The sequence below is a fragment of the Rattus norvegicus genome, chromosome 3 (assembly GCF_021556685.1).
Source record: "Rattus norvegicus strain SHRSP/BbbUtx chromosome 3, alternate assembly SHRSP_T2T, whole genome shotgun sequence".
Lineage (NCBI taxonomy): Eukaryota > Metazoa > Chordata > Mammalia > Rodentia > Muridae > Rattus > Rattus norvegicus.
This window is the reverse complement of record NC_141536.1, coordinates 97052336-97340693: the sequence shown is the minus strand read 5'-3', so window position 1 is coordinate 97340693 and position 288358 is coordinate 97052336. Positions and strand designations below refer to the sequence as shown.

Sequence of the window (288358 nt, the reverse complement as noted above, 5' to 3'; positions counted from 1 at the left end):
GTAAATTGCTATTTTAAAACCCTTTCAACCATGAAGATTCTTCTAAGTGCCTTTTCCTCAAATGTTTCCTTTCCTCTTGTGACTCTTTATATTCCATGGACCATGTTATTTGTTTATATGGGTAGTCAGACTTTACTTTGGCTTTTGCTCAATCTTTAATTTCAAGCTCAGATGTCAATTCTTGACTCAGCAAAAGTTAGATTACTTGGTTTTACAGAGGACGCTGTCTAACTCTAATATTTAGAATACTACACTGGCCATTTACTTGCTAGCCCATATTCATGAATGGAAGACCACCAACAATTGATAGTTTCTAGGAACTCACATTCAGTAGAGAATTGCGGGTTTTGATGATAGAATTCTTCATGTCCATGTATCAGTTACTGTCACATAATTAAAGTAGAAAAACTTAACTTGTAGTTCTGTAAGTGACACAGATTTGCGATTATGACCTAACCTTTAATTGATGGTTAGCTTATTTTAATGTAGTTATCATCAAATCTGCTTGATCGCATTTCTAGTATTTCTAATGTACATAGAAAAATCTCTAGGGGACAACTTGGGCATGGCAAGATAGAAATATGAGTTTTCAAAATATAGAACTACTTTGAATACCTTTTCTTACACTTGAAATGATTATAAATTATAACATCTATATAATCCCTGTTAAGGCAAAGCCAGAAGAAATTACCGATATGTCACTTTCCAAGGATGACTCTGAAACTTCTCTGAATAATTTATTCACATTCATATTTAAAGTCTGCCTTCTTTTGAAAGAATATGACCCAAAACTGGAGACACTAGTGCTAAATACAGAAAACACATTGTGATGATTCATTTATTCGCCCAAACAAATTTGGAGCTCATTTCTGAACATGAAAGGCTGACATTATGTATTTTGTTGCATTCAAATTATTATCAAATTAAAATAGAAAACACATTTATTTATCCATAGTGCCTTTTCTTTTAAGTATGAGTACATACTTTCTCATGGGAATAAAATCAATGCATTAATAGCTTGTTGGAATGCATATAAGTTGTGAGGTAGTTGATATGTGAATTGGCAAGGTTAAGTAGCATGTTCCTTAGTGGAACCTTCAAATATATAGCTGGATGTCCATTTTTAGAACTTCCACACAAAATGTCATTATCAAAATCTGCTACAATTAGCTCTTTTGCATAATCTTTGAATTGATATTCTTATATCTTTGTTTCTTAATGTATAAATGACAGGATTCAGGGCAGGTGTGATAGCAAAGTCAGCAATAAACAGGTATTTGTCAATCGATGATGTGGGGAAAGGCCACACGTAGAGAAACATGCATGGAGTAAAAAACAGAACAACCACAGTGATGTGAGCTGACAGAGTGACAAGAGCCTTTGACAAGTCCCCTGAAGACCTTTGCCAGACTGTGACCAAAATGAAGACATAGGAGAGGAGAAGCAAGAAGAAGGTCCCCATGCTCATGAAGCCACTGTTGGCAGCAACAACAAACTCAAACTTGTCTCCATCTGTGCAGGCGAGTTGTATGATTCGAGGGAAATCACAGTAAAAGCTGTCCACTTTGTTAGGACCACAAAAAGGCAGGTTTACAACAAAAGAGAACTGTGACAGGGCATGAATCACTCCAGTGACCCAGCCAGCAATTACAAATGAAATGCATATTCTAGGGCTCATGATGCTCAAATAGCGCAGAGGCTTACAGATGGCTATGTACCTGTCAAATGCCATGGCTATGAGCAGCACCATCTCCACTCCTCCCATAATGTGGATAAAGCAGATCTGAGACATGCAATTGTGGAAAGAAATGACTTTGTGCTCCTTCAGAAGATCTGAGATCATCTTGGGAACTGTGGTGGAGGAGACCCACACATCATTCAAAGACAGGTTGGCCAACAGGAAGTACATGGGTGAATGTAAGTGAGAGTCAGCAATTACTAAAATGACAATAAAGAGATTTCCCAAAATGATTCCGATGTAGAGCATTGAGAATGTTACCATGAGAAAAACTTTCATTTCCCAAGAACTAGAGAGTCCTAGAAGAACAAACTCAGAAACTCTGGAGGCATTTAGTTGATCCATTGGCATGAGTAGTTTCAATTCATTTGATGTGAGGAAATGATGAAAAATTGTAGCCAAAGGTATTAAAGGACATTTTACAACTTGGAACTCCTTTGTTCTCTCAATTTCAAAATCAAGAGAAAAAAGCCATTGAGTTGTCTAGCAAAAGAAAAATAATTAAAAATATTAATGTTATAAGTATTATAAATCTAAAGAAACACAAACATAAATTTGGTAGAGAAAGGCAAATGGGCTTCTGTGTTTTATTCTATGAGTAGACATTTTGTTGTTGTAGATTTGCATTTCATTATTTCTCAATACTTCCTCTGAACTCTTTCCTAGATGTTTTCAATGTCTTATTAGTTCAGGAGACAAAGTATTCATACAGTATGCTTTTGGACTACTTTGCAAATGATTCTTTCATGAATGTATTATTCATGAGTTTATTTCACCAGAGAACTGAATGTTTATGCTCAACATTATTTTTTAAACACAGTTCATCAGTAAGTACTTCTTTAGTAAAATTTTATTAAAAGTATTCAAATATTTTGGTGGACATGCATTAGTTGTACTCGTTCCTGGGTACACTATGGTCTTTGAATACATGCAGGTGGTGTGCAAAGATCTAATGAAGGCTTTTTTTCCCTTTTTTATTGTATATTTTCTTTATCTACATTTCAAATGTTATCCACTTTCCAGGTTTTCCGTCTCGAAACTCCCTATCTCATCTCCCTCCCCCTGCTTCTATGAGGGTGCTACCTATCCATCCATTACCTCTGTCCAACCTCTCAGCACTGACATTCCGCTACACTGAGCATTGAGCCTTCACAGGACCAAGGACCTCTCCTCCCATGATATCAACAAGGCCAGTCTCTGCTAAATATGTAGCTGGAGCCATATGTAACATGTGCACTCTTTGGTTGGTGGCTTAGTCCCTGGGAAGTTTGGGTTGTCTGATTGGTTGATATTGTTGGTCTTCCTGTTCCAAACCCCTTCAGCTCCTTCTGTCCTTTCTCTAACTACTCTGTTGGTGGCCCCATTCTCAGTCCAATGTTTGGCTGCAAGCATCCACCACTGTATTTGTCATGCTCTGGCACAGCCTCTTAAGAGGCAGCTATATCAGGCAACTATATCAGAAGTCAGCATGCACTTCTTGGCATCCACAATAGTGTCTGGGTTTGGTGTCTGTTATGGGGTATGCATCCACGCGTGTGGCAGTCTCTGGATGATCTTTCCTTCAGTCTTTGCTCAACACTTTGTCCTTGTATTTCCTCCTATAAGTATTTTTTCCCCTTCTAAGAAAGATTGAAGGATACACACTTTGGTCTTTCTTCTTCTTACGTTTCATGTGGTCTTGTATTTGGATATTCTAAGCTTTTGGTCTAATATCCATTTATTAATGAGGACGTATCATGTGTGTTCTTTTGTGATTGTGTTACCTCACTCAGGATGATATTTCCTAGTTCCATCCATTTGCCTATGAATTTCATGAAGCCATTGTTTTTAATCACAGAGTAGTACTCCATTATGTAAATGTACCATCTTTTCTGTATCCATTCCTCTGTGCTATTTCCAGCTTCCGGCTGTTATAAATAAGGCTGTTATGAACATAGTAGAGCATGTGTCCTTTTTATATGTTGGAACATCATTTGGGTATATGCCCAGGAGCAGTACAGCTGGGTCCCTAGGTCATACTATGCCCAATTTTCTGAGGAACCTCCAGACTGATTTCCAGAATGGTTGTACCAGCTTGCAATCCTACCAACCATGGAGGAGTGTTCTTCTTTCTCCACCTCCTTACTAGCATGTGTTGTCAACTGAGTTTTTTGGATTGTTTGCTTGTTTGTTTGTTTTTAGCCATTCTGAATGGTGTGAGGTGGAATCTCAGAGTTGTTTTGATATGCATTTCCCTGATGATTAAGGATGTTTAACATTTCTTTAGGTACTTCTCGGCCATTCGATATTCTTCAATTGAGAATTCTTTGTTTAGCTTTGTATTCCATTTTAAAAATAGGGTTATTTGATTCTCTGGAGTCTAACTTCTTGAGTTCTTTGTGTATATTGGATATAAGCCTTCTCTCAGATGTAGGATTGGTAAAGATCTTTTCTCAATCTGTCGGTTGCTGTTTTGTCCTGCTGACAGTGTATTTTGCATTACAGAATCTTTGCAATTTTATGAGAACACCCAGAGCAGACCTGGGGTGCTGGCTCTGCACCCACACCTATAACACTCAGAGGGATCTCAACTGCCAGGTGCTCTGAAACACCCGGCATCACAGGATCACAAAGAAGCTCTATTCCAAGGAGATTGGACACAACCAGGAGCACTGGAGCTGATACACTCAAGGTCACAGTTGAAGGCACAACATCTTTCCTAAGACCCAGCATAACTGGGACCCCTACAGCAACCAGGGAAACACAAACCCTGACCAGCCAGAGGAAAGGGCTCCTTCCAGTTTGCACCAGTGTCCTGACCAAATCCAGGACTTTGGCTCCTCGTCTACTACTGTAACACCCTGAGAAATCTCTCAGGGACTTGGTCAGACCAGGACTTCAGTATCTTAGAGGTAACTTGACTCCCAGGAGTTTTGACACTCCTAGGATTTCAGGATTACAGGACTCCAGAAACACAGGATTACAGAGTCAGCTGAAATCTGAGGAGTTCCAACACAACCAGTATCACAGGAGGGTCAGGCTCCAGTCAGAGACAACAAGGGCAGGTAGCACTGAAGCTATCAAGATGGAGAGAGGCAAGCCCAAGAAAATAAGCAACAGAATCCAAGGCCACTTGGCATCATCAGAACCCAGTTCTTCTAGTACAGCAAGTCCTGGATACCACATCACACCAGAAAAGCAAGATTTGGATTTAAAATTACAACTTATGACGATGATAGAGGACATAAATAACTCCCTTAAAGAAATACAGGAGAACACAGGGAAACAAGCAGAAGCCCTTAAAGAGGAAAACACAAAGATCCTTTAAAGAATTAAAGGAAAACACAACCAAACAGGTGAAGAAATTGAACAAAACAATAAAGGATATAAAAATGGAAATAGAAACAATAAAGAAATCACAAAGGGAGACAATGTTGGAGATAGAAAACCTAGGAAAGAGATCAGGAGTCATAGACACAAGCACCACCAACAGAAAACAAGAGATAGAAGAGAGACTCTCAGGGGCAGAAGATACCGTAGAAAACATTGATACCACCATCAAAGATAGTGTAAAATGCAAAAAGTTCCTAATATACAGGAGATGAAGGACACAGTGAGAAGAAGAAACCTAAGGATAATAGGTAAAGGAAAATGAAGATTCCCAACTTAAAAGGCCAGTAAATATCCTCAAAAAATTATAGAAAAAAACCTTCCCTAACCTAAAGAAAGACATGCCCATAAACATACAAAAGCCTACAGAACTCCAGATAGATAGGACCAGAAAAGAAATTCCTCCCATCACATAATAGTCAAAACACCAAATGCATAAAACGAAGAAAGAATATTAAAAGCAGTAAGGTAACTAGGTCAAGTAACATATAAAGGCAGACCTATCAGAATTAGACCAGACTTCTCACCAGAGACTATAGAGAAGATCCTGGGCAGATGTCATACAGAGACTAAGAGAACACAAATGCCAGCCCAGGCTACTATATCCAGCAAAACTCTCAATTAACATAGATGGAGAAACCAAGATATTCCATGACAAAACCAAAATTACACATTATCTTTCTACAAATCCAGCTCTACAAAGGATAATAGATGGAAAACTCAAACACAGGGAGGGAAGCTAAACCTTAGAAAAAGCAAGAAAGTCAACTTCTTGTGAAATACCACATGATCATCTAATTAGAGACTGAGAAAGCATTTGGCAAAATTCAACAACCATTCATGTTAAAAGTCTTGGAAAGATCAGGAATTCAAGGCCTATAACTAAACATAATAAAAGCAATATATAGTAGGCCAGTAGCTAACATCAATCTAAATTGACAGAAACTTGAAGCAATTCCACTAAAATCAGGGACTAGACAAGGCTGCCTACTCTCTCTCTACTTATTCAATATAGTTCTCAAAGTCCTAGCCAGAGAAATCAGACAACAAAAGGAGGTCAAATGGATACAACGTGGAAAGCAGTCAAAATATCACTATTTGCTGGCAATATGATGGTATACTTAAGTTACCCCTAAAATTCTACCAGAGAACTCCTAAAAGTGATAAACAACTTCTGCAAAGTGGCTGAATAAAAAAATTAGCTCAAACAAATTTGTAGCCTTCCTCTACTCAAAGGATAAATAGGCTGAGAATGAGATTAGGGAAATGACACCCTGTACAATAGTCAAAGATGGTATAAAATACCTCAGTATGACTCTAACCAAGTGAGTGAAATATCTGTATGACACAAACTTTGAGTCTCTGAAGAAAGAAATTGAAGAAGATCTCAGAAGATGGAAAGATCTCCCATGCTCCTGGATTGGCAGGATTAATATTGTAAAAATGGCCATCTTGCCAAAAGCAATCTACAGATTCAATGCAATTCCCATCAAATTTCCAACTCAATTCTTCATGGAGTTTGAAAGAGAAATTTGCAAATTCATTTGGAATAACTAAAAAACCAGGATTGCAAAAACTATTCTCAACAATAAAATAACTTCTGGGGGAAATCACCATTCATGACCGCAAGCTCTATTACAGAGCAATCGTGATAAAAACTGTATGGTATTGGTACAGAGACAAGCAGATAGATTAATGGAATAGAATTGAAGACTCAGAAATGAACACACAAACCTATGGTCAATTGATCTTTGACAAAGGAGCTAAAACCATCCAGTGGAGAAAAGATAGCATTTCAACAAATGGTGGTGGTTCAGCTGGTGGCCAACATGTAGAAGAATGCAAATTGATCCATTTTTATTGCCCTGTAGAAAGCACAAGTCCAAGGGGATCAAGGACCTCCACATCAAACCAGATACACTCAAACTAATAGAAGAAAAAGTGGGGAAGAGCCTTGAACACATGGGTACTGGGAAATTTTTTTCAACAGAACACCAATGACTTATGTTCTAAGATCAAGAATTCATAAATGGGATTTCATAAAATTGCAAAACTTCTGTAATGAAAACCACTGTCATTAGGAGAAAACAGCAATCAACTTATTCAGATAAGATCTTTAGCAATCCTACATCTGATAGAGAGATAATATCCAACATATACAAAGAAACAAAGAAGTTAGACTCCACAGAATGAAATAACTCTATTAAAAATGCTGAACAGAGATAAACAAAGAATTCTCAGGTGAGGAATATTGAATGGCTGAGAAGTTCCTAAAGAAATGTCCAGCATCCTTAGTCATCAGGGAAATGCAAATTGAAACACCTCTGCAATTCCTCCTCACACCAATCAGAATGGCTAAAATCAAAATGTCAGTGACAACAGTTGCTGGAAAGGATGTGGAGAAAGAGGAACATTCCTCCATTTATGGTTGGACTGCAAGCTGGTACAACCTCTCTGGAAATCAGTCTGAACGTTCCTCAGTAAATTTGGCATAGTATGACCTGAGGACCCAGCTACACCACTCCTGGATATATACCCAAAAGATGCTCCAATGTATAACAAGGACACATACTTCAATGTGTTCATAGCAGCCTTATTTATAATGGCCAGAAGCTGGAAGACCCTAGATGTCCTTCAACAGAGGAATGGATACAGAAAATTGGTACATTCACATAATGGAGTACTACCCAGCTATTGAAAACAATGACTTCCTCAATTTCATAGGCAAATGGATGGAACCAGAAAATATCATCCTGAGTGAGGTAGCCCAATAACAGAAAAAGCACACATGATATGTACTCACTGATAAGTAGATATTAGGCCAGAAGCTTGGATTACCCAAGGTATAGTCCACAGACCACATTATGCTCAAGAAGAAGGATGAGGAAAGTGTGGATTCTTCAGGACTTCTTAGATGGAGGAACAAAAATATTCATAGGAGGAGATATGGAGGCAAAGTTTGGAGCAGAGATTGAAGGAATGACCATTCAGAACTTGCCCCACTTGGGGATCCAGCATATATATCTCTATATCTCTATATCTCTATCTCTCTATCTCTCTATCTCTATATCTCCATATCTCTATATCTCTATCTCTATCTCTCTATCTCTCTATCTATATCTATCTATCCATCCATCTATCTATCTGTCTATCTATCTATCTATCTATCTATCTATCTATCTATCTATCTATCTATCTGCATATCTCCACCAAACCTAGATAATAATAACCCAAGAAGTGCAGGCTGCTGACTGGAGCCTGATATAGCTGTCTCCATAGAGGCTGTGCCAGAGTCTGACAAATACAGAGGTGGATGCTCACAGCCAACTTTTGCATTGAGAAAAAGATCCCCATTGGAGGAGTTAAAGGACTAAAGGAGCTGAAGGGTTTGCCATCCCATATCAACAGCAATGCCAACCAACCAGAGCTCCCAGGGACTAAACCACCATCCAAACGGTACACATGGATGGACCCATTGCTCCAGCTACATATTTAACAGAGGATGACATTGTTTTGTACCAATGGGACGAGAAGCCCTGAGTCTTGCCAAGGCTAGATGCCCCAGTGTAGAGGAATATCAAGGTAGAGATGAGGGAAGGTGTGGGTGGGTAGTTAGGGGAACATCCCCATAGAATATGGAAGAGGAAGGATGGGATAGGCATAGACAAGAAACCAGGAAAGGGGTTTGAAATGTAAATTAGTAAACTCCAATAAAAATTAAATTAAAAAATAATGATATTAAAACAAGGAAAAAGGGCTAGAGAGATGGCTCAGCTGTTAAAGGCTAGGCTCACAACCAATAATATAAAACAAGGAAAAAACAACAAAAAACATGTGCCAGTGCCACTGCCACCTAGAAATTATTTCTTAACCTTTAGCTCATGAAACTTTTTATCATAGTCCTGTTTAGATATCAACATTCAATGGATGTAAAAGTAAACATGTTATTAATATTAAATTATATATCAATATATGACATTTATTATATATTTCTTTTGTGCAGAGATTTTTACTAAGCCCATTAACTTACTTATACTGATGCAATATTCTGTCTGTATTCCATGTTCTTGATCTAGTTTTATACATAATAATATATCTCCAAAATTACAGATTAATAAAGTGTCAAGTTCAAGAGTTATGTTTAAAAATTCAGGACATATGCTCAATTTCCTTTTACACACAGTGGTATTCTATTCTGATCGGCACTTTGAAATACACTCCAAGTTACTCAAACACACAAAACCCCTCCTACTTTATGTACAATACATGTTAAAACTCTTAAGATAAGGTCTGTGAATTGATGTTCCCTGCAATTACTCTTCTCTCTCTCATTCCTAATCGATCCTGCTGTTTATTCAGTAAGTCCTATCAACCCAATTCCATAGGCAGCTTGCTTTTTGAGGAAAACTGCTTTCTGGATGTTTTCTATATTAATTGGTTTTCACTTATTGCTTTACTGAATTTTTCTACAGGATTAAACATGGTTTTTTTTTAATTTGTTTTGGTGTATTTCTCAGCCTTTGAATCCTTGGCTTATAAGCTCTTACAAGCCCTTTTTATTCAATCAGACTTCATCTTTATCTCAGATTAGAAACGTTAGGTCTTTTTTTTTTTTTGATATGTGTACTAATATTTATATTTTTTCATCAAAAATTGGACATGTGATGCCGAGTTAGTGTCTTTTCTAAAATTCATTTACTATCAATAGAAAAACAACCTCCATGTGGTCAAAGTGTTACGTTGATCCTAGTTTCATTTGCATAATTGATGCTACCCCTAAGAGAGCAACACCTATGTTTTCCTAAAGCCCATGTTCTACATGTAGAACAGTGGAACCGTCAACACGTCAGTGTATGTGCTGACCAATTTCGTCAAAGCCAGCAGTATTTTTTTTCCAGATTTCTTAGAGTGATGTGACAAAAGTAAACTCTGCTTTTTTGGATTCGTTACAAACTTGGTTTTCTGTTGATTGCAGTTAAATGTATTCTGGCCTTTTCTTAGCCAGTTTTCTCCGAAATTGTCTGCAACATTTCTTCACATTTTTTATTTTTATATAGTGATGGTTTCTTATACGCTAACCCTTAATATTTGGCACAATTTACTTGCATTAGACCTCTCTTGTTTATTTTTCTTAGCATCATGATTCTAAGTTAAAATAGGATCAACCTACTAAATTACTTGCATGTTGCTTTATTTTTGATTCCCAAGTAAAATGTCCAAAGCTTAATATGATATACTCATGAATAAATCTTGAGTTTCAAGTTCATCTGTAAAAATCTAAATTCACAATCACATAGTTTAACCAAGCTCGTTTATATATATCTTAATCATTCTCAGGGACACACAAAAAGGACATACCACAGATTTTGGCTCTTGACATCCACTTTCAGATTCACAGGTTTTACTTTCAAGCAATTTCAATTGTTTACTTTTTGTACCTGCTGTTGCTGCTTTTGGTTTCCTTTCTTCACAGTTTTCCATATCAAATACAAAAAGTGATTACACTGTTTCCTCCATGTGCTGGTTAATTGTAATGTGTTTCCAATGAACATCAAATAGCACTGCTGAAAGTGCTTGATGAATCAAGTCCCAGAACATATCACATAAGACACTGAAAAGACATTAGCACAACAGGATTTCAGATATTATTTATAATTTATTATAAATTTTGCTAAGTATTAAATCAACAATAAATATAAGAAGTTTTTGCCGACTTCAAACTGAGCCAATGCCTCCTACAAGTTCGGCAATGGTTTCACAATGGCTACACCCTGCCCAGCCATGAACTCACTATTGAGGTAATATGCCAAGCAGTTGCTACCATAAAAATCCAGATATTATTTATGAGGTATTATAACAGTATTATTGATTATTAATGAAATTCAATAATTGAGGATTTTACACAAAATAATAAATAATAAAAGGAAGACACTGTGAGCACTATGGTCTAATAATGCTTGATAAGTAAAGATAATTTAGTTCAGAAATAATTGGAAGAAACAAAGAAAGAATCATTTGAAGGTCAGAGAGTGATTTGCCTCAAGAAATTAAAGTCAAGTAAAGGAAAATATTCAAACTATTGTTTTCACTTAAAAACACATAACATGGGGCTGGGGATTTAGCTCAGTGGTAGAGCACTTACCTAGGAAGCGCAAGGCCCTGGGTTCGGTCCCCAGCTCCGAAAAAAAGAACCAAAAAAAAAAAAAACACATAACATAATTGAAATATAATAAAAAGATAACATTTATTAAAGATAAATGACAGTTTATGTATTCCCTTGAAAAATTTGATCTTATGAGTCGCATTTTAAAAACTAAGTAAAATATGAGGTCTAACTCTGCTAATGGGTAAAATGAATGGAAGTTATGAAATAAGAATTACCTCAGAAGTAATCTATGGGACCACTTACAGTGGTAAGTATGTACGCTATGCTTGGGGGCCTCTTGTGATCTTACCAGAAGACTCAGTTTCCACTTGAGACATAAAGATCTTGAAATTATATTAATTAAACTGTGATACATTAAACTAAAATTAAAATGAAAAGTGTAATAAGCACATTAAGAGTTAGATAGCTATGAGATTATTTAAATATGTTTTGATTTATTACAGATATTTTGGAATATGAATGAATAATAAAAATCATAGCTCTCACTGGTTGTTATTGAATGCAGGTCAATTATGAGACCAAGGACTTCTGAAGATCCTATCAGATATAACAAAAATATCTCTGGATGATTAAAAGTATCTAGATTATAATATTTTTCAGAATAGGCATATTAATATTAAGAATTATATGTGTGTGTGTGTCTGCATTTGTTTGTTGTGTGTGGGTAGGCTACATGGATCCAGAAATACATAGAAGCCAGAAGGATCCTCTTCAAGAGCAGTATTATTCCTAATGGCTGAATCATTTCTTCAGCCTCAGAAATTAGTTTTAAATTTTAGGTTAAGATTTTTTTAAGTCATAAGTTTTAGAAACCAGTTCCAGCTTGTTTGAAGATACTTCCTCAGAGTATGATAACCCCATGGCTGCTGTGAGGTTGAAATACTTCTCAGCCTCCGTGATGGGAATGCGAGTCCTGGTGAGTCCACAAGGCAAAGGTAGTCACTGTGAAACAAACTTTTGAAACTCTGACCCTGTCATTTTATTTTGTGTATCTATATTTAAAGGAAAGGGGATTGTAAGTGTAAGAACAGATGTTTTTACTTTATTTTATATTACTATGTATTTTTGAAAATATAAACTAAACAGAAATACACTATTCAAGAATATGAGAAGATCAAATAGATATTTATTATGGAAATATTTTTTATACAATGTGTAATCCATCATAATTAGAAAAAAATGTTTCATGTAGAGTTAGGGAGGAGACCTTATATTTTATTTTGGGAGGTAACTGTATTGTGCTCAAATACATATTTAGGATTTAACTAAAATTTGTACAAATTCATGAAATATAATTAACTCTAACTAATTGTATCTTATTTCTTTATCACAAAATTGATTTTGTATACTAAGAATAGTTATTGCTTATAACTTAAAACAAACTATATGAAAATTAGCACTGGAAAAATTTCATATGAGGAATTTCCATCACAGGCCAGTCTACATCGTGCATCTTCACTTACTTGCTGTGTCTGTAGTTGGTTATTGACATTCATTTCCTCATCAGCACAGACAGTTATTAAGAGTTACTACTTCATACTTACTTTGAGAACAAAGTAAGTTGAAACACAATCATTAGATGTTCTACACTCCACTAAGAATAAAGAAGTGCTGTCCAGAATGTGACTTTAGTACTAATTAGGAAGGAGACCTAGAATGTGTACAATTGCAGCCACTAAAGTCTAGAAATGGAAAAAGCAGCACGTTTTACAATGTTTGAGTAGGATGTCATAACAAGACACACTAGGTCTTTCTTAATTATCTTAATTTCCAGAGACTAAAGATTTCAACCACTTCAAGTAACATTTTAACAAAGAGAATAATGTTGGATGTCCAGAATGTAAAAGAATTAACATTAAAGATATTTGGCAGAATGAAAGTATTCATGAACTAAAATGAATAAACAGAAAGAGTATTGGAGAATAAACAGTAAAGAAACAAAGAAAGAATCATTTGAATAGAAGCCCTTGGTCCTGCCAAGACTGAAACCCCTCAGTGTAGGGGAATGTCAGGGTGGCGAGGGGGATATAATACGGGGTATGGATCAGAAACCAGGAAAGGAAATGTAAATTAAAAAGTATTCAATAAAAATGTAAATGTAAATTAAAAATGTAAATCAAAATGTAATTAATTAGTATTCAATAAAATTGAAATGTAAATTAAAAAGTATTCAATAAAAATTACTTGAATATCACAGAATGATTTGCCTCGAGAAATTAAAGTCAAGTAAAGGAAAATATTCAACCAATCACTTTCACTTAAAAATCATACATAATTAAAAGAAAATGAAAAGATAACAGTTTATGTATTTACTTAAAAAACTTGAACTAAGTCAGAAGGATGAGAGAAAACTGTTCATCCTGAAGGTGCACACACACACAAACACAGAAACACACGATCAACATAGTTCACACTATAATTTGAAGATTTTCTTTCTTTGTCATCATAGTGCAGTTTATGATACACTGTTGGTGTCAACAAGTGAACATATCTGAATTTACTACTTAAGTGCATAAAGAGGAAATATTTAAAATTACTTATATAATAATAATAATATCAAATTGTATATTGTACAATTCATGACTGTATAACTCACATGTTTCTCTCTCTCTCTCTGTGTGTGTGTGTGTGTGTGTGTGTGTGCGCATGTGTGTGTGTGTTTGTGTGTGTGCAAAACTGTAACAGATAAAAAATTACTGGGGAAGAAAATGTATATTTTTGTAAGTACTAATATGATTTGCACATGTAGAACTCTAAGATCCATATTTAAAAGTAAAAAATTCCCCAGGGGAAAATTCTGAAATTAGCTGATTAGACAGAAATTGGTATTCCTAAATCAAAAACTTTGTCAAACACTTACCTATACAAACTGTCTTTGAAACCAGTTATTTTTCGAGCTAATGAAAGTTGTTTTAACTTGTACGTTTCCCCTACGATGACAGTGAACTCATTTTCTACCCTGACTAACTTCAATGAGAATTTGTTCTCAGTGTAAAATTCAGTACAGCAATGACTCCTTGCAGATAATTTTTGTACTTCTGTGTTTTAAATAGAACTCCAACTTGGAAAGGCATGCTTTAGTGTTTTCCTGGGGGAATCTCATAGCTACCTACTTTCTCTGAATTTATCCCTCTAGTGATTCTGAAACTTCATCAAAGTTAGATTTTGGTTAGGTTAGTAAAATGCAGAGAAATAGCAATAAATAGTACATGCTACTGGCACAAAAACAGACAAGATGCTGAATTGAATTGAATAACAAAACCCATAAGTAAATATACCTATGGGTACTTGATTTTTGATAAGTTAAATCCATATAATCTTCAAAAATACTAACTGGATGTCAGCATGTAGAAAAAAATCAAATAGATCCGTATTTATCACTCTGCACAAACCTCCAACAAACAAAAGTCCAAATAAATTAAAGACCTCAACATAAAATCAGATACACTAAATCTGATATGAGAAGCTAGGGAGTAGCTTTGAATGCATTGGCATGGGAGATAACTTCCTGAACAAAATATCAACAGTTCAGGCACTAATATCAACAATTAATAAATGTAACCTCAGGAAGTTGGAAAGTTTCTTTAAACAAAGGACCGATTCAAAGACAGAAAGTAGCAGCCTACAGAATGGGGAAAATTTTCACCAACTCCACATCTGACAGAATATTGAAACCCAAAATATATACGAACTTAATAAATTAGACATGAACAAACCAAATAACCCAATCAAAAAATGGGCTACAGATCTGGAAAGAGATTTCTCAACAGAGGAATCTGTAAATGCTGAGAAGTAATTAATGAAATATTCAGCATCCTTACTCATCAGGGAAAGGCAAATCAAAAAGACCCTGAGGTTCTATCTTTTTCTTGTCATTCATCATTTTTATGTATTTATTTATATATTTATTTATTTATTTATTAATCATTTTATTCCTTTACATTTTAAATGATATCTCCCTTCCTGGCCTCCCCTCTACAATGCTTGCAAACCACCCCTTTCCCCCCTCCATTTTGCTTTTATGAAGGTGCTAGTCAACCAACTCACCCACTCCCACCTCACTGCTCTAGCATCCCCCTACTGGGACACCAAGCCTGCACAGGGACAATCTCCTTCCATTCATGCCAGATAAGGCCATACTCTGCTACATGTATATCTGGAGTCACGGAGCCCTCCATGAATACTCTGGTTGGTAGTTTAGTATCTGGGAGCTCTGGGTTGTCTGGTGAGTTAGTATTGTTCTTCCTATAGGGAAGCAATCCCTCCCAGCTCCTTCAATTCTTTCTCTACCTCTTGCATTGGGCTTCCCAGGTTCAGTTCGATGGTTGGCTGTGTCTGCATCTGTATTGGTCAGGTGCTGGTAGAAGCCTCTCAGAGGACAGCCATACCAGGCTCCTGTCAGCAAACCCTTCTTGGTATTATCTATAGTGTCAGGGTTTGGTGTCTGCCGATGGGATGGATCACTAGGGGAGGAGGTCTCTGGATGACCTTTCCTTTAGTCTCTGTTCCATTTTTGCTCCTGTCTTTCCTTTGGACAGGAACAATTCTGGATTAAAATTTTTGAGATCACTTCTAATTTATACCTGTCATAATGGCTAAGATAAAAATCTCAAGAGATAGCTCATGCTGGTAAAGATGTGGAGCAAGGGGAACACTCCTCCATTGCTGGTGGTAGTGCAAGCTTGCAAAAGAAAAACACTTGGGACATAATTTGGCCATTTATCATGAAAATAGGAATCTATTTACCTCAAACCCAGATACATGTACCACTATCAGGCTTATACCCAAAAGATGTTCCACTCTGCCACCAGGACACTTCTTCAACTATATTCTTAGCAGTGTAATTCATAACAGCCAGAAACTGGGAACAACAAAATGTCCTTCAAAGAAAGAATGGATGAAGAAAATGTGGTTTATTCACACAATGGAATATTACTCAGCTATCAAAAATAGACGTAATGAAATCTGCAGGCAAATGGATGGGACCAGAAAATATTATCAGTGAAATAACTCAGAAAGAAATACAAACATGGTCTATACTCACTTGTAAGAGGATATTACTCATAAGGTACAGGATAATTATTCTCCAAATGATAGACCTACAGAAGTTAAATAACTAGGAGGACCCAAGTGGAGACACTTTAATGTCATGGAGAAGGGAAATAGATTAGACTTAGGGGATAGGAAAGGAGTTGAGGATAGGAACATGAGGGATAAGGTACAGGAGGATTAAGAGAGAGAGTACTTGGAGAGACAACCTGTTTTTTGGGGTGGGGGGCATTCCCTGGGACAAGCTAGAAACCTTGGAAAATGAAAACTCCTAGGAATTTATGTAGCTGACCCTAGATAAGACTCCTAGCAATGGAGACTATGAAGCCTAAACTGTTTATCTCCTGTATTCAGACAACACTTCTGATACAGGGATTTGAACAACAATCCAGCCATAAAACTTTAGACCCATAATTTGTTCTGCCTGTTAGATGTTCATGGGAAAAAAAATGGAAAAAAATAAGATTTGATGAAAGGGCCAACTAATGACTGGCCCAGTTTGAAACTCATGCAATATAAGTGAGTCACCACTGATTAATGATACTTTGTTGTATTTCCAGAGAGAAGCCTAGTAAAACTGTTATCAGAGAGGTTTCACCCAGCAACTGATCCAAGTAGATGTAGAGGCCCACAGTTGAACATTAAGCAGATTATTGGGAATCCTGTGGAAGACAGGGAAGAAGAATGGAAGGACCCAGTGGGGTCAAGAATATAACAAGAAAACCTACGTAATCATTGGGCCCATAGTGGCTCATAAAGACTGAACTTCCAACCAGAGAACATGAATGGGAGAGACTTAGGAACTCTACCCTTATATAATACTTTTGTAGCAGGGTCTTCATGTGAGACTCATAATGTAGGAGTAGTCTCTGTCTCTCTCTCTGATCACATTGTCTACCTTTGTATGCCCTATTCTTGAGTGGGATGCCTTGTGTAGCCTCAATTGAAGAAGACATACCTAGACTTAGTACAACATGATATGCAAAGGCTGATTGATTTGTATGGTAGGTCTTTCCGTTTGAGGAGAAGGGGAGGAGCTGATGAGGAGCAGATGGCATGAGATGGAGGGGCTGGGAAGAAATGAGGGAAGGGAAGCTATGGTAAGGTTGTAAAGTAAATAAACAATATAATTAATAAAACTAAAAATATTCAGAATACAAAGTACCTGTATTTATTGTGTAGTGAGATTATACTATTTTCTCTGTGTATAGTGGTATAAATCGAACTATCAGGTGGATTTCATTCCTAGGTGATGATCATCAGTCAAAATTGATGGTCCGTGATATCTAATCTGTGTCTATTTTTAGGGCCTATTATCACTGTGGACATGACTTAAGTACCTCTTTGAACTTCTCTTCTTTTTGATTCAGGTAAACAAGTGGGTTTCATTGTTCTCAGAATTTAATTGATTAATTGTGAATTGATTGAGAATCAATTATAAAGGGCATTCTATATATTGTTAGGTGATAAAAAGATAACAGAATTTATCATTTATATTAAGGACTATATATATATGTAGCAAAATTTAAATAAAATAAAGACAATTTACTAGATGTATTTTAGCAATTGCTGCAGATGTCCACTTATTGTGTCCATCCTTTTCCATTATAATTGATTGTAAAGGCAATATTACACAACTGGTTATGTCTTCCCAGCATAATGATCCTATGCAGGCATGAACATAGAATGGCCAACACAGTGTTATAGAGAACACAACCTGAGAGATAACATTACCAGAGTTTAAACTTTAGAATATTCTTATTCCCATGAAATGGTCCTCAAATCTAGTCAAAATGTGGTTTATTTTCCCATACCAAACATGCCACTATTGCACTAGTGGACACATCTTGCTTGTCAATTAAAAAAACATATTCATTTATGTGTAGGTGATCATGTATTTGTGCATAAGCATGTGAGACTTCACTGAGGCCAAAGAAGCAATAGAATACCATGAGCAAGAATAACAGGCAGTTATGGGCCATTTGATTCCAGAAATTGAATCCCAGCATTCTCTAAAAGCAGTAAGTGCTCTTTATAACTAAAGCAGGTCTCTAACCCCCAAATAGCCAATTTTAGATGAAATAAAACTAGCCAACATTAAAGTAAGTTTAAATATTTGAAAATACTTATGAATTTTAAAAATCTGTAGGCACACACAATATAAGATTAATGTGCCTTCACCAGAGAAGCTTCTTATTGTAGTTTGTGGTAAAACTGAAGGTTGGGGAATGTTCACACAGAATACCATAACTGGGTATTAGTGATAGGAGAGTGCTCAGCCCTATATGTAGCACTCTTCTATCCCTCTTCAATACTCAGGGATTATTGCAAAAGTGGGTGGCCCAGAGAATTGGATTAGAGGATTGGGAGATGTGCAACAAACAGACATCTTATGAACATGACACAGCTGTTGCACTCATGAGCTTACTGCAACAGTGGTTATTTGCACAAGAACAACACAGAACTGAGGATACCAACATCAAGAATAGGGGAAGCGGCCATACAGGGGGACTATGGTAGATTAGCAGTTTCTGGAGAAGGAGATGTAGTCTTTTTCAGTGTGTGGATTATAAAACATTAGTGATTAAATCTGAGCTTCCAATAGTTTATCTATATTGTATAAGGGAAAGAAATAAAAGTCCTTCCTATTGGAGTCATTTAGCCAACAGGGAGTCCAGACTCCAATCCTCTACTTCATGTTTCTTGGGTCTTCTGTCCTTTATTTGTTGTGAGTCTGAATCTGTGCCTGTCTAATGGCATTTTTGTAGCTTGTTTGTGCCTGTTTGTCTACCCCTATGTCTGTCTTATAAGCTGTGTGTGTGTGAGTGATCTGATTGTCATTTCCAACAAAGAACTTCACCATGCATTTATGCGATGGCATAGAAACCATCACATGGGGAGAGAATGGGATACTTTACAAAATTTTAAAAAGGAGTTTTATGGGAACTTATGTCATTGTCTCAAACTGATCCCATCTTACACAGAAAAAAAATCATCATTTAATTTCAACAAATAATGATAAACGGCTGCTTTCAGCCTTTATGGTTGATTATAGGAAGTTACTTCCACCTCTGGATCTGCTGCTTCTAGTGAGATATGCAAACATCTGGGACAGAGGAATGGAAGAACATACAGTTTGAGATTGCAGCTTAGGTTGTTAGTGCTGTTCACATGCAAAGTTCACATGGCAACCTTACCAAGATTGATTGTTACAATGCTCTCTTCAAGGCATGTTAAGCAGTTTGAGTTTATAGTAGACCAGAGACTTTAAGTGACTTCAAGTTGTATTATTAGCTTTGACTGTGAGGGCCAGGAAAAGCTCCAATTCTTAGAATGTAAGATATTTTTAGGATTTATTTCGTTCATTTTCTCTGTATGATGTAAGAAAAACATTCAAATTATCCTGAATCAGCATAGAAAATGAATATGCTTTACTTACCAAAATAATACTGTGATGAGATAAATATTTCTTTTTATTTTTAAGAAAGAAAGCCATCAACATATAAAATCAGTTTTGCAAACATATACTGTAGATGGAAATGATTATTTTCTTTTTACCTTTTCTGTGGATAATAAAAGTGTAGTTAACACATACGCATAATAACCTCTACTTAAACATGCTATTATTGCTGATTTACTTGAAATAAACTGATCGATATCTATAAGATGCTGGGTATAGGATAATAAACTGTCTCAGCATAATAGTCTTCAGCTATGATTATAGGAGAGCAATCAGAGGATATATTTTGTGTTTCCATAGATTAGGATGATGTCCTCAGATTGAATAGCTGAGTAATCAGTCTTCTCATTGCCACCTTCATGTCTTTGTTCCTCAGTGTGTAAATGGCAGGGTTCAGGATGGGTGTAATCATGAAGTCCAGAATGGCAAGGAACTTATCCACTGGCACAGTGGGGAATGGCCACATATACACAAAGATACATGGTCCAAAGAATAAAACTACCACGGTGATGTGAGCAGAAAGTGTCGAGAGGGCCTTGGACAAATCTCCTGATGAATGTTTCCTCACAGTGAGCAGGATAACAATGTAGGAGATTATCAATAAGAAGAAGGTGCCCGTAGAAATAAACCCACTGTTGGCAGTAACCATGAACTGCATTTTTTCTGGATCTATGCAGGCCAGTTTGATAAACTGAGGAAGATCACAATAAAAGCTATCTATCTCATTAGGACCACAAAAACTCAATTTGACAATAAAAGTTAATTGGACCACTGAATGTAAAAAGCCAATAACCCAAGCACCAGATAGAAGCATAACACACATTTGTGGGGTCATGACTGTCAGATAGTGGAGGGGCTTGCATATGGCCACATATCTGTCCCAGGCCATGGCTACCAACAATACCATCTCAGATGCCCCGAGGACATGAAGGACAAATATCTGGAAGACACAACCGTGGAATGAGATGGTATTGTGCCCAGAGGACAGGTCAGAAATCATCTTGGGTACAGTTAAAGTGGAAAGAAATAAGTCAATAAATGAGAGGTTTCCTAAAAGAAAGTACATAGGGGAATGTAAATGTGGGTCAAAGGCTAGTGTAAACACAACAAGAGTATTGCCCAGAATGATGGCGCCGTAAAATACCATAGAGAAGGCAAGGAAGAAATGCTGTATTTCTTTAGATGTTGAAAGTCCCAGAAACACAAATTCAGACACCTCAGTATAATTGTTTTGAAACATTTACTTTTTCTTCTGTTACCTAAGTGGATGAACACAAAAGAATTACAAATTTTTTTTACCATAGTTTAAAAATTAATTCAGAATATTTTTATTGAATTAAGATAAAGTTTTATTATTGCTAGAAAACATTGAATATTCTTTAACTCATTTATCTGTCCAACTAATAGTCTGCAGTTATCTACCATAAACCTGGAACTGGTTCAGGTTTTTAGGTGAAAAATGGATTGTTCATCAGGAACTAAATAAAATGCAACATCTGCTTTTATAATGCATTTAAACAAAAGCAAAATGTAGTATCTCAGCTACAGGATTCACTACAGTGGCATTCATTCTTTGAATAGCTTTGCTATTACTAAAGAGAATGAGAAGGATTTCAATCTCTGCTCTTGGTCCACCCTAAGAATTCCAGAAAATTAGACCAATAGGGTAAGAGTAAGAGTGATGGAGATCAGACAGGAGGACAAGCTGAACTTCAAATCTTTGATACACCATTAGAAGTTTATTTTTTTACTTAAACCAATAATAAACTTTTGCAATATAATAAGCAGTTTGATCATAATTACTACTTTCCAATGGTCAAATTAAAAGAAAAATAGAATGGAAGGATTTCAAGTAACCATTTGTAGCACAGAGAACTACATGGTGTTACTAGAGCTAATGAATTATTTTTCTGTGTTATAACAAGTAACAGTTGCAAATTATGTTTGCTTCTCATCATAAGTTTATTTGACTTCATACGATCATTTAATTCTTATAAAATAGAACTAGTGATGCACAGATGATTCATTGATCAAGGATCTTAGTGTGCATGGAAGAGTACATTGGTTCAGATTCCCCATCTCCTGCTTAAAAGCCAAGTGTAGTATAAAATGTTCATATCAGTGCAGGATGTATGGAGACAAGCAAATCTTGGAGGTGCCAGCCTCCAGTTTAGCTGGAAAGATTAATTCAAGTTTCAGTAAATGAGAATGTCTTAAAGTAATAGGTGGAGCATCATAGAGTAAGACACACAATGCTGGACATTGTATGTGATTGTCCTATATAAGAAATACCCATTTTACAGTCTCTGACAAGGTCTGCTCCAGCCTTGGTATCACTGGCATTTCTTTCCTCATCTATTTCATGCCTAGACACCTGTATGAAGGACTTGAGGCAGTCGGGCTGAGCACAATCTTGGATTTCTAGTAAGTTCCCTAACTAAAGGCAAACACCGCAAAGGTGATGTGAGATTATATTGTACATAACAAATGAAATAGATCAAGACTGAATGGGGACACTGGGACAATCACTGAGGTGAATGGCAAGAGATGTCTTTTGTAAAGGTCCTATAATCAAAACTCTAAAGGAATGAAATGCTATCTACAAATTTAACATATTTAAATTCTAGATCCAAAGAATATGCATATTTAGTATGGTTTTAACTGTGTGAATGAATGAAATATTCTATTAAACCACAATGACTTCAATCTTTAAGAAAAGCAGCATTAACAGAGTTCTCCAAGTCAAATTAAAAATAGTGAATTACTTATCTGCCTTGATTTTACTTTCTAAGTACTTAGAATTTCTTACTGATAACATTGTTTTTATGGGAAGAAAATAATAATAATTCAATATTAATAAGGTCAAAATTTTAACACAGAGTCTGCTTGAAACAATAGCACAGTTTGTATGGAGAACTTACAACAGGATGAACATAGACAGTTAACCAGTCAAATAGCTCTTATGTCCATCCTCCTTAGTCTTTCTTTTCCCATTTTCCCAATTGAGATGGGAAGAAAAGGAGGGATTTGGAAAGGCAGAAAAAATAAATTAGCAAATGATCTCCGCTATTTTTTAAGGTCTCAAGGTAAAGCTTCATTTTGTACATTGTATAAGCACTACAAGTCAAGAAATTCTAAAACATATTATTAAATATGTGACACACACATATATGCAATAGTAAATGTATTAATATCTGTACATATAAACAAGGAAATAATATGAATCTTATAACCTCACCTGAATAGTTCTACATATACAATTCTAGAGAATTCTACTTAATTGAAAAATAAGACAAAGTATAAAAATAGTTATATGTTTATTTGTGGACATGCTTGAATTTAATCATTGCTTAGGAAAATAAAAAAAGCAAGCCACACCAGCATTGGTGAGGCCTCAAAGGTAGGATTTCATGTGGTTTTCACTTTTTAAATTCTGTATTCCAGCATTGTTTAAATGGTTTAAAGGATTGTTGTACTAATATTAATTAAAAATGGGTTTGTAAATACAAAATATTATGTTCAAGAAGAACAGATTTATAAATTCAAAGGAGGATGTCTGATTTACCTAAACTTTCATTTGACATTATAATAAAAGTTTAAAATTTGGGAACTATTATTTTCTTCTAAATGTATGTCACTCTATAAAGAATGTTTCAATAACAAATTACCTACTCACTTTATGAATCCCCGAGCAGCCACCACATTCAGAATATCTCTGCATAGCAGGCAATCCCTAGACTCTGACTACTGGTCTTTTTTCTTCATTCATCTGCCAATTCCTTTATAAGATCATCTCGTTGCCAACATCTTCATTAGCTTCTAAAATGTTATCACCGAACCACAAAACTGTTTTGCAAATCAAGATGAAATCTAGGGCTCTATAGAGAAACATAACTTTTAAATTTGCTTTGGGAATCCCAGTATGAATAAGTGCTCATTAGGTGTGTATGAACAAAAACAGCAAAGAAGACAGGGAACTTTGAAGGTAAGAGTGATACTGTGCATTGGCTATGCAAGAAAATAACTGCTAACTTTAGTATACTATTAATGTCCACACTTACCTAGCATCTTTAAACACCAGAAAGTAATATTTCCAATATTATTGTATGTTTGAGAAATTGTCTTCCTCTTGGATGCTGTGTATTTAGTGCTTCTTACCAATCCTCTAACTAGCAAAAACCTGATAACAGCATTTAGTGACCACCTGATGGCTGGTGATCTAAGTCTCCAGACCATTGACCTTGGGAATTGTGTTTCTGAATCCCATGGCAGTAAAGAGGAAAATTCTAATAATTGTTGTAATCATCTGATGAAAAAGCAAAGGAAACAAAATACTTTGAAATAAATTCAACATTTGGTATTTTATTAAATAATATTAATTATATAGAATTTTGAGCAATATCATTGAAAATCATGTAGCTATAATTAGTATTCATTATCATTTTCTTCTTTTGTTAACATATTAATTGGGTGAAACAATGAAATAAATTATGACATTCTCCTACTTACATGTACCTTGTAATATTAACTCCTATTAACATTTCTCACCCATCTACCCCTACCATTTTTAGCTTCTGTGTCCATAACCATCTCCCATTTTATTTTCATGTTATTATATCTAACCTCAAATTTCACATATGTATTTGTACTTGTATTTGTGAGTTTGGTTTATGTCTCCTGCCACGATGATATTTTGTTCCACTGGAAAGAAAAGCAGGCAATCTTCTAAGAAGCATTGATGCTAATTTTTAGTTTAAAACTTATGCAGTTAGAGTTTCTATTTTAGAGTCATCAATATTATTAATTAATGCATATCTTTCATAGAAAACTTTACATTATATATAGACAAAGATTACAAAAGTAATAGTATATAATAGTTAAACCAAGTTGTTTCATGTCTATTTCATGATGGATAGTGTGTGTGAAAGGACAGAACACACTATCTCCTCTTTCTATAATTTTTATAACACACAAGTGAAAATTCATACCTATTATGATTTTAATTTTTCTCAGCACTTATAGATCTATTTTATTTCTATAAAACAATTGTGAGTTAAATATGTAATATTTTTCTTTAGCATGAGAATAAATAATACTGTAATCCATCTTTTAATATTTGGGCTAGAGGCCTTGTTTCTAGTGAAGAATTCATTCACTCCAGTTGGGTTTTTCTTTGCTTAGTTCTAGGTTTATACAATGTCTGGAATTCTGCTCAGAAAAAAAGTACACATGCAAGCAGACCAAATACCACATGTTTAGTCACAATTATTAAGCAATATATTACAGACAATTAATGTTCATCACTCTCATTTTACTACTTTGTAGACAGAATAATACCTAACCTGGAGGGTTTTAAATTAGTACCAAGTTTAATAATTTTATTATTTTTTTGAGTCAAAGTATAATTTTACTTAGAATAAAGTGATGAAAAATGAAATGATGGACACATCTAAAGAATACAAGAATTCTTAGCCAAAAAGACAAGAGTCAATAATCAAGAAATCATTTTGAAAAATACTTTTAAAATCTAAAATGAATGACTATTATGTCACAATGTAACCAATATTTTCCCATTTATCTTTTAGTACTAAAACCTGAACTCAAGGCTTCATGCAGACTATATGTTTAGTTATTTAATTTTTAGTTTTAATACATATTATTTATGTGTATGTGAGTATGCCTGCATGAGTTAATGTTCATGATACATGATTCATGATACATGATACATGATACATGATACATAAAAGCCAGAAGAAAGTGACAGATCCTCTAAAACTAGAGTTAAAGATGGTTGTGAGCCACCACATGGGACTGGAACAAAAACCTGGGTTATCTGAAGGATCAGTACTCATTCTGTACTGTTGAATCACCTCTCCCAGCTTACCTGGTTGTTGGTTTGAAATCTAAATCTCTTTTTGTTGTTAAGAAAATAACATAATGGGAGCTGACCCTGTGCCACAGCTTTCTGAACCCAGATCCTGTCAGAGGAAAGCTGGCCTCCAGTAGTGCTGACACACCTGAGAGCACAGGTAAGGCCACAGCTTCTGCTCAGAGGGACCCACCTGGAGCCCTCAGGTCTGGGACAGGAACTTTCTGGTTTCTATCTGGGCCTGGAGCTGACACTGTGTCACAGCTCTCTTTACCCAAATCACTCATGGAGAAACTCATGTTTTCCCAGGAGTGTTGATACACAGGCTTACAGGAGGGTCAAGCCACTGTCAGAGACAGCAAGAACTGCTGATACCAAAGATAACCAGATAGCAAGAGGCAAGTACAAGAGCCTAAGTAACAGAAACCAAGGCCACATAGCACCATCAGAACCCAGTTCTCCCACCAGAGCAAGTACTGGTTATACCAACACACCAGAAAAGCAAGATGCTGATTTTAAAACACATTGCATGATGATAACAGAGAACTTTGAGCAGGACATAAATAACTCCCTTAAAGAAATACAGGACAACACAGGTTGATACATTTAAAGAGGAAACACAAAATTCCCTTAAGGAGTTACCTAAAAACACAACTAAAAAGGTGAAGGAATTGGACTAAACCATCCAGGACCTAAAAGTAAAAGTAGAAACAATAAAGAAATCACTAAGGAAAGAAAATCACTAGAGAAAGAAAACCTAGGAAAGAGATCAGGAATCATAGATTCAAGCATCACCAACAGAATATAAGAGAAAGAAGAGAGAATCTCAGGTACAGAAGATACAATAGAAAGCATTGACACAACCATCAAAGAAAATGCAAAATGCGAAAAGGTCCTAACCCTAAACACCCAGGAAATACAAGACACAGTGAGGAGATCAAACCTAAGGATTATAGGCATAGAAGACAAAAAAGATTCCCAAATTAAAAGGCCAGTAAATATATTCAAAAAATTGTAGAAGAAAATTTCCCTAACCTGAAGAAAGAGATGCCCATGAACATACAAGAATCCTACAGAACTCCAAATAGATTGAACCAGAAAAGGAATTCCTCTCATCACATGGTAATACAAACACCAAATACACAAAACACAGAAAGAATATTAAAATCAGTTTGGGGAAAAGGTCAAGTAACATATAAAGGAAGACATGTCAGAATTACACCAGGCTTCTCAACAGAGACTATGAAAGCTAGAAGATCCTGGGCAGATGTCTATGACCATAAGAAAACACAAAAGCCAGCCCAGGCTACTAAATCCAACAAAACTCTCAATTACCATAAAAGGAGAAACCAAGATATTCCATGACAAAACCATATTTACATAATATCTTTTTATAAATCCAGCTCTAAGAATGAGAATAGATGGAAAACTCTAACACAGAGGAAAACTCTACCCTAGAAAAAGCAAGAAAGTAGTCTTCTTTCAACTAACCCAAAAGAAGATACCTATACAAATGTAATTCCGCCTCTAACAACAAAAATAACAGGAAAAACAATCATTAGTTCCTAATATTTTTCAACATCAATGGATCAATTTCCCAATAAAAAGACATAGAGTAGCAGAGTGAATATGTAAAGAAGACCAGCATTTTCCTGCATACAGCAAGCACACCTCAGTGACAAAGAAAAACACTACCTTAGAGTGAAAGGCTGGAAAACAATTTTCCAAGCATATGGTGCCAAGAAACAAGCTGGAGCAGCTATTCGAATATCGAATAAAATCAATGTTCAATTAAAAGTTATCAGAAAAGGTAAGGAAGGATATTTCATACTCATCAAATGAAAAATCCATCAAGGTGAAATCTCAGTTCTGAATATCTATGCTCCAAATGCTAGGGCACCTACATTTATAAAAGAGACATTACTAAAGCTCAATGCACACATTGCACCTCATACAATAATTGTGGGAGACTTCTTCATCCTACTCTCACCAGTGGACAGATCATGGAAACAAAAACTAAATAGAAACACAATGAAACTAACAGAAGTTATGAACCAAATGGATTTAACAGATATCTATAGAACATTTCATCCTAAAACAAAAGAATATACCTTTTTCTCAGCACATCGTGGTACCTTCTCAAAAAATGACTATATAATTGGTCATTAAACAGGTCCCAACACATACAAGAAGATAGAAATAATCCCATGCATCCTTTCAGATCACTAAGACTGATCTTCAATAACAACTAAAAATGCAGAAAGTCCAAATACACATGGAAGCTGAACAAAGCTCTATGCAATGATAAAGAATGAAATTGAAGACATTTTAGAATTTAATGAATTTGAAGGCGCAACATGCCCAACCGCAAGGGATTCAACAAAAGCAATGCTAAGAGGAAAACTCATATCTCTTAGCGCCTCCAAAAAGAAACTGAAGAGATTACACACTACCAGCTTGACAGCACAACTGAAAGCTCTAGAACAAAAAGAAACAAATACACCCAAGAAGAGTAGATGGCAAGAAATAATTAAATTCAGGGCTGAAATCAACTAAGTAGAAACAAAAAGATCTATACAAAAATCAACAAAACCAGGTGTTAGTTCTTGAGAAAATCAACAATATAGACAAACTCTTAGCCAGACTAAACAGAGGGCACAGAGACAGTATCCAAATTAACAAAATAGAAAGTGGAAAGGGAGACATGGCAACAAAAACAGAAAATTCAAAAAATCATCAGATCCTACTACAAAAGCCTATACTCAAGAAAACCTGAAAATCTGGGTGAAATGGAAAATTTTCTAGCTAGATACCAGGTACCAAAGTTAAATCAGGATCAGAAAAACCATCTAAACAATCCCATAACCCCTGAAGAAATAGAAGCTGTCATAAAAAGTCTCCCAGCCAACCAAAGTCCAGGACCAGATGTGTTTAGCGGAAAATTCTATCAGACCGCCATAGAAGACATAATTCCAATACTGTCCAAACCTTTCCAGAAAATAAAAACAGAAGGAAAACTAGCCAATTTTCTCTATGAAGCCACAATTATGCTTATACCTAAACCATGCAAAGACCCAACACAGAAAGAGAGTTTCAGGTCAATTTCCCTTATGGATACTGATGCAAAATACTCAATAAAATTCTTGCAAACTGAATCCAAGAATACATCAAAATAATCGTTCAACATGATCAAGTAGGCTTCATCCTAGGGATGCAGGGATAATTCAATATATGGAAATCCATCAATTTCACTATATAAACAAACTCAAAGGGGAAGAAACCCCACATGATCATCTCATTAGATGCTGAGAAAGCATGTGATATCACATCAATATCACTTCATTGTGAAAGTCTTAGAAAAATCAGGAATTCAAGGTCCATACATAAATATAGTAAAAGCAATATACAGCAAACCAGTAGCCAACATCAAACCACATGGGAAGAACCTTGAATCAATCCCATTAAGATTAGGAACTAAACAAGGGTAACTACTATCTCCCTACCCATTCAATAGAGTACTTGAAGTCCTAGCCTGGAGCAATTAGACATCAAAAGGAGTTCAAAGGAATACACATTGGAAAGGAAGAAGTCAAAATCTCACTATTGGCAGATGATGTGATAGTATAATTACTTGACCCCAAAATTCCAACAGAGAACTCTTAAATCTGATAAACAACTTCAGCAAGGTGGTTGGATATAAAGTTAACTCAAATAAATCATTAGGGAAATGACTCCATTCCCAACAGTCATGAATTATATAAAATGCTTTGATGTGACTCTAACTATGCAAGTTAAAGATCTGCATGACAAGATCTTCAAGTCTCTGAAGAAAGAAATCAAAGATCTCAGAAGATGGAAAGATCTTTCATGTTCATGGATTGGCAGGACTAATATAGTAAAAATGCCCACCTTGCAGAAAGAAATCTACAGATTCAATGCAGTCGCCATCAAAATTCCAACTTAATTCTTTCCAGAGTTAGAAAGAGCAATTTGCAAATTTATTTGGAATAACAAAAATCCATGATAGTGAAAATTATTCTCAATAATAAAAGAACTTCTAAAGGAATCACTATCCCTTACCTTCAGGTGTATTATAGAGCAATAGTGATAAAAATGTATGGTACTAGAACAGAGATAGGCAGGTAGATCAATGGAATAAATTGAAGACCCAGAAATGAACCCACACACCTTTGGTCACTTGATCATTGACAAAAATGCTAAGACCGTCCAATGGAAAAAAGAAAATGTTTTCAATAAATGGTGCTGGTTCAACTGGAGGTCAGCATGTGGAAGAATTCATATTAATCCATTCTTATAGCCTTATACAAAGCTCTAATTCATGTTGATCAAGGACCTTCACATAAAACCAGAGACACTGAAACTAATAGAAATGAAAGTAGGGAAGAAACTCAAACACAGGAGCACAGGGGAAATTTTCCTGAAAAGAACACCAATGGCTTATGCTCTAAAATCAAGAATCAGTAAATGGGACCTCATAAATCTCAAAGCTTCTGTAAGGCAAAGAACACTGTCACTAGGATAAAATGGCAACAGAGATTGGGAAAATATCTTTACCAAGTCTACATCCGATAGAATGGTAATATCCAGCATATACAAAGAACTCAGAAGTTAGACTCCAGAGCATCAAATAGCCCTATTAAAAATGTGTGGTTGGGTGGGACAAAGGGATTACATTTGAAATGTAAATAAAAATACAATAAAAATGATACAATAAAGAAAAAATGAGGTGTAGAGCTAAACAAAGAATTCTCAGCTGAACAATATTTAGTGGCCACAAGCACTTAAAGATATGTTCAACATTCTTAGTCATCAGAGAAATTCTACCTCACACCAGTCAGAATGGCTAAGATCAAAACTTCAGGTGACAATAGATTCTGGCAAGTTGGCCCAACCACTCTGGAAATCAGTCTGGAAGTTCCTCAGAAAATTTGACATTGCACTCCATAAGGACCCAACTATACCACTCCTGGACATATACCCAAATGATGCTCCAACATACAACAAAGACACATGCTCCAGTATGTTCATAGAAACCTTATTTATAATAGCTAGAAGCTGGAAAGAACCCAGATGTCCCTCAATAGAGCAATGGATACAGAAAATGTGGTACATTTATGGTATCGAGTCAGCTATTAAAAACAATGACTTCATGAAATTTACAGGCAAATGGATGGAACTAGAAAATATAATCCTGAGTAAGGTAACCTAGTCACAAAAGGATATACATGCTATGTACTCAGTTATAAGTAAATCTTAGAGAAAAAGCTAGGAATATCCAAGGTACAATTCACAGACCACATGAAGCTCAAGAAGAAAGACCAAAGTGTGGATGCTTCACTCCTTCTTAAAAGGGGAACTAAGAAACTCAGAGGAAAAGATATAGAGTAGAGACTGAAGGAAAGACCATGCAGAGACTGCACCACCTGGGGATCCATCCCATATACAGCCACCAAGCACAGACAATATTGTGGATGCCAAGAAGTGCATGCTGACAGGACCTAGATATAGCTGTCTTCTGAGAGGCTCTGCTAGAGCCTCATAAATATAGAGAAGGCTACTTGTAACCAACCATTGAATTGAGAATGGGGTCTCCAGTGGAGCAGTTAAAGAAAGTACTGACAGAGCTGAAGGAATTTGCTAGCCCATAAGAACAACAACAATATTAACCAACCAGACTCCCCAGAGCTCCCAGGAACCACCATCGCATGTACACAGGGAAGGACTTATGATGAGTACAGTGGTCCATGCCAGTAGTGTTAGCATGTAGTGGGTAGAGGCAGCAAGTAAAAGTGTGAAGTGAGTCTAGTGCTATAATGTATTGAAGCCACCCTGTCTTTAGGCCAAGTCCCAGTCTCTTAAACCAAAACCAACCAACCAACACAACAAACAAACAAACAAATAAAAACATAGGTTTTGAATATTTATTTTCAAAAGTTTTGGTTAATATATAGGATTGAAATGAATGGATCTTAATGGAAAATTATGTTAGACCCACTATTATTTCTTTTACAGGGGAATGACTTATATAGTCTGGTGGGTATAAGTACAATGGGGTACAAAGCCAGGCAAAAGAAGGAATTGGGCAAGTGCATGTAAGAGTAGTGGTTTGTTTGCTTGATTGTGTTTATAGAGACAGAATTAATTTTGTGCTTATTTACCCAGCCTAACCTTTAGTTCCTGGTTCATCTTCAACTTTAAGTGCTGAGATAAAAGTTGTTCCAGCCTATGACTGTGAAGGATGCAGTTCCAATGGATTGAGTATTGACTTTGAGGTACTGAGGATGAAATAAAGCTCTTTCCATATGTTAGCGAAACTAAGTTACCATGCCAGCACTAATAACATTTTAACATTTAGTATTTGAAATGTATTTATTTATTTTAAAACAGATTATTTGACAATTTCATACATATATACAATGTATTTTTATTACATTCACTTCCTGTTAGCCTATCTTACTATATATACTCTTGCTCATACCGTATTCATGTTAGTTCCTAACTTTTCTGGTTTCATGCTATTTTTATAATTCTCTGTATTTAATAAGGGTTGCTAATGTTTAGAGTCTTGGTTGCCTCATTTATGATGATATTTTCTATTTATATCCATTTGCCTGAAAAGTTCACAATGTCCCTATATTTAATAGCTGAGTAGTATTTCTGTGTGAAAACCACATTTTGTTTATCCATTCTTTAGCTCAGGAATATTTAGGTTGTTTCCACTTTCTGCCTATTATGAATAAAACGGGTATGAACATAGTTGAGCAAATGTTCTTGTAGGATGGTAGGACATCTTTTGGGTATATGACCAAGAGTGGTGTAGTCGGCTTTTGAGGTAAGACTATTCCTAATTTTCTGAGAAGCTACCAAATTGATTCGCAGAGTGTTTATACAAGTGTGCACTCCTACCAGCAGTGTTAGAGTGTTCCTCTTGCTCAACATTCTTGCCAGAATGTGTGGTCCCTTGAATTTTTTTATCATTGCTATTACGGTGTGTGTAAGGTGGAAACACAGTGTTTTTTATTTGCATTTCCCTGATAACTAAGGACATTGAACATTTCTTTACGTGTTTCTTAGCCATTAAGATTTGTTTGTTGAATACTGTTTAGCTCTGTATCTCTATTTTTTAAAAATTGGCTATTTAGGTTGTCTAATTTCTTGAGTTATTTATATATTTTGGATATTAGCCCTCTATCAGATGTAGGGTTGATGAGGATCTTTCTGTAACCTGTAGTCTGTCATTTTGTCCTATTGATGGTATCCTTTGACTCCCAGAACCTTTTCAGGAAAACATATAATGGCATGTACTCACCTATATGTGGATATTTGCTATAAAGTACAGGGTAAACATGCTACAATACATAGACCCAAAGAAGCCAAATAACTAGAAGGGTCTAAGGGAGGATGGATGAATTATTTTCAGAAAATAAAATAGAACAGATATAGATGAAGGGAACTGGGTGTGAGAAGGGAGGAGGAAGGAGTGAGGTGGGAAGATCAGATGTAGAGAGAATAGGGGAGAGAATGGAAATCACTGAGTGTCTGTTTTTGGGGACTCTAGGACATGCCAGAGACCCGGGACAGGGTAAGTGGGAGTCTCCAGGGTATTGATACTGGCCACTCAGGTTGAGGCTCCTATCAGTTTGGGATATTGAACCTGAAGTGGCAAGACTTTCAAAGGAGAGCTAATGCTATTACTCCTTTTCCCAACTATTCCACAAAGTAGAGACACAAGGAACATTGCTAAACTCATTCTATGAGGCCACCACTACCCTAATACCTAGACCATACAAAGTGTCAACAAAGAAAGAAATTTCAGACTAAATTCCCTTATAAACATTGATGCAAAAATACTCAACAACGTGGAAGAAAAAAATGTGACTTTGTGTATACTTTCTGTTATAGAATAAAATTAATATAAACTAAAAAGTACTCAATATAATATTCACAAAATGAATCCAAGAACACATTAAAGACATCATCCATCCCTGTAATCAAGTAGGCTTCATCCCAAGGATGTAGGGATGGTTCAATATAAAAAAATCAATCAATATAATCTACCATATAAACAAATGGAAAGAAAAAAATCACATGATCATCTCACTAGTCGCCAAAACAGCATTTGACAAAATCCAACATCCCTCAGTGATAAAAGTCTTAGAGAGAGCAGGAATACCAAGTGTATATCCAAACACAATAAATGCTATATACAGCAAGCCAATAGCCAACGTCAAACTAAATGGAGAGAAACTTAAATCATTTCCTTTATAACTGAGGACAAGACAAGGCTATCCACTCTCTCTATCCCTTAAATACATAGTTGAAGATTGAACTAGAGCCATAAGTCAATTGAAGGAGATCAAGAGGATACAAACTGGAAAGGAGAAAGTCAAAATATAGCTATTTATAGATGATATGGTAGTTACATAAGTGACCCCAATAATTCTACAAGAGAAATCCTACAGCTGACAAATACCTTGAGGAAATGCTGAGTTGTGCATAGCTTAAAATAGACAGTTTAGCATGGTTACCTACCCCTGTAGTAGAAGGAGCAAGATGTGGACCTCCAAAAGTACTGACTGTTGCTGTGAATGTAGGGTTTGTTTGTATAGTAACATACATAATCTAATTTATGTTCCTCCTTTGAGAAATGTTCTCCTTGTGAAAGTTAATGATTCCATGATACCTAGAAATAGCTCAAGTCCAGGGCAAAAGAAGTATCTACTGCCCTCAATAGAAATGGTTAATGCTTTGACCTTTAGGACAGACCTTAAGTCTGTAGGAAAGAACTCTGAAAACAAGAATTCAAAAATAAATAATTTATCATCTATGTAAAATATAAGGATGTAGTATAAATTATACGTGGACTTACACAGGCCTAAAAGAATAGAGGCAGCTACACTATGGATTGGCTTTGCAGAAAAGTATTAAGGAAAAAGATAAGGAAATTTGGGGAGTGGTAATCTCAAGGCAAAATCCCACCCGGCAAAATTTATTGTTTGTGCTTACAAATGAACACAAATTCCTGAGTTCAAGGTCACCCTGGGACAGAGCCAGTTAAGGCACAGATGTGGCAGAATGGTAATCTCCAAGCCAGATCCCTCCCAACTAACTTATTGTCTGTGCTTGCAATGGCAGCCAGACCATTGAAACAATTGCTATGTTAAAAAATGTATTTGTTGTCTTTTCTAAGAATCAAAAGGCTAAGTTCATAAACTGATTCATGGGACAACCAAAAGTGAACCTGGATGAAGAATTGAATTAATGTAAATAAAAGACTAAGTTTTCAATCAAAGGACCTGAACTATCTACATAGTATCCTGGAAAGATAGCTCAAGCAGAAGACAGCAGAAGACTTGTACCTACAATTTATTTCAAATCATTCTTTCACTGCTCCTAAACATCCTTTTGTAAGGACCCCTCTGCAAGGTTGGTTCTTGGCAAGCAAAGTGGCTAGATACAAAATTAACTCAAAGACTCAGTAGCCTTTCTCTGCACAAATGATAAACAGACAAAGAAAAAGTTGGGGTTAAGCATATCCTCCCCCACTGAGGCCAGATAAGGCAGTCTTCTTGATGGCTCAGAGAAGGGGGACACTGGCAGGGATGAAGTAGAGGTGGGTTGCTGGGTGGGGAAAACCCTCTCAGAAGCAAATGGTTGAAGAAGTCAGGGAGGAGACACCAGGATAGAGGGCAATATTTGGAATATTAAAAAACAAAATAATTTACTAAAAAACAAAAAATAAAATAAATAAAACAAATAGGTAGCAATGAATATCCTAGTAAGAGCACCAGTGGAAGGGGAAGCCCTGGGTCCTGCTAAGACTGAACCCCCAGTGAACTAGACTATGGGGGGAGGGTGGCAATGGGGGGAGGTTTGGGAGGGGAACACCCACAAGGAAGGGGAGGGGGGAGGGTGATGTCTGTCCGGAAACCAGGAAAGGGAATAACACTTGAAATGTATATAAGAAATACTCAAGATAATAAAAAAAATAAAAAAAAATAAAAAAATAAATAAAAAAATAAATAAAACAAATATGACCAAAGGAAAGATCTACTATTTTATGTAATTATTCCTACTTGTCCATATTCACAAAGTGCTGTTTAGAGTATAATAAAATTTAATTTGATATGAAATTAATTAATATGTATTATTATTAATATGCATAATAAAATTCCCAAGGTTTGAATAAACATTCTGGATTTCAAACATAACAAAAGAAGTCAGGGAAATAGTACCCTTCATAATAGCCATAAATAATCCAAAATATTTTGGTGTAACTCTAATCATTCAAGGGAATGACCTATATGAAAAGAACTTCAAGTGACTGAAGAAATAAATTGAGGAAGATATCAGAAGGTGGAAAGATCTCTTACTCATGAATAAGTGGGATTTATATACAGCCATCTTTCCAAAAGCAACTCTGCAGACTAAGTGCATTACCCATCAGAATTCCAACACAATTCTTTACAGATCTTGAAAGAACAATTCTTAACTTCATACAAAAAACAAACCAAAAAAAAAAAAACAAGATAATGAAAACAATCCTTAAAAATAAAAGAACTTCTGAAGATATCATTATCTCTGACCTTAAGCTGTACTACAGAGCAATTAATAATAAAAACTGCATGGAATTATTATAGAAACAGATAGGTAGATCAATGGAACTGAATCCAAGGCCCCAAAATAAACCTGTATAACTACAGATACTTGACTTTGACAAAAGCATACAAAGGAAGGAGGAAATCATCTACAACAAATGATGCTGGTCTACCTGGAGGTCTTCATGTAGATCAATGCAAATAGATCCATATTTATCATTCTATACAAAACTCAATTAGGAACAGATCAAAGACCTCAAAGAAAAACCAGATACCTTAGATCTAATAGAACAGAAAGTATAAAATAGCCTTGAACTCACTGGTATAAGAGACACTTACCTGAATGGAAAATGAATGGTTTAGACACTAAGGTCAAGAATTAATAAATGGGGGGTTGGGGATTTACCTCAGTGGTAGAGCGCTTGCCTAGGAAGCGCAAGGCCCTTGGTTCGGTCCCCAGCTCCGAAAAAAAAAAAGAATTAATAAATGGTATTTTCCAGTTCCATCCATTTGCATATGAATTTCATAAGTCATTGTTTTTGATAGCTGAGTAATATTTCATTATGTAGATGTACCACATTTTCTGTATCCATTCCTCTGTTGAAGGGCATCTGGGTTCTTTCCAGCTTCTGGCTATTATAAATAAGGCTGCTATGAACATAGTGGAGCATGTGTCTTTGTTATATGTTGGGGCATCTTTTGGGTATATGCCCAAGAGAGGTATAGCTGGGTCCTCAGGTAGTTCAATGTCCAATTTTCTGAGGAACCTCCAGACTGATTTCCAGAATGGTTTTACCAGTCTGCAATCCCACCAACAATGGAGGAGTGTTCCTCTTTCTCCACAACCTCGCCAGCATTTGCTGTCACCTGAGTTTTTGATCTTAGCCATTGTCACTGGTGTGAGGTGAAATCTCAGGGTTGTTTTGATTTGCATTTCCCTTATGACTAAAGATGTTGAACATTTCTTTAGGAGTTTCTCAGCTGTGAATTCTTTTTTTTTTTTAGCGTTTTTTTTTTTTTTATTAACTTGAGTATTTCTTATATACATTTCGAGTGTTATTCCCTTTCCTGGTTTCCAGGCAAACATCCCCCTCCCCCCTCCCCTTCCTTATGGGTGTTCCCCTCCCAACCCTCCCCCCATTGGCGCCCTCCCCCCATAGACTAGTTCACTGAGGGTTCAGTCTTAGCAGGACCCAGGGCTTCCCCTTCCACTGGTGCTCTTACTAGGATATTCATTGCTACCTATGGGGTCAGAGTCCAGGGTCAGTCCATGTATAGTCTTTAGGTAGTGGCTTAGTCCCTGGAAGCTCTGGTTGCTTGACATTGTTGTACTTTTGGGGTCTCGAGCCCCTTCAAGCTCTTCCAGTTCTTTCTCTGATTCCTTCAACAGGGGACCTATTCTCAGTTCAGTGGTTTGCTGCTGGCATTCGCCTCTGTATTTGCTGTATTCTGGCTGTGTCTCTCAGGAGCGATCTACATCCGGCTCCTGTCGGTCTGCACTTCTTTGCTTCATCCATCTTGTCTAATTGGGTGGCTGTATATGTATGGGCCACATGTGGGGCAGGCTCCGAATGGGTGTTCCTTCAGTCTCTGTTTTAATCTTTGCCTCTCCCTTCCCTGCCAAGGGTATTCTTTTTCCTCATTTAAAGAAGGAGTGAAGCATTCACATTTTGATCATCCGTCTTGAGTTTCGTTTGTTCTAGGGATCTAGGGTAATTCAAGCATTTGGGCTAATAGCCACATATCAATGAGTGCATACCATGTATGTCTTTCTGTGATTGGGTTAGCTCACTCACGATGATATTTTCCAGTTCCAACCATTTGCCTACGAATTTCATAAACTCGTTTTTTTGATAGCTGAGTAATATTCCATTGTGTAGATGTACCACATTTTCTGTATCCATTCCTCTGTTGAAGGGCATCTGGGTTCTTTCCAGCTTCTGGCTATTATAAATAAGGCTGCGATGAACATAGTGGAGCACGTGTCTCTTTTATATGTTGAGGCATCTTTTGGGTATATGCCCAAGAGAGGTATAGCTGGATCCTCAGGCAGTTCAATGTCCAATTTTCTGAGGAACCTCCAGACTGATTTCCAGAATGGTTGTACCAGTCTGCTATCCCACCAACAATGGAGGACTGTTCCTCTTTCTCCACATCCTCGCCAGCATCTGCTGTCACCTGAGTTTTTGATCTTAGCCATTGTCACTGGTGTGAGGTGAAATCTCAGGGTTGTTTTGATTTGCATTTCCCTTATGACTAAAGATGTTGAACATTTCTTTAGGTGTTTCTCAGCCATTCGGCATTCCTCAGCTGTGAATTCTTTGTTTAGCTCTGAACCCCATTTTTTAATAGGGTTATTTGTTTCCCTGCGGTCTAACTTCTTGAGTTCTTTGTATATTTTGGATATAAGGTCTCTATCTGTTGTAGGATTGGTAAAGATCTTTTCCCAATCTGTTGGTTGCCGTTTTGTCCTAACCACAGTGTCCTTTGCCTTACAGAAGCTTTGCAGTTTTATGAGATCCCATTTGTCGATTCTTGATCTTAGAGCATAAGCCATTGGTGTTTTGTTCAGGAAATTTTTTCCAGTGCCTATGTGTTCCAGATTCAGCTGTGAATTCTTTGCTTAGCTCTGAACCCCATTTTTTAATAGGGTTATTTATCTCCCTGCGGTCTAACTTTTTGAGTTCCTTGTATATTTTGGATATAAGCCCTCTATTAGTTGTAGGATTGGTAAAGATCTTTTCCCAATCTGTTGTTTGCCATTTTGTCCTAACAACAGTGTCCTTTGCCTTACAGAAGTTTTGCAGTTTTATGAGATGCCATTTGTTGATTCTTGATCTTAGAGCATAAGCCATTGGTGTTTTGTTCAGGAACTTTTCTACAGTGCCCATGTGTTTAAGATGCTTCCCCACTTTTTCTTCTATTAGTTTGAGTGTATCAAGCTTGATGTAGAGGTCCTTGATCCACTTGGACTTAAGCTTTGTACAGGGTGATAAGCATGGATCAATCTGCATTCTTCTACATGCTGACCTCCAGTTGAACCAGCAGCATTTGCTGAAAAGGCTATCTTTTTTCCATTGGATGGTTTTGACTCCTTTGTCAAAAATCAAGTGACCATAGGTGTGTGATGGAACTGGAAAATATCATCCTGAGTGAGGTAACCCAATCACAGAAAAACACACATGGTATGCACTCATTGATAAGTGGCTTTAGCCCAAATGCTCGAATTACCCTAGATGCACAGAACACATGAAACTCAAGAAGGATGACCAGAATGCAAATACTTTACTCCTTCTTTAAAAGCAAATACATAGGTGAATACCATCATTAAACCACTGAACTGAGAATGGGACCCCTGTTGAAGGAATCTTAGAAAGAACTGAAAGAGCTTGAAGGGGCTTGAGACCCCATATGAACAACAATGCCAAGCAACCAGAGCTTCCAGGGACTAAGCCACTACCCAAAGACTATACATGGACTGACCCTGGGCTCCAACCTCATAGGTACCAATGAATAGCCTAGGAAGAGCACCAGTGGAAGGGGAAGCCCTTGGTCCTGCCAAGGCTGAATCCCCAGTGAACGTGATTGTTGGGGGGAGGGTGGTAATGGGGGGAGGATGGGGAGGGGAACACCCATGTAGAAGGGAAGGTGGGGGGGATGTTGGCCAGGAAACCGGGAAAGGGAATAACTATCGAAGTGTAAATAAGAAATACCCAATTTAATAAAGATTAAAAAAGAATTAATAAATGGAATCTCATGAAATTGAAAAGCTTCTATACGTCAAAGAACAATGACATTAGCACAAAATGACAGTCTATACTTTGGAAAAAAAATCCTAATTAACCCTATATCTGACAAAGTGCTCATATCCAAAATATATAAAGAATTCAGGAAGGAAGATAACAACAATCCAAATAGCCCAATTTAGAAATAGGATATAGAGTTAAACAAAGTTCTCAGCAGAGGAGTAGGTAATGAAAAGTTCAGTGCCCCTAGTCATCATCTAAATGCATATCAAAACAACTCTGGGAATCTACCTTATACTCAAAAGAGTGTCTAAGATCAAAAACTCAAAGAACAGCACATGCTGGTAAGTCTGTGGAGCAGAGGGAATGCACTGCTGCCACTACAGTGAGTGTAAACTTGTACAAAAACTCTGGAAATCAATTGTGTGATATCTCAGAAGATTAGGAATAATTCTACCTCAAGAGCAGCTTGGCATACAGCCAAAATATGCACCATCCTCTCCCAAAATCACTTGCACAACTATGTTCCTAGCTGTTTTATTTGTGAAGGACAAACCTGGAAACAGTCTATGTTGGGCAACTGAAGAATTAGATAAAGAAAATGTGGTTTATTTACATAATGGAATACTACTCACCCATTAAAAACAAAGACATCATGGATTTCCTAGGGAACTAGAAAATATTATCCTGAGCAAGGTGACCTAGAGCCAAAAGATATGAATGGCATGTTCTCAATTATAAGTAGATAGCCGGAAAGTACCTAATGACCATGCTATAGTTAACAAACCACCGAAAAAGCCAAATGTCAAGGGATGCCCAAGGGAGGATGGTTGCATCATTTTTGGAAGTTAAAAAAATAGATATAGGAGTTCAATGTAAGGTGAGAACTGGGTAGAAGAGGGAATGGGGAAAAGACCCAGATGGGCGTGGGAGATCATATGTAAGGGGAGAAGAGGAGAGAGAAGAGAGGTTGGTGATTGTGCGTCATTCTGTAAGAAGTGACAGAGACCTGGGATTGGGGGAGGCCCTAGATGATCTATGTGGGTGACTCTAGCTAAGATTCCTAGCTGTGCAGGATTTGAATCCTGAAGTGGCCACTTCCTGTAGCCAGGCAGGACTCCCAATGAAGGAATAATAATACCAACCCACCCACAAAACCTTTGACCCAAATGTATCTTACCTACAAGATATGCAGGAACAAAAATAGAGCAGAGAATGGGGGAATCAATAGAGTAGAGAGTGAATAACTAATGACTGCCCCAAATAGAAACTCATCCTACAGACAAGAACCAATCCCTGATAATATTAATGATACTCTTTTATGCTTGCATACAGGAATCTAGACTTATTGTCTTGTGAGAATCTGCACCAAAAAGCCAATGGGAAGAGATCCAGAGATTCACACTGAAACATTCAATAGAGCTTGTAGAATCTTACAGAAGAGTTGGGAGAAAGATTGAAGGATCCAGAGAGGACAAGGACTCCACAGAAAGACCAATCAAGTAAACTAGGGGTTTCTTTCTAGAAACAGAATTACCAACCAAATGTAGAGCACAGGCTGATCCTAGGCCCCTTGTACATATGTAGCAAACGAACAGCTTGGTCTTCATGCAGGTCCCACAACAATTGGAGCAGGGCCTTCACTGAACCTGTTGCCTGCCTACAAATCCTGTGCCCCTAAGTGGACAGTCTTGTATGGTCTCAGTAAGAAAGAATGTTCTTTGTTTATCAGAAATGTAATATGCAGTTGTGTGTGTGTGTGTGTGTGTGTGTGTGTGTGTGTTAGTGGGGAGTTAATACCCAGTTGGGGGCATTCCCTTCTCTTTTGGGAATTGGAGGACTAGTCTGAGGGCATACTGAGAAGAGAAGTGTTGATACTGGGTTGCAAAGTAAATGAACATTTTTTAAATGTAATTGACATAGATAAAATGATATTATTTTAATTTTCTTAGTTACATTTTTTTGAGAATTTCATATATAGATATTGTATGTACATTATTTTCCTCTAACCCTTCTTGGTTTCTCCTACTATCTCACAAATTTATGATGTTTTTCATTATTCTTGTTACACATACACACACACACACACACACACACACACACACGCGCGCGCGCGCGCACACACACATGCACACACACAGACACACACACATAAATATCTGCCAAGTCCACTTAGTACTTCTCATATGTATTCTGTTTAGGAATGGCACATTATGCCTGTATAACCTATTCTACAGCCCGTTAGGGCTGATGGTATTGACTCTTCTTCCTTCAGCAGCCATTATTGCCTCCATCTATTCACTAAGGGTGGAGATTGTAGGATCTCCCCAATCCACAGTGTTATGGCAACTGGTGTTATTTTGCATATCTTCTTTGGATGACCATATTATGGAGATTTTTGGTTGCCAATTCCTTGTTATATGCAAGCAATATTCACAGAAGGAGTCATAGTATTCTGGCTCTTAAAACCTTTCTGCCCAATATCCTTGCTATTGCCTGAGCCTTTGGTGTAGGAATTGTGTTGGGCACCTCATAGTGTGTGGTTCTCTGTATTTCAAGCAGTTTTTAATTTCTGTGATACTTTGTATCTTATCTGTCACAAAAGAAGCTCATTTGATAAGGCATTAAAATTATATATATCTCTACACACAGGATGAGTAGCTAGAATACAGTCAGTTATTACACTGTACTGTGAAAGTACTAGTAGTAGGTTTTGCTCTAGGGTTCAGGACTTCATTGGCCACTGGTAGTTGACTAGGTTTACAGTACTAGTCATGAATTTCCTCCTATGTCCTTATTATTCCAGGTTATATAATCATCTCTGAAAACTCATCCTGGGTTCCAGAAATAAGAAAAAAATGTGTAATATTACTCAAACTCAGAAGAATAAATACTTAAAAAATCTTATAACTCAAGAGATGGCCCAATGATAAGAACACATATTGTTCTTGCATAACAGCCTTATTTTTTGATTGGGAATACTATTAACAATATAGTTCATTATTTATTAATTCATATATGAGAATGAAACTAAAATCAGTGATTATTGTTGGGCTAAATATCCAGCCCTGAAAGATTTTTTTCAAACAAGATAATTACAAACAGTTCATACATAGCACAGACACTTTTGTCCCCTTCTAGCTATTTTCATCTAATCATGAATGAAAATATTGGTGACCAATTAATTAGATGAACTTCCAAAGATTGTCACCCACTATTTTGAGAAAAGTAATGTAGGAGCCACAGACACGTTTCAGTTCAGTTCTTTAATATATTACCTATCTGAAAATGCTGAAAAAAGAAATGTTTTAAGCCATGCCTAACCCTTGTCACCTAAAGCTGACTCTTATATCACCACCTTATTCTCAACTTAATAACAGATGGATGCACTGCTGGCTGGTATTCTCAATTCTGAAACTGTGAGGTCTCAAAAGAACAAGATATAGAAGAACATTTCCTTCCCAAGAGGCTACTCTACACTAAATATATACCTTACACTTTTTCATGAACCCTAGGCACAGCAGAAAATAGATTGTTTTGCTTTGCTTTGATACTATCAAAGTGTTGTCATAATTATGTACAATGATTGATTCATGAAAAAAACCTTTGTTCAGGTACTATGTTTCTCTGATGAAATGTGAAATGTTATTTCTTCTTAATCCCCATCTCTAGGATATTTAAGAAAATTACACATTGTTTTAATACCATCTTACCACATATATCAACAGGTGGAATTTGAAACTCCCACATTGATTTCAGAAATATCAAGATTTTTGTCTGATCTTGAAAAGCATCAAGAAGAGTATTTTGCCATTGGCGACTTGTCTGAAAAGAATTACTTGGAATGATTCTGATTCTGAACCATGGGGATACATAGTGTTCATGAAATAAGGGATTTCTTACAAACACTGAGAGGTAACTATAATTACCAGAAATTTTCAGATAAGCTACAATTGATGATTATTTTAGAGACACATTCTATGCACACACAGACACATGTGTGTGTGTATGTGTGTGTGTGTGTATATATATATATATATATAGAGAGAGAGAGAGAGAGAGAGAGAGAGAGAGAGGAAGAGAGAGAGAGAGAGAGAGAGAGAGAGAGAGAGAGAGAGAGATTGTGATTTTGAAACTAAGAAACTGAAGGTGATTGAAGGTGATATCACAGAAGGTAAAGGTATAATGTTAGAGAATTCATGCTATGCATCTGGTACATTCCTGATGTTATGAAAGTTAGTCACACAGTATATTAAAAATAACTGTGTGTGGAAGTCAGAGAGGTTGACTGGGGCACAATTATATGATTTTGAAATAAGCAACTTTAAAATATGAAAATGGTCAGATTTTCATTTTATATTCTTAGCTTGAATTTTTTTCAAACTCTAATGTATCCTTTCATGTTTAGAAGTGTGCTTTTTCTTTTTGGAGTAGAGATTTAATCTTACCACATTGGCATGCTTGATAGTCAGTTATAATGTCATTATTAATATTGAGACCAATATGATTTAGTTTAGTATAAATTGGTGTTTGTTATAATTCTTTTAAACATTAAAAACTTTCAAAGAAAATAATATATGAGAAAATTAAGCAGGGGATTTTAGTTTTTGGTACAAAATAATACTTATAGCCTTAAAATTATAAAATAGACAATCCCTAGAAGATTTCATTACACTCACTAGCTATTAATTGATCTTTATTGATTTGATGATAGAAAAAAATTTCCTACATTTGACACTTTCTCATCAAGTTCTTGTTTCATCTTTGGATGACCATAAACTACATACTATAACACCACATTAACAATGTTTATGTACAACTGTGCAAGTATGGAGACTCCACAGGGAGGAGCCCTGGAATAATCAATGCCAAGAGTAGTGGCAATAGATTGGTACAGATATAGAATATGTTAATATAGTTACTTGTACATTTATAACCCTATGCTGTTATTTTCTCATAGAAAATATGTTTTAAGGAAGATTTTATAATTTTCTTCTTAGTTCATAGAATCTTCTCATGTAAGTTCAACTCTTCTGTAATCAATCTTCCCTTCTAGATTCTAGGTCTTAACTATGTTACTTTTATATTGTACCTGCTAATTTTTTTCAGTTATAAAAGAAAAATATTTTTTTTAGCCATGATTATGACATTTTCTAATTTTGATAGAGGATGATGAACTAACATGTTATAAAAAAACAGGATTTGACATTGTAGACATAGTTGATAAAGTATGGCAAAGCAATGGATTGGGATGGTTAAAAAGGAGGCAGAGAAAGTGAAGAGGATGGACTGAGAAGAAGCAAAGACAGGGAGAAAGAAAACTGAATGCAAGTGGAAGGTCAGAGAATCAGGAGGTTGTAAAGTACAGGGAAAATGTCTATATTCTGAATTGAATAGAATATGTAGAGAGGAATTCATTAAAAACAATTTGTTATGAGAATTCTCTAGTTTGATCATAGGAAACCTAATAAACTTTCTTATATTATTTACCCTGACCATCCTGTAACTTCTAAAAGTTATGGTTTTTCAGTCCATGGCAACTGAGTGTCAGCAGGAATATTACAGATGCTGGAGATGAAGGGCTCTGATTCTTAAAGCATAGAGCACCACAACCCCAGTCTCAGAGAATGAGATATTTCTAATATTGGACTAAATTGACAGTTGCCTAGTCCAAGTCTTCACCCAAGACTTATTTGTACTGTGCTCCATATTGATTTCGAGATGTCAGGTTTTTTTTTTTCAGACTATTTTGCTTTCTAATAGAAATTTAATGTTAATTAGTCTATCCTCTGATTAAGTCACATTTTAGCTAAACTATAGTTTTTTTTCCCTGATCAGTAGGCCTCTTGATTCACTGTAATTAGTATATTTTAGGTTCTAAGTAAATTTGTACAGGATTTATAGAGTTTGAATTTGTGAACAGAGAATATTTATTTCCAATACTCATGACTTTTTCTTGATGACTGAATGTTTACCCTATCACAGATGGCTAACATCTTACAATTCACTAGTTTTTCAGTTCGTATAAAATCAACTACTGTCATTTTGAAACAATCTTGACAATTTTATCAGAACTAGTATTACTATTTCTATTTTTATAAATAACATACATATTTATCCACTCATTAATCATATAATTATTGAGATTCATTAATGAACCAGTGTTCTAAGATTTTAGATTCATACAGAACTTTACAGATCACATTTGTATTAAAGCATCTATCATAACTATCTATTTAATGAGAAGATTATACTAATAGTATATGATGAAATGTAAGAATGAAAAAATTAAGACTATCTTAATGTGCTCATATTCCTACTTACCTTTGACCTGACCTGGCTTTGTTACTTTTCTCTTAAAATTTATCATTTCCATACAAAGTATATTTTCTATTGCTTTTCAGCTTGTAAAAACTATGTCAAAAATCCACTTTGAACTCTTCAATTACTATATTTTAAATTGTTCTACATTTCATATAGTTTTATTTGTATTTTGTTTATATATTTATTTACATTCATTTGTGTTTCTGAACCCAAATGTCATTGTTTGGTTAATGGTCATTAGCATTAGCATACATTTCTTCATATGCACTTATATAATAATTAATCTGTGTAAATAAATGAGAATAAAATTTCTAGGACACAGAATGTATGAATGCTACAAGGAATGTTATATCCAAAAGCCAAGGTCATTTCCGAAGTTAGTAGGTTAAATCAATTCTATCAGATGAATTTAAGAACTCCTCCTAATTAACATTCGCTGTTATTCCCAGAATCTCACATCGGATGTTTTACTTCAGAATAATTTGGAACTGGAGTAAATGGAGAAAACAAACCAGTCTGAAGGGTCTGAATTCATTATTCTTGGTCTTTGTGACTCTTGGGAGCTCCAAGCCTTTTTCTTAGTGATATTTTCTTCACTTTATTTAACCACCATTTTGGGTAACATTTTTATTGTACTCATAATCATCACAGACCTTCGTCTCCATTCTCCTATGTACTTTCTGTTGGCCAACCTCTCATTCATTGACTTCTGCCTTTCTTCAGTCACTACACCTAAGATGATTATAGATTTCCTCAAGGAAAAGAAGACGATCTCCTTTGGAGGGTGCATGTGTCAGATTTTCTTTGGTCACTTCTTCGGAGGGGGTGAGATGGTACTGCTTGTATCAATGGCTTATGACCGTTATGTAGCCATTTGTAAGCCACTCCATTACTCTAGCATCATGAACAGACATATGTGCATTGGATTAGTGGTGGCATCATGGATCATTGGCTTTGTGCATTCAATCAGCCAACTGGTTATAATTGTAAATCTTCCCTTCTGTGGATCCAGAGTTTTAGACAGTTTTTTCTGCGATATTCCATTGGTCATCAAGCTAGCCTGCTTGGACATCTATGTTCTAGAAATTTTGATAAATGCTGACAGCGGGGTGCTAGCAGCCGTATGCTTCATTCTGTTGCTGATGTCCTACTCCCATATTCTGACTACTGTCTGCCTTCATTCTAAGGATGGGGCATCCAAAGCTCTCTCTACTTGTACTGCCCACATCATAGTGGTAGTATTATTTTTTGGGCCCTGCATCTTCATCTATCTGTGGCCAGTCAGCATAACATGGGTGGACAAATTCCTTGCTGTGTTTTATGCAGTTATCACACCTCTCCTGAATCCAGCCATTTATACTTTAAGAAACAAAGAGATTAAAAATGCTATGAAGAGGTTACAGTGCTAGCAAATGAATTCCAGTGAATATTTTAGGATTTTTCACTATTAGAATATTAACTTTGGAGTTCCTAAAGTAATCAAACTTTTTCTTTTACAATAGACTACAAACATTCTTCAATTGATGGAACTTGTATGCAGTGCTACTTAAAAAGATCTGTGTCATTTAAATTTTGCAAATTTCATTGATCACTGTATAAAAATAGTTTTCTGTCTATATAATAATGCTAATCTTTAAATTCAGGATCTTGATTATCTCATGTGAAGATTCAGGTTAATGCAAATTACTTGTACCTATTACAGTTGGAGCTGCTACTTCAACTCTCATTATACCATCACAGAACCCATTATTAAAGCATGAGACAAATCTCTAAATTTCCCATTAATCCACCAGATTGAATCTCTGATACTTGTCTTAGAGTGTTTTGGGATTCTAGAGTTGGTCTGTCTCAAGTGGTTATGACTGGAACACATTCTTTGTCATTTTTGAAATAGTCTCTTTTCGTGCTGAAGTATTCTTGCAATTTTAAGTGTTAAAATTGTAGAATATGCACTAGGCTATTCTAACTGCTTGCTAATACAAACATATCCAGGAGACAATACTATGCTCAAGTTGCCAGGCCTAAGGGAAAGGCCTAGCAGAGACCCACTCTTGAACGTTCTAATTATATACCCAAAGCATTAAAAAGTTATTTACTATAAAGGCTTATGGGGAGGGTAACACTCATATTGTAGGGGAGGGGGAGAGGTTAGGGGGATGTTGGCCTGGAAACCAGGAAAGGGAATAACAATTGAAATGTAAATAAGAAATACCCAAGGTAATAAAGATGGAAAAAAGAAAAAAAAAAGAAAATAAAGGCGAGATATGGACAGAGGGGCAAAAAAAGGAGCTCAATACAAGAAAATGTCATTAGCATCTAAACATAATTATAACATTTAAAAAATGTCATTAGCATCTAAACATAATTATAATATTTAAGGATTTTTTTCCTCCATTTTTATTAGCTTGGCTATTTCTTATTTACATTTCATTTACACATGATGGTCAGGGGGTTTCCTGACCATCAGCCCCCTATCCCGTATCCCTCCCCATCTATATGGGTGTTCCCCTCCCCATCCATCCCTCATTAATGCCCCACCCATATTCTCCTGCACTGGGGGTCCAACCTTGGCAAGACCAAGGGCTTTCCCTTCCACTGGTGCCTCAACATATGCAGTTGGAGCCTTGGGTGAGTCCATGTATAGTTTTGCTGTAGTGGTTTAGTCCCTGGAAGCTCTGGTTGGTTGGCATTGTTGTTCTTATGGAGTCACAAAGTCCATCAGCTCTTTCAGTCCTTTCTCTAATTCCTCTAACAGGGGTCCTGTTCTCAGTTCAGTGGTTTGCTGCTGGCATTCGCCTCTGTATTTGACATGTTCTGGCTGTGTCTCTCAGGAGAAACCTATATCTGGTTCCTGTCAGCATATACTTCTTAACTCCATTCATTTTATCTAGTTTTGGTGGCTGTATAAATATATGAGCCATATGTGGGGCAATCTCTGAATGGCCATTCCTTCAGTCTCTGCTCTAAATTTTGCCTCCCTATCCCCTCCTATGGATATTTTTGTTCCACTTTTAAAGAAGGAGTGAAGCATCCACATTTTGTTCATTCTTCTTGAGTTTCATGTGGTCTGTGCATTGTTTATCAGGCTTAGTAGTTCTCTGGTGGAACTTTTGGGGTCACTGAATTATACTATCATATAATCTGCAAATAGTGATCTTTTGACTTCTTTCTTTCCAATTTGTATCCATTTGAGCTCCTTTTGTTGTCTGATTGCTCTGGCTAGGACTTTGAAATCTATATTGAATAAGTAGGGAGAGAGTGGGCAGCCTTATCTAGTCCCTGATTTTAGTGGGATTTCTTCAAGTTTCTCTCCATTTAGTTTAATGTTAGCTACTGGTTTGCTGTATATGGCTTTTACTATGCTTAGATATGGGCCTTAAATTCCTGTTCTTTCCAGGACTTTTATCATGAAGGGGTATTGAATTTTTTTCAAAGGCTTTCTCAGCATCTAAAATGGTCATGAAATGGTCATGTGGTTTTTGTCTTTGAGTTTGTTTATATAGTGTATTACATTGATGGTTTTCCTTATATTAAACCATCCCTGCATATCTGGGATGAAGCCTACTTGGTCATGATGGATGATTGTTTTGATGTATTCTTGGATTCAGTTTGTAAGAATTTTATTGAGTCAATATTTGCGTCGATATTGAAAAGTGAAATTGTTCTGAAGCTCTCTTTCTTTGTTGGGTTTTTGTGTGGTTTAGGTATGAGTAATTGTGGCTTCATAGAAGGAATCTGGTAGTGCTCCATCTATTTCTATTTTGTGGAATAGTTTGGACAGTATTGCTATGAGGTCTTTTATGAAGGTCTGATAGAATTCTGCACTAAACCGATCTGGTCCTGGGCTCTTTTTGGTTGGGAGACTTTTAATAACAGCTTCTATTTCTTTAGGAGTTACAAGGTTGTTTAAATGGTCTATCTGTTCCTGATTTAACTTTGGCAGCTGGTATTTGTCTAGAAAATTCTCCATTTCCTCCAAAATTTCAAGTTTGGTTTAATATAGGATTTTTAGTAGGATCTGATGATTTTTTGAATTTCCTCTGATTCTCTTATGTTTCCCTATTCATTGCTGATTTTGTTAATTTGTGGAGACTGATCAACAATTAAAGAGTACGATCCAAATCTAGTGCCCAGAACTGATCATCCTAATCACTTGTAACTCCAATGCTAGGAGATCTGACACCTCTGAACTTTTAAACACATCCACTCACATTTGGATGTGCATTTACACACACACACACACACACACACACACATACACACACACACACACAATCTCTCTCTCTCTCTCTCTCTCTCTCTCTCTCTCTCTCTCTCTCTCTCTCTCTCTCTCTCTCTCTTACACAAGGAAAGGAGGGTTAACAGTGTTGAGCTACTGCCCCCATGTTCCAAGGAGAGGTATACCTCCCAGATCAAGTCCAGTATTGTGCCTTCTGCAGGCCAGAGGGCTCTAGTTCTTGATAACATTGTATTGACCCAATGGCTTCTGGTTTCATCCATGGAGCTTGCTAAAGAGATATAATGTTTTTCTCCGTTCTAGATTGCTATGAAGGTAGTTCACTCTCCATCAGAATCCCTGAACTCCTCTCAAATCCTGAGTGGATCATGGAATGTTTCCTGCAGACAGGAATGTTGTAGCAAACTGCCAATACCAGAGGATCAATTGTATTCTCAAACAATTATACTCTTTTACCTAATTTTAAATCTCTAACAATTGTGCTTTTACCTAAGGTTAAATTTGCTTTTGACAGCAGGTTCAATTGCCATAGCCAGATTGCTGGTTTCAACCTACAAATACTTCTCACCGTTTTCTTTCTTGCTTTTGTAATTTGTGTGCTGTTTTAAGCTTTTAGTCACTTTTTAATAGTTTTTACCTTCTTCCTACATTATATCCTTTATCTTTCATTTATGTTTTCTTAATTGCAGATTTGAATTAATTCTGTTTTTTATTCTTTAAGTATTTTTAATTATATTTTAGACCATATTATAACTCTACATCATTTCACCCCTTCTATCAATTCCCTTCAATGTCTCAGATATACTCACCACTCCTTTTTCAAATTGATATCCTCTTTCTCTTAAATTATTGTTATAACATACATTCATACACACACACACACACACACACACACATACTTCTAAATATATAAATGAAATGTTGCCATTTCTTATAACACTACTTGTTACTACTTGAATCTTATATTTTCCAGGAGGACAATGTTATTGGCTAAACAGTTGATATGCTCTTTCATGGAGAAGTCTTTCCAATTCTAAGTACTCCTCAGTCATGTGTAATTCTTTGTCAGGAGTTGAGGCTTCAAGGACTTTCTCCCCTTTCATGTTAGCAGGTCTATTGCTACTGTTCTTGTTCATGTGTGTCAGTTCTCTGAAATTTCTAGGAGACACTTTCTTGAGGAAATCTTCTGTTCCTCTGCTCTTACAGTCTTTCTGTCCCCAGTTGTGCTATACTTGAGTGCTAGTTGCAGGGTTCTAGTGCTGATATATTAGTTGAGAATGGTTTCCGCAACACTGTATTCTGATCAATACTTTTCTGTCCTGGATTCCATCTGTTGCAAAGAGAAGTTCTCATAATGAAGGCTAAACACTAAATATTTAAAAATAATTAGAGATTATGCTGATTTAATAAAGTAGTGTTTTTATGTTCTTCCCCAAGATCTATAACTTGGCTAATCCAGCGCAGTTATGTAGGTTTCTAGTACAAGGCATGATTTCTCTTTTGTTGAGTATATTTTAGCTCCAATTAGAGAGTTGTTGGTTAATAGTGAGTTATGTGCACCACTACTGTGATAGGATTATTATGCAGTGCTTGTATTGTGGTTCATGTAGTAGTACTGTTGGTTATTGCCATTCTTTGGAAGCTTCATAATTTTTGGCCTTCTGGTACAATGAGAAATAGTCTTCAGGGAGATTTTCAGATCAGTTCCAGATTAGGTCCTCTTGGTTTCATGTCTGAATGCATGGTGACTTCAGCCATAAAATGAAGACCTTTATCCTTTGTGTGTGTGTGTGTGTGTGTGTGTGTGTGTGTGTGTGTGTGTGTGTGTGTCTGTGTGTGTCTGTGTGTGTATGCATGTGTTCTTCTCCAAGAATAACAAATGTGTGTCGTTGGTGGCTATGAGTTGATAGGTTGATATTAGAAGGCTTCTTTAATTGGTGTCCTTCTTATACACTGAGGGGGATATTTCACTTGAACCTTGAACCTCACCTATTGGGATAGTCTAGGTAACCACCATGTCCCAAGTATCTCATGTCTCTACCTCCTACATGAATGGATGATAGATTGGATCACTCGTCATGTATGTAAATCCTGGGGATAGAACTCAGGTCCTCACATTTATGAAGTTAGATGATTACCCAGTGATTCATCTCCTTACATTTGCCCTTAGATTTCAGAAAAACATAACAGTTTTCTTAGGATCCACTTATTCCTTTACAGATATTATTAAATATGTGACTATGCTCCTTTCTTTAGTTCTTAAAATAATGCTTGCCTTTTGTCTTTCTTCAGTTCTAATGTTCATTTACACACAGATCACTGTATTTCACATTGTTTTAATTAACTTTCCTAATGATCTATGTCTTTTATATCACTATAGCATAGCTTATATTTTTAAAGTTTGTTGTAAAATCTATTTATCCTTTTAATTTTTCCAGGTTTAAAAATTCATATTTTATGATTTTTCCAAATTTTATAACAATTTTTTCTAAATTGTTGGTTTAAATTCATCATGTTTTGAAATCAACTTTAAAGTTTTCTGTCTTTAAAATATGGATAAATTATTCTTTTGTTTTTAATTGTTGTTTGGTTTTGTTTTTATAGACATGATTTATCTCTATAGTTATCGTGGAGCCCACTATGTGGAACAGGCTGGGCTTAAACTCACAGAGTGCTGTGCCACTAGTAACTAAATGTAAATTTGGCCTTATGTTCTCATTATGCTAACTCTAACAACTGAGTTACCTGTTTACTAATATTTACTATTTTTTATTAATTGTATTGCATGTATCCCTGTTCATTCTCTTGTTTCATGATGATTTTATGATTCTAACACATTTTATGGGAGAATAATAGATATCTCATTTGTATTATGACTGAAAACTTTATAGTTCTGTCTGTTGTTTCATATAGAATGGATTAAACAGTCATAATGCTTATCTGATTAGTGTTGATCTAATTTCATTCTGGATTTTTATTGGATATTTTATTTTATTTACATTCTAAATGTTATCTCCTTTCCCGGTTTCCCTCCAGATCCCCCTCTTCCCCCTACCTTCCCCTGCTTCTATGAGGGTGTTCCCCATCCCACCTAGCCACTCCCATCTCACTGCCCTGGCATTCACTTACACTGGGAAAATCAAGACTTTACAGGACCAAGGGCTTCTCCTCCTATTAATGCCAGTCAATGCCATCCTCTTCTACATATGTGGTTGGAGCCAAGGGTCCCTCTATGTGCACTCTTTTGTTGGGGGTTTAGTTCCTGGGAGCTCTGGGGGGTCTGGTTGGTTGATATTTTTGTTCTTCCTATGGGGTTGCTCAGCTACCTCTGTTCTATCTCTAACTCCTCCATTGGGTTTCCAGTGCTCAGTCCAATGATTGGTTATGAGCCTCTGACTCTGTTTTCAGTCTAGATTTTAGTTTCTAAGTTACTCAGTATCACAACATACTTCTTTAGGGTTTCTGCTCATTATACACGCCCCACCTACTTTTTAATTATATGTAAAATTTTTCTTTCAATGTAGTCCACACTAGCTTCATACACATATTTACTCCAAGATCGATTGCTATAAATTCATATTCCTCTTATTTTTCTGAATTCTTCCAATTTTTGTCTTATTTTGTCTTTTTCTTTTCTTCATGAATGATTATATAGCTGTAAATCACTTTTTGAAGAAGAAAACTGAGCTGGCTGGGCATACATAAAAGAGTTTACTATATATAATCACAGGAAATGAACTGGTACCCACAATGAAACATCATCACACACTTGAAAAGGTAATTATTAGAACCTTAAGAGATTGAAAACAATTAGAAGGAAATCGATAGAAAAATGCCCACCCAACCCCCAATAAGACTAGACAAATTCAGTTTAGATTTCTTCCAAGTCTTTAAAGAAAAATAAATCTATATCATTTGAATCATTTAATGGCTCAGAAAAAGAAACAGTACTAATGAATTAATTATAAACCCAGGACCCCCGTTACTTCAATACTGATAAAAATACAACTATCATAACAAATCAAAATCACAGAAAATAACTTCATTGAGCACAAATGAAAAAATTATCATTAAATACTTACAATTCAAGAACATATAAAAGAGACTATTGACCATGATGAAGTTGAATTTCTTCAGAGATATAAGGATGGCTCACCATACAGAAGTCAATACCCATTATCTATCAATCACATAGACTCATAGACAAATTAAATACAGAAAATGCTTTTGAGAAAATATAACAACACTGTATGAAAAAGAAAAATAATTTTGATAATATTAGAAATAGAGGGAACATACCTTAATTTAATAAAGGCTACATATGTCAAACTTGTAGCCAACATTATAGTAAATAGTGGAAAAATTGAACATTAGGAAGAAGAGAAAGGTATCTACTCTCTCCACTACTGTTGAGAACTGTTCTTGAAGTCTTAGCTAGACCAATATAACAAGAGAACAAAATTGTGTGTGTGTTTGTATGTCTGTATGATAATAATGACATTTTTCACAGAAATAGAATATATATGTATATACATGCAATTATGAAAGAAATGGCATTATTTAAAGAAATAGAATATGTGTATGTATGGAATTAAATGTATATATAGATATATTATGAATTAAATGATATTATACACAGAAACAGAAAACTATTTGAAGATTTGTATAAAATCAAATAAGACTCTCAATGGAAAGTGAGAATAAACAATCCTGAAGGGTTTATTCACCATATTTCATATTACACAGTTATAGTAATAAGAAGGAGCATGGAAGTGGCAGAAAAATCAGACACATTTATATACGGGATGAAACAAAAGACATACATGTACACATAATTACATATGTGCAATACATAATGTACACATAATTATATAAATTTGCAAAAATGTACATATAACTACAACCACCCAGTGCTTGATAAAAATGCCACATCAAAAACTTGAGACTATGTAACATCTTTAAATAATGATTGTGGGATTTTACACATATTTTTCACCCTGCACAAAAATCAACACCAAATGGATTAAAGAAGTCAATGTGAGCATTTTTGGCTACCAAGAATTAAAACTGTTTTAAATTCTGTTTTACTACCTTTGGAATGGCTATCATAAGTAAAAAAATAGAGTAACAAATTCTGTGAAAGATGTAGAGAATGGTAATTTTTATTGTTGTTGAGGGTATAAACTAATATGTAAATCATAGAAAGCATTGTGGAGATTTCTCTAAAATATATTGAAATAGAACTTGCATGACTTTCTGATCATGTACCTAAGGATACTTTGGAGATCATTGTATAACCATGTTTACTTTTATTCCAATTTAAATAACCAAGAAATGGAGTCAGACTGGATGTGCATCTACTGTTGAATTAAAATGTAAAATTTGGCACATATGCAATATGAAAATTTACTATCATAATGGGTAAAGTTATGAAATTTATGAGAATACTAATGGAACTAGAAATACATTTAGTAGGAAACTCCATCATGAAAAGGAAATTATCACATTCCTTTTCACATGTATGTCATAGTTTCTAAGCTTTAGATTTAGGTGGGAAAGATCTTGCAAAGAGACTAGAAGACTAGCAATGGGGCTGTGAAAAGACTCTCTCAGAGTTGGGGGAACACAGCATGCATCTGATATGGAAGTGTAAAAGGGAACGCTGAGAAGAGAATGATTAAAGCAGGAGGAAGGGCAGGGCTTACAGGAAGAAGTGGGGATGGAGGGAGGGTCCCTGAACTAATGGTACTTCAAAAGGCTTATACTTTATGTTCTTCAAAAGTAAAGTGACATACTAAGACCTTGATAGATTGTAACCTCTGTGACTGTTTAAAGCTGTTTATAGATATTTACTGAAAATTCCAGTGTCAGGTATAGGCTATTTTTAATACATTATTGAAAAGGAAGTCTTCCTAAGCTCCCAAACCCTTACAGGCAGTTGCCATTATAGTTGGTTCACCACTATATATAGACAGCAAAAGTTGCTGAAGACACCACTTATCTCTAAGGAAATAAAGAAATTAATCTTGGGCTAGTTTGAAACTTCCTTCCTGATGGCCACTCCTTTATAATTCTAGAGTATCTTATGTAGTTTTTCAAGAGATAGTGATCATCACCAATTTTAGTCAACTTTCTACCATGTATAAAAGAATATCCTAGTCCAGAAATATACCTCACTATTACAATAGTGACAAGTCTCCCATGGCAAAGATCAGTCACTTTCTGATTGTTTCTATGTTTGATAAGTAAGATGGAGTTCATATTTGTTTCTTTAACCCTGATCAAATACTATGACTGGAGAAGGTATTAGGTCTTACCATTGAAGCAACTGCTCTTGTAAATGGTCATGATATGCCTTTCATATTGCCTTTTAAATAATTATGTTTTTGCTATGTAGAACAATGTATACTTTAAGCTTATGTCAGGAAAGATAACTTTTGTAATAAACAACAGTGGAACACAGATGCATAGCTGGTAAAATACTGACAAGAAATGAAATGTGATTGACCAGTGATAATTAGAAAGAAAGATCATATCACCTACTCCAGGACCCAGGGATATATAAGACAATGGGGTCAAGGAGAGAATGTATGCAATGATAAAGGGTAGATATATGTGTAATATTGACATCTGGTTATAAAAGGACTGAGACATTGAAAAACACAACAACTATAACTGTTTTCATAAGATATCCTCTAGGCTTGGCCTATTCGTACTCTGTCATGGAAGGAGTCTCTTCTTATCGTGGTCACTGCTTACTGACCTGAGGATTTATAGCATGACAAAAACTGATAAGGAGAGACATTTTCTTCAGTGGTATAGCCATTTTCAAAATGCTCATTCTCCTATAAATAACCTACTAAAACCCATTGGGTAATAAGAGAAATTATGAAAGCAGAAAAATGGCCTGAATTGGGAAAATGAATGAGATTAAGAGGTAAACTAGTTTGAAAAGAGACCATAGTAAGGACTGAATACAATTAAATAGCTTATGTACATCTGTTAAAATAAAAGCTCATTAATACATATATGTAATATATACAAGTATAAGATTAAGATAATGTAAGCAAGATGGTAAAACTGAATGGTTTTACAATATTAGCAGGAATGTTAATTAGGACAATTTTAATAGAAAACTTTATGGAGGTTTCTCAAAAAGTAATAAATTTAACTATCATATAATTTGGCAACCACATTTCTGGTTATATTTGGTATTTATATCTACAAAGTGATTTAGATTCCAATGCTTAAGGGGGTTTAATCACTGTATACATGACATGAAAACATTGTAAGTGCATATCGATTGGTCAATAAAGAAATTGTTCATTGGAGCTAGAGAGATAAATCAGTGATTAAGTGCATCTGTTTTTGTAGGAAACATAGTTTACATTTCTAGTACCTATTGTGGGGCTTCCATATATCCTATTTGAGGTTCACTAATAAAGACATGGAGACATCAATATAGTTTAAGGCTGTTGACCTTTTGTTGGAGCAGACTCTCAGCTACAGTCTAATTTAATCTCACTTCCCGGCTACTGCACGCCCCACTTATGTCTGTCTCTTTACGTCCCTGCTTCAATTACACCCATGCTTCTGTCTTCTCTTGCCTGGTTGATCTGGTCTCGTCCAAGCACAGCTGCCAGCTCCTTATTTTGTCAGAAGCCACATTTCAGTCTGAATCAAAAAGTAGCAGGACAAGGTTTGATACACTTCTTTGGGTCGCCCTTTGGCTTGGATGAGTCCTAATAACCTCCCCCATAGCAGTGAGCTTTTTATTTCAGAAAATTATATTTTTGGTAGGTGAGGAAAGACAAGCTTCACATTTAGAAAGCTGGTAATGGACTATTTAAAGAAAATACCAAGTACTCTTCTTGCATCAAGCTAAGGAGGAGGGCGACCCTGTAGGAGGACCAGTAGTCTCAAATAAGCTGGAACTCCAAAGACCACTCAGATACTGGGCCACACACCTGGCAGCATACAGCAACTGAAATAAGGACAACAACACATATACAGCAGAGGATTGCTGGATTTGTATTCAAAGAAGATGCACCTCAACCTTAAGAGAATGGAAACCCCAGGAACTGGGGAGGTCTGGTAAGGTGGAGAATGAGAGGGTGGGGATATCCTTTTGGAGATGGGGGAGGATGTATGAGATGTGGGTAGAGTGGTTGGGAGATAAAATCTGAGCAGTAAAAAGAGATGAAAGAAAAAAAGAAGAAGAAAAAGAAGAACGAAAATGCAGGGACACACCTTCACACAATGTGGGGAAGGCCATCTCTACAGGTAACAAATTGTGGCTTATAACCATCCATAACTCCAGTTCCAGAGGATCTGATACCCTCTCTGGCCTCCATTGTCACTGTATGCATGCAAAGAATAGGATAGACTCTGGCCAAACAGAGATACATAAAATAAAATAAGTTCATATTAAAGATAGTTGATTTCTATAAAATGGATTTTTTCACATATTTTACAGCATATAGATAAATATGAGGGGGCTATATTAATTTAAAACATCAGACACACAAAGATAAAAACAATTATATAAGGTTGTTTACTATTTGAGTGTATGGAACACTTGCTAGGTAGTACATTTTGAGGCTTATTCAGGACATTTTCCTAAAATGCAGGAGCTGAACACTTAGTTTCCTCATTGCCACCTTCATGTCTTTGTTCCTCAGTGTGTAAATGGCAGGGTTCAGGATGGGTGTAATCATGAAGTCCAGAATGGCAAGGAACTTATCCACTGGCACTGTAGGAAATGGCCACATGTATACAAAGATGCATGGTCCAAAGAACAAAACTACCACAGAGATGTGAGCAGAAAGTGTCGAGAGGGCCTTGGACAAATCTCCTGATGAATGTTTCCTCACAGTGAGCAGGATAACAATGTAGGAGATAATCAATAAGAAGAAGGTGCCAATAGAAATGATGCCACTGTTGGCAGCCACCATGAACTCCATTCTGTAGTTGTCCATGCAGGCCAGCTTGATGAATCTAGGAAGATCACAGTAAAAACTATCTATCTCATTCGGACCACAAAACCTCAAATGGACAACAAAACCAAGTTGGATCACTGAATGCAAAAATGCAATAATCCAAGCCCCAGATAGAAGCAAAATGCAAATCCGTGGGTTCATGATGGTTAAATAGTGGAGGGGTTTACATATGGCTACATATCTGTCCCAGGCCATGACTACCAGCAATACCATCTCAGAAGCCCCAAGGACATGAATGACAAATATCTGGAAGACACAACCATGGAATGAGATGGTATTGTGCCCAGACGACAAGTCAGAAATCATCTTGGGTACAGTTAAGGTGGAAAAACATAAATCAATAAATGAGAGGTTTCCTAAAAGAAAATACATAGGGGAATGTAAATGTGGGTCCAATGCTAGTGTAAACACAACAAGGGTATTGCCCAGTACGATGGCTACATATAATACCACAGAGAAGGCAAGGAAGAAATGTTGTATTTCTTTAGATTTTGAAAGTCCCAGAAACACAAATTCAGAAACCTTGGTGTAATTTATTTCATTCATTAACCTTGGTTATATTTCCTGTAATAAAAAGCAAAATTAAAAATTATAAAGTAACAAACGACAGGGTTAATAGGAAGGAGGTGCCTACAATAATAGAAAATCTTCATCCTAACTTAGGAAAGCCTTTGGCAAACACATGGATTTTCAATTAATTTAAAAGGTATTCAATAACTGGGCAGATAACATGGAGACTGTATGTACAAATTAATTTGGTCAGGTATAATGCGATATGCAATAAACACAGACTCTTCCTTCACTGTTCTGTCTGCATGTGATGTGAATATTAAACATCCTATTACACTATGTGCTTCATTTTATGTTAGTTGTGTAGATAGGGATCAGGTGCTGGGCGTTTCTTAAACTTACACCTTTGACACATACCACTTTGGGAGATGTTTACACTAAAATCTAAAGACTGAATACTCTTACACAAGAACTGTTTATAGGTAGAAAATTATACAGAAATACCCAGGACTATAAAGTAACTAAGACAGCAACAAATAGTTGGCCAGTAAGTTACTTCAGATGAAGTTTTATATATGCTAAGAATTAAGCCTATAATTAATGGTTAGGAATTACAGGAAATATTCATTCTTTAATAAATGAATGATTACTATAATATAAAGAAAACAGTGGAAGGGTGTAAGAGAAGAAAATAACAGAGATCATTTGTAAGTTTATCCTGGGGCTATGAAAAATGCATCTAAAATGTTTTCACTCATTTCTTCCTTAGTAAATATACTCCGTTCATCTGCCATGCAACTCTGTTGAGAACACTTCCCAACACCTGCATTACAAACACAACTCATTATGTGCTTCCCCTGGTTTTAATTCTCTATAAAGGAAGCAGATAGTAGAAACAGTAGTAGTGGGAACTGAGGATACTATTTGTAGCAATTAGCTTATACTATTTCTCATTTATTATACAAAGTAACTTGATTCCAGGTTTAAATTTTACAATGATTAACTATTGTTTCAAGTGTATGACTTTCTACTGGCATCTATGGTTGTCATCTTAGTGTGTGTTTCTCTTAAAATATTCTTATATTATTGAGTATTTCTAAACATGATTCACTTTTTCCAACAAAGATAAAGTAATTTTAAAACTGAATATAAATATATTACTATTCATTTTTTGGCATCAGCAACCATGCATTTTTCCTTAATGATATCAATTCAAAAATAATTGAAATGTTAATGAACATTTACATAAATTTTTGTCTTTGCTTAGTTCTTTGAATACTTGTATTAACTATTTATAATATCTTTCCAATAGAGACAGTAACTATAAATTGATGTTATTATTAAAGTGCCTCTTTTAAAAATTTCACCTTCTACCCCTACCAAATTTGTGAAGTGATTATGTAATATGTTCTTAGAGATTATTGTCAAAAATTCTACTCATATACTTTGAAGTATTTTGAAAAAGATTTTTTTCATGCTTTTTCATTAATAAAGCATGATTATATACACATATGCAATGGATAATTCATATCTTTAAAACTTTTACAACTATAAATAAAGTAGAAGAAATATAAGTATAAATGTCAAACTATCTCTTTGTAAATCTGTTCTATGTAAAAAAATACTTAATCAAATATGAGAGTTTTACATGATGCATTTGGTTTTATTCAAAATACCCCAATTTCCAACATGCTTTTGTGACTTACCAGAAAAACGTTTAATGCCATAAAAAATTAATCCTTCTGTCAAAAGTAGATATTTTATGACAATCTAGTATGTACTGGCCTATGAAGTTCAAATTACTTTTTCTCTGTAACTATGTGGGGAGGCTTTAACACATTGAAGTATACTAACACATCTAAATGTGTACCTCTGTAAGGAACATTTGTGTTCCAGAGGCATTCTTGCTAAAGTTATAAATATTGACATACATTCTGCCCTCCTACATATTTCCACTCAGCAAGTTTATGAGGAAAGTTTTCTAAAATGTAAAATTGGTTTATTATCTTGTTTTCTGAGACATACAAGACAAAGTCTCTAATAGGAACTGAAACACTCTGAAAATCTCTTGATTTATATGACAGACTAAACAGATTCTTCTGACCCAACAGTATGGTCAGTAAAAAAAAGAAAAACACCTTCTGTATTTAATACACTAATTAATATCATTAATACACAGTCCACAAATACTTAGTAATATATTCCCCTTTCTATGGGCCATAAAACAAAGTCCTTTAGTTTCCCCCTTTGAACATTTAGCATTTTAAAGATATTTGCTAAGTGATAGTGAATGGGCCAAGAGAGGAAATCCATACCATTTGACACTGTAGAAGTCCACTCCCTTCTCTTTTATCTTACTTACCTGAGCAAGAAAAGAATCAAAAAGGAAAAGTATGTTAGTAAACACTACTTTTGCTTTTTAAAATTTTTGTTGTTAGTTCCCATGAGTACTTTTGGAACACTGAAGTTAGAACACCACAGCCCAAATCCAGTTCTCACTGACCTCTAGATACAGGAGTCCTAATAGTTTTTAGTCCATTCATCATGGGAATTCTGCATTGGATTCCCATGGTAGGAAGAATGAGAAAACACTAAAAATGTCATTAAAGAAAAAATTAAAGGGCAAAGATCCATTCATGCATTAAATCAATACCAATATTTTTTTAAAAGGAGAATCACTATTCCTGGTTACCCGGGTAGTAGACTGTCTAACTATTTCTTTGGCTAATATGAATAAGCAGGTTGTAGCTATTAGAGCATCAGAGAGCGGGCTGTGACTGTACCTATTAGCATATCAAGTAGACAGTTTATGTCATTATTATGTAATACAAATAAAATTAAAATTAAAATCGATTTTATATTTCGTGTTCAGTACTGAATGTCTATCATGACATTTATGATGAAATTGCCAAGTTTTGACTATAGATTAGACTGTCTACAGCTTGATTTACTTAGATCTATAGCAGAACATTAGGCTTTGTCTGCCACTAGATCTGCTCTGCTTCCAGACATTCCAAGAGCCTGTAACCTTGGTAAGAAAATCAAACTTTAATTGATTATTTGGGAATTTCACAAGATGTACTCTGATCATACTTGCTTCCACACTGAACCTTCCAGGTCCACCTTCCCAACATTAAATCCTCTGCTAAATTTCATAAAAGAAAAAAATTTCAATGAAATTAGTGTTACTCATATATTCATTGGAACATGGTCAACTCTCAGTGATCATACCTTAATTTGTTTTCTTTTTTCCCTCCATCTTTATTAAATTGGGTATTTATTATATACATTTCAGTTGTTATTCCCTTTCCAGTTTCCAGGCCAACATACCCCGAACCCCTTCTCTCCCCTTCTCTGTGGGTGTTCCCTTCCCGATCCTCCCATTACCGCCCTACCCCCAAAAATCACATTCCCTGGGTGTTCAGTCTTGGCAGGACCAAGGGCTTCACCTTCCACTGGTGCTCTTACTAGGCTATTTATTCCTACCTATGCAGTTAGAGCCCAGGGTCAATCCATGTGATAGTTTTTGGAACTGGCTTACTCCCTGGAAGCTCTGGTTGCTTGGCATTGTTGTACATATGGGGTCTCAAGCCCGTTCAAGCTCTTTCAGTCCTTTCTCTGATTCCTTCAACGGGGGTCCCATTCTCAGTTCAATGGTTCGCTGCTGGCTATAGCCTATATATTTGCCAAATTCTGGCTGTGTCTCCCAGGACAGATCTACATCCAGTTCCTGTCGGCCTGCACTTCTTTGCTTCATCCGTCTTATCTAGTTTGGGGGCTGTATATCGATGGGCCACATTTGGGGCAGGCTCTGAAATGGTGTTTCGTCAGCCTCTGTTCTAATCTTTGCCTCCCAATTCCCTCTCAAGGGTATTCTTGTTCCCCTTTTAAAGAAGGAATGAAGCATTCGCATTTTGGTCATCCTTCTTGAGTTTCATGTGTTCTGTGCATTTAGGGTAATTAGAGCATTTGGGTTAATATCCACTTATCAATGAGTGCATACAATGTGAGTTTTTCTGTGATTGGGTTATCTCACAAAGGATGATATTTTCCAGTTCCATCCATTTACCAATGAATTTCATAAAGTCATTGTTTTTGATAGCTGAGTAATATTCCATTGTGTAGATGTACCACATTTTTTGTATTCATTCCTCTGTTGAAGGGCATGTGGGATCTTTCCAGCTTCTGACTATTATAAATAAGGCTGCTATGAACAAAGAAGATCATGTGTCTTTGTTATACATTGGAGCATCTTTTGGATATATGCCCAAGAGAGGTATAACTGGGTCCTCAGGTAGTTCAATGTCCAATTTTCTGAGGAACCTCCAGACTGATTTCCAGAATGGTTGTACCAGTCTGCAATCCCGCAAACAATGGAGGAGTGTTCCTCTGTCTCCACATCCTTGCCAGCATCTGCTGTCACTCGAGTTTTTGATCTTAGCTATTCTGACTGGTGTGAGTTGGAATCTCAGGATTGCTTTGATTTGCATTTCCCTTATGACTAAAGATGTTAAACACTTCTTTGGGTGCTTCTCGGCCATTCGGCATTACTTAGCTGTGAATTCTTTGTTTAACTTTGAACCCCATTTTTAATAGGGTTATTTGTCTCCCTGCAGTCTAACTTCGGGAGGTCTTTGTATATTTTGGATATAAGTCCTCTATCAGTTGTAGGATTGGTAAAGATCTTTTCCCAAACTGTTGGTTGCTGTTTTGTCCTAACAACAGAGTCCGTTCCCTTACCGAAGCTTTGTAGTTTTATGAGAACCCATTTGTTGATTCTTGATCTTAGAGCATAAGCCATTGATGTTTTGTTCAGGGAATTTTCTCCAGTGCCCATGTGTTTGAGATTTTTCCCCACTTTTTCTTGTATTAGTTTGAGTGTATCTAGTTTGATGTGGAGGTCCTTGATCCACTTGGATTTAAACTTAGTACAGGGTAATAAGAATGGATCAATCTGCATTCTTCCACATGCTGACCTCCAGGTGAACCAGCAGCATTTGCTGAAAAGGCTATCTTTTTTCCATTGGATGTTTTGGCTCCTTTGTCAAAAATCAAGTGACCGTAGGTGTGTGGGTTCATTTCTGTGTCTTCAATTATATTCCACTGAACTATCTGCCTCTCTCGGTACCAATACTATACATTTTTTAACACTATTGCTCTGTAATACTGCTTGAGTTCAGGGATAGTGATTCCCCCAGAAGTCCTTTGCTATTGAGGATAGTTTTAGCTATCCTGGGTTTTTTGTCATTCGAGATTTATTTGGAAATTGTTCTGTCTAACTTTCTGAGGAATTGGATTGGAATTTTGATGGGGATTGCATTGAATCTGTAATTTGCTTTTGGTTATATGGTCAATTTTACTATATTAATCCTGCCAATCCATGAGCATGGGAGATCTTTACATCTTCTGAGATCTTCTTCAATTCATTTCTTCAGAGGCTTGAAGTTCATATCATACAGATCGTTCACTTGTTTGGCGAAAGTCACACTGAGATATTTTATATTATTTGGGACTATTATAAAGGGTGCCATTTCCCTAATTTCTTTCTCGGCTTGTTTCTATTTTGTGGAGAGGAATGCTACTGATTTATTTGAGTTAATTTTATACCCAGCCACATTGCTGAAGGTGTTTGTCAGATTTATAGTTTTATGGTGGAACTTTTGGGATCACTTAAATAGACTATCACATAATCTGCAAATAATAATATTTTGACTTCATTGTTTCCAATCTGTATCCCTTTGATCTCCTTTTGTTGTCTGATTGCTCTGGGTAGGATTTCGAGTACTATATTGAATATGTAGGGAGAGAGTGGGCAGCCTCTTCTAGTCCCTGATTTTAGTGGAATATTTTCAAGTTTCTCTCCATCTAGTTTAATATTAGCTACTAGTTTGCTCTATAAAGCTTTTACTATGTTTAGGTATGGGCCTTGAATTCCTGTTCTTTCCAGGCCTATTATCATGAAGGGGTGTTGAATTTTGTCAAATGCTTTCTCAGCACCTAATGAAATGATCATGTAGTTTTTATCTTTCAGTTTGTTTATATAGAGGATTGTGTTGATGGTTTTGCATATATTAAACCATCCCTGCATACATGGGATGAAGCCTACTTGATCATGATGGATGATTGTTTTGATGTGCTCTTGGATTCAGTTTGCAAGAATTTTATTGAGTAGTTTTGTGTCGATATTCATAAGGGAAATTGGTCTGAAGTTCTATTTCTTTGTTGGGTCTTTGTGTGGTTTAGGTATAAGAGTAATTGTGACTTCATAGAAGGAATACAGTAACACTCCACCTGTTTCAATTTTGTGAAATGGTTTGGATAGTATTGGTATGAGGTCTTCTATGAAGATCTGGAAGCATTCTGTACTGAACTCATCTGGACCTGGTCTCTTTTTTGGTTGGGAGACTTTTAATGACTGCTTCTACTTCTTTAGGAGTTATGGGGCTGTTTAAATGGTCTATTTGTTCCTGATTGAACTTTAGTAACTTGTATCTTTCCAGGAAATTGTCCATTTCCTCCATATTTTCATGTTTTGTAGTAGGATGTGATGATTTTTTTGATTTCCTCTGACTCTGTTGCTATGTCTCCCTTTTCATTTCTGATTTTGTTAATTTGCACACACTCTCTGTGTCCTCTTGTTAGTCTGGCTAACGGTTTATCTATCTTGTTGATTTTCTCAAAGAACTAACTTTTGGTTTTGTTGATTCTGTGTAAATTCCTTTTTGTTTCTAATTGGTTGATTTTGGCTCTGAGTTTCATTATTTCTTGCCTTCTACTCCTCCTAGGTGTGTTTGCTTCTTTTTGTTCTAGAGCTTTTAGGTGTGCTGTCAAGCTACTGATATATGAACTCTCCTGTTTCTTTCTGCAGGCACTCAGAGCTATGAGTTTTCCTCTTAGCACAGCTTTCATTGTGTCCCATAAGTTTATGTATGTTGTACCTTCATTTTCATGAAATTCTAAGAATTCTTTAATTTCTTTCTTTATTTCTTCCTTAACCAGGTTATCATTGAGTACACACGTAATAGTCAAAACAACAAATGCACAAAATAAAGAAAGAATATTAAAAGCAGTAAGGGAAAAAGGTCAAGTAACATATAAAGGCAGACCTATAAGAATTACACCAGATTTCTCACCAGGGACTATGAAAACCAGAGGATCCTGGACAAATGTCCTACAGACACTAAGAGATCAGAAATACCAGCCCAGGTTACTGTATCCAGCAAAACTCTCAATTAACATAGATGGAGAAGCCAAGATATTCCACAACAAAATCAAATTTATACAGTATCTTTCCACAAATCCAGACCTACAAAGGATAATACATGGTAAAGCCCAACACAAGGAGGCAAGTTACACCCTAGCAAAAGCAAGAATCTAATCGTTTTGCAACAAAACAAAGATGACAAGCAGGCAAACATAATCTCATATCCAAACATGAATAAAACAGGAAGCAAAAATAACCATTCCTTAAGATCTCTCAACATCAATGGTCTCAATTCTCCATTAAAAAAACAAATATTAAGAAACTGGATATGAAATGAGGTCACAGCATTTTGCTGCCTATAGTAAACACACCCCAGAGACAAAGACAGACACTACCTCAGAGTAAAAGGCTAGGAAAAACGTTCCAAGCAAATGTCTGAAAAAGGAAGCTGTAGTAGCCATTCTAATATCAAATACTATCAATTTTCAAGCAAAATTCTTCAAAAAAAGATAAGGAAGGACACTTCATATTCATCAAAGGAAAAATCCACCAAGATGAACTCTCAATCCTAAATATCTATGCTGCAAAAACAAGGGCACCTACATACATAAAGAAACCTTAGTAAAGCTCAAACCACACATTGCCCCACACAAAAATAGGAGATTTCAGCACCCCACTGTCATCAATGGACAGCTCATGGAAACAGAAATTAAAAAGAGACATAGACAAAGACTAAGAGAAGTCATGAACCAAATTGATTTAACATATATTTATAGAACATTCTAACCTAAAACAAAAGGATATACCTTCTTCTCTCAACCTCATGGTACTTTCTCCAAAATTGACCATATAGTCAGTCATAGAACAGGCCTCAACAGATACAGAAAGAAAGAAATAATCCCATGCGTCCTATCAGGCCATCATGGGCTAAAGCTGTTCTTCAATAACAATAAGGAAAGAATGCCCACATATTCATGGAAGTTAAACAATGCTTTACTCAATGATAAACTCATCAAGGAAGAAATAAAGAAAGAAATTAAAGACTTCTTAGAATTTCATGAAAATGAAGGTACAACATACAAAAATTTTTGGGACACAAAGAAAGCTGTGCTAAGAGGAAAACTCATCGCTCTGAGTGCCTGCAGAAAGAAACAGGAGAGTGCATATATCAGCAGCTTGACACCACACCTAAAAGCTCTAGAACAAAAAGAAGCAAACACACCCAGGAAGAGTAGAAGGCAAGAAATAATAAAACTTAGAGCTGAAATCAACCAATTAGAAACAAAAAGGAGTATACAAAGAATCAACAAAACCAAAAGTTGGTTCTTTGAGAAAATCAACAAGATAGATAAACCGTTAGCCAGACTAACAAGAGGACACAGAGAGCGTGTGCAAATTAACAAAATCAGAAGTGAAAAGGGAGACATAACTACAGAATCAGAGGAAATCAAAAAAATCATCACATCCTACTACAAAAGCCTATATCCAACAAAACTTGAAAATCTGGAGGAAATGGACAATTTCCTAGACAGATACAAGTTACTAAAGTTAAATCAGGATCAGATAAGCCATTTAAACAACCCCCATAACTCCTAAAGAAGTAGAAGCAGTCATTAAAAGTCTCCCAACCAAAAAGAGACCAGGTCCAGATGGGTTCAGTGCAGAATGCTTCCAGACCTTCTTAGAAGACCTCATACCAACACTTTCAAAATGATTCCCCAAATTGAAACAGATGAAGCACTACTGAGTTCCTTCTATGAAGTCACAATTACTCTTATACCTAAACCACACAAAGACCCAACAAAAAAGAGAACTTCAGACCAATTTTCCTTATGAATATCGATGCAAAGGTACTCTAAAATTCTTGCAAACCGAATCCTAGAGCACATCAAAACAAACATCTATCATGATCAAGTAGGTTTCATCCCAGGTATGCAGGGATTGTTTAATATACGGAAAAGAATCAATGTAATCCTCTATATAAACAAACTGAAAGATAAAACCGAATGATCATTTCATGCTGAGAAAGCATTTGACAAAATTAAACACCCCTTCATGAAATATGTCCTGGAAACAACAGGAATTCGAGTCCCATATCTAAACAAAGTAAAGGTATATGAAGCAAACTAGTAGTTAACATTAAACTAAATGTAGAGAAACATGAAGCAATCCCACGAAAATCAGGGACAAGACAAGGCTGCCCACTCTTTCCCTATTTATTCAATATAGTACAAGAAATCCTATCCAGAGCAATCAGACAACAAAAGGAGATCAAATTGATACAGATTGGAAAGGACAAAATCAAAATACCACTATTTGCAGATGATATAATAGTATATTTAAGTGATCCCAAAAGTTCCACCAGAGAACTTCTAATCCTAATAAAGTCCTTCAGCAAAGTGGCAGAGTATAAAATTAACTCAAATAAATCAGTAACATTCCTCTCCACAAAACAGAAAGAAGCTGAGAAAGAAATTAGGGAAATGGCACCCTTTATAATAGTTCCAAATAATATAAAATATCTCAGTGTGACTTTAGCCAAACAAGTGAACGATCTGTATGATATGAATTTCAAGCCTCTGAAGAAAGAAATTGAAGATCTCAGAGGATGTAAAGATCTCCCATGCTCATGGATTGGCAGAATTAATATAGTAAAATTGGCCATTTTACCAAAAGCGATCTACAGATTCAATGCAATCCCCATCAAAATTCCAATCCAATTCTTCAGAGAGTTAGACAGAACAATTTTCCAAATTCATCTGGAATGATAACAAAAACCAGGATAGCTAAAACTATCCTCAACACTAAATGACTTTCGAGGGAATCACTATCCATGAACTCAAGCAGAATTACAGAGCAATAGTGACGAAAACTGCATGGTATTGGTACAGAGAGAGGCAGATAGTCCAGTGGAATATAATTGAAGACAGAGAAATGAACCCACACACCTACGGTCACTTAATTTTTGACAAAGGAGCCAAAACCGTCCAGTGGAAAAAAGATAGCCTTTTCAGCAAATGCTGCTGGTTCACCTGGAGGTCAGCATGTGGAAGAATGCAGATTGATCCATTTTTATTACCCTGTACTACGCTTAAATCCAAGTGGATCAAGGACCTCCACATCAAACCAGATACACTCAAACTAATACAAGAAAAAGTGGGGAAGAATCTCAAACACATGGGCACTGGGAAAAATTTCCTGAACAAAACACCAACGGCTTATGCTCTAAGATCAAGAATCAAGAAATGGGATCTCTTAAAACTACATAGCTTCGGTAAGGCAAAGGACACTCTTGTTAGGACAAAAAGGCACCTAACAGATTGGGAGAAGATCTTTACCAATCCTACAACTGATAGAGGGCTTATAGCCAAAATATACAAAAAGCTCACGATGTTAGACTGCAGGGAACAAATAACCCTATAAAAATGGGGTTCAGAGCTAAACAAAGAATTCAAAACTGAGGAATGCCAAATTACTGAGAAGCACCTAAAGAAATGCTCAACATCTTTAGTCATAAGGGAAATGCAAACCAAAAACAACCCTGAGATTCCACCTCGCACTAGTCACAATGGCTAAGAGCAAAAACTCCAGCCACAGTAGATGCTGGTGAGTATGTGGAGAAAGAGGAACACTCCTCCATTGTTTGTGGGATTGCAGACTGGTACAACCATTCTGGAAATCAGTCTGGAGGTTCCTCAGAAAACTGGACATTGAACTACTTGAGGGCACATACCTCATTATTGCAATAGTGATAAGTCTCACATGGGAGGAAACAGTCACTTTCTGATTGTTTCTATGCTTGATAAGTAAGACAGAGTTGATATTTGTTTCTTTATCCCTGATTAAATACTATGACTGGAGAAGCTATTAGGCCTTAATGTTGAAACAACTGCTCCTGTAAATGGTCTTGATATGCCTTTCATATTGTCTTTTAAATGATTATGTTTTTGTAATTTAGAACAATATATACTTTAAGCTTATATCAGGAAAGATACCTTTTGCAATAAACAATAGCAAAGCACAGATGCATAGCTGGTAAAATACTGACAGGAAACTTAATGTGATTGACCAATGATAATTGGAAATAAGAATATCACCTTCTCCAGGAGCCATGGACCATGTAAGACAATGGGGTCAGGGAGAGAATGTAAGAAATGTTAAAGGGTAGATATATGTGTAATGTAGACATCTGGGTATGAAAGGACTGATACATTGGAAATCACAACAACTATAAATATTTTCACTAGACTGGGCCTATCTATCTGTACTCTGTCATGGAAGGAGGCTCTTCTTAGAATGGTCACTGCTTCCTGACCTGAGGATTTATAGCATGACAAGAGCTGATAATGAAAGGAGAGACATTTTCTCTCCTTTTGCCATTCTCTCCTTTTGCCATTCTCTCATTTTGCCATTAGCAAAATGCTCATTCTCTTGTAAATAACCTACTAAAACTCATTGGGTAATAAGAGAATTCATGAAAGCAGAAATATGCCACAAATTAGGAAAATGAATGAGATTAGGAGGTAAGCTAGTTTGACAAGAGACCATGGTAGGGACTGATTACAACTAAATAGCTTATGCACATGTATTGACATAAAAACTCATTAATACATATATGAAATATATACAGTATAAGATTAAAATAATAAAAGCAAGATGGTAGAAGTGAATTATTCTATAATATTAGCAGGAATATTAATTAGTACAAATTTAATAGAAAGCATAATGGAGACTTCTCAGAAAAGTAATAAATAAATCTATCATATAGTTTGGCAATCACTTTTCTGAATATATTTGGTATTTATATCAATAATATCATTTAGATTCTCATGTTTATGGTAGTTTAATTACAGTATATATGATGTGAAAATATTGTAAGTGTATATTGATTGATGAATAAAGAAATTGTTCATTGAAGCTAGAGAGATAACTCAGTGTTTAGGAGCATTTATTCTTGTAGGAGACATAGGTAACACTACTAGTACCTATTGTGGGGCTTTAATATACCCTTCTTGAGGTTTACTAACAAAGACATGGAGACAATATAGTTTAAGGCTGTTGATGTTTGGTGGAGCAGACTCTCAGCTACAGTTTAATTTAACCTCATGTCCCTGCTACTGAGTGCTCCCTTTATGCCTGTATCTCTTTACCTCCCTACTTCATTCACTCCCATGCTTCTGTCTTCTCTTGCCTAGGTGATCTGGTCTTGCCCAGCACAGCTGCCAGCTCTTTATTTTCTCAGAAGCCACATTTCAGTCTGAATCAACAAGTATCAAGACAAGGTTTGATACACTTCTTTGGGTTGCCTTTGGCCTGAATGAGCACTAATAACCTCCCCCATAGCAGTGAGCTTTTTATGTCAAATAATTATGTTTTTGGTAGGTGAGAAAAGTCAAGATTTACATTCAGAAAGCTGGTAATGGGCTATTGAAAGAAAATACCAAATATTCTTCTTGCTTTAAGCTAAGGAGGAGGGCAACCCTATAGGAGGACCAGAAGTCTCAAATAACCTGGATCTCCAAAGACCTCTCAGATACTGTGCCACACACGACATAGCATACACCATCTGATATGAGGCCCCTGGTACCTATACAGCAGAGAACTGTTGGGTTTGGATTCAAAGAAGATGCACATAACCCTTAAGATAATCGAAATCCCAGGACTTAGTGATTTCTGATGGGCTGGGGAATGAGGATGTGGGGGTATCCTTGTGGCGATGGGGGTAGGGTGTATGAGATATGGAATCATCAGATGGTGAAATGGTTGGGAGATAAAATCTGAACTGGAAAAAAAGTGTAAGGTGAAAATGAAAGAGAGGAAAGGAAATGCACAGTCACACCTTCATACATGTGGAGGAAGGCCGTCCAAACAGTAACATATCCATAGCTTATAACCATCAATAACTATTTCCAGAGGATCTGATACCCTCTCTGGCATCCACAGTCACTGCATGCATACAATAAATAGAATAGACAAAACACTGGCAAAACAGAGATATATAAAATATAAAAAAATTGATCTTTGAAAATAGTTGATTTCCATAAAATGGGATTCTTTTCATCTACTATACAGCATCATAGATAAATCATCAGGGGATTATATTAACTTAAAAAATCAGATGTACAAAGATAAACACAGTTATATTAGGATGTTTACTATTTGAGTGTATGGAACACTTGCTAGGTAGTATATTTTGAGGCTTATTCAGGACATTTTCCTAAAATGCAGGAGCTGGACACAAAGTTTCCTCATTGCCACCTTCATGTCTTTGTTCCTCAGTGTGTAAATGGCAGGGTTCAGGATGGGTGTAATCATGAAGTCCAGAATGGCGAGGAACTTATCCACTGGCACTGTAGGAAATGGCCACATGTACACAAAGATGCATGGTCCAAAGAACAAAACTACCACAGAGATGTGAGCAGAAAGTGTTGAGAGGGCCTTGGACAAATCTCCTGATGAATGTTTCCTCACAGTGAGCAGGATAACAATGTAGGAGATAATCAATAAGAAGAAGGTGCCAATAGAAATGATGCCACTGTTGGCAGCCACCATGAACTCCATTCTGTAGTTGTCCATGCAGGCCAGCTTGATGAATCTAGGAAGATCACAGTAAAAACTATCTATCTCATTCGGACCACAAAACCTCAAATGGACAACAAAACCTAGTTGGGCCACTGAATGCAAAAATCCAATGATCCAAGCCCCAGATAGAAGCAAAAGGCACATCCGTGGGTTCATGATGGTTAAGTAGTGAAGGGGCTTGCATATGGCCACATATCTGTCCCAGGCCATGGCTACCAGCAATACCATCTCAGATGCCCCGAGGACATGAAGGACAAATATCTGGAAGACACAACTGTGGAATGAGATGGTATTGTGCCCAGAGGACAGGTCAGAAATCATCTTGGGTACAGTTAAGGTGGAAAGACATAAATCAATAAATGAAAGATTTCCCAAAAGAAAATACATAGGGGAATGTAAATGTTGGTCAAAGGCTAGTGTAAACACAACAAGGGTATTGCCCAGTACGATGGCTACATATAATACCATAGAGAAGGCAAGGAAGAAATGCCGTATTTGCTTAGATGTTGAAAGTCCCAGAAACACAAATTCAGATACCTTTGTATAATTTATTTCATTCATTAACCTTGAATATTTTTCCTGTAATAAACAGCAAAAATAAAATTATAAAGGAATATTCCACAGTATTCATAAGAAGTAGGTGCCCGCATTAATGTAAAATTTTCATCCTCCCTTAGCAAATCCCTTGGCAAACATACAAATTTTCCCATTAATTTAAAAAGTATTCAATAAGTGGTCAGATAACATGCAGAACTGTATGTATAAATTAATTTGTTCCACGTAAAATGCCATGTGCAATAATCACAGACTCTTCCTTCACTGTTCTGTGTAGATGTGATGTGAACATTAAATATCCTATTGCATTATGTGGTTCATTATGTTAGTTGTATGGATAGGAATCTTATATGTTAGTTGTGTGAATAGGAATCCTTTCTGGGTGATACATAAACTTATACCTATAGCACATAGCACTTTGGGAGATGTTTACACTAAAATGTGAAGAATGAATAATGTTAAGTAACAGCAGTTTATAGGGAGAAAACTATACAAAAATACCCAGGAGTATAAAGTAACTAAAGCAGCAACAAATAGTTGGTCAGTAAGTTTCTAAATCAGAGGAAATTTTATATAAGCTAAGAAATAAGTCTATAGTTATTGGTTAGGAATTAAAGGAAATATTCATGCTTTAATAAATGAGTGATAACTCTAATATAAGAAAACAGTGGAAGGGTGTAAGAGAAGAAGATAACACAGATCATTTGCAAGTTTATCCTGGGGCTATGCAAAATATATGAAAATATTCTCACTCATTTCTTCCTTAGAGAATATACTCTGTTCATTTGCCATGCAACTCTGTTGAAAAAACTTCCCAGGGCTGGGGATTTAGCTCAGTGGTAGAGCTCTTGCCTAGCAAGCGCAAGGCCCTGGGTTCAGTCCCCAGCTCCGAAAAAAAAAAAAAGAAAAAAAAAAACCTTCCCAACACCTGCATTACAAGCACAACTCATTTTGTGCTTCTCCTGGTTTTAATTCTCTTTAAACGAAGCAGAGAGTAGAAACAGTAGTAGTGGGAACTGTGGCTATTATTTGTAGCAATTAGCTTATACTATTTCCCATGTATTACACAAAGTAACTTGATTCCAGGTTTAAATTTTACTATGTTTAACTATTGTTTCAAGTGTATGACTTTCTACTGGCATCTATGGTTGTCATCTTAGTGTGTATTTCTCTTAAAATTTTCTTATACACACGATTCACTTTTTCCAACAAAGATAAAGTAGTTTTAAAACTGAATGTAAATACATTACTATTCAATTTTTGGCATCAGCAACCATGCATTTTTCCTTAATGATATCAATTCAAAAATAATTGAAATGTTAATGAACATTTAGAAATTTTTGTCTTTGCTTAGTTCTTTGAATACTTGCATTAACTATTTATGATATCTTTCCAATAGAGACAGTAACTATAAATTGATGTTATTATTAAAGTGCCCCTCTTAAAAATTTCACCTTCTACCCTGCCAAATTTGTCAAGTGATTAAGTAATGTGTTCTTAGAGATTATTGTCAAAAATTCTACTCATATGCTTTGAAGCATTTGGAAAAAGATATTCCTATATTTTCCCATTAATAAAACATGACTATGTACACATATGCAATGGATAATTCATACCTTTAAAACTTTTACAACTATAAAATAAAGTAGAAGAAAAATAAGTATAAATGTCAGCCTATCTCTTTATATATCTGTTCTAATTAAAACAATACTTAATCAAATATAAGAAATTTACATGATGTATTTGATTTTATTCAAAATACCACAATTTCCAACATGCTGTGTGACTTGCCAGAAAAACGTTTAATGCAATAAAAAATTAACCCTTCTGTCAAAAGTAGATATTTTCTAACAATCTAGTATTCACTGGTCTATGAAGTTCAAATTACTTTTTCTCTGTAACTATGTGGGGAGGCTTTAACACATTGAAGTATACTAACACATCTAAATGTCTACTTCTGTAAGGAACATTTGTGTTGGAGTCATTCTTGCTAAAGTTATAAATGGTGACATGCATTCTGCCCTCCTACATATTTCCATCCAGTAAGTATATGACTAAAGATTTTTAAAATGTAAAAGTGGGTTACTATCTTGTTTTGTGAGACATACAAGACAAAGTCTCAAATAGAAATTGAAACACTCTGAAAATTCTCGATTGATATGACAGAATCTACAGATCCTTCTGACCCAATATTATGGTTAGTAAAAGCAGGGAAAAACAACTTCTGTATTTAATACACTTATTAATATCCTTAACACATAGTCCACAAGTACTTAGTAATATATTTCCCTCTCTATGGGCCATAAAACAACATCTTTTAGTTTTCCCCTTTGAACCTTTAGCAATTAAAAGATATTTACTAAGTGACACTGAATGGGCCAAGAGAGAGATTTGATACTCTAAAATTCCACTTTCTTCTTTTTTTCTTACTTACCTGATCAGAAAACAAATGAATAAGGAAAAGTATGTTAGCAAACACTATTTTCACTTTTTAAAATTTTTTGATTAGTTCCTATGAGTACTTTTGGAACACTGAAGTTAGAACACCACAGCCCCAAATCCAGCTCTCAGGACCTCTTGATACTGGAGTCCTAATAGTCCTTAGTCCATTCATCATGGGAATTCTGCACTGGATTCCCATGGTAGGAAGAATGAGCACATACTAAAAATTTAATTAAAGAATAAAATTAAAGGGCAAAGATCCATTCATGTATTAAATCAAAACCAATAATTTTTTAAAAGGAGAGCCTTATTCCTGGGTAGTAGACTGTCTTTAACCATTTCTTTGGCTAGTACGAATGAGCACGTTGTAGCTATTAGAATGTCAGAGAACAGGCTGTGGCAGTAACTATTAGCATATCAAGTAGACAGTTTATGTCATTATTATATCATACAAATAAAATTATTAAAATAAATTGTATATTTCATAATCATTATTGAATATATATCATGACATTTATGATGAAATTGCCAAGTTTTGACTTAATAAATTAGAGTTTCTATAGCTTGATTTACTTAGATCTATAGCAGACCATTAGGCTTTGTCTGCCACTAGATCTGCTCTGCTTCCAGACATTCCAAGGGCCTGTAATCTTGGTGTGAAGATCAAACTTTAATTGATTATTTGAGAATTTCACAAAATGTACCCCGATCATACTTGCTTCCACACTGGGTCCTCCAGGTCTACACTCCCAACATTAAGTCCTCCCTTACATTCCATAAAACAAAAAATTTCAAGGCAATTAGTGTTGCTCATATACTCATTGGATCATGGTCCACTCTCCGTGATCATACCTTAAAGATAATTGAGTTCTTTCTCAGCTCCCTATGTTCATCACATGTTTTTGATCGGGGTTTAAGACAGCACATCACTGAGTAGTTCTTGCTTTGACTCACTCTGTAGGTCATCACTGTTCCTATCAATATTTTTAAGAATCTCTTCAATGGCTTCCTGAGTACATGTTATTGTCCTCTGGGGGTCATGTTGGGGTCCCTAGTTCAATTTGCCATAGGAAGTCTTGTTGATAGGACAAGCTTGTGCAGCTACTAGAACCCATGTTGATATCTATGATCAGGGCTGTCATTATTATCTGTGATCTATCCTGCCACTGGAAGCCATGATGATATCTCTGATCAGTGCTGTAGTTGGGGTCCTTGTTGATCTTTGAGGTTGATGCTGCTTCCAGAACCCATGATAAGGTTCTTCTGTGACCACAATGAGGTCCATCTTCCATGGTGTTGATAAAGACCATGTGGATGTCCACGTTTCAAGATGCTACTGGAGACCATGCTGATGTTCATGCTCTGAGATGTAGGCTTGTAGATGTTTGTGGTCAGTGCAAACATAGGAATCCTTGAGGAATTCCATGGTTTGGGGATTATGTTGGATGTTATAGGCAGAAAAACTTTAGAGTGCTCTTGATGGTCTAAGATGCAACGTTGAGAATGAGAGACATTAAATGATTCTACAATGCCACCCCCCCCAAAGAAATTACTTTTTTTGTAATTCAAAGTAAATATAATTGTTAGGTTTCTTTTTTCAAATTTAAAGTTGTTTCATCATTTTTAATTGTTTTTTAATTTATTTTTATTTTTTATTTTTAATTGGATATTTATTTATATCTCAAATGTTATTCCCTTTCCCAGTTTCCTGTACATAAGCTGCCTATCCCCTCTCCCTTCCCTTCTTCTATAAGAGTGCTCCCTTCCCCATCCTCTCACCAGTTACTGCCCTCCCCCCTGCCAAACCCCTACACTGGGGATACAACATTAACAGGACCAAGGGCTTCTCCTTCCATTGGTGCCCAGCAAGGCCATCCTCTGCTACATATGCAGTTGGAGCCATGGCTCAGACCATGTATAGTCTTTGGGTAGTGGTTTAGTCCCTGAAAGCTCTGATTGGTTGGTATACTTATGAGGTTGCAAGACCCTTTAGCTCTTTCAATCCTTTTTTTAATTCATCCAATGGAGGCCCCATTCTCAGTTCAGCAGTTTGCTGCTAGCATTCTCCTCTGTATTTGATATGTTCTGGCTGTGTCTCTCAGGAGAGATCTCTCTCCAGTTCTTGTCAGCATACACTTCTTAGCTTCATCAATCTTATCTGGTATTGGTGCTTATATATATGGGTGACACATGGGGCCGGTTCTGAGTGGCCAATCCTTCAGTCTAGGCTGTAAACTTTGCCTCCCTATCACCTCCTATGGATATTTTTTCTCCGTTTTAAGAAGGAGTGAAGCATCCACATTTTGGTCATACTTCTTCTTGAGCTTCATGTGGTCCATGTATTGCATCTTGGGAAATCTGAGCTTTTGGGCTAATATCTGCTTATCAGTAAGTACATACAATGTGTGTTTTTCTGTGATTGGGTAACCTTACTCAAGATGATATTTTCTAGTTCCATCCATTTCCCTATGAGTTTCACGAAATCATTGTTTTGATAGCTAAGTAGTACTCCATTGTGTAGATGTACCAGATTTTCTGTATTTATTCTCTTTTGAAGGACATCTGGCTTCTTTCCAGCTTTTGGCTATTATAAATAAGGCTGCTATGAACACAGTAGAGTATGTGTTTTTGTCGTATGTCCTAGCATATTTTGGGTGTATGGCCAGGAGAGGTATAGCTGGGTCTTGAAGCAGTAGAATGTCAACTTTTCTGTGGAACCTCTGACTGATTTCCAAAGACGTTGTACCTGTTTGCAATCTCACCAAAAATGGAAGTGTTCCCCTTTCTCCACATCCTTGGCAGCATCTGCTGTTGCCTGAATTTTTGATTGTAGCCATTCTTACTGGTATGAGGTGGAATTTCAGGGTTGTTTTGATTTGCATTTCCTTGATGACTAAGGATCTTGAACATTTCTTTAGGTACTTCTCAGTTATTTGATATCCCTCAACTGAGAATCTGTACCCCATTTTTAAATAGGGTTATTTGGCTCTCTGGAGTCTAACTTCTTAGGTTCTTTGTATATTTTGGATATTAGCCCTCTATCAGAAGGAGGATTGGTAAAGATCTTTTCCAAATCTGCTGGTTTCTGTTTTGTCCTAATGACAATGTCTTTTGCCTTATAGAACCATTGCAGATTTATGAGGTCCCATTTGTCAATTCTTGATCTTAGAGCATGAGCCTTTGATGTTCTACTCATGAAATTTTTCCAAGTGCCCACATGTTCGAGACTCTTCCCCACTTTTCTTCTATGAGTTTAAGTGAATCTTGTTTTACATGGAGGTTTTAAGTTCACTTGGACTTAAGCTGTGTACAGGGCAAAAAGAATGGATTGATTTACGTTCTTTAACATGCTGATCTCCAGTTGAATGAGCCCCATTTGTTAAAAATGCTTTCTTTTTTTTCCATTGGATGGTTTTGGCTTCTTTGTCAAAAAAATCAAGTGACCATAGGTGTGTGGGTTCTTTTCTGGATCTTCAATTCTATTCCACTGGTCTATCTGCCTGTCTCTGTACCAATACCATACAGTTTTTATCACTATTGTTCTGTAATACTGCTTATGGTCAGGGATGGTGATTCCCCTACAAATTTTTGTTATTGTTGAGTATAGTTTTCCCTATCCTGGGTTTTTTTGTTATTCCAAATAAATTTGAAAATTTCTTTTTCTAACTCTATGAAGAATTGAGTTGGACTTTTGATAGGGATTGCATCGAGTCTGTAAATTGCTTTTGACAAGATGGCCATTTTTACTATATTAATCCTGCAATTCCCTGATCATGGAAGGTCTTTCCATCTTCTGAGATCTTCAGTTTCTTTCTTCAGACACTTGAAGTTCTTGTCATACAGATCTTTCACATGCTTAGATAGAGTCATACCAAGGTATTTTAGGTTTTTGTGCAATTTTGAAGGGTGTCATATCCCTAATTTCTTTCTCATCCTGTTTATCCTTTGAGTAGAGGAAGGTTACAGAATTGTTTGAGTTAATTTTATACCCAGCCACTTTGCTGAAGTTGTTTAACAGGCTTAGTAGTTCTCAGATGGGTTTTTGGGGCCACTTAAGTATATTATCATATCATCTGCAAATAGTGATATTTTGACTTCTTCCTTTCCAATTTGTATCCCTTTGACCTCCTTAGTTAACTGATTTCTCTTGTTAGGACTTCGAGAACTATATTGAATAAGTGGTAGAGAGTGGGCAGCCTTATCTAGTCCTTGATTTTAGTGGGATCGCTTCAAGTTTTTCTCCATTTCTTTATATTAGCTACTGGTTTGCTGTATATTGCTTTTACTATGTTAAGGTATGGGTCTTTAATTCCTGATCTTTCTAGGACTTTTATCATGAAGAGGTGTTGAATTTGTAAAACGCTTTCTCAAAATCTAAGGAAAAGATCATGTGGTTTTTATCTTTGAGTTTGTTTATATAGTGGATTACATTGATGGACTTCCATGTATTTAACCATCCCTGCAACCCTGGGATGAAGCATACTTGATCATGATGGAGAATCATTTCAATGTGTTCTTGGATTCAGTTTGCAAGAATTTTATTGAGTATTTTTGATTCGATATTCATAAGGGAAACTGTCTGAAATTCTCTTTCTTTGTTGGGTCTTTGTGTGGTTTAGGTATAAGAGTAATTGTAGCTTCATAGAAGGAATTTGGTAGTGCTCTGTCTGTTTCTACTTTGTGGAATAGTTTGAACAGTATTGGTATGAAGTCTTCTAGGAAGATCTGATAGAATTCTGTACTAAACCCATCTAGTCCTGGGATCTTTTTGGTTTTGATACTTAATAACTGCTTCTATTTCTTTAGGAGTTATGAGGTTGTTTATATGGTTTATTTCTTCTTGATTGAACTTTGGTAACTGGTACTTGTCTAGAAAATTGTCCATTTCTTCCAGATTTTCCAGTTTTGTTGAATATAGGCTTTTGTAGTAGGAACCAATGATTTTCTTTTTAAGTTTGAGAAGATATTATAAATATTATACGCTTTATTTTTTGGATGTAGTAGTAGGCAAAATATGGGTCATTGTGATTGAAAGTATTTTTTTTTATTTACTTGAGTTTTTTTATTTACATTCGAGTGTTATTCCCTTTCCCGGTTTCCGGGCAAACATCACCGTAATCCCTCCCCCTCCCCTTCTTTCTGGGTGTTCCCCTCACCATCCTCCCCCGATTGCCGCCCTCCCCCCAACAATCACTCTCACTGGGGGTTCAGTCTTAGCAGGACCAAGGGCTTCCCCTTCCACTGGTGATCTTACTAGAATATTCATTGCTACCTATGAGGTCAGAGTCCAGGGTCAGTCCATGTATAGTCTTTAGGTAGTGGCTTAGTCCCTGGAAGCTCTGGTTGCTTGGCATTGTTGTACATATGGGGACTCGAGCCCCTTCAAGCTCTTCCAGTTCTTTCTCTGATTCCTTCAACGGGGGTCCTATTCTCAGTTCAGTGGTTTGCTGCTGGCATTCGCCTCTGTATTTGCTGTATTCTGGCTGTGTCTCTCAGGAGCGATCTACATCCGGCTCCTGTCGTCCTACACTTCTTTGCTTCATCCATCTTGTCTAATTGGATGGCTGTATATGTATGGGCCACATGTGGGGCAGGCTCTGAATGGTTGTTCCTTCTGTCTCTGTTTTAATCTTTGCCTCTCTATTCCCTGCCAAGGGTATTCTTGTTCCCCTTTTAATGTAGGAGTGAAGCATTCACATTTTGAACATCCGTCTTGACTTTCATTTGTTCTAGGCATGTAGGGTAATTCAAGCATTTGGGCTAATAGCCACTTATCAATGAGTGCATACCATGTGTGTTTTTCTGTGATTGGGTTACCTGACTCAGGATATTTTCCAGTTCCGACGTACATTTGCCTACGAATTTCATAAAGTCGTTTTTGATAGCTGAGTAATATTCCATTGTGTAGATATACCACATTTTCTGTATCCATTCCTCTGTTGAAGGGCATCTGGGTTCTTTCCAGCTTCTGGCTATTATAAATAAGGCTGCTATGAACATAGTGGAGCACGTGTCTTTGTTATTTCTTGGAGCATCTTTTGGGTATATGCCCAAGAGAGGTATAGCAGGGTCCTCAGGTAGTTCAATGTCCAATTTTCTGAGGAACCTCCAAACTGATTTCCAGAATGGTTGTACCAGTCTGCTATCCCACCAACAATGGAGGAGTGTTCCTCTTTCTCCACATCCTCACCAGCATCTGCTGTCGCCGGAGTCTTTAATGTTAGCCATTCTCACTGGTGTGAAGTGAGATCTCAGGGTTGTTTTGATTTGCATTTCCCTTATGACTAAAGATGTTGAACATTTCTTTAGGTGTTTCTCAGCCATTTGGCATTCCTCAGCTGTGAATTCTTTGTTTAGCTCTGAACCCCGTTTTTTCATAGGGTTATTTGTCTCCCTGTGGTCTAACTTCATGTGTTCTTTGTATATTTTGGATATAAACCCTCTATCTGTTGTAGGATTGGTAAAGATCTTTTCCCAATCTGTTGGTTGCCGTTTTGACCTAACCACAGTGTCCTTTGCCTTACAGAAACTTTGCAGTTTTATGAGGTCCCATTTGTCAATTCTTGATCTTAGAGCATAAGCCATTGATGTTTTGTTCAGGAAATTTTTTCCAGTGCCCATGTGTTCGAGATGCTGCCTTAGTTTTTCTTCTATTAGTTTGATTTTATCTGGTTTGATGTGGAGGTCCTTGATCCACTTGGACTTAAGCTTTGTACAGTGTGATAAGCATGGATCGATCTGCATTCTTCTACATGTTGACCTCCAGTTGAACCAGCACCATTTGCTAAAAATGCTATCTTTTTTCCATTGGAAGGTTTTGGCTCCTTTGTCAAAAATCAAGTGCCCATAGGTGTGTGGGTTCATTTCTGGGTTTTCAATTCTGTTCCATTCATCTATCTGTCTGTCTCTGTACCAATACCATGCAGTTTTTTTATCACTATTGCTCTGTAATACTGCTTGAGTTCATGGATAGTGATTCCCCCTGAAGTCCTTTTATTGTTGAGAATAGTTTTAGCTATCCTGGGTTTTTTGTTATTCCAGATGAATTTGCAAATTGTTCTGTCTAAGTCTTTGAAGAATTGGATTGGTATTTTCATGGGGATTGCATTGAATCTGTAGATCGCTTTTGGTAGAATGGCCATTTTTACTATATTAATCCTGCCAATCCATGAGCATGGGAGATCTTTCCATCTTCTGAGGTCTTCTTCAATTTCTTTCCTCAGTGTCTTGAAGTTCTTATTGTACAGATCTTTTACTTGCCTTGTTAAAGTCACACCGAGGTTCCTTATATCATTTGGGTCTCTTATGAAGGGTGTCATTTCCATAATTTCTTTCTCGGCTTCTCTTTTGTGGAGAGTCACGCTACTGATTTATTTGAGTTAATTTTATACCCTTCCACTTTGCTGAAGTTGTTTATCAGCTTTAGTAGTTCTCTGGTGGAACTTTTGGGATCACTTAAATATACTATCATATCATCTGCAAATAGTGATATTTTGACTTCTTCTTTTCCAATCTGTATCCCCTTGATTTCCTTTTGTTGTCTGATTGCTCTGGCTAGAACTTCAAGAACTATATTCAATAAGTAGGGAGAGAGTAGGCAGTCTTGTTTAGTCCCTGATTTTACTGGGATTGCTTCAAGTTTCTCTCCATTTAATTTAATGTTAGCAACTGGTTTGCTGTATATGGCTTTTACTATGTTTAGGTATGGGCCTTGAGTTCCTATTTTTTCTAGGACTTTTATCATGAAGGGATGTTGAATTTTGTCAAATGCTTTCTCAGCATCTAATGAAATGATCATGTGGTTCTGTTCTTTCAGTTTGTTTATATGATGGATCACGTTGATGGTTTTCCGTATATTAAACCATCCCTGCATGCCTGGGATGAAGCCTACTTGATCATGGTGGATGATTGTTTTGATGTGCTCTTGGATTCGGTTTGCCAGAATTTTATTGAGTATTTTTGTGTCGATATTCATAAGGGAAATTGGTCTGAAGTTCTCTTTCTTTGTTGTGTCTTTGTGTGGTTTAGGTATAAGAGTAATTGTGGCTTCATAGAAGGAATTCGGTAGTGCTCCATCTGTTTCAATTTTGTGGAATAGTTTGGATAGTATTGATATGAGGTCTTCTATGAAGTTCTGATAGAATTCTGCACTAAACCCGTCTGGACCTGGTCTCTTTTTGGTTGGGAGAACTTTAATGACTGCTTCTATTTCCTTAGGAGTTACAGGGTGGTTTATCTGTTCCTGATTTAACTTAGGTCCCTGGTATCTGTCTAGGAAATTGTCCATTTCCTGCAGATTTCAAGTTTTGTTGAACATAGGCTTTTATAGTAAGATCTGATGATTTTTTGAATGTCCTCTGAATCTGTAATTATGTCTCCCTTTTCATTTCTGATTTTGTTAATTTGGACACACTCTCTGTGTCCTTTTGTTAGTCTGGCTATCTATCTAGTTTATCTATCATGTTGATTTTCTCAAAGAATCAACTTTTGGTTCTGTTGATTCTTTCTATTGTCCTTTTTGTATCTACTTGGCTGATTTCAGCTCTGAGTTTGATTATTGCCTATCTTCTACTCCTCCTGGGTGTATTTGCTTCTTTTTGTTCTAGAGCTTTTAGGTGTGCTGTCAAGCTGCAGACATATGCTGTCTCCTGTTTCTTTCTGCAGGCATTCAGCGCTATGAGTTTTCCTCTTAGCACAGCTTTCATTGTGTCCCATAAGTTTGGGTATGTTGTACCTTCATTTTCATTAAATTCTAAGAAGTCTTTAATTTCTTTCTTTATTTCTTCCTTGACCAGGTTATCGTTGAGTAGAGCTTTGTTCAACTTCCACATATATGTGGGCGTTCTTCCCTTATTCTTATTGAAGACCAGCTCTAGGCCGTGGTGGTCTGATAGCTCGCATGGGATTATTTCTATCTTTCCGTACCTGTTGAGGCCCGTTTTTTTGACCAATTATATGGTCAATTTTGGAGAAAGTACCATGAGGAGCTGAGAAGAATGTATATCCTTTTGTTTTAGGATAGAATGTTCTATAAATATCTGTTAAGTCCATTTGGTTCATGACTTCTCTTAGTCTGTCTACGTCTCTGTTTAATTTCTGTTTCCATGATCTGTCCATTGATGAGAGTGGGGTGTTGAAATCTCCTACTATTATTGTGTGAGGTTCAATGTGTCTTTTGAGCTTCAGTAAGGTTTCTTTTACGTATGTAGGTGCCCTTGTATTTGGGGCATAGATATTTAGGATTGAGAGTTCATCTTGGAGGATTTTTCCTTTGATGAATATGAAGTGTCCTTCCTTATCTTTTTTGATGACTTTTAGTTGAAAATTGATTTTATTTGACATTAGAATGGCTACTCCAGCTTGATTCTTCCGACCATTTGCTTGCAAAGTTGATTTCCAGCCTTTCACTCTGAGGTAGTGTCTGTCTTTGTCTCTGAGGTGTGTTTCCTGTAGGCAGCAGAATGCAGGGTCCTCGTTGTGTATCCAGTTTGTTAATCTATGTCTTTTTATTGGGGAGTTGAGGCCATTGATGTTGAGAGATATTAAGGAATAGTGATTATTGCTTCCAGTTATATTCATATTTGGATATGTGGTTATGTTTGTATGCTTTTCTTCTCTTTGTTTTGTTGCCAAGACGATTAGTTTCTTGCTTCTTCTATATCTTACATTGATAGAAATGTTTGTAATTGATACAAAGTTGAAGCTGAAATCTTTTCATTGGTATAGAATGCATTTTACTCAAATGCGAGGTTTTCATTGGTATACTTTCTTATTGATTTATAATTGAGATTAATATTGCTACTTTAGTATAAGCAGAGTGCCTCCACTATGCATCTAAGAATACAAGTCTTAGACCCAGTCTTATAACTGCTATTATACATTATTTTTAGTTGATTAACCAGTACCAGCTAAAGACCAGATAGCAAAGTCATGTTTCTGAGTCAGTTTAGATGTGTTTTGGAAATACTTCGATTAGAGAGGGCCAACGGTAATCTTTGCTTAAGAGTTCAGAAATGCCTATGTAGATAGGAAATCTTCAAGGGCGTCAGAAGTCCACAGAATAACCCGTTTATGGACATTTCTTCGTCTAGATCATTTGACTAGAGACCTGTCTGCCCCTGACAGGACCCCTTAGACTCGAAGAAATTGAGCATCAATGGAGTTGCTCAAATCGTGGTGACACAGCCACTGAGCAAATTGCTTTCAATTCATCTACAGACAAAACACTGTCCAGAAAAGGACAAATTATGCAGAATAGTCGACTGATAATCTCTGTCAAGGCAGGGTGATCAGCCCTTCAAAATCTGCATTACAAAGGTCTATCAGATGATCCTGGACCAGAAGGCTGAAGACTGATGCTCTGACATATTAAGGAATAGGGGGACTGTCCAGGTGATCAACAGTCTCTATAAATTGGCTAAGCTTGGAAGCCATGTTTTGTGCTTCCCATATTTTCAGGTAATATTAATCATTCTTGGATTTCTGATGTGGTTGGAGACTGGTAGTCTCATAGACAACCCAAGCGGTTTAGTATTGAGAAAGATGATAAATCTGTTAGGGTGGTTTTCAGGTGGCATAGGATCTAGAACCAGGATATAGTCAGGTATAGTGTTTAGTATAGATGACATGGTTAATGAACAAAATTGATGGACTGGGTGATGAGTGTATTGTTGGTTTTATAAATTGCAGAATGGTAATAATACTTAGTTCACATATGTATAGGGAAAAGGTTTTTTAACTGGAGAAAAAGGGGGAAATGTTGTGGTTTGCCTTGGAGTTCTCTCTGAATTTGTAAAATAAAGGCAAGAGCTCAAGATTTGGGCAGAGGGAGGAGTCGGGAGCAAGAGGGGAGGAGTCAGGAGGGGAGGAGTCAGGAGGGGGAGGAGTCAGGGGAGGAGAAAGGAAAGAAGCGAGGAGAGAGTTGTCATGGGAGAAGGAGAAGCTGGAGACCTGGCAAATAAAAGGTGCTAGGGATGAGGGATTTGGGAGCTAGGAATAGGACAGTGTAGGGTGGATCTGCCCAATCTAGACGCTAGATTGTTTTCATATTAATTGAGTTGCGTTTTCTTCGTACTGGCCGATTCGGGTTGGAGAGGAAACTGCAACAGAGAGATATTAAGGAATAGTGATTATTGCTTCCTGTTATATTCATATTTGGATGTGAGGTTATGTTTGTGTGCTTTTCTTCTCTTTGTTTTGTTGCCAAGACGATTAGTTTCTTGCTTTTTCTAGGGTGTAGCTTGCCTCTTTATGTTGGGCTTTACCATTTATTATCCTTTGTAGTGCTGGATTTGTAGAAAGATATTGTGTAAATTTGGTTTTGTCATGGAATATCTTGGTTTCTCCATCTATGTTAATTGAGAGTTTTGCAGGATACAGTAACCTTGGCTGGCATTTGTGTTCTCTTAGGGTCTGTATGACATCTGTCCAGGATCTTCTGGCTTTCATAGTCTCTGGCGAAAAGTCTGGTGTGATTCTGATAGGTCTGCCTTTACATGTTTCTTGACCTTTTCCCCTTACTGCTTTTAACATTCTTTCTTTATTTTGTACATTTGGTGTTTTGACTATTATGTGTCAGGAGGAGTTTCTTTTCTGGTCCAATCTATTTGGAGTTCTGTAGGCTTCTTGTATGCCTATGGGTATCTCTTTTTTTAGGTTAGGGAAGTTTTCTTCTATGATTTTGTTGATTTCCTAAGATTATGTTGTTATGTCTTCATTTTCATTTCTGATTTTGGTAATTTGGATACAGTTTCTGTGTCCTCTGGTTAGTCTGCCTAAGGGTTTATCTATCTTATTGATTTTCTCAAAGAACCAGCTCCTGGTTTTGTTGATTCTTTGTATAGTTTTATTTCTACTTGGTTGATTTTAGCTCTGAGTTAATTATTTCCTGCCTTCTACTTCTCTTGGGTATATTTGATTCTTTTTGTTCTGGAGCTTTTAGGTGTGCTGTCAAGATACTGATGTATGTTCTCTCCTGTTTCATTTTGGAGGCGTTCAGAGCTATGAATTTTCCTCTTAGCACAGCTTTCTTTCTGTCCAATAAATTTGGGTATGTTGTGCCTTCATTTTCATTAAATTCTAACAATTCTTTAATTTCTTTCTGTTTTTCTTTTTTGACCAAGTTATCATTGAGTAGAGCCTTGTTCAACATCCATGTACATGTGGGCATTCTGTTGTTACTGCTGTTGTTGAAGAACAACTTTAGTCCTTGGTGATCTGAGAGGATTCATGGGATTACTTCTATTTTCCTGTATCTGTTGAGGTCTGTTTTGTGACTGATTATATGTTCAATTTTAGAGAAGTTACCATGAAGTTCTGAGAAGAAATATTATCCTTTTATTTTAGAATGGAATGTTCCATAAATAGCTGTTAAGTCCATTTGGTTCATAACTTCTGTTAGTTTCTCTATGTCTCTGTTTAATTTCTTTTTCTATGATCTGTCCATTGATGAGAGCGGGGTGTTGAAATCTTCTACCATTATTGTGTGAGATGCAATATGTTCTTTGAGTTTTAGTAAAGTTTCTTTTATGAATGTAGTTGCTGTTGCATTTTGAGCATACATATTAGGATTGAGAGTTCATCTTGGTGGATTTTTCTTTTGAGGAATATGAAGTGATCTTCCTTTTTTTATTTTTTGAACTTTTGGTTGAAAGTCAATTTTATTCAAAAGTAGAATGGCTACCCAGCTTGTTTTTTCAGTTCATTTGCTTGGAAAACTGTTTTCCAACCTTTTACTCTTAGGCAGTATCTGTCATTAAGGAATGTTTTCTGTATACAGTAAAATGCTGGGCTCTCTTTACACATCTAGTTCGTTGGTCTATGTCTTTTTATTGAGGAATTGAATCCATTGATGTTAACGGATATTAAAGAATAGTGATTGTTGCTTCCTGTTATTTTCATATTTAGAGGTGGAATTATGTTTGTGTGACTCTCTTCTTTTGGTTTTGTTGCAAGGAGATTATTTTCTTGCTTTTCCTAGGGAATAGTTTCCCTCCTCCTGTTGGGTTTTTCCATCTATTATCTTTTGTACAGATGGATTTATAGAAAGATATTGTGTAAATTTGTTTTTTTTCACGGAATATCTTTGTTTCTCCATCTATGTTAATTGTGAGTTTTGCTGGATATATAGCCTGTCCTGGCATTTATGCTTTCTTAGAGTCTGTACTACATCAGCCCAGGAACTTCTGGTTTTCATAGTTTCTGGTGAGAAGTCTGGTGTAATTCTGATAGGTCTGCCTTTATATGTCACCTGGCCTTTTTCCCCTACTGCTTTTAATATTCTTTCTTTGTTTTGTGCATTTGGTGTTTTGACTATTATGTGATGGTGGAAATTTCTTTTCTGGTCCAATCTATTTGGAATTTTGTATTCTTCTTGTATGTTTATGGGCATCTCTTTTTTTCAGGTTAGGGAAATTTTCTTCTATAATTTTGTTGAAAGCATTTACTGTCCCTTTAAGTTGGTACTCTTCATTCTCTTCTATACCTATTATCCTTAAGTTAGTTCTCATTGTGTCCTGGATTCCTTCATGTTTTGTTTTAGGTGCTTTTTGCATTTTATATTATCTTTGACAGTTGTGTCTATGTTTTCTATGGTGTATCTTCTGTCCCTGAGATTCTCTCTTCTATACCGTGTATTCTGTTGGTGTTGCTTGCTTTTATTGCTCCTGATCTCTTTCCTAGGTGTTCTATCTCCAGGGTTGTCTCCCTTTGTGCTTTCTTTTATTTTTATTTCCATTTTTAAATCCTGGATGGTTTTGTTCAATTACTTCGCCTGTTTGTTGTGTTTTCTTGCAATTCTTTAAGGGATTTTTGTGTTTCCTCTTTAAGGGCTTCTATTTGTTTACCTGTGTTGTCCTGTTTTCTTTTTTTTTAAGTTATTTTTATGTCCTTCTTAAAGTCCACTATCATCATCATGAGATGTGATTTTTAAATCACACACACATTTCAATAATTTTAAATATCATAGATTGATTGAATGCATTAAGCAACAGAATCCATTTCACTGTTCTCTATAAGAAACTATCCTGAAGTTAAAGATATGTACTGCCTTATGATAAAAATAGACAGAAGTACTCCAGTTAAACATAATAAGGATACAAGCAGGCACTATCATACTAATATCTGACAAATGAACTTAAAAGTAATCTCTAATCAGAAGTTAAAGAAAGATATTTCATTATAATCAAGGGAACAATTAATCAAGAGGACATTGCTATCCTAAATATATATACACCAAAATTCTATGGTTCTAATTGTATTAATTATATGTGACTTTAAAGATATAGAAATATACATTAATTAATCTATTATTTGTGGAAATTTTTATAGTCTCCCTTCTTTAATTAATAGGTCATCTGGAAAAAACTAATCAACCAATCAAATAAATGAGCAGAATACAAACAAACAACCCTGATAAACAACAACAACAAGCACTCAGAGAAACTTCAGAGTTAACTGCAATAATATATTAAAGACTTTTTAACACATTTCTCCAGAATATTTTAACAAAATATTAAATAATATACATTGTATTTCCTAATTTAAAGAAACTGATGTTCATAAATGTACAAGAAGTCTACAGAACACTAAATAGAGCAGAAAAGAAAATATTCCCATTAAATAATAATCCAAGCCATAAATACACAAAAGAAAGAATATTAATAGCGGTGAGGGAAAAAGTCTAAATAACATGTAAAGGCAAACCTATCAGGATTGCAACAGACTTCTAAATAGAGAGAATAAATGCCACGTGATCCTGGACATATGTTATGCTAACCCTAAGAGAACACAATCACTAGACCAAGCTTCCATATCCACCCATACTCTTGATCACTATCTATAGAGAAACCAAGATATTCCATGACACATTTAAATTTAAACAATATCTTTCCACTAATCCAGACCTATAGAAGACAATATGAGGAAAATTCTAATACAAGTAGGGAAACTACACCCTAAAAAACCCAAGAAATTAATCATCTCAAAACAAACCCAAAATAAGAGAACCACACAAACATAATGCCATGTCTAACAACAAAAATAACAGGAACCAACCATCACTGGTCTTTAATATCTCTTAAGATCAATTGACTCAATTTCCCAATTAAAAGACATAGGATAACAGTCTGTATATGAAAAAAGACCCAACATTTTGCTGCATACAGGAAAGATACCTCAGCAACAAAGACAGACAGTATTTCGGACTAATGTCTGGGAAAATTTTCAGGCAAATTTGGGTTCCCCCAAAAATGCTGCATGGAGTAGCCATTCTAATATCCAATAAAATAGACTTTCATCTAAAAGTTATCGAAAGAGATGGGGAAAAACACTTCATACTCATGAAAGAAAAAATCTACCAGCATGAACTTTCAATTCTGAACATCTATGCCCAAATGCAAGGGCACCAAGATTCATAAAACAAGGTTTACTAAAGCTCAAAACACACAGTGAAGCTCAGACAATAATAGTGGGAACCTTTACCACCCTACTCTCACCAAAGACAAGTACTATACATTTTCTCTCATATGTAAAACCTTATAATGACTGTAAAAATATCTGGAAGCAGAAAGAGGATGATTTCAACAAATTTAATCTAAAATATTTTATCTTGTAGAGAAAGTTGACCAATTCTAGGAAAAGATAAAAATTATCCAAAAATCAAAAATCATATAAAAGAAAATAATAAGATTATATTAGTATTTAATAACAAAACTGTCAATTATTACTAATTTTCTTAAAACATCCAACTAATTATATGAAACATTATGGGATAATGGATACCAACTGTTTAAAGTTTTTCTCAGAAAAGTGAAAGTAGAGATTATTGGCCATGTTATAGGCAGATATAATACCTATAAATATTACAAAAAATTGAAACAGACAAATATCTATTGTAAGTACAAATGAGAAAGTATTCAATAAATAAAGTTTATCTAATAATTATACAAATTCTATCCATGAGCAATCACTATATTTATTCTATGTGAGGCCAAATATGTGCTTCCCAATGAATTAATGCAATTTTTCCTATCAATAAGATTACATATATTAATTCATAAAAATTATGCACAATTTGTTTGTGGTAAAGTCTAACCTCACTTAATTAAAATCAATACCTAGAAAACTAAACACAGAACTCAATTTGTTAAAGAATATATGTGAAAATTAATAGGTAACATTATAATTAAATATAAGTAAAGATGAAAATCTGCTTAGCCTTATTCTTAAGTCTATATTCATTTAAAGTTGATTGTCTATCCTATGACTCATTATTTCCAGGATAAACCTAAATAAAAATCAATATCTTTAAGTCTACAATCAATTGGCAGATTGACTGATGAAGAGAAGTCAATTTTCATGTGCTGAATTTAAAACAAACTATGTAGATTATCTTTCTGAAATAAAAATATATTCCTGCTGGTCTGCTTGAATTTGTACAAGTCTTTTGAATGCTAGAACATTTTCTAGAGTTCATATGTGTAACTTAACTAATGTGTTTTAAAATACCCTTTCTTGTTAGTCACAGACTAACATTCTTTCTACTCCCTCTTCAGAAAAGTTCCCTGAGCCTTGGGAAATGCTATTACACAGCTGTCCCTTTTAAAGATGAATACTCTTCAGTATTTCTGTACCATGTCTATTGTGGATCTACTGAAAATAGAAGATTCTATGATGACAGGCTCTATGGCTATTATAAAAAATTTTGGGGAGCTTTATCTGCTGTCAATTTAACATACTAATAATACTAGGTTCTACCTTAGGGATATGGCTTTTCTAGATATAAATTCTTATATCAACAGTAGGGACAAATATGAGTTTATCTTGTAGAATAGGGCATATATTCAGTCAAAAAGTGGTTGGTTACACTCATTTTCTTCATGCCACTAATGTACAGTGGGCCTTTCTTGCTACGCCAATCATCACTGTTACTTCCTATGTTAGTTAGAAGATAGCATTGTAACTCCTCTTTTTCTCCTCTAGTGGCACACATATCACCTTCATAGCAGTATGAAGGGTTCCAGTAAGGATGGAGGCTACCAGGTCAATAACAGCATATTTTGCTCATGTCTTATGGTTCAATTATGTGGTATTTTCAACAATCAGCTTCTGCAGGGCAACTAATAACTTTGACAATAGCTTATAGTGTTTGGGTCCTTACATGACATCAATGGCCAAAAACTCCAAAACTTCTTCCTAGCAATTATGAATTTTATTAGCTAGCTTGTAGTGTCTAGTAAGGATTTTGATATCCCAACATGAAGTAACTGCTCTTTAATACACAGCCTTGCTTTCTCCCTCTTTCCCTTCTCTCTTCCTTCTAAGTGAGTTTTTTGCCATAGCTGGGGGTCCATATGACTTTTCTCAAAGGTCTTTAGCTTTTTTTATCTCTCCATGTAGTCTTTCATCTCCTCTGTGCTAACACTTCTCTCCCCAATTTAATACCTACAGTTTCTCTATTCCTCCTAAACTTTTATATCACTCTGTTTCCCTTGAGTACCCCACCATTGCCCTTCATTAATTTCATGACCTCTATGAGAATTCCAAATATAAAAGATGTATCTGAATATTAAAAGAAACCAAACAATGAACAAACATAAAGCAATTCTACTTCCAACTTTTAACTAGAATATAAGTTAATTACATGGATACACACACACACACACACACACACACACACCAAAGAGTACAATGGATTTCAAGAATTGCACTCTGACATGTAGGACATGTAGTGCCATTCACTTTTGAGTGCCAAGATTGTTCAAGGTAGTCTCTAACTAAAGGTACTGGATGATCTGGATAGTTCTACGGAAAGACAATTACATTAAAATTTTATTTAATGTTTAGTTATTTAATGCACATCCCAATTTTGTCAATGATATTTAATATTTAAGTAAATATTGAAATGTCAGTAATTATTTTGCTGTTATGCTTCACTAGATGGATTTTGTTTTGTTTTTCATTTGCTTTCTTAACCAAATTGTCAACACTATCCATTGAGTCCAATTCCCATGATGAAAGTGCTAAGGATTCAGATTACCAGCCTGCAAGTGGCTAAAACCTTCACATAGTACTGAAGAGAGAAACACTTTAGGAGATGCAACAGAACTGGAAATAGGAATTTCTGTTGTCTTTATTCTCATTAGTCAGGTAAGTGGGATGCTACTATTAAAGTCAATAGCCTACTAAAATTAGTAGTTATTTTTCTTGTATAAGTAATGTTTAAGTCTTGGGTCACCACAATATAACAATTTATTCTTTTTGTTATCCTTTTTACTTAAAAGTATTTAGTAATCTTTCATTTCCATAAAGAACTCAAAATCTTTACTGCTTTTTCTGTTTTTGTTTTTCCTGGAGATTTCTGGTCCAAATTGTATTTTCATGAAGACTAGCTAAAGACATAGGAACTTGTCTTAAAGTGACTTTCTTAGATCAGCCATAAGTAGATGAGATTTTCTAGAATAGCAATGAATAATTCTTCTGGTATCAGTTTTTGGTAGCTTTAAGATGGAGAGCATATCATTTTTATCAATAAAATAGTCATCAGTTATCTAAGCACTTATATACTTGCTTATGCTTACAGTTCCTAAAACCTCACCTCCCTCAAACACCGTGTACTTACCATGAACCAGGATTTATTAACAAGACTCACTCTCTGATTTTTCAGAAGGTTATGAATTGTTAAAATTTCAAGAGAATAATCATTATAAATATATAATGGACATGTAATTTAACATGTTTGCAGATCTGATGTTAGGGCATAGAGAAAAGCTATCTAATTCAGAATTAAGTAGAAAGGTATTCTCAATGAATTGACATAGGAGAGAATTTTTGCTATAAGAAGCAACAAATTAAATAAAAACATCAAGAAATAATTTTCTTTTAAATAAAATAAAGAAACATAGCTACAATCATGGAAGAATACAGGGTTTTGTTACAGGTGGAACAGAAGCTGGGGAGATAGGCAGAAGAAGGTTTACAAGAACTTTCCTGCCATAGTAAAATGTCAGCAAGCAGAATTCACTTGAAATTTTAAGCAGAAAAGCATCAGGAAATATTTTTGGTGTGCTTCTCACCTGCTTCCCCTTTAGAGTTTATTACATTCCTTCTTATTCAGTTACATTCTCTCCTGTTTCTTTCTGCTCCATGTCTACATTACATCTCCACTCTTTGATTTTCATCTACTTTGTTATTAGTATCAGCTACTAAATGGTGATTATATTTTAGTGTAAACTAACAATATATTCCTCATAAACTTGAGTTAAATATTAGTGATATTATGAAGAGCATTTCTGAGAATGCTCTTTAAGTGAATTCTGATATTTCATGGGAAATCCACTGTTTTCATATTGGCAGTCTTTATTATAACTATTAGAGTTTGTTTGAATGATTCTGACATTACTATGTGAATTTTTAGGGCTGTTTATCTTGATCCTTCTATGTTCTAAATTAATTCACTTTTAGCCTGACAGCATACAAAGTATTTTTAGTCATCCAAATAACACATAAATACTCTGGAAGTAAAAGCCACATGAATGCCTACATTTTCAGATCCTCCAATGGTTATACTAATGTATATTCCCGACCATTATTTATTCGTTCAATTTTTTCCATTTACTAATTTTACTTTAAATTCTTCAACCTTCCAATTGTAAATATTTCCAGATTTTTATGTGGAAAATAACTTAATCTCAATGTTTCAAACTATTCCATTGCATAAATGAACATTTAGGTTGATAATAGATTGATTTGCACTATTCAAAATTAATAATAATATATATAACATATTGTAGGATAAATGTTACTTATTTATGCATAAAACACATACATTGATGACAGTTTTCTAGAAATCAACATGTTATCTCCTTTTAGAAAATATTTTCAATTTATAATCCAAGAGTGAAAAGAAAACTTTAGGAATCTTGATAATACTGAATTTCCTTTCTCTCATCTATGTATCATTACTCTTTGTCTATCTCTTTCTATAATTATTTGTTTTTTTATCCTTCTTGATTATGTTGATTGTTAATCTAAAATATAGCAAATTGCTAATGACCTATAAGATAAAATTAATCTTATTGTTAAAAAGCCTATTGCCCATTGAGTGCATATTTTGTAAATTATATGCATACTCCTCTTTTCCTTAAAATTAAACCTACTACTTGTATCATGAAGTCTTATTCCTTATGCAAAACATAATATTATAAATTATGATAGTTTTATAAGCCATAATCAATTAGTAACAAAGGATATGTAAATTATATGCATACTCTTCTCCTTCAAATTAAACCTACTTGTATCATGAAGTCTTATTCCTTCTGCAAAACATTATATTATAAATTATGATAGTTTTATAAGCCATAATCAATTAGTAACAAAGTAATAAAAGAAAGCCAAAGTAAACTGCTAAGTTTTCCAGCTATTTAGAACAAAACAAAATCTAATAGTATTGTTTTTATTAGTGTTTCTGCATATAATGGGTAATGCATGTTCATGTGTGAGTACACATGTGTGGATGCCTGTGCACATGCGTCAAGGTATGAAGTCAGAGAATAATAATAGCTGTTGTTCTTCAAATGCCAGCTAACTTGGTTTACTCTGAGAATGTGTGAAACAGGTCTCTCTCAGTTGCCTGGGGTTCACAAATTTTCTTAGAGGGACTAGCCAGTGAAACGAAAGGATCTGCCTGTCTGCACATTCTAATTATAAACTCAATCACTGTGCTAAGAGTTTTACCTGGATTTCTGAAATGAAATTCAGCACCCCAGCCTGCACAACATTCACTTTACAAAACTGAGCTATCTCCTCAGCCCTGACTTTCGTTCTTGATATTTTTCTATAACCTGTCTTTGTAAACACAGAATATACAACTTTGTACTTCTGAATGTACATGTTTTGGGTTCCTCACATTTAATGAGTAAAATTATAACTCCTTTCATGGAAAACATAGACTATCATTTACCTCTGTGATTGTACCTTCATCCCTTGCTTAGTTTGTTTCTCTAATTTAAACTTAAAAAAGTAACTGATACATAAAATATTACTATTAGCTAAGTATGACAGAACTATCCTGTTTTCCTTAGAAGTATAACTCTTAAATAAAAGCTTCTGATGTATTTTTTGTCTCATAACGATTTTCATTAAAAATGCATTATTCACTTTCTACTATAGCATTAGTTTTTGTTTCCCTATAGCTAGACTTTGATATTCTTTTAAAGGTGTCTGTTAAAGAAGCTATATCAAGTTACATTGTGACTGTCAGTTCATGAAACTGTATTGTTTCCTTTTGTCCTTATTTACAGAACTTTATCAGGTTATGAAGGATTTGATGACATGAATAAAAATCAATAATCTTTGCCTTCTGTTTATATTTCTTCAGATAGTACAGCAGCAGATTTATCACTTACATGGTGACTATGAACCTATCGTTAGGATGAAACAGTGACGATCTTAATATAAGAGCTTTCTTTACTTTTAATGCACTTCCATTGTCTCAAGGTCATTGCAGAGGACATTTCAAACCTAAATGCTCTAATTCCTCTTCTGTGGTAACTGCTATTGTTTGGCAGATTGTAGGCAGATGCCACTGAGATGAACAACCTTCTATGTTTCTTCTTTATCTTAGTCATCAGGGCTTCGTCTATGTTTAAAGTTGTTTACTTTTCTGGTATTCAATCTGTCTGTAATTCTGCCAGAAACTGAACCACTGTCTTACTAAAGAACACAATATTATATTGGGAATATAATATATACTTGTAATGAATTGTAGCTAAATAGAGGCATAGTCTTCAAAATATGGAAGGTCACAGTAATTTGTTAGTCCATATTTTGGACACAATTTAAGTGTTTTTCTTTCAACATTTACTTATTTTACATTTTACTTTTTAATATGAAATTATTTATTGTAATGCATTCACAAATCAAATGTCCCACTGCTAGGTTATTATTTTACTATTTCTGGTAACTCTTTACTAATTTTGTTTTGGGTATTTTAGAAAGATCTGAATAACTGAAGACAGATCCAATGAATGAATCAAATTACTCTGAAGTATCTGAATTTATATTCCTGGGACTATCAACCTACAGACCAACACAGTATTTCCTCTTTGCATTCTCTATAATATCATATGCAATAACATTTCTAGGAAATTTCTCAGTTGTGTTTATAGTGATCTTTGACCCTCATTTACATTCACCCATGTACTTCCTTTTAGCTAACCTTTCATTTGTTGACTTTTGTTTTTCTACCTCAACAGTTCCTAAGTTGATTTCTGATCTGTACTCAGATCACAGTATCATTTCAATCCAGAGCTGTATCTTCCAGATGTTTGTCCTCCATCTCCTGGGGGGATGTGAAATGGTGTTGCTGGTAGCTATGGCTTGGGACAGATATGTGGCCATATGCAAACCTCTCTACTACCTGACCATCATGAACCCACGGATGTGCTTTTTGCTTTTGATTGGTGCCTGGATTATTGGTCTCATTCATTCAGTGGCTCAATTAGCTTTTGTTGTCCATTTGCCTTTTTGTGCTTCTAATGAGATAGATAGTTTTTATTGTGATCTTCCTCGCTTTATCAAATTGGCCTGTATAGACACCTACAGAATGGAGTTCTTGGTTACTGCTGACAGTGGATTGATTTCCCTCAGTACCTTCTTCTTATTGATTATGTCCTACATCTTCATACTGTTTACTGTACGAAAACAGTCCTTGGGCAGTTTGTCCAAGGCCCTCTCAACACTTTCTGCTCACATCTCTGTGGTAATTTTGTTCTTTGGACCATGCATCTTTGTGTACATATGGCCATTCCCCACTGTGCCAGTGGATAAGTTCCTTGCCATTCTGGACTTCATGATTATACCCATCCTGAACCTTGCCATTTACACGCTGAGGAACAAAGACATGAAGGTGGCAATGAGAAGACTGAGTGTTCAGCTTCTGAATAAGAAAAATATCTGCTAAGTTTCTCATAAGCATGCACAACCTGAATACTGTATTATAAACACAAATGTTAAATGACCATCTCTACTTTGATATGATGTATTTTTTTATTCCCACAATTTGATTAATTTATTTTGAGTTGATAATGGTATGGTTATTAGCTATATAATATTACATATTTACTCATTGTTTATTTATATATTATAGATGCACTACTTATTGATTACATATTTATTGGCTATTATGAAGTGCTTATCTTAGACTATTTGAAAAGCACTAGTGGAAATATTAGAAATGTATTATCCAATATTTCCACATCTGAAGAAATTTATCATTGCCTTCAAGACATTTCTTGTACTAGGGCTACATTTAATCAAACTGGCTTCAAACTCAAAATCCCCCTGCATCAGCCTCCTGGACATTGGGATTAAAATGTTCCCCATCACATTTGACTTGCTTTTCGGTTTGTGTTTGTGATGAATGAGTGTGTATTTTGAGACTACATGGTGTGGGTGAGGGCCAGCAAGAATGGGAGACAGATGTAGTCTAGACTCTTGTGGGAAACCTGGAGTGGGAAACATTGAAGAGTCAGAGGTAGGTTAAGAAAGGTAGATTCTAGACTGTACTTTCCAGAAGTACATTTGAAGAGATGAACTTATATAGGAGCTGAGACAAGGGGTGCTGCCTAAAATTCTAGCAGCTCAGAGGAAGGAGAATGTCGTTCAAGAGGGCTTAGAGAAGAAAGAAGAGGAGGACAAGGAGCTTAACCTTGTATGAGTAGAGGAGGAAGGGAAGAAGGAGAGGGACGGAAGGAGAAGGAAGGAGGACAAGCATGGAGACAGTCAGACGTGGAGGTTGAGAAGGAGCATTTCTACAATGAGGATGACAAATGTGCTTTAAGAAATAACTCAGGACATTGATCATTTCTTAAAAGCTACTCAGCGGGAAAGAGGGTATAAGAGAAGGACTTGTGTGAGGGGGTATTGGAAAGAAAGAAAGGGCTGGGCTGTAAAGTGAATAAATACATACATTTTTAAAAAGGAAATAACTCAGATTTCCATCAAGCTCTATAGATATTTGAGGGTCTTTGATGGAACTCAGATTTACTTTCCTGCAGTAGGTTGGTCAGAAGTGGCTTGTACAAGCACAAGGAACGCCCTTAAATCCCAACGATGTTGCAGTACTCAAGCCATGTTCTTGTGCATGCGCACACCAACGCTTACTAGTGTTGCTTGGCAACCTGGATTCTATCAACTGTATCTGTGGGAGCCCGAAGCTATTTTCCCCACCCTACTACCTTGGTGGGGGGACCTTGTGTTCATATCTTGATTTAAGCTGATACTACGTTTGGGTGTTAGTGAGTCTCAGGGGTGAAAGGGGGAGGGGTGGCTGAGACCAGTAGCCTCAATCATGAAGAAGATCTTGGTTCATGGAGTTAAGGAAAAGACACCAATGGGTTTCTGCGATGTCCCACGAAAAAACCTGTTGGACTTTTTACGCGATATGAAAAGCATTTCTGTCCCAAACGAACCCAGATACAAACCTCTCAGAAAGATCCACCAGGCTGCAAGCGAGGGTGATACAGAGAGACTACAGAAAATGATAAGTCTTGGTAAACACAGTGTGCATGACAGAGACTTTAAGCAAAGGTAATAGGGGCTATGATCTACTGGGAGTGGCCGGAGTGGAGGATGTGAAACAACCTCTGTTATGTCCAAAGAGCAGGGTAAGGGACCCAAAGGGAGGAGAAGGCCTCTCTGTACTCCTTGTCCTCTGGATCCTTAGCACCTCCTCATGACTTGCACGCCTGCTAGCTAGCCCAGATGTTTCAATTCCACCTACAAATTTATCCTGATAAATCATGAACTTACCAAGTATATTTATTTGTTTTCTCAACCAATTTGTTTACCATTAGTAATATGAACACCGACTATGCAGCATTCATATTGTATTATTTTTAAAAACTTTTTTTGCTTTGTCCTCTCTAAATAAATTTAAATACTCTAAGTCCATTTTACAATCCTTGAAATTAATCGTATTTAAACACATCAGAAAAAAAGTAATCATCCTGTACTTAAACTCTTGTGTGCTAAGTAGAAGGAATAATGATATCCTTAAACTGAGCCGCTAAGCCCAGGTAGAAATATAAAAAATGCATAATTCCCATTAGTACATCATTATGATATTCTATGAAATAACTACTATTTTTTTTATTTTTTAGCTTTAATGATATCAAACACACTGCCTTTTTTACTAATACAGAAAGTACTATTACAGTAGTACTAATACTAATATAGTAAGCCATTAAATTATTCTATTTTCTTCACAAGGGAATTAGATATTTGTTCAGAAGGTGGAAGAACCACCTAACATTCAATGGGTAATAATTCTGTGCCATTTAATATATTCTTATTACATGAGTAATTGCTAACGTTTATACAGCATTTTAGAATATCATTAAAAATTCCCTTTTTCTCTAGGACTGCTCTCCATTTTGCCTGCGCCTATGGCCATGTGGAAGTAGTAAGTGTTCTATTGAGAAATAACTGTGATATTGATGCCGCTGACAGGAACTCCATCACACCTCTGATGAAGGTATACATATATATATACTCCTCCAAATCCAGCATAAAATAGGCTTAATTTAAGTAATTGTAAAAGGAACCTACCCACGAACCTGTCACTACTTCATGAATCCTACGTGATGTTTATATTAAATTCTTTGAGCAAACCATCTGTATCTTGGTATATTCCTAGGCTGTTCAAAACTGGACATATGAATGTGTGTGTACATTGTTGAAGCATGGGGCTGATCCAAACCGTATGGACAAAAATGGCAATACTTCTCTCCACTACGCTGTGTCTGAAGATAACCAGACACTGGCTAAATGCTTGCTTAAATACAGTGCAAACCTGGAACAAAAGAACAAGGTATCATTAAACTCACTATAGTTCCCAAATAATCTGAAATGTATATGTGTGAAATGTATTAGCAGTAATAGGGTTAAGATTAACTTCACAGGCTAAAAATTCAATCATTCTTGAATAAAAATATTCTGACATGGCTTAGTTGTTTGTTTAACAACATGATCTCAAAAAGGATGTTTTAAAAGAAGTGTTAAAATATAGAATGTATAGAGTATAGAGTATAGCATTGAAGGCTGGTATATTTACTGTTTTGCATCAAGATAAAATTTAATGTCTTTTTTTCTTTACAAAAAAATTAGTTTCTAAATTTTGTGAGGCAGTACTCTTTGAGAGCAAAACTTCCCTTGTTAACGAAACTATGTTAAAATTCAAATGAAACAAAATAATTTGTGATAAAGCTTATTGTTTACAAATAATATCTAATGATATATTTCTCTGTGTTAAGACTGAATTAAGGAAGATAGAACCAGATCCTGATCAGAAATATGTATGCCATCTCAAAATTAGGCTATTAAAGGGATACAAGAAGAATTGTTACTATTTTCAACTTATTATTTCAATAATTTTTAAAATTTATTTTGATCATATTCTTTCCAACCCCCAACTCCTCCCACATTCTCCTCGCCCATCTTCTTACCAACTTCACTAAAATGGAAAACCAAGGACACCACAACTCCATAAAACACAAATAAAAAGAACCAAAATTGTTTGAAGATGCGTTTGTGTGCACTGATGCTGTGCTTTCTGTTTGGCAAGTAGCCATTCTTGAGTTACAAACATTCCTGCATAGCTCCACCTGAAGAAAACGCTGAAGATATAAGTGTTCTCTGTGTGGAAAACCAGAGGAAATGTCAAAGAACTTACTGGCATATTTTCACTTTTGGCAAAGAAACAACTACTACTTAGATCAGAACATAACCTCTGTTCTCAAAGCTAGGAAGCTTGCTTGGATGGGAGTGAGAGGATGAAATTCACATTTTCACATATTGAAATGATCCTAGCTGCTTGTTCTATCCCCATTAAGGGATACTAGAAATGTATTAATGACCCTGGCCTTTCTCTTTTCAGTGATAGGATCTAATGGTGAAAGTAATTAGCCATGTGGATTAAATATGAGACTGAAATGAGAGGCTGCTTCCTAGTTTCAGAATTTTGTGTCTCTCTGGAGAATTTGGAGATCTCTATAACAAGTGGTGGTTTCTATGAAGCTTTGGCTCTGTAAATCTAATTTGTCATGGACAAGCATATTTATAAAATTACTTCCCTTAAATTCTGAAACAGTTCCTAGATAAACACTAAATATGTGGATGCTGGAACTCAAAATCCTAAGAAACTTTAGAAGAGCCAGTTTGATTACAATAAATCTTAGCCCAACTTTCTTCTTAAGTAAAAGAGTAAAGAATTTTCTTTAAATATATATCATTTTCATTATATATATATATATATATATATATATGTGTGTGTGTGTGTGTGTGTGTATAAAGAAAATGGAATAACAATGGAAATCATTGGCTTATAGAATAATCCCCCTTGCTTTCAGACAACAATAATTCACTACTTTTAAATGCGCTTGAAAATAATAATTAGATGCTAGACTTTTAAAAGTTCTATGTATTATTAAGTCAACAGTTCTCAAACTGGTAATTGCAAGGAATTTTTCTACATCCAATAACAAACACAAATTTTTCTACAACAAATCACAAACCTGGAGAGTTAAAGCTGTTAGGTGCTCTCCTTGTGACTTGCTACAATGTATCAATGTTCCAGGCATAATGACCTAGCATTTCAGTAAACACTGAAAACCAAACAGCAAGGAAAAACAGAATGCAAGGGAAATTAACAAGTGTTTGAGGCTTTCTGGGACAATGTTAAGAGTATATATTTCCTTTCGTGTAGTAATCACTTTTGTAAAACATATTAGAAAGATGATTTCATTCTCTATTCATTTATAAATTTGGGGTTATAAAAACCTATTGGAGAAAACACTCACTGGAAAGATAAAAACACAGGAGCTATGGACTTATCATGGTCTATGAATAGCATTTGCTTTCTCCAAGAACTGAGCCCACTGCTAAGCCTCATGTAGAAACCTGCTTAACAAATTGCTCTTCAGACCCCCCAGAGCTCCCAGGGACTAAACCACCAACCAAAGAGTACATATGGAGCTCCAGCTGCATATGTAGCAGAGGATGGCCTTGTCTGGCATTAGTAGGATGGGGGGGGGTCCAGTAAGGCTCGATGCCCAATATAGGGGAATGCCAGGGCGGTGAGGTTGAAGTTGGTTCCTCATTGAAGCAGGGGAAGGGGGAATGGAATAGTGGGTTTCCTGAGGGGAAACTGGGAAAGAGGGTAACATTTGAAATGTAAATAAATGAAACAAACAGAAATAAAGATACAGAAAATCTCAAAAAAATGGAATTCTAGACTCACAAGATACCTTTGTGGGCACAGGTGCTTACTTTCCCACATAAGTAGATGAAGAGCATTCAAAGAGGGGGCTGGGGATTTAGCTCAGTGGTAGAGCGCTTACCTAGGAAGTGCAAGGCCCTGGGTTCCGCCCTGGGTTCGGTCCCAGCTCCGAAAAAAAGAACCAAAGAACCAAAGAGAAGGGAAGTTCTTTGGACCAAGTGGGAAGGTGCTGCTTTCTCACTTTAGCAAGGGTTTCTTTTCAGAGAGGGTTTTAAAACTAAACTAAGTTCAAAATTGCAATGTTTTTGGATCTTGGGTTGATTTGTTTTGTTTGTTTTGCAGGACGGCTTTACACCACTTTTGCTGGCTCTCAAGGAAAACAAAATAGAGATGGCGAAGTTTTTAGTAAAGAAAGGGGCAAATATACACGTATTTGATGAGATGAAAAGGTATCATTTGGATTTTAAAAAATGAGCATCATACTGAAATCACAATAATCATACAGCCAGGAAATAGACAATTGATAGGAAGAAGACTAACTAGGTATTCCATGATCACATATCAATTAATCATCAGTCTTATCAGTTAGGTAAGAAAAGCAATGTGTACATGAGCAACACAAATCATTTATAATAAGCTTCATACCCCCTTATATTTATTGATGCTCCTTATTTGATATTTTGTATGATTGGTCAACAAATTTTGGAACAGATCAATGGGTTTTAATTTGGTTTTACTAATTTTTAAAGTTTGAACCTTTTGTTCACAAAAAGACTCAGTCATTCCATAGTATTTCTGCTTTTCCTTATACATTTGTCTAATAAAATCCTATATTATTCACAAAAGAGTTGACGATCAGTCTAAAGATAAGTTGACGCAAGCATTCAATTCCCTTTTGGTGGCTAAAAATTGTTATTATAGGATGTTGCTCAAGCCCACCACTCTTTATGTCCAATTGGCATTGATGTTTTTATATTTACTTATTAGTGGGGAAAGAAAGCAAATTAGCCTCACTAGGATGAAGTTTAATGAGCAAATGCAGATTCACACATAAATTGGTTATAATGTTGGATAGTTAGTTGCTAGGGTTGTGATTACATGAAACTAAGGAAAATGGAGACATCTCCATTTAAGTTTTAATTAAGAATGAATCTCATTAAAATACAGTATATACAGTTTATACAGCATGCAAAGCATACACAGAATATACAGCATTACAGCACACCCACTATATACAGTATATATATATCATATATAGTATACACAGCACACAACACATAAGGTATATACAATGTGTGCAGTATGTGCAATATGGAAGGCTTCCTATCCACTCTTCCTTTTGTCTTCGGACACAATATATAAATATATACACTTGTTTCCAACAGTATTTATATATGATTTAAAAAGGCAACTCCATAAAGATAAGCAAGATGGTAAATTTGTAACATACCCAAGTATTAATAGTTTTAACTAAAATACTTAATAATGAAGCTATTTCTGTGTTAATTCAGAAACACACTTTTATATGCCATAAGATGGGACTCAAAAGATATGGTCAATCTACTTTTGGATGAAGGCATTGACTTTTTCTTTAAAGATGTATTTGGGTGGACTGCATTACGGTATGCTATTGAAGGCACAAGTAAAGGGTAAGTGTTCACATTAGAATGCTAGTAAATTAACCACAAAGTCTTCATCTTCTCTCACACAATATTTCATTGTTGACTCTATGTTCCTTTGGAATAGCAGTGACCATCCAACATGAAAAAGATATACTATTAGAAGTAGAAACAGGGGTTGATTTTTTTTTATCTCTTGACTTGGTTTGAAAATGCTGAAGATTGAACCAAGCACCTCATCTGCTACGGTCAATCCTGGCACTGACCTACATCTCCATGTGGGGTTTTCCAGATCTTCAGTATTATTGAATCTAATATTTTTCCTTTTATCCAAGTATAATCTTCATAAAGTGCACACACACACACACACACACACACACACACACACATATATATATATATATATATATATATATATATATATTCCGATGTTTGATATTCTAATTAGCTGTTTCATTCTTCAGACGTGGTTATGCAGAATGTTGTGTTTCTGATCAATTTTTATTTATAATTATTTAATTCTTGGAAATAATGGTTTCTGGTTTCTTAACTCCCAGGGAGAGAGCTCTCCTTTGAACCACAGATGGAGAAGAAGGCATTCTCGTCCCTCTTTTTCTTCTACAGGTTCTGTTGCTGCAGTGTCAATATTAGCTCTGCTCCTGGAGAACAATAGTGGTTGACCTTGATAACCAGGTTTCCTTTGTTGAATCAGATTCTTAATGCTTTATGGTAATTCACACTTACATTGAACACTTAGAGTATTTTAAGTGAGTTATTAGTCCCATGGTGTTAGTGCTTTCCTTTGACCGCTGGGCTTTTTAGTTTGTGCCATGCTCATTGCTAGTAATCCTTCTTATTAATTTAGAACCTGATGTGGAGTCCACATGCTACTTTAACCCAGACCTTCAAGTTTTATTAACTTTGAAGAATTTGTCCATCTCTTCTGGTAGAAATTATGACTTGGAATAATTCTAAGTTGTTAAAAATGTTCAAATCATGTTGTAGGAAACACCAGGAGTCTGCTCGAACTCCAATTGCAGATCCCATTGCATTTTGTGCATCATTTCCTAGGGGCTAGAAGACCCAATGTCATCTTTCCCTGGGTAGTTGCCAGCTTCAGACTCTATTTAAGAGAACTGGTTCATATTACAAGCTATTGGAACCCATGTATCAAATATGATTTTATTTTTCAAAGCATTTGGAGATAAACAGGACAATCAATCATTCCAACAAGGATCTACACGTCTGGAGTTTGATTAGGTAGAGGAGGGCTGGGGGTAACCAAGATGTGGTTTTAGAAAGTTTTAGTTTTCAGCCTTTAGTGATTTACATTTCAGTAACAGCGCAGAGCACAATCAACTCATCTAATGGAAAGAAATCACATGATCAGAAACTTCAATTTTCAAGCTGTTAAATAGCTCCCATTTCTAAATCGTAAGTCATAAAATTATATGAAAAATATTTAATAGTGAAAATTAGCGATTGTGGTACTTAACCTTAATTATCAAGTGACACAGGTTAGAGTCACTTGGAAAGGAAATATCATTGAGTGATCCCGTAGATTAGATTGACCTATAGGATGGTCAGTGGCGAATTGTCTTGATGTGGGAATTCCCAGCCTGCTTTGAGCAGCTCCATTCCCTAGGCAGGTGTCCTGAATTGTGTAAGAACAGAGTTAATGAGAAGCATGAATTTGAATTCATTTCTTTCTGCTTCTGCTGGTGGATGTGCTGCAACTACTGCCTCAAACTTCCCGCAATAATGATGTACCATTGTGTGTGAAAATAAACACTAACTTTCTTATGTCAGGCTATCTTATCACAGCAACATAACAACGAAAGGATTTCATGATTTCTGGACAGCTATAAATGTGATTATAAGACCATGGAAGGAAATAACACATTGGGTTTTATTTGATTATTATGATAATGCCTTTTAAGATTCTGGAAAAATTAACATGGTATAAAATGTTTTATTTCATATCAATTTTAAAATAGTAATTTTATGTTTTTTCCCACATGTCAGTAGTCGAGAGATTCTCATGAACTATGATGAAAAGTTACGTAGAAAAAATAAAAATGGCATTCCAGGTAAGGCTTATATGAAAGATAAGTGAATATTAAACTCATGGTCAGCACACATCCAGTGCAAACCACACTTTTTTTTTTTTTTGATGTTACACATTTTATTTTTTTTTTTTATTAACTTGAGTATTTCTTATATACATTTCGAGTGTTATTCCCTTTCCCGGTTTCCGGGCAAACATCCCCCTCCCCCCTCCCCTTCCTTATGGGTGTTCCCCTCCCAACCCTCCCCCCATTGCCGCCCTCCCCCCATAGACTAGTTCACTGTGGGTTCAGTCTTAGCAGGACCCAGGGCTTCCCCTTCCACTGGTGCTCTTACTAGGATATTCATTGCTACCTATGGGGTCAGAGTCCAGGGTCAGTCCATGTATAGTCTTTAGGTAGTGGCTTAGTCCCTGGAAGCTCTGGTTGCTTGGCATTGTTGTACTTTTGGGGTCTCGAGCCCCTTCAAGCTCTTCCAGTTCTTTCTCTGATTCCTTCAATAGGGGACCTATTCTCAGTTCAGTGGTTTGCTGCTGGCATTTGCCTCTATATTTGCTGTATTCTGGCTGTGTCTCTCAGGAGCGATCTACATCCGGCTCCTGTCGGTCTGCACTTCTTTGCTTCATCCATCTTGTCTAATTGGGTGGCTGTATATGTATGGGTCACATGTGGGGCAGGCTCTGAATGGGTGTTCCTTCAGTCTCTGTTTTAATCTTTGCCTCTCCCTTCCCTGCCAAGGGTATTCTTTTTCCTCATTTAAAGAAGGAGTGAAGCATTCACATTTTGATCATCCATCTTGAGTTTCGTTTGTTCTAGGGATCTAGGGTAATTCAAGCATTTGGGCTAATAGCCACTTATCAATGAGTGCATACCATGTATGTCTTTCTGTGATTGGGTTAGCTCACTCAGGATGATATTTTCCAGTTCCAACCATTTGCCTACGAATTTCATAAACTCGTTGTTTTTGATAGCTGAGTAATATTCCATTGTGTAGATGTACCACATTTTCTGTATCCATTCCTCTGTTGAAGGGCATCTGGGTTCTTTCCAGCTTCTGGCTATTATAAATAAGGCTGCGATGAACATAGTGGAGCACGTGCAAACCACACTTTTATTACTTGTGTTCTAAGCTTGTGTAATTGAAACTGTCTCACATATTTTAAATATTGTAATTTAGGCAATAGCACTAACATTCTGTTGTCATGATTTTGTTACCATTCACCAAAGTTGTCTCTTGTTATAATAAGCAACATAGTGACCTTACTGAATGAATGCATTTTTATCTATGTCCAAACAGGGTTCAGTTATCCCGGACTGTCTCCCACCTTATTGTATATCTGAAATTGGTTTTGAACTCCTGATCTAAGCTCTTCTGATTTCTTAGTAGTTGAGGTTAGACACATGTAGCACATACTCAGCAGCTTTCTTTATTAAAATCAGTAACTTTTTGTCAAACTAGGGATTGAATCCAGAACCTCATGTCTTTTGTTAACTGGTAATTCTTTCATATGCATTTTAAATATTACTTATTTATTCCCTTTTTATCTTGATCATAGTCCTCCACACCTCCTTTCTTTCCAGACATGTCCTTACCAATCCCTCCCTTTATTTCCCATCCCTTATCCTCAGGGAAGGAAAAGTCCTCCTTGGTTACCACCCCACCCTGGGACATCCAGCCTCAGTAGGCCTAAACACATCCTTTCCCACATAGGCACAACCAGGTAGTCTAGTTATGGTAAGGGGATCCAATAGCAGACAACTGAGTCAGGGACAATCTCCACTCCAATTGTTATGGGACCCACATGAAGACTAAGCTGTGAGTCTGTACAAATGTGGAGGGGGGCTAGGTCCAGCCCCTGCATGTTCTTTGGTTGGTGATTCAGTCTCTGTAAGCCCCTGTAATCCCAGGTTAGTAGGTCTTCCTGTGTCCCTGACCCCTACAGCTCATTCAATGTTACCCTGAACTCTGAAATAAGATGCTCCAAGCACTTAATGCTTGGCTGTGTATCTCTGCATCTGCTTCCATCAGCAGCTAGGTGAAGCTTCTAGTGAAAGACTTATGCTACGGTCCTGTCTACAAGCATATAATTAATAGTTTCAGAGATTGGTTCTCTTACATGGGATGGGTTTTGAGTTGGGCAGTCCTTTATTGAACTTTCCTTCAATCTTTACTCCCTCTTTATCCCTGCATTGATATGTTGTAAGTGGGTTAATGTCGCTCTCCCTGCACTGGAGTCCTACTTGGTTACAGGTGAAGCGATTTAAATCTCCATATACCCCGCTTAAAGGAGTATCAGCTAGAATGGAAGCTCCCCTGTCCCAAGGCTACTCCAAGAGATGAATTAATTACTATTCTCACTCACAACCCTCTCCCACAGCTGCTCTCTCCACACCAGGTACTCCTTCCCTGCTCCTCACCTCACCCCTCTTCCTCCCAGTTCCCTTCCTCCAGCTATCTCTAATTTGTTTACTCTTCTGAGTGAAATTCATACACCTTGACTTCAGTCCTCTCTATTATTTAGTTTTTAGGTGTCTGTGAATTGTAGTGTGGTCATCCTGTGCTTTATGGCTAATGTCCACTTACAAGTGACTACATAGCATCTATGTGTATCTGGGTTTGGGTTCACTTGGGATGATATTTTCTAGTTCCATCCATTTGCCTATTGTCAGAGTAATATATTTTTAACATTTTAGATTTTAATTGATCTATTTGAATGCATTTCTGTTTTACATAGAATACAAGAAATTTGAAGACAACTCGTTAGACAAGTAAGAATCATATAATTATAAAAGTCATGTTTTCTAACCAAGGGTCTATAAATGAAAAAGTATTTGTGCGGTATTTTACTCTGTAGTTCCCCCAATATTTGTATTTGACAGTTATTTCTTATAACCACCATAATAAACGGTTAGTTTTTTCTATTACAACTTACTTTCGAATTGTATGATTGTCACTCAGAGTAGTGCTTCCATGAATGACTATCAGCCTGCTTTGGTTCCTCATGTACTTCCTTACTCATTTCCAGATTGACAGGAGTCCACAGAAGCTTTAAAACCTAGATACAAAGCACCAAATTTCAATGTTGAATGAAAATGTATTACAAGGTTTCTATTTTGTTTTCATTGGGAAAACCATTTCCAATGATCACATAGACATTTGGATATTTATTTATTTATTTATTTATTTATTTATTTATTTATTTCAATTAACTTTAAAAGATTTATGATATTTCAAGTAACCCCTTTTACTGTTTTAAGGTGAAGGAGAATTAATAATTTCTTGTCTATAGTTGCTTTCATTGCAGAAAAACATGGCATCAACATTTGAAGCATGCTTTCATTGGGTTAAAATAGCACAAGTGTTGTAAACCACTGAATAGGTTTTGAAAGCTGCATTCACTTTAGGCAGTTTGTGAAGTCAAGTTCACTTAAGGCCCTGCCAACATTTACTTTGTCACTATTGGTATGGAACAGACATTTAGCCTTTTGCAGATTAGAAGAGGCAGAGGCAAAGAGGAAACTGAAATTTAGACTTTTTGTTGTAAATAAAAAGTCAATCTCTATTGATATCAATTGTGATTATGAAATGTAATTCAGTATGCACACTTTTGTATGTTTTTAAGAGGTTCACTCCCCCATATTGATTGTGGATTTGCTCTGTAGGCACCCCAATGATCCTACTTCTGGATCCAACTTGCCTAAATCAAGTGAGAATGCATGTGATTTTGATTATGAGGTAAAATATTGCATCTTAAACTTGATTTGTTTGTACAGAAATGTATTTCTCTGGTGTTTATGTTTGGAATTCTGTAGTGTCTACTTTTTCTAATTTTATTGATAATAAAGATAGCTACTGGATAAAGACATTTTCCCAAGACTGTGACTAGAAACAATTGAACATTTTTTAATTTAATAAACAACAAAGTTCAAGTAACTCTTTTGAGTGAAATATATTGTTTGAGATAATTGTATTAGAAAGCGTAATTTCCATAAAAAGGAGTTTTAAAATATAATCAATGTATTTGAATAAATGCTACTCACCATGACTTATAACACTTGCTCATGTGATATTATCACAGAATCATAATGAAGAAAATATTCCCACCAGAGCATGCAAAATTATTTATGGAATATGGATATCTGCTTGTAAAACTATCTCCAGCAAGGTGGATATCTCATGCCATTTGTCAGGCTATCCACTTTAGCATTCATGTTCTTGTGCAGTAGCTGAAGGCATCATTTTTGTTGTTTGATGTCTCCTTTTAAAGGTAGACCTCAAATCCTTTGTCCTACTGCTAGAGCTGCAGGACCATCTCCAACATTCAGAGTTATATTCTACTACACATCAACTCCCCATCATGTTTGCTTTTTGGAATTTGTAGAAAAAGCTGACCAAGATTATTGCCATATTTCTCTTTCCTAATGTGAATACCAGATACAGATTTTAATTTATTTCAGCTACATTTAGAAAGGATTTCTTCAAAAACCATCTGGAAGGGTAGTAATAGCTTGATATTTTCATAATAGATTATTTTCTTCAATCATGAAAAACCGTTTTATAAGGCATAATTAGAAAATGAATTATTTTGCTGTTGATAGGTTGATAGAAATGCTGGATAAACTTTTAAATGAGATCTTAAATTTCTTTCTTACATAAAATAGTAGTTATAAAAAGCTAATATATAATCACATAAAGTTTCTCTTCTAGAATTTTAAACTCTTTTATTTGAGGATGCAAACTTTTTACATTGCCAAAATCATCCTTCAGTTCCAGGAGGGAAGTGATCCTCTTTATCTAACATGCAAATATTTTTAGACATGTTTAAAAATGCATGGGTACAGCTGTTCTGTCATGTCTAGGAGACAGTAATCTGCAGTAGGTGTCCAGGTCCTCGGGCTCTTTCATTTTTTGTCTCCTATTCTGTGATGTTCTCTGAATCTCGGGACTAGGGGATGAAGCTTTAATATGTAAGGTAGGATCCAGCACCCAACAGTGACCACTTATTTTTATTTTAACAGTTGTGGCTTTCCAATAGTCTCCATATGCTACAAAGGAAACTTTTCTTGAGAGGGGTGATAGCTATACTCATTGGTGGGTATTAGAAACAGAAATTATAATGGTTGGGAGAAATGGAAGTAGTAGGTTTTCTAGATTGTATGACCTCTAATCAATGATTGTTTGGCTAGATTTGCAGTACCAGGTGTGAGTTGCCTTTTCCTGAATAAGACTCAGAATTAAGCTTGACAGGTATTGGTTACCATTAAGAATCAAGTACTACTATTGAATCATTAAAGATACTTTTCTGGGCTAGTCATTGTTGTGGTTTGTAGGCTCTGCAGCTAGGCAAAACTATTGACTTTTCTATCCTGGCAGCTTGCATAGATTTTGTGAAAGTCATTCTTCAAGAAAAATATTCTACACAACTTCATGGTCAACTTCTCCCAGTTGAGCCTTATCTTTAGCAATACAGCCTTGTCTTCAATTTAGTTCTTGGAAGAAACCAAGGACAACGTCAATTTATTTTGGGGGGATTCTATTACTCACTGATCAATAACTCAATGGGAGTTTTCAAATGCATGGCACTGAATATTTTGATAGAGAGTCTTTGGCTCTTGGAGAAGTAGCATCTCACAAAACAGATTATCTTGATTTAAATTTTATATGTCTATAATTTCCAAAACTCATTTGGTGACATTTCTCACCAACATAGCTAAATATACCTAAAACAGCATGTTGGATGAGGGTTTTCAAATATTCTAATTAGTACTGGCCTCTCTTTCCTCTCTCTATATTATTGCTCTCCTCCTGTAGCTAAAAATCCCATGCCCCACTTTTCCCTTTCTAGCCACATGCATCCTATGATCCCATTCTCTAAAGTACCTCCATGTGGTCTGTCTCTGCTCTCCTATCTTCTGTGGTTTCTATTGTTAGAAGCCATCTATTTGTAACATCTAGAATTACAGTTTTGAAATTGAAGTGACCTTCCTTGTTTATTCAAAAATGTAAGTTCGGGAAATATTTCAGATAGAGGAAAAACATTGTTTGTGAAATCAGTTTTATGTTTGGATTGGAAAACTGTGGACAGGGAAAATTTTAGCTTTATTTTGTTGTTTATATTTCATTGGTGGTGCTTAAAGATAAATTATTTTTAAAAAATGGAATGCTCATTCTCAAAATTGAATGTAAGAGTATGGTAATCTAAGGTTAACTTCTTTTACAAAATATGTAAAAGTAAGCATATTTGTCTATGTACACGTCTCTTGTAAACATCCATGTTTGTTTTACATGGTGGTGGAAAATAGACTGCATCTAGGCAGCATGTATAAGCTTTGCTACTGAAATAATTGTACTTTCAGGGACATTCTTGTTTTATGTATAGTTTCATTAAAATGGAAAGTTCACATATCTTAAAATGAACAAGAAAACATTAAAATTAACAAGAAAACATTAATTATTTTATTTTTGGTATTGATTTTAGCTGGATATTTCTAAGTGTGCTCTCACTACATGTCCTAGTAACATATGTGGGGCTGGAGATCAAGAAGACAAAAGTGAAGCAAAAGCAACAGTAGATGGTAAGAACTATATTCTATTAAAATGTTATGAGACAGGATGTTTACTTATACCATGAGCACTGACAAAATATAATGGCCAAAAATTTTTCTTTTAATGAATAACAATGAAAAGTGGAAGTGAAATGCCTCCAATCGTACCTCTCATCAATCGATCTTTAAAAATAGGTAAAACAGAAAAGTCACCAAAGGAGTTAAATTATGATGCCAGTACATAACATTTTAATATGTAAGGACTCTGGGGAAATAAGAAAAAATGAATATAAGAAATAAGTAATGTAAAGGCAAAGAGAACAGGTGAATAAAGAAGGAGAATATAATAATAAAGAAGGGGCCTCAGAGCTCCCTGCCCCCAAACCTTTGGGAGAAAAAGCTGAACACCCAGAAGTGCAGAAAATCCTGAGACTGCAGGGCAGGACAGACTGCCACTTCTAACCACCTTTGCCCACATCCCTAGCCCAAGAGGAAACTGCATAATACATCTGGACCCAGGAATATAGGAACAATCAATCTGCAGGAGCCCTGCAGTCCAGATCTGCCCCTAGAACTGAACTGAACGGGTCAAACAGCTCCCTGCACCAAAGTACCATGGGGGTGAGAGCTAGATCCTCAGAAGTGGACACTCCTATGAAGCCAGAGGAAACTACTCTGTGCCCACATTCCCAAATCAACAGGAAAATGCCTAGTGCCATATTTGCCCCCTGTGCACAAGGACCTAGAAGCAGTAGAGGCAGGACCCTTCCAGTTGTTGCCCACATGGAGAGCTGAAAGCCAGCTACCAGGAGCAACTAGATGCCTGAGAGCAGAACACTCTGTTCCCATAACTGGCTGAAAGAAAACAGGATTATAGGTCTACAGGAGTGCTGACACACAGGCCCACAGGAAGGTAAAACCACCATCAGGAACAGCAAGACAAGCTAACACCAGAGACAACCTGATGTGGAGAAGCAAGCACAGGAACCCAAGCAACAGAAACCAAGACTACTTGGTATCATCAGAGGCCAGTTCTCCCACCAAAGCAAACACTAGATATCGAAACACACTGGAAAAGCAAGACCTAGATTTAAAACCACATTTTATCATGATGATGGAGGACTTTGAGAAGGACACAAATAACTCCCTTAAGGAAATACGGGACAACACAAGTAAACAACTAGAAGCCCTTAAAGAGGAAACACAAAAATCCCTTAAAGAACTACTGGAAAAAACAACAAAGAGGAGAAGGAAATGAACAAAACCATCCAGGAGATAAAAAGAGAAATAGAAACAATAAAGAAAGCACAAAGGGGGACAACCCTGGATATAGAAAACCAAAGGAAGAGACAAGGAGCCATAGATACAAGCATCACTAACAGAATACAAGAGATAGAGGAGAGAATCTCACGAGCAGAAGATAACATAGAAAGCATCGACACAACTGTCAAAGATAATGTAAAATGGAAAAAGCTCCTAGTTTGAAACATACAGGAAATCCAGGACACAATGAGGAGATCAAACCTAAGGATAGTAAGTATAGAAGAGAATGAAGACTCCCAACTTGAAGGACCAGTAAATATCTTCAACAAAATCATAGAAGAAAACTTTCCTAACCTAAAGAAAGAGATGCCCATAAACATATAAGAAGCCTACAGGAATCCAAATAGATTGGACCAGAAAAGAAATTCCTCCCATCACATAATAGTCAAAACACCAAATGCACAAAAAGAAAGAATATTAAAAGCAGTAAGGGAAAAAAGTCAAGTAACATATAAAGGCAGACCTATCAGAATTATACCAGACTTCTCTCCAGAGACTATGAAAGTCAGAAGATCCTGGACAGATGTCATACAGACCTTAAGAGAACACAAATACCAGCACAGGTTACTATATCCAGCAAAACTATTAATTAAAATTGAGGGAGAAATCTAGATATTCCATGAAAAAAACAAATTTACATGATATCTTTCTACAAATTCAGCCCTACAAAGGATAATAAATGGCAATGCACAACACAAGGAGGGAAACTACACCCTAGAAAAAGCAAGAAAGCAATCCCCTTGCAACAAAACCAAAAGAAGAGAAGCACACAAACATAATCCCACCTCTAAAAATGAAAATAACAGGAAGAAACAATCACTATTAATATCTCTCAATATCAATGAACTGAATTCCCCAATAAAAAGACACAGATTAACGGACTGGATACATAAAGAGGACCCAGTATTTTGCTGCCTACAGGAAAAACACCTCTGAGACCAGGACAGACACTACCTCAGAGTAAAAGGCTGGAAAACCATTTTCAATCAAATGGTCTGAAGAACCAAGGTAGAGTAGCCATTCTAATATCGAGTAAAATCGACTTTCAACAAAAGTCATCAAAAAAACTAAGGAAGGATACTTCATATTCATCAAAGGAAAAATCCACCAAGATGAACTCTCAATCATAAATATCCATGCTCCAAATACAAGGGCACCTACATACATGAAAGGAACCTTACTAAAGCTCAAAGCACACATTACACCTCATACAAAAATAGTAGGAGATTTCAACAACCCACTCTTATCAACAGACTGAACATGGAAACAGAAATTAAACAGAGACATAGACAGACTAAGAGAAGTCATGAAGCAAATGGGCTTAACAGGTATTTAGAGAACATTCCATCCTAAAACAAAAGGATATACCTTTTTCTCACTACCTCATGGTACCTTCTCCAAAATTGACCATATAATCATTCACAAAACAGGCATCAACAGATACAGAGTTAGAAATAATACCATGCATCCTATCAGACCAACACATACTAAGGCTGGTCTTCAATAACGACAATCAGGAAAGAATGTCCATGTATACATGGAATTTGAGCAATGCTCTACTAAATGATAGCTTGATCAAGGAAGAAATAAAGAAATTCAAGACTTCATAGAATTTAATGAAAATGGAGGTGCACTTATGGGACACAAAATTATGCTAAGAAGAAAACTCAGCTCTGAGTGCCTGCAGAAAGAAACAGGAGAAAGCATGCATCAGCAGCTTGACAGCACACCTAAAAGCTCTAGAACAAAAAGAAGCAAATACACCCAGGAGGAGTAGAAGTCAGGAACTAATCAAACTCAGAGCTGAAATCAAATAGAAATAAAAGGATTACACAAAGAATCAGCAGAACCAAGAGCTGGTTCTTTGAGAAAATCAACAAGATAGATAAACCCTTACCCAGACTGACCAAAGGGCATATAGGGAGTGTGTCCATTTTAACAAAATCGGAAATGAAAAGTGAGACGCAACAACAGAATCAGAGGAAATTCAAAAAATTATCAGATTCTAAACAAAAGCATATATTGAAAAAAACATGAAAATATGGAGGAAATGGACAGTTTTCTAGACAAATACCAGGTACCAAAGTTAAATCAGGAACACATAAACCATGTAAACAACCCCATAACTCTTAAAGAAATAGAAGCAGTCATTAAAAGTCTCCCAACCAAAAAGAGCCCAGGACCAGGTAGGTTTAGTGCAGAATTCTATCAGACGTTCATAGAAGACCTCATACCAATATTGTCCAAAATATTCCACAAAACTGAAGCAGTCAGTGCACTACCAAATTCCTTCTATGAAGCCACAAATTCCCTTATGAATATCAACACAAAAATACTCAATAAAAGTCTTGCAACCCAAATCCAAGAACACATCAAAACGTTCATCCATCATGATCAAGTAGACTTCATCACAGATATGCAGGTATGGTTCAATATATGGAAAACCATCAACATAATTCACTATATAAACAAATTCAAAGATAAAAAACACATGATCATTTCATTAGATTCTGAAAAAGATTTTGACGAAATTCAACACCACTTCATGATAAACATTCTGGAAAGAACAGGAATTCGAGTCCCATACCTAAACATAGTAAAAGCAATATACAGCAAACCAGTAGCTAACATTAAACTAAATAGAGAGAAACTTGAAGCAATTCCACTAAAATCAGGGACTAGACAAGGCTGCCCACTCTCTGCCTATTTATTCAATATAGTTCTTGAAATCCTAGCCAGAGCAATCAGAAAACAAAAAGAGGTCAAAGGGATGCAAATTGGAAAGGTAGAAGTCGAAATACCACTATTTTCACATGATATGATAATATACTTAAGTGACCCCAAAAGTTCCACCAGAGAACTACTAAGCCTGATAAACAACTTCAGCAAAGTGGCTGGGTATAAAATTAACACACACACACAAAAAATCAGTAGCCTTCCTCTATACAAAAGATAAATGGGCTGAGAAAGAAATTAGGAAAACAACACCCTTCATAATAGTCCCAAGTAATATAAAAAAAACTTCGGTGTGACTTTAACCAACCAAGTGAAAGATCTGTATGATAAGAACTTCAAATCTCTGAAGAAAGAAATTGAAGAAGATCTCAAAAGATGGAAAGACCTTCCATGCTCATGGATTGGCAGGATTAATATAGTAAAAATGGTCATTTTACCAAAAGCAATCTACAGATTCAATGCAATCCCTATCAAAATTCCAATTCAGCTCTTCAGACAGTTAGTCAGAACAATTTTCAAGTTCATCTGGAATAACAAAAAAACCAGGAGAGCTAAAACTATCCTCAACAATAAAAGGACTTCTGGGGGAATCACCATCCCTGACCTCAAGCAGTACTACAGAGCATAGTGATTAAAAAAAGATAACTGTATGATATTGGTACAGAGACAAGCAAATTGACCAGTGGAATAGAATTGAAGACCCAGAAATGAACTCACACACCTATGGTCACTTGATTTTTGACAAAGGAGGCAAAATCATCCAATGGAAAAAAGACAGCATTTTCAACAAATGGTGCTAGTTCAACTGGATGTAGAGGAATGCAAATCGATCCATTCTTATTGCCCTGTACAAATCTAAAGTCTAAGTGGATGAAGGATCTCCATAAAAACCAGATACACCCCAACTAATAGAAGAAAAAGTGGGGAAGAGTCTCACACATTGGCACTGGAGAAAATTTCCTGAACAGAACACCAGTGGTTTATTCTCTAAGATGAATAATCAACAAATGTGATCTCATAAAGATAAATGGGGTACAGAGCTAAACAAAGAATTCACAGCTGAGGAATATCGAATGTCTGAGAAGCACCTAATATACTGTTCAATATCCTTCATCAACAGGGAAATGCAAATCAAAACATCCCTGAGATTCCACCTCACAACAGTCAGAATGGCTAAGATCAAAACTCAGGGGACAGCAGATGCTGATGAGGATAGGGAGAAAGAGGAACACTCCTCCATTGTTGCTGGTACAACTTCTCTGGAAATCAGTCTGGAGGTTCCTCAGAAAGTTGCACATTGCACTACCTGAGGACACAACTATACCTCTCATGGGTATATACCCAAAAGGTACTCCAACATGCAACTAAGACACATGCTCCACTATGTTCATAGAAGGCTTATTCATAGTAGGCAGAAGCTGGAAAGAACCCAGATGTCCTTCAACAGAAGAATGAATACAGAAAATATGATACATCTACACAATGGAGTATTACTTAGACCAAAAGCAATGACTTCATGAAATTCATAGGCAAATGGATGGAACTAGAAAAATATCATCCTGAGTGAGGAAACCCAATCACAGAAAAACACACATGGTATGCATTCACTGATTAGTGGATATTATCCCTAAAGATCAAATTACCCAAGATGCAATGCACAGACCACATGAAACTCAAAAAGGATGACCCAAATGTGGATGCTTCACTCCTTCTTTAAAATTGGAACAAAAATATCCATAGGAGGGAATAGGGAACCAAAGTTGAGAGAAGAGACTGAAGGAATGGCCATTCAGAGCTTGCCCCACATGTGGCGATATATATATATATATATATATATATATATATATATATATATATATATATATATATATATATATATATACACACACACACATACAACCACCAAAACTAGATAAGATGGATGAAGCTAAGAAGTACATGCTGACAGGAACCAGATATAGATCTCTCCTGAGAGACACAGCCAGAACATGTGAAATACAGAGGCCAATGCCAGCAGCAAACCACTGAAGTGAGAACAGGACTCCAGTTGGAGGAGTTAGAGAAAGGATTCAAACAGCTGAAGGGCCTTGCAGCCCCATAAGAACAACGATGCCAACCAACCAGAGCTTCCAGGGGCTAAATCACTTCCCAAAGTCTATACATGGACTGACCCTGGGCTCCAACAGCATTAGTAGGAATGAATAACCTTATTAGGGCACCAGTGGAAGGGGAATCCTTTGTTCCTGCCAAGGTTGGACTCCAAGTGTAGGGCATTATTTGGGGAGGGTGGTAATTGGGGTGGGTGGGGAGGGTAACACCCATAAAGAGAGCGAGGGGGATGGGTTAGGAGATTGATGGACAGGAAACCGAGAAAGGGAATAACATTTGAAATGTAAATAAGAAATACCTAATTTAATAAAATTGAAAGAAAAAAGAAGGGAATAATAAATAATAAGTAAAATAAATAAATTATGCAAGGCAAATAAAGAAAAATGGATAAAGATTTTATTGTACAGAGTAGAAAGTAATGATGCAAGTGGACAAGAATATAAAAAAGATAGAACATTGGCTTCATGCCTCAAATGAGAGGTAGGAAAAAAAAAAAACCTCGAATCTTCCTTACAGTCTCCTTGTTGCCAAGAAAACAATCCATTACTGGCTGACAAACTCCATGTTGCAGAGACATGTCCACTCTACTACTGTAAATATAAGCACCTCAATTATATGTCCTCAATTATACATTGTCGTGGTCAGTGTCAGGGAAGCTGCCGTTACAGGAAGATATAGAATAAAACACAAGGTTTGGTCAAGAGCAAATAATAGTATTAGGTGTAGAAAGTTTAGGAAGTCATAGCCAGACATGATAGGGAGAACTACAGGGCACAATCCAAACATAAGCTGAAGCAGGGAGATGTTGAAGAAGACATCATAGAAACCAGTATTTATTAAAATTTAGGAATTTGTAGTCAATGTTAAAAACAGATTATATCCGGAAAAAAAAGAATAATAAAAAAACAGATTATATTGTTCAGTTTGCCAAAAAAAACCTCTGCATTTGCGTATTTTTCTAGGCAATGGCAATCAGCTATGTTCTGAGTATCCACATTATACTATTTTTTTAACTAATTTTAAGTAAACATAGAAGGGGGACTTTTATGTTATAGTGATGATGGAAGAGTATCAAGAGAAAGAATGTATTTGCCTTTACTTTTGAGCATAAAATAGCAATCATGGAAGGAGGAAAGAGAGGAAGAAACAGAAATAGAAATATAGGACATTAGTAGTAATTCATGGTAGGAATAAACAAATAAATAGAATATGCAATACTGGAAATTTGAATTCAGACTGGTATCCACTGTCTGCAATGAAAGTTAATTTCCCAATGGGACTATTGCCTGTGTGAAACTGCTTTATAACTCACATGATATAATCATACAGCTTTAGGAATTAAATATATGTTCAACTCATTTACTTTGTAGCAAAATTGTGCCATAGAGTAAATATTTTGTAGTATTTGTTTTATATGTAGCTGGTAAGGGCTTCTTAATTCTTCAATGAAAAGTCATTTAAACACTTTGGCAGTCATGCTCAAAAGTTAAAATTGCATTAAATTGCAATTTAGGTTCGTATACCTCCTAAAACTGTCCACTAAAATTTTAAGTAATATAAGTCAAAATAAAGTCATAATAATAATAATCTGCATCTGTGTTCATACTGTTCATAGACTATTTCTATGAACAGTTATCCTACACATGACTATATAAGTTGAAAAGTCCACAGCAGTTTTTTGGATAGTGATTTATGTTTGTCTGAAAAGTTCTTCTAGATCTGAGTCACCTGAATTATATAAAAAGTGATGCTCAATTCTTGTAGTATTCTCACTTCAATTATGACAAATTGTTTTGTTAAAGTTAAATGCTGATTTTTATAATCCATATTAACAGTTATAATATACCTATGTTTATGTATTATTCATTTTATTTTAAATTGTGTATTATATGTTGTATATACTCTATATTTTATATCTCATATATAGTATATTACATATTAACTATTATACATTACATATCATGTAATATATTATATAATATATATTACTATTGGATTTAATAATTGATATATTATCTTGGGGTCTTACTTTTGAACCTTACAATTATCTTATGATTTTCTATCGATGCCAGCTTTACTTCCTAACTGAACCAAAATAGAACAATCAATAAAAAAATCTAGCAACCTCAAATTTTAAATTACCATTCCCAAAGTTACTCATAAGAATTTTGTCCCACACAGATTCTGCTTGATTTTATGGTCAATGTTGTCATGAAATATGATTGATAATTTACCTTTTTGATATTTTAGACTCATCTATAAAACATCACACATCAAAGGTAATAGTATACACATTTATATCATATAATTTCACACTTCATGAAATACAGAAGTTATTAATTATCCTTTCTAATGCTATACAGCATGGCACTGAAAAGGCAGATTCTACCGCATATGATGAATCAGAATCAAATCAGGAGGAATCAACTCTGACAGGTGAATCATACAATGTTGGTGTCAATGGTTCAACATAATTTGAAATATTCACACTATTTTCTTTTCTTTTGCTCCTCCCCCAATTCTCAATTGATTACTTTTCTATCAATGTAAGGATTTTGGCTAGTTTGATGTGTACTTCTTGTGTGTAACCTGCCCTCTGGTAATACTAAACTAATATCAATTCTTCTGATAAATTAACATATTTCTAGACAAATTCTAATATCATTAAAGTCCTTTTATACTTTCAATGATGACAATGTCATACTCATAATTTTTGACCTACACCTGCCTAAATGTATCAATAATTCTCAAGTCTGATAGGTGTTCAGTAAAAACAACCATAAATATTTACACTATGCTAGTCTTAGAGCAATACATTTGACTAAGTACTAATGATTTAGGTATGAAATCAAGAGAATGGTCAGTCTACACGTGTGATGGGAAATAGTACAGCTAGTGTGGGAATGAGAAGGAAAGACATTGAGTAGATATATATTTCTAAAAAGAATTATGACTAAAAAAGCAATTGGGTTAAACAAAAAAAGCTCTTTTATTTATGTAAGACAAAGATTAACCTAAAAAATAAAAAAATTAAAAAAGATTAATCTAGAAAGACTTCACATGTTACAGTCAGCCTTGAATGATTACACTCCTGATAGTGGATGCAAGCTTTACACATGATAAACAGTAGCCAATAAATAATTCAATTACTAGCTCTTTTTGTAAAGGGAATATCAGCAGTTAGGTTAGTTTAATTTTATCCATTATACCTAATGATATTAGTATGCAATGTGAAACTGTTCCTTAGTGTCATGTTTGAAAATTTTTCTAAGGGTTTATTCTTAAATATGGCTAAATTTAAATGAGATGTGTGGATGTATTTAACATGGTGCCATCTTACTGCCTCTGTAAGTCAAGTACTCAATAATTAGCCCACTAGAAGTAGCTCAGGGAATACAAATATCTAACTCAATATTACACTTAATTCAAACAATTGTTTGAGAAATGAACTATTTTTGATGGTTTTATAAAATATAAGTGGTTAAAAAGAAAATTTATATACATACATAAAAATAGAATCTTTCATGGCTTAACTAAATAATAACTATTTGCCCACAGAATCAGACTTATTTACCACTGAATCACTGGAAGAGAATGTCTCCGATGACAGTGAAAATATTCAGCCATTGGTATGAAGATAGTTTTATTATTTTATTCAATGCTGTTTGATTTTGTTTAATTGCATGGCCTTGGGCAATAAAGACTTGCGTATTTGTTTCCCTTTTCTAAACTTAGTTGTCAGTACTTGAAACAATTTAACCAATTACAAAACTTAGCATGTTATTAAAATTTATGCCAGTTTAAAGGTAAAATTCCATTTTTAGACTGTGACAAAATTCGTTCCAAATATTGTCTCTGCTATTTTCAGTGTATCCTTCCAGTACAATGAATATGTAAGACCAAATTTTAGCTTATGGTCTAAACATCTGCAGGTATGAGCAAGGCTACTGTATTTGATACATGATAAAGGACAATGTTTCACATTCAAGTATATAGTTAATTATTATCAACATTAATGCTAATTTTTATTTTTTTAATCTATAGTGTCTTCAGACTCTGTTTATGGAAGGAATAGGGTTACATAATTAATCCTAGTGCGTTTTTAGCAAAGTTCTTTCTTCCTTTAGAGGCCCTTTGGTGTTTGAGTGCCTCCCAACAGCTGTGATTAATTATCTTTACGATCATTATAACTATATTTGTAATCTCCTTTTGAGATGAATGTTTGACTTCTCTGAATGAGGTTTCTTTGAGAAGATTGACTGTGCAATGTAGAACTAGAAAGAAGGTCACAAGTTTCAGCCTAGAGATTGTCACCAGAAACAACTGAGGAAAGGAAAGGAAGCAAACAAGCTGAGCAGCATTCCTCCTCCTCCCTCTCCTCCTCCTCCTCCTCCTCCTCCTCCTCCTCCTCCTCCTCCCCCTCCTCCTCCTCCTCCTCCTCCTCCTCCTCCTCCTCCTCTTTTCTGTTTGTTTTGAGAAAGGTTTTCTCTCTGTGTCGCTGGGTATCTTGGAACTCCTTCTGTATACCAGGCTGTTGTCAAACTTAAAGATCCACCTACCTCTTCATCCTGAGTGCTACGATTAAAAACATGCATCCCCAAGAGAAGCACATGCATTATTTCTGCCACTGAATGTCATAAAGATGGTAAATGCTGTATTGTATAAGTAAAATTAAATGTTGCCAAACACGAAGTATAAAATTCCTTCTGGGATATCTTATTTAGAACAGCTATGTTCATGTATATACACATTTCCTTTGGCCTAAAGGACCAAGTTATGTAGTCAGCGCCATTGTAGTAGTAATGTGTAGATTCACGTGTTTTCCCCCTTGAACATGAAATTTCCATAAAATTCCAGTTTAATTGCTTTTAAAATAAGAAAAATAAGCTATCTCCTTCTGGAAGAGCTGATGAGCAGGAAACTCATATTGATGCAAGTGCCTTTGATCTTCTTCCACAGAGAGGTGAGGGTATTTTATCTAGGAAATTTCATGAAAGAAGAAAAAATAATGCAGCAAGAAAAATTCAAGGTAGGAATAAAGAACTATTATAAAAAAATCACTCCTGTGAAGGGATAGATATTTAAAACAAGGGTGAAATCTTCAACATGTCTTTGGGTTGAAGATTTAAACACTTAGATGTTTACATAATACAGCTGAATTGAAATGAGGGGAGTGGTCATAAAATTCTGTAAAATAATAAAAGTGGAAAGAGAAGCTTACATATTGAAATAATACTTTGAATAGTAGAAGCTTAACAAGAAATAAAAGTAAAGTTTATTATAAAATCTTGTCAAACACGATCAGAAGACTTTGTGTGGATTTATACATCTTCACTGAGAAAAAAGACTAGATCACAGCTTCTACATGGGTTGTTGGACCCATGAAATGTTAATATAATTAGGTAAAGTATAGCCTGTCAGTGCTCTTAATAATTTCAAGCTTCAAGGAAATAGAAATATGCAACATTGCTTGTAAGCAGATGGTGAAAGCAATTAAGGAAAATAACAGTTTTTATTAGTTTTATTAATTAATTTTTTAATACAATCTAGACTTTATCTCCTTCCAGGTCCACACTCTGACTATTCCACATCCCATACCTCCTCCCCCCACCCCCATCCCTGTCTCTAAGAAGATGTTCCCACCCCAACGCCACCAGACCTCCCCACTTCCTGGGTCTTCCAGTCTGTTGGAGGGTTAGGTGCATCTTCTGTGACTTACTCCAGACCCGGCAATACTCTGCTGTATACATGTTGGGGACTTCAGGGGTCAACAGTTTCTGTCCATTGGTTGGATGTAAATATCCACTTCTAACTCTTTCAGCTGTTTGTTGGGTCTTTCAGAAAGCAGTTAGGCCCCTTTTTGTGAGCACTCCATAGCCTCAGTTATAGTGTCTTGAGTGAGTAGATACTGAACAATGTGGTTGTTTAGTGAATGTGCTTTGAAAAAGAATATAATGAACCAAAACAATATGCTATCAGAAATAAAACACATTTGAGCTCATTCTTTGAAAAACTAAATGTGAATTATAATAAATATAGCATGGATTTCATACTTTCCAAGTTCATGATGTATTAAAGTGAATAATCAGTTTATGGGTTTTGTTTGTTTGTTGGTTGGTTTGTTTGTTTTTAGATATATTTCTTTACTTACATTTCAAATGGTATTCCCTTTCATGGTTTGCTGTCCATAAACCCCCATCCCCACCCCCTCCCCAATACAGATGTTCCCCCCATCCACCCCTTACCCCCCATGACATTCCCCTGCACTGGGGGTCTAGTCTTGGCAGGACCAAAGGCTTCTCCTTCCACTGGTGCCCCAACAAGGCTATTCTATGCAACAAATGCAGTTGGAGTCCTGGGTCAGTTCATGTATAGTCTTTCAGTAATAGTTGCATTTCACCACTGAAAGATGATCTCACTTTAGTTTATGTGTGTTGCATAGATTCACACTAGTGGATCAAGATAATGTAAGATGTCTAAACTGAAGAACATAGCCATGATAATGCTTTGTATATGCAAAAGTTCACTGATTTATGAAGCTTTAAGGACATATTCTGACTATTCATTTATCCACGGTTACAGACAAAGGAAGCTACAATACAGGATTCAGTCAAGAAAAAGGTGAGAGATCTAATTATATAAAGCCATTTAGTGAAATGTATATCAAAATAGGACAGAGTAACACTAAACAGACTGAGCAGGTTTTATTTATATATTTAGCAATATGTATGCACACATAAGTGTGTGTAACAATTAAAGAGGTAGTGTTATGTTGAAAGAGCAAAGTTATAGTACAAAGGAGAAGCTTGTGGGAAAAAAATGGAAGGGGAGGAAAATGTAGTAATATTTTAATTAAAAATTAAACCTAAAAATACCAAAAATGGGACAGAAGGCTGGGGAGTTGATTCTTTGGGAAGGAAAAAGGGTTTGCTGTGAAAGCATGAGGACTTATGCTCAAATAACTAGAGTCACATAAAAAGTTGGGCATTCCTTGCGTGCTTCTATAACCAAGCACTTTGGGGAAAGTTTCAGCGGATCACTGAGACATTCTGAGTACTTATCTTGCTCCAAAACTCAGTGGAAGGTCTTATGTTCTGGAAATAACATAGATACGGACAGTCAAGATGTCATGTTGTCCTCTTTTGGTCTCTTTGTGCATGCACATTTTATGCAACTGTATTGATACATATGCAGATACCCTACATAGACAGTGCAATTCTAATACATCTAACAAAGACTGAAATACAATGTAACAAGGGGGAGAGAAATTATTACCCTGCCTCTAAAATTGCCCATATAATATTTATTAAAGCACACAATATATTAAATGGCTGTAGGATTTTCTTTTCTTGGCATAGGAAGTTTGAAGAAAACCTTTACAATGGTGGTTAATGGTAGATGTATGTGTGGCATGTGAATATTTTCACAGTTAAGGAATGTTAGGAAAGTGACAAGAGAAGGAGAAATGTGAAAAGCTACATGGAGAACAGAAAGAAAGTGAAGGAAATAAGTAGGTGTCTAAAATTCTAAATTTTAGCTCAGCCATAGTTTCTTTAATATCTGCACCCTAAAATGCCTTGTTGTGAATCACCATATTTGTTAGAATTTCTAGACTTGACTTGGAAAGACAGTGGCAGAGCTACCTGCCCATGCCCTTACCTTTATGAGGTAAGCATTTCTGAGAGAGCAGGGTTTTACTTTGATTCCATTTATAGAGTAGCTTCTTGTGCAGAGAAGATAGAATGTACCCACAAGATCAAGTTGGACTACACTCGTGATTATCTGCAGTTTATTTGCACTCTACTTTATATTCTAACTTAGTTACAGCTCTGGGTCTGTCACATATAGGTTCTGTAGCAGAAAATCATAAAATGCAGAATTAAAAACTATGTTTCCACTATTTTCTTAATCTGTCAAATTTGAATTCCTATAAAGCATATTATCTTTGAGACTAAATATTCAAGGTGATAAATATAAATTCAAATGTTCAGCTGTTTTACTACCTTATTTTTCATTTTTATTGCTTTCTTCATAATTATGACTTTTATATCTAGTTATTCATTGACACACATAAATTTGCTTTGTGTTTGAATTCAAGTCCTCAAATATGTCTTTATATGTCCTATGAGAGAATTAACAACTGATGGGCCTGGTGTGTACTAGAAGCAGATTACCCTGAACATTCAAAATGAGTTACCTCAACATAGCACACTATTGGAAAGAAAGCTTCAGAGTAAGAAAAGTAGCAGTGCTGAGTTCAGAGCTCAATCAGTGAAGTGGTTGTTATGGAAACACAGGGATATGAGATATGAGATTAAACACAGATCCTATGTAAAAACCTGAGTGTCATGGGTGAGTGTAAATAGAATTCCTGAAGACACCTGGCAAACATGCATCACCCCACACAAGGTCACAGGTCACACACAGGCAGATAGAGACACAAAGAGAGAAACAGAGACACATAGAGAGAAGCAGAGACACAGAGAGAAATGATTTAATTAAATTCATTTTAAATAACAGTTAACATCAGAATGGCAGAGCCCAGTTCTAATAAAAATGAAGTGCTTTAGTACTTAATTACAAGTGTTTTACATTTTTTCATATTTCATGTTTACATGCTGTATTTATAATAACATTCACTGACTTCTAATCCATGCCATATATTTTCTATTTTTGTTGTTGGAATAATCTCTCACCATATGTACCTATTGTATTCACACTCATAGCATGCCTATTGTCAAGCTGCTTAATCTCAATCTCAAATGGGCAGGTCATGTACAACACCAGTGTCCAAAAGCTTCAATTTTTGTGTGCATAAAACATAAATATATGTTCAGCATACACACACACACATACACACACCCACATATGTATACATATATACATATATACATATGTGTTTGTGTGTGTTTAATGTTTACTATATGTGAATATGGCTATAGTAGTGCTTTGGTACCCATATGTAGGTCACAAGATAACCTCAGTTTTAGTTCTTTGCCTTCTAGCTTCTAGCAGTTCTCTTATTCACTGCTACATATGCCCATGAACCTCCAGGGAGACTCCTGCTTTTAATCTCCATTTCACATTAGATGTCCCATTATTACAGATACACACTGTCAAACTAGGCTTCACATTGATTCTGGAGATAAATTTATATGTGCAATTTTCCTTATATAGGCTCTCTATTCTCTTTCTCTGCAATTTTCTTTGGGTCCTACCAGCAAATGTTCTCTTCAAATATTTCTACATTTTCAAATACACCTACTATAGTTATATACTATATACTGTATATGACATACTATATACTACAATGTACTATGTACTTTGGGCCTTTCTTGCTACAACCTTTTAATTACTGTAAACTTTGCTCCAGTATGTCTCCCTAAGTTAACTTTCAAGGAGACATATTAACCTTCTGGAAGGCCATCCCTAAAACAATTATTAACACTTGAATTCCAGGATCAGAACCTTGAAAGGCAGAGAAGAATATTTTGGGTTGTCAGTCATTATATGGCAAAATACAGCAAAGAGGAATACTGAGTTTAGGTATTTATTTTTTGGGCATTCTTACAGCACAATGAAGGAAACACAGAGAGGCTAAAGATGCAATTATTCTATTATAAGTTTTATGAATAACATGTAATTCAGAATGGAAATAACCCACTAACCAGGATGTAAAGTTGTATGCATTTGGTAATGAAATAATGGGTTTTTAGATATTTTCATGCATAAATACTGTACTCAGTACATATTTACTCCTATTAAACTCTCTTTTCTGCCTTTTTTTATCCTACTTGTTTGCTATCGATCACATTACCAAAATGTTTTCTCTGTTTTTACATCATCTATAAAATAATTGATAGTTACAAGGTAAGCATACAAAAGGATATATATGACAGTTATTGCTGTGAATTGGTCTTATTTTTCTTAACATTTAGAACTTGCTTTTCCTATTATGAAATTCTTTTTATTATTAATTTATTTTTATATACATAATATTGGTGTTTTGCCTGCATGTATGTCTATATGAAGGTGTCAGATCTCTTGGAGTTATAGACAGTTGTGAGTTGCAATGTAGGTGTGGGGATTGAGTCGCAGTCCTCTGGAAGAAAAGTTAGTGCTCCTAACACCTGAGCATCTCTCTAAACCTGTAAAATTATTTAAAGTAATATGATATAGCAAATCCATCTCACTAAAGACATAATTTATTTCATGCATAAATTAATATTTTAAGAAAATATTTTGATTTATGTATATATTTCCATTACTATATTTCTGTCTTATGGTTCTCTAAAACAGGGAAATTATTTCTGAATATTCCAACTGAAAGTTACAAAAGAGAGTTTATTTTTATCTAAACTAAATACAAATTTATGATTGATGTGTTTATAACAGATTGATTATATTCCCTTTTGCTTTTAAGTTCAAGTTTTGAAAAATCCTGCCTTGAAGGTAATTACTCCCGTATACTCCTGTAATTATTAGTTATGAATGATCTGAGGCATACAAAATTTAAATACTCTGTGTTTAAATCAATCCAGTCTTCCACTAAAGGGAAAGTGTCCATTCTAAATGAAGTCAGGACTATGACAGAATCACATCACTTCATAATAGGTAAGTAATATAATACAAATAATTTTGAATAAAGTCAATTAAAATGTTTGAAATGCTCACATATACGTTAACTTAAAGGTATATATTACATGACATACATTTGAGGTACAATGTTTAGGGAACTTTCCATATAATAAACTTTTTCCATTCTTTACTTTTGTTTATTTATTTATCATTTTATTAGTTTGCATTTCAAATCACATCCTTCTTCTTTGTTACTCCTCCATAATGCCCCATGCCTTTCCATTTCCCTCTCCCCTGTTCTCTATGAGGATGGTCCTCTACCCACTCATCCAATCCTGCCTCACCACTCTAATATCCCCCTTCTCAGGGGTATCAAGCCTACACAGGACCAAGAGAACTCCCCCTCAATGATGTCACAGATAAGAACTAATGAAAATCAAGAATTTAGCTATTATGAGTTGTAATTCTGCAATGTAGGCCTTAAATATATTTTTCCTTCTACTACACATGCATCTATCCAAGGAGCCTCATTTCCAGGTGAGATCACTTTATGAGTGATCTGTTTCCATTGCAAACATGAATCTTAATGATGGTTGCTAACACCTAGGTGAAAGTGACCCAAGGCTCCATATGAGGCTTTATAGTCTGATTCTAGGCTAATGTTCTTCTCATCCTTCTCCCTATTGCTGTATTATACCTGACGTACCATCCTCATAACAGTTCCAGGTAAACCACACTGCCATTTAAGTATTATTGTCTGCCTTTCCCACTTCTGATATTTCCTATTCTCATCATACCATTCCTTTGTCTGCCTAAGCTTCTCACTTATTGCCAAATAAGACATTGACTATTATAAGCCACCCCTAATGTTTCATTTACATTGTATCATCCAAGGTCAAAACATTTTGGCTTGAGTAAAATCAAGAAAAAATACTTATAAAAAGATAACAAAGTTTCTACAGGATAAGCAAAGGGGGGATGGAGTGAAGAACGTGGGGGGGGGGAAGAAGGAGGGTAAAATTTAAGTGTAAATAAATTGATAAAAATTGATGACATAAAAAGATTATCTTTAGTACAGGAGTAAGAGTTAGAAACTGGTAAAGATAATATAAGTATGGAAAGGAAAAGTCAGTAGAGTAGTAGGACATATAACAAACAATACTTGTTTACTTGGTAGAGGGAGCTAGAATCACAGAACCCTTTTTACATAAGACTGAGTCTTAAAGTTTGAAATATTTTGAAGTATATATAAAACTTTCAAATGTGAAAAACAAGTTGATTACTCAAAAATAGATTATCAGCTATTTTTGTATAGAAATAGGTAAAAAAGTGTTTTAAAATGTACTGTGAAATAAAAGTTATTCTACAGTCTTAAACCATTCACTGCTATAAATTGATTTTTTTTTGGAATGTTCATTTAAATACAGAGGGTGAACGTATAGATAGAGCTTTTCAATGCTTGTGTACTTTGAACATGTTGACATCTACTGAATGTTTAAGAGGACTATTGAACAGTTAGTCAATTCGAATTTTTTGGGGGATGTTTAGCACTGCTGTGGTGGAACCCTACTGTATTCCAGAGTCTTGGGGGTAGTGAGGGAGACGACGCTTTCCATTGTGGGTGGTCATTCTGAGAGTCATTCATTATTATCTTGGTGGCTAAGCAATGAAAAATGAAGAAACTTAATAGATGTGATTTTGTCGGTATTGCTTTTAGCTAGAAATAGTCTTGGTTACTAAGTATGACACTGTACAAGTATCATGAGGAAATGTGTCATAGCTGTCCAGCCAGCATTTCTGTTTACCGAGCCAGTTGCTCTCCTCCTTGATTGTCAAACAGAGTCACCTGGAGCAGTTGGCTGAGCCCAACACTGGGACCTCTGATGTACTGCCAGTCTAGGGACCATTGTGTTTATGTTTCTTATTTTACTTTAAAGACAGTGCTATAATGAATGGCAAAATTCATGATTCTTTAAAGACCCCGGGGCCACAAGTGTCAAAAAACCTGAAGTGTGCCTATTTTCAAAGCCAGTCTTGACGTTGGCTGTATCAGTGAGCATGCCAGGCAAAGCTCTACACACACTAACACTTGAGCAAAGCCAAGAAACCAAGGTAAATAAAACAAGCCCCATCATAATTTGTATCTTGCTCTGTTCTAAGTGTATTTTATTGTAGTATCTTCATTGTACACAGTGATGGGATTCATAAAGATAATTTTATATACAAGAATACTGTGTACTTTGACTATATTTGTGATAGCTTGAATGAGAAGGACTCAAATAGATTCTTATATTTTAATGCCCAGTGCCTAGTTGATGGTAAGAATTAGAAGGTGTGACCTTGTTGATATGGCCCTGTTGAAGTAGGCATGGCCTTGTTGAGATGGCCTTGTTGGAGGACTTGTGTCACTAGGAGTGGGCTTTGAGGTCTCAAAAGCCCACACCAGGCCCATTGTGTCTTTAATATAGACAGCCAGCTATACACTTAATCTATTATACTTAGTTGAAGTTGTTAACTTAAAAATATTATTAAAAACTGTATATACTTATATGCTGTTATAAAAGACTGGTTTTAAAATATAAAATTCTTCACACATTAACTCAGAATATTTACCTACAGAATCTGACTTAGAAATTGAGTCACTGGAGGAAACATTTTCATATGACAATGAAGATAAACAGTCAGTGGTATGAAGATATTTCTTGTTAGTTTGTTTACTCTTTTTTTCTTTTCTTTTTTTTTGGATCTGAGGACTGAACCCAGGGCCTTGCGCTTGCTAGGCAAGCGCTCTACCACTGAGCTAAATCCCCAACCCCATTGTTTACGTTTATTATATAGCATTATATACATTTTAAGGTACCCAGTCCAAGCTGTTAATGTTTAAAATTTTCACTAATTTTAAAATATAAAATATTCTTAAAATATACACTAGTATATTTTATCAAATGTTATCTTTAAATTTTGATAAAAATATGTCCCAGATATAGTCTGTGCTATTTCTTGTGTATCATTCTTGTAGATCAAAAAGTCATGATCACATTTCGTCTTAATGACTAAACAGCTCCAATTGTCAACAAGGAAACTTCATTTGGCTCATGTTAGATGTCTGCTCTTCTTTCTCATTTCCATGATGTAACATATTATGAACATCAATGTTAAATTTTACTTATTGCTTGTCATCTGCTGTTTCCTCACTGTCTCTGTTTTAGGCTGAATTGTATTATGCAATCAATCCCTGAGCTTCCCATTCTCCCTCCCACAATAGGGCTTTTGATATTTGAGTGGTCTTAATAGCTGTCAACTTATGTGATGTGGAGACTTATGTTTGACTTGACTGAGAAGATGTTTTCAGAAGAATTGACTGTGGTGTATAGAACCAGAGTGAACATCATGGGCACCGTTCACAGGGAATGACACTGTAGAATCATGAAAGAAAGGGAGAAAGCAAGCCAAGCATCAACTTTTCAATGACAAAAACTATTAAAACAGTAGCAACCCAACTTATCTTCACTGGATTGAGGCAAAATGGAAATTCTGAGAAATGCTGTTTAGTCTCTCCTGTGTACTTTAGAAAACACTAACCCAGGACATAGTACAAACTTCATGATAAGAATACACAGAGTTTTGTTTATAAAAGACTTCTAATGTACATGCTTGGAATAAATATTAAAATTTGGAGATAAATTTCAAGATTTTTTCTCTTTGAGAATTTTCCATCAGGATTTATAATGTGCTTTATAATTAAACATTGAGTATACCAGATAAGAAGACATGTTACAGAGAAAGAAGGAAAGATTATGTAGAAAATGCAAATCAGTAGAGGTGTTTCATATGAAAATATACATTTCTTTTTTTTTTCTAATAGGACTGGTTTATTTTTTTTTTATTAACTTGAGTATTTCTTATATACATTTCGAGTGTTATTCCCTTTCCCGGTTTCCGGGCAAACATCCCCCTCCCCCCTCCCCTTCCTTATGGGTGTTCCCCTCCCAACCCTCCCCCCATTGCCGCCCTCCCCCCATAGACTAGTTCACTGGGGGTTCAGTCTTAGCAGGACCCAGGGCTTCCCCTTCCACTGGTGCTCTTACTAGGATATTCATTGCTACCTATGGGGTCAGAGTCCAGGGTCAGTCCATGTATAGTCTTTAGGTAGTGGCTTAGTCCCTAGAAGCTCTGGTTGCTTGGCATTGTTGTACTTTTGGGGTTTCGAGCCCCTTCAAGCTCTTCCAGTTCTTTCTCTGATTCCTTCAACAGGGGACCTATTCTCAGTTCAGTGGTTTGCTGCTGGCATTCGCCTCTGTATTTGCTGTATTCTGGCTGTGTCTCTCAGGAGCGATCTACATCCGGCTCCTGTCGGTCTGCACTTCTTTGCTTCATCCATCTTGTCTAATTGGGTGGCTGTATATGTATGGGTCACATGTGGGGCAGGCTCTGAATGGGTGTTCCTTCAGTCTCTGTTTTAATCTTTGCCTCTCCCTTCCCTGCCAAGGGTATTCTTTTTCCTCATTTAAAGAAGGAGTGAAGCATTCACATTTTGATCATCCGTCTTGAGTTTCGTTTGTTCTAGGGATCTAGGGTAATTCAAGCATTTGGGCTAATAGCCACTTATCAATGAGTGCATACCATGTATGTCTTTCTGTGATTGGGTTAGCTCACTCAGGATTGTATTTTCCAGTTCCAACCATTTGCCTACGAATTTCATAAACTCGTTGTTTTTGATAGCTGAGTAATATTCCATTGTGTAGATGTACCACATTTTCTGTATCCATTCCTCTGTTGAAGGGCATCTGGGTTCTTTCCAGCTTCTGGCTATTATAAATAAGGCTGCGATGAACATAGTGGAGCACGTGTCTCTTTTATATGTTGAGGCATCTTTTGGGTATATGCCCAAGAGAGGTATAGCTGGATCCTCAGGCAGTTCAATGTCCAATTTTCTGAGGAACCTCCAGACTGATTTCCAGAATGGTTTTACCAGTCTGCAATCCCACCAACAATGGAGGAGTGTTCCTCTTTCTCCACATCCTCGCCAGCATCTGCTGTCACCTGAGTTTTTGATCTTAGCCATTCTCACTGGTGTGAGGTGAAATCTCAGGGTTGTTTTGATTTGCATTTCCCTTATGACTAAAGATGTTGAACATTTCTTTAGGTGTTTCTCAGCCATACGGCATTCCTCAGCTGTGAATTCTTTGTTTAGCTCTGAACCCCATTTTTTAATAGGGTTATTTGTTTCCCTGCGGTCTAACTTCTTGAGTTCTTTGTATATTTTGGATATAAGGCCTCTATCTGTTGTAGGATTGGTAAAGATCTTTTCCCAATCTGTTGGTTGCCGTTTTGTCCTAACCACAGTGTCCTTTGCCTTACAGAAGCTTTGCAGTTTTATGAGATCCCATTTGTCGATTCTTGATCTTAGAGCATAAGCCATTGGTGTTTTGTTTAGGAAATTTTTTCCAGTGCCTATGTGTTCCAGATGTTTCCCTAGTTTTTCTTCTATTAGTTTGAGTGTGTCTGGTTTGATGTGGAGGTCCTTGATCCACTTGGACTTAAGCTTTGTACAGGGTGATAAGCATGGATCGATCTGCATTCTTCTACATGTTGCCCTCCAGTTGAACCAGCACCATTTGCTGAAAATGCTATCTTTTTTCCATTGGATGGTTTTGGCTCCTTTGTCAAAAATCAAGTGACCATAGGTGTGTGGGTTCATTTCTGGGTCTTCAATTCTATTCCATTGGTCTATCTCTCTGTCTCTATACCAATACCATGCAGTTTTTATCACTATTGCTCTGTAATACTGCTTGAGTTCAGGGATAGTGATTCCCCCTGAAGTCCTTTTATTGTTGAGGATAGCTTTAGCTATCCTGGGTTTTTTGTTATTCCAGATGAATTTGCAAATTGTTCTGTCTAACTCTTTGAAGAATTGGATTGGTATTTTGATGGGGATTGCATTGAATCTGTAGATTGCTTTTGGTAAAATGGCCATTTTTACTATATTAATCCTGCCAATCCATGAGCATGGGAGATCTTTCCATCTTCTGAGGTCTTCTTCAATTTCTTTCCTCAGTGTCTTGAAGTTCTTATTGCACAGATCTTTTACTTGCTTGGTTAAAGTCACACCGAGGTACTTTATATTATTTGGGTCTATTATGAAGGGTGTCGTTTCCCTAATTTCTTTCTCGGCTTGTTTCTCTTTTGTATAGAGGAAGGCAACTGATTTATTTGAGTTAATTTTATACCCAGCCACTTTGCTGAAGTTGTTTATCAGCTTTAGTAGTTCTCTGGTGGAACTTTTGGGATCACTTAAATATACTATCATGTCATCTGCAAATAGTGATATTTTGACCTCTTCTTTTCCGATCTGTATCCCCTTGATCTCTTTTTGTTGTCTGATTGCTCTGGCTAGAACTTCAAGAACTATATTGAATAAGTAGGGAGAGAGTGGGCAGCCTTGTCTAGTCCCTGATTTTAGTGGGATTGCTTCAAGTTTCTCTCCATTTAGTTTAATGTTAGCAACTGGTTTGCTGTATATGGCTTTTACTATGTCTAGGTATGGGCCTTGAATTCCTATTCTTTCCAGGACTTTTATCATGAAGGGGTGTTGAATTTTGTCAAATGCTTTCTCAGCATCTAATGAAATGATCATGTGGTTCTGTTCTTTCAGTTTGTTTATATAATGGATCACGTTGATGGTTTTCCATATATTAAACCATCCCTGCATGCCTGGAATGAAGCCTACTTGATCATGGTGGATGATTGTTTTGATGTGCTCTTGAATTCGGTTTGCCAGAATTTTATTGAGTATTTTTGCGTCGATATTCATAAGGGAAATTGGTCTGAAGTTCTCTTTCTTTGTTGTGTCTTTGTGTGGTTTAGGTATAAGACTAATTGTGGCTTCGTAGAAGGAATTCGGTAGTGTTCCATCTGTTTCAATTTTGTGGAATAGTTTGGATAATATTGGTATGAGGTCTTCTATGAAGGTTTGATAGAATTCTGCACTAAACCTGTCTGGACCTGGGCTCTTTTTGGTTGGGAGACCTTTAATGACTGCTTCTATTTCCTTAGGAGTTTTGGGGTTGTTTAACTGGTTTATCTGTTCCTGATTTAACTTCGATACCTGGTATCTGTCTAGGAAATTGTCCATTTCCTGAAGATTTTTAAATTTTGTTGAATATAGGTTTTTATAGTAAGATCTGATGATTTTTTGAATTTCCTCTGAATCTGTAGTTATGTCTCCCTTTCCATTTCTGATTTTGTTAATTTGGACGCACTCTCTGTGTCCTCTCGTTAGTCTGGCTAAGGGTTTATCTATCTTGTTGATTTTCTCAAAGAACCAACTTTTGGTTCTGTTGATTCTTTCTATGGTCCTTTTTGTTTCTACTTGGTTGATTTCAGCTCTGAGTTTGATTATTTCCTGCCTTCTACTCCTCCTGGGTGTATTTGCTTCTTTTTGTTCTAGAGCTTTTAGGTGTGCTGTCAAGCTGCTGACATATGCTCTTTCCTGTTTCTTTCTGCAGGCACTCAGCGCTATGAGTTTTCCTCTTAGCACAGCTTTCATTGTGTCCCATAAGTTTGGGTATGTTGTATCTTCATTTTCATTAAATTCTAAAAAGTTTTTAATTTCTTTCTTTATTTCTTCCTTGACCAGGTTATCATTGAGTAGAGCATTGTTCAATTTCCACGTATATGTGGGCATTCTTCCCTTATTGTTATTGAAGACCAGTTTTAGGCCGTGGTGGTCCGATAGCACGCATGGGATTATTTCTATCTTTCTGTCACTGTTGAGGCCCGTTTTTTGACCAATTATATGGTCAATTTTGGAGAAAGTACCATGAGGAGCTGAGAAGAAGGTATATCCTTTTGCTTTAGGATAGAATGTTCTATAAATATCGGTTAAGTCCATTTGGCTCATGACTTCTCTTAGTTTGTCGACATCACTGTTTAATTTCTGTTTCCATGATCTGTCCATTGATGAGAGTGGGGTGTTGAAATCTCCCACTATTATTGTGTGAGGTGCAATGTGTGTTTTGAGCTTTAGTAAGGTTTCTTTTACGTATGTAGGTGCCCTTGTATTTGGGGCATAGATATTTAGGATTGAGAGTTCATCTTGGTTGATTTTTCCTTTGATGAATATGAAGTGTCCTTCCTTATCTTTTTTGATGACTTTTAGTTGGAAATTGATTTTATTTGATATTAGAATGGCTACTCCAGCTTGCTTCTTCTGACCATTTGCTTGGAAAGTTGTTTTCCAGCCTTTCACTCTGAGGTAGTGTCTATCTTTGTCTCTGAGGTGTGTTTCCTGTAGGCAGCAGAATGCAGGGTCCTCGTTGCGTATCCAGTTTGTTAATCTATGTCTTTTTATTGGGGAGTTGAGGCCATTGATATTGAGAGATATTAAGGAATAGTGATTATTGCTTCCCGTTATATTCATATTTGGATGTGAGGTTATGTTTGTGTGCTTTCATTCTCTTTGTTTTGTTGCCAAGACGATTAGTTTCTTGCTTCTTCTAGGGTATAGCTTGCTTCCTTATGTTGGGCTTTACCATTTATTATCCTTTGTAGTGCTGGATTTGTAGAAAGATATTGTGTAAATTTGGTTTTGTCATGGAATATCTTGGTTTCTCCATCAATGTTAATTGAGAGTTTTGCTGGATACAGTAACCTGGGCTAGCATTTGTGTTCTCTTAGGGTCTGTATAACATCAGTCCAGGATCTTCTGGCCTTCATAGTTTCTGGCGAGAAGTCTGGTGTGATTCTGATAGGTCTCCCTTTATATGTTACTTGACCTTTTTCCCTTACTGCTTTTAATATTCTTTCTTTATTTTGTGCGTTTGGTGTTTTGACAATTATGTGACGGGAGGTGTTTCTTTTCTGGTCCAATCTGTTTGGAGTTCTGTAGGCTTCTTGTATGTCTATGGGTATCTCTTTTTTTAGGTTAGGGAAGTTTTCTTCTATGATTTTGTTGAAGATATTTACTGGTCCTTTGAGCTGGGAGTCTTCACTCTCTTCTATACCTATTATCCTTAGGTTTGATCTTCTCATTGAGTCCTGGATTTCCTGTATGTTTTGGACCAGTAGCTTTTTCCGCTTTACATTATCTTTGACAGTTGAGTCAATGATTTCTATGGAATCTTCTGCTCCTGAGATTCTCTCTTCCATCTCTTGTATTCTGTTGGTGAAGCTTGTATCTACAGCTCCTTGTCTCTTCTTTTGTTTTTCTATATCCAGGGTTGTTTCCATGTGTTCTTTCTTGATTGCTTCTATTTCCATTTTTAATTCCTTCAACTGTTTGATTGTGTTTTCCTGGAATTCTTTCAGGGATTTATGTGTCTCCTCTCTATGGGCTTCTACTTGTTTATTTATGTTTTCCTGAATTCTTTCAGGGATTTTTGCGATTCTTTCAGGCATTTTTGCGATTCCTCTCTGTAGGCTTCTACTTGTTCTCTGGAGTTCTTCATGTCTTTCTTGAAGTCCTCCAGCATCATGATCAAATATGATTTTGAAAATAGATCTTGCTTTTCTGGTGTGTTTGGATATTCCATGTTTGTTTGATGGGAGAATTGGGCTCCGATGGTGCCATGTAGTCTTGGTTTCTGTTGCTTGGGTTCCTGCGCTTGCCTCTCGCCATCAGATTATCTCTAGTGTTACTTTGTTCTGCTATTTCTGACAGTGGCTAGACTGTCCTATAAGCCTGTGTGTCAGGAGTGCTGTAGACCTGTTTTCCTCTCTTTCAGTCAGTTATGGGGACAGAGTGTTCTGTTTTCGTGCGTGTAGTTTTTCCTCTCTACAGGTTTTCAGCTGTTCCTGTGGGCCTGTGTCTTGAGTTCACCAGGCAGCTTTCTTGCAGCAGAAAATTTGGTCTTACCTGTGGTCCTGAGGCTCAAGTTCACGCGTGGGGTGCTGCCCACGGGCTCTCTGCAGCGGCAGCAACCAGGAAGACCTGTGCCGCCCCTTCCGGGAGCTTCAGTGCACCAGGGTTCCAGATGGTCTTTGGCTTTTTCCTCTGGCATCCGAGATGTGTGTGCAGAGAGCAGTCTCTTCTGGTTTCCCAGGCTTGTCTGCCTCTCTGAAGGTTCAGCTCTCCCTCCCACGGGATTTGGGTGCAGAGAACTGTTTATCCGGTCTGTTTCTTTCAGGTTCCGGCGGTGTCTCAGGCAGGGGTCCTGCCGCTCCTGGGCCCTCCCCCACGGGAGCCCAGAGGCCTTATACAGTTTCCTCTTGGGCCAGGGATGTGGGCAGGGGTGAGCAGAGTTGGTGGTCTCTTCCGCTCTGCAGCCTCAGGAGTGCCCACCTGACCAGGCGGTTGGGTCTCTCTCTCACCGGGTCTGGGAGCAGAGAGCTGCTGCGGGCCGGGATCCACGGGTGTGGGACTTCTGGTAAACACAGACCGTGCCTCCTAGAGAAATTCTGCTTCCGTGTCCCAAGCTCACCAGGCAGCTTTCTTGCAGCAGAAAATTTGGTCTTACCTGTGGTCCTGAGGCTCAGGTTTGCTCGTGGGGTGCTGTCCAGGGGCTCTCTGCAGCGGCAGCAACCAGGAAGACCTGTGCCGCCCCTTCCGGGAGCTTCAGTGCACCAGGGTTCCAGATGGTCTTTGGCTTTTTCCTCTGGCGTCTGAGATGTGTGTGCAGGGAGCAGTCTCTTCTGGTTTCCCAGGCTTGTCTGCCTCTCTGAAGGTTTAGCTCTCCCTCCCACGGGATTTGGGTGCAGAGAACTGTTTATCCGGTCTGTTTCTTTCAGGTTCTGGTGGTGTCTCAGGCAGGGGTCCTGCCGCTCCTGGGCCGAAAATATACATTTCTAATGTAGCTAATATTAAAGAAATCTGTCAGGTTGAGGCTGTGTGTGTGTAATTCTGTAGGGTTTTTCTGTTTTTGTTTTGTATTTTTTTTATTAACTTGAGTATTTCTTATATACATTTCGAGTGTTATTCCCTTTCCCGGTATACGAGCAAACATCCCCCTCCCCCCTCCCCTTCCTTATGGGTGTTCCCCTCCCAACCCTCCCCCCATTGCCGCCCTCCCCCCACCAGTCTAGTTCACTGGGGGTTCAGTCTTAGCAGGACCCAGGGCTTCCCCTTCCACTGGTGCTCTTACTAGGATATTCATTGCTACCTATGAGGTCAGAGTCCAGGGTCAGTCCATGTATAGTCTTTAGTTAGTGGCTTAGTCCCTGGAAGCTCTGGTTGCTTGGCATTGTTGTACATATGGGGTCTCGAGCCCCTTCAAGCTCTTCCAGTTCTTTCTCTGATTCCTTCAACGGGGGTCCTATTCGCTCGTGGGGTGCTGCCCACGGGCTCTCTGTAGCGGCAGCAACCAGGAAGATATGCGCCGCCCCTTCTGGGAGCTTCAGTGCACCAGGGTTCCAGATGGCCTTTGGTGTTTTCCTCTGGCATCCGAATTGTGTATGCAGAGTGCAGTCTCATCTGGTTTCCCAGGCGTGTCTGCCTCTCTGTAGGTTTAGCTCTCCCTCCCACGGGATTTGGGTGCAGAGAACTGTTTATCAGGTCTGTTTCCTTCAGGTTCCTGTGGTGTCTCAGGTGGGGGTCCTGCCGCTCCTGGGCTCTCCCCCTCGGGAGCCCAGAGGCCTTATACAGTTTCCTCTTGGGCCAGGGATGTGGGCAGGGGTGGGCAGTGTTGGTGGTCTCTTCTGCTCTGCAGCCTTAGGAGTGCCCACCTGACCAGGCGGTGAGATCTCTTTCCCACGGGGTCTGGGAGCAGAGAGCTGCTGCGGGCCGGGATCCGCGGGTTGTTTTGTATTTTTTAGGATAGAATAGAGTTTATTTTGGGGATAGGGATGGGAGTTGAGGGGGAGAGGGGGAGAGAGAGAGAGAGAGAGAGAGAGAGAGAGAGAGAGAGAGAGAGAGAGAAGAGGGTGACCATAGGAATGGAGAGAGAGAGGGGGAAGAAGGTATAAGGGAGCAAGAGCAAGGGGAGAAGAGAAGAGCCAGAGAGAGTTCTGTAGCTTTTTAAAAGTTAATTATGATAATGGATCAGATTAGGAGCTAGAAGGTAACAATATGCTATCCACTGGACTATCTCACAGGGAAATCTGGACGGACAACAGGGGATAATAGATCTTCCTCACCTGAGTCTGTATATTCTGATATGAACAGGAAGTGGGTGGGAGGAAGAATAAGCATGAGTAGTCCTATTACATTGTGTCATTTTAATTTATGGTCAACATTCCAATAAGTGCTTGATATGTTTTAAACTTTTGATGAGGAAATGTATATATGATTCTTTTAACATGTAATATTCATCCTACTATTTAATTATTTCTACTAATAAACATTTAATATAAATAATTTTAGTAGTTTCAAATACTTGTTTGCCGTACATATTGACTTATTGTTTTTATTAAGGAATATAAATTATCTCAATAATCTACATATGCTTTTTTTGCCTCATGTCTTCTAACATCAAATGACAAACAAATGTTAAATGTTATATGTGTGAAATTCAATTTGTCAAAAAAATCATTTGGTAGGATGCAAAATGGATTTAGGCACTCTGAATTCCCTTCTGCCTGAAAGAGTAAGGAAAGCAGTGGTGTGTACCATGTTTCCCCCTAACTTCCCAGATTGGATTCCAGACTCATTGCCCTAATGATAGTAAAAAGCATATTGATCCAGAGAGTCCTAAGTATTTTGTTTTTGAAATGTTTTTCCTTCAACACATTTCTTTTTAATATACCATTATGAATGCTTTTGAAATTTGAATTTTAGTAATATTGTAAAGAAAAATATTTATGAAACTCATAGATGGTACCACTTTTAACAAAGTTATCTCTGATCATCCTTCACAGAGTGATGATGGACATTTTTCTGGAACACCTGAATGGGATCAAAATGATACAAATAGACAAACTACAGGTAGGAAAGAAATTACACACACATACACACACACACACACACACACACACACACACACACACACACCACATGCACATAAAATGGAATAATGATTTTTTAAAAGTGATAAAGGAACAGTACTTACCATTCATTAAACATGTAGTAAGAAATATGTTCAATAATAGTTTCAGCAACACATCAGACTTTGACATTTTAAAAAATGGTTTGCACTATGAATCACATTGCAAAATATTTTAATACAGAGGAATGGTAACATGTCAATAAAATAATGGAAGTGGGACAAAAATAAGAAAAAAATTTTATGAAGGAAATGAAGGAAATGAGGCAGATGTTCTTAAGATTTAGCAAAATGTTTAATTGCACTTTATTTAATCATGACATGGTAATAAAGGTTGCATGAAAATGAAGTGTGCATTTAGTACATACATGTTCTAAGAACTACAATAAAATCCCTATCTTTTATCACTTTTGGTAGGCATTAACTCCTTTATCAGGGAACCCTACATTTTCATGAACCATAGATAAATGAAATCATGTATTATTAGATATACATACATTTATGGTTTCACAGTTTTAACTTTATGGTCTTAAAATATAGATGCTAAATAGGTAATATTGAATATGTCACAAAACTATAAACTAATAAAAATAGAAAAACAAGGATATATATTTTCAATAGAATTTTATGAAGAATGAATATGTAATAAGATTAGAGAAAATTTCACTAGGAATCTTGAAGGACATTCATGATTAGAAGACTTCAAAGATTTCACTTTGGAAGGTTCTATAGGAGTACACTATTTCTTAATTAATTAATTGTGATCAGGCCTCACCACCCTGACTCATCAAGTCTCAGTATGGGTATGCACATCCTCTCCCCTCCCCTAGGCCAGACAAGGTAGCCCAGCCAAAGGAACAGATTCAACAGTCAGGCAATAACTCTAGGGACAGACCCTGCTCCAGTTGCTGAATTGGGGGGGGGGCACCTACATGAAGACTGAGATGTATATCTGTTATTGTGTGTGGAGAGAGAGGAGGGGATCTAGGTTCAGCCCATGAATGCTCGTTGGTTGATGGTTCAGACTCTTGAGTGGTCCTAAGGTTAGTTGATTCTGTTGGTCTTTCTGTGGCATTCCTATCCCTGTAAGAGCCCTCTATTGTTCCCCCAACTGTTACAGAAGATTCTTTGACCTCTGCCCAAAGTTTGCCTATGAGTATCTGCATCTGTTTCAGTCATCTGATAGGCAGAGCCTCTCAGAAAACAGTCATGTTAGGCTCTTTTCTGCAAGAATAACAGTATCATTAATAGTGTCAGGGATTGTTGTTTGCCCATGGGATGGGTTTCAAGTTGGACTAGTTATTGGTTGGCTATTCCTTCAGTCTCTGCTCCACCTTTGTCCCTCTGAATTTCTTGTAGACAGGACGAATTTTAGGTTGAAAGTTTTGTGGGATGGTTGATGTCATTATTTATCTACTGGGATCCTGCACGGCTACAGGAGGTGGCCTCTTCAGATTCCATTCTCTACTGCTATGAGTCTCAAGTAAAGTCACATCCGTGGGCTCTTGGGAGCCCTTGACTTTTTTTTGAATACTCACATAATATGTACAAATAATGTACTCTTGGAGGAAAGAACATTTCATTTTCTGTTTGTTTAGTCTAGTTTTGTTTTGAATGAGGAACTATACCCCAAGTCTGTGCTTGCTAGCAAACAATGCAACATGTACAATGTTCCTAATAGATTTATCTGAAAATTCATTTCATGTTTGTCTTGGGCAATCACAGTTCATTACTGAAAAATTGTTATACACATGTTTGATACATGGTTCCTATGACATAATTTTTTTAAGTATTTTTATTTTTGAGATTATAATGTAATACCACCATCTCTTTCTGCCTTCCATTCCCTTACTTTAAGCACTCAAAGGTTCACCACTTTGATATCTTTCCAATTCATAGCCTCATTTTTATTAATTGTTGATGCATATACATATGCATATATATTGTATATATACCTGCTCAATCTGTATAATGTTACTTGTAATGGAATTATGTGTCTTGGAAGAGAAGCTACAAGCACCACTTTACTAAAGCAGCACTTTACTAAACTGAAGGAGATATACCATGATAAATATCTAGGAGAGTAGAACGCATTTAGATGGGGAAAGAGCAAAACTTATGAGTCCTTCCATTAACTATACTCTGCTCTTGAAGCACCTGGTTATTGATGTCCAATAGTTCTCTGAAAATAAATAACCTATTTTACTAGTGAAGCTCTATTAGGCATTTTGTGTTATATGAGATCAATATATTTTATCAATCCAATGTATAAAAAATTAGCTACAAATCTAACTAATTCTGTGTTTTAATTTTTATCCAGTATGTTTTTAACACTGTTTCTCAATCAGAAACAACAAAATTTCTAAATATAGAAAGCAAACTAAAATTCCCCAAACTTATGATAATCATTGATAAAGGTAACCACTGTAATTCAGCTCTATTCTACGTTTGTCTGAATGATGTTGTTCATCTTCATATAATAGATTGTCTGTTTGTTTTTCAGATTCTGCAAAGAAATATCCAAACTTGAAGGTAATAACTACTACATACTTGCGTAGGATTATAGAATGTATTTTTGTAAACTATGTAGCAATTGCTAATTTTTTTTGTTTTAATATCCATCCCAGACAGTCAATGAAAGGAATCACCTCATTCAAAATAAACGTTCAGAAAATAAGGATGAAGAAACATTAAACTCAGGTAGTCTCAAATACCATTTATCTAAAAAAAAAAAGACTTGAGATTATTTGAAATATCCACAGAATTATAAGTTGTAATTTCCCTGAAATCTGATCCAGGATATTGGGGCTGAATATTACAAATGCTATTGTTGGCACTGGAAATGAATACAGTTTTTGGACAGTCAGCATGGCTTGCTCATTTCCATCTTTACATCGGAGAGAAAATTTGTTATTAGAAGAGTTTGTAATGCTTTCATAAGACAGAGGGTCCGAGCATGATGGGAGTTCTGAGGAAAATTATGCACCAGCAACAGCAACAACCCCATGGTAGAGTCTTTGAAGAAAATCAGGAAGCCCCTTACATTTAGAACTGTCTATATTCATCCCAAATGGTAACAGACTAATTTTAAAAATATCAGTATACAAACTGTCAGGTAATTCTCATAATCTGACTCCCATCTATCCTTCTATTTCAGCTGTTGTTCTACTGCCCATTCCTGTATCACTGTTGTAGTTGTAAGGGTGTTAAAACCATGTCTCCTTGTATTAGATCAACATATAGCACTGCTGAATCACATTGCTCCCTGTCTAGTTCTTGTGTAACATGAACTTACAATTTTTTTTGTTCTAAGTACGCCTAAATCATCCATTAACTGTCGAATGTGACACAAGTGCAAGAATAGCCACTGCTGACTCTTGAATTGTGCTCATTAAATTCCAGGGCCAGCACAGAGCAGGCACATAATAAATGATTATTTAGTTTACTATATAATTGATTATGCAAATGTTATATTCGAGATTGCCAATCTAATACAGCAAAAAAGCATATAAAAGATAGTATACAATCGACATAGCACAGATTCATATAAAAAGTGAACAAACACTACACTAATGTATAGGGAAAATAAATATAGTTACAGAGGGAAACAATTATAATCAAGAAAAACCTCAGATAGGACAATGAATTCTAATAGAATGACTTTAACGTATTAAAATGTTGGACACTGCCTTTTCAACTGTAACAAACATGTTATTTCCAAACTGAAGTATAAAACTTTTGCAGCACAAGTTGGATGAGAAAAATGGCTAGCTAGTTTTGAAGTGTCATTCCAGCAAGGTAAATAATACTGTCCAATATGAGTGTATGTGATTCCATATATTTATATATTTCTTAAAATGGTTTTTACTTGTGTTTAGTGGAACAATATGTTCAATTGTATATAAGGTGTGTACATTTCTTGAGCATGGGACACTCCACTGTCTCTCTAAGTAATGCAGCTTAGGTCTTCATAAAAGGCATTTATGCCCGAAAACCGGGAAAGGGAATAACACTCGAAATGTATATAAGAAATACTCAAGTTAATAATAATAAAAAAGGCATTTATTTTTAGTTTCAAGAATTAGCCCGAGAGTAAACATATTTGAACATTTTGATTGAGGTATTAAATGCACATTTGCACTATCATCAATAGTTTACAGTTTCTATGTATGGCAGAAAATTAATATTATCAGTCTCATGCTTTGTATTAATTACATATATGGTTTTATTATCAGAACTAACTATAGCATCTACATCAGAAGAAGAACAAGAATGTCCTGATTCCAGAGGGAAAAAACAACGGATGGTACTTATGCTTGTTTCAATTATTAATAAAGTATTTTCCTTAATAAATAGGGCACAACAAGTAAAAGGAAGTTGTCTTCAGACTGCCCTACAGAATCTGTAGACAATGATTAAATATTCCATTTTAATACTGATTTAACTAGTCAAGATAATTAACATATTTTAAGAATCTGTAATAACAACTGAATCTTATTTTTAGTCACATTTCAAACTTTATATTCTGGTTAAGATTATATATCTATATTATTCTCAAATATTGGAAACAGATCAAATTTAATACATTTGACTGGGCATTTTTTTTAATCATTTATGAGTAACAACCCTAGACTCTTATTCATGCCAAAAGACTGTCATTCCCAGTAAGTAAAATCTCAGTTTTTTTCTTCTGAATAATTATTTCTGACATTTAAGTTTCAATTATTCATTCAATGAATTATTTATTGATCCTCATTTTTACATATCTTTAAGCAAACTGGACCAACGGATATTGTTTATTTAGTCACTGTTAAAAATCAAAGAGAAGAAAATATGGGGATGAGTCAAGAGAAAGGTAAGAAATTTTATTATAAAAAAATCATTTGGTTGGTGCTTATTTAAAACAGGACTGAGATACTCTGCTACCCTAGAAAAATTAGACATTAGATATGAGTTAAATAATATAGTGTAAATATATTAAATAATATGTAAATATAAAACAAATATAATATATAAATATAATATAAAATATAATGTAAAATGAAGTGATAGTAGTTTAATTATTTTATAAAATGTGTGCTCTTAGCTATTAAAATCTAGGATCACATTAAAAAAATTAAGTGAAGAATGTTACTAAGAAAATCAGCATAGCAGGTCTATAATGCCTGAGCGATATTAGGCTCTAAGGATGAGTGATGATTAGAGTAATGATGATTATAGAAGATAGAAGGGACAGAGTGTAGTGAAGCAAAGTTAGCTGGTATTACCAACATGTGTCTAAGAGATAGGACTAAGTGTTTGTATCTTCTCATCTTCTCTATGGTATAGATTGAAGTATTGGGTCATAGAATGGTATGGTATATATATTGTGTAATATCAGTCATATGTGCACAACAAGTAGCAAAAAAGTATCTCTAAAGTCAAAGATAATCTAGTTTATGCTAAGCTTCAGAACACCAAATAGAAAGAACCAAATGTGTGTGTGTGTTTTTGTGTGTGTGTGTGTGTGTGTGCAAGCGACAGAGAGAGAGAGAAAGAGAGAGAGAAAGAGAGAGAGAGAGAGCCCATGAAAATAGTTAAGAATTTTTAGCTCTTTCAAATTGAGAAAAATATAAGTTGTGCAAACATGATAGGAATCATAAATAATGTTATGATTCATGAATTAGAAGGAAAGTCTGTGTTTATCAAGCTGTTGATACTTTCATGAATATCTGTTCGGGAATTATGCTTTAAATGAAATTTTGGACTTTGCTGCTCTGAGATGAGCATTTGTAACAAATTCTCAAGTTTTACATATCCTGTTGGCACTCTACACAAAGTCTGCTTAGCAATTTTTTTTGGATATTTTAAAGGCATCTATAAGCAAATACATAGGATAATAGTTCAAAACATAACAAAAAAAATTCTCCATTTTTCTATGACTAAGAAATGTTATGTCCATGACAAAGACTCAGAGACAAAATTCATAATTGCATTTGGTTAAATAATTGCTAATTCTCTACTAGTCCAGATGGGTAATTCTAGTTCTACCACCTCTGGGAATAAAAAAGAGGGCCTTATCAGTGAGTTCATACAATGTGTGTATTTTTGTGACTGGGTTACCTCATTCAGAATGCCATATTCTAGTTCCATCCATTTTGCCTATGAATTTCATGAAGTCATTGGTTTTCATAGCTGAGTAATACTGCATTGTGTACCACATTTTCTGTATCCATTCTTCTGTTGAAGGGCATCTGAGTTCTTTTTAGCTTCTGGCTATTATAAATAAGGCTGCTATGAACATAGTGGAGCATGTGTCCTTGTTATATCTTGTAGCATCTTTTGGGCATATACCCAGGAGTGGTATAACTGGGTTGTCAGGTAGTACTATGTCCATTTTCCAGACTGATTTCCAGAGTGGTTCTATCAGCTTGCAATCCTACCAAAAATGGAGGACTGTTCCTCTTTCTCCACATCCTTTCTAGCATCTGTTGTCACCTGTATTTTTTAACCTTAGTCATTCTGGCTGTTGTGAGATGAACTCTCAGGGTTGCTTTGGTTTGCATTTTTTGATGCCTAAGGATGTTGCACATTTCTTTAGGTACCTCTGAGCCTTTCCATTTTCCTCAGTTAAGAATTCTTTGTTTATTAGTCCAAAAGCTCAGATTACCCAATAATACAATCCACAAATAGTATGAAGCTCAATGAGAAGGATGACCGAAGTGCAGATGCTTTACTCATTTTTAAAAGTAGTAATAAAAATATTCAAAGGGGGAGATATGGAGACAAAGTTTGGAGCAGAGACTTAATTTAAGGATTGGCAATTCAGAGATTACCCCACCTGAGGATTCAGCCCAGATATATATATATATATATATATATATATATATATATATATATATATATATATGTGTGTGTGTGTGTGTATATGTATATGTATATATGTATATATGTATATATGTATATATATATATGTATATATGTGTATATATATATGTATATATGTATATATATATGTATGTATGTATATCCACCAAACCTAGATAATCCTAGATAATATTGATCAAGCCATAAGTTCATGCTGACGGGAGCCTGATATAGCTGTCTTCTAAGAGGCTCTGCCAGAGCATGACAAATACAGAGGTGAATGCTTACAGCCAACCATTGAACTGGGGTCCCCATTGGAGGAGTTAGAGAAAGGATTGAAGGAGCTGAAGGGGCTTGCAACTCCCTAAGAACAACAATATCAACCAACCAGAGCTCCCAGGGACTAAACTAGTACCCAAAGAAAACACAAAGACAGACCCATGGCTCCAGCTGCCTATGTAGCAGAGGATGGCCTTGTTGGGAACCAATGGGAGGAGAAGCCTTTGGTCCTGCCAAGGCTTGCCCCCCCTCCACTTTTGCAAGGGAATGTCAGGGCGGGGAGGCAGGAAGGGGTGGGTGGATGGGTGGGGGAACAACCTCATAGAAGTAGGGGGAGGGGGATGTGATATGGTGTTTATGGCGGGAAACCGGGAAAGGGAATAACATTTGAGATGTAAATAAAAAATATCCAATAAAATGAAACACACAAAAAAGTAAAAACCAAAAATTAATTAATTAAAAAAAAGAGATTTTCCAGTTTTGTTGAGTATAGGCTTTTGTAGTAGGATCTGATGACTTTTTGAATTTCCTGTCTGAAAGAACTGCAGGGATGGAAACGGAGAAGAACCTGAGGAAAACCAGGTCCAGAGACAGGCCTAAAGTGGTATCAAGGTCAAGGGAAGGCCCCAGCCTGACACTATTAAGGAGGCTATGGAGTCCTCACACAAAGGGACCTATCATGATTGCCTTCCAAAAGACCCAAGAAGCAAGTGAAAGAGTCAGATGCAGATATTTGTATCTAATCAACGAACAAGCTGTGGTTGAATTAGGGGCAAGCTGGAAGAAGCTGAGGAGGAGGGTGACCCTGTAGGAAGACCAGCAGTTTGAATATAACCTGGGCCCCTGATCTCTCAGACCCTGATCACCCACCAGGCAGCATACACCAGCTGAGATAAGGTCTCCAACACATATACAGCAGAGGACTCATGGGTCTGGGTTCAGAGAAGATACACCTAACCCTCAAGAGACTGAAGGACTCAGGAAGTTTAGAGGTCCGGTGGGGTGGGATTACTAATCAATAAAAATACCAATGAAATACCAATAGTACTCAGGAGGTACTGATTTGAATTCTGAATCACGTCTTCTCTTTGCCATGACAGCTAATTTCTAGTAATCCAGTTACTTGGTGAAATTCTTTTAGTTACTAATACTGCAAATTATATTAATGCAATTTTGAAAACAAAGAACAACATATTTATTAATTAATTTCTAATAGTGTTTATATTAAGTATTTTACTTAATTTAATTAATATAAAACTTTTCTATTTTTTTCAATTTTACCATTACATTATAATATATAGTTTTACATTTCACACTTTACTATAGTGTCTATTAAAAGTTTTAAGCAGTACATAGTACAATTCAAAATGATTAGGTTATGAAAGTAGCTCACATGCATTAAAAAAGGACTATTTCATTCACAATCATGAAGATCAAAGCTGACCAGTTCATTAAAGTTTCTTAACTAAGTGGGTCATGCTTCTCTCTGATGAGTTTAAGTCAAACTGTGTTGCCAAAACTAAATATAAATTAATATAAAGTGGAGATTGTGATATATTCACATTTAAATAATGTTGAAATATTGAATTAAAATAAGCTACTGAAGTATTTATCATGTTTAGCAGTTACAAAACATCTAAGTTATTTTTTTCTATTTTTTTTGCTTGATCTGGAAAAGGCATCAAGTACAATTAAACCTATACAATTTTCCCAGTTTATTTCTATTGCATTTTATTTCTTTCCTAACTGGGACAAAATAGAAGAAATAAAATGAAAGCCTATCAACATCCCCCCAATTAAATTGCTATAGCAAACCTAATCATGAAAATATTTTCCCACACAAATTATTCTTCATTTCATGCTTGATAATGTGGCAGTGATGTGTAATTGATGTATGCAATATCTTTGGTATTTTAGCCACTCCCGAGGAACATCCTGAACCTCAGGTAACAAGTCACACTTACATATATCATTAGTTTAATATTGTATGAAATATAGAATTGTAAATTATTGTTTGCAATCTCATACAGTGTAGCACTGAAAAGACATATTCCATTGCAAATGAAGAATCAGACACAAATCAGGAGGACTCATTGCATGCAGGTGAATCTTGCAGTATTGGTCTGTATTCTTTTCCTTTGTTCCCTGAGTTTCATTGGTATTTTTTGTCAACAATATAAAAATAATTGTAGTTTAATTCTTGAAAACATTATTTACTAGATTAGGATAATAAAGTGTTTAAAGTTCTGAAGCTTAACTTACCTACATACCTTGTTTTGTATCAACATACAAAACTTCAGCTTACAAATCTCTATGTTGCTTATAGATTTTAGGGTTTAAATGATAAATGTTAATTATTTTACTCACACTTAACAATATGTACCAGAATGAGGATGTAAGGAATACTTGTCTGTGCCCTCAGCTCTTTCAGAATATATTCCAGTGTTCTGGAATTGAACAGTACCAGCACTACTTTCTTTGACCCTAAAAGATTGAAATTATACTTATTAATTCAAATAAGATAACAGTCTATTTATCTTCTATTACTAACTGTATCTTAATGTCCTAGATGGTGTTTTGTCAACTCAACACAAAATGGAGTCATTTGGTAAGAGGAAACATAAATAGAAAAAAAATGACATTTTTTTTCTATTAATGTGTTATGCAGAAGGGCCCAACCCACTTGGGGTTGTATCACTCCTGGACAGGAGGACCTTGGTTGTTTAAGGAAGCAGGGTGAGCAAGCCAATAAGAACAAGTCCCTCAAGCAGCACTCCTTTATGACTTTTCCTTCAGATCTCGCCTCAAAATTCTTGATTTCAGTTTCTTTCACATCTCTTTTCAACATTAGTGTGTGTTATTGTGTGTGGGTAATATAAGTGTACATTTTGGGCATGAAGAATGCTCATTAATGTATGTCTGTAGGGACAAAAGTATACTATAGAGAATGTGTAGAGATAATAGGTCAACTTTTAGTGTCTGTCCATGCTTTCTGTTCTGTTTGAGTCAGATTCTTTTATTGTTCTCTGAATATTCCCAACCAGCTAGATATTAGCTTCATATTTGTATATTCTAAATTGCCATCCAATCATAGGTGTTCTGGAATTATAGACTTGTGCTCCTGTGTCAAAATTTACATAAGATCTGAGGGTAAAGTTATATATACAAGTGTAATAAGCTGTAGACTCCACACGTAGCCTTTCGCTCTGTGTCATATGCTCTGGTCTTACAGATTATAATGTACTGCAGAGAGCTCACTTAGTCAATATATAAATTTAAAAGTTCACCTTCTGTAAGCTTTCACAATTTGTATATATCTGGCTTTTGTTACTAGCTCCTTTAAAGTCTCATGTGCTTTCCTCTCATATATCCCATTAAGGTGATTCTGAATGAGTCTGTCAACATTACCTCTAAAACATTATCACTCACACTTTTACTTAGACTCTTTAAATTTTATCTCTAGAACCTGATACTGATAGAGTACAGATCCTTTATAACATATAAAGGTATATATATACATATATAGATATACAAATTAATATTGTATATATACAACATTAATTTGTTAACAGTATTTTAAACAAGATGATTATGAAGTAGTAATTTACAGTACAAAGAGTAAAGTATGGCCTCTTCAATAACTTTGTCTCTAGCACCATAGGAAGCAATACAAGGTACATAGAATAGGGGGAACAATTATGAAAGAAGATTATGTGTAATACTCTAAATCTTCAAAGAAGACCTAAGTATCAAAGAATGAGAAATAGAAAGCTATTAATACCTAGATAGAGAAACTTTTTATACTAGACCCTGGAGAAGTTGGTCTTAACAAGATAATGAACAGTGTCTGAGATGACAGTGTTTTGGGTTTTTTTTTGTGGTTTTTTTTTTTTTTTGGACTTGGGGACTGAACCCAGGGCCTTGCGCTTGGTAGGCAAGCGCTCTACCGCTGAGCTAAATCCCCAACCCGATAGTGTTTGATTACATCTGTATTTCAGTGTCTTTCTGGTGTTGCATGCATATCCTGTCACAGAATACTCATAAATGAATCTTTAAGTCTGTACATTGTAAGCATGATTAACTTCATCTGCTGATCCTTTCCCTGATGTATCTGTGTTGTTGACAAACACTTATATTTCTATATGTAAATATTCAATTACAAGATAAGCCTAATTGAAATTTGTAACTAAAAAATTATTTTCCCAGTATGTTATAGTATACTAAATTAAAAATACTCTAGCTATGATATAAAATATATTATGTCTAAGTTTTCCTTGCCTGTTTTAACAACATGTGTGACTCTTTACAGAACAAGTTGTTGAACTGACAACAGAAAAAGAACAAAAAAAGGCATACAACAACAGCAAGCAGTGCTTGGTACATACATTTAAACATTTCCTTTAATATTTTTTGTTATTGAGAGACAATGTTTACATTTAATACACATTTGTGAATCAGTAAAATGCAACTTTATATGTAAATTTAAAACCTTTTAAATTAGTTATGCAATTCAGAATATTTTAGCATCCACAATAACTGAAAATCAAACATCTTCTGTACACATCCCAAATTTTATCAATAACTTTTCATAAAACTTTTTATAATTTTACTATTCCTTACATTATAAACATTTGATTAAGTTGGCAATTTCTGATAAAGATGATGAAATTATACTCAGTGATCACATCTTAATTTTTATATATGACAATCACCCCTTTAATTCATTATAAAATGACGGTTTCATGGTCAGCCAATAGTACTAGGATTAAGCACTTAATTATGCATTTTTGATTCGTTGTTCTAGTTTCTTAATACTAGAAAGGATAGGGATTTTATTGAATGTAACAACCGTGAAGGGAAAATCTTTATGATATCTTTAGTTCTTTGCTATAAAACAAAACGTATGTACTTATCCTTATTTCAGGGCTGAAAATTAAATTTAAAAAATGCTGGATTCTGACATTATTTGATATTGGAATAAATCCAAATTAAAAAAGCACAGAAAATTTCCAGAAATGCCTCAAGCATTTGCAGTTCTAATATTGTAGGTAATGATAAGAGTCTTATGGTATTGGAATGCAGTAGTTAGAACTTGAATAGGCAAAGTAGAACTTTCAGGTGTTTTAATGTTGAGTAATTTGTATTTGTTGAACATCAAGAAGTAATGAACTACTAGTTATGAAGTAAAATGATGGGTACATCCCAAATTTAAAAGAAAACCAACCAATAATAAGCAAACAATAGAATTTCTTCATGTGAAAACTCAGAAACACTTAAGTCAGAATTTAATAAGGGAGTTTGTATTGATAGTGAGTAGTATACTTACAACATAACTCTATTAAGGAAAGATCTTGAATGTGACAATTACACTGCCAATTATAGAAGGATGTATCCAGAAGAAAATTAACATGACCACATCGGTAAGTATCCAGTCAATCATATCTGTGCATCCCACAAATTTTAATATTGTTCTCATCCAGCAGCCAGGAAGGAATAAAACCACCATTATCAGAGTCATTCTAATCCTCATATTATGTGAACTTCAAAAATTAGGTTTCTTAATGTTTTGAAAGAAATTAAAAGTAGTAATATTATGATACCTTCATAATTACAGCTGGCAGAGTTTTTGAAATTTTTTAAAGAAAAGAAAGCATTGCTCTTTAAGATTTACTCATTTATTTTTATGCATGTGGATGATTACCTAAATTTATTTATGTGCACTCTGTTATGTTTGTTGCCTGGAAAATCCAGAAGTGGGCACAATCTCCTTTAGAAGTGGCATTTCAGTTGGTCTTGAGCACACATATGATGTACTAACAACTGAGGTCTTCTGCATGAGCAACATGTGCTCTTAACCAAAGATCTTCTCAGGTTTCATTTGAACCTGCCCTCTGCCCTCTTTTTCTTCCTCCTCACACAATGTGTATGTATGCGTGTGTGAGAGACAATGATGTTATGATGTAACCAGTCTGTTCTCAAAGTATCTAAACAGCACAGAATCGCCCAGTTCTCTTAGGTGTTCCAAATAAAATATCCTAATCAAATATGATGTAAAGATAAATTATCATTATGACTTGGCTATTTCATATCACCACTTTTTCCTCATAGAATTTTTAATCTAAAATACTAACAGTATTGATCCCCAAAGCAACTACTTCTAGGATATAAGATTCATATGCCTAACTTATACCATAGAAGCTGTTTTCTTTCTTTTTTTTTCCTTAGGAATTAGAATTAATATTCAGTGTTCTAAATATAAATAATGTACTGCAGAGAGCACACTTAGTCAATATATAAATTTAAAAATTCTCCCAGTATCATCACACATCATAACAGCACTTAAGTAAAATGAAAATAATTTAACTGGACATATATACATTGTCTACTCTTTGTTCATTAACGTGTCTCTTCTAGACTTCCACTGTCACTGAGTATAATAAAAGATACATGCCATCAGGAAGTGTATAAAAGGAACTTCAAATGTTTGGTTTTTAATGTTTATTTTCAACACAATTGTTTTAACTAAAAAATAGACATTTTTGAGAAAGTTATTAGAGTTATTGCAACTCATTACCAATCCCAATTTTAACAGAATATCTTTAAGCGACTTCGACCAAAGCGAATTGGCTCTTTATTCATGACTAGAGATAAAAGTGAAGAGAATGCAATAGCAGCTGAAGAGAAAGGTGAGGAGTCGTAATAAAAAGTTGTATACAATGTCCTGGCAGAGTGCCATCTTTAGAAGAGAGGACTGAATGCTATTAAGTCCTAAGCTGGTTTCTAGCATAGCATGTTTGAACTTAATTCTTCACTGAAAAAAAGTATGTATTGTGATGATATTTACATATTTTCTGTATTCTCTAGAATGTGAATATGGTTCCTTAAAAAAGAATATTTATTATATATATTGAGTATACTCCAAAGGAAAATGAAATAAAGTGCTAATATTATTCACACATGTGGATTAAAGAGTAACTTCATGTACATGACTATCCAAATGAACAGCCAGAATGGTTTCTTTAATAAATTATTTTTAATCTCTCTGAAATTCTAGCCTAGTCTTTGCTGGGTAAATGATAATATGATGTAGAGAACAGGTTGCATTTTCTGCCATCTTATTAGAATGATTCTGAAATATCTGGTCTACTGTATGCTTTGACATTTGACACAGTTACATGACATTTGGCTCATAGTCACATTTCAGAGCACTTCTGGTCATTTACACTATGCCAGTCTTCTTTATACACATTTCCCTAATTGTGCAAAGAAGAAAAAACAAAGAAAATTATCAAAAACTTTAAAATTCCATTCCAATATCTACTTGTGAGGATTGTATTAACTCTGACTGACTGTGTGGTTGACATCATATCTATATGTAATTCACTGCATTTTTGGTTTTTTCAGAGTTTCCCAAAGAATATGGTCAACTGAAGGTAAAGACCTTTATGATATATTCTGTATTATTAACTTCCTGAAACACACAAGTTATTAAATAGCCTGTTTCCACACCCATGAAGTCTACCACTGAAGAGGGAGATTCAATGCCAAATGATTCACGAACAAAAACGAGTGCAAAGTCATTACAAACAGGTGAATTTTGAAATATTATTGTCTCTAGAAAACTATCCCCAAATTATTTAAAATGCTAACATTCTTTCCAATTGTATCTCGTTGTTCTTCAAATCTCACAGAGTGAATGTATATATATATATAATATATATATACATATATATATAATATATATATATATAACCTCCATAATTTTAATTTTAAAAAAATTTAGAAAAATTACAGTGGTGTTGGTCAATTATATCAGGTCTATGTCAAGAAATTACAGAACACAGTGTGATGAATTAAGTTTTACTACATTTAGCATTTCATTTTAGCAGATATCTAGTTATTTTCGAAAAGAAAAATAAAGCCATGAACTAAATTCATAGGTCCATAGAATTTACATGAATGTTGCTAGTTTCCCCTTCAGAAACCCCCTCTTCCATCCCCTACTCCTGCCTCCATGATGGGGTTCCTCCCATCCACCCACTCCCTACTGCCTCCCTGCCCTGGTGTTCCCTACACTGGGGCATTGAGACTTTACAGAATCAAGGGCCTCTCCTCTTACTAATGCCAGACAAGGCCATCCTCTGCTACATATGCAGGTGGAGCCATAGGTCTCTCCATGTGTACTCTTTGGTTGGTGGTTTAGTCCCTGGAAGCTCTGGGGTATCTAGTTGGTAGATATAAATATCATCATTCCTATGGGGTTACAAAGCCCTAGCTACTTCAGCCCTTTCTCTGACTCCTCTATTGGGGACCTTCATGATCAGTCCAATGGTTGGCTGCAAACATCTGCCTCTGTATTTGTCAGGCTCTGGCAGACCATCTCTGGAGATAGCTTTATCAAACTCCTGTCAGCATGCACTTCTTTGAGTCCGTAATTGTATCTAGGTTTGGTGACTATATATGGAATGGATCCCCAGGTGGGGCAGACTCTGGATAGCCATAACTTCAGTCTCTGCTTCAAACTCTCTGTATTTCCTTCTAGGAGTGTTTTGTTTCCCCTTCTAAGAAGGACTCTGGTCTTCCTTCTGTTTGAGCTTCATGTGGTTTATGAATTGTATCTTGGGTATTCTGAGCTTTTGGGCTCAATGAGTGCATAACATGTATGTTTTTTTGTGATTGGGTTACCTTATTCAGAATGATATTTCCTAGTTCCATCCATTTGCTAAGAATTCTATGAATCATTGTTTTTAATAGCTGAGTAGTACTGTATTGTGTAGATGTACCACACTTTCTATATCCATTCCTCTGTTGAACAACATCTGGTTTCTTTCCAGCTTCTGGTTATTATAAATAAAGCTGCTATGAACATAGTGGAGCATGTGCCCATGTTATAGATTGAAGCTGCTTTTGGGTATACGCCAAGTGGTATAACTTGGTCCTTGGATAGTACTGTGTGCAATTTTCTGAGGAACTGCCTGACTGCTCTCCTAAGAGGTTGTACCAGCTTGCATATCCACCAACAATGGAGGAGTGTTCCTCTTTCTCCACATCCTCTCCAGCATCTGCTGTCACCTGAGTTTTTGATCTTGGCCATTCTGACTATTATGACATGGAATCTCAGGGTTGTTTTTATTTGCATTTGATGACTAAAGATGTTGAACATCTCCTTAGGTGCTTTGCAGTTTTCAATATTCCTCAGTTGAGAATTCTTTGTTTAGCTCTGTACCCATTTTTAATAGGGTTATTTGATTCTCTGGAATCTAACTTCTTGAGTTCTTTGTATATATCAGATATTAGCCCCGTATCAGATGTTAGAATGGTAAAGATCTTTTCCCAATCTGTTGGTTATCATTTGTCCTATTGACAAATGTCCTTTGTCTTACAGAAGCTTTGTACTTTTACAAGGTCTGATTTGTCTATTGTTGATCTGAGAGCATAAGCCATTTGTGTTCTTTTCAGGGAATTTCTCCCTGTGCCCAAGTGTGTGAGGTTCTTCCCCACTTTCTGTTCTACTAGTTTGAGTATATCTGGTTTTATGTGAAGGTCTTGATCCACTTGGACTTGAACTTTGTACAAGGAAATAAGAATGTGTCAAATTACATTCTTATACATTCTACCCTCCAGTGAGCCAGCATCATTTGTCAAAAATGCTGTCTTTTTTCCACTGGATGGTTTTAGCTCCTTTGTCATAGATCAAGTGACCATAGGTGTGTGGGTTCATTTCTGGGTCTTAATTCTATTCCACTGATCTACCTGTCTGTCTCTGTACCAATATCATACATTTTTATCACTATTGCTTTATTATACAACTTGAGGTTGTGGATCGTGATACCCCCAGAAGTCGTATGTTGAGAATAATTTTTGCTATGCTGGGATTTTAGTTACTCCAAATGAATTTGCATATTGCTCTTTCTAACTCTGTGAAGAACTGAGTTGGAATTTTAATGGTGAGTGTACTGAACCTGTAGATTTCAGTAAGATGGCCATTTTTACAATAGTAATCCTGCCAATCCATGAGCAAGGGAAATATTTCCATCTTCTGCAATCTTTGATTTCTTTCAAAGACTTGAATTTCTTGTCATACAGATCTTTCACTTGCTGGTTAGTGTCACACCAAGATATTGTAGATTATTTGTAACTATTGTGAATGGTGGTGTTTCCCTAATTTCTTTTTTAGACTCTTTATCCTTTGAGTAGATGAAGGTTACTTATTTGTTTGAGTTAATTTTATATCCAGCCACATTGCTGAAGTTGTTTATCAATTGTAGTTCTCTGGTAGAATTTTGGGGGTCACTTAAGTATATTATCATCTGCAAATAGCAATATTTTGACTTCTTTCTTTTCTATTTATATCCCTTTCACCTCCTTTTGTTGTCTAATTGCCCTGGATAGGACTTCAAGTACTATATTGAGTAGGTAGTGAGAAAATGGGCAGCCTTGTCTCATCCCTGATTTTAGTAGGGTTGCTTCAAGTTCCTCTCCACTTAGTTTGATGTTGTCTACTGATTTGTTGTATATTGCTTTTACTATATTTAGGTATGTGCCTTGATTTCCTGATCTTCCCAAGACTTTAACATGTAGGGAAGTTGAATTTTGTCAAATGTTTTCCCAGCATCTAGTGGGATGATCATGTGTGTGTTTTTTTTTCCTTTGAGTGTCTGTATATGTTAGAAAATCAATAAGTATGTATTTATTAGATTAATAAATGAATACCTATAAAATGATTATGTGTATTATTTTGCCTGTAGTCCAGAATGAAACAAACAACAATTTTAATTGTAAATATAGCCTTGACAATCCAAGAAAGATCATGCATAGTTGCAAAGAAAAAAATACATGTCTTTTCTCAGGGAAAAGCTGAGCATAGTATATATAGCACAGTCTTCAGAACATGGAGCTTTCCAAAATCATAGTCAGCACCACATTGTATGTAAGTAACAACATTTGAAATGAGATGTTCTTGAAGAACGTCGTTTTTAATTTCAAATTATTTTTTGTTGTTGTTTTTAATTGTACATTATTTTATTAGTTTACATTCCAGTCGTTTTCACCCATCTCGCACCTAACTCCCACAGTTCCTCATCCCATTCCTCCTCACCATTGTCTCTGAGAAGGTGTCCCCCTCCTTCTTTGGAGCCTCAAGTCTCCTCAGGACTAACCACATCTTCCCCCATGGAGGCCAGACCAGACAAACCTCTGCTCCCTTTGTGTCAGGGGTCCCAGAAGGCCCATGTATGCTCCTGGTTGGTGAGTCAGTCTCTGGGAGCTCCCTGGCATCTGGATTAGTGGTGACTGTTGTTCTTACAGTTGAGGTCACTCTCCCTTTAGCTTCTTCAATCCTTTCCCTAATTCAACCATAGGGGTCCTCAACTTCAGTCCAATGGTAAGGTGTAAGTATCTCCTTCTGTCTAAGGCAGCTGCTGTTACGGCTTCTCAGAGGACAGCCATGCCATGCTTCCGCAAGCATATTATAGGGAAGTACTGTCAGGTCTTTGTTTACTCCCATGAGATGGATTTAAAATTAGGCCGGACAGTCTCTCCTCCAGTTTGGTCCCTGCGGTTCTCCTCGTGTAATAATTTGGCTCTGAAATGTCACAGTGTTTGCACATCGTGGACACAGCACCTTCGCCTCGCTGATTGTTGTTATTTAAATCGTGAATACCTGAAGGGTCTTAGTATCTAGTTGAAGATTAAGTAAACATAATTGAAGTTTATAACTAATAAATCAGGCACTCAATTTGAATTAACACCAAGTTAACAATCTATCTATAATATAAAGAATATAATATTTTTAAATTTTCTTAGACACATATACACACACAGTAACCACACAAATGAATTTATTAACAGAATCAGCAGTGATGTTCACAACTGAAAAGGGAGAAAAGTGCCAATTGGACAGTGATAAAAACAACCAAGGGGTATGTAAATTTAAATTTTTTATTATATAGTGTTATTGGTACATAAACCATATTAATTATTCTAGAAGATTTGAAATATCATGACTTAGTATTTTTTAACATTTTTTAAACAGAGAAATTTAAAATATTCTATAATATAGAGTAATTCAACTATGCTCTATTTTTATAATTGTTTCAGGATTATTTATTTATTTACTTATCCTATTTATTATTGTATTTATGTTCCCTTCCTAGATGTTTTTAACCTAATTATAGTCAATTTTGATTATGACTAAAAAATTTAAATTTGGACCAAAGTTATAGTGATTGCACTGAATTTGATTGTAAACACAAATTCATCATCCTCTTACTTATTCTCAGTTAGTATTTCAAAGGCTGAAGTTGCAGTTCTGAAGTTTGTTCTTTAGTTATGGTCAGTGTTTCTGCTATGAAAGAAACATACTTGCAGATGATCACCTGTAACACCTATGAGAAAGATACCTTCCAGAATAGAACATTAGTGGCACATTCTGCATGATACTTTTCAAACATCTTTATTTCAAAAGTACATCTAAATGTGTCCTGCTATATCTATTTCTAACATATAGAAAACCAGGGAAACACAGATGGTAACAAATAAAAGAAGTTTGTAGTCCTCCATAAAATATATGCTAACTGCTTTGACTTTTAAAAGTTGTTATTAATTAGGTGCTTTCCTGTAAAACTCTAAGTAAGTGTAACAGAATAGTATATCCTGTCATTTAAGGACATGTCACAACCAATCAGAAAATGGTAATAAACATTACTTGAGAGGTCAGACAATGTTAGGTTCTAGAGTAGTGTGTGATTTGTATATTTAAAATAAGCATCACAGAGTATGGAAGCCTGTACTGAGAGGAAGTGTTTCTGCATATAATTGTGGCCAAAAAGGGGATCAATCAAGTTCCTGTTTGAGCCTTAGGAACTAAGGAAGTTAGACTGGCATTCAGGAAGCAGGATGTAATGTTACTCTGATTGTAGCAATTTTAAAATTAATTGTATCCAAAATAAGCAAGCAAATAAAATCTTGGCACATTTTGCCCATTTAATAGAAGTTAGTCTTAGTCTCACAATAATTTTAAGCACAATTCACCGTTTTCGTTTTATTTACAGCTTGTATACTGTCTTCATATGAGTGTGGTTGCTTTGTACTTGAGCCATTTGTAATCAAAGCAAAATTACCTAAGTAAAACTTTCGCTTAGAGTATAACATGAAGATATAAAAGCATGCACACTGATTCTAGTTAGGAATGAAATTGTGGTCCTGAAGTTTTACAGTCCACAATTATGTTTGGGAATCTCACATTCCTTTTTTTTTTATCTTTATTAACTTGAGTATTTCTTATTTACATTTCGATTGTTATTCCCCTTCCCAATTTTAGGGCTTCCCCTCCCCATCCTCCCCCCATTACCACCCTCTCCCTAAGAGTCACATTCACTGGGGGTTCAGTCTTGGCAGGACCAAGGGTTTCCCTTCCACTTGTGCTCTTACTAGGCTATTCATTGCTACCTATGCAGTTGGAGCCCAGGGTCAGTCCATATATAGTCTTTGGGTAGTGGCTTAGTCCCTGGAAGCTCTGGTTGCTTGTCATTGTTGTTCATATGGAGTCTCAAGCCCCTTCAAGCTCTTTCAGTCCTTTCAATGATTCCCTCAACGGGGGGTCCCGTTCTCAGTTCAGTGAATTTCTGCTGGCATTTGCCCATGTATTTGCTGTATTCTGGGTGTGTCTCTCAGGAGAGATCTACATCCGGTTCCTGTCAGCCTGCACTTCTTTGCTTCATCCATCTTATCTAGTTTAGTGACTGTATATGTATAGGTCACATGTGGGGCAGGCTCTGAATGAGTGTTCCTTCTGCCTCTGTTCTAAACTTTGCCTCCCTAATCCCTGCCAAGGGTATTCTTGTTCCCCTTTTAAAGAAGGAGAGAAGCATTCACTTTTTGGTCATCCTTCTTGAGTTTCATGTGGAATCTCACATTCTTATTGAGGATTGTGATATATTTTTACATGGAAAAACTGCATATGGATTTTGTCCAAAATATGATTTTGTCCAAAAACAACCACAGAAGGATTCATCATATTAATCTGTAACTTTTTTTTACTGGATAGTTTTTAATTACATTTCAAATGTTCTTTCCTTCCCCGGTTTCCTGGACATAAGCCTCCTACCCCATCCCTTCTATAAGAGTGTTCCCCTCCTCATCCACTCCCTCTTCCCACCCCCGTCCAACATTCCCCTACACTGGGGAGTCCAGCCTTGGCAGGACCAACGGCTTCTCCTTCCATTGGTGCCCATGGTGTTGGAGCCGTGGTCAGTCCATGTTAGTTTTTGGATAGTGGTCTAATGCCTTGGAGCTCTGGTTGGTGGGCATTGTTGTTTTTATGGGGTTGCAAGCTCCTTCAGCTCTTTCAATCCTTTCTCTAATACCTCCAATGAGGATCTTGTGTCACAAGTTTAGTACAGAGTAAATTTTTTCTCAAAATAATCAACATTTTAATTGAAAATATACCAGCCATTATTTGGTTTTTATACCTGATGTATATTAAAGACTTATACTTTTTTCTTACAAAATTAAAATAATCCTGTCATTTGAAGTGTTCAATATATAAATGCTATTACAAATTAATTATAATTAATTTAATTAGAATTAAATATAAGAACATTTTAAATTCAGAATTATAAAAATCCCTGTATTTTTGTGGAATTAAAATGTATTTAGAAAATCTGAAGTAATTATTTGGGATCATGTAGACATTTCTCTTCTTGATCTCTATGGGATTTATATATATATATATATATATTAAATTAGAGGCCCAATAAAGATAAAACTTAGTCAATATTTACAAAATATTCTGTTCTGTTTTCTAAATAAATATTTTACTTCCAGTTTAATAAGTTCAAAATAGGAAAAATCACAATTAAGAAATCTTTAATTAATTTATTCCTGATATTTGTTTTTAACAGCATATGCTTAAGCAATCTCAACCAAAAATGACTTCACATTTATCTGTGACAGAAGGTCAATATGACGAAAGTACAATAAATGACCAAGTAAAAGGTATGAACCATATTGTAAAAAGTCACTTGTCAGAGTGCTTATGTAAATTAGAGCTGACTTATTTTCCTAGTAAAAATTACCTCTAAAGCACGACTAAATTTTAAGATATTAAATGGTGATAGTTTAGAAACTAGTCATAACACATTGACTTTCAATCTCATATGAAATTGAGAGTACCATTACAGAAAAGGAAGCATAGTTTCCAACATGAGGACTCTTCAAGCAGGTGAATACTAGGATATAGAAAGTAATTATGAAGATATAATGAAATGAAAATATAGAAAATCAGAGTCCAGAAAGGGATCAAAGGATTATTTGACTGATCATGGCCTCTTCTTCTCCTCCTCCTCCTTCTCCTCCTCCTCCTCCTCCTCCTCCTCCTCCTCCTCCTCCTCCTCCTCCTTCTTCTTCTTCTTCTTCTTTTCTTCTTCTTCTTTTCTTCTTCTTCTTCTTCATCTTCAATTGAAAATAGAATCTTCTTACATACTGTATATTCCAACCATAGTTTTTCTTCCTCAATCCACCTCCCTGTACTCCCCTTCAATTTCTCTTCAGAAAAGAGTACAACAACCAAACATGACAAAATAAGATACAAAATGACAAGGCAAAGCCCACATGTCAAGGCTGGGCAAGGCAGCCTAATTGGAGAAAAAGAGCCCAAACAGCAGACAAAATAGTGAGAGACTATTACTCTCTCCCACTGTTAGGAGTCCCTCTAAATGATAAGGCTTATAGTGGTGGGACTAAGTTACAACCAGTTGACTTGTTAGTCAAGGAGGTCTCTTGGAGGTTCATAAAGAACCCAGGCTGATACTAGGCCAGAGGATTGCTCTATGAAAACTGAAAGCAGGAGGTCCCATTGCTAAGATAGGTTTTTTATATTGTTTAATTCTGAAACATGTTAAGAAAAAATAAATAATACACTATAGGTGAATTTACAAAATTTTAATTCAACAACAGAGAAATTGGGTAAAGATTCCATGTTAGCTTTTGTTTTTTATTAAAAGACATTAGAGAATATGTTCAAAAATATGATTAAGCAACCAGAGCTTCCAGGGACTAAGCCACTACCTAAAGACTATACATGGACTTACCCTGGACTCTGACCTCATAGGTAGCAATGAATATCCTAGTAAGAGCACCAGTGGAAGAGGAAGCCCTGGGTCCTGCTAAGACTGAACCCCCAGTGAACTAGACTGTGGGGGGGAGGGCAGCAATGGGGGGAGGATGGGGAGGGGAACACCCATAAGGAAGGGGAAAGGGGAGGGGAATGTTTGCCCGGAAACCGGGAAAGGGAATAACACTCGAAATGTATATAAGAAATACTCAAGTTAATAAAAAAAAATATGATTAAGTGTATCTGGTTTCTACATTGATGCTAAACTCTCAATTTTGCTGATATGTAGTTCAGCATATATGTAGTTCACTGTGTAACAAGTGCACAGAATTCTCTACTTAGAAATTGTTCAATAGTGCATTTCTTTTAAGTTTTCATTTTATGTATTTATTTTTAATTTTTCAATTTTTATTTACTTCTTAAGACAGTTTCTTATTGGATATTTTCTTTATTTACATTTCAAATGTTATCCCCTTTCTCTGTTTCCCCTCCTGTAACCCCCTTATTCTATTCCCCTTACCCCTGCTTCTGTGAGGGTGCTTCCCCAGCCATCCACCCACTCCCTCCCTTCTCCCCACTCTGGCATTCCCCTACACTGGAGAACTGAGCCTTCACAGGACCAAGTGTCTCTCCTCCCACTGATGCCTGGGAGGAGATTAAGGTCATCCTCTGCTATATATGTGGCTAGAGCTATGGGCTACTCCATGTGTACTCTTTTGTTGGTGGTTTAGTATATTTCATAACAGTTCCAGAAGTAAGAGAAGTAAAGCCTAGATTTTGTTATTATTTCTTGCCTATTTCTAGTGAATGGGAAAGGAGAATAGAGAGACTAGTAGAATATATAATTGTGTAAGGTTACATGAATACTAATTCCAAGTGGATCTGTCTATCACATATATATTCATGTATTATGTACATATGAAAATAAATATGTGTGTATATAGCAACATATCTTTCTGACACCAATCATTTGTCTATCTCTATCATCTCTCTCTCACTTTCTTTTGTTTGTTCATTCTTTCTAGACCTGTGAGTTCTTAACTATAAAATTAAAATGTCGGAAAGGAAAGCATCCTTTTAGATTCAGTCATTAAAAGGCAGGTAATAGGTAGTACCATGACCACTGATTCAGAATGCATCGCCATAAGAAATAGTATATAGGAAAAATGAAGATATAAAGAAAGAAACAATCAATTTGTTACAATCAATGATAACAAAGCTTGGGATAAGACATTTCAGAGTGAATAAGTAAATCACTATGCTATTTTCATTGAATAGATCACTAGAAATAAGGAAATAAAAAATGTGGCAAACAGAAGCTCTACACTTCTCTACTCTATGTATTTGAAATACTAATGATAACAGAAACTTCAATTTTATCTATGCTAATGAGATTACTGTGAATTACTGTCTGATTTTGGAATGATAACTAACTTCCTTTACATGTGATTTGAGAGAACCATAAAAATCATATGATGCATTAAATCTACTTAGTTTTATAAAGAAAAGATTTACCACTTTAATATTTACCAACCAATAATATATACAAAATGAGTATAATTTGCACAATAAAGTATAATAATTGGCTGAATAAGATATATCATTAAGACAGATGACAGAGAAGTTAATTTATTATTACATTTTCACTTGAGGAATATTGTAAATAAATAGAAGTAACAAAGAAGAGGAAATAAAGATTAAAAATAATAGAGTTTTGTATATAATAAGGGAAATTATTTGGATGCATAGAAAAATATAAAGGGAATCAATTGGATTAAGGTATGCCTAAAGTGACTGAAGAAACCGTCTCCAGATTAAAATACTGGAACATGAGTTAATATACATTTTTACAATAATTAAACATAAACATCACTGTCAGCCATAATTTTTGCAGAATTTTAGGGCAAATCTAGTGGTCCTGCTTCCTTGTATTATGCTATATAAGGCAGAATAAAATAGTGTGATGAACAAATAGGGTTACATATGGGGTGATTAAGAATGCCATTAACAGATGGCAAATCTGTTGGAGTAATTAGGCCTTATTATGCTGTTTCAGTTTGAAGTCATGATAGCTAAGAAAAATAATGTCAGAATAATATTTTTCTAATTTATTTTTGTCTACTCATGACTGTAACTATGATGTTGTATCATGCTCTAATTTTCTTAGTTTCAATTAATTGTGTGGATTCACCACAAAAACCAGATGTAAAATCAAGATTAGAGGAAGAACACAAAAGCCATGGTAATGGTGAAAAATCCCAGCATGAGGTACATGAGTATTAAGATTTCACTTTTTCTAAAATATTGTTTTCATTGACAAATGGTATCTCATAGGCCTCATGAAGTTTTCTTCTCCTTATCTCCTTATAGAATCATTAGGTCATGATTTAATATTTAGTTTTGACCTCCCTTTACATGGCTGTGAAACCCGAATCTTTAAAAGGAACAGTAAAATAAGCTAAACCTTATCATTAGAAGATTCAGTTTTTATTTTTATATTCATTTCTATAATACCTATAGATGTTTAAAAGAAGAACTGGTTAAATTTGATACTTATGACTAGCAATTGAAATTATGAATAGTATAGCAGTTTAGTTCCTGAGTTAGAGTCAAGCTAAGAGTCTTCATTCCTAGTGAGTGAAGCACATAATTTGTGCTTACCTATTATCTGTCGATATTACAAAGCTTGAAATTTCAGTCCTTAATTTGGCTCTCTGGTTGTCTTCCACATGTTTGTTAGAACATGTATACAATTTACCTTCTATGATAAAAACATTCAGGATACAAATTTAATTATCATACAAAATACAAAATCCAAACTTGGTTCTCTTTAAATAAAGAAAATCAGAAAATATAATAAAAATAGCACTCCTGACTTTATTGGCATTAAACTACATCAGAATTAGACATAACGTACAATGTATATATAAGGGTATGGTCCTATATGAACTTCTAATTTGTAGAAAAACTTGTAAAGACCAATGCTGCTAGAATTCCAATTGAAATCTGATGTCTGCCTGAAGACATTTTAATTGGGTTTAATGAACAATATTATATAATATTATAATTAATTTTATGTAATTTTATATTTATATGAAACATTTACACATAATATATTATGCTTATATTATTATAATTAAATAATAATATTCGGTACTAAATAGATGCTTTGCTGGTAAACGATAGACATGGCAGATGAGGAAATCTACTAGAGTTTAAGAACCAAATGAGAAGACAGTTTAGGTTTGTGGTAGGTTAGTATTAGGTTTACTTAAATAAATCTCTGTGAATGTGAATGTGCAGCTGCAGACTAAAGGAGAAAGACACCGACACATGGAATTCTAGCACAATGACATATGGGAATAGCATACAATAATACCCTGTTCCCAATTTGATGCCTAGCTACATGGATTTGCAAGACATCAGAGAGAACCAAAGCTCTAAATATAGTCATCGTTTCCCACATCATGTGAAAAATCAAAACTGATGGTAAAATCCTTGATTTAGCACAGACATTTAGAGATATTTATATGGTTCCATTCTTATTAACATGTGCTACGGGAGTTTTAGGTTCTTTCTGAATTGATAATTGATAAAAAACCTGCCTGTCTCTGCTATTTAATATTAAACTATCTTTATTGAAACATATCCTTTAAAAATCCACAAAACTGTATAACTCTATAGTTTATGTTGGCAGACACTCTAGGATGATAACGGTTAGATATTAATGATAAAACAAAGTTTGTGTTTTCAAATCTCTTGCTTTTGTTTGCAAGCTTCTTTTATATTTAATGTAATTAATGGGGTTTAGTGGTTTTCTTGGAAGTTGATTTCTACATTTTAATATATCACATTATCAAAACTGTTCTTTTACATACAGCACATGTTTAAGATGCCTCGGCCTAAAGGTGCTGCACGTGTATACTTTGGTAAATGTCAAAAGGGAGAAAACACAGTAAATGTGAAGAATAAAGGTAAGAGCTCTGCATTATAAAATAAATGCCATTTGGCTGAGTGTTTATTTGACACAGAAGGAGGCAATTATCCCCTAATCAAAGAGTCATGAAACAGTTAGGAATTTATAAGGCATAAGATGGCTGTGATATGTATATTTAAAACCAACCCCAAATTCAGTGGATGTCAAGGAATAATAAAAGTCAGAGCAGAAATGAGTAAAATATAAATAAAGGAAAGATTGGTTATATCAGAGTTTTACTCAGTTGATAAGTGCTAAGAAACAAAGCCTGGTGAAGACAAGGAAATGATTAAGAAAAGCAAAGAATGTGGAAACAACAGGAAAGAAAATGAGGTGGGTGTACAGGGGATATTATAAGACCCATTTTTGTATCAAAAGAAGGTTCAGAATATCAATATGTGGGATGGCTATAAATAGACCTTTTAGTAAAACTACATGTTTTATACATGTTTACCCATTACTGTTTCTTTGTCTCCTCAATTTTTGAGACTATCAAAAAAAAAAAAAAAAAAAACACAAGAACCAGGCCATACAGTGCTACTCATCCTTTACAATACTTCAATGCTACATTGTAGCTACATTTCAGGACATTACCCTACAGGATAGAATACAGGAAAAAAAAGAAAGAAAATCACACAGGTTTAATCCATTAAAAGAATATAAAGTCGAAAGCATTCAGACACTGGTTTAGAGAATGTCTTAAAAACAGAAGTGGTTATCTAGAGGAACAGAAGAGACAGAATACAACTTGCATAAACTTGAAGTTAATGATGAGAACATAGGAGAGAATTCATTTCAAGGCTTACGTATATTTTCATTCAAATAGACTATGTTGTCATTGCTGCATAGATGACCAGTAATGGGATGGAGTGAGGCAAACATTAAAAGCCTCAGTCACTCACTTCCTGTCTACAGTTGCTGTACATCAACTAATAGGGATGTTAGAATCTTAAGCATTCAGATGAGAGTTATTAGAATATAAAAGTACAAACTTTTTTAAAAGTGGTTTCCAATTTATTTAAAAGATAGTTGTTTGATCACTATAGCTTTATTGTTCACATGATACACCCAGAGCAACTTTAGAAAAATGGACATCCCTTAATTACAAAAAGGACCATTGTATTAAATATTGTCAAATTTTCAAATATGTCTTAAGTAGTTTTCTTTTTTTACTGGTTATTTAATTTATTTACATTTCTATTGTTACCCTCCTTTCCAGTTTTCCTGTAAAAAATAACTCTTGAGTTTTTATTTAGACAATTATATTTCAATACTGAAAAAATCTTTGCATCCAGTTATAATTTAGATTCATAAACCTTCTCTAAAAATGTATGCTGTGTAAACTTAGAAAGAGAAGAAATGCAGTCATTATAATGTCACATATCTCTAGTAGGAAAGAAAACAATTTTACTAACTGGTTTTAAGCAAGTTAACAGCAAGAGCTGATCATCACATAATTCTCTTTGATGAAAATGACTTCTGTGTTACTCTGAGTCATTATGACTGCTTCAGCATTCCTTAATAAGCTAGAAATATGATAATTCTTTAACCAATGTGACTAGTTGTAGAATTTTTATTTAATCATATTAGGTCTTTTTGCTTTTGCTTTGGAGGTTAAAATATCACCTCACAGTCATGTTTTCATCTTAAAATTTAAGACTTTTTCTCTCTATCCATCAATTAAGAATGTCATATGTATATTCATATATATATGTATATATAGGCATGGAAGACTATGTAACATAAATATATAATTGGTTATATCTCTTTGGCTTTGTAGATCCTCTTGAACAATATTCTCAGTGTAAGGTAATTACTTATGTTTATTCTATATTGTTATATAGTTTATATACTATATGAGAGGATTTATTAAGTATTTTATTTTAAAACTAATCTAGGCTACCAATGAAAGGAAAGACCATGATTTAGATAGTAATTCATCAATGATGGGTGTAAAAACTTCCTGTGCAGGTAAGTTCTGTAATTTCTTATTAAGGTACAAGTGTTGTAAGTATTGGACCTGTCTTTTTTTTTGTTTATTTTATGCCCAGATGTTTAGAAAACTGAAACTAATAACAAAAATATCTTTGTAAACTTCTCTGTTCCAAATTGGGCTTTCTTTCTTTTTAATTACTTTTTAAATTTAAATTTAAATTACATTCATTGAACATTTATTGTGGCATAAATGAGGAGGAGAAATATGGAATTTCCAAATACAGTTTGTAAAGTGGTGATATTAAAAACCCATGTTTTTTAAAAACCTTAGTCATAGTAAATAGGAAAATAGTTGATTTCTTTATTGAAAGTATATCTTTAGACAATATATTTTGATTATAGTTTCCTTTTCTTCTAATACTCCTAAACCCTGTCCACATCCCTACCTACCCAAATTTATACCCTTTCTTTCTCTATCTTATTAGAATATAAACTGGCATCAGAAATACTCAAAAATAATACAATAAGGCAAACAAACTATAGTGGGACAAAACAAAGAAACAAAAGAAAATGATCTAAAGTAAAATTTCAAGAAACACGTATGGATACAAACAGACATTGATGTTATCACACACAGAAATCCTATAAAAATACATGATATAAATGCAGATAACCTGTAAGGTTAAAGAAATAAAAAGTCCTGGCAAAGGGTTCTGAGACAAAGAACCTCCACAAAAACCATAGAGTTCATATTTGTTGTCCATCACGTCTGGGCATTGGGCTTGGTCTTAAGTGTGCTTTGAATACTCAGAAAGACTCCATTAGAGAAAACTACATTTCTATTTGCAAGTACTCATCAATTAGAGATAGCTTCTGGTTTAGTGGGTGATGACTTGGGTCCACTTTCCCTCTCGGCACTGGAACCCCATCTGAACAATACCAGTATAGTGCCTGTGCATGCTGACACAGTCTCTGTGGCTTCAAATGAGCATTCGTCCTGCTGTGTTTACTTCTAAACTATATTCTACAGATAGTTCACTCTTTAGATAATAATCATGCTTCAGTAATGAAACTTTAAGTATACTGTATATTTTAAGTTCTCATGTCCTATGAGAAGCAGTTAATAAACAAGTGTTGTAACTTGAGGGAAGAAGCAATTACACACGTGTGCAGAAGAAACTAATGTATAATGTTTTTACATGTGATTATCCAATGATTCAAACAACGTTCTTTAACAAAAAGTAATTTCGGCCCAACTTGGGATCTGTCCCATGGGCGGGCACCAAACCATGACACTATTACTGATGATATAATGCATGGCTCACATCATGAGCTTTTATTATGTTTAGGCATAGGCCTAATTTTTCCAAGATTTTTAATATGAAGGGGCGTCGAATTTTGTCAAATGGTTTCTCAGCATCTAAGGAGATGATCATGTGGTGTTTTCCTTTGAGTGTGTTTATATAGTAAACTGTAATGATGTATTTCCATATATTGAACCATTCTTGCATCCCTGGGATGAAGCCTACTTGATCATGATGAATGATCGTTTGATATGTTCTTTGATTCGTTTTGCCAGAATTTTATTCAGTATTTTTACATTGATATTCATAAGGGGATTTGGTCTGAAGTGAGAATGTAAAATATTATTTATCACAATAACTAATGCCTAATTTAACTGTATAGTTGTAAAGAATACTACTTTAAAAATATCATTTCTCTTTTATTTATCATCATATATATTAATTTATATAGAAGCAAATGTAAAACTGAAAACAGAGGAAAATCTTGATGGTGAGAAAACTAGTCAATCATCTGTAAGTAATTTTGAATTTTCATTTCTATTTTAATGGCTTTTGTACCACAGGCTAAATGGCACATTCTTCTAGACATGTATTTAGAATAAATAGTCTAAAGCTTAAAATTTAATTTTAACATATTTTGCAAGTTAAAACACAGTGAATCTTCTTAAAATCTATACTAGTCCATACGTAGAGTTCCTTCAAGAATTTTTATTAATTTAAAAATTATTATCATGTATAGTTCTATTCTTGAATTCTACTTCTGTGTAAAATGTAAGGAAAACTGTGCTCATTATCACCAGGCATTTGGAAACAATGACAGGCTGGTATATGTCTCCCCATTTTAATGTTACAAACAATAATTTTAAAACTCACTTTTTCTATAAAATACTTTAAACTTTGAGATAAGTTGATCTTTGTGTTAAAGTGGTAGAATTGCATGAATCAAAAGCCTACCAATAAATACACTTAGCACTTAGGTGTCACTCCATACCACATCAATCCAGTGGTCTCACTAGCTCTACTTTAACCCAGTATAAGACCCTATAACACCAAGAACTCACACACATGTTCAGTATTATCTGATTTATCAACTGAAGTATTTTTGAATAATAATCTTATCAATATATATGAATGTACATTCATATATATTGCTGTATTGAATATATATGAATAAGTTGCAAGCTGAATTTATTTTTATTAGTTTTTGAATAGTGTCTCTATAATGGTTACTTCACCAATCTCTCTGAGAAATAACAAATAGCCTGGGTTTTATAGGATATGTTTAATTTAGTATTTATGCATTGTCTATGGGCTTCTACAATAGAAACTACAAATTTACCTCTTATTTTGCCTGCCATAGCCCCAGTTCTTTCCTTTAGCAGTATGATTAGTCATTTATAGTCAATATATAAAGGGCTATTTTATGCGTTAATATTAAGATTATAAAAAATTAGTACTCACAACATACACAAAGCAAAAACATGAGCCTTAAACTTGCTTTTCTTCAAACTCAGCCTTAATTTAAGGTTTTCTGTAGAATTATAGTATTTCCCTACAAATTTCTTAGATAATTAGATCCATAGAATCAATTTTGGGGAAATGTTGGAGTCAATAAAAAAAAAACTGTATAACTTTTGTACCAGCACCAGTTGGACAGAAGACTCCTATTTGAACAGTGAAATTTTTAATGTTGTTATCATGATGGATTTCATATATTATATATAAATAATCTACCATCATATTATATAAAGGACACTCTCATTATATAAGAAATATTGGATGCAAATGACATCTTATGTAAGTTAATTGCATCTGCTGAACATGTTGACAAAGAAATGTGATCTAAGTATCTGTACACTTAACTCTAAGTAACCACCAAAAGGATAAAAATTCAAGGATGAGGAGAGGGGGGTACAATGTAAAATGAACAGGAACATGGTACATTTGCACTATGCCATAGAATCCAATTAAATGATTAACTTCTCACTGAAGAAAATAAGCCAATATCATGAAAGTACTATTCAAAGAATTTAAATACCATTAGAATACATTGTGTCTCGTCATGCATACAGATGACATAGATGTTTGAAACTATTTGAACACATATTTTGTAGAAATTCTTCTACTCAGCTCATATGGAGTAATTTGTGTTGTATGTTTCCCATGGCATATTTATATCCTTGATACCAAATAATTTTTCATATTTACCATCAAATTAAAGATTGAAGCCACAGCTATTTTTTTCCTTGACTTTGACTACATTGCTTAGCTATTGAAATTTTTCAAAGTGACAGGTAGTGAGTCAGGGGACACAGCAGATGAGTCATTGTGTGGAATTTTAACAAAATAACCAAGTAATCAGAAAATAGGTTTCAATTCTTCACATGACCCTGTGAAATCTATCAAACTTTGCAGATATTTTCTTTAATGGAGAGTAAAGTGAAACTATATTTAGGTAAAATATTTCTCTGAGTATCAAAAAATATTTGAAAGGAGTTTGCATTAGGAAATACAATAATGGCATCATTGGTGAGAAGTAAAGCTTATCTGTCATTATCTAAGTCTTTATAATCCAATGTGGACAAGTAAGTAGGACTTCAGACAACAAAACCCTGATTCAGTTTTATTCTTACAATGTTTCTTTTTTTAAATTTATTCTTTATTACATATTACACCTCAGCCAAAGTTTCTCTCCATCCCCTCTCCCCAGTCCCCCCTGCTGCCCCCGCCACCATCTGTCTCCTGCAGATCCACTTTCCCTTCAGAAAAGTGAAAGCATCCCAGGGATATCAACCAAGCATGACATAAGTTACAATAAGACTAGCATATACTCTCATATTAAGGCTAGATAAATCATAATAAGAGGAAAGGGGACTTAAAAGCACATGAAAGAGAGATAGCTTCTGTTTACACTGTTAGGAGTTCCACAAGAACATCTTGCTTCACAACCATAGAATATATATAGATGACCTAGGACAGATTCATACCAGGACCCTCTCTGAGAGCCCCTATTAGCCTTCCTAGTATACTCTGTGGGCAGTGTTTCTGTCCTTGAGCCCTCTGGTTCCTACAATCCTCCTTTCCCCTCTTCTACAGGATACCTTAAGCTCTACCCCTAATATTTGGCTTGGGTCTATGCATCTGTTTCCATTTTTATAATATAAAGGAAAATGTGAGAGTAAACAATTGGACCAATTCAGACAAACACAAATATCTTCAGACTCCTTTCTTATTATAAATTGTGTTTATTTTTATATTATAATTTTGACAGGTGGAAGACCTCTATAATGTAATTTACATGCTATCATATAAACCAAAAAACAAAAGTCTTTATTTTATCATTTCATTCAATCATTTTGTTTTTAGCTAATATTTGATGGGAAACATTTAGCATTTTAAACAAAATAAAATGTCTATTTTATTCTGTTTATATTCTAATGATTTACTATAAATCCTTTTTTGGAACATGTTCTTAAAAATATGAAAATTTGGTAAAAGAGAAGAATGCTCACAAAGGCTGAAAATGGTGCAGAACACAAATTATCTAAATGGTATAAATTTGGTACTGTGTAAAATATAAACTTCCACTATTTTAATAATTAGAATGGCGGGGCTTATGAAAGTCTCTAAATAATAAATAAATGAATAATAATAAATATAATAAATAATAATAATTAATAATGATAAATAAAAATAAATCTGTATTTAAAATGAGTGCTATGTTTTGGCTTTTCTCCCTTTAAAATTCTAAATTTCTCTTTACAAAAATTTCATCCAATTTTGTATGTTGAGCACATCTCTCAAGTCCATAATGTCACCATCTTTCTCCGTTCTCTTTTTAGCTAAGGTCTCTTCCTAAAATGAAGGCCAGTTAAATTTTCATATCCTATATGCAAATATGATTTGGAGCCTCATAGGGAAGGAAGATCCAGAAAGGTTCAGATGTAGTACTCATGCAAAAAGTTAGAAAAAATGTACAGTAGAATTTTAAAAAAGAATTAAAAATAACTAGCAACAGCTTGCAATTTTCTTTTTTTTTTCTTTTCTTTTTTCAGAGCTGGGGACCGAACCCAGGGTCTTGTGCTTGCTAGGCAAGCACTCTACCACTGAGCTAAATCCCCAACCCCAGCTTGCAATTTTCTAATTAAAAACATTAATTCATACCTCCCACCAAAGAATCAAGAAACTAAAAATGAGAGAAAACTTGTGACCTTTATGTTTCTGAGACTGAGCTAAGTTTCTAAATTTGGTTACCTGCAATTTCATCATTTTTTTTTCTGTAGATGACATTTTGATTCGTTTTTACTGAAAATTTGTATTGACATACGCATTGCAATTACTTGATTCTGTAGTAATTTTATTATGCAGTAAAATTATTATGAACAAATACAGTTTTAAATATCTTCTTATTAACCTGAGATTTGCAAAATGATGCTCCATGTGTTTCAAAGTAAAATCCTGTTTAATATGCATATCATGTAATGTTCTGACTGTTGCTACATGTCTTCTTACATTACATAGTGGGTGCATAATGTGTGTTTTCAATGGTGTTAAATATTATGTATTTCATCTAAGAAGCATGCGTATGACAATGAATCACTATTTTAAAAATATGTTGAAAACATACTTATTTTCATGTCAATTGTACATGCTTTTACAATTTATAAAAGACTGCCTTTTTATATTTGAGCATATGTATAAATGTGTCTGTGTGGATTTGTGTGTGTGTGGATTCAGAGCATATTGAAGATAAAGTTATAGATAGTTAAATGCCACCCTAGGTGAATGCTGGGAAACAAACATGGACTCTTTGCAGGAGCAGAATACCTTCTTAACAACTGAGCCATCTCTTTAGCCCAGAATACTTTCTTTTGGACCTCCAGTGTAGGGGAATATGGGGGTGATGAGAAGGGGGAATGGATGGGGAGGGGAACACCCTTATAGAAGAAGGGAAGGGTGATGAGATAGGGGACTTATGTCTGGGAAAACAAGAAAGGGAATAACATTTGAAATCTAAATAAAAAAGATCCAATAAAAGAAAAAAAGAAAAGAATGTGTATTCAAAGTAATTGGAATTCATGGATCTATATTAATATTTGCTTTATCAGGATACTTCTACTCATATTCAACCAAGACATGTTCCTCAGTTGTCATTAGGATTAACTTCAACACCAACAAATATGCTAAATGGAGGAGGGAAAGGTAAGAACTATGTTATTGGTATGCCATGTAAAATCAGGGCCAGCATGTATTTTACTAGCCAAAAAGATGTCTATGAAATAAATATGCAGTAAGAAATAAGACACATTAGATCATAAAAAGTTAAAACTAATATGAAACTTCAATAGCATTTTAGACTGGACATGTCAAGAGCTAAATAATAGACCTGGGCTAGAAAGATGGCTCGGTTGTTAAGAAGATATCTTGCTCCTACAAAAAGCCTATGTTTGGTTTCCAGCATTCACCTCAGGTGGCACTTAATTACCCATAACTCATTTATATATCAACACTTAAGGGCACATACTGTTCTTCCAAAAGACCTGAGCTCAGTTTGCAAGTCAACATCACAAAGATAACCACCTGTAACAGGTTAAGGAGGGTTGAACCCTCTGGCTTCTTTATGCACCTTTGTTACTGAACAAACATACTTCCACAGAGACATGCACACAATTTAAGTAACTTTTAAAAAATACATTTTTTTAAATTTACTCTCCTCCAATTCAATAATCTCTAATCACATTCTCCCATCTCTCTACTCCTACCAACCTGAACTTCCTCTTCCTTTCTGCCCCAGGTTCACTGTTCCTTTCTCTTAAGGAAAGAGTAGGCATACTAGGGACATCAACAAAACACAGCATTATAAGCTAAAATAAGACTAGGTCCAAACCTTCACATCAAGGCTGTAAGAGGAAACGACTCAATAGGAGGAAAGGGCCCCAAAACCAGGCAAAAGAGTTAGTGATAGCTCCACTCTCATTGTTAGGAATCTTACGAAAACCCCAAACTAACAGCATCGTATTTTCAGAGCACCTTTTGCAAGCCCATAGAAATATTTTTAAAGATCTAAATATTTATTTTAATATTCTTTATCTGAGCAATATATATATATATGTGTGTGTATATATACATATATATGTAATTATTTCCTTACATACACACACACTCACACACACACACAGACACACACACACACACACGTGTGTGTGAATGCTAGAAATCTATACATGTGTGAATGCTAGTAATCAATATGGCAGAACTTATTACTTAACAAGCTAGTTCTCCAAATAACCACAGAGACATTTAAATACTTCAAGGTTCTGGCCTTAGACGGTCAGACTCTAAGCAAGCTCATCTATGTTAACCCAACCACCTAGCCTCATCCAGCCACATGGGTATCTATACCTACCATGCCTATAGTCACAAACAGTTCCCCTCATGTCTCCTGAGAAAAGGCTCTTCCACGTTCTTCTTCCCAGAGTGCCTTTCTCCCTTCCAGGATGTCCCACCTTCCTCTCTCTACTGCCAGATCACTGATGTTAGCCTTTTGCTGACCAATTAACTTGGGGATCAAAGTTTGCATAATGGAGGAATTTCAAGTAATAAGAATTTGGAAAGAAGATAGAAAGTGAAATTTAAAAGGCAGAGCCGGTATAAAGGGAGGAATTTGGAACAATGTATATTGTGAAGTGTGGTGTAAAAGTAACTTCTTTAAAAGGAAAGGACTTGAAGTCATTTGTGGGAAACATGCCATGAAGTAGTAGTATGGAAACATAACTGAGGGGAGAAAGAGAAGGATGCTATTCTTTTCTTTATCACAAATGGAAAACTGTGAAAGACTGAGAACTGGGTCCTAACATTACTTCCTTTAGTATACAGTAGCTAATCATAAACACCCATAACATACACTGCACGTCAAATGCAGGGTATTCTACCTCTCTGATTCTGTAATACAGATATGGATGACAAGCAGAAACAATCAAAGATCAGGAAATGATCAGCAGATAGCACGTCTATGCAGGAATCTTTGCCTCAGGCTTCTTAGGCTGCATGATTTGGAACACTGAAAGAGTGCTATGAGTTTGACAGCACAATGCAAAATTCTGTATAATGGAATGTGGCTGGGGACTAGGGCTTCTCAGATAGTCATGGACTTTCCTGGGAAATACTGTGAAAATTTAATTTCTAGTTCACTAGCCCTGGACCTCTACATGTATGAGACACTTTCAGGTGATGTTGATTTGTCTGGTGGTTTAAGTATATTAAACACCCTCTAGCATTCAGTTGCAGAGTATTAGAATCATGCTTTTTTATTATATGTATCCCTGAGTACAAAGGTAGGGGAAAGTAATTTCTATTTTTTATTATTTGTGAAAACTCAGAGAATTGTGATCTAATTTCGTCTAAAAATTATACTTATTTTGTATTAGGATTTCTTCATATTCTGAGAATTCTTTATTATAAGATTCACATAAAATCTAGAAAGTAAGAAGGAATGCATTCCTCACAGTTTCAAGCATGTTTGTATACAAAGTAATATTTTACGTTATTGCTCTTTAAGTGATATCTTCACTGATCAGTTCAGTCCATATTCTTTGATAGTGTGTTATGCCTTTCATTGTATTTGGTCAATGCCTCATGTTTGGAAACTTACAATATGGAAATTACGAATTAGCTTTCATGCTCTAAGGGGAAGGTGTCCTTGGATGTGGGGGCTCAGGATCCCCAGACCTATGAGAGGAAAATCCTCAACACAGGCAATGCAGCTCCCAGGGAAGGATGTCCCCAGCCAAGCTGAGGCACTCAGGGGGCTTAGCTATCTTAGTTGTTTCTTGGTTTCTTTGAAGCCTAGCCTTCGAATAGGGTTCCTTAGGGAGCAGACCTTCCTAGGTCAGAGACTTCCAGGTTGTGGATTGGTAGAATGTCAAGGCCTGAACTTGTTGAGGAGCTCAGGATTGGTGGGTTTTCCTGTTCATATTTTTCACCTCAATTAGCATAATCTGGGTAGGGTCCTGATGAGAGGTTTGGTATGACATTTGTGACAATTAGGGAGGTGGGGGTGGTGGGGTTTGCTGGCTGCTGGAGTTTCCAGGGCAGGGCCTTGGTCACTTAGCTGCCTTTCAAAGTTTACAAAGTTTGCAATATTTACAAAGGAGTCTAAGTCCTGGCAGAGAAGGCTTTCCTTGCCACTTGACTGGTGTGAAAAGCCAGCACGATGTGCACAGTATATTGATGTGAATGTCTCTGAAGTGATTGATTAAGACAGATGTCGTAACAGTCTACTTCAGTTTGGACAGTTAGACTTCTACCACAGGTAGCTGATTTCTACCTGAACTGAGAAATGGTTCCCTTACTTTATTTACTTTATTTCCAGTGACCTTATAGTATCACTGATCAATTAAAATTTTCATTTAATTGAATACTAGGCCTTTTCATTTTACCAATCTCTCTTCTACATTTGAGATCTAAGAAAGACTAAAAGCAACAAGCAAAGAGAAAATCCATCAAAATGTCAAAATTCTGTCCTCATTTCCCAAGACAGTTATAATGTTTTACTGTGGTAGAATATAAACCCAAACTTATTTTGGCTTATTTATATATTATTGATTATATCATTTTAGGTTTTCAAAAGAAATTTCTTGAATGGAAGGTAAATTTATATTATTTCCTAAATTATTATATTCATAAGGTATATTATGCAGAACACCCATTTAATATATATTTGAAAACCATTTCAGCCTCCCACAGAAATGAAAGATTCTGACTCAACAGAGGTGTCAGACATGACGCCTGGACAAGAATTCCCAGCAGGTAAATTCCGCAAGAGTATAATCTCTGGAAGAACTATTTCAAACTTGTGAAATCTTCTGATCTCCAAATTTCTGTTTTTAATAGTTTATGGAAAGTTTTGATATAAATTATCAAAATATTGCCCTAGCATCATCATTTCAAAACAAGTTATTCAATCGTAGATCAGGTATTTCCACTTTCATGTAACTAGAGGCTCATATTGCTCATTTAGAAGCCCATTTTCCCTGCACATACTGTGAAAGCATTGCAAGTTTGCAGGGATTGAAATTGCTTATCCAGGGCTGGAGAGGCGCTTCAGTAACTAAGAGCATTTATGGTATTTGCAGAAGACACAGGTTCAGTTCCCAGTACTGACATAGCAGTTCGTAACTGCCTGTAACTCCAGCTCCAGGGCCTCTGACACCATTTTCTGACCTCTACTTTCACCAAGAATGCACAGTGTATGCTCAAGCAAAAACACTCATCTGCATAAAATAAATCTATCTAAAATTTTAAAAATTCTATATATTGTATGATCTATACCTATGAACTTATTTAGTTAGCAAGTCCAGGCAAGGAATTCCTTATCAGGACGGTTGAGGCTTCCTGTGCTTGGTATGAAAACTATGTATTCAGAGACATGTAGTTTAATATCATTGTAAATGCATGCTGTGAGTTAGGTCTACATGATCTGTGTTCTAATCTGTGATTTACTCATTTCTATGCCACTCATCATTCATTACTCCTAGTGTTCAATAAGAATTCATATATTAAAATATCTTGAGCAATATTTCCCCATATTTTCCTAACCTGTCAGATGAAGACTACATTTCATAAAATATGTAATATATTCTAGAATATCTATCCCAACACAAACTCCATATTCCCGTGTTTGTTCAATTAGTAGCCTTCTACTCATATGTGTCTTATATGACTTTCTTGTAATTTTGTTTGTATATGTATTTACTAGTGTGTGTTTGTCATATTCACGTGCAACTCATATATCCTCAACCAGCAAACTCAACACTCCTTTAAAATTTACTTACTATAACAAATAATTTTTAACATCTTTTCTGAGATTATAAAGATTTTAATTTTAGCAATGTTGTGTCAGCTTTGTTTTAACCACATAAACAATGATTTCTTTCAACAGATGTAGACATAAAACTGGAAACAGAGAGCCAAGATTATCTTGATAGCAGTGAAAATACTCAGTCATCTGTATGTAATGATTTAATTCAACTTTAAAAAACAATGTAATGTTGGCTAAATGAAGTTTTTTTAGACATACATTCAGAGTAAGAAGCCCAAAGTTTGAAAACTAATTTTAAAAGTTTCTTATTTGGGGGATTATGATATCAATTCATCATATCTCCCTTTCCTTTCCTATCTCAAAACCCTTCCAGATATCCCTCCTTGCTCTTTCAAAAAGATGGTTGCCTCTATTCGGGTGAATTGTTAGAATCCTCAAATTTCTTAGAAATCAGCAGTAGCTCAAAAGTTTCCTCTGATTATTTCTTTCTACCATTTTTCTTACTATTTAGCATGTTCCCCTTACTTCATCCTTGTTCTATTAAAAAATATCAGAGGAACAAACATCATAACTAAACACTTTAAACCATTAGCAGCATTGCACCAAGATCTTTGTTTTTATGTTGCAAACAATAACTTGAATACTTATCTTTTATTTCAGTGACTAAAATCAGACGTATCTCTAATGCACTATGCAGTGATAATGGTTAATATTAGGATATATTAGGTCTCCTTTAAAGATCTATGATATAGATACTTAAAACCTGTTTAAGTTTTGTTTTACAGAACTGTTAGCCTGCAGGTCCTGTGGAATGCAGTACTTTATTAGCAAGTACTGACAAGGACTCTTTAATCCTTTGGAATCAGACACTTTGTCACCAATCATTCCCATCAAAGCTGACAAAAGTCATAACCAGATTGTCCTATTCACTCTTCTTTGACTGTTTGTTACTGAGTGTCTAGAAAGTAGAAGCAGTAAAACAGTGCTCAGCAGATGAGGCAACATGCTGTACTCTAGTAAAATAACCAGTCATCAGATACATGTTTAAGTGCTGCACATGAAGTATGGTTAAGTTGTGACAACACTACATGCTAAAATGTTTTTTTTAATAGTAGGGGACATATGGAAAAGAGTCAGTTTTGGAAACCCAAAGAGTAGCATGTTGGGTAAAAAGGGGGGGGGGGGAAATCATTTCTTTCTATCATCTATGTCTCTCTAATGACAGGTGGGTGAGGAACCAGGAATTCAGAGAAACAAGCCCTACACTTTTATTATTATTATAAACTATAGGTAAAAAGATGTGAATAAATGTCTGGCACAATTTAGATAATATGTGGGGCCTCTGGTCTCTTTTTTATTAAAGTTTGTAATTACTTCTCTTTTCTACTTCTGTTTATTTATTCCTGCCTCTTCTAGATTACCTTCCTTGAACTCCCATTTACTCAACATGCCTCTCAAATGATAGCCTTTTTGTTTATTATTGTTACATACACATGCATGTATCTATACATAAGCACAAATGTAGAAGCGTAACCTGCTGAGTGGATTTTTGTTGTCGGGTATATATGGCTTCAAAGAATTTGTACCAATTTGTATTAAATAAATAATAAGGAGGTCCATCCCTGGATAAGGCTATTCTTCCTTTCCCAGGAGTCATTAGTTACCTATAGTTCTTTGTTCTAGTCCAGTGAAACCCCTCACTCCCATATTACCATGTTTATTGCTACTGACAATTCAGTCCTGGTTCAGATATTTCTAGAAGAGACTTCATAGTATTCCAAGTCTTCCACTCTCTCTGACCCCTCCTCTCTTTTGTGAAGTGTCATAAATTATACATGTAGCAGCTATGATGTAGATTAATCCATTAATGTGGGGCTTCCCATTATCCGATGATCTCTACCAATATCAAAGAAAATTTTAAAAACATTCTTTTAGAATATGAAATTAATTTAAAGATATTAAAAATATTAATTGAATTCTCTGGATATTGATTTTTACCAGAACACCATTACATCTCTTCAGTCTAAGTGCATTCCTCAATTCTCAGTTGGAATAACTTCAGGATCCACAAGTCTTCTAACTGAAGGAGAGCAAGGTTGGAAATATACACAAGAAAGAAAATAATTTGCGATGCTTATTAAAGTAGGATAAAATATTTTATACTACAAATATATATTCTAAATATAATCAAAAGTATTTCAAGGGATAAAATATATTTGTTAGTAATAAATTATGTATCGTTTGTTTGAATAATAGTTTTAGAAGAATTTCAAGGTAAGAGCTGAATTATTGAGTACATTGCAAAGAATTTCTAACTTGAGGAGTTAAAGAAACAAAGATTTGGAAAGAAGATGAAAGCGGTGGAGAGGATGGCTTGCAGGGCAGGATTATAGGACAGGCAGAATCTTGTAAGATGAAAAAAAATAGCTTACTTAGGCAGGAGAAATAGACCTTGAGCTAGCAGGATGAAAAAATACCTAAGAGGTAGAAGAAAAAATAACTATTCATTTTTTTCTTTTTTTTTAATTTTTCTTTTTTTTTCTTTTTTTATTCAGTCTTTTTTACAGTACAGATTTTATCCCCTTCCCGGTCCACTCTCTGCGTGTTCCATATCCCATACCTCCTTCCCCCATCTCCACAAGGATGTCTCCACCTACCAACCCCCACTCCCCCAGATCTCCCCATTCCCTGGGGCCTCCAATCTCTTGAGGGTTAGGTGCATCTTCTCTGACTGAGTCTAAACCTGACAGACAGTCCTTTTCTGTAAATGTGTTGGGGGCCTCATATCAGCTGGTTTATGCTGCCTGATTGGTGGCCAGTTTCTGAGAGATATTGGGGGCCCAGGTTAAATTGAGAATGCTAGTCCTCCTACAGGGTCACCCTCCTCCTCAGCTTCTTCCAGCTTTTCCCTAATTCAACCACAGGGGTCAGCAGCTTCTGTCCATTGGTTGGGTGTAAATATCTGCATCTTACTCTTTCAGCTGCTTGTTTGGTTTTTCAGAAGACAGTCATGATAGGTCCCTTTTTTGTGAGTATAGCATAGCCTCAGTAATACTGTCAGGCCTTGGGACCTCCCCTTGAGCTGGATCCCAATTTGGGTCTGTCGCTGGACCTCCTTTTCCTCAGCCCCTTCTCCATAACTGTCCCTGCAGTTCTTTCAGACAGGAAGAATTATGGGTCAGAGTTTTTGACTGTGGGTAGCTACTCTATTCCACACTGTCTTTCTACTAGAGATGAGCTCTACAAGTTCCCTCACTACTCTGTAGAGCATTTCACCTAGAGTCTTTCCTTTGAGTTCTGAGAGTCTCTCACCTTCCAGGTCTCTGGTACTCTCTAGCACATCGCCTCCACCTCATACCTCCTAGGGTTGCCTGTTTCCATTCTTTCTGCTGGTCCTCAGGACTTCAGTCCTGGTTCCCCCACTCAATACCTGATCATGTTCCCCTCTTCCCCTCCCTGTCTCCTTTCCCACCCAGGTCCCTCCTTACCTCCCCCTTTCTGTAACTGTTTTCTTTTTTCCTATTGTCCTTCTCAGTTCTAGAAAGGCAAAGAACTCTATAGACCTAGGTCAATTGCAGATTCTTTTATACTTAAAGAAGATAGACATAAACATCTTGGTCATGTCATACATGTCATGTACAGAATTGCCTCTTCCTAGATATTATCACGTATGCCAAATTAGAATGACAGGTAAAAGTTTTTAGTTGTGGATATATTTAATTAATTTATTTCCTTTTTTAGCTTTTCATAAGAAAAATCCTGACCAGAAGGTAAAAAATTTGATCTTTCTTCTTTGACTATTAAGTTTGAAATGTATGATGTGTAGAAGACTGATCAAATATTTTAACTTAAAATCTACCCAGCAGCTCACTGGAAGTAAAGTTCTTGCTTCATCTGAAGTATCAGTGCTGAAGCATAAACAAGAATTCCCACCAGGTAATTTATGCAGTACTATTGTCTTTGAGCAACTGGTTTAAGATACTTGGTGATTTTTTATGAGGCACAGAGTTGCTTGGGAAATTACAAACTCCTCTGCTGATTCAACATGCATTGCTGAAACAATAAACGGATTTAATTCTGACTGACCTTAAGTCCAGCTTAAGCCTGCAAGAGATAAAGGGTTCCAAGCACCTTCAGCTCAAGTTAACGACCCACAATAGGGGGCAGATTTGATACTGGGAAAGGTCCACAGGTGTAGAGAGAGTTCCAAGACTCAGAGGGTAAGCTTCAAACATAGACAAAGTGCTTTAGCAGACACGTGACATTACCTGACCCTCAGAAGAAGACGTAAGATAGACCTTACAGGCATATTTGCCACTTACAAAGGGGAAAGGGGTACCTCAACACTACTGAATTTTGCTTCACTGAGCATTACAAACACCACCACTTGACTTTCATTTATTTTTGTTTTCCCCCTTTTATTAAATTTATTAAATTTCTCATATAATTTATCCTGATTACAGTTGCTGTTCCATCTACTCCTCTGTTTCCTTCAACCCTGCCCCATCCCAATCCCCTTCTTTACTGCCTGTCATCAGAAAAGATGGGCCCCTTAAGAGATAACAACCAAACATGATAAAATTAAATTTCGTGAGACAAAGAAAAATCATTTTATCCAAGTTGGACAAGGCAAATCAACAACAAAAAAAGATCCCCAACTGAAGGCACAAAAAAGTACATTTAAAGTGTTAAAGTACAGGATCTTTGGCATGAAATTTATCATCTGTACAAATGAAATAAATTTCATTTTATTATTTGTTGAAAATATTTCAGAAAAGAAGGATCAGTTCTTGAAATGTAAATGAATCTCTGTAACATTCACAGATGGAAATGAAAAGCTCAAAGAGAATAAAAAACAAAACAGAACTCGCTCAGTTCACAGGGTTTCATCTCAACCTGTTTGGCAAGTGTAGTGACAGCATATAGAAACCAAGGAATCCCAGTTTATGTTTACATTTATTCCAATGTTTGTATACTTCTCACTAAGTGTTTTGCAGTAAATATACTTTAATCATTGCACAAGTTGAAAATTACACTATATTTTTACACATTTACCGTCTAAATAACTTCTTTGTTTTTCTGTATGCCACTCATATTCATGGTCACATTTAAGTGGATTTCAGTTTCAGAATTGAACGTGATGAGCTTCTCAACTTTTTAAAGATTTATATGAAATCTATAAAAATGACATCTTAAAATCATGATTTATCTGCATGGTTATTTTAGACATCAAACAGAGTAATGTCCCTCATGGGTTCAGTTTCATAGATATACACTTTTATCTCTTGTTTCCAGTGGGAATCTTCCCACATTTTTCTAGTTTGCTTATGCTAATCTTCTTTGATACAATTTATTTTTTTAATTAACTAATGAAATATTTTTCCTATTTTTTATACTTTATTCTTTTATTAGATATATTTCTTTACATACATTTCAAATGTTATTACCTTTCCCGGTTTCCTGTCCATAAACCCCCTATCCCCTGCCTCTCCCCCATATAGGTATTCCCCCCATCCATCCCCCTTACTGCCCCCCCCATATTTCCCTGCACTGGGGGTCCAACCTTGGCAGGACCAAGGGCTTCCCCTTCCACTGGTGCCCCAACAAGGTTATTCTCTGCTACATATGCAGTTGGAGCCCTGGGTCAGTTCATGTATAGTCTTTCGGTAGTGGTTTAGTCCCTGGAGGCTCTGGTTGGTTGGCATTGTTGTTTTTACATGTTGGAAGCTCCTTCAATTCTTTCACTCTTTCCTTTAATTTCCCCCAAGGGGGTCCTGTTCTCAGTTCAGTGTTTTGCTGCTAGCACTGACCTCTGTATTGGACATGCTCTGGATGTGTCTTTCAGGAGAGATCTATACCCAGTCCCTTTCAACATGCATTTTTTAGCTTCAGGTGGCTGTATGTATATGGGCCACATGTGGGGCAGGCTCTGAATGGCCATTCCTTCAGTCGTTGCTCTAAACTTTGCTTCCATATCCCCTCCTATGGATATTTCCCCCTTTTAAGAAAGAGTGGGAGCATCCGCATTTTGGTCATCCTTCTTCTTGAGATTCCTGTGGTCTGTGGATTGCACCTTGGCTAGTTCCAGCTTTGGGGCTAATATCCACTTATCGATGAGTGCATACCAAGTGTGCACTCTGTGATTGGGTTACCCGGCTCAGGATGATACTTTCTAGTTCATCCATTTGCCTATGAATTTCATGAAGCCATTGTTTTTGATAGCTGAGTAGTTCTCCATTGTGTAGATGTACCACATCTTTTGAATCCATTCCTCTTGAGGACATCTGAGTTCTTTCCAGCTTCTGGCTATTATAAATAAGGCTGCTATGAACATAGTGGAGCATGTGTCTTTGCTGTATGTTGGAGCATCTTTTGGGTATATGCCCATACAATTTCTATTAATTGATTTTTTTCTCATGTTTGTAACATACCTCCATTCTCCTTTTCTTACCTCTAGATCTCTTTTCTCCTCTTAAAAACTGCTTACATTTTCATATCTCTTACATAATCATGCACATATTTATATCCATATACAAATTTAAATATAGTTTCTACATATCAGAATGACATGGGTTGCTTTTTTTGTCTTGTTTCTACTTTACTTGTTTTAATTAAACATTATTCTATTTGTTTTAATCTACTTTTTAAAAATTATCTTTAATCTTTTTTTACAGTCCAGTCATAACTCTCCTGGTCCAAGCCCTCTGACAGTTCCTCATCCCATTCCTCCTCCCCATCTTCACACCTCCCAACCCCACCCTGCCAGACCTCCTCACTCCCTGGGGCCTCAAGTTAATCCAGGGTTAAGTTCACTTTTTTTCACTGAACCCAAACCTGGGAGTCCTCTGCTTTATATGTGTCAGGGTCTCATACTAACTGGTGTATACTTCCTGGTTGGTAGGTCAGTGTGAGAGATCTCAGGGGTCCTGCTGGTCTTCCTATGAGGTTGCCCTCCTCTTCTAGCCTTTTTTTCATTTATCCATAATGGTCCCTGGCTTCTTTCTATTGGTTGGTTATAAGAAACTGCTTCTGATTCTTTTGAGTCCCTATTTTTCAGTTACGTTTCTGAACATATTTACGTTGCCTATGTGAATATGTTTACGAATGTTTGACAGATGTTTGTGCTTGGTGTGGAAACTTTTATGATGTCAATCATGTTTGCAAGTTCTTGTTAGTTGCATATACTTAGTATATCAGTAAAGGTGCAGTTTCAATATTGAAATTGATTGAACTTTAAAATAAGAAAATAAAAAATTTATTTTCATAATAAAAAATTTAAATATTTTTATATATGACTATAAAGATTTCTAGCCTAGAAACAATGTTTCTTTTTGTTATAACTATACAACTATTTACTTCAACAGAAGTGTACTTACAAATGAAAACAGAAGAAAGTCAGAAAAATCTTGACAGAAATGAAAACATTCCATCATCTGTACGTAATTTAAATTTAAATTTCTACTTCAATATTTTCCTTTAAAACAGTGTGTTACAGGCTAACTAAAATCTTGTGGATGTGCACTTTAAATGGATTACCAAAGCCCATTAGTTAACTTTTAAGATATTTAATTAATCAGGAATTTTGAATTTAAATTTAGTTAAAACTGTACCTCCCCTTCTTTTACTATCCCTCCTTTATACTTGTTCTAGTATACAAAATTTAAAAAAGATTTCATATTCTTGAACACTTGAAAACATAATCAATGTATCCAAATTTATTTTTTATTTCACAAAGGACATTCAGTTTATATCCTGAAATCACTATTTAGCAATGGTGGTTAGTAATAGCATCTACTGGGTCTTGTACTAGTACCAGATGCATGATATTGTTATTGGACAACATCTGAGTTTGTATTCTTCAGACACTAGTTAAATCAATGGATCAAGAAACAAAGTACATTTTCCATTGTCAATCTGCATCTTTAAATATCTTCAAATTAGTATAGAAGACATATAATTGTCCTCTGTGTTTGATGAAATAAATTCCCCTTCCAACGCCCTGGCTATAATTTTATTTCTTCTTGCCTTGCACTGTTGGATTTACTTTATGTTTTGAGAATGGAGTTTAAGTGACTTAGAAGGTGTAATATTATGATTTTAAATTTATAAGGAAGTTTGGAAAGTATGTTTTATAATTTCAAAAATATTTTAGAAAAGTAACTTCATTTAATTTTTATCTAAGTGATTGGAATGATTAATACAGCACATGATTTGTTTTGATTTTACCAGAATGCTGTTATACAACCAAAGCAAATTCTTCACTTACCAATAAGACCAGCACTGAGACCCATGAATCTTCTCAATGAAGGAAAGAAAGGTTAGACATATATTATGAGTAAATAATTTAAATTTTTGTAAAATCAAGTCAAAATACTTTAAATTTAAAACATATTAAGCAAATAAAATCAAAATATTTAAGGTAAAAAAGTTACATATCACATGAAGTTTTAATTATATCTTAAATTGAATAATTTAGATGAAAGCAGAATTTTAAGTAAACTATAAAATAGTCTTCCTTTTCTCATTGTTTTAAACTTAGAGTTTCTACTGCTGTGACAAACAGGGTAGCCAAAAGCAACATAAGGAAATTGTTTTTAGTTTTTTGATTTTTTGCTGATTGTTGTTGATGATGATGAAGATGATGATTTTTATGATCAAATGAAATTAGGTTAGGAACTGGAAAAGAGCAGTGACCTGGAGGCAGGAGCTGATAGAAGCCAGGAGTTTGGGGGAGCACTGTTTACTGGCTTGCTCCTCATGATTTGCTCAGTCTGCTTTCTTATAGAACCAGGACCACAAGCCCAGGGATGACACCACTCATAATGGCTTAGGCCTTCCCTCATCAATCATAATTAAAAGATGCCCTACAAGCTTGCTTCAGTGTGTACATATGGAGGCAATTTCTGAATTAAGATTCTTCACTTTTGACTAGGTTGTGTTAAGTGATGTTAAAACTAACTGGCATACTCATTAACATTTATTTTGACAAAAGAACCATGAAATCAGAATTAATACAAAGCAAAATCATTTGGGGAATATATATATCGTGAAACTGGAAAGCTTCTGTAGGACATAGTCAATAGGACAAATTGCTACCTACGGATTGGGAAAAAACTTCACTAACTCCACATCCGACAGAGGGCTAATATCCAAATACACACACACACACACATACACACACACACACACACACACACACACACACATATATGTGTATATATATATATATATATATATATATATATATATATATATGTCCCAAGTCAACAGTTATCAAGGGAATCCAAAGCAGAAACTCAATTTGAATAGGAAACTTATAGAATTAAGAACCACTAGCATAGAAGTCACATCATCCACAATTGGTTGCCTATTTATCAGTAATTAAGGAAATACCATAAAACTTTTCTGTAGCAGATCTAAAAGAGGCGGTCTCTCAATTTAGATGCCCTCCCCTCATGATACAAGCTGACATAAATTAAACTTAAATAAAGAGAATCTAATGGCTCAACTCATAAAGTCTAGGTTCATAAGCAAAGCAAATTTAAAATATTTGGCAAAATAAATTCCTGTTCTCTTGTCACAGACAGAAAAAAGGTAAAAGTACAGTTTGAGGCAAAACAGATTACAATAAAGTATGTAATCTAATTTGTCCAAAAATACAGTCAATAGTATAGTTGCCACATGGTAGAAACCAATGTTCATTTCTGCTATCACTTAAGGCAAGGACAACCAAGGAATGCATGCAGAAAATGTGGTACATTTCACTACTCAGCTATTAAAAACAATGACTTCATGAAATTTATAGGCAAATGGATGGAACTACAAAATATCATCCTGAGTGAGGTAACTCAGTCACAGAAGAACACACATGGTATGCACTCACTGATAAATAGATATTAACCTAAAAGCTCAGGATAACCAAGATACAATTCACAGAACACATGAAGCTCAAGAAGGAAGACCAAAGTGTGAATACTTCAGTCCTTCTTAGGAGGAACAAAACACTCACAAGATGAAATATGGGACAAAGTGTGGAGCAGAGACAGCACACTTGGGGATCCATTCCATAAACAGGCACCAAACACAGATACTATTGCAGATGCCAAGTGAAGAGTTTGCTGACAGAAGCCTGATATAGCCGTCTCCTGAGAGGCTCTGCCAGAGCCAAACAAATACAAAAACAGACAGGGTTGATCAAAGGAATAGAAATGAAGACCCAGAAATAAAACCACACACTTATATACACTCGATCTTGACAAAGAAGCCAAAAATATACAATGGAAAAAAGAAAGCATCTTCAATAAATGGTGCTGGTTTAATTGGGTTTCTGTATTCAGAAAATAGACTCATATTTGTCACCTTGCACAAAGCTCAAGTCCAAGGACCTCCGCACAAATCAAGATACCCTCAATTTAATAGAGATAAATGTGGGAAAGAGACTTGAACTCATTGGAACGGGGAAATTTCCTTGACAACTCCAATGGCTCATGCTCTAAGATCAAGACTTGATAAATGGGACTTCATGAAACTGGAAAGCTTCTGTAGGACATAATCAATAGGACAAATTGGCCACCTCCTGATTGGCAAAAAACTTCACTAACCCCACATCAAACAGAGGGCTAATATCCAAACTATATAAAGAACTCAAGAAGCTATCAAAAAAGTCAAACAAACCTCCAAAAAACTGGGGTATAGAACTAAGCCAAGAATTCACAACAGAGAAACTGAATGGCTGAGAAGGACCTAAAGTAATGTTCAAAGTCCTTAGTGATCAGAGAAATGCAAATCAAAAACCCTGAGATTAGACCTTACACCAGTCAGAATGGCTATGATCAAAACATCAGGTGACAGCAGATGTTGGTGAGGATGTGGAGAAAGAGGAACACTCCTCCATTGCTGGTGGAATTGCAAACTGTTACAACCACTCTGGAAATCAATTTGGAGGTTCCTCAGAAAATTGGAAATAGACCTACTTCTAGAACCAGAAATGATACTCTTGAGAATATACCCAAATGATGCCCCACCAGGGCACAGGAGCATATGTTCTGCTATGTTCTTAGTGGCCTTGTGATGGCTAGAAGCTGGAAACAACCTATCTGTCCCATGACAGAAGAAGTGTGGTTCATTTACCCAATGGAATACTAATCAGCTACTAAGAATAAAGACATCACAAGTTTTGCAGGTAAATGAATGGAACTAGATAAAACCACCCTGAGTGAGGTAACTCAGATAAAAAGGGCCATGCAAGGTATGTACGCACTCTTAAGTGGATATTAACCAAAAAAGTACAGTTTACCAAAGATACAGTCCACAGAACTCAAAAATGTCAACAAGCTGAAGGGCCCAAACGAGGATGCCTCAATCTCTATTGGGAGGAAGAAGAAGGCAATCACATGGAGGAGGGTTGGACAGACCTGTGTGGGAAAGGGGACAGGGAGGAGAGAGGGGATCATGATCAGGTATTGGATCAGGAAAAAGGACCCTGTGGGCCAGCAGAAGAATGGAAACAGGCAACCTCAGGAGGTAAAGATAGGGGGACCCTCCAGAATGTACTAGAGACCTTAAAGGTGAGAGTCTCTCAGGACTCAAAGGGCTTTCCCCTAGATGAAATGCTCTACACTGGGGAGAGGGAACTTGTAGAATCTATCTCTAGCAGAAAGACAGGGCATCAAGTGAGGGATGGGGTTGCCATTCCACAGTCAAAACTCTGACCCATAATTGTTCCTGTCTGAAAGAAACGTAGGGATAGAAATGGAGAAGAGCCTAAGGAAAAGAAAGTCCAAGGACAGGCCCAAAGTGGGTTCCAACTCAAGGGAAGGTCCCAAAGCCTGACACCATTACTGAGGCTATGGAGCACTCACAAAAGGAGACCTGTCATGACTGCCGAAAGATCCAACAAGCAGCTGAAAGAGTCAGATGCAAATATGTGTATCCAACCAATGAACAGAAGCTGCTGACCACTGTGGTTGAATTAGGAAAAGCTGGAAGAAGCTGTTGAAGACAGTGACCCTGTAGGAGGACTAGCAGACTCAACTGAACCTGGACTCCCAAGAACTCTCAGACACTGGACCACCAACCAAGTATCATACACCAACTGATATGAGGTCCCCACCATACACCATATACAGCAGAGGACTGCCAGGCCTGGGTTCAGTTTGAGAAGATGCATCTAACCCTCAAGAGACTGGAGTCCCCAGGGAGTTTAGAGTTCTAGTAGGGAAGTGAGGTGGGGTGGGCACATCTCGGGGAGACAATGAAGCAAGGAAGAATGTATGGGATGTGGAACAGTTGAAGGGTGACAGGAAGGGGAATAAAATCTTTGCAAAAAAAATACAAATAAAATAAAATTAAATAAATGAACCAACATGTATGCAGTAGTTATTTATAATTTTTAATGTTTGTGTATAACAGGCCATGTTTAATTATTTCAATCTTAATTCAATATTAAAATGTTATGTTTTTAGTTTACGTTCATATGCTTTCTTAGAACTACTTACCGAAGTACTCCCATGTGCAACCTAGAGGTAAAGATGAAATGAATCTTACTGTATTCAGAATATGTTTAAAATGATATTTAAAGTTGAATTATTCTGTATATAAATACTCAAATTAATCTATTTGTCCAAATTCTTAAATGAGAAATTATTTATGCCTTTAATGTACTTTTATAAATGTTCCAACTTTCTTGAATTTCAATAAAATAGGAAAATATTTGGATTGTATTGATGTGAATGTCCCTGAAGTGTTTTATTAATGATGTACTGTGTTGCTTGCTACTATCAGGATTAGCAATGGCAATAACTAACATCCTAGATACCCAGTTTCATCCTACCATCCGGGATTGGTTCATTTCACTTAAAAACTTCACAGTGCTACATTTGCTCTTATTTTGTTTATTTAGCTAATAACATTCTTCAATGACTTTATTTAAGCTAATGTGCAACCTTATTTTAAGTGTATATCAACTATACTGACATAGCAAACTTAACACAATGCCCAAAGTGAAAGTCTCCAAATTTCACTAACCATTCCCAACGTTAAATTGGATGATATTTGAGCATTGCTATTATAGGTGAAATTCTGATTTAAGATTATTCATAATTAATTGACCCTATGCCTTTTTTGTAGCTTTTCGTGATAAGTATCCTGAACAAGAGGTAATGATTTTATACTCTTGCTTGGTTCATTAAATTTATAAAATATGACACATAATTATTATTTACTACCATTTATATAATATCCACAGTCTTCCATTGAAGAGAACTATGTTTCCACTGACAAATCAGCAGTGAAGTGTGGACAAGAGTTCCCAGCAGGTAAATTGGGTGAGACTGTTTCCTTTGCAAAATCTACTTAAAACATTTGAAATTTTTATTCTTACAGACTTCTCAAATCTAAGCTTGGCTCCCTTCCTGAATGGCTGGAAATTGATATAGATGATTAAAATATCACTTGCATATCATTTTAAAATACATTGTTATTATATTACTATTAGTTTTTTGGACACTTTTTTTACATTTAAAATGTTATTCCCTTTACCAGTTTCCTGGACATAAGACCGCTTTCTGATCTCCCTCCCCTTCTTCTATAAGTGTGTTCTCTTCTCCATCCCAAACCCCCCCTTGCTACCTTCCCAACATTACCCTACAGCGGGGGGTCCAACCTTGGCAGGGCCAAGAGCTTCTTGTTGGTGCCTGACAAGGCCTTCCTCTGCTACATATGCAGTTGGAGCCATGGGTCATTCTGTGTATAGGCTTTGGATAGTGGTTTAGTCGATGGGAAATCTGGTTGGTGGACATTATTGTTCTGATGTGGTTGCAAGCCTCTTCAGATCTTTAAAGCCTATCTCTAATTCCTCCAAGTGGGGTCCTTTTCTCAGTTCAGTGATTTGCTGCTAGCATTGACCTCTGTATTGAACATGCTCTGGATGTGTCTCTCAGGAGACATCTATATCTGGTTCCTGTCAGCATGCATTTCTTAGCTTCATCCATCTTATCTAGTCTTGGTGACTGTATACATATGGGGCAGACTCTGAATGGCCATTCCTTCAGTTGCTGCTCCAAACTCTTCCTCCATATCCCCTGCTATGAATATTTTCCCCTTTTTAAGAATGAGTGAAGCATCCTCACTTTGGTCACCTTTTTTCTTGAGCTTCACATGGTCTGTGTATTGTATCTTGTGTAATTCAACCTTTTGGGCTAATATCCACTTATCAGTGAGTGCATACCATGTGTGTTTTTCTATGATTGGGTTATCTCGCTCAGGATGACATTTTCTAGTTCAATCCACTTGCCTATCAATTTCAGGATGTACTGTTTTTGAAAGCTGAGTAGTACTACGTTGTGTAGATGTACCACATTTTCTGTATCCATTTCTTTGTTGAAGGGCATCTAAGTTTTTTCCAGCTTCTGGCTATTATAAATAAGGCTGCTATGAACATAGTGGAGCACGTGTCTTTGTTGAATGTTGGAGCATCTTTTGGGTATATGCCCAAAAGAGGTATAGCTGTGTCCTCGGGTAGTGTAATGTCCAATTTTCTGAGGAACCTGCAGACTGATTTCCAGAGTGGTTGTACCAGTTTGCAATCCCATCAACAGTGGAGGAGTGTTCCTCCTTCTTCAGATTCTTGCCAGCATTTGCTGTCACCTGAATATTTGATCTTAGCCATTCTGACTGCTGTGAAGTGGAATCTCAGGATTGTTTTGATGTGCATTTCCCTGATGACTAAGGATGTTTGAACATTTCTTTAGGTACTTCTCAGCCATTCAAAATTCCTCAGCTGAGAATTCTTTGTTTAGCTCTGTCTCTGATTTTTAATAGGGTTATTTGGCTTTCTGAAGTTTAACTTCTTGTATATTTTGGATATTAGCCCTCTACCAGATGTAGGATTGTAAAGGATCTTTTCCCAATCGGTTGGTTGCTGTTTTGTCCCAATGACAGTGTCCTTTGCCTTACAGAAGCTTTGAAGTTTTATGAGGTCCCATTTGTCGATTCTTGATCTTAGAGCATAAGCCATTGATGTTTTGTTCAGGAAAATTTCCCCAGTGCCCATGTGTACAAGACACTTTCCCACTTTTTCTTCTATTAGTTTGAGTGTATCTGCTTTGATGTGGAGGTCCTTGATCCACTTGGACTTAAGCTTTGTACAGGATCGATCTTAAGCATGGATCGATCTGCATTCTTCTACATGCTGACCTCCAGTTGAACCTACACCATTTGTTGAAAATGCTATCTTTTTTCCATTGGATGGTTTTAGCTCCTTATTCAACTCTCATAGGTGTGCAGGTTCATTTCTGGGTCTCCCATTTTATTCCACTGATCTACCTGACTGTCTCTGTGCCAATACCATACAGTTTTATCACTATTGCTCTGTAATACTGCTTGAGGTCAGATATGGTGATTCTCCCAGATGTTCTTTTATTGTTGAGTATACTTTTTGCTATCCTGGGTTTTTTGTATTTCAAATGATTTTGCAAATTCCTCTATCTAACTCTCTGAAGAATTGAATTTGAATTTTGATGGGGATTATATTGAATCTGTAGATTGCTTTTGAGAAAAAGGCTATTTTTACTATAATAATCCTCCCAATCCATGAACATGGGATGTCTTTCCATCTTCTAAGATCTTCAATTTCTTTCTTCAGAGACTTGAAGTTCTTGTCATACAGATCTTTTACTTGCTTGGTTAAAGTCACACCAAGGTATTTTATATTATTTGGGACTATTGTGAAGGTGTCATTTCCCTAATTTTTTTCTCAGCCTGTTTATCATTTGAGTAGAGGAAGGCTACTGATTTATTTGAGTTAATTTTACACCCAGCCACTTTACTAATGTTGTTTATCAGGCTTAGTAGTTCTCTGGTAGAACTTTTGGGGTCACTCAAGTATACTACCATATCATCTGCAAATAGTGATATTTTTTACTTTGTCCTTCCCAATGTATATCCCTCTGACCTCCTTTGGTTTTCTGATTACTCTGGCTCAGACTTGGATTACTATATTGAATAAGTAGGGAGAGAGTAGGCAGCCTCGTCTAGTCCCTGATTTTAGTGGGATTGCTTCAAGTTTCTCTCCCTTTAGTTTAATGTTAGCTACTGGTTTGCTATATGACATCTGCCTAGGATCTTCTGGCTTTCATACTGTCTAGTGAGACGTCTGGTGTAATTCTAATAGGTCTGCCTTTATATATTACTTGACCGTTCTGTCTTATAGCTTTTAATATTTCTTTTTTTGTGCATTTGGTGTTTTCAATATTATTTGATGGGAGGGATTTCTTTTCTGGTCCGATCTATTTAGAATTTTGTATGCTTCTTTTATGTTTATAGGCTTCTCTTTGCTTAGGGTAGGAGGTTTTCTCCTATAATTTTGTTGAAGATATTTACTGGTCCTTTAAGTTGGGAGTCTTCACTCTCTTCTATACCTATTATCCTTAGGTTTGATCTTCTCATTGTGTCCTGGATTTCCTGAATGTTTTGGTCTAGGAGCGTTTTGCATTTTACAATATCTTTGATGTTGGTGTCAATGTTTTCTATGGTATCTTCTGCCCCTGAGATTCTCTCTTCTAACTCTTGTATTCTGTTTGTGATGCTTGCTTCTATGACTCCTGATCTCTTCCCTACATTTTCTATCTTCAGGTTTGTCTCCCTTTGTGCCTTCTTTATTGTTTCTATCTCCATTTTTATATCCTGGACAGTTTTGTTCAATTCCTTTACATATTTGGTTGTATTTTCCTGTAATTTTTAAAGGGATTTTTGTGTTTGTTTCCTCTTTAAGGGCTTCTACTTGTTTATTTGTGTTGTCCAGTATATCTTTAAGGAAGTTATTTATGTCCTTCTTAAATTTCTCCATCATCATCATAAAATGTAATTTTACATCTAAATCTTGCTTTTCCGGTTTGTTTGGATATCCAGTATTTGCTTTGGTGGGAGAGCTGGGCTCTGATGATGACAAGTAGTCATGGTTTGTGTTGCTTAGGTTCCTGTGCTTGCCTCTTGCCATTAGGTTATCTCTGATGTTAGCTTGTTTTGCTGTCTCTAACAGTGGCTTGACCCTTCTGTATGCCTGTGTGTCAGCACAGCACAGATGGCACTAGGTGATTTCCTCTTTGGTCGGGAATGAGAGCAAAAGAGTGGTCTCCTCTGAGTTCTCAGGAGTGTCCACATTTGTGCGAGTTCAGCTCTCTCCCCTATTGGATATGGGAGAGGTAGAAGAAGTGATGGACTGTCCTGAAGTCTCAGGATTGTCTGAACTTCTGGATGTTCAGCTCTCTCCCCCATAGGATTTGGGTGCATGGAGCTTTTGGATCAGTTCAGATCAGATGAGTATTAATTTTTGATATTATTATTAATTATTTCCATTTCTATGGGTCAGCCTACCCATGTGTCCATTTTTGTAAGCCCAAATGTCTTGCAAGTGATATTTGTTTAGTAAGGAAAAAATACACATTCTATGAAGTTTAAAAGTGCTAGATATTATGTGGTGGTCTATGACTGTGCCTGAGACAGGTGACTCATTTATGATCAGGGATCTTGAGGGATCCTGTGGACATGGAACTTGTGTACTTAGTTATATTTGTCCTTTAATTTAACTTGATAATGCATTCTGTGCATTAACTACTATACGTGTTGTGTTCTATGTTGTAGTCTGTCTCAGTGCCCCTGTATCGGGCATGTAGGGAGAGGTTATTTGATAAAATACAGTAAACTGCATTGTCCTGTCGTTTTGTAACCTGCAGAAGGTATCTGATTCGTAGAATAACCAATGACTTACAAATATCTGTTAACCCCACCAAATTCATATCTCCTTGCTTGTTCATTTGATTTCCATATTTCTGTTTGATATTTTTTCTTCCAACTAATTGTTAGTTATGATTTTGCCACTTAGTTTATATAAGTCTCTATTTAGCAGAGAGGGCTAGAAATTTTCTTGAGGGCTTTTCATTGCTATTCATAGTCTCATTGCTTAATACTTAATTTCTCCATGATCAAATAACAAGAAGAAGATGTGTTCCTAAAGACTTTTTAAATGGATTCCATCACCATAGATGTATGTGAAAAGAAAGAATAGTCTGAATACTTACAGTTTATGCATTCTGTGAAGTACAATAACATTCTATTTGATAATGTCATGATAGTGTGTGAGTCACCAAGGGATCTGAATTTACACTTACAATCATCAATTGTCATTTTTTCTGTATTGTTTCCCAATTAAATTTTAGGAGATTTTTTTTACCATTCTCTGAATTAAAGATTGCATCATTGTTATAAACTTTACCAACTTCAATATTATCTCTCATGCTTTTCCATCATTCTACTCATAGTCAGTATCATCCACATGTTAGAGGGACGCTCAGCTGTGCAAATCACCAACTATGCATAGGCTATTGCCCATATTTTAGTTATTTATAAAAATGTCTGCATATGAATGGCTTTTTCAAATAATCTATGTTTTAGTGGTTGATTCTCTGATTGTTTTAGGCATCAAAATATTGTCTATCATTATTACAGTTTCATAAACATCTAATATTATTAATTTTCCTTATTCTTTGTATTGGCTTGGAAGTCTACAATTCCTCCATGTTTTGTTTTTCTTTTTCTTTTTGTTTTTTTGTTTTGTTGTTGTTTTTGTTGTTGCTGTTTTACTGTTTTGGTTTTGCTTTTTTCTATGACTTGATTACATGCATTTTATGCTGCCTCATCTGATGTGCACTTCCAGACTGATTTTTCACCATCTAATATTTCTCTGTCTGCTTTGCTCCTGCATTTTTACTTTTTTTCTGCCTTTACTGTAATTCATTAATTCTCATATAACTTGTCAAAATATCCAATTTCTTTGAAAATTCAATTCATGTCACATCTTATAATTTTTAATTTTGGGGTTTTAAGATGAGTATAGAATCCGTAATTGACTTCTGACCATCTGACTTGCAGACATTTTACACAAAACTGAAATAAAACAAGTTATCTTCAGTCTAGTAGGAAAACCTATAATTGAATAATTCACACTATAGTTTGGAATTATTGGATGAAATGCCAACAGCATTGCAAAGAGCAACATATATTGTTGTAGAAAAAAAAGGGGTATGATAAAACCTTGACACTGAGCTATAGAAGAAATAGTTTATTTCAAATTTTAATTATTTATAACAATGCATCAAATAATCAAATGGAAGCTGTAACATATTCAATGAGTGACATGTAAAGGGCTGACAGAAGATCAACAAAGATAGATTTTATTCTACAGAAATTTACATAAAGGAAATATAAATTAGAACTTGAGTCCTTGCAAATTTTCAATAATGTATTTGAAGGTGTGGTTATTTTAGGAACATTAATGTGTGGATGAATATTTGATGTGTTTATACATGAAGGAGGAAAACTTTATCCTGCAAAATATATATCTTGAAGTTATTGGTAATGCCATTTTGTATACAAGTTAAATCCCTTTTGTGACAATAAAATTCAACTTTAAAATAAGGAAACAAAAATTTAATTTTCATACTAAATAACCTTATATAATTGTATTGTTTTCAATACCTATTCATACATTAGAAATGTTACTTTTAGTTTTTTTAATTAAATGTTTACTTATTTCAATAGAAGCAGATTGGGAAATAAAAATAGAGGATTTTCAGGAAAATCTTGATGACAATGGAAGTATCCAGTCATATGTACGTAATGTTAAATTTGAAGTTCTGCTTTAATATTTGCTTTATAAACAATGTAGCACAGGCTAAGTTAAACCTTTCTCTCAACATGCATTTGGAGAGCCAATTCATAGCTTAAACTTTGAATTTTAAACATTTCGTAGTTGAAATTTTAAAATTTTCCTTGAACCTATATTAGCACATAGTTAAATTTTCTCTTGTAAATATTACTATTATACAATATGTTTCCTCTCTATATTCTTTAATTATAAAATCAAAGAGAATAGTGTGTTTGTTATTACTTAGTCCTTGTAAATATGAACACTATTGCATTGACTTCCCATTAATATGCTTCAAACAATCACTTCATAACTTATTCTTTCGCTTGACTGGGGAAATCAGTCAAATTACACTGCAAAACATTAGTTGACATCAGAATATGTTAGATCTTGTTCTAATATAAATACATAATGTGGGTTCTTTATTCTATTTATAGTTGCAGAAAGCTGATAGGTCAAGTATCGTATAGAAAGAGAAAAACTGTGTTCAAGTTCTCCGTAAGGCCATTTCCATTCCCCTGATGAATAGTTTCACATCAGTTCTTTTCATCAAAGCAGAAACAGAAGTTACATCCAGAATGTTTTTCTCCCATTGTATCCCACTCTTGTTTAGTATCTTAGAAGTATTTTGATGTGAAAGCCAGTGAGACAGCAGGCTTAGTATATGAGATTGTGTGATCCACTTGAGTAAAACAATGAAGTAACTAAAAACCAGAATAAGTTCACACACAAATAGTACTGACCTTGTGGCCCCAAAGAAGTTCTCTTTCATAATGGTAAGCAGAGTAAGTGTATGGCTTTAAACTCATGGAAAACATTTCAGAAGTGTCAGAGTGGCTACCTTAGAAATAATTCACCAACAGCATGGTTGCAAAGGAAAGGAAGCCACACTTGATTATAATTTAAGTCTTTAGAAGCCATGATTGGAAAGGAGGCTGGGACTCAGATAATCAGGCTTCATGCCCTGTTTATTCCTATCAGTGGAAGAAAGTATCCTATTAGACCAAGACTTAATTCAAACACCTACTAACATATGCTCTGATTTCCTTTTAACTAATATTTGCCATTTAAAAAATGGAAAAACTTCTATAATATATCTAGAATCTCTACTCTTTTATTTAAAACAAATGCACAAAATTTTTATTAATTTTCCATTTCATACAACTATAACAACAACAAGGAAAGAAAGGAGGTCATGTTTTCAAAAGGTAGAAAATGGCAAAAGTTACATGGGCAGTGTTGGAAGAAAGAAAAAAGTAAAACTATATTAATATAGTCTAGTTAAAATTAAAATTAAAAACATTTTTGAAAGTATTCTTTTCTTATTATATATATGTCTAATGAAGAATAAGTATTTATTAAAATAAATACATAAACTTTGTTCTGAAATATGATATATAGCATATTCTCATTTTTTGTAATTGTTTTGAAAACATGCTTATTTTATTTTCAAGCATATCTACTTTGAACAATGGAATTAATGTACTTTGCACAAAGTTATTAGATTTTTTGTGGAATTCACTATTGATTTTGTTTTTACTAGGACTCTTTTACCTGTCTTCAACCAAGGCCTAGTCCTTATTTGTCATTAGGATTAACTCAAAGACCACAGATTTTTCTAGATGAAGAAGGGAAAGGTAAGAATCATGTATAATCACTAAGCAATTTCAAATAATATTGAAACAGAACAAACAATGTGCCATTAGCTAAAAGTCTTGCCAATAAAAAGTGCTCTAAGAAATATGAATGCACTTGTAATATGTTATATATCCCATGAATTTTCAATATATATAAATTGTCCCTGATGAAAACTGAATTGTAAAAATAGATATCATGTTTTTGTTTGTCCAACTCTACACCACCTCCCATCCCCTTCACAGAGTCCTTCCCCATTTCCATTCTTTGAGAGGGTGAATGCCCCCTGGGTATTCCCCTTACCCTCATATATTCCAATTCCCTGACCCTGGCTCACCAAGCCTCTGCAAGTGGGAAAGGCTCGTCCTTTCCCACTGATGCCAAACAAAGAAGCCATACTAGAAAATTGATGCAACAGTTGGGCTATAGCTTTGGGGAAAGCCTGTGTTCCAGTTCTTGGGGAAACCACGTAGAGACTGCGCTGCACTTCTGCTACCTATGTGTGTCAGGGCCTTGGTCCAGCCCCTGTGTGCTCTTTGGTGGCTCAGTCTCTGAGAGCTTGAGGCCATCAAGTTATTTGACTCCGTTGGTCTTCTGGTGGAGTTCCTCACCCCTTCAAGGTCTTAAATTATTCCCCTAACTCTTCCATAAGAGTCCCTGAGCTCCATCCAATATTTGACTGTGGGTATCTGTATGTTTCAGTCAGTAGTTGGGTAGAGACTCTTTCCCCAACTCCCTCTCCATCAAATCCACTTCCTCTCCATTTCCTCCTCATAAAAAAGAAGGCTCCCATGAGATGACAGTCAAATAGAACTAAACAAGATACAATGAACAAGGCAAAAATCCCTCATATTGAGGATGAAAAGAGTCTCAGGAGCAGGAAAAAGGTCATAAAAACACCCACTTGGAGTTCCACAAACCCATCAAGCTAACACCATATCACATATGTAGAAGACCTGGTGCAGACTCATGTAGGACTCATACTTGCCTCTTCCGTCTTTGTGAACCCATTTGCTATATTCATAAAGGACATTTCTCCCAGCCGTAGATGAGAGTGGTGCAGAGACACATAGCCAGACACTATATAGAGGGGTAGTATTGGATGACTCCATCATTTCCTGCTCTCAGAAATGAAGGAGCCTGGTAGAAGACTGTGAGAAAAATCATAGGAGTCACAGGTATAGAGGACATGAGGAGAACACGGCCCTCCAAACCAACTAAGTATATACTATTTTTAAAGTAAAGAATTTCAAGATGTATTTGGAAAGGAGATGGAAATAGAAGATTAAAATTATAGGAAGCTTAGAAAAGAAGTAATATGAGACAAGTCTTTAAAGTTCAAGATACGAAGGTGACTTCTTTAAGAAATGATTGCAAGTTTTGACATGGGTTTGGGAGGTAGGGGGCGGGATATGCTGTGAACCAATAGTATGAAAACAAAATGCAAAGACCAAAGGCAGAGTGATATTCTTCACATCTTTATTTGTAGGAATAAATGGAAGTGTAGTTCTTAGAGGATCTTTTAGAAAACATTTAGTGATAGTCCCAAACTTCTCTGTCAGCCATACATGCCACAGTTTAATGTCATGAAAAGTGTTGCTCTTTCCAAGGCACTGTCATTTTGGTTAAAATAAGAACACCCTGAAGTGGAGATAACTGAACAGGCCTGTCATCAGCAGATCAGAGATCTGTGTAATGACTGGCTCCTTTGGTTGTCGGTTTGGAAGACTACAAGGAAATGATTATCTAGGCTCTGTTACATCAGGGTGCATCAAAAGAATGTGGATGCAGACTGCATACTAACAACAAATGCTCAAATTTTGTGGACTTTGGTAATAATTTCTGATTGAAGTCTAAATTCTTAAATGTTAGTATGGGATACAGACATTTTGATGCTACAATCAAGCTCAAAGGCCATTTAGGATCCAGTTGTTGACTATCAAATATGCCTGGGTAGCATGTTACTCTGACTCTATGGTAATTAGTTCCTGATTTCTAACTTGTACATTTGTGAACACTTGGTCTATCATTTACCTTCGATGGCATTATTTTTCTACCAAAACACATTTTGAAGTTTAGGTTCACAAAGCTCCCTAAAACTACTTTCTAAGAATCCCCATGTGCATGTTTGAGATTAAAGGGAATACAGTCCTCACCATACCCAATTCCCTCTTGTATACGTAGTATTTTCTGCTTTGTTATTCCTTAAGTGAATGTCCAAGCTGATCAGTTCAGCTCACATTTTTGGTGATAAATGGTGTGCCTGTTACTATACTTTTGTGAATGTTTTATGCTTACTAACTTTCAGTATAATGTAAAATGAATGAAAACTTTTTACCATATGTTGTCCTGAATGATTTTAAATTGTTTCATTGGAGGCACATGGTGTTACATTGTACTACCAGCCTTGGTAATTGGAATGACATCCCAGGTATTCGACTTCATCTGGAATTCCAGAATAAATTCTGTAATTGTTATTACAAACCTTGCATTAGTATATGTGAGTTTTGTCCTTAGGCCTTTAAGATAATATTCTAAATTCACATAACTTTAATTTACTGCGTATTTATGATTTTCTTTCAAATGGCTAGTCCTTATTTTTGTGACACCAATAGATGAAAAATGATGTGAAAGTTTACTGACACTCTAACTTTAGCAACTATCTCAAACTTAATTCCAGGCTGTTTGCCATGATGATTCTGAATAAAATCCTGACCCTATAGGGATATTAACATATACTTGATTGTATATTTCTACTTAGGTTCTCACAAGAAGCATCCTGAATGGAAGGTAAATCTTTATATTTTATCATGGCTTATACTCATTGCAATATGTGTCAAACAGAAAATTCAATAAATATCCTGTTTCAAATCTCAACAGAAAAATCCATCAACTCACAGAGAAAATTCTCTTCCCCCTGAGTCATCAGAGTGGAGGCATGAACAAGAGCATCCATCTGGTAATTCTGTAAAACTTAATTTTCCTGGGGCAATTGTTTCAAAACACCTGAAGTGATTATAGAGCTTTAATCTTTAAACCTTTATTTCACAAAACTTATGGAAAAGTAGGACATAAATGATCCAAACACCATTCTAACATCATAGTTTCAAAATAATTTATTCTATTAAAATTCAAAGAAATAGCATTGTTAGTATAACTAAGATACTTGAACATTCTTCGTGTATGCAACTAAGTTCATATTCCCTTTTAGGAAGCATGCTTTTTATAGATTCTTTTATGGGTTACTTATGGAAAGATCACATATTTGAGAGTTTTAAAATGTATATGACATTTGTGTCATGATTTATACCTATATGTTTATACCAACCTTGTAGGATGCTAAGGCAAATAATTCTTTCCCAGTCGGAGTTTTGAGTGACATTGTGCTATATTTAAAAGAACTGTGCATGAGGTATATAGTTATTACATATGGAAACTCATCTTATCTGTTGACCACATGGAATTTGTGTTCTAAGTTATGGTCGATCAAATTGGCTGCCTCTGAGTTTTATTATCTCTTGTATGTAATAGAAATCTATATATGGCAATTTAATGAAGCATGTTTTTTCCTTTCCATAACCTGTAGAAGAAAGCACAGATTTAGTGAATTGTCCTATTACCTTCAGAAATATTGACTACAGCCCCAAATCTATATCTTTTATATTTGATTAGCTTATTTTTGTCTATTTTTATTCAGTAGTATTCTTTTCTGTTTATTTTTAAAACTAATAAGTATATGGTTTCTTTTGGAGCCTGGCTGTGGAGATGAACATGCGATATATCTTTATATTTAGGCATGGAATTCTTTATGATATGAACTGTGCATGGAGTTTCTTGTTTATTACATGAATTTTGAATGTCAGTGAATATTAAAGCTCACTGAGCTTTAAACTAAGAAAACTATTATGTAAGTTTCATAATAACTTTTTCTTCTGTGGTTGCACAGACTTCCAGTTTAGAAATGTTATTTCTAGTTTATTTTAAAAAATAAAAATGTTGGTTAATTTCAACAGAAGTGGACATACAGATGAAAGCGCATGGCAGCCATAAAAACCGTGATGGACGCGAGAGTTCTCGGTCGACTGTATGTACTTTTGAAATGAGCTTCCACTTCTAGATAAATGTTAATATTCATGTCCAATACACTAAACTGAAATCTTCTAGACACTGATTATCATGAATAGTACAAGGAAAGGGTGGGTGGAGAAGCACCCTCATTGAGGAAAAGGGGAGGGGGAGTAGGTGGATGTGTTGATGGGGGTTTCTGGAACCAGGAAGTAGGATATCATTTGAGATGCAGAGAAGTGGAATGATTAACAATAACAACAACAACAACAACAACAACAACAACAACAACAACAAAAATTGATTTTAAAGCATTTAACTGGTTAGAAATAAAGAACTTTCTTATAATTATTTTTCCTCAGTGCTAAATTTCTCTGGGAATTGTTCTCAATAACATTCTATATAATTCCTTTTGTATCCCTTCTTCCCCTCCCACACTGTAAAACCACAAAGAATATTACTATAACTTTATTAAATAAATATAAAACACAAAGTACAGACCAAACATCTTCTTACTCTGCTCCTGACAGGTATTGCAGGTGTATTTTGTTCTTAAAAAAAAAATAATGCTCACTGACACAGCCCAGGCTGACACTAGAATACGGTAGATTTGGCTCTAACTAAAACTCACCACATAAATATCTGACACAGCATTTGTACTTTGTGAAAAAAATGTGGGGAGACTGATTCGTGCATGTAGAGTGATCCGTGCTTGAAGTCTTATCAAAGCCATTTAATTTAAGGTTGAATAGTTTTTTTTTCAGAAAATCTTGCCACTAAATCAGTCACACATAGAAGTCACAGTCAAGCTCTCTTATTTTCGTTGACCTTGATTCATTTCTTCACATATGGAATATCTATCTATTCAGTGACAGGAAGAAAGGAAATAGGCATGGTAGACATAGCAGATGCTTTTCTTTGATAAACTAACCAAATAATCAGAAAACACATACCAAGGGATCAATGCAAATAATACTGTAGAATTAAATAAGCTGTAGAATTATTGAACACTGCTAAACATTATTGAAGTATGCCATCATAGAGGAAAAAGTAAAAATTCAGAAAATTCAGAAAACTTTTCCAGTGTAATAGTGAAGTGTCCAAACTATGAGAAAAGGGTTGGGTATCATCATGGGCAAAGAAATTAAAAACAATATGTGTTTATAGCAGAAATCTTTATAAACCCAGATGGGAGAGGGAGCGGGAAATCAGAGAACCAAGACCATTAACAACATGCTTAACACGGAGTTCATCTGGAAATGTGTCCTGACCTCTTAATTATAAGAAGATAATAAGGGGTTGGGGATTTAGCTCAGTGGTAGAGCGCTTGCCTAGCAAGTGTAAGGCCCTGGGTTCGGTCCTCAACTCAAAAAAAAAAGATAATAATGCTTTCATAATAGTAAATAAATGCACTCTGTGAGTGGAGATCTTCATGGAACTAACTGCTAGTATCTGTTGTACCAGTATAACATGTCTGATCTACATCTGTTCCATGCACCACCTTCATCAGCAGCCACGGATCTTCTAAATGAAGGAGGAAAAGGTAAAGATCATATCCTCAGCAAGTCATTTCAAAAGATTTTTATTAAATCAAAGGGAGTGATATGAAATGCAGTAAGTAATATAACTTATTAGGTTGCAATATATTACAAACAATATGATGTTTCTCAATTTTAAATTGAGAGTGTTCAAGGAGAAGACCCAACTGTAACTATAGAATAGAGTGTCCGCTACATGAGCAGTTTTGAGGAATAAGTTAGTGGTATGGAAACATGATGGGGAGGTATTGAAAAAGATTGTTATTCCTTTTGTCTTCATCACTTCTAGAAAGACATGAAAATTGGAAGACAGGGTCTTAGCATAGCTTCTCTTACTTATAATAAATCATTATAAATATCTGTCAGCCAAACATACTCCCAATTTGATGTTACATATAATGTTGCTCCATACAAGATACTGAATATGAACCAAGATGAGAATATCCAGTAGAAGCAAGGAAGGATACATTTAAATATATATGTTTAAACATGAATGTCACAGCACTCTAATTTCCTGAGATTCCATTTATTAATTCTTGAGCTTAAATTCTGTCCTATTGGGGTCTTATTCAGAATGTGCTTTTCTGTGTCAATGATTTCAAATGTATCTTATACTTTGTTACCTATCAGACAAATGGCATCAGATCCTATGTTGGAGTATTTGGACAATTTGGAGTTAAAATTTATTTAGGGAGAGGCAAGGAACCTCATTTTATTCTTCTACATATGATTATGAAATATGACTATCACTTGTTGAAATTGCTGTTATTTCCTCAATGTGCATAACTGGACTCTGTCAAAAACAAGTGGATATAAGAGCAATAACTTAGACCTTGGTCCTCAATTTTATTCCATTGATCTACTATAATTCACTTTTCTTCTAGTGTCATACTGTTTTCATTATTATAGCTCTGCAGTATAACTTGCAATATAGAATGGTCATACATTCAGGGTTTTTTTTTTTCTGTTCAGGGTTGTTTTGGCTATCTTGGAAGCTTTGCTTATTCTGTGTAGAAACTAAGTTTTAAGTTCAGTGAAAAATGACATTGGACTTTTGATGATGATTTGTATAAATTGCATTTGGTAGGACAGTCATTTTTACAATGAGTCATATGAAACCTTGGGGATGGGGTCGCTTTCATCTTCTGACTGTCAATTGTCTTCCTCAGTGTTTTGGAGGTTAGGTTATACAAGGTTTTCACTTAATTTGGTACATTTATTCCAAGATATTTTGTTTTGGGGGCAGTCATGAATAGAAATCTCTCCCATGTTTATTTCTTCTTATTATGTAGAAAGGCTACTGATATGATCAATGTATGTATTAGTTATAGGAGGTTTTACCTGGAGACTTTGGGGTTTGATGTATAAAATCATATTGCCTGCAAATAAAGCTATTTTGAATTCTTCTTTTCCATTTTATATGATCTTGATCTCATTTTGTTTTATTTCCATAGATAAGACTCACATAATTACATTGATAGAAGAGGATAGAGTGGTTATGTTTGTCTTGTTCTTAAATTTAGTGGAAATGTTTTGAGTTTTAGAAATTTTTTTCTTCATTGAGCAAGCCATAGGGCATCGACTTATATACTGCCTTTTTAAGTTTAGATATGTTCATTATATTCCTAGATATTCTAGGACTTTTAAATGAACAGGTGTGAGTTTTGTCAAAGTCTTTTGTTCATCTTTTCAGATGATCATGTTGTTTCTGTCCTTTAGTCTATTTGAATTTTAGAATATGGTTATTGTTTGACACATTTGAACTATACTTGCATTTCTGGGATGTAGCCAACATGATTATAGTGAATCATCTTTTTAATTAAACTTTTTATTTATTATTTATGATTTTCACATCATATACCTCATTTGCCCTTCCCTTTGTCCATTTATATCGTCCCTTCACCTTTGTAACCTCTCCACAATAGAAAACAAAATAAAACAAAATTTCACCTTGGACTCTTAACTGAGTCATGGTGTGTTACACAGTTTTCAGTTTGCAAGAATGGTCCCTTCATGTGCCCTAGCAGTTCAGATGGGGTGTATGTTGAGGTGGGCCACCTCAAAACTCCGAATTTGCTCCTCAGTGGTAGCTAAATTGGCAAACTTGCCAGTTTACCTGTGCCCATCCCATTATAGCCAGTTTTTCCAGCTTTGACCAAATAAGGGTCAGGGACATCTCTCCCTCCTCGGGACAGCTCCCCTGCACCCATACCACCTGGAACTCTGTCTTGTTTTGAAATAGAAACATATAATAGAGTGTATGACTTTCCATGGGTTTGCATGTTTCTAATTGGGAGGTAATATGGAATGAACATCTGACATAAGGTCATACCTTGAATTTGGACCCTTTTATAATTGAAATTATTGAATTTTATGTTAATTATATATATACATATATATATATATATATATAAAGCTATTTCATTTATTTACATTTCAAATACTGTCTCCCTTCCTGGTCTCCCCCCCCCACTTTGCCTCTAAGAGCGTACTCCCTTACCCACCCACCTACTCCCATCTCACCCTTCTAGCATCCTCTTCTCTGGGGCAATAAGCTTCCATAGGACCAAGGGCCTCCACACCCATTGATGCCAAATAAGGCAGTCCTCTGCTACATATGTAGCAGGAGCCAAACAGATACCATGTATTCTCTTTGTTTGGTGGTTTAGTCCCTGGGAGCTCTGAATGGTCTGGTTAATTGATATTATTGTTCTTCCTATGGAATTGCAATCTCCTTCAGCTCCTTCAGTCCTTCCCTTCTTCAGTCTTCTGTTGGGGTCCCCAGGCTCAGTTCAGTGGTTAACTGTATCTGCATCTGTCTTAGTCAGGTTCTAGCAGAGCTTCTAGGAGGACAGCCCTACTGGCCTCCTGTCTGCAAGCAGTTCCTGGCATCAGCAATAATGTCAGGGTTTAGTGTCAGCAGAGGTGATGGATCCCAAGGTGGATTGGTCCCTGGGTGCCCTTAGAATGTTAAACTTTAGCATTAAAGTCATAAAAACAAATATATAATTCTTAATATGAAAATTTAAACTTTAGTCTTTGAATATAAAGACTGCTCCATTCAAAATGTTAGTCCTCATTTTCATTTTTGCTTTTTAATTTCAAATTCATAAAAAACAACAGAAGTCGAATTAAAAGATGAACCAGTGAAAAATCAAAACAATCTTGAGAGCAATACCAATATTCAACCATCTGTAAGTCAATGTTAAGTTTAAATTGCTACTTTAATATTCCTTTCATAAAACAATTTATCATAGGTTAAATGAAATTTTCTTATGTAAATACCTTGGATTCACTTCTACAGAATTTAAAATTCATTTAAAAAATATTCAACTTGTTGTAATTTTAGAAATTTCATAGAATGCACAGGATTCCTAATTAACCTTCGTCTAAGATTTATTTTTATCTTTTATTCTTCACTGTTCCTTTCTTTTATTCCTCTTTTATTATGAGAAGTAGGATAATTTTTATTGAGAAGAACATAGAGATATCAACAACAATGCACTGATCTCCTGGTTACTTTATATATTTCTGAATTTTAAAACATTTTATATTTCTGTGTTTGCTGAGTTTAAAAACATGTTCCTTTTGGTTTCAAGACTATTTGCTAATTTATAATAGAAAATTCATTTATGTTATAGTAAAGTCATTGGAAAATAAACTCATGGAATTTACTATTGATATTGACTTTGCCAGGATAGTGTTATGCATCTTCCACCCAGGCATATTCTTCATTCATCAGTGGGAATAAGTCCAACATTCTCAAATCCTCCGAATGCAGGAGAAGGTAAGACTTATATGCCATCAATAAATCATTTGAAATTTGTTTATTAAAATCAGCTGGACCAATATATTTTAATGGCCCAATAGTTGCTTATCAAATTTTTAGCAAGTGTTAAGATGTATCCAGTAGTAATTTATCATACAGCTTGTGAAAGTTCAGTACCATTTAGGATTGTGATTGTCAAAAAGAGAGTTGCATGAGAAGTATTGGTTATTTTATTTAATTACATTTCAAATGCTATCCTCCTTCCCAGTTTCCCCTCCACAAGCTTCCTATCCCCCTCTCCCTACACCTGCCCCTATGGGGGTGCTTCCTCACCTGCCACCAACTAACTCCCGCCTCATTGGCCTAGCATTCCCCTATCCTGGGTCATCAAGCCTCCACAGGACCAAGGGGCTCCCCTCCCAGTGATGCCAGGTAAGAAAATCCTCTGCTCCATATCCAGCTGGAGCCATAGGTACCCTGTGTACTCTTTGATTGGTGGTTTAGTCCCTGAGAGCTTTGGAGGTTCTGATTGGTTGATATTGTTGTTATTCTTATAAGGGTGCAAACCCCTTTAGCTCCTACAGTCCTTGCCCTAACTTCCCCAAGGGATCCCCGTGCTTAGTACAATGTTTGGATGGGTAAATCCGCCTCTGTATTGGTTTTGAGTTTTAAAATTAAATTTTGAATAGAAAATTAGAAGTGAAGAATAAAATTATAGTTACTGCCATTAAATACTATCATTTAATGAATAGATTATATTTTGAGCTTTCCAGTGAAAATTTGATTGATATAGTATTTGAAAATTCCCTGAATTCCAGTTTGTGTGTGTGTATACATATATATATATACATATATATATATGTGTGTGTGTGTATATATATATGTTTGTGTATATATATATGTGTATACATATATATATGTTTGTATATATATGTGTGTATATATACATATATATATGTTTGTGTATATATATGTGTGTGTGTGTATACATACATATATATATATGTTTGTGTATATATATATATATGTGTGTGTGTATACATATATATATATATATATATATATATATGCTTGTGTATATATTATATTCCAAGATGACTTCGGTCTGAGTTATTGTGACCATCATGGGAATAAAAGTCAACATGTGGATACCCTGTGGTGTGCCCATCTAAACACTATACTAAACTCAATTGTTAGACAGTGCTCTTCTTCCATGTTATTTGATTCTGTTAATCTGGTGATGTTCTATCAACCCCCTATATTATTTTTAATTTTTAAATTTTTATTTATCCTTTTTCTTTATACTCCAGATTTGATCCCCTTCCAGGTCCATCCCATATCCTACTCCGCACCCCCTGTCTCCATGAGGATGTCATCACCCCCATACCCCTCACTACACCAGAACTCTAAACACTCTGGGGCCCCCAGCCTAATGAGGGTTAGGTACCTCTTCTCTGTCTGAACCCAGATCCAGCAGTACTTGACTGTGTGTTTGTGTGAGTGTGAGTGTGTGTGTGTGTATGTGTGTGTGTCTATGTGTGTGTGTCTGTGTGTGTGTGTGTGTGTATAGAATATTTTGGGTACATCCCAAGAGTATAGCTGCGTCCACAGGTAGTACTATGTCCAATTTTCTGAGGAACCTCCAGACCAATTTCCAGAGTGGTTGTACCAGCTTGCAATATCACACGTGGAGTTTTCCTCTTTCTCCACATCTTTGCCAACATGTGCTGTCATCTAAGTTTTTTATCTTAGCCACTCTGATTGGTATAACTTGGAATTTCAGGGTTGTTTGATTTGCATTTCTCTGATCATTAAGGACTTTGAACATTTTTCTTTAGTTGCTTCTCAGCCATTCGAGATTCCTCTGTTGTAAATTCATAGAATTAGAAGGGGCAATTTGCAATACCCAATATTTTGATTGAGTTGGGTTTTTTTGTTTATTTGTTTGTTTGCTCTTTTGGTGGTTAGCTTCTTTATATATATATATATATATATATATATATATATATATATATATATACCCTCTATATATACATATATATATATATACCCTCTAACAGGTATCGGTTAGTGAAGATTTTTTTCCCAATCTGTAGGTTTACGATTTGTTCTATTGACTATGTCTTTGTTTTACAGAAGCTTAATAGTCTCTTATGCTCCCATTTATCAATTCGTGATCTTAAAGCATGAACCAATGGAGTTGTTTAGGAAATTTCCACCTGTGCAAATGAGTGCAAGACTCTTATCCACTTTCTCTTCTATTAGATTGATTGTATCTTGTTTGATGTGGAGGACCTTGATCCACTTGGACTTAAGCTTTATATAAGGAGATATGAGTGCATTGATTTGCATTCTTCTACATGCTTACCACTAGTTGAAACAGCACCATTTGTTAAAAATGCTGTCATTTTCCCATTGGATGGTTTTAGCTCCTCCATCAAAGATCAAGTGACCATAGATGTGTGGGTTCATTTCTGGCATTTCAATTCTATTCCATTGATATACCTGCCTGTCTCTGTACCAATTCCTATCAGTTTTTAATCACTATTTCTCTATAATACAGTTTGAGATCAGGGATGGCGATTCCCCCAGAAGTTCTTTTACTGTTGGGGATAGTTTTCACTATGTTGGGTGTTTTGTTATTCAAAATGAATTTGCAAATTGTCCCTTCTAACTCTATGAAGAATTGAGTTGCAATTTTGATGGGGATTGCGTTGAATCTGTAGACTGCTTTTGGCAAGGTAGCCATTTTTACTATATTAACCCTGCCAATCCATGAGCATGGGAGTTCTTTCCATTTTCTGAGACCTTCAATTTCTTTCTTCAGAGACTTGAAATTCTTGTGATACAGATCTTTCACTTGCTTGGTTAGAGTCAGACCAAGTTATTTTATATTATTTGTGACTGTTGTTAAGGGAGCATTGCACTAATTTCTTTCTCAGCCTGTTTATCCTTTGAATAGAGGAAGGCTACTGATTTGTTTGAGTTAATTTTATATCAAATCACTTTGCTGAAGTTGTTTAACAGGTTTAGGAGTTCTCTGGTGGAATTTTGGGGGTCACATATCAATCATATCATCTGCAAATAGTGATATTTTGATTCTTCCTTTCCATTGTGTATTCCTTTGACCTCTTTTTGTGGTCTGATTATTCTGGCTAGGAGTTCAAGTACTATATTGAATAGATAGAAAGTGGGCAACCTTGTCTAGTTCCTGATTTTATTGGGATTGCTTGAAGTTTCTCCCCATTTAGTTTGATGTTAGCTACTGGTTTGCTGTATATTATTGCTTTTACTATGTTTAGGTATGGGCCTCGAATTCCTGATCTTTCCAAGTCTTTTATCATGAAGGGGTGTTGAATTTTGTCAAATGCTTTCCCAGCATCTAATGAGAAGATATGTAGGGGTTTTTTTTGCTTGTTTATTTGTTTATTTATATAGTGTATTATGTTAGTGGATTTACGTGTATTGAACCACTCTGCATCCCTGGGATGAAACCTACTTGATCATGGTGAATGATTGTTTTGATGTGTTCTTGGATTCGGTTTGCAAGAATTGTATTGAGTATTTTTGCATCGATATTCATGAGGAAAAATAGTTTGAAGTTCTCTTTCTTTGCAGGCTCTTTGTGTATAAGTTTAGGTATAAGTGTAATTGTGGTTTAAAAGAACAAATTGGGTACTGTTCCTTATGTTTCTATTTTGTGGAATATTTTGAACAGTATTGGCATTAGGTCTTATTTGAGGTCTGATGTAATTCTACATTAAACCCATCTGCTCTTGGGCTCTTTTTATTTTTGTTGGGAGATTATTAATGACTGCTTCTATTTCTTAAAGTTTCTTGGGACTGTTTAGATAGTTTATCTGATCTTGATTTAAGTTAATACCTGGTATCTGTCTAGAAAATTGTCCATTACATCCAGATTTTCCAGCTTTGTTGACTATAGACTAGTGGAGAAGGATTTCATAATTTTTTGAATAATCTAAGTTTTTGTTGATATGTCTCCCTTTTCAATTCTGATTTCTTTTTAGTATGGTGGTGAAGTCTCCCAGTATTATTGTGTGTTGTACAATGTATAATTTGAGCTTTATTAAAGTTTCTTTTATGACTGTAGGTGTCCTTGCATTTGGAACATAAATGTTCACAATTGAGCATTCATCTTGGTAGATTTTTTTCTTTGATGAATATGCAGTGTCCCTCCTTATCCTTTTTGATAACTTTTTGTTGCAAGTCGATTTTATTTGATATTAGAATGGCTACTGCAGCTTGTTTCTTGGAAATATTTGCTTGGAAAATTGTTTTCCAGCCTTTTACTCTGAAGTCTGACTGTCACTGAGGTGTTTCCTGTATACAGCAAAATGCTGGGTCCTATGTATGTATCCAGTCAGTCAGTCTATGTATTTTTATTGTGGAACTGAGTTCACTGATGTTAAAAGATAGCAAGAAATAGTGATTTTTTTCTATTATATTTGTTTTTAGAGGTGGAATTAAGTATGTGTGGTTATCTTCTTTTTTATTTGTTGAAAGAAGATTGATTTCTTGCTTTTTCTAGGTGTAGTCTCCCTTTTTGTGTTGTAGTTTTTTATCTATTATCCTTTGTAGGGCTGGATTTGTAGAAAGATATTGTGTAAATTTGTTTTGTCATGGAATATATTGGTGTCTCCATTTATGTTAATTGACAGTTTTGCTGGGTATAGTAGACTGTGCTGGCATTTGTGTTCCCTTAGCGTCTGTATTACATCTGCTCAGGATATTCTGGATTTCATAATCTCTGGTGAGAAGTCTGGTATAATTCTGATAGGTCTGCCTTTATATGTTACTTGACCTTTTTTCCCTGCTTTCAATATTCTTTCTTTGTTTTGTGCATTTAGTATTTTAGTCAAAATAGTGATTATTTAGTCAAAGTTTTCTGATTGAGAATTTTTTTTAATCCAATCTATTTTGAGTTCTGTAGGCTTATTTCATGTTCATGAGCATCTCTTTCTCTACATTAGGGAAGTTTTCTTTTATAATTTTGTTGAAGGTATTTACTGGCCCTTTAGTTTAGAAACTTTGCTCTCTTCCATACCTATAATTCTTAGGTTTGTTCTTCTCATTTTGTCCTGGATTTGCTGGATGTTTTGAGTTATGACCATTTTGCATTTTTGCATTTTCTTTGACAATTGTTTCAATGTTTTTTATATTATCTTCTGCCCCTGAAATTCTCTCTTCTATCCTTGTATTCTGTCGGTGATGCTTGCATCTATGACTCCTGATCTCTTTTCTAGGTTTTCTATCTCCAGGGTTGTCTCTCTTTGTGATTTGTTTATTGTTTCTATTTCCATTTTTAGATCCTGGATGACTTTGTTCAATTCCTTCACTTGTTTTGTTGTGTTTTCTTGTAACTCTTTAGGGGCTTTTGTGTTTCCTCTTTAAGGGCTTCTACCTATTTACCTGTTTTCTCCTGTACTTCCTTAAGGGGTTATTTATTTCTTTCCTAAAGTTTTCTATTATCATCATGAGATGTGAGTTTCAATCCAAATATTGCTCTTCTAGTGAGTTGGGGCATCATTCCTCGCTTTAGTTGGAAAACTGGGTTTTGATGATGACCTGTAGTCTTAGTTTCTGTTGCTTAGGTTCTTTTTCTTTCTTTTTATTTTCCCCCTTTTTTTATTAAATTGGGCATTTCTTTTTTACATTTCAAATGTTATTCCCTTTTCTGGTTTCTGATCCATCAACCCTCTAAGCCCTCTCCCTCCCCTTCTAAATGGGTGTTCCCTGCCCCAGCCACCCCATTGCTGCCCCCCCACAACAATCCCCTACATTGGGGGGTCCAACCTTGGCAGGACCAAGAGCTTCCCCTTCCACTTGCTTTTTACCATCTGGTTATCTCTGATGTTTGTTGATCTTGCTGATTGTGACTAGAGCTTGTCCCTCTGTGGCCCTGTGAGTCTGTAGTCTTAGAACTGAGAGTACTCCTGGGAGAAGATCTCTCTCCAGGCATGTTTTGGGTCTGGAAGGCTGTGGGAGAGCCTTAGCTCTGGGCACAGACCAACAATGGATGATCCTGTCCCAGGCTGCTCCAGAGTTCCTGTGCTCTCTGTGCTCTTGGAGGCTCCCTCTTCAGATAGTTAGTGGACCAATAGTGGGCTCTCACCTGTGGGCTTAGGAGCTCCTGTAAGACCAGTTTTCTCTGGGCAGGTTTTGGGTCTGGAGTACTGAGACAGCCTTAGCTCTGGGTGTAGATAGAGACCAGAAGGCTTAGCATATGTTTATTTATGAATATGGAAGCTTTATGATATACTGAAGTTCTTTTTGGTTATCTGTGTTTTCTACTTCAGTATGTATGCAGGTAAAAATTAAATTAAATAAAACTGTAAATGCGAAAAAATCAAACAAAATTTCACTAAAAGTTTTCAATTTTTGTATGATTTAATGCTTTTATTCATATGTAAATTAATCTAAATAAATAATGATTTTTTTTCAACAGAAGATCTACAAATGAAATTGGAGGAAAATCAAAGAAAATTTGATGGCAATGAAAGCATTCAATTATCTGTATGTAAAAATTTAATTGTTAAATTTTAATTCCTATTATTTTCTTTTGTTAACAAGTGACATGCTATGCTTTAAATTTTAATTTAACTAATTTTAAATATAATTAGGAATCTTTAAACTTCTTAAAATTTAGTTTTTAATAGATCCACTGTTTTTTTTTCTTCCATTTTTACATTTTATTTAGTTGTTCAATTGTAAAATTGTAAGATATAATTTGTTATGACTAGTATCTGAAAGCATAAACAAAGGTATACAAATATCATTATTATTGTATAACAAACAGTATCTTCAACTTACCTTTATTTTACTTAAGAGAACCAGAATAAATTAGAATACTACTAGCACCGATGTGAAAATTCATTAGAATGGATTAGATCTTTACCTAATTCAGATCTTGTATGTAGATATTTTGTATTATTAGAACTTTTATTTTACAGGCTATTGCAAACTATTATAATTATACTGTAGAAATAGACTGTTCTGTACTTGAGATTTCCCTGCAACCATTTTAATTTTGATACTAAATAAGATTTTGACCAACCATTGTTCTCAAATTTGTGACAAAAGTTACAGCTAGCTTTTCTTCTTGACTATTTTCAGTTACTGAAAAATCTGTTAAGTGACATGAAGTAAATACATATTACAGATGAGGTTGTTTGCTGTACTTTAATCATATAACCAAATTCTGAGTAAACATGTTTTCAGTGGTTCACACACAAAAAAAATATGTGGTAAAATTGGTGTATTTGTAGTGTGATATCAGTGAATACTACCAAATATATTTTAAAAAATGCCATGGTTGGGAAAATATATCACTAATAAGGGGAGAAGAATTTAAATGTAGCATTTTTACATGTTATAGAAAAAAATTAAGGCAACTCTACTAATTTTTGTTCTTATCATAAATCAAGAAGAAAATGTGCAAATGACCACCTGGCAAGATTCAAACACCCAATAAAATACCAAGGCCACTTGATATCAATCGGAGCCTTCAGGATTTTGGAGGAGAAAGGAGAGGGAAGAGAAGTGGAAGGGAGGGTGAGAGGGAGGGGCTGGGAGAGGAGAAAAGGAAGGGGAAGCTGCCACTGAGATAAATAACTTAATTAATTTAAAAAAATCCAAGATACACAAACAAAAAATAAAAAAATAAGCTTAATACATCAATTTTAAAGAAAAACAAGATGCTACATCCTGAAGTTTGTTTTTGATATATTTGCATGAAAATAAACATACGGCTGATACTTTGGCTTTAAATATATCTTCTGTGTACAATATGAAGTTTGCCTTTCACTTATCAAATGAGTTTAACCATGCTTTTTATTTAGACAGCACATATTATATACTCTTCATATATTTTATAATAATATACTTGATTTTGACTATGAAATAATGGAATACTTGTTTTTAAAGAATGAGTTTAATTTGTTTTACTATATAGTAATTACAAAATCTTGATATAATTTTACTTTTATATTTGGTTTACCAGGATAATATGAAGCACCTTCAACCGAGGCGAATCCGTCATTTATTGATGGGGCTAATCCCAAGACCCATGAATATTCTAAATAGAAGAGGGAAAGGTAGTTGTATATTACCAATAAGTCATTTCAAAAACTACTTTTTCTTTTTAAAAATAAGGTGAACGATATATTCAATGAACTAAAAGCTTACTATCAAAACGTGGGAAGAAATAATGTATGTGATATGGCACTAAGGTAAATATTTTATAGTTTCAATGACATTTCAAGTTTATAATGTTGAGATATGAAATATATCTATATAATAAGATATCATTTATATTAGAAATTTAATAAAGTAAATACTTAGAAAGAAGAGAGAAAAAAAGAATAAGAAAAGAGAGGATACTGGGAGGGCTTGGAAATAAATTTGACAGGTGTAAATAATGAAAATTGAAGATAGGGGTTGAAGAGATGGCTCAGCGGTTAAGAGCACTGACTGCTCTTACAGAGGTCCTGAATTCAAATCCCAGCAACCACATGGTGGCTCACAACCACCCGTAATGGGATCTCATGCCCTCTTATGGTGTGTTTAAAGAAAGCAAAATGTAATCATATGTAAAATAAATTAATCATTAAAATCAAAGAAAAGTTGAAAATAAAATAATATTTTTAGAAAAATAATTGATGGAAGCTAAAACTGTGTAATATATATAGATGTTTTAAAACACAATTATCAAAAGTAAATCTGAATTTTCCTTTTCTTTTTATATTTTCTTCTACTGGAGCCTAGCTAAGATCTTAAATAATGGTTTTGCACAGTTGCAGTTGTACTTATAGGCATAGGTGAACAAATTTCGTCAAGCTTCCACATAGCAATGTTATTTAAAATATGGCTACTTCAAAGGAAAGTGTTACATATGTCAAAGCAACCTAGTTGTACATGATTTCATAGTGTAGTTACAGAGAGATCCAGAAACATGAGAGAATTTGAAGTCAGAGAATTGAAAGACTTCAGTTTGTAGGACATAATAAGTAAGTGTGAGATCAAGGTTAGATTTTAAGGAAGTGATCAATAACAAGTAAAGGAGCTTATCTTAGTAAACAAATCTATTCAAACATTAATGAGTGGCCCTAGTGGAGGGTGATAACAATGCTCATGCCAACCTCTTATCTCTGGGATTTTTTTCCCCCATCTTTATTAAATTGGGTATTTCTTATTTACATTTCAAATGTTTTTAAGTTCTGTAAATTGTTGGGGGAGAGGATCCTTGCAGGTGTCATTGCTGGCAAGAAAAAAATTCTCAAAGAGGTGAAAATGAAAACCATTTAGGCTGACACTCCATCTTGCTCTCTTCCAAATTTATGGTGGTCTCACCAACAGGATTGTTAGTCATTAGCTGAAGATGGATGACACCTGTAGATATAATAGCATATCTACAGGTTCCAATTTTTGGTACGGGAAAAGGATTCCAATTTTTGAGTAATGAAATGATATGGCAAACTAATGTATACTAATTTAAAAACAAAAATATTTGTAAAAGTTCTTCCTTGAATACTCAATTTTTTTTCTTTTTTTTTTCTTTATTAACTTGAGTATTTCTTATTTACATTCGATTGTTATTCCCTTTCCCGGTTTCCAGGCCAACATCCCCCTAACCCCTCCCCCCTTCTATATGGGTGTTCCCCTTCCCATCCCCCCCATTACCGCCCTCCCCCCAACAATCACGTTCACTGGGGGTTCAGTCTTGGCAGGACAAGGGCTTCCCCTTCCACTGGTGCTCTTACTAGGCTATTCATTGCTACCTATGAGGTTGGAGCCCAGGGTCAGTCCATGTATAGTCTTTGGGTAGTGGCTTAGTCCCTGGAAGCTCTGGTTGGTTGGCATTGTTGTTCATATGGGGTCTCAAGCCCCTTCCAGTCCTTTCTCTGATTCCTTCAACGGGGGTCCCATTCTCAGTTCAGTGGTTTGCTGCTGGCATTCACCTCTGTATTTGCTGTATTCCGGCTGTGTTTCTCAGGAAAGATCTACATCCGGCTCCTGTCGGTCTGCACTTCTTTGCTTCATCCATCTTGTCTAATTGGGTGGCTGTATATGTATGGGCCACATATGAGGCAGGCTCTGAATGGGTGTTCCTTCTGCCTCTGTTTTAATCTTTGCCTCCCTATTCCCTGCCATGGAACACGTAGGCATATAATTATCATACACAAATGTGAATACTTTATAAACTTCATAAACAAGTTCATTTATACAAATTTTGTGTACAATAAATTATACTTTCTCTCAAAATATTGACATCAGTTTTCAATTTCTAAATTATGGGCAAAAGTGACTTGATACATTATTGGAATTATTGGTTATAAACGTTTCATTAAAGAAATATGCTTTTACCTTTTTTTATTCATTGACAATCAAGCCAATTATAAGGATTTTGAGCTTTTAGGTGTGCTGTCAAGCTGCTGACATATGCTCACTCCTGTTTCTTTCTGCAGGCACTCAGAGCTATGAGTTTTCCTCTTAGCACAGCTTTCATTGTGTCCCATAAGTTTGGGTATGTTGTACCTTCATTTTCATTAAATTCTAAGAAGTCTTTAATTTCTTTCTTTATTTCTTCCTTGACCAGGTTATTGTTGAGTAGAGCATTGTTCAACTTCCACGTATATGTGGGCATTCTTCCCTTATTGTTATTGAAGACCAGTTTTAGGCTGTGATGGTGTGATAGCACGCATGGGATTATTTCTATCTTTCTGTACCTGTTGAGGCCCGTTTTTTGACCAATTATATGGTCAATTTTGGAGAAAGTACCATGAGGAGCTGAGAAGAATGTATATCCTTTTGCTTTAGGATAGAATGTTCTATAAATATCTGTTAAGTCCATTTGGTTCATGACTTCTCTTAGTCTGTCTATGTCTCTGTTTAATTTCTGTTTCCATGATCTGTCCATTGATGAGAGTGGGGTGTTGAAATCTCCCACTATTATTGTGTGAGGTGCAATGTGTGTTTTGAGCGTTAGTAAGGTTTCTTTTACGTATGTAGGTGCCCTTGTATTTGGGGCAAAGATATTTAGGATTGAGAGTTCGTCTTGGTGGATTTTTCCTTTGATGAATATGAAGTGTCCTTCCTTATCTTTTTTGATGACTTTTAGTTGAAAATTGATTTTACTTGATATTAGAATGGCTACTCGAGCTTGCTTCTTCCGACCATTTGCTTGGAAAGTTGATTTCTAGCCTTTTACTCTGAGGTAGTGTCTGTCTTTGTCTCTGAGGTGTGTTTCCTGTAGGCAGCAGAATGCAGATAGAGGGCTTATATCCAAAATATACAAAGAACTAAGAAGTTAGACTGCAGGAGACAAATAACCCTATTAAAAAATGGGGTTCAGAACTAAACAAAGTATTCACAGCTGAGGAATGCCAAATGGCTGAGAAACACCTAAAGAAATGTTCAACATCTTTAGTCAAAAGGGAAATGCAAATCAAAACAACCCTGAGATTTCACCTCACACCAGTGAGAATGGCTAAGATCAAAAACTCAGGTGACAACAAATGCTGGCGAGGATGTGGAGAAAGAGGAAGACTCCTTCATTGTTGGTGGGATTGCAGACTGGTAAAACCATTCTGGAAATCAGTCTGGAGGTTCCTCAGAAAATTGGACATTGAACTGCCTGAAGATCCAGCTATACCTCTCTTGGGCATATACCCAAAAGATGCCCCAACATATAAAAAAAGATACATGCTCCACTATGTTCATAGCAGCCTTATTTATAATAGCCAGAAGCTGGAAAGAACCCAGATGCCCTTCAACAGAGGAATGGATACAGAAAATGTGGTACAACTACACAATGGAATATTACTCAGCTATCAAACAATGCCTTTATGAAATTCGTAGACAAATGGTTGGAACTGTAAAATATCATCCTCAGTGAGGTAACCCAATCACAGAAAAACACACATGGTATGCACTCATTAATAAGTGGCTTTTAGCCCAAATGCGTGAGTTACCCTAGATGCCTAGAACAAAGGAAACTCAAGACGGATGATCAAAATGTGAATGCTTTACTCCCTCTTTAAAAGGGGAACAAGAATACCCTTGGCAGGGAATAGAGAGGCAAAGATTAAAACAGAGACTGAAGGAACACCCATTCAGAGCCTGCCCCACCTGTGGCCCATACATATACAACCACCCAATTAGACAAGATGGATGAAGCAAAGAAGTGCAGGCTGACAGGAACCGGATGTAGATCTTTCCTGAGAAACACAGCCAGAATACAACAAATACATAGGCGAATGCCAGCAGCAAACCACTGAACTGAGAATAGGACCCCCGTTGAAGGAATCAGAGAAAGAACTGGAAGAGCTTGAAGGGGCTCGAGACCCCATATGTACAACAATGCCAAACAACCAGAGCTTCCAGGGACTAAGCCACTACCTAAAGACTATACATGGACTGACCCTGGACTCTGACCCCATAGGTAGCAATGAATATCCTAGTAAGATCACCAGTAGAAGGGGAAGCCCTGGTCCTGCTAAGACTGAACCCCCAGTGAACTACATTGTTGGGGGAAGGGCGGCAATGGGGGGAGGATGGGGAGGGGAACACCCAAAAAGAAGGGGAGGTGGAGGTATTAGGGGGATGTTTGCCCGGAAACCGGGAAAGGGAATAACATTCGAAATGTAAATAATAAATGCTCAAGTTAATAAAAAAAAAATAAGGATTTTGAGTACAAAGCACTTTTCTCTTTATCAATTCATAGTTCAATTGGTATGCATTCCATTTTATTTCAGTTAGATTTCTCAGAATTATCAGTTTATTAAAGCTATATTCTCAAAAGCAAACTAGAATCATTATCCTCTCATCCAATTTTAAAATAACCATTTATATGTGAATTAAAATGAGTGGCTTTCATAATTTCTGTGTAGATATATATAAGTTATTTTATATTTAAATCACTATAATTTTTTTATACTCTAGGCTCTCACAAGAAATGTACTCCATGTAAGGTAAATATTTTTTCTCCATATTTTTCAACATATTTTATGGAATATGATTTAACAACCAAATGTTTTGTTTCAAATCTCATCTAGGATCCTATTGAAATAAAAGAGTTTGATCCAAACGCAAAATTGGAAAGACAGGAAATAAAAACATTCACATCAGGTAACTTTCCACAAAATTATTGTGGAAAGAGGAAATTTTTATTTAAAATTCTAATGATTATTTTTAATATACAGATTGTACCATTTTTACATCAGCATTGCAGTCTTAATTTTTATGATATGTTATTAATTTTTAATTTAATTTTTTTGTTTAATTTTTATGCTTCAAATTTTTCATTAATTTTATTTATTTCCTTTTTATCCTGATCACAGCTTCTCCCTCCTCCCTCCTCCAGTACCTCCTTTTCCTCCTGTTCTCTGAGGAGAAATTCAGAGGATATGGTGGAAAGGGAAGAGAACCATTTTAACATATCTAAAATGGAATAATTATTCTCATTTTTACTAAATTTTCTTCCAAATGTGAAAAAAGGATTTTTCTTATATAACAAAAATGTGAGTTTGAGTGAAGTCTAAGGAAAGTATTGGCAATCTTATGAAAAATGATTTATAAATGAGTACATTTCTAGGTATTTTTACTTTTATATTTCTGTAACCAAATTTCAACCCCAAATACCTATATTTTTCTTCTCCTGATCTACTGGAGTTAGGAAAGTGTAAAATTTCCCACAGTATAAAAATACCATCTCACACATTTTTAATTTTGTATACATACTAGCGTAAAGACAAAGCACTTTAAGATCTCAGATATTTGAAGATAACTTTAGCAACAAAAGTAAGATCCCTTCATATTTGTCACTTTCTTTTTATTGAAAATAGATTCTTCAATAATACATTTTGATTAGAATTGCCCTATTCCAAATCTTCCCAGATGTCCCCACCTTTCCACATAGCCAAACCTACAAATTTTCTTGCTTTATATAATTAGAAAAGAAAGAGACAATTATAAAGTATAGAAAACAAAGGAAAAAATAGGATAGAACAAAACAAACCAACTTGAATAGGACAAAAGTAACAAATGAACAGAAAAACAAAGAACCAAGAGAAAATGGTACAAGAAACACATATAGATGTACAGATACGTTACAGCACACTAAAATTATGCAAACCACAAAAAACTCAAACCACAGCATACAAGCAGGAGGCTTGTAAAGTAAAAATAAAATTAAAAAAATCACACAAAGCATTAGGAGACAAACACAAAATGTGTTGGCCTAGCTTTAGGAGTTGTTTGTATATGAGTGAGAATTCATTGGAAAGAACTGATTTTATTTGTTAGTGGTTGTTCATTGAAGATAACTTCTGAGTTGGTAATAGTCCACTTTGTCTGCTGGGACCCCATCTGGTACAGACCCATTTAGGTCTGTGCATGCTGCTACAGACCTTCAGTTCGCGTGTGTAGGTCCTGCTGTTTTCAGGACAGTTTCCTTGTCCTGTTCCAGCTCCTCTTGCTCTTCTTTCTGCCTCTTCTTCCACATGGTTCCCTGAATGTATCCATTGAGTGTTACCAGGTCTCTCATTCTGCATGATTCTGACTGTGGTATCCTCTCTTTGTTCCCATCTACAGTAGGCTGAAACCTTTCTGATGATGGCTGAGTAAGAACTGATCTATGAGTATAGAAGAATGTTATTAGGAGTCACTTTAGTGTTACATTCCTTTTTATGTTTTGTTTTTCCTTAGGTTATATCCATTGCCTATCTAATTTTAGATTTGGTGCTATGAGAAAGGTATCATGGATGGGTTCAATCTCATGATGTTGGCCTTAAATCCAATTAGATTGATTGCTTACTCTCATAAGCTCCATGCCACTATTATGCTAACACATCTTCCATTGTGGTTTACACGATTTGTAGCTGGGGTAGTGTTTACATTTCTCCTTTGGTAGTGTGAAGAGTATCTTCCAGTACCATTGACACTAGTAATTACCTACATGCATTTTTTTAATGAATGTATTTAATAGATCATGAAATCAACTCTATGACAACAAATTACACTATATAACTGTAAAATATATGTACCAGTTTTTATGTTGACACTTTATGTAACTTTTTACTATATACCCTCTCCTGAATAAGGATCAAAATGTCATATGGAATGAATTATTCATTCATTAAAATGACTAAATTACTACTTTTTACTTACCCATTGTATTTCCCTTTTGTGTGAATTAACCTTCATTTCTTGGAGTTGCTAATTATATCTCATTGAATACTTCTTTTCCTGTTGCCGCTCATGCTTCACATAGTCCCATCTTCCTAAGAGTTCACATTTCAACTCAATCATTCCCTCTTGATATATCATTCCTAAAAACTTTCATGGTTTTAATCTTCAGCCCCTTACATTTATCAGGACCTCAATGATTACTGAGAATAAGAAATAGTAACTTAATTCAAAGATGACTGGAAATGTGGAATCTACCTATGCAGGAATAAAAGGAACAGACTTGTAAAGTAAATAAAGTTAAAGTTAAGGTGGTAAGCCTAATGATGAAAAATGAGAATAGTCATTCACTTCATTCAAAAGATATGCCTAAGATTCTATAAAAACAAATGAAGAAGAACTTCTCAAATTCAAATGGATCTTAAAAGAAGCAAAGACAGGGAACAAATGAATGAAACCTATGCATACCTAGAAAAACAGAATAACTATAATGTTTTCCATGTTCTTTAAATTTTTCTGTTTTAAAGTATTAAATAGTGTACATGTGAATTCATATGTATATATGACTTTATGTTTAATTTTATTTTTAAAATTAAAAATAAAAATATTAGCCCAATATATCTGGTGATTACAACTGTGACTAAATCTTTCAATTCTTTTTTCCTAAAACCAAGAAATATTTTGTGTGTTTCAAAGGAGTGTATTAAAGTTTTAGATAGTTGGAAATATCTCCTAAAATAATGTTAACTAAAGATAAATAAGCTGAGTTGAAATACTCAAATGGGGAAATAGAAAATAGGATTTCTTATTTCAGATTTAAAAATATTTAACTATCATTATAATCTATGATATTTTCTTTAATGTTGTTTGTGGGATAACTAAGGATGTTTATTTATTATGAACAGTGATGATAGAAGATGATCAAAACCTGCGTGATGGCAGCAAACATAAGCAGCCACTGGTATGTCAACAGTCAATTTGAAAGTCTTAACATAAACATGCTTTTCTTTCACCAAAAACAATGTGAAATAGAACTAATAGCATTATATTTTAAACTTCTCAATGGAAAAAAGGTTATAATTTCATACTTTATTATAAAAGTCATTAAATGATAAGTGTTTCCTTCTTAGCGGATCATAGTTACTGTCGAGGTACAATCAATAAACTTCAAGGTAGGTAACAGCTATGGATTCTGCTAGAATCTCTGCACATGTAAGGTCAGGGGTTCCTTCCATGGAGATGCAGAATCATGTGTCCATCAAACAAGGACAGTTTCAATAGAAAACTTTGTAAAAACCATGAAGTAAGAAGAGGTGCTTAAATATCATCATGCTTCATGGCCCTCATTTGTTTTTACTAAACCAAGGTTACTACTGGCATACCTTCTGCTGTACTCGCTTATCTCTACACAGATAAGAAAATAACAAGTTGTTTGCATTTTTTCTATAAAAACATTTGTTTTTTATTAAACTACTTTTTCTATTTACATTCCAAATGTTGCCTTCCTTCTCGACCCCCCTCCCAGAGTTCTTCATTCCAAACCCCTGCCCTTTGCCTCTGAGAGGGTGCTCCCTCATCTAACCACTTACCCACTGCCTTTACCTACCTACTCCCAACTCACCCCCAACACCCCACAGCATATCCTTTTCATGGAGCATCAAGTCTAGACAATACTAAGCTCATATCTTCCACTGAGGCCAGACAAGGCCATCCTCTGCTACATACATGCTGGAGGCTATGGACTAGCCCATGAATGTTCTTTGGTTGTTGGCCTAGCCTCTGGAAGTTCTGACGGGTCTGGGCTAGTTGGTACTATTGGTCTTTCGATGGGTTTGCAATCCTCTTTAGCTCCTTTAATCTGTCCCTCAACTCTTCCACAGGGGTCTCTGACCTCATTCCAATGATTAGCTTTAAGTATCTGCATCTGTCAAAGTCAGCTGCTGGTAGAACCTCTCAGAGGACAGCCAGGCTAGGCTTCATTCTGCAAGTATAACATAGCATCAGTAAAAGTGCCAGGGTTTGGTGCCTGCCCATGGTTGGATATCTAGTTGGGCCAATCACTAGATAACCTTTCCTTTAGTCTCTGCTCCTGCTCCATTTTTGACCCTGCATTTTTTTTAAGACAGGAACAATTCAGGGTCAAAAATTTTAAAAGTAGGTGGCTGGCTTTGTCCCTCCATTGGGAACCCTGTCTATATATTATTCCTTCAGGTTCCATCTCCCCACATTTGGGCATTTTGGCTAAGGTCATCCCCATTGAATCCTGAGAGCCTCTCATATCCAAGGTCTCTGGGACTTTAGACAGGTTCGCCCTGCCCACCCATGCCCCTCAGCTGCATATTTTCATTCCTACTCCTGGTCCTCTGAGTTTCTCCCCTACACCTGATCCTGTCCCCCTTTCCCTGCCTCCTCCCCTCTCTCACCCAGCCTCTGCCTCCAATTATTATATTCTGACTAGGACTGAGGCATACCCAGTTGGGCCTTCCTTCTTGTTAAACTTCATATTGTCTGTTTTGTATCATGGTATTCTGTACTTTGTGGCTCATATTCACTTATCAGTAAGTACATACCATGTATGTATCATTGTATCTGGGTTACCTCACTCTGGGTGATATTTTCTAGTTCCATCCTTTGGAACCCCTTTGGCCTGCAAAGTTTTTAATAGCTGAATAGCATTCTATTATGCAAATGAACCACATTTTCTTTATTTACTCTTCAGTTTGAAGTATAGCTGCGTTGTTTCCAGGTTCTAGCTATCACAGCTAAACCTGCTATGAAGAGAGTGGAGCACATGTTCTTGTGGTAGGGTGGAGCATCTTTTGGATATATGCCCAGGAGAGCTATATTTGGGTCTTTGGGTAGAACTATTTCTTTTTTTTTACAGCAATTCTTTTTTTTAATATTTTATTTATTTATTATATATGAGTACACTGTAGCTGTCTTCAGACACACCAGAAGAGGGCATCAGATCCCATTATAGATGGCTGTGAGCCACCATGTGGTTGCTGGGATTTGAACTCAGGACCTCAGGAAGAGCAGTCGGTGCTCTTAACCACTGAGCCATCTCTCCAGCCCGGTAGAACTATTTCTAATTTTCAGAGGAAATGCTAGATTGATTTCCAGAGTGATTGTTCCAGTCTGCAATCCCCCCAGCAGTGGAGGAGTGTTCCTCTTTCTCTACATCCTGGAAAGCATGTGCTGTCACTTGAGTTTTTGATCGTAGCCATTCTGATTGGTGTGAGGTGGAATCCCAGGGTTGTTTTGATTTACATTTTTCTGATGACTAAGGATGTTGAATAATTCTTTAAGCCCTTCTCAGCCATTCAAGATTCTTCAATTGAGAATTCTTTGTTTAGCTCTGTACTGCATTTTGTAATTGGGTTATTGAGTTTTCTGGAGTCCTACTTCTTGAATTCTTTCTATATTTTGAACATTAGCTCATTATCTGATGTAGTATTACTGAAGATCTTTCGATCTGTAAATTGCCATTGTCTTATTGACAGTGTCCTTTCCCTTACAGAAGCTTTTCAGTTTCATGAGATCTCATTTGTCAATTGTTGATCTTAGAATCTGGGCCATGGTGCTTTGTTTGGTAAAATTTTCCATGTGCCCATATGTTCGTGGCTCTTTCCCACTTTCTCTTCTATTAGATTTAGTGTATCTGGTTTTATGTGGAGGTTCTTGATCCATTTGGACTTGAGCTTTGTACAAGGTGATAATTATGGATCAACTTGAATTCTTCTACTGCAGACAGCCAGTTAGACCGGCACAATTTGTTAAATAATGCTTTTTTTTCATTTTTCTCTTTTTCTCCACTGTATAGTTTTGGCTTCTTTGTCAAAGATCAAATATTAACTTAGACAACTTTTATGCTGTTTTCCAGTTGGCAAGCTGGTTTTATTTAAGAAATCCAGTGAGAATATTATGGGTCAAAAGAAATGATGGAGGAAGGGCATAAAGTATATTTATGTTTGAGAATTGTAAGAAATATCCCCAGCCAATCAAGTCCATTTGATGTTGTTTTATCACTTTCATTTTGTTTTACTCAAAATATTATCATGTATAGTTGTAACATGATTTACCATATTTTTAAGACAAGAGTTTATAATTCTATACACTTCTATTTCTATCCCTAAATCTAAATCAGCCATTTCTTTTATATGGTTTTATTTCTAAATTCTGGTACATACTGTTTCATCACATTAGCACATTAAAATTTTGGCTAAAATTTTGAGATGACACTCCAAAATACAAGGCTAAATTGTGATCTATATACAGCTAAGGATAGTAAAAATAATCCAGAAACATTCTTTTTTTTATTAACTTGAGTATTTCTTATATATATTTCGAGTGTTATTCCCTTTCCCGGTTTCCGGGCAAACATCCCCCTACCCCTCCCCTTCCTTATGGGTATTCCCCTCCCCATCCTCCCCCCATTGCCGCCCTCCCCTCAACAGTCTAGTTCACTGGGGGTTCAGTCTTAGCAGGACCCAGGGCTTCCCCTTCCACTGGTGCTCTTACTAGGATATTCATTGCTACCTATGAGGTCAGAGTCCAGGGTCAGTCCATGTATAGTCTTTAGGTAGTGGCTTAGTCCCTGGAAGCTCTGGTTGCTTGGCATTGTTGTTCATAAGGGGTCTCGAGACCCTTCAAGCTCTTCCAGTTCTTTCTCTGATTCCTTCAACGGGGGTCCTATTCTCAGTTCAGTGGTTTGCTGCTGGCATTTGCCTATGTATTTGCTGTATTCTGGCTGTGTTTCTCAGGAAAGATCTACATCCGGTTCCTGTCAGCCTGCACTTCTTTGCTTCATCCATCTTGTCTAATTGGATGGCTATATATGTATGGGCCACAGGTGGGGCAGGCTCTGAATGGGTGTTCCTTCTGTGTCTGTTTTAATCTTTGCCTCTCTATTCCCTGCCAAGGGTATTCTTGTTACCCTTTTAAAGAAGGAGTGAAGCATTCACATTTTGATCATCCGTCTTGAGTTTCATTTGTTCTAGGCATCTAGGGTAATTCAAGCATTTGGGCTAATAGCCACTTATTAATGAGTGCATACCATGAGTGTTTTTCTGTGATTGGGTTACCTCACTCAGGATGATATTTTCCAGTTCCAAACATTTGCCTACGAATTTCATAAAGTCATTGTTTTTGATAGCTGAGTAATATTCCATTGTGTAGATGTACCACATTTTCTGTATCCATTCCTCTGTTGAAGGGCATCTGGGTTCTTTCCATTTTCTGGCTATTATAAATAAGGCTGCGATGAACATAGTGGAGCACGTGTCTTTTTTATATGTTGGGGCATCTTTTGGGTATATGCCCAAGAGAGGTATAGCTGGATCCTCAGGCAGTTCAATGTCCAATTTTCTGAGGAACCTCCAGACTGATTTCCAGAATGGTTTTACCAGTCTGCAATCCCACCAACAATGGAGGAGTGTTCGTCTTTCTCCACATCCTCGCCACCTGAGTTTTTGATCTTAGCCACTCTCACTGGTGTGAGGTGAAATCTCAGAGTTGTTTTGATTTGCATTTCCCTTATGACTAAAGATGTTGAACATTTCTTTAGGTGTTTCTCAGCCATTCGGCATTCCTCAGCTGTGAATTGTTTGTTTAGCTCTGAACCCCATTTTTTAATAGGGTTATTTGTCTCCCTGCGGTCTAACTTCTTAGTTCTTTGTATATGTTGGATATAAGGCCTCTGTCTGTTGTAGGATTGGTAAAGATCTTTTCCCAATCTTTTGGTTGCCGTTTTGTCCTAACCACAGTGTCCTTTGCCTTACAGAAGATTTGCAGTTTTATGAGATCCCATTTGTCGATTCTTGATCTTAGAGCATAAGCCATTGGTGTTTTGTTCAGGAAATTTTTTCCAGTGCCCCTGTGTTCGAGATGCTGCCCTAGTTTTTCTTCTATTAGTTTGAGTGTATCTGGTTTGATGTGGAGGTCCTTGATCCACTTGGACTTAAGCTTTTTACAGGGTGATAAGCATGGATCGATCTGCATTCTTCTACATGTTGACCTCCAGTTGAACCAGCACCATTTGCTGAAAATGCTATCTTTTTTCCATTTGATGGTTTTGGCTCCTTTGTCAAAAATCAAGTGCCCAGTAGAATTGGGTTCAGCTCCCCATCTTTCCAAACAAAAGAAAAAAAATCAAATGGCTTTGTCAGATGCACTGTTTAATTAAAGTCGATAACTTGGTGAATTTTGTAGATGGATTCTGAAGCTAACATAGGTGATAAGATTGCTTCCTAGTTATCAGATGTTATAGTGAACAAGTGTGAAATTTGAAAATTATCATAATTTCCAAATTATCATACTGAGACCTCTTAAGTGTCAATCTGTTCAATATGTTGGGGCATACTTTATTTCTTTGAGCATCTTTGGGTTTTTGTTACCATGAGATCCAAGTGAAAAATTAAGGATCATAAAAGGCTCTGTGGAAGAAATATAATACAGAGCTAGGAGACCTTCCTTTGTTGTAGAAGAATCAAATGTCACAACTGTAAATGTAGCTTTTAATGTTAAACATCTCTAGCACAGTTTATCTTCTATATCAGTTATACAGGAGTTAGAAATATTAGTCGGCAAAGCACACATGGAGTTTCCCATCCCATGTAAGGGAAAGCTCAAAAGGAGCTGCGTCCTATGTAGCAATTAAAAATAAAATATTTTCACTCAGAAATAAATGAAACACAATCCCCCAAACTTTCCATTACCTCTTTTGGGAAACTGAGCACCAAAATGTTTTATGAAGCAAATTCATATAATTCAAGTCAACTCATAAAGACTATTGGGAGGGGCTCTTTATAATGAAAAAGAAATGGTATTCAACTCTCATTAAAGGTTGAAGCAACGAGGAAGAAAGATAAAAGCAATGGAACAGAAGATGCGACTCAATCCTCTGGCTCTTCATTAGCTACTACGGCTCATGCTATCTCTACTGCTTCCGTCGTTGCTGCTATTGTTGCAGCAACCGTTGTTGCTGAAGCTGCTCCAGCTGCTGCAGTTGCTGCTGCCTCTGCTGCCGTAGCTGCAGTTGTTGCTGCCACTGCTCCTGCTGCTGCTGCAGTTGCTTCTGCCACTGTAGCTGTTGATGCTCTTGCTGATGTTGCTCCTGAGGCTGCACTTGACAGTTCTGCTGTACCTGTTGCTGCTGCGACTGCTGCCGTTGCTGCTGCTGTTCCTGCTGCGGCTGTGGCCAGTGCCCCAGATGGGGCCCCTGCTGTGGTTTCTGCTGCTGCCGCTGCGGCTGCTGCCGCTGTTGCAGTGACTTCGGTGGCTGCTGCTTCTCTCACTGCTGTTTCTGCTGCTTCTGTTGCTGCGGTGGTTGCTGTTGCTGTCACTGCAGCAGCTGGTTCCGATGCTCCCACTGTTGCTCCTGCTACTGCTGCTGTTGCTGCTGTTGCTGCTGCTACTGGTCCTGCAGCTGCTGCTGCTCTTGTGGCTTCTGTTGCTGCTACTGCTGTCACACCTTGTGTTCCTCCTGCTGCTCCATCGTCAGCTGCAGCCCCTTCTACTGTTGCTGCTGCTACTGCTGCTGCTGCTGCGGTTGTTACTTATGCTGCTGCTTCACCTGCTGTAGCTGCTGCAGCAGCAGCAGCTGTTGCTATCGCTGTTTCTGTTCCTACAGGTGCTACTGCTGCTGTTGCAGCTGTAGCATCTTCCGATACTCCCACTGCTGTACCCGCTGCTGCTGCTGCAGCTGCTGCTACTATAAAACGAAGACCCAGCCCACAAAGAAAGTATGTGAAGGAGAGGAGGCAGCAATCCCCTGTTGAGGAAGCAGAGGAGCAAGATGGGTAAGACCAGGAAGATTTGATACTAGATATTGGTTCTGCCCTTTAAATAAGTCCTAATTTGTAAGAATTTGCATATCTTAATATATGGTTTATCTGGGAATAATCTTGAATGGATAGCCAAAAGTCAACCAACCAACCACCATAGCAAAATATCTAAACATAAATAATAACATTAGGTACCATTGTTTCCAATTAACATTGATGTATTTTGTTCAGAAGATAACTAGAGCTGTCAAATTTAAGGAAAATTTATTTAGAAACTATTGGGTATATCAATTCTGTGTCATGATCTAGTAGCAGTGATAAACCCTTTCAAAAATATCACTTTTTAGTTCTAACGATTTCACTTTTGGGAATGGGTTATTTTATAATAGAAAAACACATACATACTGAAAATATATATTATAATGTCAGGTTTAGTAGAAAAGTTGACACATGTGATGCATATTAAACTTAGTTCAAGAATATTTGGTAAACTTATTTTAATTGTATATATAGGCATATGCACATGAAACAAGGATAATTATTTAAGCATAATCAAGTCATAGAGTTGTACTTAAAAAAATCATCAGTTAGAAACTAAATTACCATATCCATATAAAAATGTAGTACATGAATATTTAAAGATGAGTTTCAATATATAGTGGCCTCATTATTTCACAATGAAAATATGCTAGAAACCTCCACTTTGATAGTGTGTTTCAAGCATATTTTGTTCTACTTCTACAACATCTGGAGAATTGCAAAAGGAAGTTGTTTTCTACAATGAAATTCTATTTCCTAATTAACAGCACTATTAGATTTTAGATCCATCTGTTTCTTTCCATTGATTGTGAGTTGTGTTGATAATGGAAACCCGAAATTATGTTTGGTGTTGCTTTAAAGGATTGTATCCAGGGAAAATGATACATCCATAAACGCTTCTGTTGAACATTCTCTGTTGATATTCAGTGCTGGTTTGTGCCTTGAAGTTTACTATCAGTTATCAGAGTGTTGTGCCCATTTTCTTTGTTTTCTTTCAAGTGGGCAGATCGATGTTTATCCTTTTTACTCTTGATCCACAAGTTCCTTTACCAGTAAGGCCTATGTGTTGGAGTTCTCGAATAATTGGATATATTTTTGTTAATGCACTAAGCCAATCTTCCTATCTTTACTAGCATTCGAGACTTGTTATTTTGGATCATTAGGGTTACTACTGAAGATGTTTACTAATGACCGCAATCTCATTGCGGTCAACTTCTGGTGTGTTGCATTATTATTGATTTCCTTTGTTGTCTTCAGTTAGAAACAGGAGCTATGCTGATTTCTCTTATTGGACATGATAGATTTGTTCCCAACTGTTTATTCATATATTGCTCCCATGAAATTTATTCTTTCCTGTGTTGCATAATTGGTAATCTTTCTTTCCTCCATGTAGAGTATTTATTTAACTATCTTCTGCTGTGTTGGCCTAAGGAACTTTGTGTGTTTGTCTTGAAATAACCTACAAAGCCTACTTGATCATGATGGATGATCATTTTGATGGGTTCTTGAATTTGGTTTGTGAGAATTACATTGAGTATTTTTGCATCAATATGCATAATGGAAATTGGTCTGAAGTTCTCTTTCTTTGTTGGATATTTCTGTGATTTAGGTATAAGCATAACTGTAGCTTCATAGAAGGAATTGGGTCATCCTCCTGTTTCTATTTTGTGGAATAATTTGGAAAGCATTGGTATGAGGTCTTCTGTGAAAGTCCGATAGAATTCTGCACTAAACCCATCTGGTCTTTTTTTTTTTGGGGGGGGAGACTTTTAATAACTGCTTCTACTTCTTTAGGAGTTATGGGACTGTTTAGATGGTTTATCTGATCCTGATTTAAATTTGGTTCCTGGTATCTATCTAGAAAATGGTACACTTCATTCAGATTTTCCAGTTTTGTTGAACATAGGCTTTTGTAGTATGATCTGATGATTTTTTTCCATTTCTTCAGATTCTGTTGCTATGTCTCCCTTTTTACTTTTCTCTATATTTTTATTTACATTTCAAAATTTATTCCCTTTCCCTGTTTCCCATCCTTAAGCTTCCTATCCCATCCCCTTTCCTTTCTTCTAAAATAGTGTTACCCTTTCTCAAACAACCCTGTTTCTACTTCCCCACCCTGACATTCCCCTATACTGGAGGTTCCAGCCTTGACAGGAGCAAGGGTGTCTCCTCCATTGGTGCCCAACATGGACATCCTCTGCAACATATGCAGTTGCAGTCATGGATCTGTCCAGGTGTGTTCTTTGGGTGATTGTTTAGTCCCTGGGAGCTCTGGTTGGTTGGTATTGTTCTTATGGGGTTGCAAATCCCTTCAGCTCCTTCAATCCTTTCTCTAATTCCTCCAACAGGTACCCTGTTCTCAGCTCAATTGTTTGCTTCTAGCATTTGCTTCTGTATTTGTCACACTCTGCCTCTCAGGAGACAGCTATATTGGACTCCTGCCAGCATGTACTTCATACTTCTTCGCTTTATCAATCTTATCTAGCTTTGATGGCTGTGTGTGTGTGTGTGTGTGTGTGTGTGTGTGTGTGTGTGTGTGTGCGCGTGTATGCTGCATATGGCTGGATCACCAGGTGGGGCAGACTCTGAATGGCCATTCATTCCTTCAGTCTCTACTCCAAACTTTGTTTGCATATCCTCTCCTATGAATATTTTTGTTCCCCCTTTTAAGAAGGACTGAGGAAAGCACACTTTGGTTGTCCTTCTTATTGAGCTTCATGTGGTCTGTGGATTGTCTCTTGGGTAATTCAAGCTTTAGGGCTACTATCCACTGATCAGTGAGTACATACCATGTGTTTTGTGATTGGGTTACCTCACTCAGGATGATATTTTCTAGTTCCATCCATTTGCCCATGAATTTCATGATGTCATTGTTTTTGACAGCTGAGTATACTCCATTGTATAGATGCACTTTGTTTTTTTTTTTTTATCCATTCCTCTTTTGTAGGATATCTGGTTTCTTTTCAGCTTCCTGGTTATTATAAATAAGGTTGCTATGATCATAGTGAAGCATGTATCCTTTTTATAGTTTGGAACATCTTTTGCATATAAGCCCATGAATGGCATAGCTGGGCCCTCAGATAGTACGATGTCCAAATTTCTGAGGAACCGCCAGACTGATTTCTAGACTGATTGTACCAGCCAGCAATCCCACAAAAAATAGAGGAGTCCTTCTTTTTCCACATCCTCAGCAGTGTCTGCTTTTCACCTGAGTTTTTGATCTTAACAATTCTAATTAGAATTTCTCTGATGACTAAGGATGTTGAATATTTCTTTAGGTGCTTCACAGCCACTTTCATACTCTTCAGTTGAGCTTTCTTTGTTTAGCTCTGCACCCCATTTTCAATAGAATATTTTGCTTCTCTGGAGTCTATTATCTTAAGTTCTTTGTATATATTAGATGTTATCACTCTATCAGATGTAGGATTGGTAAAGACCTTTTCCCAATCTGTGGCTTGCTTTTATGTACACTTGACAGTATCATTTGCCTTACAGAAGCCTTGCAATTTTATGAAGTTCCATTTGTCGATTCCTGATCTTAGAGCATAAGCCATTGGTGTTCTGTTTAGGAAACTTTCTCCTAGGTCTATGTGTTCAAGGCTCTTTACTACTTTCTCTTCTATTTGTTTCAGTGTATCTGGCTTTTTGTGGAGGCCCTTGATCTATTTGGACTTGATCACTGTACAGGGAGATAAGAATGAATCGATTTGCCCTCTTCTACATGCTGACTGCCAATTGAATCAGCAACATTTATTGAAAGTGCTGTTTTTTCCCACTGGATGATTTTTAGCTGCTTTGTCAAAGATCGAGCAATGAAAGGTGTGTGGGTTCATCTCTGGTCTTCAGTTTTGTTCCATTGATCTCTGTACCAATACTATGAAGTTTTTTTTCAGGATTGTTCTGTAATACAACTTGATATCAGAAGTGGTGATTCCCCCAGAAGGTCTTTTATTGTTGAGAATAGTTTTCACTGGTTTGTTTGTTTTTTTTTTGTTGTTGTTATTCCAAATGAATTTGCAAATTGATCTTTCTAAGTCCATGTATGAAGAATTGAGTTGGAATTTTGTTGGGGACTGCATTGAATCTGTAGACTGCTTTTGGTAAATGGCCATTTTTACTATATTAATCCTGCCAATCCATGAGCCTGGGAGATCTTTCCATCTTCGGAGATCTTCATCAATTTCTTTCTTCAGAGACTTGAAGTTCTTGTCACACAGATCTTTCACTTGCTTGGAGAGTCACCCCAAGGTATTTTATGTTATTTGTATCTATTGTGAAGGGTGTTGTTTCTCAACTTTCTTTCTCAGCTTGTTTATCCTTTGAGTACAGGAAGGCTACTGATTTTTTCAGTTAATTTTATAGCCAGCCATTTTGCTGAACTAATTTATCAGGTTTAGGAGTTCTCTGGTTGAAATTGTGGGATCACTTAAGTATACTATCATATCATCTCCAATAGTGATATTTTGACTTCCTCCTTTCCAATTTTATCCCTTTGACCTCCTTTTGTTGTCTAATTGCTCTGGCTAGGACTGCAATTTCTATATTGAAAAGATTGGGAGAAAGTAGGCAGCCTTGTCTTGTCCCGATTTTAATGGGATTGCTTTGAGTTACTCTCCATTTAGTTTGATGTTGTCTATTGGTTTGCTACATATTGTTTTTATTATATTTAGCTTTTAAAAGTGGAATCTATCAAAGAAATCTTCCATTTTGTTTAGTTTTCTTACTTTATATAGTACAGTTTCTTGAAGTAAGAATTCTGTGGATTTCCTCAGTGTTGTTTTGTTATGACCCCTATTTATTTCTGATTTTGTTAATTTGCTATTCTTTCTCTACCTTTTAGTTAGTTTGTGTGTCTTGTTGATTTCACAAAGCACCAATTGGTTGTTTCTTCGATTATTTGTATTTTCTTTCTTCCTTCCTTCCTTCCTTCCTTTCTTTCTTTCTTTCTTTCTTTCTTTCTCTTTTTCTCTCTTTCTTTCTCTCTTTCTCTCTTATTTTTTTCTTTCATTTTCTTTTATTTCAGCCCTGAGTTTGATTTTTTTTCTGCCACCTACTCCTCCATGTTTGTTTTTGACATGGAATATTTTATTTTCTGTGGAATATCTTCTTCATCTGTGGCAATTGAAGTTTTGCTGGATATAACAATCTGGGTTGACATCACTAGTCTCTTAGAGACTGCAAAATATCTGTCCAGACCCTCCAGGGTTTTAGACTCTCTGTTTATAAGTAGGGTACAATTCTAATAGGTCTGTCTTTAAATGTTACTTGGCCTTTTTTTCCTTGAAGTTATAATATTTTTCTTTGTCCTGTACATTTAGTTTTTTTTATTATTTTTGTTCCAATCTATTTGATGTTCTGTAAACTTCTTGTAGGTTTATAGGCATCTTTCTCTAGATTAGGAACTTTTTTTGTATGATTTTGCTGAAATTAGTTTCTGGACCTTGAGCTGAGAATCTTTTCCTTCTACTGTTCTTACTGTTCTTGGCTTTGACCTTTGGATAGTTTTCCCAATTTGCTGGGTCTTTTGTGCCAGAAGCTTTCTAGAATTATAGTCTTTTTGACTAATCTATCAATTTCTTCCACTGTATCTTCCATGCTTGAGATTTTTGTCTCCTATCTCTTGTATTTTGTTGGTAATTCTTTGTCTGAAGTTTTTGTTTCCTTCTCTAGGTTTTTCATCTCCAGGATTCTCACAGGTTGTGTTTTGGATTTATTAATTTTTTTCTTAAAGTTTTCTATCATCTACATAAGATTAGATTCAAGGTCATTTTCTTGTATTTCAGATGTGTTAGGGTATCTAGGGTTTAGTGGATAACTGGACTATGATAATGCCATATTACTCTGTTCTTGTTGATCGCGTTCTTATTCTGGCCTTTAGTCATTTGAGGTTTGTGGCTATTATAGGTATAGATGCTGATTTCTGAGTTTATCTTTGTTAGATCTCTCTCTCTCTCTCTCTCTCTCTCTCTCTCTGTGTGTGTGTGTGTGTGTGTGTGTGTGTGTGTGTGTGTGTGTGTGTGTGTGTTTGGAGGTTTTTCCCCTTGATTTTTCTTTCCTGTCTTCTGGCCTGAGTGATCTGATATTTTTGGTGAATAGCAAGTCTCCAGGTATAATGGCCTGTCTTCTGTGGGTGTTTTATGGCCTGAGTGGCTTCTGGGATTTTAGGAGATAACCTTGCCTCTAGTATTTGTATTGCTGGGGTTTATTGCAAGAGTGGCTTCCAGAAAAGTAGACAGAATTTAGGTCCAGAAAATTGAGTCCAGTGAGTAGGGTGCAATTTAAACCTTTTGGGTAAATTTTAAGGGAACTTGATGGGCAAGTTCTTAGCTGGTTGTTCCTTGTACCTACAGGATTTCACAATGCAGGCAAAATTGAGAACCTGAAAACAAAGTGCAGTGACAGGGTGCAGTTTACTACTGTTTTGCACATGTTTATTTTTATCTAAAAATGTGTTTTCTCTTTGTAGGTTCAAAATGACAATATCTACAAAAAACGTTAAGGTATTGTATAAAATGTATCCAATATATTAAATAAAGGTCTATATTGCAAATTATATGATAAAATTTGCTTAAAAGGATAGCATTTAAATGCTGGGTGCAATGACACATGGAATCTCAGCATTCGGGTGACTGAACTAATTTGTAAGTTCTAGACAAGCTTAAGATACAGATAAAGAACACACCTGGCAAACAAAAGACTAAATGGAAAGAAAAAATACACAATCTTTTATTGCTTAAAGGTGGTTTCTTTGAATAAGAAGGTAACTATCAATAAAATGTCTTGGACAATTCTTATATTAAAGGTATATTTTGTTTTGTTTTTATGAAAGGGGGAATAAGTACTTTTGTACTTAGTATTGTTTATCTTTTAGGTCCTAAAGCCAGTAAAAGACATACATGATCTTAATACAGTGATTCCAGTAACTGAATTATGCTCAGCAGAATGTGAGTTACCAAACGGGAACACCTTATTTTAATTAAGTGGCACTCCTTTAACTTTATCTTGTATCTTTGTTCCAGGTCCTATCTTTATACGTTTATTCCATAAAGCCCTTATGGTAGGGCCTTAAATTTTTCATAGTTTAATATAGTATTATTAATGTATTTCAGTGTCAAGTTTACAGGTTTTGATGTATATGTCTCAAACATTTGTTCTCCACAATCAATACAGTGAATATACACATTTTAGTGGGGATTTCATAGCTGTGAAGAGACACCATGACCTAGGCAACTTTTATAAAGGACAACATTTAATTGGGACTGGCAAACAATTTCAGAATTTCAATCCATTATCGGTATGGCAAGGTTCAGGCACACATGTTGCTGGAGATGGAGCCAAAAGTTCTACATCTTAATCCAAAGTCAGTCAGGCAGGGTTTTCCTTAGGCATTGGTGGAGTTTGAACATAAGACCCCAAAGTCCTCCTGCACAATAACACATTTTCTTCAATAAGACCACACTTCTCAATAGTGTCACCTCCCATGGGCCCAGCATACTCAAACCACCACCATGCATTACTTGTAATAATTCCCTTACACTGTTTGTTGTTCTTTATTAAAACAAACTATCAAGAAAAGGAAGTAAGTTTCTCACATCCCATGGAGGATACCCTACGACATCCAATTTAATAAATCAGCATAATCCCTAACTACATCCAAAATATTTGTCCTTATATGCATGGGTAATAATAGTCCCTATTCCTCAACAAAGAAGCTTCTCCTTTCAATAGACAGAGACCATTACAGAAAACCACTACCAATCAGAATAAATGGTTTCAAAACCCAGTTCCAAAGGATAGATCTGTAAAATAATTCCGACATTTAAGGTGCAGGAACATTGAGGAAGAGAGAACAGAAATTATATAAGAGCCAAAGGTTCAGGTTGTGGGGGGGTTACTATGAGATTGTCTCCTAGTTATTTCAGAAGCTACACCCTTAAACTCACACTACTTGAGAATTTACCAAGTGAGATTTTAAAGGAATTCCATTGTGAATTCTAGTGACCACAGATTTCCCTGTTGTTTACAGATAACCTCCCTGTAGAATATTTTTGATTCTTCAGAGAGTACAGCAAAAGTACAACTGTACTCTTGATAGTAGTAATGGTATATCATATGACCTGTATCTGGTTGAGGCTACAACTATCGATTCAATTTTCCTTTATTGTTTCCCGTTGTCTTGCCAAACAGTACAAAAATCTTTCCAATATTTTGTGAATTATGAACTTATCCAGCCCATTCTGAGGGGGAAACACCTGAAAAGTTTATGGGAAGCTATAGCAATGTTCACATACAGGCAGGAAGCATGCCTCTCTGACTCAAGTATTATCTGGCATTTTTGTGGTCATTACTGTGCTAAATGTTTGAGGCATCCCCTTGTAAATTCCTGGGTCTTTCTCTGTTGTGTTCTGTCCTCCGCTATTCAACACTCTACCCTATGGAGCCTGGGAGACTCTGATTGGTGTGTTACCTAATGCTGTAAAAGTATTGGTAATGGCAACCTAAACCTTAGGGTTGTTTTGCTTGTGGCAGGTTCTTGGCATGTAGCACCATGTGACTATGAACTCAGTATTTCTGCCTTACCTTCTTATATGCTGAGACTACATACAGGCATCACCTTGCCTGCTCTTCATTTCATTTTCCTTGTTTCTTGACCATGAATGGTCCCCATTTCTCTACCATAGATAGAAATAGATTGTTTAAACTTCAGCACATTCTCTGCATTGGCATGGATTCATCTTACTTTGTATATTATACTTCCTGCTCATCTTTTGTTTCTGTGTTCAGCTATCTTTTTCTCTGGGAACACTTCTCCAGTGCCCAGTACAAATTGATTCTATTATTTGATAAGAAAACTATTACATTATTTATTATAAATTATAATTGGCAAGCCTGTCCTATCTACTATTCTTTAAGCTGGGTAGTATTGGAGATCTAGTCTGTTCTTTTTCAGAAGTTAGTATGAAGCATCATGTTTTACTATAGAACATGCTTATATATTTATTTCTGTGTTTTCTATTTGATGCAGATCTTGATAGCCCCTTAAAAAGTATACCTGCCCTTGATTCATATAAAGAGTTATTAGAGCTTAAAGAAATCAATATTCAGATACTCACTGAAAAAACTAAAGTGGAAAATGAATTATCTGAAGTAAAAGAAGAGAACTCACAGTTGGAGAAAAAAATTCTAAGAAAGAATGAAAGAATCTGTACTCTGAGGTATAATGCTCTCATGCTTTATAAAAGCTCTTACACTGTCTATACTGAAGATTGAAAGAGGGTTTTGGTGATTTCTTAATTTATGACTGACAGTTTGCAAGCAAAATACCCCTATGTTTGAGGGGAAGAAAAAATTGTTATAAATAATAAAACTATCATATAATCATTAATACCTGAAATACATCTGTCTCATACATAAACATATGTATGTCTCATTCATAATCCCAAAGCAATGCGCAGGTGGAAGTCCACCACATTGAAATTTCTGTATTTAACAAGTGGAATTTTATGAGGCCTTCCATATATTACAAATAATTGTATAATAAATAACATTGAGATGAATAACTTTCTCTACTTCTGATAGTCTACAATGAATATATTTTCCATGTAAAATATGTTGAAAATTTTACAAACTTAAATGTTCTCATTTTAGGTTGATGATTTGTTTCATTTTTTGTTATTTTATTTGTTTATTTTTCAAATGTTTTCCCCATTCCTTTTGATGAATATTTCTGAATGACTTTCAAGAAAACTCATCATAGTTCATAGAACAGGTTTTATGAAGCAGTGTCTTAGTCAGTGTCCTATTGCTATGAAGAGACACTATGGCAGAGGCAAACCTTATAAAATAAAACATTTAATTTGAGGCTTGCCTTCAATTTCAGAGGCTTAGTCCATTACCATCATGGATTTGAACACGATGGCCAGGAGCACGGTGGCACACAGACAGATGCTAAAGCAGTATCTGAGACCTGTACATCCTGATCTGCAGTTAAAGAGTGAGACTGGGCCTGGCACAAACTTTTAAGACCTCCAAGTCTACAATTATGACACACTTCCTCCAACAAAACCACACTTATTCCAACAAGGCCACATCTCCTAAGTCTTTTAATCATCAAATACCTCCATTTCTTATTCAGGCCATCACAAGTGATTATTTTAATCTACTGACAAATTTAAAAAGTTAACATGCATTTGAGTGATACTTTGTATTAAACCAATACCTTACATGTTGTAGGGCATCAGTGTACCTTTTAAGCCACACTCAAGCAATGGTTGAAATACAAATCAAATTTTATCAATTCACAAGGAAAAATTTATTCACTGGCAATTAGTTTGTTCAAGATTTGTTCAAAACATAGACAATACTAATTTAGATCCTATTCTTTTAATAGCATACTGATCTTTATTATTGTGGTTACTATCCTTGTAATTTATTTTCCCAATAGAATTTTTAAGTTGTTCATAAAATAGATACTAAACAACAAAGTAGAAAGTATGATAAAATAGATACATGAAAGACATAATCATATATATTAGATTGCTTATCTTAATTATAAACTTAGCACATGGAATGGAAATGAAGATTGAAAGTACAAACTTTTAGATGTGTTATAAGCAGTGTATAAGAGGCTAATTCACAAAATGAACATTTGCCTTCTGAGAAAATTAATTCTAATATTAGTTTATTTAACTACAGATCAATCATAAAAGAACAAATGGAGAAAAAAAGAAATGTAATTTTTGCTTATAATGAGGTCGTGGAGGAACTGAGAGATAAAGAAGAGATGATACAGAAAAGTGGAGAGCAATACAACAGACAAGTTTCAGAGACACAAGAGCTTGAAATATGTCTGAAAACAAGAGATGTAGAGTTGAAGCAGGTAGTTTAATCTTTAATAAATATATTTTTATTTTAGTATACTAATATTTATGCATCCTTTTGATCTAAATATGTTTCATTTCATAAGAGGTAAGGGATCTGTGATACGTTTATGTTTTCAGTAACATCACTTTGCGAACTTTGCTAGTATATGCATATATAACCTTGGCAAATCTACCACATTAGAATTAGAAAACTGTATAATTGATGGTATGATCATTGTATGTGCCGTCAACTTTTGACCAAATCGTTGGTATTTGACAAAGGATTGCTTTTATTTGGGATTGGGATCAGATTTTATTAAGTTGTAAATTATGATATTTAATCTAAAATTACTTTTTAAAGTATGTCATCTAATAGGTGTTTGGTGTATTATTTCTAAACTAAAGAATAGAAAGTCAGTTGAGATTTAACAACATGAACTCATTTAATTTTATTTTGATTTTTACTGAAAATAGATTCTTATCTAGCATTTGGGAGGCAGAGGCAGGTGGATTTCTGCATTTGAGCATGATTTATAGAGTGAACTCCAGGACAGCCAAGGCTACACAGAGGAATCCTGTCTCAGAAACTAAAACAAACAAACAAATAAAAAAACAACCAAACCAACACACACACACACACACACACACACACACACACACACACACACACACACAGAGAGAGAGAGAGAGAGAGAGAGAGAGAGAGAATTTAGTTTTTTATACAGTATATACTGATTGTATTTTGTACTGTCTTCTCCCACTTCTTCCCCATTACTTCTCTTATCAGGATCCACTCACATTCTGTTTCTCCTTGGGGGATGGAATTCTTAAGATGCTTCTCTTATGATGGCTGAGAAATGCACTCAGCAAATTTGTTCTTCTTGGTCTAGGATATCTCACTCTGGATGATTATCTTCTAGTTCAATCAATTTACCTGCTTGTTTAATACAAAATTTCTATGAAAACAAAAAAAGACCCAGAGTTAGTTACTTAAAGCATAAATAGCAATGCTAAAAAATAACTGTTCTTGGTTTTGAATTATAATAAAAACATAATAACAAAAGCAAGATGGTACTACAAGAAAAAGGCATATAACATAAAGTAAAATAGTACACTCAGAACCATGTGCATACTGTAGCTACTGATTTTTTTTATTTGTTTTGAGAATAGGTGTCTTTCGAAATAAAATATTCTAGGAAAAATGGATACAAATACTAATATTAAACTATATTCATCAATCTCTTCCTGTAAATAAACCAATTAAATCGTCCAATGACTGTATATGTGAAATACTACACTGTGAGAGACCCTTAAAAGATCTTTTAGAAAGGATTCCAACAGCTAAAAAAATGGTAATGAGAATTGACAATGGGGTTTATTTAAATGAGCAGAATATAGGAACAGCCTATGTAATAGTAGACAATGTGAATTAAACATATGACAGGGGAGAGTATATTGAACTTGTAAGCAACTCAAAAATTTGACAACAAATAAGTAAAAGAATCCAGTTAAGTTTTAGAAAATAAAGTTACAAGTGAAACATAAGACTTAACCAATGCAGCGCTTGACAGGTTCCAAAGGCATCTAACCTGTCATTCCACAGCAGTACTTGCACACTCATTTTTGTTTCAGTGCTACTTACAGTTACTAAAATAGGAAAAATGACTGTATATTCATCAGTGGGAGAATGAATAAAGTATATATTCTCAGAATTTGAATTCAGGTGTAGAGTGAAGATTACCAGTTTCATGAAAAACTCAGAAAATGTGCAGAATATGGCTTTAGACAATACATATTTTATAGGGTGTATATGCGTAAGAAATGTAGTGTCTAAAAAGACGGAGAGTATCAGAAAAGCTTCTTGTAGTAGATAATAATTAAGGAAGACCGCAACTGGACACTGTTCAGAGAGTGAGACTTTAAGGTACCCAACCCAAACTTCTGAAAGGCTCAGTGACCTATGCACAAGATAAGACAGAGTAAATTTGCAAAAGCCAGAGGTGGAAGACAAACTACAAAATGGTGTTTTACAGATATAAAAGAGTTTATGCCCATGTTAAAACACAGACTGTGACAGCATGCACAAAACCTACACAGATTCAAACCAGACAGAATCCCAACACTGAAGAGGGGGAGTGAACACAAATGCAAACCATAATCAAACACTATTTGTAATTGACACCTGCTGGAAAAGAGGTAATCTGTGTTCTTCAGTGGAGTATCACTGTGGATATTAAAAGGACACATGCCCAGGAAAAATTTTCTCATGTAAAGAGTAGAGGCAACCTTATTTTGTAATGTAAAGTATAATAATTTCCTGTCAGTGGCTTTAAATACCTTTGAGGTCATTCCATATACATATTAGTTATTAATTTTCATAGTAGAAGAGTACCATTTTCATTTTACATATATGATCATGCCTCACCAGAAACATGCATCTTTCAGGGAAGTATTGCTTTTGATTTTCGATACCTAGATCCCTAAATTGTGATACATGTAGAATAAAATAATGGACAATAAGAATGGATGGATTTGCATTCTTCTACATGCTGACCGCCAGTTGAACCTGCACAATTGATTGAAAATGCTATCTTTTTCAACTGGGTGGTTTTAGCTCCCTTGGCAAAGATCAAGTGACCATAGGTGTGTCAGTTCATTTGTGGGTCTTCAATTCTATTCCATTGATCTACCTACCTGTCTCTGTACCAACACCATACAGTTTTTATGACTATTGCTCTGTAATACTGCTTGAGGTCAGAATGATGATTCCCCCAGAAGTTCTTTTATTGTTGAGGATAGTTTTCTCCATCCTGGGTTTCTTGTTATTCCAACTGAATTTGCAAATTCCTCTTTCTAACTCTATGAAGAATTGAGTTAGAATTTTGATGGGGATTGCATTGCATCTGTATATTGCTTTTTGGCAATTTTTACTATATTAATCCTGCCAATCCATGAGCATGGGAGATCTTTCCATCTTCTGAGGTCTTCTTCAATTTCTTTCTTCAGTGTCTTGTAGTTCTTATTGTACAGATCTTTTACTTGCTTGGTTAAAGTCACATCGAGGTACTTTATATTATTTGGGTCTATTATGAAGGGTGTCATTTCCCTAATTTCTTTCTCGGTTTGTTTCTCTTTTGTATAGAGGAAGGCAACTGATTTATTTGAGTTAATTTTATACCCAGCCACTTTGCTGAAGTTGTTAATCAGGTTAGGTAGTTCTCTGGTGGAACTTCTGGGGTCACTTAAGTATACTATCATATCATCTGCAAATAGTGGTATTTTAACTTATTCTTTTCCCATTTGTATCCCTTTGACCCCCTTTTGTTGTCTGATGGCTCTGGCTAGGACTTCAAGTACTATATTGAATAAATTAGGAGAGAGTGGGCAGCCTTGTCTAGTCCCTGATTTTAGTGGGATTGCTTCAAGTTTCTCTCCATTTAGTTTCATGTTGGCTACTGGATTCAAAGCTGTATATTGCTTTTATTATGTTTGGGTATGGGATTTGATCTTTCCAAGACTTTTAACATGAAGGGGTATTGAATTTTGTCAAATGCTTTTCAGCGTCTAATAAGATGATCATGTTTTTTTTTTTCCTTTGAGTTTGTTTACATAGTGGATTACATTGATGAATTTCTGTATATCGAACCATCCCTGCATTTCTGGGATGAAACCTATTTGATCATGATGGGTAATCGTTTTGATGTGTTCTTGGATTTTGTTTGTAAGAATTTTATTAAGTATTTTTGCATCAATATGCATAAGGGAAATTGGTCTGAAGCTCTCTTTCTTTGTTGAGTCTTTGTGTGGTTTAGATATAAGCATAATTGTGGCTTCATGGAAGGAATTGGGTAGTACTCCTGTTTCTATTTTGTGGAATAGTTTGGACAGTATTAGTATGCAGTCTTCTATGAAGATCTGATAGAATTCTGCACTAAACCCATCTGGTCCTGGGAATATTTTGGTTTGGAGACTTTTAATAACTGTTTCTATTTCTTTAGGAGTTATGGTACTGTTTAGATGGTTTACCTGATTCTGATTTAGCTTTGGTACCTAGGATCTGCCCAGAAAATTATCCATATCATCGAGATTTTCCAGTTTTGTTGAATATAGACTTTTGTAGTAGGATCTCATGATTTTTGAATTTCCTCAGATTCTGTTTTGTCTCCCTTTTCTTATTTTGTTAATTTGGATACTTTCTCTGTGCCCTGTGGTTGGTCTACCTAAGTGGTAATTTATCCCGTTGATTTTCTGAAAAAGTCAGCACCTCGTTTTGTTGATTCTTTGTACAGTTCTTTTTGTTTCTACTTGGTTGACTTCAGCCCTGAGTTTGATTACTTCCTGCCTTCTACTCCTCTTGGGTTTATTTATTTCTTTTTGTCTAGAGTTTTTAGGTGTGCTCTTCAGATGCTGACATATGCTCTCTCCTCTTTCTTTCTGCAGGCACTCAGAGCTATGAGTTTTCCTCATTGCACTGCTTCCATTGTGTCCCATAAGTTTGAGTATGTTGTACCTTCATTTTCATTAAATTCTAAAAAGTCTTTAATTTCTTTCTCTATTTCTTTCTTGACCAAGTTGTCATTGAGTAGAGTGTTGTTCAACTTTCATGTATATGTGGGCTGTTTGTCGTTATTGTTGTTATTGAAAACCAGCCTTAGTCCATGGTGATCTGATAGAATGCATGGGATTATTTCTATCTTACTGAATCTGTTGAAGCCTGTTTTGTGACCGACTATATAGTTAATTTTGGAGAAGGTACCATGAGGTGCTTAGAAGAAGGTACATCCTGTAATTTTAGGATGGAATGTTCTATAAATATCTGCAAAATCCATTTGGTTCATAACTTCTCTTAGTTTCTCTGTGTATCTGTTTAATTTCTGTTTCCATGATCTGTCCTTTCATGAGAGTGGGGTGTTGAAATCTCCGACTATTATTGTGTGAGGTGCAATGTATGCTTTGAGCTTTAGTAAGGTTTCTTTTATGTATGTAGGTGCCCTTGTATTTGGAGCATAGGTATTTAGGATTGAGAGTTCATCTTGGTTGATTTTTCCTTTGATGAATATGAAGTGTCCTTGCTTATCTTTTTAGTGACTCTTGGTTGAAAGTCAATTTTATTCGAGATTAGATTGGCAATTCCCGCTTTCTTCTTTGGGCCCTTTTACTTGGAAAGCAGTTTTCCAGCCATTTACTATGAGGTAGTTTCTGTGTTTGTCTCTAAAGTATGTTTCCACATGGCAGCAAAATCCTGGGTCCTCTTTACTTATCCAGTCTTTAGTCTATGTCTTTTTATTAGGGTATTGAGTCTGTTGATGTTGAGAGATATTAAGGAATAATGTCGCTTCCTATTATTTTCATTGTTAGAGTTGGAATTATGTTTGTGTGTCATTTATGGTTTCATTGCAAAGAGATTATATTTTTGCTTTCTGTAAGGTGTAGTTTTTCTCCTTGTGTTGGAATTTTCCAACTATTATCCATTGTAGGACTGGATTTGGAGAAACATATTGTGTAAATTTGGTTTTGTCATGGAATATTTTATTTTGTCCATCTACGTTAATAGAGAGTTTTGCTGGATATAGTCTCTTAGGCTGGCATTTGTGTTCTCTTAGGGTCTGTATGACAACTGTCCAGGATCTTCTGGCTTTCATAGTCTCTGGTGAAAAGTATGGTATAATTCTTATAGGTCTACCTTTATATGTCACTTGACCTTTTTCCCTTATTGCTTTTAATATTCTTTCTTTATTTTGTGCATTTGGTATTTTAACTATTATGTGACGGGGGTAATTTCTTTTCTGGTCCAATCTGTATGGGGTTCTCTAGGTTTCTTATACATTTATGGGCATCTCTTTCTTTAGGTTAGAGAAGTTTTCTTCTATAATTTTGTTGAATATATTTACTGGCCTTTTAAGTTGGCATCTTCACTTTCTTTTATACCTATTATCCTTAGGTTTGATCTTCTCATTGTGTCCTGGATTTCCAGGATGTTTTGGGCTAGGAACTTTTTTCGTTTTACGTTATCTTGTCCATTCTGTCAATGTTTTCTGTGGTATCTTCTGCCCCTTAGATTCTCTCTTCTATCTCTTGTACTTTGTTGATGATGCTTGTATTTATGACTCCTTCTCTCTTCCTTAGGTTTTCTATCACCAGGCTTGTCTCCTTTTGTGCTTTCTTTATTGTGTCTATTTCCATTTTTAAATCCTGGATGGTTTGGTTCAATTCATTCACTTGTTTGGTTGTGTTTTCCTCCAATTCTTTTAGAGATTTTTGTGTTTCCTCTCTAAGGGCTTCTACTTTTTTTTCCATGTTTATAACTTGAGTATTTCTTATTTACATTTCAATTGTTATTCCCCTTCCGGGTTTCCAGGCCAACATCCCCCTTACTCTCCCCCTCCCCTTCTCTATGAGTGTTCCCCTCCCCATCCTCCGCCCATTACCGCCTTCCCCGCAACAATCATGTTCACTGGGGGTTCAGTCTTGGCAGGACCAATGGCTTCCCCTTCCACTGATGCTCTTACTAGACTATTCATTGCTACATATGCAGTTGGAGTCCAGGCAGGGTCAGTCCATGTATAGTCTTTGGGTAGTGGCATAGTCCCTGGAAGCTCTGGTTGGTTGGCATTGTTGTTTATATGGGGTCTCAAGCCCCTTCAAGCTCTTTCAGTCCTTTCTAATATTCCTTCAACGAGGGTCCTTTTCTCAGTTCAGTGGTTTAATGATGGCATTCGCCTATGTATGTGCTGTATTCTGGCTTTGTTTCTCAGGAGAGATCTACATCTGGTTCCTGTCGGCCTGCACTTCTTTGCTTCATCCATCTTATCTAGGGCTTCTACTTTTTTACTTGTGTTTTCCTGCATTTCTTTAAGGGAGGTATTTATGTCCCTCTTAAAGTCTTCCATCATAAAATGTGATTTTAAATATAAATCTTGCTTTTCTGGTGTGCTTGGATATCCAGTATTTTCTTTGGTGGGAGAACTGGGCTCTGATGATGCCAAGTAGTCTTGGTCTATTGCTTAGGTTTCTGCACTTGCCTCTAGCCATTGGGTTGTCTCTCATGTTTGCTTGTCTTGCTGTTTCTGAGAATGGCTTGACCCTGCTGTAGGCCTCTGTATCAGCACTCCTATAGAACTGTTTTCTTGTTCTCTTTCAGCCTTATCCGAGAACAGGTGCTCTGATATCTGGTTTGTAGTTTCACCTGGTGACAGTCTTTGAGTTCTAGGTGTGGGCAGGAATTAGAAGTGTCCTGCCTGTGATTGCTCCTAGGTCCTTATACGCATGGGGCACAGTTAGCACTAGGTGATTCCCTCTTGGGTCTGGAATGTGGGCAGAGGGTAGTCTTCTCTGATTTCTTAGGAGTGTATGTTCTTCTGAGCGTCCAGCTCTCTCCCCGACAGGATTTGTGTGCAAGGAGCTGTTTGGCCAGTTCAGTTCAGTCCTGGGTGCAGACCAGAACCACAGATATTGGCTGCTGACTTTTCCTATATTCCTGTGTCCAGAGGCAATGTGAAGCTTCCCCTTGGACCACAGATGTGGGCAGACGTGTGAAGAAGTAGCAGTCTATCCTACAGTCTCAGGATGTTTGCACTTCTGGGTGTTTACCTCTCTTCCCCACAGGATTTGGGATCAATTCTTGATCTTACAGCATGAGCCATTGGGATTCTGTTTAGAAAAGTTCCCCTGTGCCAGTGAGTTCAAAGCTCCTTCCCACTTTTTCTTCTATTAGATTCAGTGTATCTGATTTTATGTTGAAGTACTTGATCCACTTGGACTTGAGTTTTGTGCAAGGTAACAAATGTGGGTCTATGTTCATTATTCTACATATAGACAGCCAGTTAGACCAGCACCATTTATTGAAGATGTTTTCTTTTTCCCAGTGTTTTTTTTGCTTCTTTGTCAAAGATCAAGTGTGTGTAAGTGTGTAGTTTTGTATGTGGAACTTCAACTCCATTGATCAATGCTTCTGTCTCTGTACCAATAGCATTTCACTTTTTATTACTACTGCTCTGTAGAATAACTTGAGATCAGGAATGGTGATTGCCCCAGCTGTTCTTTTAATGTTTCCATTTTTAAATCTGGGATTTTTCTGTTTCCAGATGAATTTGAGAATTGCTTTTTCCATGTCTTTGAAGAATTGTTTTGGGATTTTGATAGGGATTGCATTGAATCTGTAGATTGCCTTTGGTAGAATGGCCATTTTTACTCTGTTAAGTCTGCCAATCCATGAGCACATGAGATCTCTCCATTTTATGAGATCTTTGATTTCCTTCTTGAGAGACTTGAAGTTAATTGCATACATATCTTTCACTTGTTTGGTTAGAGTTACCACAAGTTAATTTATATTATTTGTTTACATAGTTGATTATGTTAATGGATTTTTATATATTGAACCAACCTTGCATGGCTGGGATAAAGCCAACTTGATCGTGTTGAATGCTGGTTTCATTGTGTTCTTGGAATTGGTTTTCAAGAATTTTATTGGGTAATTTACCTCGATATTCATAACGGAAATTGGTCTGACATTCTCTTTTTGGTAGTTTCCTTGTGTGGTTTAAGTATCAGATTAATTTTGGCTTTATAGAAATAATTAAGTAGCACACTTGAGAGTGCTAGAAAAATAAGAAAAATGGAAACAGTCCTCCACTGTTGGTGGGAATGCAAACAGCTGATACAACCAGTCTCTGGAAATCAGTCTGGCAGTTTCTCAGAAAATTGGACATACTATGACCTGTGGACCCAGCTATAACATTCTTGGGCATACACCCAAATTATGCTTCAACATATAACAAAAACACATGCTCCACTACATTTATAGCAGCCTTATTTATAATAGGCAGAACCTGGAAAGAACCAAGATGTCCTTAAACAGAGGAATGGATACAGGAAATATGGTATATTTACAAAATGAGGTACTACTCAACTATTAAAAACAATGACTAAATGAAATTCTTAGGCAAATGGATGGAACTAGAAAATTTCATGTGAGTGAGGTAACCCAGTCAAAAAAGAACACACATGGCATGCACTCAAGACAAGTAGATATTAGCCCCAAAGCTTGGAATACACAAGAAACAATTCGCAGACCATATGAAGCTCAAGAAGAAGGAAGACCTGAATGTGTATGCTTTAATCCTTCTTAGAAAGAACAACAAAATACGGGAGGAAAAGCAGGAACAAAGATTGGAGTAGAGACTGAAGGCAAGGTCATCCAGAGCATACCCCACATGGGAATCCATCACATATACAGCCACCAAACCCAGTCACTCTTGCTGATGCCAAGAAGTTCTTGCTGACAGGGACCTGATAATGATGTCTTCTGAGAGGCTTTGCCAGACCCTTACTGATACAGATGAGTATGCTTGCAGCTAACCACCAGACTGATCATGGGGACTCCAATGTAGTAGCTAGAAAAAGGACTGAAGCAGCTGAGGTCATTTGCAACACCATAGGAAGAACAACAATATCAAACAACGAGACCCCCCCCAGAGTTCCTGAGGAATAAATCACCAATTTAAGAGTACATATGGGGGTTGGGGATTTAGCTCAGTGGTAGAGCGCTTGCCTAGCAAGCGCAAGGCCCTGGGTTCAGTCCCCAGTTCCGAAAAAAAAAAAAGGAAAGAGTACATATGGAGGAACCCATGGTTCCAACCACTTATGTAGCAGAGGATGGAATTGTCTGGCATCAATAGGAGGAGAGACCCTTGGTCCTGTGAAGGTTCATTTCCTCAGTGTACGGTAGTGGCAGGACAATGAGGTGGTAGTGGGTGGGTAGGAGTGCGAACATCTTCATAGAAGCAGAGGGATGGGTAATGGGGTACTGGGGGAAAGCAAATAACATTTGAAATGTAAATACATAAAATATTCAATAAATACTTCTGCAAAAAATTGTTGAATATTTTTGCATTGTTATTTGTAAGCAAAATATGTCTGTAGTTCTCTTTTTTGGTTGGGTCCTTGTTTCTTTTAGGCATCAGTTACAGTGGCTTCATAGGATGAATTAGGTAGTGTTTCTTTTGTTTCTATTTTATAGAATAGTTTGAGGAATATTAGTATCAGGCCTTCTTTGAAGGTCTAGTAGAATTCTGAACTAAATCGATCTGGCCCTGGACTGTTTTGGGTTGGGAGATCTTTAACGACTTATATTTCCTTATGGGATATGGGCATGTTTAGAAAGTTTACCTGCTTTTGATTTAACTTTAGTATGTGGTATCTGTCTAAAAAAACTATCAATTTCATCTAGATGTTCCAGTTTTGTTGAATATTATGTTTTCTAGTAGGATCTGAATTTCCTCCATTGCTTTTGTTATGTCTCCCTTTTCATTTCTGATTTTGTTAATTTGGATACTGCCTCTGTGCACTTTTGTTAGTTTGACTAGGGGTTTATCTATCTTGTTGATTCTCTCAAAGAACCAGCTTTTAGTTTTGTTGATTCTTTATATTGTTCTCTTTGTTTCTACGTGGTTGATTTTGTTCCTGAATTTGACTCTTTCCTGCCTTTTACTCCTTTTGGGTCAGTCTACTGCCAACCTATATTAGTTTCACTGTGTCCCTGCTTAGTTTCTGTTTTAATAACCTGTCCATTGGTGAGAGGGGTTATTTGAAGTCTCCCATTGTTTCATGGTGGGATTCAATGTGTGTTTTGAACTTTAGTAATGTTCCATTTATGAATGTGTGTTCCCTTGCATGTGAGGCATAGATGTTTAGAATTGAGACATTCTATTGGTGTGTCTTCCCTTTGTAGAATATGAAGTGTTCTTCCTTCTCATGCTTTGTAACTTTTGGTTGAAAGTCTATGTTATTCGATATTAGGATGGCAACTCCAGCTTTTTTCTTGGGACCATTTGCTTGGAAGATCTTTTTCCATTCTTTTACTCTGAGACAGAGTTTGTCTTTATTATTGAGGTGTGTTTCTTGTATTCAGGAAAATGCTGAATCTTGTTTGCATATCCAGTCAGTTAGCTTATGTCTTTTTATAGGTGAGTTGAGTCCATTAATATTGAGAGATATTAGAGACAAATTACTGTTGGTTCCTGTTATATTTGTTTTTGTAAGTGGCTTTATGTGTTTGTGGATCTCTTCTTTTGCCTTCTCTGTGAGATGCTTAATATCTTGTCTTTTCTTTGGTGAAGATAGCTTCCTTGTATTGGAGTTTTCCTTTTAGAATCCCCTATAGGAATGGATTGGTATATTGATACTGTTCGAATTTGTTTTTGTCCTGGAATACTTTTGGTTTCTTGATCTATATTTATTTGAGAATTTTGCTGGGTGTAGTATCCTGAGATGGTTTTTGTGTTCTCTTAGAGTCTGTATCACCTCTGACCAGGCTCTTCTGGCTTTCACAGTATCTGTTGAGAAGTCTGGTATAATTATACTAGGTCTACCTTTGTATGTTACTTGGCCATTTTCTCTTGCAACTTTTAATATTCTTTCTTTGTTCTGTCCAGTTAGTGTTTTGATTATCATGTAATGAAAGAATTTTCTTTTCTGGTTCCATTTGTTTGGTGTTCTATAGGTTTCTTGTACCTTTCCTCTCATCCCTTTCTTTAGGTTGGGGAAGTTTTCTTCTATAATTCTGTTGAAGACATTTTCAGGTCATTTGAGCTGGGAATTTTTCTCCTCTTCTATTCCAATTATTCTTAGATTAGCTCTTTTCATTTTGTCCTGAATTTCCTGGATGCTTTGAGTTAGGGATTTTTTTATGTTTGGAATTTTCTTTGACAGTTGTGTTGATCTCTTCTAAGATAGCTCCTACACCTGAGATTCTCTCTTCTATTTCTTATATTCTGCTGATGATACTTAAATCTGTAATTTTTTTTACCTCTTTCCTAGGTTTCCCATTTTCAGGTTTGCCTTCATTTGTGTTTTCTTTATTGTTTCTACTTCTAGTTTTAGCTCTTGGACTGCTTTATGCAATCCCTTCACCTGTTTGATTATGTTTTATGATTCCTGTATTTTTAAGGGATTTGTTCATTTCCTCTTTAAGGGTTTCTACCTGTTTACCTGTGTTTTCCTGTATTTCTTTGATTGAGTTATTTATATCCTCCTTAAAGGACACTATGATCTTCATGAGATAGGGTTTTAGGTCAGCTTCCTGATTTTCAGGTGTCTTGTTGTATTCAGGGCTTGGTGTGGTAGAAGAACTGGGTACTAATGATGTATATTGAGTTTTGTTACTTATTGTCTTGTACTTGCCTTTTGACATCTGCTTATCCCTATTGTTTGCTTGTCTGGGTGACTCTGTCTGGGCTTTTGTCCCTGGGTTGCTTCAGGTCTTCTTGTAGGTCTACAGCCGTGGCTGCAGCAGACCTCCTGTGAGGTCTTCCACCTGGAGGGTCTTCATAGGGTCAGAGAAGCTGCTGACCTGTTGCCCTGGTTGCAGTAGATCTCCTAGGAGGCCTTCAGACTCTTGGGTCTTCAGAGGAGCAGTAAAACTGATTTCCTGTGTGAAACAGTTCCCCAGGGGGGGCCTATGGACTGTAGTTACTATTTTTGTGTGTGCAGCAGAACTCCAGGGAGGCTTTCAGGCTTTTGTGTCAGTTGTCCTGCCTATCACAGATCCCCTGTACAGTCTTTAGACTCTGGTATTTGTTGTCCAGTTGCCCTGTGTACAGAAGAACTCCTTAGATGCCTTCAAGGTATGGTGTCCTAAGTTCAGTGGATCTCCTGGGATGTTTCTAGCTGTGATGTCAGATACTCTACAGTAGATCTCCTGGGATGCCTCAGGATATGATATCTTTTGGGGGATCAGACTAGCTAGCAATCTGTCCCAGTAAAAGAACTTGGCAGAAGGGGAGTGATATTTGGTGGGCAGGGGATTCTGGGGATGGGTGGGTGATGTGTCCCTGAGACCACTTGGTTCCCAGTGGAATCTGTGGGACTTTAGAAGAATTCTTACCAAATTCTCTGAGTGCAAGAAATCTTCTGGAAGGCCTCAGGATATGGTGTCTTCCAGGGAGTAGATTACCTAGCCATCTGTCCCAACAGAAAAAATTGGACAGAAGGGGTGAAAGGACTGGGCAGAAAAGGCATGCCTTGGATTATAATTCAAAAAAGACTTGCTCTATCAGCAAGGCCCAAAGTAATTCATTTTAAGAAAGAGTCTTGCTATTAATATGCTTTTTCTGTTATTATTAATCATATATAACAATAACTAGGTATTAGCCTACCCCTTTTGAGCAGATCTCTGCAGACCTACAAAGATGAACTGTCTTGCAGTGATGGTATATAGAAAAACAGATAACTTCTTAAGTCTTAATGATGATTCTTTAAGAACTCCTAAAATTATATCCGCGATTATTAAACTCTGTTATAGTGGGACTGCTGTTAAGTCCTTTTTTATAGTCAAAACTGCAATGAAAACTATGTCAGTCTCCCATGTCTTACAAGTTAATTTCTCTTACATATTAACCAGACTTTATACTACTCAGAGCACATTCTAAGAGGTTGTAAAAGCACTAACCTAAGGTCACAAAAGGGAAGCAATGATTTATTATAGGTGCTAGGACAGAATATAAAATATTGACTGTGTTTATCTATACAAAACTTCACTAATAACTTAGCTATGGTTTTAAACCTTCATTGAACCCATGGAGCTGTGACAGGTGATGGATGTTTAGCCAGATAATTGCTCATAATTGATATGCATATAAACATTCTCTGCTATAAACTTCTATTTCAATTTATGAATTGATTTTATGTGTGAACTTGTGATGAACTTTTTAACATGTGCTCATGTACTCTGAAAGATGTATAAATACTGAGGACAAAGAAATGAGATTTCTTTCTCCTTATTTCCCCTTTTCCATTCATTCTCTTTCCCCCCTTTTCTTAGATAGCTTTCATAAGAAACAAACATTTTAGAACTTAGTAATAAATACTATAATCACTTTTCAAAGTATCCCTTTTTCTTCCTGCAACTAGACTAGCTTCTTCCACTTCTGACTAGACTAGCAGGCTTAAAATTAGAGCTGCACAGGTCCTGCTGAGGTAGAACAAAGGCCACATTACTTATTCCCACAATGTTAGGCTACAGGGGTCAAATGACTACACCTGCAGCTTTTTACTTTCTGAAAGAGCAAGAAAAGTTTTTAGGACTTTTTAGAAATTATCATCAGCGTTTCAGTATAGCTAGATAGCTGGAATGACTGGAGACCCTCAGACTTCAAAGCCACATCAGAGTCCTACTGTGCGCACCCATCTCTGCCCTCTCCGGGTCTGGAGGCTCCCTGCATTACCTAGTTAACCTTTCCAGTGTTGCAGAGCGATAAATGATATCATTTATATTTTACTGATTGAAAAATTAGATATGGTGATGTTAACCTGTTTCAGGACAAACATCATGTAGTACTAGGCTGTGACTAATACCCACAGGTTGACATTTGGGCATCTGTGCTGAAACTGCCCCAACCTGTTGCTCACGCTCTTCAGTAAAATGTCTAATTATAACTAAAGATCCCCTGCCAGGGGCTAGGAAGACAGCACACTAGGCAAAGTGTTTGCAAAGCAAGTGGAAAGACAAAAGATTTATGTTCGTTCCCCTGAACCTTTCTAAAAATAGGCATGATTGTGTATGCTTCTAGTAACAGCTCTTGGGAGACAGATATGGATGACTCCTTAGGGTTCACCTCACGCCCTATCCTATTTGTTCAGTTCCATACTTAGCATAAAGACACAAAACAAGCCAAGTTAACAGTACCTAAAGAACACTTCAGGCTGTCTTCAGCTACAACTGTCCCCTTACACACACACACACACACACACACACACACACACACACACACACACACGATGCATGCATGCACACAAACACACACATGCAAAATACACACAGAAGCACACAAATACAATGTTATTTCAACGTGTACTATTGATAGCATTGCTTTTATCATATATATGTATATATGAGAGAGATAGAGAGAAAGCTTTTATATTAAAACCACTCTGTGACCTTTGTAAAGCAAATATAACAAGGATCGTAAGGGCCTTCCTCCCTTTTTGTCAGCTTCAATATTTGATAAAGCAAAAATGGAAATAGAAACATGATGCATCTCAGCCCTATAGCAGCATCAGTTCATTTTTTATGAAGGATGGTGGAATATGATGTCCTGCTTTGTGGACTGTGAGAATCCTGTTGCAACAACTAAATTAAACCTGCAGCCATAAAAAGCAGCCATAAAGGTTCTGGTTTTCTTATAAAAGATTCAGTGCATAAATAGAGGATAGATCAATTTGTTTCAAAACATTACTAAGACTATTTTATCTTTCATTTAGCTAAAAAAAGAAAAAGAACATGCACAGAAGATGGAAGATCACCTACAAATGTAATCTTTAAAGCAGCATCCTTATGTAGCAAATAAGTACCATGAGGATTATTCAAGTTACGACAAATGTGAAAACACTGTAAAAATTGTTGTATGTTTCCTGAAATCCAGTTTGGGAAGTAACTCACAAGTATATCATGGGTTTGCATGCATGCAGACATTATTGTCCAAACAATATCAAAAGGAGAAAGAAAAAATACATGATTATTCAGGGACCTGCATCTTGCTCATTCTTTTTAAGGTCCCCAAATGGCAGAATTTATGTATCAGTCATATTTAACTATTTCATTTATACAGTCATGTGTATACGAAAAAATATATATACATGTGTTTGGCTTGTTTGTGTGAGAGAAAGTTAGAGGTAGGAAAGAAGGCTGTGAAAGCGAATACAAAGTCCTAATGGAAAGTAAGAAGAGATTAGTTTGAATAGATGATACAAGAAAACACCTGCACGGAAGAAAAGAAAGAATGCAGGGAGAAGGGAAGGGTCAGGAGACGGTCGTTGAATGGCATAATTAGAACACAGCATAAAATATACCTCTGAGAAAATTCCATAGTGAAACATAGCACATGATAACTACAATGTAAAATGTATCAATAATGTGACAATAAAAACACAGTATGTGTAAAAATTTATTTTTAAAATACACCTTTTAGATTGGAACTAGAAAATACCTCGTTAATAGCGACAGTAAAGAAACAAAAAGAGGAAATTGAACAACTGCAAAGATGTGTGCAAAATCCGCTCAAAAACCTGGCACAGAGTACCAATTCTGTAAGTCAGTTTCACGTTAATACCCTTTTCTGTCAAGGAAATGTTTGAGTACTTTAGGAAATTATGAAATGTCCCATTGGAAAAGGATTTTTATTGTTTAATAATTTTGTGCATGCACACAACATGCATTAATCAAGTCTGTCTCCTAATTCCTTTTTACTTTTGCCACTATTCTCTATTGGTTATACACTTCAATTTAGAATTATTTTTCCTTTAATTTTGACTAAAGTCTTATTCTATATAACTTGAAACACAGGTCCTGATGCTTTTGGTATTGCAGACTGCCCACTTTCCTGGAAGCTTATTATTTCCTTTGTCTATAGGGAAACATGTACAACCATGCTTCTGACAATAAATCTACCCCATAGGCACAACTAGCTGAGGCTCAGCGTTGGGTCAATGAGCTAACAAACCTGCTCTTAATGCAGAGGACACTTTTGCAATTACTGATGGCTGGGCACAACCCCAACCCCACCACCTGCTCAGCTGTAAAGATGTGCATGGATGTGAGACGACCTATGGAGAAATCAGACTCACTGAGCAACTCCCAATTTCTCTTTGAATTAAGTAATTCTATGGGGAGAAATGGATAGGAATGATAACGTAGCTAGGGTGTAGAGTGTATTTCTAGCAAAATGGCAAGGCGAGGGTTCAGCACTACTTCAATGATTAATCAGGTTTTACAGTGCATATTTAATGCTGTTTACATGGGTGGTAAATATATTAAGCAATGGCATATTTTTCACATATTCAAAAATTGCATTGAGAATCATTCCCTCAACACTAAAGGAATCAAATGTCAAAAGGAAACATATCAAATATATGACAATTATTTGAAATCAAATGCTCTCTAAATATAAATGTCACTTTTCTGTAGACAGAGACAGCGGCTCAGGAAAATCAGAACATGTGGAATGACCACACTACAGTAATAACTGAGATGGAAAACATAATCAAAAGTCTGAAGTCTGAAGTATCCAGTGTTAAAATTTCCAAAGAATTCAGCAAAAGAGAACTGGAAAAATATAAGCGATTCTATCTAGCAGAACTAAGAAATAAAAACTTCTTATTGCATGAGCTAAACAGGTGAGCAGAAGCAATATTCATTTGAATATGAATATGTTTACCATGTAACATACGTTTATTTTAAATTCAAGTATTTCTAATCTAACCTCAATAATTATGACTCCTCTCAGCACTACTTTACCAGTTAAGTAGTCATACATTACTGCTGTCTCTTACACGGTTTGCTTTCTTTTGGTACCAAATCTTCCCCCAAAATATAACTATTCTCTCTCTCTCTCTCTCTCTCTCTCTCTCTCTCTCTCTCTCTCTCTCTCTCTCTCTCTCTCTCGTGTGTGTGTGTGTGTGTGTATATATATATATATATAGTGAGGTGTGATTTAATTAGTGGATGTCTTTCTCAGTTACTCTTCCTACATATTGAACATGATCTCTCCAAATGAGAACTAACTTTTTTGGCTAATCTGCTGATATGGTTGCTTTAGGAACGCTTTATGTCTGCTTCACAATCACAGAGATTTATAGTGGACTACACATCTACCTGGTACTTTCATGGGTTTGAGGATCTGTACTCTGGTCCCATGCTGCCATGACTAATGATGCAAGCAGTTTACCTGAAGAGCCATCTTCCTAAACCTACAGTACATGTCTTCTTTAAAATGATTTCAAACATATATTGAGAGAAGTAGGTATAGTGTGGCATAATTTTCAGTGTTAGGATTATCTTCAAACACTAATTATTGTGGCAAAATTTTTATTGAGCATTATGTTGGATTTTTTCATGATTACTACTCAATATATGCCTCTTTGTTCTCAACAGGACTAATGAGAGTCGAGAACAGTCCCATACAGAACTTCACATGAAATTTCAACAAAACATTTCTGCATCAAACACCCTGAATACAAGGCTTGTTCATGAGTGCTCTTGTGTGGAAAAAACCCACGAACTGGAAAACAAAGATTTCCTCCCAGGGGAAAACTTGGTGTTGCCTTCCTCAAGCACAGAATCAAATCAGGTCTGCATGGCACACTACCCATGGACGGTGCGTTTGAGTAATGTATTTTCTTTTGAGGTTCATATTTGTAATCTAATTCTTATTTTCAAGTTGACATACACTTTATTTATTGACTTATGCATTGAAAGATAATGTCCTAGTAATGTGTATTATTAATTAGAGAAATAAAGTTCACATTTTCATTGAATTTTATTTTTCCTTTTATTAAACAGATGCTTTTCTCATAGAATGTAATTTGAATACAATTTCCTTTCCCTATATTCTTCTCTGTTCCTCCCCAATGGGCGGGGACCTACAGGGGTCTGCATCATGACCTTTGCACAGATATTATACAAAGTTCAGCTTAGTAATTTTTTGGGACTCATGAATGTGTAAATGAGTGGGTCCTGATTCTTGTCCCTTATCTCGAGGATCTTCTATTTTTCTCATGGCTTGGCTTATACAACTTCGACATGCTAGTTTTCATTTTATTTTGTTTTTAATCGCCTAGAAGCCACTGCATTTATAATGAAAGACAGAGAGGGAGTTGGACCTGGATGGGAAATTTTGTAATTTATTTTATTTTATTTTTTTTATTAACTTGAGTATTTCTTATATACATTTCGAGTGTTATTCCCTTTCCCGGTTTCTGGGCAAACATCCGCCTCCCCCCTGCCCTTCCTTATGGGTGTTCCCCTCCCCATCCTCCCCACATTGCCGCCCTCCCCCCAACAATCTAGTTCACTGGGGGTTCAGTCTTAGCAGGACCCAGGGCTTCCCCTACCACTGGTGTTCTTACTAGGATATTCATTGCTACCTATGAGGTCAGAGTCTAGGGTCAGTCCATGTATAGTCTTTAGGTAGTGGCTTAGTCCCTGGAAGCTCTGGTTGCTTGGCATTGTTGTATATATGGGGTCTCGAGCCCCTTCAAGTTCTTCCAGTTCTTTCTCTGATTCCTTCAACAGGGGTCCTATTCTCAGTTCTGTGGTTTGCTGCTAGCGTTCGCCTCTGTGTTTGCTGTATTCTGGCTGTATCTTGGGAGAGATCTACATCCGACTCCTGTCGGCCTGCACTTCTTTGCTTCATCCATCTTATCTAATTGGATGGCTGTATATGTATGGGCCACATGTGGGGCAAGATCTGAATGGGTGTTCCTTCAGTCTCTGTTTTAATCTTTGCCTCTCTATTCCCTGCCAAGGGTATTCTTGTTGCCCTTTTAAAGAAGGAGTGAAGCATTCACATTTTGATCATCCGTCTTGAGTTTCTTTTGTTCTAGGTATCTAGGGTAATTCAAGCATTTGGGCTAATAGCCACTTATCAATGAGTGCATACCATGTGTGTTTTTCTGTGATTGGGTTACCTCACTCAGGATGATATTTTCCAGTTCCGACCATTTGCCTACAAATTTCATAAAGGCATTGTTTTTGATAGCTGAGTAATTTTCCATTGTGTAGATGTACCACATTTTCTGTATCCATTCCTCTGTTGAAGGGCATTTGGGTTCTTTCTACCTTCTGGCTATTATAAATAAGGCTGCGATGAACATAGTGGAGCACGTGTCTTTTTTATATGTTGGGGCATCTTTTGGGTATATGCCCAAGAGAGGTATAGCTGGATGCTCAGGCAGTTCAAAGTCCAATTTTCTGAGGAACCTCCAGACTGATTTCCAGAATGGTTTTACCAGTCTGCAATCCCACCAACAATGGAGGAGTGTTCCTCTTTCTCCACATCCTCGCCAGCATCTGGTGTCACCTGAGTTTTTGATCTTAGCCATTCTCACTGGTGTGAGGTGAAATCTCAGGGTTGTTTTGATTTGCATTTCCCTTATGACTAAAGATGTTGAACATTTCTTTAGGTGTTTCTCAGCCATTCGGCATTCCTCAGCTGTGAATTCTGTTTAGCTCTGAACCCCATTTTTTAATAGGGTTATTTGTCTCCCTGCGGTCTAACTTCTTGAGTTCTTTGTATATTTTGGATATAAGGCCTCTATCTGTTGTAGGATTGGTAAAGATCTTTTCCCAATCTGTTGATTGCCGTTTTGTCCTAACCACAGTGTCCTTTGCCTTACAGAAGCTTTGCAGTTTTATGAGATCCCATTTGTCAATTCTTGATCTTAGAGCATAAGCCATTGGTGTTTTGTTCAGGAAATTTTTTCCAGTGCCCATGTGTTCCAGATGCTTCCCTAGTTTTTCTTCTATTAGTTTGAGTGTGTCTGGTTTGATGTGGAGGTCCTTGATCCACTTGGACTTAAGCTTTGTACAGGGTGATAAGCATGGATCGATCTGCATTCTTCTACATGTTGACCTCCAGTTGAACCAGCACCATTTGCTGAAAATGCTCTTTTTTCCATTGGATGGTTTTAGCTCCTTTGTCAAAAATCAAGTGCCCATAGGTGTGTGGGTTCAATTCTGGGTCTTCAATTCTGTTCCATTGGTCTATCTGTCTGTCTCTGTACCAATACCATACTGTTTTTATCACTATTGCTCTGTAATACTGCTTGAGTTCAGGGATAGTGATTCCCCCTGAAGTCCTTTATTTTTGAGGATAGTTTTCTCCATCCTGGGTTTTTTGTTATTCCAGATGAATTTGCAAATTGTTCTGTCTAACTCTTTGAAGAATTGGATTGGTATTTTGATGGGGATTGCATTGAATCTGTAGATTCCTTTTGGTAAAATGGCCATTTTTACTATATTAATCCTGCCAATCCATGAGCATGGGAGATCTTTCCATCTTCTGAGGACTTCTTCAATTTCTTTCTTCAGAGTCTTAACGTTCTTATTGTACAAATCTTTTACTTGCTTGGTTAAAGTCACACCGAGGTACTTTATATTATTTGGGTCTATTATGAAGGGTGTCATTTCTCTAATTTCTTTCTCAGCTTGTTTCTCTTTTGTGTAGAGGAAGGCTACTGATTTATTTGAGTTAATTTTATACCAAGCCACTTTGCTGAAGTTGTTTATGAGCTTTAGTAGTTCTCTGGTGGAACTTTTGGGATCACTTAAATATACTATCATGTCATCTGCAAATAGTGATATTTTGACTTCTTCTTTTTCCGATCTGTATCCCCTTGACCTCCTTTTGTTGTCTGATTGCTCTGGGTAGAACTTCAAGAACTATATTGAATAAGTAGGGAGAGAGTGGGTAGCCTTGTCTAGTCTCTGATTTTAGTGGGATTGCTTCAAGTTTCTCTCCATTCAGTTTAATGTTACCAACTGGTTTGCTCTATATGGCTTTTACTATGTTTAGGTATGGGCCTTGGATTCCTATTCTTTCCAGGACTTTTATCATGAAGGGGTGTTGAATTTTGTCAAATGCTTTCTCAGCATCTAATGAAATGATCATGTGGTTTTGTTCTTTCAGTTTGTTTATATAATGGGTCACGTTGATGCTTTTCCGTATATTAAACCATCCCTGCATTCTTGGGATGTAGCCTACTTGATCATGGTGTATGATTGTTTTGATGTGCTCTTGGATTCGGTTTGCCAGAATTTTATTGAGTATTTTTGCGTCGATATTCATAATGGAAATTGGTCTGAAGTTCTCTTTCTTTGGTGGGTCTTTGTGTGGTTTAGGTATAAGAGTAATTGTGGCTTCATAGAAGGAATTCGATAGTGCTCCATCTGTTTCAATTTTGTGGAATAGTTTGGATAATTTTGGTACAAGGTCTTCTATGAAGGTCTGATAGAATTCTGCACTAAACCCGTCTGGACCTGGGCTCTTTTTGGTTGGGAGACCTTTAATGACTGCTTCTATTTCCTTAGGAGTTATGGGGTTGTTTAACTGGTTTATCTGTTAATGATTTAACTTCGGTACCTTGTATCTGTCTAGGAAATTGTCCATTTCCTGCAGATTTTCAAGTTTTGTTGAATATAGGCTTTTACAGTAAGATCTGATGATTTTTTGAATTTCTTCTGAATCTGTAGTTATGTCTCCCTTTTCATTTCTGATTTTGTTAATTTGGATACACTCTCTGCGTCCTCTCATTAGTCTGGCTAACGGTTTATCTATCTTGTTGATTTTCTCAAAGAACCAACTTTTGGTTCGGTTGATTTTTTCCTTTTTGTTTCTACTTGATTGATTTCAGCTCTGGGTTTGACTATTTCCTGCCTTCTACTCTTCGTGGGTGTATTTGCTTCTTTTTGTTCTAGAGATTTTAGGTGTGCTGTCAAGCTGCTGACATATGCTCTTTCCTGTTTCTTTCTGCAGGCACTCAGTGCTATGAGTTTTCCTCTTAGCACAACTTTCATTGTGTCCCATAAGTTTGGGTATGTTGTACCTTCATTTTCATTAAATTCTAAGAAGTCTTTAATTTCTTTCTTTATTTCTTCCTTGACCAGGTTATCATTGAGTAGAGCATTGTTCAATTTCCACGTATATGTGGGCATTCTTCCCTTATTGTTATTGAAGACCAGTTTTAGGCCATGGTGGTCCAATAGCACGCATGGGATTATTTCTATCTTTCTGTACCTGTTGAGGCCCGTTTTTTGACCAATTATATGGTCAGTTTTGGAGATAGTACCATGAGGAGCTGAGAAGAAGGTATATCCTTTTGCTTTAGGGTAAGTGTTCTATAAATATCCGTTAAGTCCATTTGGCTCATGACTTCTCTTAGTCTGTCTACGTCTCTGTTTAATTTCTGTTTCCATGATCTGTCCATTGATGAGAGTGGTGTGTTGAAGTCTCCTACTATTATTGTGTGAGATGCAATGTGTGTTTTGAGCTTTAGTAAGATTTCTTTTATGTATATAGGTGCCCTTGTATTTGGGGCATAGATATTTAGGATTGAGAGTTCATGTTGGTGGATTTTTCCTTCGATGAATATGAAGTGTCCTTCCTTATCTTTTTTGATGAATTTTAGTTGAAAATTGATTTTATTTGATATTAGAATGGCTACTCCAGCTTGCTTCTTCTGACCATTTGCTTGGAAAGTTGTTTTCCAGCCTTTCACTCTGAGGTAGTGTCTGTCTTTGTCTCTGAGGTGTGTTTCCTGTAGGCAGCAGAATGCAGGGTCCTCGTTGCGTATCCAGTTTGTTAATCTATGTCTTTTTATTGGGGAGTTGAGGCCATTGATGTTGAGAGATATTAAGGAATAGTGATTATTGCTTCCTGTTATATTCATATTTGGATGTGAGGTTCTGTTTGTGTGCTTTTCTTCTCTTTGTTTTGTTGCCAAGACGATTAGTTTCTTGCTTCTTCTAGGGTATAGCTTGCCTCCTTATGTTGGGCTTTACCATTTATTATCCTTTGTAGTGCTGGATTTGTAGAAAGATATTGTGTACATTTGGTTTTGTCATGGAATATCTTGGTTTCTCCATCTATGTTAATTGAGAGTTTTGGAGGATACATTAACCTGGGCTGGCATTTGTGTTCTCTTAGGGTCTGTATGACATCTGTCCAGGATCTTCTGGCTTTCATAGTTTCTGGCAAAAAGTCTGGTGTAATTCTGATAGGTCTGCCTTTATATGTTACTTGACCTTTTTCCCTTACTGCTTTTAATATTCTTTCTTAATTTTGTGCGTTTGGTGTTTTGACTATTATGTGACGGGAGGTGTTTCTTTTCTGGTCCAATCTATTTGGAGTTCTGTAGGCTTCTTGTATGCCTATGGGTATCCCTTTTTTTAGGTTATGGAAGTTTTCTTCTATGATTATGTTGAAGATATTTACTGGTCCTTTGAGCTGGGAGTCTTCACTCTCTTCTGTACCTATTATCCTTAGGTTTGATCTTCTCATTGAGTCCTGGATTTCCTGTATGTTTTGGACCATTAGCTTTTTCCGCTTTACATTATCTTTGACAGTTGAGTCAATGATTTCTATGGAATCTTCTGCTCCTGAGATTCTCTCTTCCATCTCTTGTATTCTGTTGGTGAAGTTCCTATCTACAGCTCCTTGTCTCTTCTTTTGGTTTTCTATATCCAGGGTTCTTTCCATGTGTTCTTTCTTAATTGCTTCTATTTCCATTTTTAATTCCTTCAACTGTTTGATTGTGTTTTCCTGGAATTCTTTCAGCGATTTTTGTGACTCCTCTCTATGGGCTTCTACTTGCTTATTCATGATTTCCTGGAATTCTTTCAGGGATTTTTGCGATTCCTCTCTGTAGGCTTCTACTTGTTCTCTAAGGGAGTTCTTCACGTCTTTCTTGAAGTCCTCCAGCATCATGATCAAATATGATTTTGAAACTAGATCTTGCTTTTCTGGTGTGTTTGGATATTCCGTGTTTGCTTTGGTGGGAGAATTGGGTTCCGATGACGCCATGTAGTCTTGGTTTCTGTTGCTTGGGTTCCTGTGCTTGCCTCTTGCCATCAGATTATCTCTAGTGTTACTTTGTTCTGCTATTTCTGACAGTGGCTATACTGTCCTATAAGCCTGTGTGTTAGGAGTGCTGTAGACCTGTTTTCCTGTTTTCTTTCAGCCAGTTATGGGGACAGAGTGTTCTGCTTTCGGGCGTGTAGTTTTTCCTATCTACAGGTCTTCAGCTGTTCCTGTGGGCCTGTGTTTGGTGTTCACCAGGCAGGTCACTTGCAGCAGAAAAGTTGGTCTTACTTGTGGTCCCGAGGCTCAAGTTTGCTCGTGGGGTGCTGCCTACGAGCTCTCCGCGGCGGCAGCAACCAGGAAGGTCTGCACCACCGTTTCCGGGAGCCTCAGTGCACCAGGGTTCCAGATGGCATTTGGTGTTTTCCTCTGGCGTCAGAGATGTGTGCAGAGTGCAGTCTCTTCTGGTTTCCCAGGCGTGTCTGCCTCTCTGTAGGTTTAGCTCTCCCTCCCATGGGATTTGGTTGCAGAGAACTGTTTATCTGGTCTGTCCCTTCAGGTTCCGGCGGTAACTCAGGTGCAGGGGTCCTGCCGCTCCTGGGCCCTCCCCCACGGGAACCCAGAGGTCGTATACGGTTCCTCTTGGGCCAGGGATGTGGGCAGGGGTGGACAGTGTTGGTGGTCTCTTCCTCTCTGCAGCCTCAGGAGTGCCCACCTGACCAGGCGGTGAGGTCTCTCTCCTACAGGGTTTGGGAGTAGAGAGCTGCTGCGGGCCGGGATCCGAGGGTTTAGGACTCCCGTTAAACATAGGAAGTGCCCGGTCCTAGAGGAATTTTGCCTCTGTGTGTCCTGAGTTCACCAGGCAGGTCTCTTGCAGCAGAAAAGTTTGTCTTACCTGTGGTCCGGAGGCTCAAGTTTGCTCGTGGGGTGCTGCCTACGAGCTCTCCAGGGCGGCAGCAACCAGGAAGCGGAAATTTTGTAATTTTTAAAGTAACCCTCAAACTTTCATTTTCACAAGATACAAATTACCTTTATTGAGTAAATCTGATCAAGCAGTTACATTTTTAATTTTGTTACATGACATTTTAGCATCTGAAGATGGCTAGAGATGTGTATAGCAAAGCTATTGTGCCATTGTGCCTTTGCTGTATACTAGAGGACTTTTAAGAGTTTCTACCAATTTCCAGGTTTGTTACACTGAATCATAAGTGAGTGACTGACATTTAAATTCCTGTAAATGTTTAAGTCATAAGGGCATCTGAAAGAAACTTACCATGCACTAAACAATCCTCAAAGACAAAAATATAGTAACTTCTGGACATATTTAAAATATCTCATTAACGTAAGAAGAGAGAAAATTCCTTTGTTGTTTAACTTACTTCAATTTAAGTAAGTTATTGCTGCAGTGATTATTACGATTTGAATTACTATAGATAGTAGTACTAGAAAATATTTTAATTTTCAAAATGAAGTTCATTTATACCTTTTTATCATGTCTTCCTTGAATGATTGATGGCTAAGGCCACAATGACACAGATAGTGTCAAACAGCACCTACCATAGGTATCATTTGGGTACTACTGTCTGGAACTGTGTGTGAAAGCATACATTTCCCTATCTCTGGGTACACATAAAAACAACTTTCCCATTAAACTGTGAGACTTAATTCATAGTAAGAAATCATTTCTGTATGATTTGTATTGTGAACAGAGTAAGACTTAAGGATTATTGACATAGAATGAATTATTTATTTATAGATTTATCATATTTGACACAGTAAATTTCATAAAAAATTTCTTTTAAGTGAAATTAAAATGCATATTTATATTATTATTATTAAAGTGTATATCTCTCTATATATTGGCTTATAGCTTTCATGATGTTTTCATCTTCAGTTACCAAGAAATAGGGAAAACCTGCGTCAAATTATAACTGAACCTTATTTTATTGCTTAGTTTCAAAGAGCAAACTCTAGGTTACTTACGCAGTATAGCAGTCAACCAACTTAAGAGTAGAAAACAAGGTGAATGATTAAATATACGAATTATCAGGTACTAATGAGATGATTTTCAAATCATTGTGTTAGCCTGCTTTCTCATTTCTCTCAAAAAATAAAGTATCAAAGTGTAAATGCTGTAGAATCTTAAAAGTAGGACCACCATAAACAAAAAAGTTTTGGACATGATTCTTCTGTTGTTGAGTTTAAATGTAAAATATCCTCCTTAATTCTAACTCAGAAAATCAAAGAATATTTGTATGTCTATGTATATATGTATGCATATACATATATATGTATGTATACATACACACATATATTTATATCCATATATATAAAGTGTCATATTTGTTTTTATAAATAGTGATAGTTCACGTAGACGGGTTTGGGGGAATATTAGTCCTTTCATCTGAAATATTTATGGAGGTTGGAGGCCAAGTTAAGCTTACTTAATGCTTTGTATTTCCAGTATTTCCAGATTACTAGAGAAACATTTTTTCTTATACTCAGTCTAGGACTTAATAAATACCTGTGGCTTCCTTGTGAGACATTTGTTCACTGATGGTAAACATCATGGGAAATACTCTTTCCTTTATTTTTTATTAATGATTATTACCAAAATCTTGCAGTTTATTCAAATAACTGTTAGCGACTTAACAAAATAGGCAATGCACATATGTGTCAATTTGAGATGTTCGAAGAAAAGTAATTGGTTTTTGTCTTCTTTCCTTGCTTCATCAAATTTATGATATTTATTATGCCCCTCTAAGCACATGCCTCACAAACTCTTGAGTATGATATTTGATATTTGAATGATATTTGAATGAAGATAAGTGAGCCTGTAGAATTTCAAAATTATATCCTATGTTTTCTAATAGTCTGAAGATGATGTGAGAGACCTAAGCGAAGGACTCAGTGACTTAAAACAATCTATTCAACTTAGTTTGGAGACTCAGCAAAAACAAGATCATGAAGTAGATAAAGAACTAGTTGGGTAAGTTCCTACTCTGTCAGACAAATTCAATAATTTAACTATAATCTTAGACATGTCTAAATAGAAATTTACTTTACATTTTGTTTTAACATTTAAATAAAAGTTTTTCTAAAAGCGTACTCCAAAAACTCATAACAAACTTATTTTTGAGACAATGTTTTGAATATAAGGCCAGCCTGGCTTCAAATTGTCATCCTTCAGTTTCAGCCTTCCAAGTGCTGCACATATACATATTACATATGTGTATATATTAAAAATATATAATAGGGGCTGGAAAGATGGTTCAGTGGTTAAGAGCATTGACAACTCTTCCAGAGGTCCTGAGTTCAAATCCCAGCAACCACATGGTGGCTCACAACCGTCTGTACTGGACCCCAATGCCCTCTTCTGGTGTGTCTGAAGACAGTCACAGTCTACTCACATATATAAAATAATTAAATTTAAAAAAAGAAAACAGAAACAAAAATACATAATATATTTCAACAATGTGACCAAACGTTTTTAATAGAAAAATATTGAAATATTCTGTGTATTCTTCAGGGATTTTGACAGCAAACACTACACTGCCTTTGGTATGTAGCATCAACTGTGTTCTACTTCATGTGCTACCAATGTTTATTTCTTGTATGAATTTCCACTCTTCGATTCATTTTGAGTTTCATTGCCTTCAGGATAGAAAGATTTTCACACATATATTCTGTCATATCTAACAATGTCATAATTATCTAGATCAAGTTTGTTGCTCTTCTGCATCTTTCCTTTATAATGTATGGGATACATATGAGGGAGATAAACATGTTGCTGTTGGCATCTTCCACATGCCAAAAGTACACATGTTATTAAATATTTGGATGTATCAGTTTATTGATATTTTAAGAAAAACACTAGTTACCTTGAACAAAGTAATGTCGTTGATTAGGTGTGGAATGATTCAGAGGCTGCTGTAGGCATGCATTGTCACCTGGTGACAATTAGTTCCAGAATCCCTTGAGCACTCAAAAATTTATTCTTCTGCACATCTAACAAACAAAAATTTTGTGCAGATAAATATCTTTCCTAATAACATGCCTAACTTTGTTTTACCTTGAATTATTATGTTAATATTTATAAATCTCATCACTTTTATATTTTGTTTTTGTGTTCAAAATTACTTTTTGAAATCCACATATAATTATCATTTCTTCTTCCCTCCATCCACACCCCTCTCATGTACCAACTTCTCTTCCATTGTTCTTCCAAATTAAAGGTCTGTTGTTCTATAATTTGTGTGTGTGTGTGTGTGTCTGTGTGTGTGTGTGTGTGTAAACATGTAGTGTTCAATCGTATTTTCCTTATGTACATTTAATTAGTTTTATACTTTGAGGATTTCATACATTTTATTTAATCCTATTTCCCCAAGAGTATAGGTTGTAAATATTGAACATTGGGAATCTTCAAATACTCCATTTTCTAGGTCAGCTAAATAGTTTACCAAAAGTACAAATGATTTAAAATAACTTTTATAGTTAAACTTTAATTTTTTGATAAATAACTACTGTCAACAGAACCTGGTCTTGATTAAGTTCACTTCATACAACAGTGTACCACCTGCTCAGGCACTTCTTCCTCTTCCTATGGTTTTCATCATTCCTCAGTTTGCTTTTAATATAACTACAGTGATATTAATTTCATAGTCAATAATTACATGTATATTTGAATTTTCTTAGTGTATCACTTGTGTATGATTTTATTTTTTCTTTTCATACTTTGAACTGACCTCTGTTGACAGATGATAAGGACTTAATGTTTTATATGTACATACTACTTCAAACATTAATATGTTCAGCTGTTACACAAAATATACTAATTCATTTTAGGTTATTTTTATGATTATTAATTAGAATTCATTGATGGAAAATTAGCTACAATCAAATAAGAGGTGTAAAACTTAGAGACATACTTTTGTGATAAAATGTATTGTTATGGATTTACTTTAACAATTATTAAAGTTATTAACATATTTATTCATTACATATTAACAGAATTGGGAAATCCTTTAAGATGACAGATCGTAGACATGAAATTGGAGAATGTGGTTCTCATGGAGATTTTGAAACCTGCCAACTTGGAATTAGTACTCCGGCTACAATGCCAGGATGCTTGGTAAAATTAAACAATTTTGGGCTCAAAATTCATTTTACTGAGAAAAATACAAACTTCTCTATACTTTAAGCATGTAAATAAATATGCTTAATTACTGTAAGAGAATTAATATAATAGGAAAAGTACAATTATTAAAACTCTATTCTTTGATTGTCTTGTGACTTGATATCTCACCAGATTTTAAAGACAAGCAGTACATGAACCTAAAATGACTATAAAGGCATTTTGTATCAATATATTGATATATAATTACTGTCCATGATATGCAATATTTCAATTGTAATATTCAATGGTTTTAATATATTTATAGCTCTCTATTATAATCATAATTTTATAACCATATTTTATTTTCTAAATAAATTTTTGCTTTTTCTCCATCACATAACCCTCTCCTACTCAGTCTTATATGGATATACAAGCTAGATTTGCTTTACAGACTTACCTATTTCTGGACATTTCAAGCAAATAGCTTCTTTACATATTGACTTCTTTTAATTAACATGATGTTTCAAAGTCTAGTCCTATTGTAGTATGTTTTACTGTTTGATTTCTTATTATTACTAATGTTCTCTTACATTTATATATGTATACATTTTATTTAATGATCCATTAGATGTTGTTTTCACTTACAGTTGCTTTTGATTACAGTATATAATTGATCCTGGTATGCACATGAATATATACATTCTCATTTTCCCTTTTTCTTGGAAGAATACTTATTTGTGAGATTGTTGAGTTATTTGATAACATTGCATAACCTTTTGAGGAGCTGTGAGTGCTAGGCTGTTTCCCAACCAGCATACAGTTTTTGTTTTCTGCTAAGTACTGCAAATAATATTTCCCATTCTTCCCCATGTTCCAGCTAAAAATGATATTCTAAAGGCAAACATGCTTACATATAGAAAATTGCAATTTGATGCGATGTAACTGATATTGATGAATACTTGAGATTCCAGCCTCTCTTACTTTATATTTGAATTGTTTCTAACTCACTAACTTAAAACTAGTCATCAAACCCCTGCATTAGCTGAGTGTGATTGCTTTTGATATAAATGTTCCAGGCACAAGCAACAAGTAAACCTTATTCAGAATTCTTGAAGGAGAGCTATACAACTTCAACAATAAATGCGATGGAAACTAAAATTAGAAGCCTTAAATCTACACTCTCTAAACTGAAAGTTAGCAGAGCATTACGTGTATTAGAACTGGAACGCTATAAATACCTCTATTATGAAGAATTAAACATTAGAAAATCATTTCAATATTACTTAAACAAGTAAGTAAAAACATATATGTAGAAAGCACAGTAAATTAAATTATTTTTCTCTAAATCCCAAGTGTTAGCAAAATACTCTTTGTGAGGGTTAATTGTTAATGTTAATTCAGAGACATTATTTCTGGAAATAATATTATATTGACTGAAGTTTAGATGTTCACTCTAAACTTTTCTCCTTTTACTAATAGACAATGTTTTGTTTTTATTTTTGATCTTTTTTGACTTTTTTAATTAATTACTTTATTTATATACATCTCAAATTCTGTTTCCTCTCCCATTTCCCTCTCACAGAGTTCTTCTCCCCACCTGCTCCTTTTTTCTACTATTTTCATATACTTAGTCAATTGAATATATTTTCATTTGAGTATTTTTAAAACTCTGTGATTAATACAGTGTTATTGACACAACCCTTATTGTAAGAATTCTCATAAATATAAATATTGAATGTAAAATCGTCTTTAACATAATGTAGCTTAAAACCAAGGGTATAAGTGCCACCACCCCTACTTCCCTAGGCACAATCTGGTAGTTGGTAAATGACTGTTTCTTTGCTGTGACCTTTTTACCACCAGAGGGAGTCTGGACACAAAATATTCTTAGTCTCTATACTCTTCATAAAGGCATATTGTGGAATAGGGAAAGATTAACATTGGGGCAAAAGAAAGCCTAGAGCACAAAATAGTTAAAATTTATTCATTACGAAAATAGATTGGCAAGTCCCACCCTTGCTGCCTTAGTAATGATTTTACTGTGTCTATTTTACTCAGGGTAGCTTTGTGAGCCAGTGAGTTGAACCAGGGTAAATTATAAGAGCTTAGGTGAATACTTTCTTACAGAAAGATGAACTTACATAGAACTACAGCAACCCCAAAGGAAGATTCATTCTCTTTTGCAACAATTAACTTTCTATAATGTCCACATGGGGAAGTAAAGACTCATGAGGCCTTAATTCCATGTAAGGATAAAAAGACCTAGTGTTTTGACAGTTCTGGTATAGAAAATTACAATTGCTAAGAGTTTAAGAAGGCAAAAGCTCTATCTTGTCCAGGGGACAGAGTTCTACTATAATAAAATCCACATGTTGCTCTTTCATTATAGTTTATAGAACATATATATTTAAGAAGAACATTGATGCCATAACAAATTTTCACAAAAGAAATCCTTTTAAACAAGATAGTGGACATCCAGTATCTTATGTTACTCTCTGTATGTTGTATTAAATATTCCAATAACATCATGAAGAAAATAAGTATAGTCAGTCTAGATATGCAGAGTCTTATCTGTCAAGGTGCACATCATGGACAACTATGCCTACTCCCTTTCTAGTTTTGTATTTGCAGTATATTTTGAATTGAATGAACTGCCTTTAGAAAAGTTTTATATCCACAAGTACAGCCCACTCCTACCCATATATATGTATCACATATACACTCACTCACACACACAGACACACAGTTAATATACTCAAATATACTGTTAACTGTCATTTCCATAGAAATTTCATTTAATCTCGTGGCAGTATTGTTAAAAATGTAAGCAAATGAATAAATCTTCAGCAAAAGTAGCAGCTTCAGACTTTACTGTTTACACTCTCCTTAGGAATAATGAAAATTCAGAGAAGAACAAGTCAAAGCTGCACACGGAAACACAGCAGAGCAGCTCTGCAGTGAATGCAAAAAGCATGAGGCCTCTGACCGAGTGCTCTTCTGCTGGCTGTTTTGATAGCATCCCAGGACCCGGAAAAAGTCTTATTCTGAGAGAAAACCAGACGGCATCTTCCTTAAACTCTCAACCATCAACAAGTGGCTTGGAAGACTGCCTGAAAATGGTTGGTTATCCTTTCAGTTTCACAGTTGTGGTGTAGTTCTTATTTTTGACTTGGTGGACTCTTAGGCTTGCTGCTTATAGCTGCTGAGTTAAGGCCACAATGACTGCTGCTGAAAAACAAAAATAAATGAATTGGAGAGAGCTCTGTTGGTAAAGTGTGTTTTCATGCCAGTGCAAGGACATGAGTTCGGATTCCAGCACCTACTCAAAAGTTTGACATGGTGACTAACTACAGAAACGGGGAGTGGGAAGGGGCAGGGAATATGGGAGCTTTCAGTCAAGCTAGTCTTGAATGAACTATAAGCTCTCAGTTCAGAATGAAACCTTGTTTCAAAAATATAAAGTGGATAAGAGAGAGAAATATACCTGAAGTAATCTCTACTCCAAAGAAGTAAATGCACTGGTGAGTGCAGCCAATGCCTTCCCATCCATTTGGGTCATACACACACAGGAACACAAGCACTCACACAAACACACACGCAGGCACGCGTGCACACAAACACACACACGCCCACACCAATACATTTCAAAAGGTCCTTGTGTTCTTATTTTTGAGACATCACCATGAACTATAGAATACATGGAAGTGAATTTATACATTTTAAATTTACTTAAAACCTTCCTGTAAATTACTCATCAGAAATGGTTGTTCCTGAATATACAAGGCTACTCTGTGAGTAGAAGCCTTTGCTGCAAAGCCTGATGACCTTGTCTCAATTTTCAAAGCCCATATGTGAAAGAAGAGAACAAGTTGTCCCACAAATAGTCAACTGACCAAGACCTACATGAATGCTTCATGGCATGTATACATGCACACCCACACAGACACACCCTAATCAAACACATAGGCACATAGATGCATAAATGAATAAACATAAATCAAAATGGTTATACCCGCACAAGCTCTAGGTATCTTTGACACGCTTTGCCTTAGTCTCTTGGCGACGTTTAGCCTGGCTGTGCCCATGTTTTACTCAATCTTAGTTTCAGGCTTCACATTCCAGCTTAATTCTGAAATGATGTGTCCCATAGACTAGGCGCCATTGTATACTTTTAATTAGTCCCTATTTGATTTTATTACTTTGTGATAATAATTATCATGAGGAGACATGTCTTTTAGGTTCTGTAGATTGTGTATAATTTTCTCGTCATTGAAAACAACGTGTTTGGTGAGAACCAAAGACACAGTGTGTTTGTGAAGCACACTTTCATCTGCTGAGCTACAACGTGTTAACTGACTTAAGGGTGATAACTAACATCTGACTATTTTTTTTTTCAGATGCAACAAGTGTCCCAGTAGAATTATGGAGAAGCAAATAAACCAAGGTATGTTGTCAAAAAGTAGTAATTTAATTTAGATAACAGAATTAGTAAATACATTTTAAGTAGTAACTGGCTTTCATTTCCTTTATTTTGTTAGATTAATTAGTCTTGTTACAGATACTTATTAATAATCTACAACTTTTAAAAATATCAAAAAGTCTACATTTTTGGAACAAACACGAATGCATAATTATGAAAACACAAGGTACCACCAAGAACATAACGACCCTAAAAATTAATAATGCTATTCCTACAAATAACACCAATAATAACTTTAACTATTAACAGCCTTAATTCTCCAGTCAAACAATACAGGCTAACTAAACAAATCAAGAAACAAAATCTGACTATCTGTTACCTATAAAGAAAAAAAAAACACACGAAAAACACATCTTAGCTTTAAAAATAGATATTAACCTAGCATTTTAAAAAATGGGAAAAAGTACTCTGCAGAAAGTAACCAGCTGTCACTATCTTAATATTGGACTAAAGAGACTTCTAAGACTTATTAGAAGAAATAATAAGACACACTTCATTCCATTTCAGAGTATTTGAAACTAAGAAGGCATTGTTATGCTAAACATATACACAAACTTTTTTGTATCGAATTTTATTAAAAATGTACCACTAGTTTTAAAGACACAGATTAATATTGACTCACTAATAGTAGGTGATATTAATACCCTATTATCTCCAAAAGACAGATCATCTGGACCAGAAGCAGAACCACACATCAAAGAGCCTTAACAGTTACAGAATATTATTCCCAAGGACCAATGAATATATATTTTTATTTGTACATCCAAATGAAACTGCCACTTGAATTTTGAAATTAAATTTAGCAAATAAAAGACTATGCAGATAATTTTCTGAAACCCCAGCCTCATTTATTAATTCTCGTCTTATTTTTCATGCCTAGAGAAAGTTTTACAAAAAGTACTGTAGTTGCCACACACACACACACACACACACACACACACACACACACAGTCTAGATTGTTTCTTAAAATAACTTGACTAATTTGACTACTACATACAGCATGATTAGGGTAGTAGTGTGAATATGCAACAGATAAATGAAAAGTTCCAATTTTTATTTGAACATAAATATAAGGTATATTTTTCAAAATCTACTTTAATAAGAGTTCTTTTATTAAATTAATCTTTTAGCACCTGGTATTCTTCTGCTAATTGTGTTATCAAAACAAACAAACAAAAAACCATGTTTGCAGTGTCCTACAAACAGGCTAATGGAAGTCTGCCCCAGCTAGATTTGGTTGGCAATAACGAATTGAAAAACAGCCAATGACTGAGCAAAAGGAGATGGGCCTGACCCTTAGAATTCTGCTGGCTAAGATGCAGAAGGAGGAGGAAAATGATAACCATGACACTGGAGAGAAAGAAAAGTTTAGAGCTACACAGTGGAGATCATCCGAATTGTAGGAGTAAAGGGAAAGTGGCCCCTGGAAGGGCCACCCAGGAACTTCTTGGGCAGCAAGGCCAATGGGCTTCACAGGAGGTACACTGCGCTAGTAAAGTTTGTTAAAAATAAATAAATAAATAAATAAATAAATAAATAAATAATCAAACACTACTATGACTACTACTACTAAATATAAGGTATAATGATAAAATACAGTACATAGGATTACACAATAATGGTTTTATTTTTATTTAAAGTGGTTGTCATCATAACTGTTATTTTGTAATTCAGAGTTTGATGAGTCTGTCTTCTGAAAGGCCCATCATCACAAATTGTAGCACAACACACAACAGATGCATGAGTTGACTATCAGCATGTCTGGCTGCTAAATGCATTCTCTTTCTTCTCTTCTATTCTAGCATAGCACTGGGATCAGGGCAATGCAGAAAATCATACTTAGCAATATAGTAATCCAGGAACCAAATTTGCATTATAAGCTATGTCCCAAGACAGTAACTCATTCTTTTCATTAGAAGTGTTAGAGAAAAATTTTACTTACATGTGTGTTAAAACCAGAATCTTTACATACTTATGACAATCTCATGTTAATAATTAGTATACCGTAAATTAAGAGTATCTGTCCAGAGACCTTACATTTATTGAACTTGAGGAGAGTAGCCCTGGCTGGCGTAAAACTAATTATGTAGTCCAGGGTGGCCATGAACTCACAGAGATCCACTTGTCTGTGTCTCTTGACTGCTGCAATTAAAATTGTCCAACACCACACCATGTTTGAGTGCATTCTGATAGAGTCCGTTATGTATTTAATATCCCTTTCACATTGTCTCCTCTGTTTTGCTTCTTTCACTTGTTCTAGTCCTTGTTTTTTCTGTAATAATTTTGTTAATATTCTTAATATTCTGCTTCCTATTTTTTTCTGAAGATGCTTCCTAAATATTTCCTTTTTGTTATGAAAATACCAAAAGCACAAAGGGTTCTAGAATTTTATACATTCTTAAAGACTAGTTAAAATGCTATCTATTACTTGAATATGTATTTAATATCCTGGGGAAGGCAATCATTTTAATGTAAAAATTTTAAACTCAAGACTTTCAATGAACCTTTCTGAACATAGTTGACATACATGAGGTTTAAGCTCACATTCCTTAAAATCAAAACAATTTTCTTTGGGTGTTTTAGGAAGGAATTACAAGGTTGCTACTGCTTATTACAATTAGAAAATGATCAGAATATGTTAAGCGAGTGAAACTAGTGGTAAAAGGTAAAAATTGAATTGATAAAAGATGGAGAAATTTAAAAGACTAGCAGTAGATTTTTTGAAATATATTTGTAATCAAAATTTGTGAAAAGCTATATACACAATGTATAAAATGAGGAATCAAGATGTTGGACCTTATCTGTAAAGGATATTAAATTTGTGAGACTGAATGATCATATCAAATGTTTTACTTTTTTCTTTGATTTTAGGAAGACAATCAACAAGATTTCTGTTGACAGATATTAAACAATTTGAAACAATTGAAAGAGTTTCTATATCTGATAAGAATATGGATTATCTACTTTAACTAGCCCCCGCCCCCGCCACCACCCTGCGTGTTTGTGTGTACGCAAGTGCCTGTCTGCATGTGTGTCTCTAGCATGTGTATCTACGCCATACAGGGACTTAAGTATGCTGAATTAAACATATCTCTGGCCCAGCTCAGGTAAGCTTTCTCCTGTGACTCCTTGCCATCTCAGTGATACTTTACCACAGAAATGTGTGATAAACAATAGTTAGGCCTGGCCTGCAACAACACTCAGGGAGCTGCATTTATTCAGTTGGCAGTATTCCTGCAAAGAATACAGCCGATTGTATCATACCAGACTTTAAATGATAAGAAAATGGAGAGAAAAAAAAAAAGATAACCATCCTTTGAAATCAAGTTAAACATTTAAATATCAGATAAACACACAGAACCCCCCTGAAGTGAGGACCTAGCATGGAGCTGGCATAGGAAAAGCATATTCTACAGACATATCAAATAGATGTAGTTTAGAAAAGCATTCTTTTAAATTAAATATTATTTTAACTAAATAATTTACCAATATTAAAATATTTCACATAATTGAAACGTGTTACTTTATCAAATGCTTATTTAAAATTTATTTTATATCCTACTTTACCTAATCATATTTCAATATTGAAAGATTTTTATACATCATATCTTAGATGTGGTTCATAGACCTTAAGGGAATGGATGAAAATCTATGAGGGGTAAAGTAGAAGAGGCATGGATTGTAAACATGGCAATGTTCACAGAAAACAGCAACACTGTTAAAGAATTTTCCAAAATTTTGTATTTTCAGTATAGCACAATTAAATATACAAAAATGCTCCATTAACTATTACAGGATTGTATAACCAAGCTAGTAAAGTCAGTGGCCTTTCTTTGGTATGAAATAAATATTTCATTGAACTATTGGAACTTTGTATTCATACTTTCCTGATCTGAAGTATCAGATAAACATTTCAAATTACCTGCATGCCAACCCTTCCTGAGCTTGCAGTTACTATGTTAATTGTGAGACTGAATTATTACTATTCCTTTGTGGTTTTGTTTTAACCAAAGCTGAAAATGTCCTCTCTTAAAAGCCATAGAATTTGCATTTTTTACTTAAATTGTTAAGTACACATCAAGTAAATGATACCATATTTATTACAATACAAGATACTATCTTCTTTAAAAAAAAAAAAAAAAAAAAAAAAAAAAAAAAAAAAAAACCTTCGGTTGCCGCTGCAAGAGCCCCTGGGCAGCACCCCACGAGAGAACTAGAGCCTCGGGACCACAGGTAAGACCAACTTTTCTGCTGCAAGAAAGCTGCCTGGTGAGCTTGGGACACACGGAAGCAGAATTTCTCTAGGACCGGGCACGTTCTGTGTTTACCGGAAGTCCCACACCCTCGGATCCCGGCCCGCAGCAGCTCTCTGCTCCCAGACCCGGTGAGAGAGAGACCCAACCACCTGGTCAGGTGGGCACTCCTGAGGCTGCAGAGCGGAAGAGACCACCAACACTGCTCACCCCTGCCCACATCCCTGGCCCAAGAGGAAACTGTATA

The 288358-nt window shown here is 35.8% G+C and overlaps 7 protein-coding genes across 8 annotated transcripts; 3 read left to right on the top strand and 4 right to left on the bottom strand.

The window, feature by feature from the left end:
- Positions 1-1150: 1150 nt before the first annotated feature.
- Positions 1151-2083, bottom strand: Or4g16 (olfactory receptor family 4 subfamily G member 16). Its single transcript, NM_001000367.1, is given in 1 exon segment — positions 1151-2083. A coding segment is annotated over 1 exon segment (933 nt).
- An 18000-nt stretch (positions 2084-20083) lies between these two features.
- Or4f54 (olfactory receptor family 4 subfamily F member 54) lies at positions 20084-21022 on the bottom strand. The gene has a single exon (NM_001409466.1). It carries the CDS (start codon positions 21020-21022, stop codon positions 20084-20086), a length of 939 nt encoding a protein of 312 aa, NP_001396395.1.
- Positions 21023-46837: 25815 nt separating this feature from the next.
- On the top strand, positions 46838-47749 carry Or4k35 (olfactory receptor family 4 subfamily K member 35). Its single transcript, NM_001000366.1, has one exon. The coding sequence runs from the start codon at positions 46838-46840 to the stop codon at positions 47747-47749; it is 912 nt and encodes a 303-aa protein (NP_001000366.1).
- A 1649-nt stretch (positions 47750-49398) lies between these two features.
- Positions 49399-60122, bottom strand: Or4f53b (olfactory receptor family 4 subfamily F member 53B). 2 transcript variants are annotated; one of them, XM_087653667.1, is made up of 2 exons: positions 59212-60122; positions 49399-49426 (listed from the first exon to the last, which is right to left on the bottom strand). In XM_087653667.1, the coding sequence occupies exons 1-2, from the start codon at positions 60120-60122 to the stop codon at positions 49399-49401; spliced, it is 939 nt and encodes a 312-aa protein (XP_087509793.1). The 2 variants fall into 2 exon arrangements, with proteins under 2 accessions (XP_087509793.1, NP_001000615.1); NM_001000615.1 differs by lacking the exon at positions 49399-49426 and having other exon boundaries at positions 59184-60122.
- Positions 60123-73494: 13372 nt separating this feature from the next.
- Positions 73495-74433, bottom strand: Or4f53 (olfactory receptor family 4 subfamily F member 53). Its single transcript, NM_001000365.1, has one exon. It carries the CDS (start codon positions 74431-74433, stop codon positions 73495-73497), a length of 939 nt encoding a protein of 312 aa, NP_001000365.1.
- Positions 74434-98890: 24457 nt separating this feature from the next.
- On the top strand, positions 98891-99829 carry Or4f52 (olfactory receptor family 4 subfamily F member 52). The gene has a single exon (NM_001001068.1). It carries the CDS (start codon positions 98891-98893, stop codon positions 99827-99829), a length of 939 nt encoding a protein of 312 aa, NP_001001068.1.
- Positions 99830-101064: 1235 nt separating this feature from the next.
- Potefam1l1 (POTE ankyrin domain family member 1 like 1) lies at positions 101065-286965 on the top strand. The gene is given in 76 exon segments (XM_087654945.1): positions 101065-101457; positions 102289-102403; positions 102566-102739; positions 105488-105594; positions 106657-106794; positions 108790-108854; positions 111566-111599; positions 112494-112566; positions 115310-115406; positions 123795-123823; positions 123908-123980; positions 125103-125173; positions 126504-126573; positions 128127-128165; positions 131968-131996; positions 132086-132158; positions 134742-134809; positions 144915-144981; positions 147543-147571; positions 147667-147739; positions 149275-149345; positions 149813-149894; positions 154082-154110; positions 154195-154267; positions 154734-154772; positions 156474-156541; positions 158757-158850; positions 159569-159597; positions 159682-159754; positions 164015-164085; positions 167068-167161; positions 170446-170546; positions 172159-172252; positions 174035-174063; positions 174153-174225; positions 175945-176006; positions 180602-180695; positions 184112-184140; positions 184229-184301; positions 185434-185501; positions 187315-187408; positions 189055-189083; positions 189177-189249; positions 192678-192748; positions 193543-193630; positions 198442-198470; positions 198560-198629; positions 204910-204980; positions 206559-206652; positions 209412-209440; positions 209531-209609; positions 210664-210734; positions 212180-212258; positions 215377-215447; positions 215950-216040; positions 222489-222556; positions 224043-224136; positions 228983-229011; positions 229096-229168; positions 232132-232187; positions 238070-239025; positions 245516-245549; positions 245921-245993; positions 248075-248264; positions 249745-249928; positions 265170-265219; positions 265877-265994; positions 266872-267080; positions 267838-268060; positions 277135-277250; positions 279272-279392; positions 280454-280668; positions 282268-282407; positions 282410-282496; positions 283775-283821; positions 286730-286965. Coding segments are annotated over 75 exon segments (7125 nt in total). The 5' UTR covers positions 101065-101218; the 3' UTR covers positions 283816-283821; positions 286730-286965.
- The last annotated feature ends 1393 nt before the right edge of the window (positions 286966-288358 follow it).

Bases quoted from the DNA above. Each gene is read 5' to 3' on its own strand.
- Or4f53b (XM_087653667.1), bottom strand. From the start codon at position 60,122: ATGAATGAAATAAATTACACCAAGGTTTCTGAATTTGTGTTTCTGGGA. The intron at 49,427-59,211 runs GCTCCTGCATTT...AGAACTACTAAG, and splicing joins ATGAGGAAACTAAGTGTTCA to CCTGATAAACAATGCACAGA.
- Or4f52 (NM_001001068.1), top strand. From the start codon at position 98,891: ATGAATGAATCAAATTACTCTGAAGTATCTGAATTTATATTCCTGGGA.
- Or4f54 (NM_001409466.1), bottom strand. From the start codon at position 21,022: ATGTTTCAAAACAATTATACTGAGGTGTCTGAATTTGTGTTTCTGGGA.
- Or4f53 (NM_001000365.1), bottom strand. From the start codon at position 74,433: ATGAATGAAATAAATTATACAAAGGTATCTGAATTTGTGTTTCTGGGA.
- Or4k35 (NM_001000366.1), top strand. From the start codon at position 46,838: ATGGAGAAAACAAACCAGTCTGAAGGGTCTGAATTCATTATTCTTGGT.